Source organism: Bos javanicus, chromosome 7 (assembly GCF_032452875.1).
Source record: "Bos javanicus breed banteng chromosome 7, ARS-OSU_banteng_1.0, whole genome shotgun sequence".
Lineage (NCBI taxonomy): Eukaryota > Metazoa > Chordata > Mammalia > Artiodactyla > Bovidae > Bos > Bos javanicus.
In genome coordinates this window covers 68,684,691-68,920,300 of record NC_083874.1, presented here as the reverse complement: position 1 = coordinate 68,920,300, position 235,610 = coordinate 68,684,691, and the positions used below count along the sequence as shown (strand labels likewise).

The 235,610-nt window shown below is 43.0% G+C and overlaps 3 protein-coding genes across 16 annotated transcripts; 2 read left to right on the top strand and 1 right to left on the bottom strand.

Annotated features, from left to right (window-relative positions):
• The first annotated feature begins 19,875 nt into the window (after positions 1 to 19,875).
• SOX30 (SRY-box transcription factor 30) lies at positions 19,876 to 100,361 on the top strand. Of its 6 annotated transcripts, XM_061424184.1 has the most exons (6): positions 19,881 to 21,249; positions 22,828 to 23,067; positions 24,345 to 24,521; positions 35,555 to 36,047; positions 84,914 to 84,971; positions 99,926 to 100,361. In XM_061424184.1, the coding sequence occupies exons 1-5, from the start codon at positions 20,241 to 20,243 to the stop codon at positions 84,957 to 84,959; spliced, it is 1,965 nt and encodes a 654-aa protein (XP_061280168.1). In that variant the 5' UTR covers positions 19,881 to 20,240; the 3' UTR covers positions 84,960 to 84,971; positions 99,926 to 100,361. The 6 variants fall into 6 exon arrangements, with proteins under 6 accessions (XP_061280172.1, XP_061280171.1, XP_061280168.1 ...); XM_061424185.1 differs by lacking the exons at positions 84,914 to 84,971; positions 99,926 to 100,361 and adding an exon at positions 67,577 to 67,678; XM_061424186.1 differs by lacking the exon at positions 84,914 to 84,971 and having other exon boundaries at positions 19,882 to 21,249; positions 99,926 to 100,359.
• A 6,332-nt stretch (positions 100,362 to 106,693) lies between these two features.
• On the top strand, positions 106,694 to 198,587 carry ADAM19 (ADAM metallopeptidase domain 19). 7 transcript variants are annotated; one of them, XM_061424177.1, is made up of 25 exons: positions 106,814 to 106,902; positions 109,126 to 109,252; positions 109,336 to 109,406; positions 109,541 to 109,626; positions 114,281 to 114,351; positions 141,599 to 141,677; positions 147,076 to 147,152; positions 157,540 to 157,723; positions 158,526 to 158,591; positions 165,745 to 165,816; positions 170,811 to 170,977; positions 172,876 to 172,960; positions 173,708 to 173,847; positions 175,754 to 175,931; positions 177,666 to 177,755; positions 180,109 to 180,304; positions 181,537 to 181,645; positions 182,882 to 183,086; positions 184,054 to 184,131; positions 184,250 to 184,358; positions 185,385 to 185,529; positions 186,364 to 186,448; positions 186,740 to 186,964; positions 193,940 to 194,092; positions 195,054 to 198,587. In XM_061424177.1, the coding sequence occupies exons 4-25, from the start codon at positions 109,615 to 109,617 to the stop codon at positions 195,105 to 195,107; spliced, it is 2,580 nt and encodes an 859-aa protein (XP_061280161.1). In that variant the 5' UTR covers positions 106,814 to 106,902; positions 109,126 to 109,252; positions 109,336 to 109,406; positions 109,541 to 109,614; the 3' UTR covers positions 195,108 to 198,587. The 7 variants fall into 7 exon arrangements, with proteins under 7 accessions (XP_061280159.1, XP_061280161.1, XP_061280164.1 ...); XM_061424175.1 differs by lacking the exons at positions 109,126 to 109,252; positions 109,336 to 109,406 and having other exon boundaries at positions 106,694 to 106,902; XM_061424180.1 differs by lacking the exons at positions 106,814 to 106,902; positions 109,126 to 109,252; positions 109,336 to 109,406; positions 109,541 to 109,626 and adding an exon at positions 120,143 to 120,240 and having other exon boundaries at positions 114,286 to 114,351.
• Positions 198,588 to 199,187: 600 nt separating this feature from the next.
• NIPAL4 (NIPA like domain containing 4) lies at positions 199,188 to 234,662 on the bottom strand. Of its 3 annotated transcripts, XR_009737680.1 has the most exons (7): positions 233,944 to 234,662; positions 211,352 to 211,591; positions 207,794 to 207,850; positions 206,058 to 206,148; positions 203,292 to 203,452; positions 200,059 to 201,907; positions 199,188 to 199,571 (listed from the first exon to the last, which is right to left on the bottom strand). XR_009737680.1 is itself a non-coding variant. In XM_061424190.1 (6 exons), exons 1-6 carry the CDS (start codon positions 233,996 to 233,998, stop codon positions 201,279 to 201,281), a joined length of 1,233 nt encoding a protein of 410 aa, XP_061280174.1. In that variant the 5' UTR covers positions 233,999 to 234,662; the 3' UTR covers positions 199,188 to 201,278. The 3 variants fall into 3 exon arrangements, 2 of the variants coding, with proteins under 2 accessions (XP_061280174.1, XP_061280175.1); XM_061424190.1 differs by having other exon boundaries at positions 199,188 to 201,907; XM_061424191.1 differs by lacking the exon at positions 233,944 to 234,662 and adding an exon at positions 214,757 to 215,083 and having other exon boundaries at positions 199,188 to 201,907.
• Positions 234,663 to 235,610: the final 948 nt, after the last annotated feature.

Below are 235,610 nucleotides of genomic sequence, written 5' to 3'. Positions count from 1 at the left end.
CCCAGGTGGAAACTCTTGGACAATCCTCACAAACTCTAGGTACTTACTGTCTATATTTTTCCTCACCATAGTTGCTTTTTAGTCTGTTTTTATTAATAAGTCCCAAGTGGGGATCTTCAGCAGCTGAGCTATTGACTGCTTCTTGATCACAACAGATGAGATAATGACATCCTGATACAACTTTCATTCTTATAGAAAAACTGCTTTATTTCTTAAAAAAAAAAAAAAAAAAAACTTTGTATTTTGTCTTTGCCATAAACAAGTGGATTTAAACAACTTCACTTTAGTGATAAACAAGTGGATCTGAAATCATATCAAACCACTTGGAGGTTTCTGGAGCAGCCTAGCCCACAAGACGAGAAGGAGCGGTAATGTGGGGTACCTGAGGAAAGGATGGGGATGCCTCACTATGGTCCCCTTCAGCCTTTGGGGCCTGGAAAAGGTCATTCATTGTCAGTCCCATCAGAAGGCTCTCAGAGGTTGGTGGGAGGCAGGAGCCAGTAGTTGCCTCTGAGGCCCCTGGGCAAGTAAAGTCACCCCTCCTGGAGAAGACTTGGAGATAGAGCAAGAAGGGCCAAAGGGAGCTATGGTTGCTCCTCTTCAAGGAATCCTTGGAGGATCTGGCTGGTGCTAAAATGGCCCCACGCACCATTTTAGCCAACCCAGGAAGAGAGGACTTTCCACCACCAGGCCAATTACATAGAATGCACCTGCTGTGTCCATACCCCAGTCCAGCCCTCGATGGGAATCAAACCTTGAAAACAGGGGAGTGATGCAGAGAATCTCAGAACCAGACTGTGTCTCCCACCTTGACTTCAGGTTGTTGGAGAGCGAGCAGAGTGAAAGAGCAGACCCCGGGCCTCCCATTCCAAGCCCTTTCAACTAAGAGGCCTGGCCTGCGCTGGGGCTTCGAGGAAGGGAACACTTTCACAAAAAGACAAATACTGTATGATTCTGGAAACTGAATGAAGTACTTAGAGAAGGCAAATTCATAGAGACAGAACACAGAATGATGGTTGCTAGGGGACAGGGGCAGTGGGGGAAGGGAGTTGTTTACTGGGTATAGAATTTCTGTTTCGTAAGACAAAGAGTTCTGGGGATTGGGTTCACAACAATGTGAATGTACTTAACACTACTGAATTGTACACTTACAAATGGTTAAAATGGTAAATTTTTTATGTGTATTTTACAAAATTAAAAGTTAAAAAAATTCTGCACATAACAGATATTTGTGACCTAACTGGACACTGATGTCTATTTTTTAAAACATTCTATTATTTAGAAGATCACTTACTCACTGAGACTGACAGAAGAAAAGTTGCCTTTGGTATGGAAGCCATATTTCAGTTTGTCTTCCCCGATGCTGACTTATTTCATTTTTACTAAGAGCTGTATTATGTAAATGAAATTTAGGGTGGAGCTGGCTAAGAAGGAATAATTTGGCTCTAAAGTCTCCTTCCCTGCTCTGAAACACTCTAATCAAATTTCTGGCTGGGAGTTACATGTATTCATCCAGGAATGAACTCTTTGGTTCTGATGTAGTTTGGATGCAGAGAGAAGCATTAGGACATAGCAAGACATACACAGTGTAAGATTTAGAACTATTACTCTAGAGTAAATTAATGATTACAGGTCTTATAATTGCTGTAATACATTTATTCTGAATTTTTGAGATGCAGCTTGCATAAGTCAGAATGAATGGATTTCATTTCTGAATAGTCATTGACTGTGTGTCCTTAAAGAGACAGGTTTAGTCAACCACTCATTCTTTCTCTTCTTAGTAGAGGTTCCACAGTGTGGTCACTGGAGGGCTTGGAAAAAATATTACAACAGAAAGGGGAAATTAGATGTATGTTTCATAGTTCATTTGATCTTGTTCCACTCACTCTCACAAATTTACTCATTCATTGAACAAATATTTCTTAATTTCCTACTATGTACCATGTACAACAGGATGCAACAGCAAACAATATAGCCATGTTACCTGCACAATGGAGGCTTCCCTGGTTAGCTCAGTGGTAAAGACTCTACCTGCCACTGCAAGAGACATGGGTTTGATCCCTAGGTTGGGAAGATCCCCTGGAGAAGGAAATGGCAACCCACTCCACTATTCTTGCCCAGGACAAGAATAGTGTTCTCTATTCATCCCCATGGACAAAGGAGCCTGGCAGGCTACAGTCCTTGGGGTTGCAAAATAGTCGGACACAACTTAGTGACTAAACAACAGAACAACAACCTCCATGATGGAGTTCACGGCCAACGATGGAGAAAGATATTAAACACGAGTTTCACAAGTAACTGTTAAACTAGAATTGTATTAAGTGTTGTGAAACAGGTTGGGGGCCCTGCCCTGATTGGGGGACTGGGGATGAACCATGAAGTTTTCCCTGAGGAAGTAGCACTTAAACTGAGGTCTGAATAATGAGATCAAAAGACCGCTTGCTGTGTATGTTTCTAGAGTTGTTGAATGAATGGTTCACCAAAACATTTTGCTTGTATAAAGTTTTAGAAAAGTATGTGGAGTGATGTGAGTTTCCATATCATGGATCAGCCAATTAATAAATACTTAATGGGAACCTTCAATGTGTAAGGGCACTGTGCAAGGTACTGACTGGGAAAAAAAAATAATACCTTCCAGGTGTAAAAAACTTATAATTCCCAAACCATACTCCCATTTATTATCTCACTTTTCCTTTTAATGAGTCTGAGAGGGAAAAATAATCCTCTCCATTTCATAAGGGCTTCCCTGGTAGCTTAGTTGGTAAAGAATCCACTTGCAACACAGAGACCCTGGTTCGATTCCTGGGTTGGGAAGATCTACTGGGGAACAGATAGGCTACCCACTCCAGTATTCTTGGGCTTCCCTGGTGGCTCAGCTTATAAAGAATCTGCCTGCAATGCGGGAGACCTGGGTTCGATCCCTGGGTTGGGTAGATCCCCTTGGAGAAGGGAAAGGCTACCCAATCCAGTATTCTGGCCTGGAGAATTCCATGGACTGTATAGTTCATGGGATCCCAAACAGATGGGCACGACTGAATGACTTTCACTTCACTTCACCATTTCATAAGAAAGGAAACAAATTCTACGGGAATTGGTTAAATGATATGCCCAATATCCCATGGCTTCCAAAGCCAGAATTAGAACCCAGTCCTTTTGATGCCAAGTCCAGGTCTTCTCCACTCAACCACCCTGCCTTTCTATGTTTTAAAGGAATGAAGTGGACAGCTGCTGTTTTTGCATACTCAGCATCCCTGTTACTCTCTTTTGGCATAGGCACCCCAACTCTCCTTTCCCCACCCTCAGACCATTTGGCTTGCATGGGGATGACCCTATTCCACTTTTGCTCCTGGGTGAGCACTTGACTAAAACCACTGTACTGTCACAATGTGAATTAGAAAAATGCACTCTTTTCCAGGAGATATAGCTGTGTACCAGGCAAAACTGTGCTAAGTATGCCCTACAACCTCAGCTTCTGCTTGTTTTCTTTGCAGTGAATAACAACCAGCACAAATGCTTGTGGTGGCCCCACTAATAACTGAGATCTGGCTAATCAGGCTCAAAGATATGCACCTAGACCAAGTCAGGTCAATGAGACAGACTAGCACTGTGTTAGAATGACTGTGAAAATGAGACTTTCCTCCTTTTAGAGTTGCTGCACTGGTGGCCATGTAGCTTCAAGTAGGAAGAGCCCCTCCTCCTTCCAAATTAGCCAACACAAAGTGAAAAAATCCAAGAGATGGAGAAAAAAATTTCTGATGACACTGAGCACCATGCTTGGAGACAGTGATACTCCTAGACTCTAAGTTCCAGAAAATCATAAACCTTGTTTAATATTTTTCAAAGCTGTATCCTCCTTGCCTAGAACAGTGGCACATGGGACGCAATCAATAAATATTTGTTGAGAGATTAAGCCAATAAGTTCCTTTTTTTATTTATGAAATTAGGTTTCTAGATGTCTTAATTCATTAAGGGTATACTCATTTTGCCCAATTCTCTGTTTATTTCCATGTATTAGGTAAGCTGGTTATGTTTCCTGATCTTGGAAAAGTGACCCTATGCAATAGATGTCCTGGAGGGTTCAACAGTACATTCCCCTCTGATCATCAGAGCTATATGCTCTAGGGATGCCCCATATGTGGGCTGCATGGGTCCTTTTTGTAGTGGGAGTGGCCCCGATCCTGGCTGGCTCTCAGGTCCTGCTTCATGAGGTGGCTGCGATTTATTGGTGGGCAGGGTCAGGCCCCAAAGTGGTCAGCTGTGGGACCCTGGGGCACCGAGCTGGTGCTGGCCTGCTTGTTGGCATATAATTCCTGGTGCTAATAGACAAGCATGAAGTTCCAAAATGGTGCTTTCTAGCACCAGTGTCCTTATGGTGGAACAAATTCCCAAAATTGGTGGGGTCGCACAGAGTTGGACATGACTGATGTGACTTAGCAGCAGCAACAGCAGCAGTAACTATGTCTGCAGGGGGAGTCCTAGCTGCCTTTTGTCCCTTTTCGAGATTTGCCAAGATCAGCAAGTGGGTTTGACCAAGGCTCCTTTAAAACTGCTGTCTATGTAATGGGATTCTGAGCATGAGAAATTTTGTGTGCACTCTTTAAGAGCAGAATGTCTATTTCCTACAGCCGTCTGGCTCTCCTGTATGCAAATCCTTCAGTTCAGTTCAGTTCAGTCACTCAGTTGTGTCCGACTCTTTGTGATCCCATGGACAGCAGCACGCTAGGCCTCCCTGTCCATCACCAACTCCCGGAATTTACTCAAACTCATGTCCACTGAGTCAGTGATTCCATCCAACCATCTCATCCTCTGTCATCCCCTTCTCCTCCAGCCTTCAATCTTTCCCAGCATCAGGGTCTTTTCATTAACTCAGGTTAAAGAGTCAGTTCTTTGCATCAGGTGGCCAAAGTATTGGAGTTTCAGCATCAGTCCTTCCAATGAATATTTAGGACTGATTTCCTTTAGGATGGATTGGTTGGATCTCCTAACTGTCCAAGGGACTCTCAAGAGTCTTCTCCAACACCACAGTTCAAAAGCATCAATTCTTCAGCTCTCAGCTTTCTTTATAGTCCAACTCTCACATCCTTACATGACTACTGAAAAAACCATAGCTTTGACTAGACGGACTTTTGTTGGCAAAGTAGTGTCTCTGCTTTTTAACATGCTTTAATATGCAAGCCAGGGTTCTCATCTTCCTGGTGCAAAACCTCTGTGTTGGAGAGACTGATGTGGGCTTCAGATTCCTTGCTCCTTGGGGAGAATCCTGTAATACTTATTTCCTCCCATTTGTGGATTGCCCATCCCACGGTTATGGGTTTTCACTGTACTGCAACTCCACCCCTCCTACCCATCTCACTGTGGTTCCTTCTTCATATTTTTAGTTATGGCAAACATTTTCCGCTAGTCTTCATGTCATTCTCATAGATATTCGCTCTCATAGATAGTTGTAACTTTATTGTGCCCATAGCAGGAGGCGAGCTCAGGGTCTTCCTACTTTGATCTTAGCCATACACCACCCCATGCTTAACTTTCATTACTGGTTCTGACTAGTTGGGGAACAAAAGTGGTTGAACACTAATACACACAATTTTCCCTCTAAATATTTCCAGCATAGTTTTCTTCTGTTTCTGTGAAGAAATAATCAATTTGGGAAGAGGATTCAAGGGATTTTAGAGACTGAACCACATCATATATTGACACTGCATGAATTTACACCATTTAAAGAAATCTTTTCTGTCTGTAATATTTTGTTTTTGAAGATAATACTTGAGAACACATTTTCAGGCAGAATCTCAGAAACTACTACCTCCTTAGATTTGACTCATCATAGATGCAATCTGGTAGATATCCTATTTAAATTACTATATTTAAAAGTACAATTCTGTGATTATAGAATTTCAGGATGAATAACTGCAATTAAATCAGAGTCGAAACAGAGTAATTCTCTCCATATCCAAAATACCTTTACTCTCTAACTATATTTAGGCTTTGTTTTACCCATGTCTGAAAATGAGCATCACCTTTTCCATTTTCACAGTGAATTTTGGCACAGTTATTTTCCCAGTTAACCAGGCTTAAGAATTTGGAATCATTGCTGGATCTTTCCTATTTTTCTCTAATAATAATGGCTAACATCTTAGTATTTGTTAGCTGTGAAATTATATATTGAGCTCTTTTTACAGAATATTTAACATCCCCATAACAGTTCTTTTAGGTATATACTGTTATTATACACATTTCATAGCTGAGGAAACAGCCTTAAAGAGATTAAGTGACTTGCCCAAGGTCACATAGCTAATAAGTGGTACAGCTAGGATTGGAAGCCACAAATGTAATACCTGACATTATGCTCTTAACCATTTTCTACACTGTCTCCTAATAACATCATCGCATTGATTTGCAGATTTATCCATTCATTTATTATTTCTTCACTGCATACTTCTTAAGCAACCATTCTAAATCAGAGAGTATAGAAGGTGCTAGGAACTGATTAAGACAAAGTCCCTACCCTAACAGTTTAGGGTTAGCGTCTCTATGATACGGTGCCCTGCAGTTTCTGTTTCATTGCTATCAGAAGAATCGGAGTAAGTGATGGATTTTCAGTTTTGATGTTCCTAAAATAAAAAAGGAAAGGAAATTTTGGTGTTCCTTTAACAAAAAAGTAAAACATATTGCAAGTGTTTAATAAATATTATTTTTACTTCCATTTCTGTCAACACATGCATTTCCTTCACAGTATTTTCCAAATCTGCTTCATTCCTTTTTGTGACCTATGGCTTCAGCCAAATCAAAGCCAACAGTGTTCTGGTCTCCTCATTTTGGCCAACAGCGAGTATATGTGGTAGGAGGCTGAAGATAATATAAATGCAACAACCACATTTTTGCCAGCTGACTAAATGCTCTTTTGATTAAAACAAGATAATAAAAGACATAGTAGGCACTGTGCTGCTGCTGCTGCTGCTAAGTCGCTTCAGTCATGTCCGACTCTGTGTGACCCCGTAGACGGCAGCCCACGAGGCTCCCCGTCCCTGGGATTCTCCAGGCAAGAACACTTGAGTGGGTTGCCATTTCCTTCTCCAGTGCATGAAAGTGAAAAGTGAAAGTGAAGTCGCTCAGTCGTGTCCAACTCCTAGCGACCCCATGGACTGCAGCCTACCAGGCTCCTCTGTCCATGGGATTTTCTAGGCAAGAGTACTGGAGTGGGGTGCCATTGGATTTCTGTTCAACAGAGGATGTTAGAGACAAATGAACAGATGAGATGAGTCACAGATAAGAAGGTATTTGCAATGTTTGAATATCTGTAATAAATAAGCAACTCCTGCACATCAACAAGGAAAAAGTGGAAAACACAATAATAAAGTGGCAGAGGATTTTAACTGTACATCTTTAATGGGGAAAGTTGAAAGACTAAAAAGTTTATGAAGAGATGATCAACCTATCTAAAGATCAGAGAAGTGCAAATTAAAAGAACAGTTGGATATTTCTATACACCGATAAGATGGGCAAAATTTATTGAACAAAACCAAGTGTTTGTAAGGAAGTTGTAAAAAGGAAATCCTTTTGTACTGCTGTCAGGAGTCTGAAGTGGAATGAAATAGCCACCTTAGAAAGCAACAGTTAGTTAGTGAGGAGTTGTATGTGCATACCTAGAATACAGCAATGCCACTTCTGGGTATATCTGCAGAGACTCTGCTGTACAGGTTAATGGGGGCATATCCACAACAATGCTGCTTATGGAGGGAGCTCAGTGGAGGCACCCTAGGAGTCCATCATTAGAGGGATGGAGAAGTAAAAAAGTGCTTAATTCACAGTATGCAAAACTCAGGAGTTCAGAACCAGACCAGACTTACCTATAATGACAAGGGTAAGATCTTTTTAAAATTGTACTTCATAGGGTCAGAAAGTAGATCAGTGGTTTTTAGGGCCTGGGAAAAAGGGAATGGGGAGTAAGTACTAATGGGTTTGAGGTTTACTTTTGAGATGATGAAAATATTCTGGAGTAAGATAATGGTGATTGATTTGCTGCAACAACAATAGGAAACTAATAGAAGGTCTTGCACAAACCAAAAATAATAATCTGCTGGATCTGTGGAAAATAATTAACTCAACTTTCTGCATTGAATGAAAGCCTCCACCCCCAAAAGTCTATCTTCCCCCATAAACAGCACTTGGTTCATTCTCTTTGTTCTAAGAATAAGCACGTAGTGGCACCTATAATTTAAAATTTCTAAAAGATAACTTTAATCAAACTCATTTCATAACTTTTTAAGGATAAAAATACCTCGTTCCACTAATTACCATGGATATTTGATTCCTGTTTGTATTAATCTGCTTGGGCTGCGGCTAACAAAATATCACAAGCTGGGTTGCTTAAACAACAGACATTTATTTTCTCACAGTTATGGAGGCTGAAAGTCCCAGAACAAGGTCCACTAGAGTTGGTTCCTGGTTGAGAGCTCTCTTCTACCTTGCAGATGGTCATCCCACTATGTCCACATAAGATCTTTCCTCAGTGTGTTCTTAAGGTGAGTGGGAAATGGAGAGAGCTCTCAGTACCTCTTCTCCTAAAGATACTGATCCTATCAGTTTAGGACCCCACCATTATGATCTCTGCTGCTGCTACTGCTAAGTCGCTTCAGTCATGTCCGACTCTGTGTGACCCCATAGACAGCAGCCCACCAGGCTCCCCCGTCCCTGGGATTCTCCAGACAAGAATACTGGAGTGGGTTGCCATTTCCTTCTCCAATGCATGAAAGTGAAAAGTCAAAGTGAAGTAGCTCAGTTGTGTCCGACTCTTAGCGACCTCATGGACTGCAGCCTACCAGGCTCCTCCGCCCATGGGATTTTCCAGGCAAGAGTACTGGAGTGGGGTGCCATTGCCTTCTCCCATTATGACCTCATTAAACCTTAATTACTTCCTCAGAGATCCTTAAACATAGGCACACTGTGGGGTAGGGTTTCAGTAGACAATGTAGCACATTCTAGGGGGTTCAGCAAATATTTGTTAAATGAATAAGTCAATCAGTGAACCGGATTTCTCCTCTAGGCCTTAATCAATGGATGTTAGCAGTAAAGAAAAGAAATAATCCCAGAACTCCCAGTTACAAATCCTCTACTAAGAAAAGGGAATATGTTAGTTTCCAAAGACTATTGTAACAAAGTATCATAAACTAAGTGGCTTAAAAACAAGATATTTATTCTTTCACAGTTCTGGAGACTAGCACTTTAAAATCAGGACTGGTTCCTTCTGGAAGATCTGAAGGAAAATCTGTTCAATGCCTCTTCCTAGCTACTGATGGCTCTCAACAATCCTTGGCATTTCTTGGCTCGTAAATGCATCCCTCCAATCTCTGCCTCCATCTTTACATCATCTTCTCTGTATCCTCTCCTCTTCTTATGACACTAGTCATTGGATTTCAGGTTCATACAAATTCAGTATGATTTCATCTCATTTCTTACATAATTACATCTCCAAAGACCCTTTTTCCAAATAAGGTCACATTGTGAAGTTCTGCACACTGTAAGGAATCTGATGGAAATTACTGGCAGATAGATTTACATCATTAAGTAAATAAGTAAACAACACTTTCTACTATGCCTTATATAAACTGTCAAGGAACAAAGTACTGAAATTAATATCTTATGTTATTTGACAATTATTATTGATACCCTTGCATGAGAGATGAGAGAAGAGAACAAGAGTCTATTGGACCCATTAGCAAATCAAAAGACAGCTTTCTGTGAAAAGAAACTTACTGTAAATGCGTTCAGATATTGGATTTAGCAGGAAAAACTGCAAAGAAGCTATTAAGAATATGTTCAAAGAATTAAAGAAAATATGATAACAAACAAGGAGGAAATCAGTAAACAGAAGTTACTAAAATGTGAAATTCTAGAGTTAAAATGTACTTCAATTAAAATTTCACTAGATAGCTCAATAGTGGAATTGAGATGTCAAAGAAAGAATCAGTGAGCTTGAAGATTAGACTGGATCAACAGAAATGATCCAATCCAAAGTTTACAGATAAAAAGTACTGAATAAAAACGAACAGAGTATCAGAGACTTACAGGATAACGATAAGGGTCCCAGCACGTGTTAATGGGAGTCCCCAAAGGAGAAGACAAAATGAATGGGTAGAAAAATATACATGAAGAAATAATGGCTAAAACTTTTCCAAATATGATTTAAGAGAAAACAAAACAGATGATCCAAGAATCTCAACAAATTCCAAGGAGGATAAAAATAAAGAGAAGCACATCTATGTTTATTATAGTCAAACTCCTGAAATCCAAAGTCAAAGGGAAAATTGTGACAGCTACAAAAGAAAAATGACTCATTATGTAAAGAAAAAACAAAAGTTTAATTACTGGCTGATTTCTCAGAAACAAAAGGGTAGTGGAATGACATACTCAAAGTGATGAAAAAAAAAAGAAAAGTCAGCCATGAGTTCTACATCCAATTAAACAAGCCTTCAAAGATAAAGGTGAAATAAAGATATTTGCAGATAAACAAAAATGATAGAAGTTGTGAGCAGATCTGTCTTCCAAAAAACACTAAAGGAGAGGATTCTTGACAATAACTTGTACCTGTGGGAAGGAAAGAAGAACATGGGAAATAGTAAATGTGTGGGTAAATATAAAATACTACATAATTTTTCTCTTATTTTCTTTGAAAAATACAAGCTTGTTTAAGGCAATAAATATATTACTCTATCATTTGGTTTATAACATATATAGTCTTAATATATATATAGTAGTAATATCATAAAGGAAGGAGGAGACGGAGCTCTACTAGTGAGATGTGATATTTTTATCAGAATTAGGTCAGTATAGGAAGACTCTAGAAGACTGTGATAGGTTAAAGGTGAATACTGTAATCCAAAGAGCATGCATGTGTGTACGCACATATATACTCTTATAGAAACACACTAAACCTCAGAGTTGTTAAAATGGTAAACTAAAAAATATTTGTATAACCAAAGAAAAGCAGTATAGGAGAAGCCAAATAACAAAAGCACGTAAAAAACAAATTCCAAAATGACAAACACAACTCTAAGCATATCAATAATTACATTAAATTGTACTGGACTAAAAACTCTAATTAATAGGCAGAACAATCAGACGGGATTAAAAAGCATATTCTGTTTACAGGAGAAATACTTGGCTTAAAATACATCAATTGTAATAGGATGGGAAAAGGTATACCAAGCAAACAGAAAGCTGGAGAGTTTATACTAAAATGAATTTTAATTCCAAAAATATCACTAGAGACAGAGAGGGACATTTCATAGTGACAAAAGTGTCAACTCATCAAAAAGATACAATTACAAATATACTGGAAACTAACAAGAGAGCCCCAAAATATGTGAAGCTAAATTTGACAAAATTAAAGGAGAAAAAGATCATCCAGTAACTAAAGTTGAATATTTTCAGTATTTCTCTCTCAATAATTGATAGTACTAATAGGTATGACAAGAAGCAACCCAGAAAGCATATAGAATACGTGAATACTATTAAACAGCTAGAACGCTCCACTTAACAACAGTAGAATATACATTCTTCTCAAGCACACATGAAACATTCTATATAATAGACCATATGCCAGGTGATAGAACAAGTCACAATATAAAGATTGAAATCATAATTTAAGGATTGAAACCATATAAAGAATGTTCTTTGACCACAGTAGAATTAATTAGAAATAAACAGCAGAAGGAAATCTGAACATCTCCATATATTTGGAAATTAAACATTATGCTTCTAAATCAATCATAGGGCAAAGAAGAAATCATATTAGAAAATATCTTTGACTGGAAAGCAGGTAGAGCAGCGCATAGACGGAAACTTATAGCTTTAAAAGCTTCTATTAAAAAGGAAATAAGATTTAAAATCAACAACTTAAAAATAATCAATTAGCTAAGCTTTCACCTTAAGAAATTAGAAAAATAAAAGCAAATCAAACTCAAAGTAAGTTGAGTGAAGTAATAGAGACTATAGCAGAAATTAAAAGAAAAAAAAAAACTCAGCAAAACAATAGAGAAAAATCAGTGAAACTGATGGTTAGTTCTTCAAAAAGATCTATGGAATTGACAAAATTTTAGTAAACTGACCAATAAAAAAGAGGAAAGATATACAGGTTATCAAAATTAGGAATGAGAAAGGAAATATCCTGAACCCTACACAAATTTAAAATATTATAAAGAAATATTATGTCAATGATTTGACAATTGAGCTGAAATGGACAAATTCACAGACAGAAATTATCAAATTGACTCAAGAAAAAATATAAAATCTGAAAAGACCTAAGTCAAGAAAAGACATTAAATTATTTAATTGGGTTACTAAAATATCTTCCTACAAAGAAAAGTTCCAGGCCCAAATGGCTTCACTGATGAATTCTAACAACACTTAAGGAAATGATAATACCAATCCAACACGACCTCTTTCAAAACTAGAAGTGAATGGAACACTTTCCAGCTCATTTTACCCAGATACCAAAACTTCAAAGTTATCACAAGAAAATTATGAACCAATACATTATGAATATAAATGTTAAAATTCTTAGTTCAGTTCAGTTCAGTCACTCAAGTCATATCTGACTCTTTGCAACCCCATGGACTGCAGCACGCCAGGCCTCCCTGTCCATCACCAACTCCCAGAGTTTACTCAAACTCATATCCATTGAGTCTGTGATGCCATCCAACCATACCATCCTCTGTCATGCCCTTCTCCTCCCACCTTTAATCTTTCCCAGAATCAGGGTCTTTTCAAATGAGTCAGCTCTTCGCATCAGGTGACCAAAGTATTGGAGTTTCAGCTTCAACATGAGTCCTTCTAATGAACACCCAGGACTGATCTCCTTTAGGATGGACTGGTTGGATCTCTTTGCAGTCCAAGGGACTTTCAAGAGTCTTCTCCAACACCACAGTTTAAAAGCATCAATGAAAGTGAAGTAAAGTCTCTCAGTCATGTCCAACTCTTTGCAACCACATGGACTGTAGCCTACCAGGCTCCTCATGGGATTCTCCAGGTGAGAATACTGGAGTGGGTTGCCATTTCCTTCTCCAAGGGATCTTCCTGACCCAGGGATCGAACCTGGGTCTCCCACTTTGCAGGCAGATGCTTTAACTTCTAAGCATCAATTATTTGGCACTCAGCTTTCTTGGCACTTGGGCTTCCCTGGTGGCTCAATTGGTAAAGAATCCACTTGCAATGTGGGAGACCTGGGTTCGATCCCTAGGTTGGGAAGATCCCCTGGAGAAGGGAAAGGCAACCCACTCCAGTATTCTGGCCTGGAGAATTCCATGGACTGTATGGTCCATGGAGTTGCAAAGAGTCAGACACAAGTGAGCAACTTTCACTTCACTTCAATTTCTTTATAGTCCAACTCTCACATCCTTACATGACTACTGGAAAAACCATAGCTTTGACTAGAGGGACCTTTATTGGCAAAGTAATGAAGCATAGCAATTGTATCCAATAATGTATAAAAAAAGATTATACATTATGACCAAGTAAGGGTATCAGTAATGCAGGCTAGTTTAACATCTGAATATCAACTAATGTAATACATATAGTAGTAACAGAATAAAGCAGAAGTCTGCATGCCACAGCTCATAGACCAAATCCAGCATGGCTTTTGTTTTTGTTAATAAAGTTTTATTGGAAAACAATCATGCACACTCATCTACACGTGGTCTATAATTGCTTTCATTCTACAACAGCAGAGTTGATTGGCTGCAACAAAGATCATATTGCTCACAAAACCAAAGATATTTACTATATAGGCCTTTCTGGAAAATGTTGCTGACTCTTGGATTAAAGGGGAATAGGATAATCTCAAAAGATGTAGAAAAAGCTGTTGATAAAATATTAATATTTATAATACACCAGAAGTCAAATCATTTTTAGATGTGATTATAATAAGAAAAAGCATTTGATAAAATGCAGAAAATATTCATGAAAAAGCTCTCAATAAACCAGGGGGAGAAAGAAACTTCTTTACTTTGATAACAGCTACATAAAATCTACAACTAATATCATGCTTAAAGATAAGAGACACTGCTTTCCCCCTGACACTGGGCACAAAGCAAGGATGTCTACTTGTATTCCATGCTGCATCAGAGTGTCTAGCCAGTGCAACAATGCAACAAATATACAATCAGTATATAACCAACTAGAAATGAAATTAAGAAAACAATTACATTCATAACAGCATCAAAATTAAAGTATTTAATACTTTGGCCACCTAATGCTAAGACTTGACTCATTGGAAAAGCCTCTGATGCTGGGAAAGATTGAAGGTGGGAGGAGAAGGGGACGACAGAGGATGAGATGGTTGGATGGCATCACCGATTCAATGGACATGAGTTTGAGTAGGCTCTGGGAGTTGGTGATGGACAGAGAAGCCTGGCATGCTGCAGTCCATGGGGGTCACAAAGAGTCAGACACGACTGAGTGACTGAACTGAACTGAACTGAAAAACGAATTTAACAAAATAAGGGCAGAACTGTACACTGAATATTATACAACACTTGAATATTATACAACACTGTCAAGAAAAAGTAAAGACTGAAACAAACAGACATATATCCCACATCTGCAAATTGAAGATTCAATATTGCTTTGTTGTTGTTCAGTCGCCAAGTCATGTCCAACTCTCTGCGACCCCATGCCAGGATTCCCTGACCTTCACTATCTCCCTATATTGCTTAGATGTCCATTTTTCCAAAATTCATCTATAGATCCAGTGCAGGCTACATGCATTACCATGCTTGTTTTTGGTAAAAATTGATAAGCTGATTCTAAAATTTATATGAAAACCCAAAGAACCAAGACTAGCCAATATGATTTTGAAAAAGAACTGAGTTTAAGAACTTATATGACCTAATCCCCACATTTACCATAAAGATTTGTAATCAGGATAATGTAATATTAGCCTAAAGACAGACATTGGTCAGAGGAATAAAACAGAGTTCAGAGATAAAGCCATGCATATCCTGTCAATTAAATTTCAACAAAAGTACTAAAGTAATTCAATGGGAAAAGGATAGACTTTTCAATAAATGGTACTGAAACAACTGTATGGTGTTAGGTAAGGATCTAGATTCTTTCTTCACAGAAAAAGTAACTTGAAATGGATCACAGTGCTAAATTTAAGAGCTGAAACTAAAACTCTTCTAGAGAAAATCACAAGAGAAAAATCTTTGTAACCTTAGGCTAGGCAAAGATTTCTTAAATATGAATAATGGCATATTGATAAATTAGACTTCATTTAAGGTAAAAATGTTGCTCTTGGAAAGATTACTAAGGATGAAAAGACAAGCTACAGACTGGAAGAAAATATTTGCAAAACCCATATCTAATAAAGAATTTATATTCAGAATATATTAAGAATCCTTAGAAATAAAAAAGAAAACCAACACAATCTAAGTAACTGGCAAAAGAAACTTTAACAGAACTAGGTGATGAAGATACATGAATAGCAACTAAGGATATGAGGAGATGCTCAACAGTATTATTCAGTGTGGAAATACAGTTTTAAAATACAATTGTTTACTATTATATTCTACTACTATAATATATTCTATATAGAATGGATAAAATTTAAAAGGCTTTTGATACTAATAGCTTATGGTGAACAGTGTGGGATTCATGATCTCTGAAGAAGATTCAGCTTTGGGACCAGGGACCAGGCTTGATCACTCAAGAGCTTTTGTATAACAGAGTTGTATTAAAGTGAAAAAGGGAAAGAGAAAGCTTCTGACATAGACATCAGGAGGTTGGAGAGGTCCCCGCCCTGCCCCCCTCAACCCCCTGCTAGTTGTAGCAAGCTGTTTTATGTCTGTTAGAAAGTTATTAATCAGATATGAAAGACACCTCAAGGCTGAGGGAAGTTTCACCAGGCCCCTCTCCCACAACATGCATTTTTGAGATAGGATGGCACGAGGTGTGTCATCCCCAAGCCATAAAACAATTGATATGAATACTGGTTTGTTGAGCTATTATCAGCCCAAGGTTTGAGAAAAGGAAAAAAGTTAGGCTTAGGTGAAACCATTTTGAAGAAAGGTAAATTCCAAAGCAAATACGTAGTTTCATTAACATAGCTTAAGACAAATATTTCCATAAGAAAAATGCATTGGTTAGCTCAGTCAATTAGTTCAGTCAATGCAGTCGCTCAGTCGTGTCCGACTCTTTGTGACCCCATGAATTGCAGCACGCCAGGCCTCCCTATCTATCACCAATTCCCGGAGTTCACCCAAACTCATGTCCATCGAGTTGGTGATGCCATCCAGCCATCTCATTCTCTGTCGTCCCCTTCTCCTCCTGCCCCTAATCCCTCCCATCATCAGAGTCTTTTCCAATGAGTCACCTCTTCGCATGAGGTGGCCAAAGTATTGGAGTTTCAACTTAAGTTAGCTCAAGGTTTGAGAAAAGTTAAGTTCAGGTGGAACCAGGTGTCTTCATAGCAAATCAGAATTTTAAGAGACACTTGCAGCCTATTTTCTCCGTTTGGAGACCCCTGGCCTTCCTGTCTGTTACCCTCTTAATACCAAATATTGAAGAAGAGGTAAAGAAACTGGGACCCTCATATGTTATGGGTAGGAATTTAAAATGACACATTTTGCAAAGTAGTTTGGAAGTTTTGTAAAATGTTATGCATAAACTTACCACATAACCTAGCAATTCTGCTTCTGGGTGCCTACCCACATGAGATGCAAATCTATGTCCCCACAAATATTTGTACATGAATGAACATCATATTCATAGAAGCCAAAACCTAGAAATAATCCAAATGCTCATCAACCAGTCAATGGATAAAATGAATGGGAAACATCTTAAACAAAGCATCCCTGTATAATTTGGTATTTCCATACTATGGAATACCATGCTGTAATAAAATAAAGAATTATTGATACATTATATTTAGAGGAACCTCAAAAACATTATGTTAAGAAGCCAGACGTATATGCCTACGTATTATGTGATTCCATTTATATGAAATTTCTAGAAAACGCAATATTATAGAGACAGAAAGCATATATGTGGTTGTCTGGGGTTGAAGATGGGAGCAGATACCGTTTGCACTGCTGTCACAGAGGATTGTCAGATCACTTGCTTTAATTTACTAATTCAGACTGGAGTATATGAACCAGTCTTGCACAAAATCTAACATGATTCATTTCTCTGCCTCTTTCATTAGCCTTTGTTTTGTCAGTGGTTCTCAAAGTGCAAAGCTGCCCTAGTGGTTCAGCTGGTAAAGAGTCTGCCTGCAGTGCAGGAGATGTGGGTTCAATCCCTGGGTCAGCAAGATACCTCATCAAAGGAAATGGCAACCCATTCCAGTATTCTTGCCTGGAGAATCCCATGGACAGAGGAGCTGGACAGGCAACAGTCCATGGGAACATAAAGAGCCTGACATGACTGTGCAACTAGCTTGGTCAAAGTGTGATTTAGGGATGGACTCTTTCAGAGTTCCTGCAAGGTTAACACTACTTTTATAATAAGTCTTAGACAATATTTGCCTTTTTTACTTCATACACTCATGAGTGTATAATGAAGCTATCTAGAGCCTGTATGACCTGAATCACAACAAACTGAATGCAGAAGCAGCCATGAGAATCTAAAAAAAAAACCTAAGTTAGACATTAGATTCACAATTCCACTCTTCTAATTTGGGGGGGAACATAGTTTTATCATGAAAATGTATTATGTTAATATGTAATGGGTTTATTATTGATACTTGAATTGATAACTATTTTTAAGTCCTCCAGTTTTTATTTATAATATGGCAAATATTGATAAATAAAACCACATAAATAAAAGGTCTTTGGAACCTTCATTTTTGTGGATATAAAGGTTTCCTGAGATAAAAGTTTGAGAACCACTGCTCTTATCTACTTTCCAGTTGTAAGAACTCCTCTTTGCCACATTTGACGACAGGGTATTAGAAAGAGAGCTGAGTTCAGGTCTTTTTTGACAGCTAACTTGTCCTGGTGACAAAATAATTATCTGCTTCAAGATAAATCTATAGCTTTTGGTCAGGACATCACTTAGAAATGTAACAAATGTTAATACAAGATTTCTTTCTTTTTCTTGGTGATATTTAAGGGAAACAAACACAGTTCTAGATAAAGAAGAGGCAAAAAGAATGCAAAGAACTTGAACCAATGCCTAGATAAAAGTAAATCCCTAATATAGTGATTATTATATTATTAGACTATGCTGCTGCTGCTAAGTTGCTTCACTCGTGTCCGACTCTGCGGCCCCATAGACGGCAGCCCACCAAGCTCCCACGTTCCTGGGATTCTCCAGGCAAGAACACTGGAGTGGGTTGCCATTTCCTTCTCCAGTGCATGAAAGTGAAAAGTGAAAGTGAAGTCGCTCAGTCCGACTCTTCGGGACCCCATGAACTGCAGCCTACCAGGCTCCTCTGTCCATGGGATTTTCCAGGCAAGAGTACTGGAGTGGGGTGCCATTGCCTTCTCCGATTATTAGACTATGGCAGTCTTTATTCATTCAGCAAGTATTCATGGAATGTCTACTATACACCAGGCTCCATGACCGGCGTTGGTGATTCAGAAATGAACAAAACACAGTCTGTCCTCAAGGAGAATACAAGTCCCCTACACACCAACCTTCAAGTTGCAAAATTTTAAAGACGCAAACGTGTTTTTGCATGTCCAATCACGGAAGTCACAAGTGAAACTGCAGCTTACTCTTTGTCTCCTGTTGCTGACAACACTGCAGTTCTACAACTTCCCACTTTTCCTGTTTATTCCCTTGATGCCAGCCCCTGTATGCCAATCTTCACACTGTTCTACCATACTTTTCAAGGTACACTACTGTAAGATTAAAAATGTTTTATTTTTGTTTTATGTCTCGTTAGGTACCTAGGATACCTCTGCTGGGTACCTCTGCTGGACTTACAAATTCAATTTATAAAGGTGCTCTGGGAACGTTCCTATGCACGGGGCTTGCTGTAAAGCAAAGTCGGGGAGGCAGGACAATAATGACAAAGAGATACATAATTACAAATTGTGGTAAGAGCTTTAAAAGAAGTGATAGAGATTTGACCTTATTTTCCGAGTCAGAGAACATGTCTTTGAGGAAGTGCTAGTTGAGCTATTTGAAATGCCAGAAGGAGATGTTAAGGAGACACAAGGGGAAAATACAACTGAGGGCATATTCAAACATCTCTGAAGTAGTAGAAATGATGAGAGGTAGCAGTAGCTGAAGCTGGAGCTAGAGTGATTAAGTAGGAGAACTAGAGCTCAAGCCATTTGAGGCCTTATGGATTCTGCCAAGAATATTAAACCTTTATTGTCTGACCTGTGGAGTGTCCTGAGATTTTTGGGGGCCGGGGCGGCGAAGGTTATGAGAAGACTAGAGTTGTATTTTTCAGATTCTTGGCAACTGGAGTGTAGTGGTACCAAAATGAAAAGCAAGAAAACTATTTACTATATACAGCTATAGCAGTATCCAGGTGAAAAGATGATGTAAGATCAGAAAGGAGTAATGGGAAAAACCGAAAGAGGTGGAAGAATTTGGGATGTGTTTTGGAAGTACGAGTGGTGTATTTCTGCCCACAGGATTGGTGATTAAAGTCTAGCACTAATGGTTAAGTCCAACACACTCCCCTGCAAGATTAAGTAATGAGGTTATTGAGACGTTGCAAAATTTGCCCTTTCCCGTGGCATAAATCCGAAGTCCCCCTTGAGGGTCGGGCGGGGTCCATGGGTTATTCCAGAAGTGCAAACTGCGTATACAAGGCCAGGATCTCCAGCTCTAGTAAATAACTCACGAGACTTTACCCCTTGGAGGTCAGTGACTTCGAACAGCTCTGTTTCCGGGCAACGCCATTGTCGGGCGCTCTGGGCGGGGGAGGGGTAACTAAGGACAACGGCCGGAAGAGAACTCCGGAAGAGAGGGAGAGTCAGACGGGGAAAATAGGCAGCACGTGTCGCGGCCCAGGCCATCAAGAGTGATTCGAGGGCTCCGCACGAGAGGAGCGCGGAGGTCAGGCGGGGCCGGAGAACGCCCCTATGATTGGCGGGCCGGGGTACCAGAACGCTTGTGATTGGGCGAGGCCAAGACCAAGGACTGCTTTTTGAACCGCGTAGGGTTCTGGGTAGCAAAGACCTTGGAAGGGTCTTAACTGAAAGGGGTAGGGGGAAGGTCGCCAACAAACGGCTGAGCTCACAATCCGTCCTGGGACCAGGCCGGGGCGTCCCCCTCCCCCCATGGAGAGAGCCCGGCCGGAGCAGCCGCCTCAGCAGCGCCAACTGCCGCGGGCTACCCCGCCGCGCCCGCTGCGCCCTGCTCCGCCCCCGCTGCCCGTCGAGGGCGCCTCCTTCCGGGCAGCGGCCACTGAGCCCTCTCCGTCGCCGCCCACCCCGTGCGCGGCCTCCATTGCGACCGTCGCCTCGTCTTGTGGGGAACCCTCTGCGTCGGGCGTCCAGCCAGCGGCACGACGGCTGCTGCAGGTGAAACCGGAGCAGGTGTTATTGCTGCCACCCGGGCCACCACTGCCTCAGGCCCGGGAGGAAAGCGCCGCCACCTTTCCCGCGCAGGCGCGGCTGCTGCAGCTGAGGCCCGAGCTGCTCCTGCTGCCGCCGCCGCCCCCCGCATCTGAGGGCATCCCCTGCAGGCCTGAGTTGCACCCGTTGCAGCCCCGAGCGCTGCACGTTAAGGCGGAGAAGCAGGAGCCGGGACCCGGCTTGGATCTGTTGGCTGGGCCTCGGAGGGCCGTCGAGGCGTGCCCTAAAACCTCCAGGACGGTGAAGGCAGAAGGCTCTGGGCCCCTCAACCGCCGCCGAGGGGAGGAGAAGAAGGGCAAGTCGGAGGCGGGGGAGATCGTAAGCTACGCAGCAAAAGGCGAAGAAGGCAAAAGCCTGGCAGTCCTCAGAGAAGGAGTCATCAAAACGGAGGCGCCTGAGAGACTTCGAGAGGACTGCAGGCTCAGTACAGAGCCCGCGTCCAATGGCCTGGCCCATGGCAACAAGGATGTCATCCTGACCCAGCCGTCCAGTGCCTTTGGGCCACATCAGCAAGACCTCAGGATCCCTTTAACTCTTCACACCGTACCCCCTGGGGCCCGGATCCAGTTTCAGGGACCTCCACCTTCAGAGCTGATACGATTGACCAAGGTCCCGTTGACACCAGTGCCTATTAAAATGCAGTCCTTACTGGAGCCTTCTGTAAAAATTGAAACCAAAGATGTCCCGCTCACGGTGCTTCCCTCAGATGCAGGTATTAGACAGCAGGGGAATCAATCTGGTTTTCAGACTTCGTCTATTGCCCATAGCTGACATATCAGCTGTTGAGAAGCCTAAACTAGAAAAATAAAATCATGGATTCAGGGCAAAGTCTGCACAGGTATCACTTCTGACTTGTACATATACCAGTAAAATACACTAACACGTTCAAGATTCCCAAACATTAAAAATAACCTATGTTTTTAAAGGTCCATTAAATGAGATTTAGGTGTGACTAATGCTTATACACAAAAATGGAAATAGTCTTTCTAGGTAAATACAACATTTTCAGTTTATATTGCTGCAGATAATCAACATTTTAAAATGTTATATGATAGTAGCTCAGTGTTTTTACGTGTATTGATAGAAAAAGTTTTAAGAAAAAGGAAAGTTTATACTGGATTTATAAATGATTTATCTTTTTTAAAAACGAAGAGTAAGCATTTTCTAGGAGAAAAGACTACATAATTAATTGTAACAGTATTCTAAAAGCTAAGGACTTACAGAAATACAGAAAATGAAAGTAGAATAAAAGTTTTCAAATAAAGGACCATAATTATAGTAGTAACAATTAAAAGTAGATATCTTATTACTATCCATTATTTCCAAATACATAGCTAGAAAATTCTTAAGATTTAATTCAGACAGACTATTATGCCTTAAATGTGGAAATTCACATTAATCTTCACTTTATATTTTCATTAATTTTATATAAATGTATTAATGTATTTGTTCTTATTTTCTTTATTGATTCTTCCTTCCCTCCCCCCCCCTCGCTTTTCACTTTTAGTAATTTTTAAATTTTGTTTTCATTTTCTAAAGGAGAGAAAGGGAAAACTTTCTTTGTAATACTTGTTTCATCCTTTATGCATTTAAAAATTTTATATGTCAAGTAAGCTTAAGATAAAGAGAATATATGAAATTTATAGACAGTGGCTTTTGATGAATTATATAAGAAATGTGACTTTAAACAGCTTCCTTTATTATAATTTCAGTTGCCCCTGTGACTTTCAAAAAGTCATCTTTATTATTTTCCTCTTTTTTCCATGGGACTAGTATTAATGACCCACCTTGGCAGGTGCTTCACTTTAATAATGAAATATAACTAACACTATAATATTATAAGTATTTTTGCTTGAATGGGCACTCCAGCGGCATGTAGGTGAATTCCTTTAAACTTTTAGGGTACACCCACCTAGTGCTAGGATTATAGTCATGAATAAGTTATAGTTCCTGTTCCCCATTAATAGAATATTTTTAGTGGGAAATAAGCCAAATGTTAATTGTTGTTAGAAGCATTAATATAACTCAAGGAAGTAATAAGACAGCATTTTACAGTGTCTTCAATAATAATAATCTTTCTGAGGAAAAGAACAATCATTCTAAACCACAGTTTAGAATGCTGAGTTCAAGGGTTATGAGGAATTCTGGAATACTGGCAGTTCTTTGGCTATATTGAAGTGAATATTTTCTCCATATATTTAAAAAGTAAATATAGTTGGAGGTGCACTTCACTTTAAAATTGTGTGTGTGTGTGGCACATTAATTTAGTCTTTTAATTTTTGTCATGTAGGAATACCAGATACTCCCTTCAGTAAGGACAGAAATGGTCATGTGAAGCGACCCATGAATGCATTTATGGTTTGGGCAAGGATCCACCGGCCAGCACTAGCCAAAGCTAACCCAGCAGCCAACAATGCAGAAATCAGTGTCCAGCTCGGGTTAGAGTGGAACAAACTTAGTGAAGAACAAAAGAAACCCTATTATGATGAAGCACAAAAGATTAAAGAAAAGCACAGAGAGGAATTTCCTGGTAATCAAATGAAATGAACAAAGCCTCTTTCTAATTTCTTTTAAATTTATTTATTTAGGTAAAGAATAGGTTAGGATGAGATTGAAAGACAAAATGTAATTTTTTTCTGGTCTGATGTGTACAATAGAGAAAATTATGGTTAATATTATAGTAATGATTGAATTGATACTGGACATAAGTTTTCTTAAACAGAGCAAAGTAGAACAATATCTGGTCTCATATTTGCCAACCAACGCAAACCTGATCTGGTCTTATATTTGCCTACTAATGCAAACCTGGGGATATACAGTTTTACAGTGGTTTTGATTTAATATAAAAATATAATTTAATGATGGTGAAGCTCCAGAGTTCTATGCTATGATATTTCAAATATATTAGAAAATGAAGTGTTCAGCTCATAGCAACAGAAAAAATATGCAGTGCACACTGCAGGCATTAGCACCAAGCTCCATTTTAATATTATATGGTTATCAGAATCTAGTCCTGCCTCCTGCCTGATAAATTTATCCTCATCATGACATAGTTTGAAATAAATTCTGACTTTCTCCCCAGCAGTGAGGACATTGTTACTAAGCTTGGTAAAAGCTTAATATGTGTTGGTATGACCAACACATTGTGCGTGGAGGGAAAAGAATTTTTTTCCTAAAGTAATAGCAGAGAGATTCAGACTGGGAATGGTCAGAGTAGTGGTTACAGGGAACCAGTGATACTTTTGGTTGTACAGTGGCAAAAACTGCCATAACTCTGTTTTTCTGAGTTTAGAAGGAAACTGGGTGGTTTGTAGATTTGGAGACTGCCAAGTCTAAGAAGGTGACTTTTCCCAAAGAAGGCATAAAAATAGTGACTGGTCATTAATAACCGCTTCATTGAAAGACATAGATAATTGTATCTTACAGAAAGTAAAAAAAATGGGAGGAGACAAATAGCGTCTTACTGGGGCAATTTTTTTTTTTTTTATAATGGGTAGAGGAAAAACTTTGGAATTCAGACTCAGTGCCTTTAATGTTGATTTTACTGTAAATTCATTATGTGTCTTTGGAGAAAAGACATTTACTCTTGGTCTTCCTTTGAATTATTAGTTACAACATTGGCCACTAGCTAGGAGCCATATGGATAGATATGCTGAAATGCACAAAAATAGTTATCATAAAAGTGGAAAAGATACTTTAGATAACTAAGACTTAGAAGTGTTTTGGACTTTTAATGTGAAAAGAACTATTTAAAGGCTAAATAGGATTTGTAGGTTCAAATTAAAAATGGTTAATCTTCTTCTCTAGGTTGGGTTTATCAACCTCGTCCAGGGAAGCGAAAACGCTTCCCTCTAAGCGTTTCTAGTGTATTTTCTGGTACCACACAGAATATCATCTCTACAAATCCAACAATTTATCCTTATCGCTCACCTACCTACTCTGTGGTAATTCCCAGCCTACAGAACGCCATCACTCATCCAGTTGGTGAGTTGGTTTTATTGTAGATTATAATTTTGTAATGGCTTGTGTGATCATTTTACCTCTCAACTTGAAATTTTGCTTCTGATAGTTTAAGAGTTTAAACAACAATATTAAGAAAAAAATCAAAAGTGAGAAAGTGAAAACATTAAATCAGAGAAGGAAAATTTTCAGTAGACATCAAAGCCCTTGGTTTGCCAGACCAGCAAATATTCCATGTCAGACCTTTTAAGCAAATCAGGATGAGTCCATAGATTATGCAGATAATGCAGGAAATGACTGAGATAATTCAGCAGGAAATAGGAATATGTTTTTAGTGTTAGCATAAAAGAATGCCTTGCTGATGAGGTATGAGGCATCCTGTTCTGGAATTTAATAATGGTGACTGACCTGTTAAGACCTTTTTTTTTTTTGCTGCTCTAGAAAAAGCAATGGAAGTAATCTATCTTCTACCAGATATTTGGTTCATTACATTGTCTTTCCCTAAAATTTCTCCTCTATTATCAGTTCTTTACAACATTCCTGTCTTTTGCATTTAAGAACCCCAAATTGAGAATTTAATATCTTAAGAACTTTTATAGGGCTATCCATCATTAGTTTGTTCTTCCAGAGCCTATTTTAGTCATCTCTTAGGCAGAGCTTTGTACATTCCCTGCTTACTATCACTTGTCCTAAAACTGCTGTTCTTTCCAGTTTTAAAATTGACTTATTAGGAACTTAGGCATTTTCGGTTTTTCCCCTGTGTATTATTATAGTCATAAATACCAACAAGGCCACATCAAGGGTATCCAGACTCAAGGCAAAGAAAGCTGATCCTATCACCCTGTTCTTCTCCCAGTACTTTTGCTATTTTGTAGTATCTCTTTTAATTCTGTATTCAAACTAGACTTAATTATGCTTTATTTTTTCAAAAAAAAAAAAAACTTATGTAATCTGTTATGTTATTTAAGATTTACGCTTTTATCATCTGTGTTTCTTCTTTTTACACCTTTTTCTAAAGCTTTTCTTCCATGTCAGTCTATACACAGTTAAATAAATGCTGTATGTTTTCTCTTCTCAGAAACATATTTATCAATGGTCTTACTTGAGGCAACTGACATTTTAATACAATATATTAACTTTATGCAATTCTGCGCAAAGGTTTGGGGAAATAGAAAGTGGTAGAGCTCTTAGATTCATTATGTTTTATATAAGTATGAAAAACAAAATTATCAGATCAGATCAGATCAGATCAGTCGCTCAGTCGTGTCCAACTCTTTTCGACCCCATGAATTGCAGCACGCCAGGCCTCCCTGTCCATCACCAACTCCCGGAGTTCACTGAGACTCACGTCCATCGAGTCGGTGATGCCATCCAGCCATCTCATCCTCTGTCGTCCCCTTCTCCTCCTGCCCCCAATCCCTCCCAGCATCAGAGTCTTTTCCAATGAGTCAACTCTTTGCATGAGGTGGCCAAAGTACTGGAGTTTCAGCTTTAGCATCATTCCTTCCAAAGAAATCCCAGGGCTGATCTCCTTCAGAATGGACTGGTTGGATCTCCTTGCAGTCCAAGGGACTCTCAAGAGTCTTCTCCAACACCACAGTTCAAAAGCATCAATTCTTCAGTGCTCAGCCTTCTTCACAGTCCAACTCTCACATCCATACATGACCACAGGAAAAACCATAGCCTTGACTAGACAGACCTTTGTTGGCAAAGTAATGTCTCTGCTTTTGAATATGCTATCTAGGTTGGTCATAACTTTTCTTCCAAGGAGTAAGCGTCTTTTAATTTCATGGCTAGGAAGCCTTTTAGAACCATATACAAAGTAATCAAATCTAGGTATTTTTTTGGTTGGCTTTTTTCTTTTTAAATTTCTCTTATTTCTTCTTAGGTAGTATCAGTAAAGATTTGTTTCTTGGACCTCAAATTATAAAAATCATTATCTTTTAAATATAAAATTTTGGAATTCTTTCCCCAGGTATATATATAGTTATATATAGTTACATATATATAATTGTTTTACAGTAGTTATGATGAGACTTACTGGCTGTTCTGCTGCCCAATCATACAGCTTTTGAAATATGTTCTTTTAGTTTTACTCATCAGCTTGGCGTATAGTACTTTGAGGAGTTGGTATCAGTTGCAAATTTGGAAATGTCACTGTATATTTTACATTCTAAATCATTTATAAAACTCTTAAATAAGAAAAAATTATAGCACAAATCCCTCAGAAAATCTACTTTTAAAATCTACCTTTAAATGCTCATTATCTACAGATACAAATGTTTATACCATTCCTTTTTTTTTTTTTTTTTGTTCAACCAAGTTTATATTCTAAATATGAAATCATGGTAATTGTGTTTTTCAAACTTGTTTATTTCCATGGAAGAAAAATACCAAATTAATGAGGTATCAGTTTAGTTCAGTTCAGTCGCTCAGTCGTGTCCAACTCTTTGCGACCCCATGAATGGCAGCACGCCAGGCCTCCCTGTCCATCACCAACTACCGGAGTTCACCCATCGAGTCAGTGATGCCATCCAGCCATCTCATCCTCTGTCATCCCCTTCTCCTCCTGCCCCCAATCCCTCCCAGCATCAAAGTCTTTTCCAATGAGTCAGAAACAATTTGCTCTTTTTCTAGAAAGATTTGTATACAAATATATTGTATAGATTTCACCAGCTTTTCAAGTGTAGAAAATTGACTCACCAAACTATGGCTCTCAAGTAAACTTACTACTTCCAAAAACAAGTTCACTACTTCTGATAACCTGGTATTATGTTGACTTTCCAAAAATGCTCTGGATTGACATTTTTGGCAGAGAGACCATTTGTGTCTACTTCATCCAATATTTTCTCATTTCTAACTTCTGAGTTTCTTTAAAGCTCTTAGGTTAATGCCACCTAAGATCTCATATATTCATTTTATCAATTTGGATTAGAACATTCTGTGAACTTGCCATTATACTGTATTTGATGTAATATTTTTAAACTATCTGCTGTGAAAATGAAGTAGGTTCAGATATCTTCTTAAGGTCTTTAGTAGGAAGTGGGTTTTGAGTCTCTCCATTCTTTCAATTGACTTGTACACCGTAATGACTATCCCATTGATTCCATTAAGTCTCTTCTTTCTGTAAAAGTATTTAAAAAGTCACTTACTATTGATTTTAAGGTCCCACAGATGTAATTTCTTCAATTTTCTTTTAAACTGTCTAATTTTTACTTGCATCTCACTTACACACTTTGGCTTCTCTTTTACAGATTTGGACGAGCTCTTCATTTTAAAGACATCTTTCCTTTCTGTGGGTACTCTTTAATTTGGTCAAGCTTCCCTGGTGGCTCAGACGGTAAAGAGTCTGCCTGCAGTACGGGAGACCTGGGTTCAAACCCTGGGTCAGGAAGATCCCCTGGAGAAGGAAATGGCAAACCACTCCAGTATTCTTGCCTGGAAAATCCCATGGACAGGAGCCTGGCAGGCTACCACCCATGGGGCCACAAAGAGTCAGACGCGACTGAATGACTTCACTTTCACTTTGATTTGGTCAGTTAGCCACAACAACTTTTTGATTTTTAAGGCACATTTTTTTCCTTCTAGGTTTTTAGCATTATCATATAAAATAACCTTCATTCTTCTATAAACTTTTTATTTTAGTTATCCCTATCAGCCTTATTTTCCTACCCCATATTTGTAGTCCAAAAATCTAATTTTGTCTCTCATGTTTAATCCCACATATTGAGCTTATCTCCTGTTTCCAGTTTCTGAAAGTACTTACAGCTTAATAGTCCAGAATACTTCTTAGATACTTCCCTTTATCAAATGTCTTTGATGCCAGTTACACCAACATTTTAATTTTATATTAAATTCAGTTTGGTTCAGTCGCTCAGTCGTGTCCAGCTCTTTGTGACCCCATGGACTGCAGCATGCCAGTCTTCCCTGCCTATCAGCAACTCCCGGAGCTTGCTTAAATTCATGTCCATCGAGCCAGTGATGCCATCCAGCCATCTCATCCTCTGTCGTCCCCTTCTCCTCCCGCCTTCAGTCTTTTCCAGCATCAGCGTCTTTTGAAATGAGTCAGCTCTTCGTATGAGGTGGCCAAAGTATTGGAGCTTCAGCTTCAGCATCAGTCCTTCCAATGAATGTTCAGGACTGATTTCCTTTAGGATGGACTGGTTGGATCTCTTTGCAGTCCAAGGGAATCTCAAGAATCTTCTCCAACACCACGTTCAAAAGCATCTATTCTTTGGTGCTCAGCTTTCTTTATGGTCCAACTCGCATATCCATAACATGACTACTGGAAAAACCATACTTTTGACTAGATGGACCTTTGTTGACAAAGTACTGTCTCTGCTTTTGAATATGCTATCTAGGCTGGTCATAACTTTTCTTCCAAGGAGCAAGCATCTTTTAATTTCATGGCTGCAGTCACCATCTGCAGTTATGGAGCCCAAGAAAATAAAGCCTCTCACTGTTTTTATAGTTTACCCATCTATTTGCCATGAAGTGATGGGATCAGATGCCTTGAGTTTAATTTTTTGAATGTTGACTTTTAAGCCAATTTTTTCACTCCTCTTTCACTTTCATCAGCAGACTCTTTTTAGTTCCTCTTCACTTTCTGCCATAAGGGTGGTGTCATCTGCATATATGAGGTTGATGATATTTCTCCCAGCAGTCTTGATTCCAGCTTGTGCTTCATCCAGCTTGGCATTTTGCATGATGTTCTCTGCATATAAATTAAATAATTAAGGTGATAATATACAGCCTTTATATATTTCTTTCCTAGTTTGGAACCAGTCCATTGTTCCATGTCTGGTTCTGACTGTTGCTTCTTGACCTGCATACAGGTTTTGCAGGAGGCAGGTAAGGTGGTCTGGTATTCCCATCACTTTAAGAATTTTCCACTGTTGTGATCCACAGTCGAAGGCTTTGGTATAGTCACTAAAGCAGAAGTAGACGTTTTTCTGGAACTCTCTTGCTTTTTTATAATCCAACAGATGTTGGCAATTTGATCTCTGGTTCCTTTGCCTTTTCTAAATCCAGCTTGAACATCTTGAAGTTCACGGTTCACATACTGCTGAAGTCTGGCTTGGAGAATTTTGAGCATTGCTTTACTAGCATGTGATATGAGTGCATCTGTGTGGTAGTTTGAACATTCTTTGGTATTGCCTTTCTTTGGGATTGGATCGAAAACTGACCTTTTGCAGTCCTGTGGCCACTGCTGAGTTTTCAAGATTTGCCGGCATGTTGAATGCAGCACTTTAACAGCATCATCTTTTAGGATTTGAAATATCTCAACTGGTATTCCATCACCTCCACTAGCTTTATTTGTAGTAATGCTTCCTGAGGCCCACTTGACTTTGCATTCCAGGATGTTTGGCTCTAGGTCAGTGATCACACCATCATGGTTATCTGGGTCAGTAAGATCAGTTCAGTTGCTCAATCCTGTCGGACGCTTTGCGACCCCATGAATTGCAGCACGCCAGGCTTCCCTGTCCATCACTAACTGAGACTCACGTCCATCGAGTCAGTGATGCCATCCAGCCATCTCATCCTCTGTCGTCCCCTTCTCCTCCTGCCCCCAATCTCTCCCAGCATCAGAGTCTTTTCCAATGAGTCAACTCTTTGCATGAGGTGGCCAAAGTACTGGAGTTTCAGCTTTAGCATCATTCCTTCCAAAGAAATGCCAGGACTGATCTCCTTCAGAATGGACTGGTTGGATCTCCTTGCAGTCCAAGGGGCTCTCAAGAGTCTTCTCCAACACCACAGTTCAAAAGCATCAATTCTTCAGTGCTCAGCCTTCTTCACAGTCCAACTCTCACATCCATACATGACCACTGGAAAAACCATAGCCTTGACTAGACGGACCTTTGTTGGCAAAGTAATGTCTCTGCTTTTGAATATGCTATCTAGGTTGGTCATAACTTTTCTTCCAAGGAGTAAGCGTCTTTAAATTTCATGGCTGCAGTCACCATCTGCAGTGATTTTGGAGCCCAGAAAAATAAAGTCTGACACTGTTTCCCCATTTATCTCCCATGAAGTGATGGGACCAGATGCCATAATCTTCATTTTCTGAATGTTGTGTTTTAAGCCAACTTTTTCACTCTCCTCTTTAGCTTTCATCAAGAGGCTTTTTAGTTCCTCTTCACTTTCTTCAATAAGGATGGTGTCATCTCCATATCTGAGATAATTGATATTTCTCCTGGCAATCTTGATTCCAGCTTGTGCTTCTTCCAGCCCAGCGTTTCTAATGATGTCCTCTGCATAGAAGTTAAATAAGCAGGGAGACAATATACAGCCTTGACATACTCCCTTTCCTATTTGGAACCAGTCTGTTGTTCCATGTCCAGTTCTAACTGTTGCTTCCTGACCTGCATATAGGTTTCTCAAGAGGCAGGTCAGGTGGTCTGGTATTCCCATCTCTTTCAGAATTTTCCACAGTTTATTGTGATCCACACAGTCAAAGGCTTTGGCATAGTCAATAAAGCAGAAATAGATGTTTTTCTGGAACTCCCTTGCTTTTTCCATGATCCAGCGGATGTTGGCAATTTGCTCTCTGGTTCCTCTGCCTTTTCTAAAACCAGCTTGAACATCAGGAATTTCACGGTTCACATATTGCTGAGGCCTGGCTTGGAGAATTTTGAGCATTACTTTACTAAAGTGTGAGATGAGTGCAGTTGTGTGGTAGTTTGAGCATTCTTTGGCATTGCCTTTCTTTGGGATTGGAATGAAAACTGACCTTTTGCAGTCCTGTGGCCACTGCTGAGTTTTCCAAATTTGCTGGCATATTGAGTGCAGCACTTTGACAGCATCATCTTCCAGGATTTTAAATTGCTCAACTGGAATTCCATCACCTCCACTAACTTTGTTCATAGTGATGCTTTCTAAGGCCCATTTGACTTCACATTCCAGGATATCTGGCTCTAGGTGAGTGATCACACCATCGTGATTATCTTGGTCATGAAGATCTTTTTGTACAGTTCTTCTGTGTCTTCTTGCCACCTCTTCTTAATATCTTCTGCTTCTGTTAGGTCCATACCATTTCTGTCCTTTATCGAGCCCATCCTTATATGAAATGTTCCCTTGGTATCTCTAATTTTCTTGAAGAGATCGCTAGTCTTTCCCATTCTGTTGTTTTCCTCTATTTCTTTGCATTGATCACTGAGGAAGGCTTCAGTAAGATCTTTCTTGTATGAATCTATTAAATTGATCACGTTTATTTTTTTAAAGCTTTCTAGAAATCTGGTAGAAGCAATATTTATTTTAGCCTGGCTTTCAAATGTCAGTTTTATATATTTATGAATTTTCTGGTGAGATTATTTCATTCTTTACATTTTATTACTGAAACCTGAAATGAATTTTCCTTATTACATCTAAACTCAATTGATATTTTTTACTCTTCTGGATTCATACATTTTCTCTAAATTTTGACTTTAAAAATGTTTACTATTTTAATTTTTTGGTAGTAGACATATAATATCATTTTGGTTTATCCATCTCTTCTTTTTTAACAGAAATAACACAAAAACCTCCAACATTCTAATATTTTTGTAATCCAAAAACAATCTTATCTTGTCTTTGTCTAAAGATCAGTTCTTGCGAAGTTTTATGTTCAGAAGAAACAAAGATATGGCTTGAAAATTCCTTGAAAAGTAATGTAGCTCATTATTGTGGGTTTTCTTGTGGAGCAGAGGAGGAGGAATCACATGGCTCAAACTATACTAAGTCTTCTTAGGACTCCTCTTTACCATTTCTCTCCCCAAAGCCCCACCGTCCTTAGCAGTTATCTAACTGTTCTTCCCAAGCCTCTATTTTCCATCTCTGTCTCTATGTCTCTGAATCTTAACCCTATTTCTCTCTCTCTCCTCTCCTCCTTTTTCTGCCTCTGTTTCTCTCTTCTTAGCCATATGCTGGTCTTCCTATCCTTCTTTCTGCTTCTTTACAGCTTTTTCTTGTACAGAAATTTGGTCTGTCCTCAGTTTCTGCCATTCTCTACTCCTTTCTGTTCATCCCAGTCAGGCAGCAAAAGCCTGGTTACATCTTTCATCCATTCAGCACAGGTAGTAGAGTGTTCTTCTTTAGGAATGGGTGAGAGGGATTTGTCGAAACTATGGACAGCTATTAATAACTAATTTTTTCCTTTTCTTATCATAGTGTAGTATAGATCTAAGTTTCTGCTCTTTACTTCATGTTACAATTAGATAATGCTAGCTGCTTGAACTGTCTCCTAAACATAATGGTTTAAACAGAATCATGGTTTACATTTTCACCCATGTAGAGTCCAAAATAAATATCTCTGGCTTTCTTCCAAGGGATTCATAGGCACAGATTTTTTCTACCCTATGGCTCTTCTGTCTTTGATATGTAGTATCCAAGTGTGCATGAACTTGCAGAAGAGAAAAGAGCATGGAGGATTGTACATGAGAGTTTTTTCTGGTCCAGTCTCAGAAGGAGTATACATTGAACCACATGACCGCTCCTAACTGCAAGGCAGGCTGGAAAATGTAACCTAGCTGTGAGCTAGTAAGAGAGAAACCAAGTGACTGGATAGTCTTTTCCATACCTTATCTACAGTGCGGTATATTAGATCTCTGCCCTTTCCACAAGTCTTCCCTATTCACTGAGTTTATCAGTGATGATTAGGTGTTGGAGGCATTAAACTCTCAGTGTAACAACCTGAATTTTTACATTTAGGACATCTTTATTATACTTCCATATAACTCTCTATGCATCTGAGTTTTTACCTCAGGTCAAAATGTTAGTTACTTGGTAAATGTTTGTTTAAGTAAATGAGTGCATGGTTTTATCACCTCATGCTTCACTGGTTCCCCTTATTTTATAAAAAATATCTTTGGTAGAAAAGAACATTTGGTATCAGCTAAAAGACTGAGTCCCTTTCTTCTTCAGTAACTGAAGTAACTACAGCTCCTATAATTTTTCGTTTCCTTTGCCTAAAAAGAGCATATTTCTTTTTTGAGGACTAACAGCCTGGAGGATTGTGCATGAGAGTTTTTTATGGGCCAGTCTCAGAATCGGTACACAACACTTCTTCTTACTTAACTTCATACTGCGCAGGAAAAGAAAATCTGCATCAGAGGTAGATTTTAGGAGCAGATGTCTTGAGTGCAGTGATAATTCAGTGAATAAAACTTTGAGAGATTTTACAAGTCAGCCTGGTGTAATATGCATTTAGAGGAGATTTTTTTTGTATAAGATCAGAGATAGAGGTTCTGTCATCTGTAAGCTTGTTTGTTTTTTCTTTCATCTAGTCATACATAGGGAGAAGGCAATGGTACCCCATTCCAGTACTCTTGCCTGGAAAATCCCATGGACAGAGGAGCCTGGTAGGCTGCAGTCCATGGGGTCGCTAATAGTCGGACACGACTGAGTGGCTTCACTTTCACTTTTCACTTTCATGCATTGGAGAAGGAAATGGCAACCCGCTCCAGTGTTCTTGCCTGGAGAATCCCAGGGACAAGGGAGCCTGGTGGGCTGCTGTCTATGGGGTTGCACAGAGTTGGACACGACTGAAGCGACTTAGCAGCAGCAGTCATACATACGTTTCTTAACTTATTAACCAGGTTCTGTGCAAAAGATAATGGGGCTACTACTATGAATTAAACTGTTCCTGCTCTTGAGCTCCCAGTTTTATGGTAAGGGTGGCAGACCTGCAAATTTACACTATTTTTATAATATGTGATAGATTTATAGTTTCTGAAGGAACATGAAAAGGGAGATTACTTTATGCTTGATTAATCAGGAAGGCCTGAAGCCTGTGCCTCACATATGGGAAGGCTAGTCCATTTAACCCCATTAACTGAGAATCATGACAGCTTCATCTGTACACTGCTCTGTGTTGCCTCTATTTCACTGGGTCAGAGGCCATCTTGAAGCAGATGGGTATATCTCTTCATTCCCTACCTCCAGGTTTAAGGGTGATAGTTATTTGACTTATCTGGAGAGAAGGAAGGAGAGGAATGTGTTACCTGGCCAAGACTGAGAGAAGATTGACAATCCTTTTGGCCTCTGACAGAAACATTTCTAACCATAGAGTCTGTTCTTGGACTGCATCTTCTATATTAGTAGAGACGTAACTGCACTGAAGTAAACTCGATCATGAATCTATTACTTTGGCTTCTCTCTGTATTTCTTTGGAGAAGGTTAGTTAAATTTAGGCTAAATGTGTCTTTTGAGTAACTTAGTAACTCAGTCAGCGGTCCTTTTTCTTCAGGATCAAAAAGATAAAATACATGATTATTTTAGTTGCCTCTAAAAATTCTGCTATCTCCATCTTGCCATGCTGGAATAATATTCTTTCCTATCTCACAAATTGCTGACCGATGGCAAGTCATAGTCTCTTTTGGGAATTTCCTTATGTATTCACACTGGATGCAATAATATAGCAAAATAATTTTACTGATGGTTTCTTTAGTTTTTTTCAATTAAAAAATGTCATTCATAATTTAGTTTATCATAGAGTATACAAAATTTAAAAAATGACCCATACTGTTATGATGAAACCTCTATTAATACATAAAATTGATATATTTAGAGAATAGAAAATTCAAATGGTCTCAATAGGTATAAAATGAAAGTCTGGCTTCCCATGGCCCTGTCTCCTCTTCCAGATGACCATCTTTTAAAAGGAACCACTATCAATAGTTTCATATTATTTCTTTTAGAAATATTTATATATATATTCCAGCATTTGTATTTCTTTCACTTAGACATTTTATTCATTTATTTATTCATCCAAAAATATTTTTTTTAAGGACCTATTCTGTGTCAGGCAGAATTTTGAACCCTGGGGATACAGTAATGAACAAAACAGAAAAGGTCTCTCCTCTTAGGGCATTTAGAATCTAGGTGGGAAAGAGAGACAAGAATGTAAAATAAATGAACAAGATGGCTTCAGTTTGTCAGGATACTATGAAAGAAATAGAGTGGTGATGTTCTTAGGTAAGAAGGTTAGTGGAGGCTTCTGGTTATACAGTTCATTAAGTTCTGCTGAAAAAAGAAAAAATAGTGACTCAATTCATGCCTGACATAGGCTGTTTTTATTTCTGAAGGTGAATCTCCACCGACCATCCAGCTGCCCACACCTGCAGTCCAGCGTCCAAGCCCCATCACACTTTTCCAGCCCAGCGTCTCCAGTACTGCCCAGGTGGCTGTCCAGGCTCCAAGTCTGCCCCTCCGTCCAGCACTCCCACCCCAGCGCTTTGCTGGGCCCTCCCAAGCGGACACTCATCAGCTGCATTCTGGAGTCAATCGCTCTGTGAAGAGACCCACTCCTGTTTCTCTGGAGAGCACCAACAGGATTCCGACTAGTGCAAGTCCTGCCCATTCCAGATTTGCAACCTCAACCATCCAACCTCCCAAGGAGTATCCCAGCGTTTCCACTTGTCCCAGAAGTACTCCAATTTCCCAGGCTCCTCCTATTCCACACTCACACATCTACCAGCCCTCTCCCCTTGGCCATCCAGCTGCATTGTTTGGGACACCACCAAGATTCTCTTTTCATCACCCTTACTTCCTACCTGGACCTCACTACTTCCCATCAAGGTAAATGAATAGTTTATTTCCTTTCACCTGAAAGTGCTTTCACCTTTCACCTAAAACTATTCATTCATAGTTAATGAATTTTTACCCCTGAAAGCCTCTTATTTACTGAAAAAGGAACTTCCTCAATCCTGTTTTGTATCTAATTTAGTTTAGTGGCTAGACAGGGGCCAACCAGTTGACATGAGTATATGGAGGGGCTGGATAGGAGCCAAGGAGAGTGCATGCCCCATCTTAGGGGGCAGTTGCTACTGAGTTCCAGCCTACTGTTGCCACATGAGAATACAGGCTCCAATGTTGTCAGATCTGATTTCTCTCTTAAAAAAAAATCATCAGTTGTAAGTGACCTTAAGATCATTTAGTCCAACCCCCTTACTGAATAGTAAGTGTGGTTCTGAAATTTCTGTATGTATATAAATCACATGTGATCTTAATAAAATGAGATTCTGAGTCAGTAGGTGTGGGTTACAGTAGGTTCCTATACAAGGTTACAGTAAACCGGATATTCTGCATTTTTAACAAGCTCCCAAATGATGTCAATTCTGTGGTTTATGGAATACTTTGAATAGCAAGAATATAGAGAGCACTGGCCTAAGAGGTTGAATGACTTGTCCAAAGTTATTTACCCTCTCAGGACCCTTGTTAATAAACCAAAAAGTTTCTTAGGTAAATTATCAGTAAGAGAAATTATTTTCACAGGGATGTATGTAAGGAAAACATTTGTAACTTTTCATTTTGGAGTGATAGAATTTAACTTTGAAAGCATTTTGATAGAGTGGCACTAACCTCTACTTTTCAGTTGCTGTTAAATGTATAAACAGAGATGGTTTCTGTTGAGACTGTTTAATACCCATCTTTTATTGTTACTTATTTAGAAAGTAAAACTACTGCCTGCTTGGGTGTACCAAAGCCTCAAAGAAGTTTTTTAGCGTATATTATGTTGCTTCAAATCATAGTGGAATTGCTTGCTTTCAAGTCTTTAGTACAGAACTAAAAGAAAGTGAAAATAGAGGATCAGATTAGGAGAAAGGGAGATACTGCTGTTTGTGGTTTGTTTTGTTTTTCCAATGGGCTCTTCTTTAACAGCTTTCAGAAGTCTTTTGGTTCAAGAAGTCAGACTTTAAGAGACTCCTAAGGCTAGGATCCGGAGAAGGCAATGGCACCCCACTCCAGTACTTTTGCCTGGAAAATCCCATGGACAGAGGAGCCTGGTAGGCTGTAGTCCATGGGGTTGCTAGAGTCAGACACGACTGGGTGACTTCACTTTCACTTTTCACTTTCATGCATTGGAGAAGAAAATGGCACTCCAGTGTTCTTGCTTGGAGAATCCAGGGACGGGGGAGCCTGGTGGGCTGCCGTCTATGGGGTCACACAGAGTCGGACACGACTGATGTGACTTAGTAGCAGCAGCAGCAAGGCTAGGATCTCTTCTCATTGCTATCTGTTAGGGTCTGAGATTTTATAGGAATTTTAGAGAATTTTACAGTGTTGTTGTTTTTTTTTTTTTTTTAACATATGAGAAGAGTGCTAAGGACATAGCTGGAATTTAATAAATGAGTAGGTTTGAAAGATCATTCTTAGGTAGAACCTTGAGGTTCACAAACTTAAAATTGGTGAAATTTTATCTTTGTTACATAATTCATTTTGTAGTACAAGAAAGACTTGAACAGTACTTACATTAAAGTTGAAGAAGAGGCATCTAGAATAGGTGTATAGCACAATCTTACTTCAGTTGTTGTTGTTTTTTCTTTTTAGCATTTTGAGAACTTGGTATTTTTATCTAAAATTCTCAGAGTAATCCTTTGTTTTTGGCATAATTATCCCTTTACTTTTTCAGATAAATAAAGTGATCAACTGTTAGATAAATAGCTTTGTTAAGGTCACACTTTTCACTTTCATGCATTGGAGAAGGAAATGGCAACCCACTCCAGTATTCTTGCCTGGAGAATCCCAGGAATGGGGGAGCCTGGTGGGCTGCTGTCTGTGGGGTCTCACAGAGCCGGACACGACTGAAGTGACTTAGCAGCAGCAGCAAAGTCACACAACTGGTAAACGGCAGAGCCAGTAGTCAAACTTAGATTTGCTGTCTGATTTTTAATTCGGTGTTTGTTTTTTTCACTGTATCACTAAGGCTTCTCAATATAATGGCTTCTCTTGCTTGGTAGATGTTAGTTGCTAGAGGAAAATCACATGGAAAATGCATCCTGTATTTTTGAATGGAAAAGTAGTGTAGTCAAGTAGACTTTTGGGCAGGAAATTTTTTTTTTATGCAATAAGTAAATAAAATCATAGGAAATTTATCTTCCTTACTCATGACAAGACTTACAGGATTTGGCTGTTAATTTACAAACCATTGATAGCTTAAAGAACATTTTGGAAAGAAACTCTGGAAAATATGTCATTAGGAGACAGAAAATATATCTCCATCTTGAATGGTATTATTGCTAATTAATAATAATGCTATTAGATGAACCAAATGAAGTGAGTCAGCAGTATTATACTGAATTTTATTTCATGTAAGAATGTCAAAGAACTATGTCAGCTGTAAACATGAAGCCGAATATAGTTTTCCAAAACAAGACCAGCCTTATAAATTATAGTATTGTCTAATTTCCTTTATAACTTCTACCTGTAATCTGTGCGATGGTAATTTCCCCAGGGATATGGGTAATCTTATTTATGTTTGTTTACATAATATACTTCAGTAAAATCGAGTCTGGCTAAATAACAGAATTAATTGATTCCTTCTCAATTTTTCAATTGGCTCTTCTCCCACTAATAACAGGATCATCTATAAAGATATTTCTTCCTTAATCTAATCAAATTACATATGGAATTATTCAGCCATTCCAATACCGTAATTATAATGACATTTGATATATATATTTGGTAAATATATACCAAATATACATATTTGATATTTTGCCCTGTGTATCTAGAGTAAAAACCATGGAGTTTAGGCATTTTAATCAAGGAATCATTTTATGAAACAGAGAGGCACTTAGAAATACTGATCCCTAGGTCTGGGACTAAATCCTCCTGCCTTTGTATCGTAACCATCTTCATACTATGCCTATTAAGACTCTCTCTTTCTGTACTATGTTCAGTTCAGTTCAGTAGCTCAGTCATGTCTGACTCTTTGCGACCCCATGAACTGTAGCACGCCAGGCCTCCCTGTCCATCAGCAACTCCCGGAGTTCACTCAAACTCACGTCCATTGAGTCAGTGATGCCATCCAGCCATCTCATCCTCTGTCGTCCCCTTCTCCTCCTACCCCCAATCCCTCCCAGCATCAGAGTCTTTCCCAGTGAGTCAACTCTTTGCATGAGGTGGCCAAAGTACTGGAGTTTCAGCTTTAGCATCATTCCTTCAAAAAAACACCCAGGACTGATCTCCTTTAGAATGGACTGGTTGGATCTCCTTGCAGTCCAAGGGACTCTCAAGAGTCTTCTCCAACACAATTCAAAAGCATCAATTCTTCGGCGCTCAGCTTTCTTCACAGTCCAACTCTAATATCCAAACATGACTACTGGAAAAACCATAGCCTTGACTAGACAGACCTTTGTTGGCAAAGTAATATCTCTGCTTTTGAATATGCTATCTAGGTTGGTCATAACTTTTCTTCCAAGGAATAAGCGTCTTTTAATTTCATAGCTGCAATCATGATCTGCAGTTATTTTGGAGCCCAAAACAATAAAGTCTGACACTGTTTCCACTGTTTCCCCATCTATTTGCCATGAAGTGATGGGACCAGATGCCATGATCTTCGTTTTCTGAATGTTGAGCTTTAAGCCAACTTTTTCACTCTCCTCTTTCACTTTCATCAAGAGGCTTTTTAGTTCCTCTTCACTTTCTGCAATAAGGATGGTGTCATCTGCATATCTGAGGTTATTGATATTTCTCTCCTGGCAATCTTGATTCCAGCTTGTGCTTGTTCCAGCTCAGTGTTTCTCATGATGTACTCTGCATAGAAGTTAAATAAGCAGCGTGACAATATACAGCCTTGAAGTACTCCCTTTCCTATTTGGAACCAATCTGTTGTTCCATGTCCAGTTCTAACTGTTGCTTCCTGACCTGCATATAGGTTTCTCAAGAGGCAGGTCAGGTGGTCTGGTATTCCCACCTCTTCCAGAATTTTCCACAGTTTGTTGTGATCCACACAGTCAAAGGCTTTGGCATAGTCAATAAAGCAGAAATAGATGTTTTTCTGGAACTCTCTTGCTTTTTCCATGATCCAGCAGATGTTGGCAATTTGATCTCTGGTTCCTGTGCCTTTTCTAAAACCAGCTTGAACATCTGGAAGTTCACGGTTCATGTATTGCTGAAGCCTGGCTTGGAGAATTTTGAGCATTACTTTACTAGCGTGTGAGATGAGTGCAGTTGTGTGGTAGTTTGAGCATTCTTTGGCATTGCCTCTCTTTGGGATTGGAATGAAAACTGACCTTTTGCAGTCCTGTGGCCACTGCTGAGTTTTCCAAATTTGCTGGCATATTGAGTGCAGCACTTTGACAGCATCATCTTCCAGGATTTTAAATCGCTCAACTGGAGTTCCATCACCTCCACTAGCTTTGTTCATAGTGATGCTTTCTAAGGCCCACTTGACTTCACATTCTAGGATATCTGGCTCTAGGTGAGTGACCACACCATCGTGATTATCTTGGTCGTGAAGATCTTTTTGTACAGTTCTTCTGTGTCTTCTTGCCACTTCTTCTTAATATCTTCTGCTTCTGTTAGGTCCATACCATTTCCGTCATATATCGAGCCCATCTTTGCATGAAATGTTCCCTTGGTATCTCTAATTTTCTTGAAGAGATCTCTAGTCTTTCCCATTCTGTTGTTTTCCTCTATTTCTTTGCATTGATTGCTGAGGAAGGCTTTCTTATCTCTTCTTGCTATTCTTTGGAACTCTGCATTCAGATGCTTATATCTTTCCTTTTCTCCTTTGCTTTTTGCTTCTCTTCTTTTCACAGCTATTTGTAAGGTCTCCCCAGACAGCCATTTTGCTTTTTTGCATTTCTTTTCCATGGGGATAGCTTTGATCCCTGTCTCCTATACAATGCCACGAACCTCCATCCATAGTTCATCGGGCACTGTATCTATCGGATCTAGTCCCTTAAATCTATTTCTCACTTCCACTGTATAATCATAAGGGATTTGATTTAGGTCATACCTGAATGGTCTAGTGGTTTTCCCCACTATCTTCAACTTAAGTCTGAATTTGGCAATAAGGAGTTCATGATCTGAGCCACAGTCAGCTCCCGGTCTTGTTTTTGCTGACTGTATAGAGCTTCTCCATCTTTGGCTGCAAAGAATATAATCAATGTGTTACTTTCTTAGTTATCCTTTTTACCCCCACCTTTTCTTCTATTCTTCCTACTTCTTGCAATATTTATACTTTCACATACAAAGGAGATACCTAGAATCTTCATTCTATTGGCCATTGAGTAAATATATGTGTTCAAAAGTGTATTGCAATTAGGGATATAGAATGTATATGAATGATAAATTGGAATTTATTAGCTTGAAATCGGAGAAAGTAATGGCACCCCACTCCAGTACTCTTGCTTGGAAGATCCCATGGACAGAGGAGCCTGTTAGGCTGCAATCCTTGGGGTTGCTAAGAGTCGGACACGACTGAGTGACTTCACTTTCACTTTTCACTTTTCACTTTCTTGCATTGGAGAAGGAAACGGCAACCCACTCCAGTGTTCTTGCCTGGAGAATCCCAGGGACGAGGGAGCCTGGTGGGCTGCCGTCTGTGGGGTCACACAGAGTCGGACACGACTGAAGTGACTTAGCATAGTATAGCTTGAAATATATAAAACTATAATCAAACATATCTATATATCTTTTAGGGAAGTTAAGTCCAAAAATTCTAAATTTGTGGGAATATATAGCATCTTAACTGTAAGATTTTGGACAAACAGATCAAAAATTACAAAGCAGTTATCCTTAATCCTTGTTTGGCTTATAGACCTATTAAAGAATTTGATTGAGGTTTTGGACCTATTTCCTATTATAATGTACATTTACATACATATACAATATTTTGCCTAATTCTTGTAGAGGATAGAATTTATAGTTCCAAAACAAGATAGATTCAGCTAATATGGAATACCTTCTGCTATAACTATTATAAATGTTGAATTTAAATATGAACAATTTAATACCTAGCTGAAATCACAAAAAAGGAAAATAAATCCCCCTTTGTCAAAATGACCAATAAGCTGAAAACTTGTACAGTGGTCGTGGGTATAGTTTGCAGATTCAGAAATAGTCTCAGCATTTATAAACTTGGGTTTTAATGCCTACATAAAGAGAGAAAATGAGGTCTTGAATCTTCTCAAGGTGAGGAGGTGAAACTTAAAACCTCTTCATAAAGCTGCTGTTGCTGCTGCTTTGTCACTTCAGTCATGTCTGACTCTGTGTGACTCTATGGACTGTAACCCACCAGGCTCCTCTGTCCATGGGGATTCTCCAGGCAAGAATATTGGAATGTGTTGTCATGGCCTCCTCCAGGGGATCTTCCCAAACTAGGGATAGAACCCAGGTCTCCCGTGTTGCAGGTGGATTCTTTATCATCTGAGCCACCAGGGAAGCCCCTTCATAAAGCTAAGACCGTAAAAAGGCCTCTCAACCTTGATAAAGGAATAGAAGATTTTTTTATCACTGATCCAGACAAAGCACAAAGGAAACTTGTTTTTATCCAGGGCTATATATGGAAAAAGGTCTTCTGTTAGATATAAAAACTCCAGATTACACCGCACACTGATTGAGAATCTAAAATCACCCTATCCACTTGATAAACTAACACACAAATTAGTTCTGGGATGACTTACCTGGGACAACTATTCTAAAGGAGATACCTCAACCATTCAAGCCACTTAGGAATTTCCAAAGGGAGAGAATTATTATTAAAGGTGAGCTTCAGCATATAGAACACAAGGAAAGGATTCATTAAGAGCAAGAGTCAATACATGCTACAAATAGTAAGAATAATATCCAAGAATCTGAAATAAGTGAATATCAGTTCAGTTCAGTTCAATCACTCAGTCGTGTCCGACTCTTGGAGACCCCATGAACTGCAGCACGCCAGGCCTCCTTGTCCATCACCAACTCCCAGAGTCCACTCAAACCCATGTCCACTGAGTCGGTGATGCCATCCAACCATCTTATCCTCTGTCGTCCCCTTCTCCTCCTGCCCTCAGGCTTCCCCAGCATCAGGGTCTTTTCAGATGAGTCAGCTCTTCGCATCAGGTAGCCAGAATACTGGAGTTTCAGCTTCAACATCGGTCCTTCCAATGAACACCCAGGACTGATCCCTTTTAGGATGGACTGGTTGGATCCTCTTGCAGTCCAAGAGACCCTCAAGAGTCTTCTCCAACACCACAGTTCAAAAGCATCAATTCTTCGGCGCTCAGGTTTCTTTATAGTCCAACTCTCACATCCATACATGACCACTTTAAAAACCATAGCCTTGACTAGATGGGCCTTTGTTGGCAAAGTAATGTCTTTGCTTTTTAATATGCTGTCTAGGTTGGTCATAACTTTCCTTCCAGGGAGTAAGTGTCTTTTAATTTCATGGCTGCAATTACCATCTGCAGTGATTTTGGAGCCCAGAAAAATAAAAGTCAGCCACTGTTTCCCCATCTATTTGCCATGAAGTGATGGGACCGGATGCCATGATCTTAGTTTTCCGAATGTTGAGCTTTAAGCCAACTTTTTCACTCTCCTTTTTCACTTTCATCAAGAGGCTCTTTAGTTTCTCTTCGCTTTCATGTCATCTGCATATCTGAGGTTATTGATATTTCTCCTGGCAATCTTGATTCCAGCTTGTGCTTCTTCCAGCCCAGCATTTCTCATGATGTACTCTGCATATAAGTTAAATAAGCAGGGAGACAATATACAGCCTCGACGTACTCCTTTTCCTATTTGTAACCAGTCTGTTGTTGCACGTCCAGTTCTAACTGTTGCTTCCTGACCTGCATATAGGTTTCTCAAGAGGCAGGTCAGGTGGTCTGGTATTCCCATCTCTTTCAGAATTTCAGAACTGATTTCAGATTTCAGAACTGAATATCAGGAAGAGACTAAAAACCATATTTCAAATAATTAAAGAGGACTTCTGTACCAGCCAAGATTAGGGCTGAATCTACCCTCATCTGAAATGATTTTTTAAAAAAAAGGCAAAATATATAGTTTTCAAGACACTGTTTATCAGCAATGAATATGAAGATCCCTGAGAGAGAGAAAATAAATGAGGTAAGCCTTGAAATCTCCCCTGCTTACTGGCCTGGAAACCATGGAAGGAGACATGGAAACAGGAAGGAGAAACACAAGGAGATCCTTGTAGACTTGCAGAGTGGAGGACATAGAACCAAGAGTCCAGTGAAACCAACTCAGCTAGAATTCTTGGGATAGAGTACTTGAGAGAGGAAGGTTGCACAATGCAAGAATTCTGGATCTCTGCATAGGTTCCTTTTTGAGTATTCAGCTGAATGCTGATCAGCTGATGCATGTGAGGAACATTACCCAAGATTGTTGAAAAAACTGTCCAACAAATCAGAGACAGCAGTGCCCAACACTCACACCAGTCTGGGAATATTTCTTTTTCTAACCAAACAAGATTAGAAAACCTTGATGGGATATTGACTACTTGGAGAGTCTTGTTTTAGCTAGATCTAGACTATATGTTGGCTTAAAGCTCATCATTGAGAAAACGAAGATCATGGCATCTGGTCCCATCACTTCGTGGGAAATAGATGGGGAAACAGTGTCAGACTTTATTTTTCTGGGCTCCAAAATCACTGCAGATGGTGACTGCAGCCATGAAATTTAAAGACACTTACTCCTTGGAAGAAAAGTTATGACCAACCTAGATAACATATTCAAAAGCAGAGACATTACTTTGCCAACTAAGGTTCGTTTAGTCAAGGCTATGGTTTTTCCTGTGGTCATGTATAGATGTGAGAGTTGGACTGTGAAGAAAGCTGAGTGCCGAAGAACTGATGCTTTTGAACTGTGGTGTTGGAGGAGACTCTTGAGAGTCCCTTGGACTGCAAGGAGATCCAACCAGTCCATTCTGAAGGAGATCAGTCCTGGCATTTCTTTGGAAGGAATGATGCTAAAGCTGAAACTCCAGTACTTTGGCCACCTCATGCAAAGAGTTGACTCATTGGAAAAGACTCTGATGCTGGGAGGGATTGGGGGCAGGAGGAGAAGGGGACAATAGAGGATGAGATGGCTGGATGGCATCACTGACTCAATGGACGTGAGTCTCAGTGAACTCCAGGAGATGGTGATATACAGGGAAGCCTGGCGTGCTGCGATTCATGGGGTCGCAAAGAGTCGGACACGACTGAGTGACTGAACTGAACTGAAGTGAGACTAAATGTTGCTATGGTTTTATCTAAAAATTCTTAAAATCAAGACCTAAAGTGATCAAAGTTACTGTTTTCAAGTAACTAACTGTATCCAAAACAAAGCTTAAGGATAGAAATAGTATGATTACAAGGATAAGAGAGAGGGAGTTTCCTTTCTGAAATGGCAGCATGAGGAGTTCTGTGAACCTACTCCCAAGCAAAGAAGCATAACTGGTAAAAACTATTTTTAAAGATCAACCACTTAAATTCTCTGGCAAATGTCCTAAGGGCATATTGCAGATAAGGAAACATTTATTCAAGAATACACCCTAAAACTTGGTAAGAAGAGCAAGAGTCTATGACCCTTGGGCCACGAAAAATACTATCCCTCACTGAAGGCAATGGCAACCCACTCCAGTACTCTTGCCTGGAAAATCCCGTGGATGGAGGAGCCTGATAGGCTGCAGTCCATGGGGTCGCTGGGAGTCGGACATAACTGAGAGACTTCACTTTCACTTTTCACTTTCATGCATTAGAGAAGGAAATGGCAACCCACTCCAGTGTTCTTGCCTGTAGAATCCCAGGGACTGGGGAGCCTGGTGGGCTGCTGTCTCTGGGGTTGCACAGAGTTGGACATGACTGAAGTGACTTAGCAGCAGCAGCAGCAGCACCCTCAGTTAACTTGATGGAATCCAACTCTGAGTGGCCAAGAAGATAGCTTTCTCTTCCCTCAGCTCCTAATCAAGAGATACAGTATCTTAGAGATGTAGCATTTCTCATCCTCTCCAGCTTAGTTAAAGAGGTTAAATTCATGGGGAGTGTGACCAAGAGGTTGGGGGTTCCTTTGCTTTGTTCAGCACCTACTAACAGGATAACTGTTCAACTCTTAAGGATGACAAACAGAGAGTACTGTGACCCTGAGCATCCTTGATCCAGGTCACTATTAGAAGAGATGTTCTATGCTGGCAGAAGAAAACCAGAAATTTTGCCATAAGAATAGAGAGCTCAGAAACTCTCTCCAAAAGGAATTTGACTTTTCATAAACAGTGTGGGGAAGTTCATACATAAGGACATTCTTGAAAACAAGGAGATTCTGGTGGTAAGCAAATAAAAGAGGCATCACTTAATCAAAACTAAGAAGCTAGGGACTTCCCTGAGGGTCCACTGGTTAAGATTCTGGGCTTCCACTGCAAGGGGTAAGGGTTTGATTCCTGATCTGAGAACTCAGACTAAGAATCTAACTGTATGCCAGCTAGTACACAAAAAAAACTAGGGAAAGAAACACTAAGAACCCTCCTGCAGTCAGAACAAACCTCAGAGACTGCTCACAATTGACCCCTGTCTGAATTTAATTGGGTCAGACTGTGGAACAATCTCTGCCCCAAGACATTTTGAAACCTTGGAGCAATCAGCCAGCAATGAGTATAATCCTCAAGCTGTATGTAATGGCAAATGAGTCAAAGAGCTTAACACAAAAATCAGAGAAAGAGATAGAGTCCTGCTAAAACCATTATCATCCTAGGGTGACTGTATTCATGTCCAAATCTATGCTCTCTAAGAAGTGACAGTCAGGGTTTACACTGCAGAGGAAATACACTTCACTAAAATTTCAAGTCAAAAAAAACCAAGAAAAAAAAAAAAAAACTAGACCTAGAAAAGTGAAAGAGTTGTCCCGAGTTCCTGAAAGTTATTACTCCTGAGTTACTGAAAATATCCTGTTTTAAACCAAAAATTATGACATGCAAAGAAAAGGAAAGTACCATTCATACATGGAGGAGAAAAATAAGCAACAGAAGCTACCTGTGGTAGGTAGCTCGTATCTCAAATTTAACATAGGCTTCCAAGACTTTATAACTATATTCAAGCAATTAAAGGAAACCATTTTTAAAGAAGTAAAAGAAGTTGTGATGATGATGTCTCTTCACAAATACTATCATTAAAGGCATAGAAATTATAAAAAGAACCAAATGGAAATTCTGGAATTGAAAAGCACAGTAACCAAAATGAAAACTTTACTGCTGCTGCTGCTGCTGCTAAGTCGCTTCAGTCGTGTCCGACTCTGTGCGACCCCATAGACGGAAGCCCACCCGGCTCCCCCGTCCCTGGGATTCTCCAGGCAAGAACACTGGAGTGGGTTGCCATTTCCTTCTCCAATGCATGAAAGTGAAAAGTGAAAGGGAAGTCGCTCGGTAGTGTCCGACTCTGTGCGACCCCATGGACTACAGCCTACCAGGCTCCTCCATCCATGGGATTTTCCAGGCAAGAGTACTGGAGTGGGGTGCCACTGGCACTCAAAAATAAACTTGAACTGACATGAGAATGAATCAGAAACCTTGAAAGTAGACTGGTAATGATTATATAACCTGAAGAATAAAGAGAAAAAAGAATGAAGAAAAATGAACAGAGCATCAGAACTGTCATTATTAAGTGCACCAATGTATATATAAAAGTATCAAAAGGGAGGAGAAGAAAAGCAGAAAGTATTTGAAGATATAATAGCTGAAGACTTATCATATTTGATGAAAAATATTATACATTTAAGAAAGCCAGGAGATCCACAGAGGGCCACATCATAGTAAAATACTGAAATCTGAAGCCAAAGAGAAAGTGAGAGAGTCAGGCAGATAGACACTCGTATCATGTACAGGGAAACCCCAATAAAATTAACATCTGACTTTCTATCAGCAGCAATGGAGGCTAGAATATATATTTGAAGTACTGAAGAAAAACCCCAGTCAACTAAGAATCTTATATTCGGTGAAGCCATTTTTTAAAAATTAAGCCAAGGTAAAGACATTTCTCAGATAATCCAAAACAGATTGCTAGCACATTTGCATTATGAGAAATACAAAGGGAGTTCTTAAGGCTGAAAGTAAATGATCTCTAATGGTAGTTGGGATAAAAACAAACAAAGTACCGAAGAGCCCCAGTAAAGGTAAAAATACAGTTACAAAAGATAGTATCAGTTCAGTTCAGTTCAGTTGCTCAGTCATGTCCAACTCTTTGCGACCCCATGAATTGCAGCACGCCAGGCTTCCCTGTCCATCACTAACTGAGACTCACGTCCATCGAGTCAGTGATGCCATCCAGCCATCTCATCCTCTGTCGTCCCCTTCTCCTCCTGCCCCCAATCTCTCCCAGCATCAGAGTCTTTTCCAATGAGTCAACTCTTTGCATGAGGTGGCCAAAGTACTGGAGTTTCAGCTTTAGCATCATTCCTTCCAAAGAAATGCCAGGACTGATTTCCTTCAGAATGGACTGGTTGGATCTCCTTGCAGTCCAAGGGACTCTCAAGAGTCTCCTCCAACACCACAGTTCAAAAGCATCAGTTCTTCGGCACTCAGCTTTCTTCACAGTCCAACTCTCACATCTATACATGACCATAGGAAAAACCATAGCCTTGACTAGACGAACCTTAGTTGGCAAAGTAATGTCTCTGCTTTTGAATATGCTATCTAGGTTGGTCAAACTTTTCTTCCAAGGAGTAAGCGTCTTTAAATTTTATGGCTGCAGTCACCATCTGCAGTGATTTTGGAGCCCAAAAAATAAAGTCTGACACTGTTTCCACTGTTGAGATAGTATAGGAAACCTAAAATGGTGTAGATATATATATACATATACATATATGTGTAACTGTTTCACTTTCCTATATAGCAGAAACTAGCTATAATTTACAAACAACATTGTAAATCAACTATATTCTAATAAAATTTAACAAAAAATACTATAAGCATAAAGGCAGTATGAATCTTCTTTTGACTGGTTTTAAAAGCAATTATCCCAAAGAAAGGCAGTGCCAAAGAATGCTCAAACTACTGCACAATTGCACTCATCTCACATGCTAGTAAAGTAATGCTCAAAATTCTCCAAGCCAGGCTTCAGCAATACGTGAACCGTGAACTTCCAGATATTCAAACTTGTTTTAGAAAAGGCAAAGGAACCAGAGATCAAATTGCCAACATCCGCTGGATCATGGAAAAAGCAAGAGAGTTCCAGAAAAACATCTGTTTCTGATTTATTGACTATGCCAAAGCCTTTGACTGTGTGAATCACAATAAACTGGACAATTCTGAAAGAGATGGGAATACCAGACCACCTGACCTGCCTCTTGAGAAACCTATATGCAGGTCAGGAAGCAACAGTTAGAACTGGACATGGAACAACAGACTGGTTCAAAATAGGAAAAGGAGTATGTCAAGGCTATATATTGTCACCTTGCTTATTTAACTTATATGCAGAGTACATCATGAGAAACACTGGGCTGGAAGAAGCACAAGCTGGAATCAAGATTGCCAGGAGAAATATCAATAACCTCAGATATGCAGATGATACCATCCTTATTGCAGAAAGTGAAGAGGAACTAAAAACCCTCTTGATAAAAGTGAAAGAGGAGAATGAAAACATTGGCTTAAAACTCAACATTCAGAAAACTAAAATCATGACATCCGGTCCCATCACTTCATGGCAGATAGATGGGGAAACAGTGGAAACAGTGACAGACTTTTTTTTCTTGGGCTCCATAGTCACTGCAGATGGTGACTGCAGCCATGAAATTAGAAGAAATTTCTTGCTTGCTCTTTGGAAGAAAAGCTATTACCAACCTAGACAGCATATTAAAAAGTAGAGACATTACTTTGCCAACAAAGGTCCGTCTAGTCAAAGCTATGGTTTTTCCAGTAGTCTTATATGGATGTGACAGTTGGACTATAAAGAAAGCTGAGCACCAAAGATTTGATGCTTTTGAACTGTGGTGTTGGCAAAAACTCTTGAGAGTCCCTTGGACAGCAAGGAGATCCAACCAGCCCATCCCAAAGGAAATCAGTCCTGAATATTCACTGGAAGGACTGATGCTGAAGCTCCAATACTTTGGCCACCTGATGCGAAGAACTGACTCCTTGGAAAAGACCCTGATGCTGGGAAAGATTGAAGGTGGGAGGAGAAGGAGACGACAGAGGATGAGGTGGTTGGATGGCATCACCAACTCAATGGAATAAGTTTGAGTCAACTCTGGGAGTTGGTGATGAACAGAAAGGCCTGGCGTTGCAAAGAGTTGAACACGACTGAGTGACTGAACTGAACTGAACTGATTCTTGCCTGAGAACCCAATGGACAGCATGAAATGGCAAAAAGGTAGGACACTGAAAGATGAACTCCTCAGGTAGGCAGGTGCCCAATGTGCTACAGGAGAGCAATGGAAAAATAACTCCAGAAAGAATGAAGAGACGGAGCCAAAGCAAAAACAGCACCTGGTTGTGGATGTGACTGGTGATAGAAGTAAAGTCTAATGCTGTGAAGAGCAGTATTGCCTAGGAACCCGGAATTCACTGGTTCATGAATCAAGGCAAATTGGAAGTGGTCAAACAAGAGGTGGCAAGAGTGAACATTGATATTTTAGGAAGCAGTGAACTAAAATGGACTGGAATGGGTGAATTTAACTCAAATGACCATTATATCTACTACCGTGGGCAAGAATCCCTTAGAAGAAATGGAGTAACCCTCACAGTCAACAAAAAACACCTAACGTTATACTTAATGGCAGAGACTGGAGATCAGCAAGATCCAATTAATATCAAGAATAAGATACAGATGTACATTTTTGTCACTTCTATTCAGTATTTCTTTGGAGGTTTAGTCTAGGACCACTGGGCTTCCCCTGTGGCTCAGATGGTAAAGAATCTGCCTGCAATTCAGGAGACCTGTGTTTGATCCCTGGGTTGGGAAGGTCCCCTGGCGAAGGGAAAGGCTACCCACTCCAGTATTTTGGCCTGGAGAATTCCATGGACTGTATAGTCCATGGATTCTCAAAGAGTCAGACACGACTGAGTGACTTTAACTCTCACTAGTCTCGGACAATTAGACATGAAAAAGAAAAGGTATAAAAGGCATATAGAAGGTATCTAGATTGTAAAAGAAGAAGTAAAATTGTATTTATGTATCACACAATCTTATATTCAGGAAATCTTGAGGAATCCATAGAAAGGCTATTACAAGTAACAAGAATTCAAGTTTTCAGGATATAAAACCTGTATATATATAAAAGAATTGTATTTTTATACAGTAGCAATGAATAAACAGAAAATGAAATTGAGAAAACAATTCCATTTACAATAAAATGAAGAGTTTAAAAACTTTTGGAATAAATTTAACAACATAATCTCAAAACTTTGCAAAACATGAAATACCGTTGAGGTAGAATGTTACAAAGAGTTGCACAATGGGGATCTCTAAGAATCTACCTCTCCACTGAAGCAATACTTACATTGGCAAAAACAGTGTCAGAATCATCTGAAGAGGTGTTTAATGAAGAAAGAAGCTGCTGAATTTTGATAAGATAGCATTGTGGAATTTTTGCCACAACCATCCCTGGTTATCTTGTTCAGTGATGGCCAAGGAGATGGTGACTCATGTTCCTCGTGTGACTTGTTGCTATTAGAGGAGGCAACACAGACCTTATTCTTAAAGAGAGCATTGTGATTATGCTTTTTGACCTGTCTGGTAGCTTCCTGAGGAGCTGGCTCAGGGGGAACCTTAATTTGACTCTCCTAAGAACTCCCTTAGGGCTGGGGTGGCCTCCAAGCTTGTGTTTGTGGAAAATATTTAAAGGTGTAATACTGTCCACAGCTGCCTGGGTTAAGGGACAATGGACAGGACAAGCAGCAGACAGACTGAAAAAGCCTAGAAGAAACTGGGGGAAAAAAATCTTATCTGTAAGAAACTCACTTTATTAAATAAACATGGTAGTACTCGCTTCGGCAGCACATACACTAAATAAACATGGTACTCACTGAGCAGATTTTAACTTTTTATGGTTTTGGCCACACTATGTGGCATGTGGAATCTTAGTTCCCTGACCAGAGATTGAGCCTGTGCACCCTGCAGTGAATGTGCAGAATCCTAACCACTGGACCACCAAGGAATTCCCAGAAAGAGACTCACTTTGGATCCAATGACACAAATAGGTTGAAAGTGAAAAAACAGAAACAGATATTCCACGCAGCTGAGATGGCTACAATAATATTAAACAAAATAAACTTTATGTTAAAAATTGTTACAAGAGACAAAGTCATTACATATTTTGTTTCTCTCTCTCTATTTTGGCTATGCAAGGTCTCAGTTCTTTGACCAGGGATTGAACTCAGGCTGCAGCAGTGAAAACCTGGAAACCTAAGCGCTCGGCCACCAGGGAACTCCCATATATTTACTTTAAAACATTAAAAAGATACAGCAATTATAATTACATACATACATGATAACAGGACTCTAAAATACATGAAGCAAAAATTGACAGGATTGAAGGGGAAAATCCACAGTTATGTAATAATTGTTGAAGACTTACTACTTTATTTTTTATTGAGATATAGTTGACATTAGTTTCAGGTATAAAATGTAAATTTTTTTTTCTTGTGATGAGAATTTTAAGATTTAATCACCTAGAAACTTTGAAAAATACAATTCAGTATTATTAACTGTAGTCCCTGTGCTCTACATAACATCCCGAGGGCTTACTGATTTTTTAAACAAAAAGTTTGCCTATTGGGACCACCTTTATCCATTTTGCTCACTTACTCCCAATCTCTGGCAACCACACAACTGTTCTGTATCTATGAGATGGGTTTTTTTGTTTGTTTGGTTTTTGTTTTTAGAGTCCTCTTATAAGTGAGACCAAATGGTTTTTGTCTTTCTCTGACTTACTTCCCTTAACATAATATCCTCAAGGTCCATCCATTTTGTGGCAAATGGCAGCATTTCCTGATAGCATTGTGGTGTTAATTTGTATTTCCCTGATAATAGTGATATTGAGCACCTTTTCTTGGACCTGTTGGCTACCTGTGTGACTTCTTTGTGAAAAAAAAATTGTCTATTTAGATCCTCTGCCCATTTTTAAATGAGGTTTGTTTGGGGTTTTTTTTTTTGCTATTGAGTTATATGAATTCTTCATATATTTTGGATATTAATTTTGTATTAAATGTTTTGTATGGTTTGCAAATGTTTTCTCTCATTTGGTAGGTTGTCTTTTCATTTTGTTGATGGGCTTCCTTTTAGTATGGAAGCTTTTCAGTTTGATGTAGCCCACTTGTTAATTTTTGCTTTTGTTGCCTTTGCTGTTAAATCCAAAAAAAAATCACCAATTTGGATGTCAGGAGCTTATTGCCTATGTTTTCTTCTAGGAGTTTTAAGGCTCCAGGCCTCATGTTAAAGTCTTTAATTCATTTTGACTTGAGTTTTGTGTATGATACAAGATAGAGGTCCAGTTTCATTCATTTGCATTTGGCTATCTTAATTTTTCTAACACCATTTATTGAAGTTACTGTCTTTTCCCCATTGTCTATTTTTGTTAATTAATAGCTATGAATTAATTAGCCACATAGGCATGGGTTTATTTATACCTCTCTTTTCTGTTCCACTGAGCTTATGCATTATTTTTATGCCAATACATGCTGTTTTGGTTATTATAGTTTGAAATCAGAGATTGTAATGCTTCTAGCTTTGTTCTTCTTTCTCAAGACTGTTTTGACTATTCACTGTCTTTTGTGTTTCCACAAAAAAATTGGGATGATATGTTCTGTTTCTGTGAAAAATGCCACTGGATTTTAATAGGTTATTTCACTGAATCTGTAGATTGCTTTGGATAATACAGACATTTTAACAATATTACTTTTTCTAATTCGTGAGCACAGAATAATTTTTCATTTATTTGTGCATTTTTAAATTTTTTTCATCAGTATCTTATAGTTTTCAGTGTATCAGTCTTTCACACCCTTGGTTAAATTTATTTCTAGGTATTTTATTCTTTTTGTTGCAATTGTAAATGGGCTTAATTTTCTTAATTTCTTTTTCTGGCAGTTTGTTGTTAGTGTATAGGAATGTGACTGATTTTTGCATATTGATTTTGTATTGTGCAGCTTTACTGAGTTCACGAATTAATTCTAACAGGTTTTTTTTGGTTGAGTTTTTAGGGTTTTGTAGATATATTATTATGCCATTTGCAAATAGAGACAATCTTACCTCCTTGTTTCCAATATGAATTCTTTGTGTTTCTTTTACTTACCTAACTGCCCTGGCTAGGGCTTTTGGTACTATGTTGAATAAAAGTAGCAAGAGTAGGCATCCTTGTTTTGTTCCTGATTTGAGAGGAAAAACTTTATAAACTATTAACCATTGAGTATGATGTTAGCTATGAATACTTTATATAACAATGGAAGATCATTCATCTAAAAATGGATGAAGGGCAAAAAGGAAATAGAAGACTCTATGAATCAACTAGATCTAACAGATATATATGGTCTGAACCCAACAACAGGCTATAGATTCTTAACAAGTGAAAATGGTATATTCTGTAGGATATGCCATATGTTAGATCACAAAACGAGTCTCAGAAATTTTTTAAAGTTTGAAACCATACAAAGTTTCTTTTCCAGCTATGATGGAATGAAACTAGTCATCAATAACAGAAACTGAAAAATTCACAAATACTGGAATTAAACAACACACTCTTAAGCAACCAATTGGTCATATAAGACATCATAAGGAAAATTAGGAAATACGTTGAGATGAATGAAAACACAACATACCCAAACTTAAGGAATTATATAACAGAAGCAGTGCTGATAGAGGAATTCATAGCTGCCCTAGCCTACATTTAAAAAGGAAGATCTTAAATTAACAACCTGGTTTTATGCCTTAAGGAACTAGAAACAAAAGAGCAAATAAAACCCAGAGCTAGTAGAAGGAAGGATGTAATAAAGATTAGAGATAAATGGAGTAAAGAGTAGAAAAACAATAGCTTAATGAAATAGAGAAAAAAAAGTCAAAAAAATTACCTTTTTGAAATGATAACAAATTTGACAAACTTTTATAGCTAAGCTAAGAAAAAAGACATAAATTACTAAATTTATAGTAATGAAATCTATAGAAATGAAATCAGGTACATTATCCTGATCTCATAGAAATAAAAATGATTATAAGATAATAATTATAGAATAATTGTACACCAAGTTAGATGACCTAGATGAAATGGACAAGCACACAAGTTACCAAAACTGCCTCAAGAAGAAATAGAAAATCTGAACCAGACTTATCAAGAAATAAGTCTTGACTAAATATATCAAGAGATTGAATATATCAAGAGATTGAATCAGTAATTAAAAACCTCCCAACAAAGAAAAACCCTGGACTAGATATCTTCACTGGTGAATTCTACTAAAGTTTTAAAGGAGAATTAACACTAATCCTGCTCATATTCTTCCAAAATATATAAAATGGAATGATTCTAAGGCCAGCATTACTCTGTTACCAAAGCCAGAAAAAGACATCACAAGAAAGAATATTGCAAGTCAAAATGCCTTTTGAATAGAAACATATGACCAACAAAATACTAGTAAGCTGAATCCAGCAGTGTATTAAAAGGATTATATGCCACGACCAAGTGGGATTTCCCTCAGGAATTCTAAGTGTGGTTTAACATCAGAAAATCAATCAGTGTCATATTCAATACACTTCATTAAAACAATGAATGAGCAAAACCATCCGATCATCTCAACTGGTGCTGAAAAAACATGATAAAATCCAGCACCTTTTCATGATAAAAATTAATTCCTGATTTCAAAACTTAGCAAAATAGGAATAGAAGTTCTTCTATATGATAAAAGACATTTATCAAAAAACCAACAATTAGCATTATACTCAATGATGAAGGCCCAAAAGCTTTCCCTCTGTAATTTGGGGAACAAGATAAGGATGTCTGCTTTCACCACTGCTATTCAACATCGTACTGAAAGTTCTAGCCAGAGCAATTAGGCAAGAAAAAAAGATATTCAAATTAAAGACATTAATTCAAAATTACCTCTTTTCACACATGATCCTATATATGGATAATCTTATAAATAGAAAGTCCTAAAAAACCCACAAAAATTTATTAGAGTGAATGAATGAATTTGGCAGAGTTGCAGGGGTAAGATCAATTTACAAAATTCAGTTGTATTTTAGTACACTAGCAGTAAGCAAACCAAAAAGGAAATTGAGAATGCAATTACTTTTTATAGTAGCATTAAAAAGAGTAAAATATAGAGGAATAAATCTCACCAAGGAAGTACAAAACTGGTAAACTGAAATCCATAAAACACTGCTGAAATAAATTAGACTGAAGTAAATGGGAAGGTATTCATGTTTATGCATTGACAGACTTATTATTAAGATGACAATACTTTCCGAAAGGATTTGCAAAATCAATACAATCCTCTTCAAAATTCCAATAACTTTTTTCCAGAAATGGAAAAGCTGACTCTAAAATTTATATGGAATTGTAAGCGATCTGGAATAGTAAAAAAACATCTTAAAAAAGGAAAACAAAGATGGAGGACTCATAATTCTTTGCTTCAAATTCCACAATGCTATTTAATACTTAGTGTCAAAAAATGTGTTATCAAGAGGATGAGGGGACAAGCCACAGACGAGGATAAAATATTTCTGAAAGATGTATCTGATAAAGGACTGTTATCTACATATACAAAGAACTCTGAAAACTCAAAAAACTGAACAACCCAATTAAAAATGGACAAAAGACCTCATCAGGTACCTCAGCAGAGAACATAAAAAGATGACAAACATAGATAAGATGCTCCACATCATGTATCATTAGGGAACTGCAAATTTAAACAACACTGAGTAATCACTATGGTAGTGCTTTTCCCACTACACCACGATGCTTCTGCAGTTATTCATTTTCATCTATGTAACCTTTTAGGATTATTCTTGTCTTTGTTCTCCAGATATAATACTAACTTGTTTTACCACACCAATATAGCCATGTGATGTTTGCATTACAGCACACTTTAGCACATATCAAGTATATACTACTTGGATTTTAGATTTTTTTTTAATTAAATTGTCCACTAAATCTTGTGATTTGGTGTCTTGCCTATACTGAGTCCTGAAAGACTAGTTAGTAGGTGAATTTTTTCTAGCTGAAGAGAAGAAGGCTTTGTGGAGGAAGTTGATTTGAGTCCCCCCTTGTAATATTTGTTAGTTGTTTAGTTGTGTTTGATTCTTTGAGACACCCGTAGACTGTAGCCTGTCGAGCTCCTCTGTCCATGGAATTCTCCAGGCAAGGAAACTGGAGTGGGTTGCCATTTCCTTTTTCAGGGGATCTTCCCGACCCAGGGATTGAACCTGGGTATCCTGCATTGTGGACAGATTCTTTACTGTCTGCACAACCAGGGAAGCCCAGAGGTTCGTGACATGTACAGGAGACAGTTAGCAAGACCATCCCTAAGAAACAGAAATGCAAAAAGGCAAAATGGCTGTCTGAGGAGGCCTTACAAATAGCTATGAAAAGAAGAGAAGCGCAAAGCAAAGGAGAAAAGGAAAGATATACCCATTTGAATACAGAGTTCCAAAGAATAGCAAGGAGAGATAAGAAAGCCTTCCTCAGTGATCAATGCAAAGAAATAGAGGAAAACAATAGAATGGAAAAGACTAGAGATCTCTTCAAGAAAATTAGAAATACCAAGGGAACATTTCATGCAAAGATGGGCACAGTAAAGGACAGAAATGGTATGGACCTAACAGAAGCAAAATATATTAAGAATAGGTGGCAAGAATATACAGAAGAACTATACAAAAAACGATCTTCATAACCCAGATAATCATAATGCTGTGATCACTCACTCACCTGAAATTTGAAGTCAAGTGGGCCTTAGGAAGCATCACTACAAACAAAGCTAGTGGAGGTGATGGAATTCCAGTTGAGTCATTTCAAATCTTAAAAGATAATGCTGTGAAAGTGCTACACTCAATATTACCAGCAAATTTGGAAAACTCAGCAGAGGCCACAGGACTGGAAAAGGTCAGTTTTCATCCCAATCCCAAAGAACGACAATGCCAAAGAATGCTCAAACTACCACACAGTTGCAGGCATCTCACATGCTAGCTAAGTAATGCTCGAAATTTTCCAAACCAGACTTCACAGTTCGTGAACTGTGAATTTCCAGATGTTCAAGTTGGAGTTAGAAAAGGCAGAGGAACCAGAGATCAAATTGTCAACATCAGTTGGATCATCAAAAAGCAAGAAAATTCCAGAAAATCATCTACTTCTGCTTTATTGACTACACCAAAGCCTTTAACAGTGTGGATCACAATAAACTGTGGAAAATTCTGAAAGAGATGGGAATACCAGACCACCTGACCTGCCTCCTGAGAAATCTGTATGCAGGTCAAGAAGCAACAGTTAGAACTGGACATGGAACAACAAACTGTTCCAAATCTGGAAAGGAGTACATCAAGGCTGTATATTGTCACCCTGCTCATTTGACTTATATGCAGAGTACATCATGAGAAATGCTGGACTGGATGAAGCACAAGCTGGAATCAAGATTGCCAGGAGAAATATCAATAACCTCAAATATGCAGATACCACTGTTATGGCAGAAAGCAAAGAAGAACTAAAGAGGAAAGAGAAAGGGAAAGAGAAGAGTGAAAAAGTTGGCTTAAAACTCAGCATTCAGAAAACTAAGATCATGGCATCCGGTCCCATCACTTCATAGCAAGTAGATGGGGAAACAGTGAAAACAGTGACAGACTTTATTTCCGTGGTTTCCAAAATCACTGCAGATGGTAACTGCAGCCATGATATTAAAAGACACTTACTTGGAAGAAAAGTTATGACCAACCTAGACAGCATATTAAAAAGCAGAGAGATTACTTTGTCAATGAAGGTCTGTCTAGTCAAAGCTATGGTTTTTCCAGTAGTCATGTATGTATGTCAGACTTGGACTATAAAAAAAGCTGAGCACCAAAGAATTGATGCTTTTGAACTGTGGTGTTGGAGAAGACTCTTGAGAGTCTCTTAGACAGCAAGAAGATCCAACCAGTCCATCCTAAAGGAAATCAGTCCTGAATATTCATTGAAAGGACTGATGCTGAAGCTGAAACTCCAGTACTTTGGCCACCTGATGCGAAGAACTGACTCATTTGAAAACACTCTGATGCTGAGAAAGAATGAAGATGGGAGGAGAAGGGGACAACAAAGGATGAGATGGTTGGATGGCATCACCGTCTCAATGGACATGAGTTTGAGTGAACTCTGGGAGTTAGTGATGGACAGGGAGGCCTGGCATGCTGCAGTCCATGGGGTTGCAAAGAGTCAGACGCAACTGAGGGACTGAACTTGGTGGAATATTTGTGGAATATGAAGTATTTGTGGAATCCAATAGATGGAGAGACATAAAGGTGGAAGAGCTAAGGAGCCAAGTCATAGTGTTAGTAACTTCCAGTACTATGCATTCAGTACATACATATTAAATTAAAATGCCTGAATGAGGCTGTGGCAGTAAGAATGGAAATCTGGAACGTTTCAGAAGCCATGCTTCATCTTTGTAGTACTGAACCTGGGTCAAGTCTCTAGCTCTGAAGATTTGGGTTAGAACACTACCACTGAAGAAACCCTGCATTTCCAAAGAATTTGAGATTGGAGTCTATTAGTTGTACTTTTTTTTTTTTTTTAAAGAGAAGGAAACAAAGTTAACCTTTAAAAGAGAAGTGGGAGCATGAAATGAAACACCCACTTGTCTTGGGTTTTGTTAATGAGCATGGTAATTATATTATCTGTCACTCCTCCAGGAGGAAATGGAAGCCCACTCCAGTATCTTTGCCTGGAGAATTCGTGGAGAGAGGAGCCTGGTGGGCTATGTATATATAGTCCATGATGTCACAGAGTCAGACACTACTGCACGACTAATGCTTATCTGTCACTAGGTGGAGTCCATGAGTCCAGGCAAATTTTGGATAGTCTTTTCTGTATATCTCTTCCTATGATTCCTGTTTTGTGCCTTTGAAGTGGAGAGTAATACTTTAAAAAAAAAATCGACAAGTAAGCTTGAATGGCAGAATTTTAAATTTGCCTTAAAAGAATAACCATTGGTTTGTAAAACAGCAAGATAATCTTTTCAGTTCTTCATATCCCCATTCTCCAAATTTTTTTCTTTTTTGAGAAACAGTCTGAAAAATTACAGTTGAATATCAGTTCAAGTCATTCTAGTATTGAGTGTTTTTAATATAATTCATTACTGAATGTGAATTTAAAAGTTAAATTTTTATCCTCTGAGTGCCCTCCCTCCACCCCCAAGAATTCTTGGTTTCAACCAGTTTCACATTTCCCACACCATAAGGTTTGTTTCATTAGTAGTAAAAACAATTGTTACACTGCTTACCAAGTGTCAGTTTTTAAGCAAGCACAACAGGTGCCTGCATTTCTAAAACCTTACATGGCATAAAGCGTTGTGAGATAAAGGACCAAATAACTGTTAATAATTCTTCTTTTATCGAGGCTACCAAAAGATACGAAGTCTGAGGCTGATGAGAGATAATAGTTACAAGCTTACTTTGCCAGTTATTTCACGTTAGGGCTAGGCAACATGTGGATGAATACATGAAGTGGTTGCAAAAAGTTATCTTGGGAGCTCTGTAGGCTCCAAAGATGGTGTAGTTAAACTTGCTCAGTTAATTTGCACACAAGACAACATGTGGGCAATGTATGATATAATTCCTTTTTTGTCTTTCTGCTACAGCACGTGCCCTTATAGTCGGCCGCCCTTTGGCTATGGAAATTTTCCAAGTTCAATGCCAGAATGCCTTGGTTATTATGAAGACAGGTACCAAAAACATGAGGCTATGTTTTCAGCTTTAAATAGAGACTATCCTTTTAGAGACTACCCAGATGAACGTGCTCACAATGAAGATTCTCGAAGTTGTGAGAACATGGATGGGACTTCTTACTATAACAGTCATTGCCACAGTGGGGAAGAATACTTAAATCCCATGCCTCAGCTGGACATTGGAGCCTTGGAGAATGTCTTCACAGCCCCGACATCAACTCCCTCTAGTATCCAGCAAGTCAATGTCACTGACAGTGATGAGGAGGAAGAAGAAAAAGTGCTCAGGAATTTATAATTTTAAAACAAATATGCACAGAAAATAAACATTTCTTAAATATATTCTGGGTCACTTGGTGTGAGAAAAAAAAAGCCTAGACTGCTTTGCTGAGAATTTTCAGCCATGATTTGAGGAGTCAAAACCAAATGCAATTTATGCCTTCATAAAGTTTTGATTAGTGAAACTGGAGTCTGATGTTTCATCATAGGAATATTTAAGATATGAAGTAGTTTATTTTTATGGCTGAAATTTGCATCAGCATATATTATCATTACTTTATCTTGGAATGTGCAAAATACCGAATCCTCACAATTATATGTGAGAGGAAAGGGAGTGTATAATTTGTCTTAAGTGTGATTTGTATTTTATCTCAGGATGCATTTATTTTTCTTTATATGAATTTTTTGTTTGGTGTTTATGTAATATGGATATTTTAGTTTTTATGTAACATTTTGAAAATATTTTGATAACTTTTAGTAGTAAATTGGGACTCAGTTACTAAATTTAATTTACACTAATAACCAATTATAAGTTGCAAATGTGTTTTAATGGAACCTGATTAATTCCTTCAGCTAAATTAGTCATTTCTGTTCCTAAACATTTTTATCATCTTTTTTGGATATATTTCCATTTGGTGTGCATTGTTCTACTTTTGTTATAATTAAATAAACATAGAGAAAATTGTTCTTGTTGGATGTTTTGTGTTGAGGGTATAGAAGTAAGTAAATGAGTATTTTTCAAATGAGAATGGTGTCCATACCACATGCAGAATTTATTTTTACTTAATAGTCTGTAGAATTGTACAGATCCTATTAGCTTACTTGAAGTTGTATCAATGAAGATGGTGTGCACATATTCTGGTGCCATTTCTAAACTCTTTACAGATTGTACCTATAACGTAAGCACTCCCCTCAGTGGAAGAGCTCTTCCAAATTTGGTTCAGGCAGTTGTCTTTAAAACCATAGAGTTTATTTAAGAGCACATGGGATATGTTTAATTCACAGTGTGTGAAAGAATTCTGTTTGCAGTGTGACCTCTTGGTAAATACACACTTATGAACAGAGAGAACCATATTAGAAGTGGATCAGAACGACCAGAGCTGGGATCAGGGTAGAAGAGATCTATTAATACAAGACACAAAGTGAATTGATGATTAGAAGTAACCACAAACCAATATACCTTTCCCTCAATGATCTGTATAATTTATGCAAATTGAGATTTTTTTTTTTTACTTAAAACTGCTTGGAAGTTGTGTATGGATACCTGTTTTAAGCTTCCAACTTCTTCCTTTGCTAAACCTGTATTTGTCCCTTAAGCAAAGGCTGTTAATGTAATATATTTCATCAACCATAGACTTATTGTATGTAGCATTTCCTTTTCCCAATAAAATTTTTATTTTCATATTTTATATTATTACTCTGTGCAGTGTTATGTGAATGTGGTTAAGGACCAAAACTTGAATTTCTTGGTAGAGAATGAACATGTAACTTCATGTTGGAACTACAGCACATTTAATGTCTACACCTGACAGATGTCTACACCATTGTATGTGAGTTTGAGCCATTTTATCCCATCTCATTTTAATAACACCTTAGTGACTAAACTGGGTTTAGAGTAACTTATTCTTTTTTACTGAAGTATAGCTCATTTACAATATTATACTAATTAGTATTAGATGTACAACATAGTGATTCAGTGTTTTTATAGATTATACTCCATTTAAAGTTATTATGAAATACTGGGTATATTTGTTCTGCACACTATATCCAGTAGCTTATTTTATACATGGTAGTTTGTACCTCTTAACCCCCATCCCTATTTTGCCCCTCTGCCAATTCTTCTCCTCACTGGTAACCACTAGTTTGTTCTCAATATCTGTGAATCTGTTTCTGTTTTGCTATACTCATTTGTTTTATATTTTAGATTCCTCATGTAAGTGGAAACATACAGTATTTGTCTTTCTCTATTTGACTAATTTCACTAAGCATAATAAGGAATTACCTGACAGTCCAGTAGTTAGGACTGTGGGCTTCCACTCCAGGGGGCATGGATTTGATCCCTGATTAGGGAACTAAGATCCTGCATGCTGCATGGCACAGCCAAAAAAAAAAAAAAAAAAGCATAATACTCTCCACTTCCATCCATGTTGTTGCAAATGGCTCAATTTCATTCTTTTTTATGACTGCATAATATTCTGTGTGTGTATGTGTGTGCTTGTGTATCCTTATCCATTCATGTATTGACACTTAGGTTGCATCCGTATCTTGGCTATTGTAAATAATGTTGCTGTGAACATTGGGGTACATGTTCCTTTTCAAATTAATGTTTTCATTCTCTTTGGGTACATACCCAGGAGTAGAATTGCTGGGTCATATGGCGCCTCTATATTTAGTTTTTTGAGGAACCTTCATGTTGTTTTCCACAGTGGCTTTACCAGTTTACATTTCTACCAATAGTGTAGTATGTGCTAAGCTGCTTTCAGTCATATCTGACTCTTTGTGACCCCATGGATTGTAGCCCACCAGGCTTCTCTGTCCATGGGATTCTCCAGGCAAGAATACTGGAGTAGGTTGCCATTTTCTTCTCCAGGGAATCTCCCTGACCCAGGGTTCGAACCCGCATTGCTTATGTCTCCTGCATTGGTAGGCGGGTTCTTTACCACTAGTGCCACCTGACTAGGGTTTCCTTTTCTGCACATCTGTGCTAACATTTGTTATTTGTAGACTTTTTGGTGATGGCCATCCTGAGAGGTGTGGGACAGTATTTCCAGCAGAACTTGTTCTTACAAATTGGTTGGGGGAATGCCTTTGTAAGGCAGTGGAATAATATAGAGCATGGTTCAGTATTTTTGAACTATCTGTCTTTAGGCTAGTCCTGCACTGCAAATTCTAACCCCTCCATCTTCATTTTAATGACTGTTGAGTCAGGGCAACCCTTTTTAAATCTTCTCCCTCCTCTTCCTTAATGCTAGAAACAGAAGTCAGTTAGATGGTTTATAGATCTACAGTATAATTTGGGCTGGGAAATATGGGTATTTCTTAGGTGAAACAATATCCAGTAGCAGTTAAGCATGCCTAGAAACAAATGCCCATATCTGCTCATTTATAGCTCTTCAAACCATTGTTAGCTCTGACTAGAGACCCTATAGACAAACACAGTGCTGCCCTAGGAATGAATTCATTTGCCTCTCCAAGTTGTCAGAGTGAAATTCTCCAAGCTGGAAACCACAAGTGCATTCTAATAGGTTTCGATGCCTTGTTCATTCCTATTATAAATTGGAGGCACTTCTCTGGTGTTCAAGTGGTTGAGAATCCACCTTGCAATGCAAGGGGCATTGGTTCAATCCTGGTGCAGGAGGATCCCACATGCCATGGAGCAACCAAGCCCATGCACCAAGCTACTGAAGCCTGCATACCTAGAGCTCATTCTCTGCCACTGAGAAGCCACTGCAGTGAGAAGTCTATGCATCACAACTAGAGAGTAGCCCCTGCTTGCTTCTCAAAAATCTTGCCATGAAGAACTATGTTGACCTCAGTTTATCTTGTGCTTTTCTACCTTAGCTTGAGTATACTTTTTTCTATTTGTTTGTTTTAACATAATGTCTACTAACAGAATCTACTCTGGAAAATGCTACTTATAGTTGGTTGCTTCAGTTTTCAATTGCTGGCTTCCAATTTGGTTTTCTGCATTAACTGGAAAAATCCTTAAATCCTTTGCTGAAAGAAGGTGGTGGCTCATTAAACTGTTTCTGCATTAAGTATCTGATGGTCTTAAAAGATTGAAGAGCTGAAACTTAGAGTTATTATAAATTTCGATTGTCCACTAAACTGGCTTTTTAATGAAAGTTGATACTGCATCCAAAGCTTCAAGTGGACAAATGTATTAAATTCCCATAAAAGTCTATTTTTCACAGTGAAAACCAGCTGTCAGATGGATTATTTCTGAGCCAAAAATACAAGTACTTTTGAAAGTACTAGTTTGGAACTTTTATCATTTGATGTCAAAATAAAGTTCTGGGGATTCTATGCACAACTTGCAGTATCTTAAAGAGAGATAATTTTGAGGTGAACAGTGTTAGTCTGAAAAAATCTAGCCTATGTGTTAGGATAGATTCTACTGAGGAACATCCTTTTCTAGCATTCTGAATCATCTTTTTAGGATTTTAGATTCCAAGGGCTTCAAGTATAAAACTACTTTTCTGTAAGCAAGTTACTTTCTAATTCTACTTGATGAGAAGTTCCATATCCTCTAGACAGATTTACCTTCTCTACCTTCTTCCTTCTAACTGCCTGACCTAACCCTACATTTCTTCTTTCTGATGCGTAACACATAGAAATCTTAACTTTTCACTAAATGATGAATGCTTGCAGAAAAAGCAAGGAGATGAAGATGTAGAAGGAGAACTGTTTGGTATACTTTTATACCTCTGGCTCCTCTGAAACCACTTCAGGAAATGTTTTGTTTCTAAAAAATAATGAACAGCATTTTATATGTATTGTTTTCTCAAAGGAAGAGCTTCCAAAAGGTATGTTTTCGCCTGTATTACATTGGACATGGTCTGTGGAGGCTGATAACCCGTCCTGGAAAGGATCTTTCCTTCTAAGCTGTGCATAATTACTTGGGTCACATAGTGGAAATGTATAGGATGACCAATGGTCCTGGTTTGCCATTGAGAACTGAGGGGCGAGGTTAGGGGGGAGAGGAGGATCTAGGACCAGTGCTAAAACCAGGAAATTCCTGGGCAAATTGAGATAAGCAAATAAGTGAATATTGGATCATCTGGATCTATGTAGATCTACACTTACTCATGTTGTGCTACGCAGTTGTAGAGTTTGAAATCACTGAACCTCACTCAAAACAGCAGATTATAGCTGAACTTGTGTCAGGCCTATTCGAAAGGCATGGGGTAAGTGCCAGGATGCATAGAGCCTGTAAGAGAACTGGAGACACATAGCTATTAGTATGGGGTGCTTTTATCAGACCGCTTCAACCTTACTTGGAAGACAAAAATGATCAAAGCTGTACCTTTTAGTGATATTTCACTTTATAAACCAGAGTGAAAGCATTTTTGTGAATATGGAGTCTTAGACTTTTTTACCGTTTCCCCAAGAATGATAGTGGGATATTGGCCAGAGTCTTATGCTGTTGTTCAGTTGCTCAGTTGTGTACAACTCTTGGTGATCCCATGGACTGCAGCACGCCAGGCTTCCCTGTCCTTCACCATCTCCTCGAGCTTGCTCAAACTCATGTCCATTGAGTCAGTGATGCCATCCAACTATCTCATCCTCTGTCATTCCCTTCTCCTCCTGCCTTCAGTCTTTCCTAACATAAGGGCCTTTTGCTCCTCCGTCCGTGAAGTTCTCCAGACAAGAATACTGGAGTGAGTAGCCATTCCCTTCTCCAGGGGGATCTTCCCGACCCAGGGATTGAAGTCGTGTCTCCTGCATTGCATGCACATTCTTTACCATCTAAACCACCAGGGAAGCACCCGCCAGAGTCTTTAGTACAATGCAAATCTGGGCTGTTTGGGCACACCTAATATTCTAACTCTATAGTTTTTTAAACTATCTCTGAGATACTAGCTATGATGGTGTTTTACAGATGTGGTCAGTACACTGCTTCCAACAAAATAATTTGGGATCCTTGTTAAAAATGCAGCCATTCCCTATATCTATAGAATCAGAATTTCTCTGGCTAGAACCTGGGAATATTCATTTTTAATAAGCTCTTCAAGTTATTCCTAAGCAGTTTTATCGTTTACACCATGTAAAGTTTGCAAGGTATTTAAAATTTTGCCATGAAAACAATGTAACTGTGCTAAAGGGAATTTTCAGAGAAGAAAACATCTGTAATCCATCCAATAATTGTTTTTATTTTATGATGATCTTTCTATATTTGCCCATATACACACATTTTCACACGATTATAATCACAACACATACACAATTTTTGCAGATTTTTTTGCAAATTTGCGTTTCCTCAATATTTTATCATGAGCTGTTTTTCATACTGTATAGCTTCATAAATGATGACCTTTCATGTTTGCATAATATTGCTTCAGACAGATATGCCATAATCACATGAAAGGGTTAGGATTGCAGTTTCTTCCAAATTGGTTTCAGTAATCTGTCCTAGTAAGGTTCAATGATAAGATTTCAGAGTGAGCACTTTTACAGACTAGGGGAATGGGTACTCTGAGCAGCCATAATAATTTCAGTGATATGTTGGGTTTTTATGTCATTTTAGAGGTCATTTTACATCAGAGGACTGAATGGCTAAAGCAAGCAGTCTCATTCCTAGATTGGACTTTGGGTCACAATGCAAAGGATGTTGAACAGAGGACATGGAAAGCAAAGTGCTCCACGGTGACCCTTCCTGCAAAGGAAACGCACCGGTACCTCTTTCTGGACAATTTTTGCAGCCTCCCATTTTAATTGCTAATCATTCTTCAGATCTCAGTTTAGATATCTGTCAGTTTTCTCCTAATGACTGCTTTTTTTTTCTTTTAAAGTAATAGAACCCTGTAGTTTTAGCTGTGTTTCATCTCTTGAAGCAAGGTGTGGTGTGAAGTACCTAAGATTCTTGACTATAAGATGTCAATGAAACTTTCATGTACAACTTCCATAAAATACCCTCAAAGAGAGACGTTAGCCCTTTCTTTGTCCCTTTTTCGTTTCTACTGGCAGGAATATGCAAGCGATGGCTGGAATCTGAGGAGCCATTTTGGACCATAGAGACTTCATGCTGAGGTTGGCAGAAAAGCAAGAGAGAAGTAAAAACACCATACCAGCACTAAATTACTTGCCTCAAGGCTTTTATGTGAGGTAAAAGTAAATTTTAACTAGTTTAATCTGCTGCAGTGTTGTGTTTTGTATCACATGCTGCTGGACCAAATTCTAGCTCATTCAGAATACTTCCACTCCAGAAAGTTTTCTCTAATCCTCAGAGACTTATTGTTTCTGCTTTATACAACGCCTTTATTTATATCTCCCACTACACTCTAAGTTCCTTGAGAGACAACGAGAGCAAATATTCTAGAAACGAGAAAAATAAATACATGATGGCCAACAGAATAACAAATACAGCTCTGTATTCACAGCTTCATATTCACGCAAGCATTTTTCTAAGTGGACATGATAGAGCAACTTTACTTTTTTTGTAGAAAGTTTTCTCCAAGAATGTAGCTTTGGAGCCGCCATGGCCATGTTCTCTTTATTTTGGGTAAAGCTTATCTTTTGTAGAAGCACATGATGCCAACAGGGAAGTAGAGACAGGATGACATAGAGAGAACCCACACTCAGTTTGGGGTTCCTTTCGCTACAGAGCACAGCTTCACACCTGCACTGCTCCTTGAGCCAGTTAGCTAGTTCAAGCTTTTTTTTTTTTTTTTTGCTGTGGTAGTGGATTTCTATATTTTACAAATTAGTCCGGACAAACATGGGGACATATAAAGAGGTGCCTTTCTGGGATGCAAGGAGCCATCTAACATCTTGAAACCCAGGGAATACTCTTGACATTGCTCAGTTTTTACCTCTAGTGATGCCGTAGAGACTAGTGTTTAAGAATTTCTATCAGTTTTGGGATCAGGCATAATTGGGGAAGAGGCCTGGCTTTGTCACTTTGGAGCTATGTTACATTGGGCAAGTAACTTCACCTCTTTGAAACCTCAGTTTTCTGAACAATAAAATAATTGTGTTTTTTATAATAACAATAAAATAATAATAGTCTCATAGGATTATTGTTGAGGATTAATGACTGTACTCAGTGATGTGCATGCTCAGTCAGTCATGTCCAGTTCTTTATGACCCTATGGACTGTAGCACATCAGGCTTCTCTGTCCATGGGATTATCCAGGCAAGAATACTGGAGTGGATTACCATTTCCTCCTCCAGGGGATCTTCCTGACCCAGGGATTGAACCCATGTCTCCTGCATTGGCAGGCAGATTCTTTACCACTATGCTACTTGGGAAGCCCATACACAGTGCTGGGTGCATATTATTAGCAGCAGTTGTGTCTTAATGTTTCCTTCTTGTGTTTTCAGCAGCACACAACACCCGCTCCCCATTCTATCTTGTCTCTGGGACATTCATCTTGAAACCTCCAAGTTACTATCATGAGGCCAACTTGGAAAAAATGACTGGGAGAGAAATTAGTTTTATCTTACTCAAGTGTTCACCTGCCCGCCGTGTTTAGCTTTTCTTTTTCCTTAAGATGTGATGATACAATTGTTAGAAGGGGAGCAGCCACTTACTACCTCCTCACATTTGTATAAAGCCTTTCAGTACACTTGGATCTCTCCTTTGAGCACATGAAAAACATAAGTTAAAGCTGAAGAAACTGAGACTCAGTGAGGAGCAATTGACTTGTCCCACATCAAGGAGGTGCTCCATTCAAGAGCAGAAATCAAGTCTACCAGGGAATGGTTCAACTTCATACAGAGATAGAGTACATAAATTGGTAGTTATGACGTATTCAAACATTTTCTTAAAATATCTGTAATATTATGATTTATAGCAATAAATATAGATTTTGTTTTTGTTTCTGGCACAGAGCTTATAAAACTCTTGGAGTTTCCAAAGTGATTAGAGCACTAGGAATATCTTTTGGTGCAGTAGTTTGTCTTTGACCCTGGTTCCTGATACCGGGTTCCTGAAACCCTTGTAGTTTCCTGAGTGATAGGAGTGTCTTTGTTCTGATAAAGTGTCTCTGTGTGGGTTCTTGGATGATTCCTGGGTAAGGGCTGGTCAATCAGAAAGACCAAGACATGATTAGAGGCTTTGAGTTTTCAGCCCTATCCCTGATTGTCTTGAGAAGTGAGAAGTGCTGAAAATGGAGTTAATGATCTATCATGCCTCTGTGATAAAGCCTCCATAAAAAATCCCCAAAGTATGATGTTCAGAGAGCTTCCAGGTTGGTGAATACATGGAGCTTCTGGGAAAGTACCTTGCCTTAAGAGGATGTGGGAGTTCTCTTCTCTTTTCCTCATACCTTGCCTTGTTGCATGTCTTCATCTGGATGGTCCTGATGTATCATTTTATAATAAACTGGTAATCTAATAAGTAGAATGTTTCTCTGAGTTCGGTGAGCCACTCTGGCAAATTGGCTGAACCTTAGGAGAGGGTAACTGGGAAGTTTCAGTCTATAGCTAGTCAGTCAGAAGCACAAGTGGTAACCTTGGCTTAAGACTGGCATCTAAAGTAGGGTGGAAACAGTTTTGTGAGACTGACCCCTTCACCTGTGGGATCTGACATGAGCTCAGGTAGATGGTGTCAGAATTGAGTTACATTGTAGGATGTACAGCTGGTGTCATGGAGAATTGCCTGTTGGTGGTGTGGGCAACACCACCACCCCACCCCACGTTGAACATGGTAATCAGAACCATTTCAATGCCCTAAAATAAAGCTGGCATTTCTTTGTTCTAAATTTTTTTCTATAACAAATTTTACTCTTTTCAGTGAATTAGGAAAACACAAGGCACCAAATCCTAGGACTATCTTTCTGTAACTTTTCTGTGCAAATTTAATTATGTATATATTTTTTTCTTATTCAGTCTCTCAGTCGTGTCCAACTCTTAGTGACCCCATGGACTGACTGCTGTGCATTACATCAGGCTTCCCTGAGATATAAAATTAGAAATATTTTTTTTCTAATTTTAAATATATTCATTGTCATTTTATGCTTGTAAGAATAATGATTATTGTAAAAATGTATAGCAGTGAACATACTAAAAAGTATAAATCACTGTAATTCAGTCTCAGAATTAATCATAGTTCATCAGTCATTTTGGTTCATATAATTCTGCAGACTTTTCTGACATATACATAGTTACAAAAATGAGATCATAATGGGACTTAAGATGCAACCCCCCTCTTTTATGTAATATGCCGTAAGCATTTCCATGATACTAGATTTCCTCTACAACATGATTTTTATAAAGTTAGTATTATGAAAATTTTCAAACTATATAAAAGAGCATAAATGCTATTGTAAATTTTCTACACCTATCACTCATATTCAATAATCACCAATTCTGTACTTCTTATTCTCCTCTGCCATGGAGTTTTAAAAAACAAATTGCAAATATTATATTTTATCCATAAACATTTCAGTACTAAAAGATTGGGACTCTTAAAAAAAAAAATTGTGATCATTCATTAATATCACATGCCCACAGTGTTCACCTTCTCCAGTTGTCTCATAAATGACCTTTTTAAAAAAAAATTGTATATTTGAGGAAAGGATTCAGGATTCAAGGAAAGTCTACCCATTGGATTTGGTTCACATATATCCTAAGTCTTTTTCTCTATGTTCCCATTTGGTCTTTTTTTCTTTCTTGTATTTTTTTCTTGTTGGAGAATAGACTAGATTTGTGTAGAATACTTACATTCTGAATTCTGATTGCATTGCCTTGCTGTCATTTAACATACTTCTCTGCCTTCTGAATTTTCTATAAATTGGCGATTAGATCTAGAGGTTTGATCAGGTTTGAACTTCTTGGTGGTGGGTTATATTTCTATAAGGAAGTGCTAATCTAGAATACATTTTTAATGGTTTACTTGTATAGGTATAATCTCTTTAACCAATCCCTTTCTACTGGAATTGAAATTATTTCTGACATGTATTGTGATTACCAACACTGAGAGTACAACAAATTATTTTCTTTAGAATAGATTTCCTGTAAGTAAATTCAGTGCCAGAGCTTTAAAAGTATGATCTTGTAAAAGTTTCCATGAGGCTCTCTTTTAAGAGGCTCTCTTGGTTCCTCTTGAAATGAAGGTCCTTTCAAGGGCCTTTCAAGGACCCTATGGTCCTTGTACCCCATGTCCTCAGCCTGCTTTCTTAGAAAAAGTTCAGCCAAAGAGTAAGTTTTAATCATAGTAGTCATTTTAATGACTTTTCCATAGAAAATGCAAAAACAAAGGAAAACAGTCAAAGGAGACCAAATAATAATAGTTTAGTCATTAAGCATAATCAAGGACATTTAGTTCCTTCTTAAGTGAAAGTGAAAGTTGCTCAGTTGTGTCTGACTCTTTGAAACCCCATGGACTATATAGTCCATGGAATTCTTCAGGCCAGAATACTGGTGTGGGTAGCCTTTCCCTTCTCCAGGGGATCTTCCCAACCCAGGGATCAACCCGGGGTCTCCTGAATTGTAGGCAGATTCTTTACCAGCTGAGCCACAAGGGAAGCCCAAGGATACTGGAATGGGTAGCCTATCCCTTCTCCAGCAGATCTTCCTGACCCAGGAATTGAACCGGGGTCTCCTGCATTGCAGGTGGATTCTTTACCAACTGAGCTATCAGGGAAGCCCCAGTTCTTTCTTAAGAACTATATAATATTCTGAGCCATATCCTGTGAGCTGCCTTATAGATACTGAAACCCTCACCACATGGGAGAAGTTAACTACATTATGACCAGATTGTAACCATGACATAAGCTGTCACAGTTCTGAGAATTGGCCTCAAGGAAATGGGAACAAACAAGCCAGACAAGTGGTACTTAAAACAATCAAGATGACGCTGGTCAGACCACCAGTGACCAATTTCAAGATGACTGTCAGAGCTGACTGTACTGTTTCTACATGTAGCCTGCTTCCCTCAGTCTATAAAAGCTCTAGCCCACTGATTGTTGGGGGAATGGGATGAGTCAGCCTTTGGACAAGAGTCTGCCCACTCTCCCCCAGTTGCTGGCATCCAAAATAAAGCAAACTTTCCTCTCCACCAACCTTGCCTCTTTATTGGCTTTTGAGCAACAAGCAGCTGGACCCCACATTTGGTTACACTCTGGCTAGGCCAAAGCACAAAAACCCCACAAAGATTGGGTCTAAGGATAAGTTCCATTCTACTGAGGTGGCTCTCACTTGGGTTCACTGTTGCCCATGCCAGTGAGCAGTACAGAGGCTACACATAGAACCAGGGCTCCATGATGGAGAATGAAGCCATTCTCTACCCCAACCCAGGCCTCCCTTCTTCTCAGGCCAGCTGCCCACACATCTCAGTCCCAGCACCTTTATCACACTGAGTGAAAAGACTCAGCATGTGGAGAGAAGGGTCTGCCAGGTCAGAGGAATGCTCATTCCCCTGGGTCCTTTGTTAGGTTTATAATGCCTTGATTCTGGGTTCATCACTTCTTGTGACACCACAGGTACTGAACTTAGCTCTTCCCACGCGATAACTTGTTTGCCATTGGGCCTAGTCAAGGAGTCAGTGCAACAGGCAAGCTAAGCCTTCCCCACAGATTTTGTTGGGAATCAAAACATCTGAATCATTTTAGAATCTAAAAGCTCAGTTCTTCACCTTGTCCACTGTGGTTTGTTGGAGAATGTAGGGGTAACCTCCACCCCACTACCAGCCTGGGAGTGTTGAACTCTTGTCATATAATTGTGCAAATCTGTACAAGGCATGGTAGGGAAGGTCAGCTTCTGACTCCCCTTGGCCTGAAAAGACAGTACAGAGCCCTGATGAAGACAGAAGCACTTCGCACTTGCAAAGGATCTTACTGAGAAAGCAAGAAGACCAAGCAGGTGACTTTAAGGAGCAGGGAGAGAGGACTTGAACAGAGGCTCTCTACTCCTGCTGCCTCCATGCGGGGTGGGACCACACCTTGTAACAAATGGACAGGTGTCAGAGTAGATCTGGAATTAGGTAAAGATGCTGAATATAAATAAAAAGGGTAAAAGAGACTGCCAATTCAGGACACTGAATTCTGCTGCCTCAAGAGGAACTTTGTAACATTCCAGCCATGTTTAGCTTATCAAACCTGGATGGAGCAAAAGCCTTAGGATCCACTCACTCCATCAGAAACAAGCCTGAACAAGCCAGGCACTGTCCATCAGATACCCATGCATTTTGACAGTCAGTTCTGACCACAAGCCAAATGTAAATTGAGAACTCCAAGTCATCCATCATGCTTTAGCCATGCGTGAAGTCAATATCCTGTCTTTGAGAAGCACACAAAAGACCGTTTGAGTAGGAAAGTCCCACCAAATCCTGCTGAAACACATAGCCCACATTTGGATCATCTTTCTGAACAGTGTCTTGATTTGGAAGGCACAGCTGTTGCTGAGATCGCTGAATACAGTATGCTGTTCTCTGTGGAAGTGAGGGTAGATTAGTGAGGTTAACTTGAGATGCACTAAAGCCCTCCAGACTGCCCCTTTCCCCAGATAGCCAGACTGCTGGCAGCCAGATGCTGGTGTTTGCCATAGTATCCATGTCTGCTAGCCAGTGGGCAAAGCTGGGTGGCAGCTGAACTTTTTGTAGGACTTTAGGAATGTCAACACCCCTCTTGGGAGTTTGGCTCCATTGAACCAAGGCATGGACAGACTCTGCTTCACGCTGGAAAGTTCTCTTAGGAATCAGCACTCAGCACTCCTGTTTTCTAGAAGGATGATGATTAGGAGAAGTCGCCTTCTCTGACTCAACCCCCAGAAGCGTGGTTTTTAGGGACTTCCATGAAACATGAGACATGGACCAAGGACAAAACCAGAATCAGGTTTATGCCTCTAACAGCTGTAGTTTTGAAATTGTTTCACATTGAAGAAGTTCAGACAACAGCTGCAGATTTATTCCTTGTTCTTGGAATGAGAGGTGATGGGTGCAAATACAATGGAAACACAACTGCCATGACTATTTTCTATGTCTGTAAATCCCAAGTCCTGTCTTGGGTTCTGTGAAATTAGTGACCTGTTACAACCTAGCTAAACAGAATACATGGAGTTAGGTACCCCAAACCCCTGTGACTTTGCAAACTCAGACTAATATTTTCTCTTAAAGATGCCCCAGGCTCTTGGAGTTCTAAGAGACCTTAAAGTTATCTAGTCTATATGCAGGAATGGCATGGTCCTCCTATGTCACTCCTCATTTGTATGTCCAGACAATCGGACAGATTGCTTTATTAAGGACAAACGTGTTTTAAAGGCTTTTGATACACACTGACAAATTGCTCTCCAATAAAGCTCCAAGCAGGGGACCAGCAGTATCTGAAAGACTACAATGCAAGTTTTTTAGGACCTTCACTAATGTGAAAGTGAAAGTCGTTCAGTCATGTCCAACTCTTTGCGACCCCATGAGCTATAGCCTACCAGGCGCCTCTGTCCATGGAATTCCCTAGGCTAGAATACTGGAGTGTGTAGTCATTCCCTTCTCCAGGGTATCTTCCCAACCCAGGATCGAACCCAGGTCTTCTGCATTGCAGGCAGATTCTTTACCATCTGAGCCACCAGGGAAGCCCAAGAATACAGAAGTGGGTAGCCTATCCCTTCTCCAGGGGATCTTCCCGACCCAAGAATTGAACCGGGGTCTCCTGCATTGCAGGCGGAGTCTTTACCAGCTGAGCTACCCATGAGATATCATTACTTCTGTTGTTCTTTTATTATTCTGCTGTCTTATGTTTTGAGTATCAAAATTAGGTACAGAATTCCTAAAAGCAAAAGCACACTTTTGCAGTCCCTGTGGTAAGAGGCATACTGAACACATAATAATAATGAACTAACATTTACTGAACATTTACTAAGTGCCAGACATTAAGCATTAGCTCTTAGGGTTCACAAAAACTCATTTCATTGGGAAAGCTCAGAACAGCTGAGCCACTTGCCTAATGCCACACAGGGACCAAGCTTGGGTAAGTCTGACAAGAGCCTGCATACAAACTATTTGCCATGCTGCTTCCACATAGTTACTACAAATAAATATTTGTACATAGGTTGATTAATTGGTTGTTTTCTTCTGGTAGGACAGACTTGAGCAACTCAGAAGGGAGTAGCCATAAAAATGGGCCAAAAATGCAATCCTAGTTCTCCTAGTCAGTCCTGACTGGAATAGCCCCAGTGGATTTCAGCAATGTTAAGCTGAGTTTGAGGGTATGACCTGAGGTAATATTTTTTATTAAGAATTTCTTATGACTGGAAACTCTAAGAAGGAAGCTTGAATTATCCCATATAAAAATATAGCCATCTAAGATCATCAGTGGCATTTCCTTTTTATAGTGTGTGGTGCTAAAAATAGCCCCAAACTCCTCAACCCATCTTTCCAGCTTTTTAAAAGAACAGTACTTATGAGGCTGTCTGAATGCTTGTGACTGGTAGGATTTATTCCATCCAGTGTTTCCTGTGGCTTGCCTGAAGAAGGTAAAGGGTTCAGAACTGATGGCTATTACAGTCTCTTTGCTGCCCAAGGATCTGTGAGGGGCCTCTGGCTGCCAAGTGAGAGCCAGAGAGACAGCCCTCTAAGGAAGTGAGGTGGGAATGTGAGGCCAGAGGAGGGGAGAGGCCATGAGGGCTTATATGGAGAACTCAGAATTAAGTCAGATGATCCATCCTAGGTTCAGTGGGCTGAGAGGAAAAAACAGACCCCTTTCTCCATATGTTAATAGCTGTCCTGTGGGCAGTCCTGCTCCTGCCAGCTCGGCACTCCATGTCTGATAGGACCTGAGGAGGGACTTCAGCTTCTAGGAGTGTGAAAGGTCAAAGTGGAGAGCGATTTTGTAAACAGAATTAGTCCCTGAAAGTTTCTGGCCCTTGCCAGCTCCTTGTCTTCCACAGTATGTCTACCCTTCCTGCTATGGTGCCTGTGGAAAAATTCACATTTCAAGATTTCTTTAAAAAGTTTCTGGAGGTATAATTTACATATTGTAATATGTGACCATTTTAAGTGTATGTACAGCTCAATAAATTTTGAGTGAAGTGTGCACCCATATGAGCTTCCCATATGGCTCAGTGTTAAAGAATCCACCTGCCAAACAGGAGATGCAGGTTTGATCCCTGGGTTGAGAAGTTCACCCGGAGAAAGAAATGGCAACTCACTCCAGTATTCTTGCCTGGGAAATCCCATGGACAGAGGAGTCTGGTGGGCTATACAGTCCATGGGGTCGCCAAGAGTCGGACACGAGTGAGTGACTGAACAGCAGCAGCAGCGGTGCACACTATAACCACCACCACAGTCAAGATTTAGAACACTTCTCTAACCTCAGAAAACTCTTACCTGCCCCTTCCAAGCAATCCCCAACCGCCGCCCCCACACCCCAGGACACCACTGATCAACCTGCTGCTGCCGCAGCTTAATTTTGCCTTTTTCAGAATCTCGTATACATTGAACCGAAGAGAATATAGTATTTTGCTCCCAAACTTCCTTCCCTCGGCATAAAGTTTGTGAGATTCATCAATGTTGTTGTATATATTAATAGTTCTTTGTTTGTTGCTGAGTAATATACTGTTCTATGGATGTACCATGATCTGTTTAGCCTTTGAATTAGCCATTGTTTGATTATTTTGGATGAAGTTTCTGTGCACATTCATATAAACTTTTGTGAGTGTGTGCACTCATTTCTCTTGGGCAAATACTTAGGAGTGGAATTGCTGGGTCATAGTATAAGTATATGTTTAACTTAATAAGAAACTGCCAAACTGTTTTCTAAACTGGAATATCTGCAAGTTCCGGTGCTTCACATCCTCAACAATACTTGGTATTGTCAGTCATTTTAGAAGTCATTCTTCCTATGATTCTCAGAGTTTCATACTGAGTGAAGTAAGTCAGAGAGAGAAGGAGAAATATCATATGACATTCCTTATATGTGGAATCTTAAAAGAAATGATACAAATGAACTTATTTACAAACAGAAAGAGACCCATAGACTCAGGAAATGAACTTATGGTTGGTGGGGGCGGGAGGGAAGGGATAGTTAGGGACTTTAGGAAGGTCATGTAAAAAAATAAATTTAGTCAATCTAAAATGAATAAAAAGTGGTATCTCACAGTGGTCTTAATTTGCATTTCCCTGATAACCAATCATGTTGAACATCTTTTCCTGTGCTTGTTATCCATTCATATATCATGTTTTATAAAGAGTATATCCAAATCTTCTGTCCATTTAAAAAGATTGAGTTACCTTCTTTTTATACATTCTGGTTACAAGCCCTTTATCTGATATTTACGTTGCAAATATTTTCTTCTAGATTGTGACTTGCTGTTTATATCTTTTAATAGTATCTTTTCCTTTAATTGGAGAAGGCAATGGCACCCAACTCCAGTACTCTTGCCTGGGGAATCCCATAGATGGAGGAGCCTGGTGGGCTGCAGTCCATGGGGTTGCTAAGAGTTGGACATGACTGAGTGACTTCACTTTCACTTTTCACTTTCATGCACTGGAGAAGGAAATGGCAACCCACTCTGGTGTTCTTGCCTGGAGAATCCCAGGGACGGGGGAGCCTGGTGGGCTGCTGTCTATGGGGTCGCACAGCGTTGGACACGACTGAAGTGACTTTTCTATACTATTTTTTAATAGTATCTTCTTAAAAATGCAGAAGCTTTTTTTTTTTAATGAAATCTAATTTGTCAGTTTTTTTCTCCTGTGGTTTATGCTTTTGTGTCCTGTCCATGAAATCTTTGCCTCCCTCAGTTGTGAATACGTTCTGTGACTCTTCTAGCAATTTGTAGTTTTAACTTTTAATTTTGGCTCTATAATCAATTTCAAGGTAATTTTTGTATACAATGTGAGGTAAAGGTCAATATTCCCTTTTTTCATACAAATATCCAGTTGTTCCAGTAATTGAGAAGATAATTTTTCCCCCTTCCGTCAAAACTCTCTTAAACACAAATGTGAATTTACTTCTAGTTCTGCTACTCACCAGCCTCATGACCTTAGAGCAAGAATTAGCCTCTCTGCGTCTCCGTTTCCTTATCTGTAAAGTGGGATAATAGTGTTTACTTCTAGGGTACTTTTTTTCCCTTCAAAGGATATATATAAATGATTTGCCCCTGATATATATATGTATAAATGATTTGCTTGGCTCAGTAGGTCCTAACTATGGAGTGAATACTAGTATCAATTATATATACAAAGCTGTTTCTATTTCTGAAGCACTTTTGAATATATTACTTGGTATGATCTTGTCCAATTCTTCTATTTCATCTTTTAAGACCCTGTAAATAAGACAAAGAACCACAAGATAGTCATCTTTACACTTCATCTGTACTCAGTAGAAGATGTAGCTGTAATTTCCAGAAAGGCAGAGGCTGTGTTTGCTTTACATTCTCTCCTGGTAACTAGGCAGTGCCCAGCCACTACCAAACGGAGTGATAGTGTGATTTCATTTAGTGGGACAAGAATTTATCTAAGTTCTTCTTGAAATCAGTCATGTTTCCAGTCTTTTCTCTCATCTCTTTTTGCCTCTCTAGAGATCTCATGGGTTCTGAACCACCTTTGATAATCAGCCTGTGACTCCCACATCCCACCCTCAGCCTGGCTTGACTGCATCCTCCCTTGTGTTTTCAGCACCCTCACATTCAATATGCCTAAAGCTATACACATTGGCAGTATCTGAATCAAAGCTCTTTTGGTTGCAAGAAGCAGAAACTCATTCAAATTAGTTCAAACAGAAAGCAGTGTTTATTGAAAGCCTGTAGGGGGAGTCTCACACAAATGAAGGGTAGGAGGCTTACAGGAAAGCTTGCTTGACTTGAGTGACCAAGAAGAGTACCATAGAATAATAGCATTTGAAACAAAGTCAGGCCATATTTGAAGAGGTGAACATGGTATAAGACATCTTTTCCAGAAGATGAAACAGCTTGTATAAAGTCAAGAAGATAGGAATGTGTACTTATTCTTGAATTCTGCTTGGTACTGTGGTTATTTGGGAATCCAACTCATTTTTCCAACTGGATTCTGAATATGAACCTGATTTTGCATTTCGTTACATTGCATTAGAACAAAATGATAAAGATTATCACCACTACCACTATCATCATCATCATTACTACCACAACTATTTGTCTACCACATAATGTGCCAGATACAGCACTAAATTCTTTTCTACACTTTTTTCCCTAATCCTCAGAGTATCTTTGAAATTATTTTAAATTAATTAATTTTTTAATTGAGGATAATTGCTTTACAGGGTTTTGTTGTTTTCTGTCAAATCTCAACATGAATCAGCCATAGGTATATATATATCCTGGAGAAGGCAGTGGCACCCTACTCCAGTACTCTTGCCTGGAAAATCCCATGGACGGAGGAGCCTGGTAGGCTGCAGTCCATGGGGTCGCTAAGAGTTGGACACAACTGAGCGACTTCACTTTGACTTTTCACTTTCATGCATTGGAGAAGGAAATGGCAACCCACTCCAGTGTTCTTGCCTGGAGAATCCCAGGGATGGGGGAGCCTGGTGGGCTGCCGTCTATGGGGTCGCACAGTCAGCCACGACTGAAGTGACTTAGCAGCAGCAGCAACAACATACATATATTCCCTCCCTTTTGAATCTCCCTCCCATCTCCCTCCTCATCCCACCCCTCTAGAGTGATACAGAGCCCCTGTTTGAGTTTCCTGAGCCATACAGCAAATTCCCATTGGCTATCTATTTTACATTTAGTAACATAAATTTCCATGTTACTTCTTCCATGCATCTCACCCTCTCCTCCCCTCTCCCCATGTCCATCAGTCTATTCTCTATGTCTGTTTCTCCACTGCTACCTTGTAAGTAAATTCTTCAGGACCATTTTTCTAGATTCTGTATATATGTGTTAGAATATGATATTTATTTCTCTTTCTAACTTACTTCACTCTGTATAATAGGTTCTAGGTTCATCCACCTTATTAGAACAGATTCAAAGGCATTTCTTTTTATGGCTGAGTAATATTCCACTGTGTATATGTACCACTACCTCTTTATCCATTCATCTGTCGATGGACATCTAGGTTGCTTCCATGTTCTAGCTATTGTAAATAGTGCTGCAGTGAACAATGGGATACATGTGTCTTTTTTCAATTTTGGTTTCCTCAGGGTGTATGCCTAGGAGTGGGATTGCTGGGTCATATGGTGGTTTTATTCCTAGTTTTTTAAGGAATCTCCATACTGTCTTCCATAGTGGCTGTATCAATTTACTTTCCCACCCATAGTGCAAGAGTGTTCCCTTTTCACCACACCCTCTCCAGCATTTATTGTTTGTAGACTTTTTGATGATGGCCATTCTGACTGGTGTGAGGTGATATCTCATTGTAGTTTTGATTTGCATTTCTCTAATAATGACAATGTTGAACATCTTTTCATATGTTTGTTAGCCATCTGTGTGTCTTCTTTGGAGAAATGTCTGTTTAGCTCTTTTCCCCACTTTTTGATTGGGTTGTTTGTTTTTCTGGTATTGAGTTGTATGAGCTGCTTGTATATTTTGAAAATTAATCCTTTGTCAGTTTCATTTGCTATTATTTTCTCCCATTCGGAGGGCTGTCTTTTCACCTTGCTTATATAGTTTCCTTTGCTGTGCAAAAGCTTTTAAGTTTAATCAGGTCCCACTTGTTTACTTTGGTTTTTATTTCCATTTCTGTAGGAGGTGGGTCATAGAGGATCTTGCTTTGATTTATGTCATTGAGTGTTCTGCCTATGTTTTCCTCTAAGAGTTTTATAGTTTCTGGTCTTACATTTAGGTCTGTAATCCATTTTGAGTTTGTCTCTGTGTATGATGTTAGGAAGTGTTCTAATTTTGTTCTTTTACATGTAGCTGTCCAGTTTTCCCAGCACCATTTATTGAAGAGGCTGTCTTTGCCCATTGTATATTCTTGCCTCTTTTGTAAAAAATAAGGACCCATAGGTGCATGGCTTTATTTCTGGGCTTTCTATCTTGTTCCATTGGTCTATATTTCTGTTTCTGTGCCAGTACTGTACTGTCTTGATGACTGTAGTTTTGTAGTATAATCTGAAATCAGGAAGGTTGATTCCTCCGGTTCCATTCTTCTTTCTCAAGACTGCTTTGGCTATTTAGGGTCTTTGGTGTTTCCATATGAATTGAGAAATTTTTTGTTCTAGTTCTGTGAAAAATGCCATTGATAATTTGATAGGGATCACATTGAATCTGTAGATTGAGTTTGGTAGTATAGTCATTGTCACAATATTGATTCTTCCTACCCAGGAACATGGAATATCTCTCCTTCTGTTTATGTCATCTTTAATTTCTTTCATTAGTGTCTTATAATTTTTTGTGGACACTTCTTTTTTCTCCTTAGGTAAGTTTATTCCTAGATATTTAATTCTTTTTGTTGCAATGGTGAATGGGATTGATTCCTTAATTACTCTTTCTGATTTTTCATTGTTAGTATATAGAAATGCAAGTGATTTCTGTGTATTGATTTTGTATCCTGCAACTTTGCTTAATTCGCTGATTAGCTAGTAGTTTTCTGATACTATCTTTAGGGTTTTCTATGTACAGTATCATGTCATCTGCAAACGGAGCTTTACTTCTTCTTTTCTGATCTGGACTCCTTTTATTTCTTTTTCTTCTCTGATTGCTGTAGCTAGGACTTCCAGAACTATGTTGAATAATAGTGGTGAAAGTGGACACCCTTGTCTCCTTTGAAATTTTATAACTGAGAAATTTGAGGTAGAGAGGCATGTTCTCTAACTTGTGCAAAGTGATTACTTAAAGGGCACAGGGGAGAGACTGAAATCCAACCTAGGTCTTGTTCCCAAAGTCCTTTAATCTTGGACTTTACTTAGCTTTCAAAAGTTGTCTTAATTCTTGGCTTACTTTTTGAATGAAAAAGTTTCTATGTGATTGACATTGGAAATTCTCCTCACAGTCATATGTGCATGTGTGCATGCTGTGTCACTTCAGTCATGTCCAACTCTTTGCGACCTTATGGACAGTAGTCCTCCTGGCACCTCTGTCCATGGGATTCTTCAGGCAAGAGTATTGGAGTGGATTGCTGTGCCCTCCTCCAGGGAATCTTCCCCACCCAGGGATCGAACCTGTGTCTTACCTCTCCTGCATTGGCAGGCAGGTTCTTTACCAGTAGAACCACCTGGGAAGCCCTCTCCTAGTCATCTATAGCTATTAAACTTTTGTTAGTGCAATCCTGAAACTAATGATCTTTAATGAATACTTTGTTCATCAGGAAGGTTTTTGGCTCTTTGAAAAGGACAGAAACCCATTATTTCTTCTGACTAGCCCTTCTTCAAATGGGATCCTAATCCTTAAACCTTGCAGGAATATTGATGCTGGGAGGAAGTAATTCTCAGCTCCCATTAGTGTTGCTAATATTTGGGAAAACTGCTCCTTTTAAACTTGCTTCTTTGGCTTGGCTTTTCACTTAGAAAACTTTGGTTACAGAGAACATAAGGAAAGGGCCTTGCAAATGATACTGATCAATAAGCTTCAAGAGGCAGGGAGGATATGATAGGCTTAAGTGGTCCCTGGTGATTCTCCCTGAGCCAAATGCACTTTCAAGATATCTAAAGCAGTGACTTTAAAAACCCAGGTCCCTATTCAGTGAAAAAGACTACTTTGTACCTTTGATGAGAGAAAATCTTCAAATCCTCTCATCTCCAGCCACTGAATCATGGTCTCCATATGCCACTGAAATTACTCACAGTCTGTTAAAGAGGAAGTGTGGCTGTGGAGGGGGACCCTGGTTCTGGAAATTGTATGAATCATTCCAGTGTGGTGAATGGGGCACCACTGACTGTTGGCATTATATCCCAATTCTACTGTGCCCTCAGCATCCACTGCCCACTCTGGTGATCTGACATACAGTCTCATAAATCCAACTTTTAGTTGGATGCTAACAGCAATTGTTTGCATCTGTGTAACTCTTTGTAGTTTGCAATGCATTTTGAATCACTTACTGATCCTTCCATGTATTCATTCATTCAGTAAACACATAGTAATAAGTAATATGGGCCCACCGTAGGTCAAAGCATTGTGCCAGATATGGAAGCTATAGTGATGATCAAAAGAGTCTACAGTTTTGGTCACTGCCATTGTAGAGCTGATAGAGTAGTGGAGTGTTTTGCTCATTTTAAACAAATTTCAGTGAAATCCAGTTGAATTGTGATGTATAGGTATTTCTTATTGTGGGTCATGGTCAAAAATGTGGAAACATACTGGTTTAGTGGAGGCTATCATAAAAGATTGCTCAAAGTATCCTCCTCACAGCCACTGGAGAGTTCATGAAGGCATTTCAGGAGACAGAAAATATTATTACTGTTCTTGCTTATCAATCAGGTATTGTACCTTGCAAGGTAAGCAAAGGCGATCAGACACATTGGTCCTTGCCTTCAATTCTTTGGGGGCTCCCCATTATCCTCAGGATGAAGGCTCAACACCTTAGGCTGATACAGAAGCCACTTCTGGATCATCTGGTCTCTCTGGCTCCCTTTACCACTATTCACATCACTCATTCCCTCCTCCTCCTCGGATACCCTTTTGACGCCAGATACCTGAGAACACCTCCTCACCTTTGGACACTTAGCTCAGGTGCCATGTTCCTCCAAGTGAAACTGATCACTTCTTGTCTGGTCTTTCACTGTCTCCTTTCTTATCCTTCTTCTTCTGTTCATGGCACTCTTTTTCCTTTGGGAAGATCCCCTCTCCCCAACTCTCCATGTGGTGCTGATGACAGGCAAAGTCCATAGAGTAGACTCATGGTCCTGCCCTAGAACCCCATATTCTAGATATCGCAGTTGGTCCAAGGATGGTATATAACCCAAGCAAAGCCAATCACAGCCCAAGAGCTTTTGCATCAAGATGGTTCAAATTGTGTCTCTAAATGATCATGAATGTACAGTCTCTAACTTTATATTCTCTTGTTTTTCTGCAGCTGTCTCCTCCTATCACCTATAAATTCCTCAAGGCAGGGACTTTAATTTAAATAATAGGTATGTACACATTTGTGTATATAAAAGTAACATGTTCTCTATGTAGGCAATTTTTTGCCATTGTCTCTGTAGAAAAATTTTAAAATGCACAAAAAGGTTGTTAAACACTTGTGGTCCTTCCTTCTCTCAGAGGCAATTTAACACCATTTTTGTAATGCAGATCGCTGGTGGAGAGGACGGGGGTTTCATCCCTGGTCAGGGAACTAAGGTCCCACATGCCAAGGAACACCTAACCCTGAGCGTGGCAACTGAACAACAGAACAAAGAGCCTGCATGCTGCAGTTAAAACCCAATGCAGCCAAAATAAAACAATTAGGATATAATAGAACATATGATTTTATAAATCATTTTTTCACTGAGTTATATATTGTGAAAACTTTTCCATGTAATTAGCTATTTCCCCACATGATTTTTATTGGTCATCTGTTTTTCTGTCTAGTGGATAAAATATATCATAATCTATTTATCAAAAATCTATTAGAAATTTGGGTGGTTTCTTCTTTTCATTATTATTTAAAAAGCTGTGTCTGATTTATGCCAGACGTGACACTGCAAAGAGTGGTATTTTCGTTAAATGAGGCTGTTCAATGTGATATCCACATGGTGAGTGTATTAGTTACCTATAGTTATGTAACAATATTCCTGCAAATGTGTACTTTAACACAGTACATACTTATTTTTCTTTTTGTTTTTGACTGTGCCACATGACATGTGGGATTGTAGTTCCCCAACCAGTTCCCCTACCCCTGCAGTGGAAACTCCAAGTCTTAACCACTGGACTGTCAGGAAATTCCCAACACACACTTACTGTCTTAAAGTTTTGTGGACAGTACTAAGCTATGTTAAGACATAGCTTAATTAGTTCCTGTGCTTCAGGTTCTTACAAAGTTGCAATCAAGATGTTGTCTATGGCTGCAGTCTCATCAGAGGCTCAACTGGGGAAGGATCTACAATCAAACTCATGTGGTTATTGGCAGAATCCATTTTCTTGCAGGCTGCCAAGTTCAGTTGAGTTCAGTCGCTCAGTCGTGTCTGACTCTTTACAGCCCCATGAATCACAGCATGCCAGCCTCCCTGTCCATCACCAACTCCCAGAGTTCACTCAAACTCACGTCCGTCGAGTTGGTGATGCCATCCAGCCATTTCATCCTCTGTCGTCCACTTCTCCTCCTGCCCCCAATCCCTCCCAGCATCAGGGTCTTTTCCAATGAGTCAACTCTTAGCATGAGGTGACCAAAAGTATTGGAGTTTCAGCTTCAGTATCAGTCCTTCCAAAAAACACCAAAGACTGATCTCCTTTAGGATGGACTGGGACCTCCTTGCAGTCCAAGGGACTCTCAAGAGTCTTCTCCAACACCACAGTTCAAAAGCGTCAACTCTTCTGTGCTCAGCTTTCTTCACAGTCCAACTCTCACATCCATATATGACCACAGGACAAACCATAGCCTTGACTAGACAGACCTTTGTTGGCAAAGTAGTATCTCTGCTTTTTAATATGCTATCTAGGTTGGTCATAACTTTTCTTCCAAGGAGTAAGCGTCTTTTAATTTCATGGCTGCAGTCACCATCTGCAGTAATTTTGGAGCCCAAAACAATAAAGTCTGACACTGTTTCCACTGTTTCCCCATCTATTTCCCATGAAGTGATGGGACCAGATGCCATGATCTTTGTTTTCTGAATATTGAGCTTTAAGCCAACTTTTTCACTCTCCTCGTTTACTTTCATCAAGAGGCTTTTTGGTTCCTCTTCACTTTCTGCCGTAAGGGTGGTGTCATCTGCGTATCTGAGGTTATTGATATTTTTCCCGGCAATCTTGACTCCAGCTTGTGCTTCTTCCAGCCCAGTGTTTCTCATGATGTATTCTGCATATAAGTTAAATAAGCAGGGAGACAATATACAGCCTTGGTGTACTCCCTTTCCTATTTGGAACCAGTCTGTTGTTCCATGTCCAGTTCTAACTGTTGCTTCCTGACCTGCATATAGGTTTCTCAAGAGGCAGGTCAGGTGGTCTGGTATTCCCACCTCTTTCAGAATTTTCCACAGTTTATTGTGATCCACACAGTCAAAGGCTTTGGCATAGTCAATAAAGCAGAAATAGATGTTTTTCTGGAACTCTCTTGCTTTTTCAGTGATCCAGCGGATGTTGGCAATTTGATCTCTGGTTCCTCTGCCTTTTCTAAAACCACCTTGAACATCTGGAAGTTCACGGTTCACATACTGCTGAAGTCTGGCTTGGAGAATTTTGAGCATTACTTTACTAGCGTGGGAGATGAGTGCAATTGTGGGGTAGTTTGAGCAACTGCGGGCCTATTTTTTTGCTGCCTGTTGGCCTGAAGCTGCCCTCACTTCATTGCTGCATGCTTCCCTGCATGGAGTAGTTCACAAAATGGCAGCTTCCTTCTTCAAAGCCAACAAGTGAGAGAGAGAAAGAGAGGGACTCCTTTGAAGTTGAGTGTTACAATTTTAAGTACCATAATCACAGACACATAATCACATATATTTTATCACCTTTGCCATATTCTATGGTTAGAAGCAAGTCACAGGTCCATTGTACACTCATGAAGAGGGGAATCACACAAGAACATAAGCACCGGGGTGGGAATCATGGGACTGCTCTATACTCTGCCTCAGTGAGGGTCTGAAACTTCCTCCCCCCCCCAGTTTTATTTATTTGTTTGTTTATTTGTTTATTTGGGGCTGCTCTGGGTCTTTGTTGCTGCATGCAGGCTTTCTCTAGTTGTGCTGAGCTGGGTCTACAGGTTGTTGTGGTGCACAGGCTTCTCACTGCCATGGCTTCTCTTGTTGCAGAGTATGGGCTCTAGGGCATGGGCTTCAGTGGTCATGGCACAGGGGTTTGTTTAGTTGCTCTGCAGCATGTGGGATCTTCCTGGATCAGGAATAGAACCCATGTCCCCTGCATTGGCAAGCAGATTCTTAACCACTAAACCACCAGGAAAGTCCCCAAAACTTTCTTGATACATAGCACCTTTAATGTCTCAGTCATTTTTTTTAATGGCAGCCCTAGACCTAAATGTATATATCTAACAATTCTGTGTATTAAGTAATTAGATCCAAGCAACTTAGTAAGTATTTATATAATATACATAAATTAAAAGAAAAGATAATATTTTATTTTACTTTTAAGCAACCACAATGTTTGCTAATGGACTTGTGCTCCTGTTGGGCACCGCAGACCTTATCAGGTGTTAGAATCTGATTGAAAACCATTACTCTTGTCACCTTTATGTCACAGGAACTTTGAAAAACCCAGTTTTACAAAAATATGATGTTATTGAAGAGAATATAGTACAATTCAATATTGAAACTATGAACTACTTCAACTTAGTAGTTTATATGGTGCCTAATGGATGTCACTATGCTTCACTCAAAAATGAGAAATATCCCATGCCACCTGTGTGAATTTGCTGTGGTTCACAAGGGTAACTTGTTACACAGCTTGAGAGCCATGGCCAAATGGAAGAAGTTCCCAGGACCTCTACTTCACACTATAAGCAAAGTCAACTTCAGATAAATTGTAGATCTAAATGTAAAATAAAAAGAGTAAAACTTTTAGAGGAGAACATAGGACAACATTTTTCTGATCCTGGGGTAGGGCTCAAAAGGTACTAACCATAAAAAGGATTGATTAATTTGGATACATTAATAGTATATTAAGAATTTCTTTTCATCAAAAGTAAGTGAAAAGACACTTTGTAAAGTGGAAGCTGATATTTGCATTCATATATTCGACAGGCAGAGAAGGCAATGGCAACCCACTCCAGTATTCTTGCCTGGAGAATCCCAGGGACGGCAGAGCCTGGTGGGCTGCTGTCTATGGGGTCGCACAGAGTTGGACACGACTGAAGCGACTTAGCAGCAGTAGCAGTAGCATCCGACCAGGGGGTTGTCACCAAGATGTTTATAGAACCCCTGTAAGCCAATAAGATAAAGACCAACTACTCAGTAGAAAAATGGAGAGTAGTAGACTTGAATACACTTTAGAAAAGAGGATATCCATTAGCTAATAATCATATAAAGAAGTTTCAATCTTGTTAATCATTAGGGAAGTGAAAATTGAAATAATTAATACCACTACCAGATGACTACAGTTGTTTAAAAGGGGAAGTATCAAGTTTTATTGAGGATTTGAAAACATCCAAATTGTATTACAAAACTAGTAAGGGTGTAATACATTGCTAGAATCATTTTGCTAAAGTGTTTAGCAGTATTTGCTAAAGTGGATCATATACTCTGACCCAGCATTCAATGGCCAAGCAATGTCACTCCTAAGCATATACACCAAATAAATGCAGATATACAGTGACCAAAAGAATGTTCACAACAGTCTCAGTCCGGGAACTATCCAAATGTCTATAAATTGCAGAATAGACAAATAACTTGTGGCACATCCCAGTAATGGAATATTGTACAAAATGAACAATCATACGAACAATGTAATAGAATCTGACGAACACAGTGTTAAGCAAAAGAAGCCAGGGCATCCCGATAATCCCCTTCCCTCCCCTAGCTACAAACCACATCCTGTGTGATTCCATTTATATAAAGTACAAAATGAGGCAAAATCAATCTATGCTGCTGCTGCTAAATCGCTTCAGTCGTGTCCGACTGTGTGCGACCCCATAGATGGCAGCCCACTAGGCTCCTCTGTCCCTGGGATTCTCCAGGCAAGAATACTGGAGTGGGTTGCCATTTCCTTCTCCAATGAATGAAAGTGAAAAGTGAAAGTGAATAAGCCCCTCATATTGCTGACTCTCAGCTTAAAGACACGCAACTGAGAGCCTTTCTCCACCATGCTGTCTGCATAGTTCTCCTGTCTTATCCTCTATTTTAGCTGCTTTTGTTTACAAACCCCAATGTGTGATAACTATGTTTTATTTATTTGTGTAGTTGCTTCCTTATTACCATTCTCCCACTGGACTCTAAGTACCACGAAGATAGACATAACATGTGTCTTGTCCACTATTACAGTCCCAGCACCTTACAGAGTGCCTGGGATGGAGAAGGCCTTTATGTTAGTCAGACATTTTCAGACTTCTAACTAAGACAAGCTTAAACAAAAAAGAAAATTTTGGTTCATGTAATTGAGAAGTTCCAGGGGAAGGTTCACCTCAGACATAGCTTGGTCCACAGGTTCAAATATTATTAGCTAGCTCCACTCCCTCCCCCACCCTCCATCTTGGTTTTTCTGTCTCTTGTCACTATTTGACTTAATTTTCAGACAGGTTCTTTCCAGACATGGTAGCAAAAGAACTACCCACTTCCTCAAATTTACTTTGGTCACCGTCTCAGAAGAACAGGAAGCAATTTTTGTTAGGGTTGTCAAGAGTCTTGGGAAGGATGCTTATTGGTCCAAATTAGGGCCACATACCCAACAATGAGCCAAACACAATGGGTCTGGGGATGGAGTTGTACTCCCAGGCCTTGGTTCCTTGACTGGTCTCTACAGGGGTAGATGGGCAGGAGAGGAGGCTCCACCCTACTCGAACCATAAGCAGACGTGAACAGGTGCAAGACCACCTGGCGATGACTTATTTGCCTGTCTCCTAGTTTAGCTTACCACTCCATCAGCTGCAGAGACTCAACTCTCTTACTGAGTGTATGCAGTCATTAACCTAAAACCAGAATGAGACCTACAAGTAATCCAGCTATTTTCCAGTTAAGTGAGGCCAGCTGAAATTAAGTGCCTCCTTGAACCTTGATTGCCATTTTTAATCGGGCAGTGTGTTGGCATTTCCTGAATACCTTTGCCCTTTGTAATTCATTTGGGGTTTAGGTGGATGTCTGCTCTTTATAACAAATACAGTGATGGAGTTCATATATAATGTTTTCCTCTCTTCCAATCCTCATCCTAAACTGGATCTGTTTATAGCATTTTCTTGATCAATTTAAAGATCACACTCCCACCCTTCCATTTTATCTCCCTCTGTCTCCTTTAATCAGATCAACCCAAAGTTGACCGAGCTAAGTGACAAACAGGCATTTTCTCATTGGTATGCAGAGGTACCTCAGATACATAAACTCACTGGCAGCGTTAGTATTCACTGCCTTGCAGACTCATCACTTTAGACTTCCAATTTGGCTCCTCTTTCAGGATTTGTCCATGACCTTGAGGAATTCAATTCCTTCCTTCTGGACCTTGGTAGCTATCACTATAAAATTAAATAATTACCTTGTCTGCTGCACCAGATAGTTTCTGAAAACCCTCTCCCCTGAAATCTCTGATCTTGAAATCACCTTTCCATCCTCCTTCGCAATCTGGTGATGAGAAGGTTAAGATTAAGTGTGGGGTGGCTGCAGAATCAGCCACATGATTTGTGGGTCCTTCTACAAAATGAGAATGCAATTACTCTTGTCCAAATTTATTAAGAACTTCAAGATAGCAACAGCAAGGTATTAAGCAGTATGAGGGCCATTTGAGACTGGAGTCCTATGTAACTGCCTGGGTCATACTTCTGTGAAGTCAGCCTTGGTGTCTGAATTAATCAGAGAGGATTAACCAGCTATGCTCATGCCTGTCCTCAGAAGTGTACATTGTGTCTCCACCATCTTTTCCTGGGATAGGAAATCAAATGCCTTTAAAATAAATGGATGATGTGACCAGGGGAGAATTTAGGCTGATTATTGCCCAACCTTCTAATTTTTGAAGGGAAGCCAGGATCAAGACTTAGAGAAAAGGCTCCTGATTTTTGGGGACTGTTGTTACATAAAGTTTATTGTCTTGTACACCTTTAGAAGTAATATGTACTCATTTATACCAAATTAACAACATGAAAGATACTGGTGGGTGACATGTGATCACACACAGGCCCTGGGCAAAATACATACATTTTCTTGTGTATGCTCTTTGCAAGTATTGATGGATGAGGAAACCAAGGCACACAGAAACTGAATAACTTACCCAGGTTTGTACAGCTTTGAGCCAAGATTTGAACTCAAGTCTGACACCAGAGACTATGTTCTGCATTTCTACCCCATTGTGGCTGCCTGCATGACAGCCAGTCTGAACTCCTGCAGTTCCCTTATTAGCCCAGAGCCTAGCTGCTAGTGCGAACTCAGTAAACGTTGGTTGAAGGAATGTTTTTTTTTTTTAGTGAAGACTTATTCACACCACTGTGCTTTTATAAATATTACTTTCTTTTCTTGAAATATTCTTCACTCACAACTACTTTGTCTACCTGGAAAATATCTACTGATTCTTCAAGATTAATCTTAAATATTATATACAGTATGAAAAGACTTAACAGAACACTCCCCTTCCTGCATCCAGTGGACAGTCTTAAACACTTTCTCCACATTTTAAAATATTTTTTATGGCATATCTCTTTGTGTATCAGTGACTTGTTTTTAATATAAAGAGATTTGTTCTGAAATGGAATAAAGGTTCAGGCATACAGCATGGTGTCACAATTTTTAAAGGTTATATTTCATTTATAGTTATTATAAAATAGTGGCTATATTCCCTGTGTTGTGCACTATAGCCTTATAGCTTACTTTATATATCGTGGTTTGTACCTCTTATTCCCTTACTCCTATTTTGTCCTTCCCTGTTTCCCTCTCCCCACTTTTCTCTATACTGGTTAGTCCATTTCTGTTTTTTTATATTCACTAGTTTAATTTTTTAGATTCCACATGTAAGTGATATTATACAGGATTTTTCTTTCTCTGTCTGATTTATTTCACTGAACATATTACCCTCCAAGTCCATCCTTGTCGTTACAATGGGAAATTTTCATTATTTTTATGGCTAAGGAGAAATATAAATAACCTCAGATATGCAGATGACACCACCCTTATGGCAGAAAGTGAAGAGGAACTAAAAAGCCTCTTGATGAAGGTGAAAGTGGAGAGTGAAAAAGTTGGCTTAAAGCTCAACATTCAGAAAACGAAGATCATGGCATATGGTCCCATCACTTCATGGGAAATAGATGGGGAAACAGGGGAAACAGTGTCAGACTTTATTTTTCTGGGCTCCAAAATCACTGCAGATGGTGACTGCAGCCATGAAATTAAAAGACGCTTACTCCTTGGAAGGAAAGTTTTGACCAACCTAGACAGCATATTCAAAAGCAGAGACATTACTTTGCCAACAAAGGTCCGTCTAGTCAAGGCTATGGTTTTTCCTGTGGTCATGTATGGATGTGAGAGTTGGACTGTGAAGAAGGCTGAGTGCCGAAGAATTGATGCTTTTGAAGTGTGGTGTTGGAGAAGACTCTTGAGAGTCCCTTGGACTGCAAGGAGATCCAACCAGTCCATTCTGAAGGAGATCAGCCCTGGGATTTCTTTGGAAGGAATGATGCTAAAGCTGAAACTCCAGTACTTTCGCCACCTCATGCGAAGAGTTGACTCATTGGAAAAGACTCTGATGCTGGGAGGGATTGGGGGCAAGAGGAGAAGGGGACGACAGAAGATGAGATGGCTGGATGGCATCACTGACTCGATGGACGTGAGTCTGAGTAAACTCTGGGAGTTGGTGATGGACAGGGAGGCCTGGCGTGCTGCGATTCATGGGGTCAAAAAGAGTTGGACACAACTGAGCGACTGATCTGATCTGATCTGATCTGAGTATTCCATTGTGTGTATGTACCACATCCTCTTGATGTCCATCTGTTGATGGACACAGGTTGTTTCCATATCTTGGCTATTGTAAATAGTGCTGCTATGAACACTGGGGTAGATATATCTTTTAGAATACATGGTTTTGTTTTCTTTGGATATATACCCAAGAGTGGAATTGCTGGATCATATGGTAGTTCTGTTTTTAGTTTTTTAGGAGCCTCCATACTGTTTTCCACAGTGGCTTCACCAATGTACATTCTCATCCACAGTAGACAATGGTTCCATTTCCTTCACATCCTCACCAATATTTGTCATTTGTGTTCTTTTTGATAATAGCTATTCTGACTAGTGTGAGTGACAGCTCATTATAATTTTCGTTTGCATTTCTCTGATGATTAACAATGCTGAGCATCTTTTCATGTACCTTTTGGCCATCTGTATGCTTCTTTGGGAAAATGTCCATTCAGGTCTTCTGACCATTTATAAATCAGGTTGTGGGGTTTTTTTTTTTTTTATACCTATCAGATTTGGTGACTTGAGGTTGTAAATCTAAGGACTTGTTTGTTGTTTTGAATTCTTAAGGGATATTTTTTTCCCTCTCATTTTTTGTATACATGTTGGGCAACACCATTCTCCTTTCAGCTTCCTGGAAATTGGTGATGGGAAGGCTTGTTGATTTCTTTTTCTTTATTCACTTATGGCTGTGCTGGATCTTCCTTGCTGAGCACTGTGGAGATCAGGGGCTACTCTGCATTGCGGTGCACAGGCTTCCCATTGTGGTGGCTTCTCTTGTTGCAGAGCACAGGCTCTAGACAAGCAGGCTTCAATAGTTGTGGCTCACTGGCTCTAGAGCGCCGGCTCAGTACTTGTGGTGCACGGGCTTACTTGCTCCACAGCATGTGGAATCTTCCTGAATCAGGAATTGAACCTGTGTCCTCTCCATTGGCAGATGGATTCTTAACCACTTGACCACCATGGAAGTCCCAGGTTGTATTTTTGATGTTGAGTTGTATGTGATGTTGAGTTGTATGAGCGGTGCTTGTATTTTGGATATAAATCCCTTATTGGCCATTTTATTTGCAAATATTTTCTCTCATTGTATAGGTTGTGTTTTCATTTGTCGATGGTTTCCTTTCCTGTGCAAAAGTTTTTAAGTTTAACTAGGCACCATTTGTTCATTTTTGTTTTTATCTCTTTTGCATTAGGAGACATATCCAAAAAAAAAAAAAATTAATGGTATGATTTGTGTTAAAGAGTATTCTGTCTATTCTTAATGTTATGGTTTTGTAATGTTGATAACTATTGAGAAAAATTATCCAAAAATTGTAAATGAGGCAAAAGGATAATTACAGTTCCTTTCAGTGACATCCAAATACAGTGGTTCTCAGAACGTGCTTCAGCATCAATATAATCTGAGAACAAAACATCAGCAACATCAGCATATGTGTGTGGGTGTATGTGTATCTTTACTTTTCTCCTTTGCTTTTCACTTCTCTTCTTTTTTTTTTTCTAATTTTTTGGGGGCCCCCACGGCAGGGCACCAGGCCGCGGCCCAAACTGCCGCAGCCTCTGGGCTGCCCCCAAAAGATTCGAAGAGGAGACTCCTTAGCAGTTGGACGCCAAGTTCAGCCGGGCACTTCTCTTCTTTTAACAGCTATTTGTAAGACCTCCTCAGACAACCATTTTGCCTTTTTGCATTTCTTTCTCTTGTGGATGGTCTTGATCCCTCTCTTCTGTACAATGTCACGAACCTCTGTCCATAGTTCATCAGGCACTCTGTCTATCAGATCTAATCTCTTGAATCTATTTTTCACTTCCACTGTATAATTGTAAGGGATTTGATTTAGGTCACACCTGAATGGTCTAGTGGTTTTCCCTACTTTCTTCAATTTAAGTCTGAATTTGGCAATAAGGAGTTCAGGATCTGAGCCACAGTCACCTCCCGGTCTTGTTTTGGCTGACTGTATAGAGCTTCTCCATCTTTGGCTGCAAAGAATATAATCAATCTGATTTTGGTATTGACCACCTGGTGATGTCCATGTATAGAGTCTTCTCTTGTGTTGTTGGAAGAGGGTGTTTGCTATGACCAGTGTGTTCTCTTGGCAAAACTTTATTAGCCTTTATCCTGCTTCATTCTGTACTCCAAGACCTAATTTGCCTATCATTCCAGGTGTTTATTGACTTCTTACTTTTGCATTCCAGTCCGCTAGAATGAAAAGGACATCTTTTTGGGTGTTAGTTCTAGAAGGTCTTGTAGGTCGTCATAGAACCATTCAACTTCAGCTTCTTCAGCATTACTGGTTGGGGCATAGACTTGGATAACCATGATATTGAATGGTATGCCTTGGAAACGAACAGAAATCATTCTGTCATTTTTGAGATTGCATCCAAGTACTGCATTTTGGATTCTTTTGTTGACCATGATGGCTACTCCGTTTTTTCTAAGGGATTCCTGCCCATAGTAGTAGATATAATGGTCATCTAAGTTAAATTCACCCATTCCAGGCCATTTTAGTTCACTGATTCCTAAAATATGGATGTTCACTCTTGTAATCTCCTGTTTAACCACTTCCAATTTGTCGTGATTCATGGACCTAACATTCCACATAGGGAAAAGAGTATGTCAAGGCTGTATACTGTCACCCTGCTTATTTAACTTATGTGCAGAGTACATCATGAGAAACGTTGGGCTGCATGAAACACAAGGTAGAATTAAGATTGCCAGGAGAAATATCAATAACCTCAGATATGCAGATGATACCACCCTTATGGCAGAAAGCGAAGAAGAACTAAAGAGCCTCTTGATCAAAGTGAAAGAAGAGAGTGAAAAAGTTGGCTTAAAGTTCAACATTCAGAAAACTAAGATCATGGCATCTGGTCCCATCACTTCATGGGAAATAGATGGGGAAACAGTGGAAACAGTGAAAGACTTTATTTTGGGGGCTCCAAAACCACTGCAGATCATGACTGCAGCCATGAAATTAAAAGACACTTACTCATTTGAAAAAAACTTATGACCAACCTAGATAGCATATTTAAAAGCAGAGACATTACTTTGCCAATAAAGGTCTATCTAGTCAAGGCTATGGTTTTTCCAGTAGTCATGTATGGATGTGAGAGTTGGACTGTAAAGAAAGCTAAGTGCCAGAGAATTGATGCTTTTGAACTGTGGTGTTGGAGAAGACTCTCAAGAGTCCCTTGGACCACAAGGAGATCCAACCAATCCCTCCTAAAGGAAATCAGTCCTGAATATTCATTGGAAGAACTGATGTTGAAGCTGAAACTCCAATACTTTGGCCACCTGATGCAAAGAGCTGACTCATTTGAAAAGACCCTTTGATGCTGGGAAAGATTGAAGGTGGGAAGAGAAGGGGATGAGAGGGAATGAGATGGTTGGATGGCATCACCAGCTCAATGGACATGAGTTTGAGTAAACTCTGGGAGTTGGTGATGGACAGGGAGGCCTGGCGTGCTGCAGTCCATAGGGTCGCAAAGAGTCAGACAGAACTAAGTGACTGAACTGACTGACTGTGTGTGTTTATACACATACATTATATATATATATACATATACTTACATGTAACTGAAATGAATGAAAGCAGTGATACAAGGGAAGAGTTAGTATTACTTTGTTATTATAATGTACTCACGCTACCTATGAAGTGGTATAGTGTTATTTGAAAGTAGACCTGAATTAGCTATATATGTGTATGGCAAACTCTAGAGCAACCAGTAAAAAAAAAAAAAAAAAGATAACTGATATGCTAAGAGAGAAAATGAAATCATATCAGTTCAGTTCAGTCACTCAGTCATGTCCAACCCACTCCAGTGTTCTTGCCTGGAGAATCCCCATGGATAGAGGGGCCTGGCGGGCTACAGTCCATAGGGTCGCAAAGAGTTGGGTACAACTGAGCAACTAAGCACAGCAGAGCACACTTCAGGTTGAACCATGTTATACTGCCAACATTTGATTCTTTATGACCTTCAAAATCAACAATACCATATGGTTTACCCTAAAATCTCTCATGGGACTCTCACAAGAACTGCATGAGATAATATAGGTACTGTGCTCAGCACCATTTGAGGTGCTTAATACATGATCAGATCAGATCAGATCAGTCGCTCAGTCGTGTCTGACTCTTTGCGACCCCATGAATCACAGTATGCCAGGCCTCCCTGTCCATCACCAACTCCCAGAGTTCACTCACACTCACGTCCATCGAGTCAGTGATGCCATCCAGCCATCTCATCCTCTGTCGTCCCCTTCTCCTCCTGCCCCCAATCCCTCCCAGCATCAGAGTCTTTTCCAGTGAGTCAACTCTTCACATGAGGTGGCCAAAGTACTGGAGTTTCAGCTTCAGCATCATTCCTTCCAAAGAAATCCCAGGGCTGATCTCCTTCAGAATGGACTGGTTGGATCTCCTTGCAGTCCAAGGGACTCTCAAGAGTCTTCTCCAACACCACAGTTCAAAAGCATCAATTCTTCGGCGCTCAGCCTTCTTCACAGTCCAACTCTCACATCCATACATGACCACAGGAAAAACCATAGAGAGAGAGACTTCTCTCTCTCTATCTTAGAAATCTTTGTTTTGGTGAAAGTGAAAGAAAGTGAAGTCTCTCAGTCGTATCCGACTCTTTGCGACCCCATGGACTGTAGTTTACCAGGCTTCTCTGTCCATGGGATTTTCCAGGCAAGAGTATGGAGTGGGTTGCCATTTCCTTCTCCAGGGGATCTTCCTGACCCAGAGATCGAATCCAGGTCTCCTGTATTGCAGGCAGGTGCTTTACCCTCTGAGCCACCAGGGAAGCCCTTGCAAAGGGCATATAGTAAATGCTGTTGGTTAAGTAAGTGAGTCTGAGAACTTTATGGGTTTCCTACAGGTTAGGGGGATATTTGCATTTTCTGTGGGTAAAAACTCAAAATTAGAGATGAAAACCTTGTTTGGAGCTTTCACTGTCATGGGCCTCGGTTCAATACCTGGTTGGGAAACTAAGATCTCACAAGCAGTGAGGCTTAAAAAAAAAAAAAGAAGTACTAATATGTGTAACATTATGGCTGAATCTTAAATGCATTATGCTCAGTGAAAGAAGCCAGACTCCAAAGGCTACATTCTGTATGGTTCCATTTATAGAACATTCTAGAAAAGGCAACACTATAAGGACATGGCTTCTCAGGTGGTGCTAGTGGTAAAGAACCCGCCTGCCAATGCAGGAGACATAAGAGATGGGGGTTCGATCCTTGAGTCATGAAGATCCCCTGGAGGATGGCATGGCAACCCACTCCAGTATTCTTGCCTGGAGAATCCCATGGACAGAGGAGCCTGGTTAGCTACTGTCCATAGGGTCACAAAGAGTTGGACATGACTGAAACGACTTAGCACATATGCACATAGGAGCATAAAACAGATCAGTGATTGCCAGGGGTTAGAAGTGACAGGAGACAGGAGTGTGATCTTGATTGTGGAAGTGGTTATTAGATTATATGCATTTGTCAAAGCTAATAGCCATGTGTACTAAAAACAAAAAAAAGGAGAATGTTAATGTATGTAAATAATACTAGAATAAACTGAACTTAAAAAAAAAGTTGCTGGGAAATGGTTTACAAAGGAAAGCTATCATAGGGCCAACATTATTTTCACAGTAAGGGCCCATGACGACAGTTCTTCCATGAACATCTTGGAAGTTTGTCCTGAACCAGAGTAAAAGAATTATTATTAGTTATTTAATTTATTGGAGAAGGGAATGGCAATTTACTCCAGTATTCTTGCCTGGAGAACTCCATGGACAGAGGACCCTGGTAGGCTATAGTCCATGGGGTTGCAAAGAGTCAGACACAACTGAGCAACTAACACACACATTTAATTTATAATTAACTTAAACATTTATTGTCTGTCTTCCAAATGTGGATGAGAGAAGGAAAAAGTCCAGCTCCTGTTCACAAGGTACTCACAATGTAGTGGATGTGGGGTAAGAAAAAGACAATTATTAATACAGCATAACATGATAATTATCTTTGATAATAATTAAGGAATCAGTATATAATTAAATTCTTCACACATTATACAACTAAAAGCACAAGCTAAACATTATGAGTATGGTCCCCACCCCCACATTATTAACAGTAGAATGAGAATAATTAAAATTAGCATGTGTTAACTGCTTACTATGTGAGAGGTACTAGTCTAAGCACCCATTTCAGCCTCACAAAAATTCTATCGTTTAGGAACTATCATTGTTAGCATCTTTTATAGATGAGGCAACAAAGTCACAGAAAAGTTTATTTGCCTATGGTCACACAGCTGCTAAAGAAAAGAAAAGGGATTTAAGCCATGGAAGCGTGGCCACATTCTAACTATGATATTGTGCTTTTACTGTAGCTCAAAGGTACAGTGACCTGGTTTACCTGGACTCCTGAAATCTGGAACTAGTGAGTCTCACTCTGCCTCAGTTTCCCTAACATCAGAGGAGAGAGTCAAGCTTGTGTAGAGAGGTCAAGTATGCAAAACTCTCTTAATAAGACACCAAGATGAACCATTATTCCTTTTGTGTTTCTTTCCTGTGTTTATCATTTATCCACCCACCCCTACTGCTAAAGTTACACAGTAAGTACATAAGTATTGTAGAAAATAGAAGGGGCGAAACAAAAACAAAAAATGATGAACAAAACCCCCCAAAACCAAACCAAACAAAAAACCCTTCATGCTTCCATAGTCTCACCATCCAGAGGTAACTGCCACTACCATTTTGGCACATTTCCTTCTAGTCTTTTTAAAAACTTTTTCATTTACATAGCTGAGATCAGACTTATATTTGTAATTTTGGACAATGTTTTGTTTTGTTTATTTCACTTAAACATAACTTTTTCACTTAAAGCATAAACTCTTTGCAAACACTATTCTAAGTGGCCACATAGTAACCCATCATACAAATATTCTATAATTTATTAACTGTCCCGTCACAGTTGGATATTTAGGTTGTTTCCAATATTTTCACTATTATAAATAACACTACTATTAACATTCTAGTCCATAAATCACAGATTATTTTTTTAGGCTAGTTTCCCAGAAATGTAATTACTAGGTTAAATGGCATGAATATTTTAAAAATTAGGTAGAGATGTAGTATTCTTTATAAATAACAAACACATTCTTTATAAATAAATGGAAAGTCTTATGGGGGGGTCAAAAGTTGATGTGTATATGTTTGTTTCTCTATATAAGTGTGGAAGGGGGTAGATGAGAGACAGAATTGGAAATTTCTTATTTTTTGGTCAGTGCAGAGACCACCAAACTTTTTCTCTCGTGAGCTACTTCCCAATTTTCAGGTACCTACGCTGATGAAATATTGATCAACTGAGGGTCAGGAAATGGGAGCAAATTTCAGGTATGGAGCTTGGATGCCTTTTGCAAGTAGACTGTCCATAGAATGAGTTAGACTTGATCCTTTAGCATTTTTTACCTGGCACAGCACTTTCACTACCATTATCTCAGTAACTTCTCCTAGGTCCTGAGTGAGATGGACTGGGGTGACTATTACCACTGGGCTATTTGTCAGAAACTCAGGCCCAGAAAGGAGAAGTATCCAGAAGACCTACCCAGAGTCACAGAGTTGGTTGGAGAGAGCTGGGTCTAGAATTCTAGTGTCATGTTTCTAGGGCTAGAGCCCCGGTTCTGGACTAAACTGTATCCTCCCCACCCCCATTCATAGGATGAAGCCCTAACCCCCAGTGTGACTGTATTGGAAACAGGGCCTATAATGAGGTAGTGAGGTTAAATGAGGCTATACCTGATTGGATAGGATTAGTGTCTTCATAAGAGGAAGATTAGAGCTTCTCTCTCCGCATGCTCACACAGAGAAGAGGCCATGTGAAGATACAGCAATAAGGAGGCAGGAAATGAAGTCTCACCAGAAAACAACCCTGTTAACACCTTGATCTTGGACTTCCAGCCTCTAGAACTGAGGAAATTAATTTCTGTTGTTTAAACCACCCCCTGTCAATGGTATTCAATTGTGCAAAGCCCTGGAGACTAATACAGATTTTGGTACGAAGAAGTGGGGTCCTGCAATAACAAATGCCTAAAAATGTAGAAGTGACTTTGAAACTGGGTACTAGGTAAAAGCTGGATAAGCTTAGAGGTCCATGCTACAAACAACCTAGATTGCCTTGAAGGGGCTGTTGGTAGAAATGTGATGTTAAAGGCAATTCTGGTGAGTGTTCAGGAAGAAAACAGAAGTACTACAAAGAAAGTGACTATCATTTTCGAGAAGACACATATTATGAAGAAACCATTGATAGAGCTATGAATGTTAAAGGTGATTCTGGTGAGGTCCCAGATGGAAAGGTAGGACATGTTATTGGAAACTAAATAAAAGTGATCCTTGTTATAAATTGACAGAGAACTTGGTTGAATTGTGTCCTACTGTTTTGTGGAAAGTGACATCGTGCAGGGCCCAATGGGGCTTCTGTGCACAAGGCCTTTCTGGAACCCTATTTCTTTGATTATAGGAAACAACCTTCATTCAGCCTCATGACTTCCCCTGAGTTCCAATGGGCAGATTCAAGCAGTTGTTAGGGAAGGGAGGGGATGCCAGGGCCTTCCAGGCGGTGCTAGTGGTAAAGAACCTGCCTGCCAATGCAGGAGACATAAGAGACACCGGCTTCATCCCAGGGTTGGGAAGGTACCCTGGAGGAGGGCACGGCAACCCACTCCAGTATTCTTGTCTGAAGAATCCCACGGACAGAGGAGCCTGGTGGGCTACAGTCCCTGAGGTTGTAAAGAGTCAGACATGACTGAAGTGACTTAGCATGCACACACGGGGATGCCAGACCAGGGAGAAACAAACAGCCAAGAGCAGCCTTTGGGCAAGGTCCTGTTTCCCATCAAGGTATACAAACAGCAATATCTTTGAGCTATTTTGCATATACTGAAACCCCCTCCAGGTGGGAGAAGTTAATGGTATGCTGCCCACAAGCATATAGACCCTAGACTAGTTGGACCTGAAGGTTGATGCTGACTCCCACTTACCTCATTGCTAACCCATCAGAAGAATGTCCACAAGCTGATCACGCCCTCTTTGAACAATTATTATAATAAAACGTCTCACTATCTTTCCCAGGTTGGGACACATGTTTTTGAGGGCATTAGCCGACTGTGTCCCCTTTGCCTAGCAAAGCAATAAAGCTATCCTTTTTTCATTCACCCAAAACTCTGTCTCTGAGATTTGACTCGGCACCCATGTACAGAGAAGCTGAGCTTTCAGCAGCAAAAGTAGAAATTCCAAGCGATGAACTTGGATATTTGGCAAAGGAGATTCCTGAGCAGAAGTAGTCAAGGTGTGACCTGGTTTCTCCTTGTTGCCCACAGTGAAATATAAGAGGAGGGAGATAAACTGAAGGGAATCTAAGCAACAAGGAGCCAAAGCTTGAAGATTTGGAAAATTCTCAGCCCAACATTGCCAAAAAGGAGAACACATGTTCTAGAGAGGATACAGAGAGTGTGGCTGGACACTCACTCTATACGGAGATGACTCAAGCCATTTATCAGCCATCTCTGCAGCTACCAGAAATAGAGATGTGCTTATGCTAGCAGAGACACTGCCAGTTTGGACCAAGGAGAACAGAGATAACACGAGGGCTTTTGAACTGCTGGGACCCATAGGACAGGCCAATACAGCTATTTGGTTGTGAATATGTTTTGTCCTTTAAGAAAAGGGGAGAACAACCTGAAGGTGATTCAGAGAGCATCAGGACTGCCATTCTCACTATTTATAGAGCATACATGCCCAGAGGGCAAAGGCTATTTCTTTCTTGGTTTCAGAGTATGGGACACCCTCTTGGTTTCAGGGAGCCAGTCCTCCCCTGCTCAGTACCTCAAGGGAGGCACAGGGTGGGGCTGCTGCCCAGAGCACAGGGGGCAGGGCCACTGCCTTGGGCTGTGGGGTTGACACTAGTGCCCCAGGGGGCTGGGAAGGCAGAAATCCTGCCAGAGGATTAGTCTAGAGCTTTAAGATCTAGTGGGGACTTCCCTGGTGATGCAGTGGATAAGAATCCACCTGCCAGTGCAGGGGCACATGGGTTCGATCCCTGGTCTGGGAAGATTCCCCATGTCTCGAGGTAACAAAGTACCTGGGCCACAACTACTGAGTCCATGCTCTAGAGCCTGTGAGCTGTACCTACTGAAGCCTGTTGGTTTAGAGTCTGTGCACCAGAACAAAGAGTAGCCCCTGCTCACCACAGCTAGAGAAAGCCCGCAGGCAGCAACAAAGACCCAGTGTAATCAAAATAAATAAATTTAAATTAAAAAAAATATCGAATGGAATCTGCCTTGCTAGGTTTTGGACTTGCCTGAGACTCCTTTCTTCTTTCTCTCTTTTGGAATGAGAAAGTCCTCCTAACCTGTATTTTGGAAGTATATAACTTGTCTGGTTTCACAGGTTCACAGATGGAGAAGAATTTTTTTCTCAGGATGAATCATACCTTGAGTCACCCCATACTTGATTTAGATGATATTTAGATGAAACGTTGGGCTTGGAACTGATGCTGGAATGGGTCAAATCTTTTGGTGTTGCTGGGATGGGATAAATGTATTTTGCATGTATCAACTACCAATTGCCATTTCCCTCTATAAGAATGAAGTAAGTCACTAGCTGGGCTTCCCCTGTGGCTCAGTGGTAACGAATCTGCCTGCAGTGCAGGAAATGCAAGTTCAATCCCTGGGTCAGGAAGATCCCCTAGAGGAGGGCACAGCAACCCACTCCAGTATTCTTGCCTGGAGAATTGCATCGACAGAGGAGCCTAGCAGGCTACAGTCCATGGGATCGCAAAGAGTTGGACACCACTGAAACGACTGAGCACACATGCACACAAGTCACTAGCCACTGCAGCAGCTGACCTTCAGCACTCCCTGAAAGGAGGTAAGGGTGGAGACCAAGAATGAGGCACTCTGTGCTCTGCGAAAAACTGGCAGAACAGGCCTTTAGAGAGATAGTTAGATATTTTTAGGAGAAGATTTTATGAGCTCAGATTCTTGCATCTCCTCATATCTACAAAAGCACTAAAATCATTAAGGTGACATTTGCTCCTCGTGACTAGCAGCAAGCATCTCTCAAAATGTGTGCTTGACTGCATGCACACCACCCCTCCCCCACCCTTCCCTAAAATCATATATAATTCTGACCTGCCCTTTCTTTGGAGCAGCTCTTCAGAGCTACCTGAAATGCTGTCTCCCAGGCTATAGTCCTCATTTTGTCCCAAATAAAACTTAACTCACAACTCTCGTATTGTGCATTTTTTTCCAGTTGATACTTGTGAGACGGACATGAATTTTGGGGACCACAGAATAGAATGTTACAGACTAAACTATGTCCCCAAATTCATATGTTGAAGCCCTAACCACTCAAATGCTGTGTGACTGTATTTGGAGATTATAAAGAGGTAGTAAAAATTAAAGAAGATCATAAGAGTAGGGCTCTGTCTGATGGCATTAGTGTCCTTAAGAAGCAGAAGACAGCAGAGCTTGCTTTCTCCAAACAAGTAGAGAAGAGGTTATGTGAAGCCACAGCAAGAAGGCAGCCACCTATAAGCTGGTAAGAGAGGCCTTATATGAAACCCAACCAAGCCAACACCGTAATCTCAAAACTATAGAAAAATAACCTGTTTTCAAGTCACTCAGTCTTTAGTTTTTGGTTATGGCAGCATGAACAGACTAATATATTTTATTTATGCCCACTGGTTTCAATAGACATACCTACTAATTTTCAGGTATGCCTTTTCCTTCCCAAAACAGCATCTTGTTTTAGCTGTACAACCCTGAGTTTGAAGGAGACAGAGTGGAAGGAATAGATAACAACAGATCTGAGGCTCAGACTTTGCCAGGGATCTTAGGCAAGACAGGTTTGTTTGTTTGTTTGTTTGTTTTTCTGATTATCAGTTTGTATGTTAGTTGCACAATTGTGTCCAACTCTTTGCAACCCCATGGACTGTAGCCCACCAGTCTCCTCTGTCCATGGAATTCCCCAGGCAAGAATACTGGAGTGGGTAGCCATTCCCTTCTCTAGGGGATCTTCCTGACCCAGGGATCAAATTCCGGTCTCCTGCATTGCAGGCAGATTCTTTACCATCTGAGCCACTTGGGAACCCCCAGTTTATTCATCTGTAAAATAAGATGTGCTGTAAGAAGCTCTGGAACTATTCAGATGTGGACTTGAATCCAGCCTCAGACTTTAGCTGTGTGACTTTGAGTAAATTACTTAGCCTCTCAGGTTTGGTTTTCTCATCTCTAAACCAGGATACTGTTAGTGCTTACTGTAGGGGATTATTGGGCTAATGAAAAGATACGATGTATACAAAGTCCCTGGAAGATTTTAAAGGGCAATAAAAGGTAATTCTTCTAGATTAATTAAATAAATTGACATATGTAAAGTGCTGAGAACGGTGGAACTTAGGAAATGCTGTATCGGTCTTAGTTATTATTTTCTTCTTCTAGCAGACAGCAAACCTTCAGTAAGTGACAGTCATTATTATTATTATTTTCAAGTCTCCTCTCCCTCCAATTTCCTTCAAACCCCTAAATGCTAACCATCCCAAATGCCGGTTTCCCCCAATTCAGCCCATGGGCTTTTCCGCCCTAGTCCGTCTATCTAGGGTTTTCTGCTCCATTTCGCCTCCTCCGGAGCTCAGATCTCATCTCCTCTGGGAATCCTCTCTTCATCACCCTGCTCCTCCCAGTCAGATGGAAAGGATCCTTGATTTGTGTCCTGCTAAGAAAACAACTCCGTGTAGCACTTAGTTCTCTGTGCCAGGTTAACTCTTTCGGAGCCTGCCTCCAAGAGTGGAGGCCGGTGCTGGTGAGCAGCCTCTTGAGCGACACCCAAGGCGTCTAGCCCAGCGTGGGACAGAGAAAATGGGCTGTGCAGAGAAGGGTCCAGTTTAATTCCTACAAACTCGAGCCCCCAACCCTCCTCAGGCAGCGCCCACCGTGAAGAATCCCTACCCTTCCTCGGGCTCGGAGTCTCCCTCCCTTGATCGCCGACACCTGAGCAGTTTCCCCAGCCCCTGCCCCACCCCCGCGCCAGGCTCAGGGGTCGCTCTGGCTTCCACCCAGCCTCCTCCTGCCCCTCCTCCAGCCCCCGGCGGAGCTGAGGGGCGGAGCGAACGGTCAATGGCTGGGAGCGGGCTGGGAGCTGCTGGGCGACCGCGGTGGATTCCAGAAGCGCGGCGGCCTGGTTAGGGGGCTGGCATGGCCGCGTGCTGGTGAGCGCTGACTGCGCGAGGGGCCAGCTGCCACCATGCCCCGGGGCGTGGGCATCGCCCAGCTCTGCCTGCTGGTGCTCGCCCTGCCTGGATGGACGAGAAGTAAGTAGCGGAGCGGAGCGGAGCGGAGGGAGTGGGGGTGGGTGACGGGGGCTTTGTAGGTGGGTGGACTGGGGGACCTGGGGACCCCCAGCAGCAACTCGGAGCCGCGCCCCTGCTGTCTTCTAGCCCAGGAGCCCCGGCATTGTTCCCACGTTGTGCGCCCCGGGAGGTGGTGGAGATGCGGGAGATCCAGAGCAGGCAGAAAACAGTGGGTCCCTCCCCGGCTTGCCTCCCTCTCTCTCCTTTTCCTCTGTTTTTCTGGCTTTTCCGCTGCTTTCCGAGTCTCTCCTCTTTTCTCCAGTCTTTGTGTGTGTGCCTATAAATACGTTTGGATAAAATTGGAACCATACCATATGTACGGTTTTGTGTCTTGCATATTCCACTTCACTTTATGAGCATTTCCACATCGTTACATTCTCCAACAACATGGTTTCAATGATTGTAAATTCCGCCAAGAAATCGCAGAAGTACAATTTTCAGAAAGTTAAAAACACGACTCATACAAATATAGGATGGAAGATTGGCAAAGATTGATCTGATTCTTCAGAGAGGCAGTGAATAGAATGGTAAAGCTAGTTTAAAGCACTAGAGGAAAGAGGAGTGATACGGGCATTGGAGACAGTGTTGAAATCCTGTACTGGGACAGATACAAAAGTGGTCAGTGCTCCATGGGACCAAACAACCATAATTCTTAGTTATCTGTCTATTACGCTGGAGTCATTTGCATCTCTACCAGACTGAAAGTTATAGTTAACACAGATCTTCGCAGAGTATGTAGCCTTTAATTACTAGTAAATAAAGGCAAACAAAGGTACATTTCCCTAGATAATTCACTAATCTGTGAAAAGGCCTGCTAACCAATGCTCCAAATGTGATATTGAAAGGACATCCTATTTGCTCTTTTTGCTTTATTTCCAAGGTTTGAACAGTTTTTCTTAAGTTGTACTGTATTTCTCTATTACTGAGCCTAGCTTTCCATAATTTTTGCAATCATAAAGATCATTTCATTCCTTTAAATGTTCTATTAAATATCATAATTCCTTTTTGTTGCAAAGAATCTAGATTTATCAGAGCCGCTAGAGCAGAAACTGTCTTTCTGATTCCCCAGTGAGTATCTGACATCTAGCATAGTGTTTGGCCTGTGGTTAGGCACTCAGAAAATGTGTAAATGAATGCACTGCTTCTCATTTTTACTAATATGATGACACTAATGTAGTCTAATGACTTTTTTTTAGGATATATTTTGACTGAGAATGCATCATATCAGTAATCTGAAACGGAAGTTAATTACTCATCATTGGGCCAGTGTAACAGAACAAATATGGCCATCTTCTATGTAACTCATTATATTCTATGCGATTCATGTGGTTAATTTAGAAAGAATAGATTTTTGGAGTCTTCACTTAGGACCTCAGAAGTTCTATAGATGTGGCCTATTCTTACCAGAGACTAATTTACTTAGGTCTTGAGCAATTACCACTTTATTAAGATTGTCTGCAACCAGTGTTTGAAGTCTGCCCTGCCTAGAACAAGTCTGTCCGCAAACAGATTTCAGTTCACCTTTTCTTCAAAAACAGGAAGCTTGTTACCTATCTCCCAGGGTTGTGCAGAGTACAGAGATCTGGGTGGTGAGAATTATTTGGAAAGTAGGAAGTGCTATGCAAATGCAGCCTTGCCCTTAGGAAGTTCAGGTTAAAGCAATGATGCTTTTGTGGACCGGGAAGCACTTTCACAATAACTCTCCCCATTAATGATGTGAGGTGGGCAGGTGGGTATCATTTTACAGATGAGAAAACTGAAGCACAATGTGAATAATACCCAGGGGCTTGCCCTCCTGATATACCCAGAACCCAAACACTTCATTCCTCTCCACTGAGGTCATTCTAGTCTGAGTTACCAGCAACTCTGACCAGGGCTCCCCCCGCAAGGCTCCATCCTTGCCTTCCCGCTTCTACTCTCACCCCTGCCTCTACAGCACTTCCACCCTTTCAGTCTCCACCCAACCTTCAGAAAGGTCTTTCACAAACTGAATACAGATCATGTTGCTCTGTGTCTAAACCCTCCAGTGCCTTCCAAGTCACAGGATTTATAATAAAATCCAGACACTTTCCATGCCCTCTGTGATAGCAGACCCCCTATCTGTCTTGCTGACCATATCTGCCAATTTCCCCTCTCATTTGCTCATTTCTGGCTACTTCTAACTTCTGCTTATTCCTTAAACAGGCCAAGCTGTTTCTGCTCTTGCTGATCCTTTTTCCTCGGACACTCTTAGACCCCTAGATCGTTGCATCTTCTTTCCGGTCCCTCAAGTCTCAATTAAGTGCTATCCTTGAAGATCATCCTAAAATAGGTACCCCCTCTTCAGTGTCTCTTTATTTTATGACCCTGTTGTACCACATGAGAATATTTGTGTCATCCTCTTCCCATCTCTAGAAAGTAAGCCAGTGAAGTATACACGGATCTACCACTCTATTATCAGCACCTGGCAGAGTGCCTGACCCATAGTAAGTGCCAAGAGCCTGGAATCCACAGGTCTCGTAACACCCCAATGTGGAGTCTTCCCTGTTGGCACTGCATGCCTGGCTTAGCTAGGGTACAGAGGTCTGGGATTCCAGTGACGTGTTTGCTGTATTGGCAGGAGGAAGTGGGGAAGGCAGCCCCCAGCTGCAGCATGAACTGATAATACCTCAGTGGAAGACTGCAGAAAGCCCCATGAGAGAAAAGGTAAGACTCAAAGCATCTCATTTTCATAGGCAGAAGCTAACAACTCTGTTCTGTGAGGCTTGGGGGTCACCTACTTAACTTTTCTGGAGGTGCTACTGGTTATCACCATTAGTTCTGTTTCTGGCCCACTCTGTCCTCTGTGTACTCCAGATTTGGAAATCCTCGACGGGACTTTCCTTTACTGTGTGACAACCTACCATAACACTTCCAGATGCCAGTAGTTGAGGAAACGAAAATCCATGTTAATGCCGGCATAAGCTAAATGCAAGTATGTTTCACAAAAATCACTGACTCTCAATTGGGGTTGATTAAATGTCGTTAGTTTTTTTTGCTCTGCATAATATGTGGTTCACTTTATTGATGAGATGATATACTTGGAGAGAAAAATGACAATCCAAACTATTTTTAAAATAAGAGGCAGGGTAGGGCTTCCCAGGTGATTCAGTGGTAAAGAATCCACTTGCCAATGCAAGGAGACGTGAGCTTGATCCCTGCGTCGGGAAGATCCCCTGGAGGAGGAAATGGTAACCCACTCCAATATTCTTGCCTGGGAAATCCCATGGACAGAGCAGCCTGAGGGGCTTCAGTCCATGGGGTCGCAAAGAGTCGGACACGACCGAACAACTGAGCACACATGCAGGGACCTAGTACTGCCTTAAGTCTGTCTTAAAATCCAATAATCTTAAAATTCAGTAGGCTCCTTGGGCCAGAACACCAGCAGAATGGATAGGCCTCATCGAGGGGATTGGGAATAAGACAGAAAACATTATCCCGTTCTTGCAGGAAGGACCTGTGCATCTAGGATAGTCTTTGGTTCTGGTTCTTATAGCTCAAGTGAGACAGGAAAGAACTAGAAAGGAAGATGTGTTTGCTGTGAGCCAATAACCAGCTATCGGACCTTTCACTTTCTGAGCGCAGTTTTCTCATTTAAAAAATAGAGCTTAGAGGGGATAAGAAGGAAGAGGACTGGAGAGGAGGGGTGCTTAATAAGAGTGCTTTGGGTTCAAATGGTCAGTGATTTATTGGGCAACATATAACAGCAAGATTATAGTAGGAGAGAGAGGAGAGAGCAGTGTCAGGAAAGATTTCAGACTTCGAAGTCCTTGAGTCTGGAAAGGTAAACGGAGAGTAGAAATGCCCAGAATCTGTGAAATTATGGCTGGAGGAATGCAGACATGTCCAAAAAGTGCTTCAATTTGGAGGAAACTTACAGCAAAAATATTAGGACAAATGAAAGCAAATAATATTTTATCCTAAAGATAATAAATGCATGGAGTTCATTTCATCCAAAACTAGGAGAGACTGAAAATAGCTTCAGGAAAAGTCTAGACAAATTAATGGATGGACATCCTAGGGCAGGTTATTTTTAAAAATTAAGATCTTGGATATCCCAGCCTATCCATTATTGTCCAAGGAATGGATCTGATACTTTTATAGATGCCTCTCTGTTCTCTCCAGATGTGGGATGCCGGGCATCCTCAGGAAGGGCCTGAGAAACAAAGTGGAGCTCAGATCCTGTCTTTGTTCCCAGCCATTGTCTGCCTAGGATCTGCCCAGGTCATTGTCCTTTGTAGGACTAGCCTGGCACCGTAAATATTTGTTGAACAAATGAATGAATGTCAGAGGGAGAGGAGAGGTAGGTCTCAGTCGGGCATCTTATTCTCATTCACGTAATTACTTCATTTAGCAAATGTTAGTTGAACACTACATACTAAATATACATATACTATGTCTTAAGGGGAATGTAGACATGTAGTATAGATTTCCAATACCCTGTACAGCTGAAGATCTATTTAATCTACCTCAAAAGAGAAAGGCATTTAAAACCCTGCCCTGGGGAAGTATAAACAGTGGGTCAACTCCCTTCACTTCCTAGGAAAGGTGATGTCCCCCCTTCCTAGCACAGAGTAGAGTTGCAAAAGAAAAGTCTGAGTAAATCTGGACAGGGAAGCTACATGAATCTTTGTAGTGCTGTTTCATTGTTTTGGTTGAAACATCTCCTGGAAACAGGAACATCATATTAAATATCAGTGTCTGAGCATCTTCCAGACTAGAGAGCAATAGTTTTGGATTAGCCACTTAAGTATTCATACTCAGGCTGCAACTTGTATCTCTTTGGGGGAGAAGTGACAGTGGTTTGATTTGTGTCAACTTTCCTTCTTTGTGTGTGGACTCTAGGCCACCTTCCTCTTGGAAAAGGGAATAGATACAGCTCTATTGCTGTGTGTGTTTTCCTCAAGTGCCCACTTGGGACTGTGTCCCTGATGCTTAATGTGATTGGGCAGGGCCCTTGGTCCATAACTCCCCAGAGTAAAGCAACAAACCAGAAATAGGTATGGGTAGAGCTGAATCCGGGCATCAGAAAATAGAGAAGTGAATTTCTTTTTTTTTCTTTTTTTTTGAGAAGTGAATTTCTTAGTGCAAGTTTTTGCATAAACATCCCTGTCGCTTCCTCTTCCCGTGTTTTTGACATGTCCCTTAAGAGAAGTGAGTAGGATAAATTTGCAAAACAAAGCAAAGGACAGGGTTGCACAAGCATCCAAGATCACAATGTTCGGACCACATCAGAGCCCTTGGTGGCCAAAAGCCTCAGGGATGCCCAGGACCCTAATGGGAAATGGGGTTTGAAGCTGATAAGAAGAGAAATGTGCTTAGAAGAGGCAGGCCCCCCCAGAGGTGGCAAAGCAGGTGACGTACTTGCTCCTACATGCCAAAACTAAGTTTTGAGGCTGACCTTAAAAGGGATAGAGGCTTTCCTCTAGCAAGAGCTTCATGTGAATTGAAAGAGACTTCACGAGTTTATCAGTTCCTTGGTCCCAAATTGGAGAATGTGCATCTAAAACACCCGAAGAATCGATCCTTTTAAAAATGTTTAAATACGTAAATACCCTGTTTTAATTAAATAATTTCTGCCTTTAAGAAAAGTTCAGCTGTGCTAAATTGAACTTTTGTTAAAGCATGAAAGTTTATGGTGACTTGGATTTCTAATGTCTTTGAAATTTTGCACAGTAATTAGATAAAAGGAGATTAAAAGTCCATTTCTGAAAATAAGGCCATTATAAAAACATGGGAAAGTGCACAAAATAAAATTAAATTGAATTATGATCTCACTGAGCTTCTCTGGTGGCTCAGTGGTAAAGAACCCAACCTGCAGGAGATGCAGGTTCAATCCCTTGGTCGGGAAGATCCCCTGGAGAAGGAAATGTCAACCCACTCCAGTATTCTTGCCTGGAAAATCCTATGGACAAAGGAGCCTGGTGGGCTACAGTCCATGGGGTTGCAGAAGAGTAGGACATGACTGAGTGACTAAATAGCCAACAAATGACTCACTAACGAGAAGCAACTATGGTAACCTTTTGGTTTATTTCTACTTTTGTCCCTTTATAAAAATATGTATGAATAAAGCATACAGTGTTATGTTTTAAACCTTTGTGCTTAATCGTTATCATGTGTACTTTCTTGATAATCTAAAAATGATTGAAAGCCATAATTTTGAATGGCTGTCTAATGTTTTGTCATATGAATGGATTATTGGTTATTTAACCATTCTCCTACATTTGGATTATTTGGATTCTGTTTCATTAGTTCTTATTGTAAGTAATGAGCATCCTTGTGTATAAACCATTGCCTGTGTTTCCATTTGTTCCCTTCAGATAGAATCTTCTATAGGGTTTCAGGGTCTAAACATTTTTAAACTCTTGGTTCATACTGTCAGATTATTTTCTGGTGAGCAGGTATCAGTTTAAATTCTCATAGGTAGGGTGTGAGAGTGCCCATTCTATAGTATACTCTGCTGCATTGTGATTTATGTTTTTGTTTTTTTTTTAATCTTTGTTGCTTTGATTTTTTAAAAGATATCTTAAAAAAATACTTTTGGGTGGGGGGCAGTTACCAGTGATGCTGAACATGTTTTTAATGCTTATCGACCATTTATATGATACCTTAAATGGTCTATTCTGGGTATCTAGCTACTTTGGCTCTTAGTAAATTTTTTGTGTAAAATGTATCTTTTGGACCTTTAAATCCTTACTTGGAGGTTCTTCCAGTTGTCTCCTCTGAGAGAATTGAGGGGTATCCAAACTGAGAGCCACTGTAAAATGAGTCCATAATGAAGAGGCTTTCCCTGGTATCTTAAGTAACAGTCAACATGTAACAGGGGCTTCCTGTGTGCCAAGCACTATAATAAATTCTTATGTTTACTTTGTCACTTAGTCCTTACAATATCCCCACAAAGTTGACTATTACTTCTGTTTTACAAATGAAGCTGAGCTGTAGGGAGGTTCAGTAGCATGTCTGATTCCACGGCTGTAGTGTTGAAACCTACACTTGATCCCAGATCTGACTCCACTCAAATTTGCTGTCCAGAATCGCGTGTCTTAGGGTTTGCCTTTACCAGGCCTGCATGCAGGCACTTACACCACATTTAGGCTTGGAGTTTCTTTCCTTTGTCTTTGAGGAGAAGGCAGATGGGGGAGGAAAGTGGGTCCTTCTGGGACTGAAGTTATTTCATATTTGGGCTGCAAAGGCAGTTGACCCTTTCTCATTCACTTCCTGTGGCTCCATCCATGTCAGAGCTCTGGCTGGATCCTCTGCCTCCTCCCTGGGAGCCTCGGCCTGCTTTTCAGAACTGACATTCTTTCGTTGTTTCTTTTAGCATCCACTCAAAGCGGAGCTCAGGGTGATGGCTGAGGGGCGAGAGCTGATTCTGGACCTGGAGAAGAATGAGTAAGTGGACTTCTCCTTTGTCTAAAATGAGACAACCCACTTGTGTGTCAGCGCTGGACGCAGGTGCCACTGGCTTGGAAGGAAGTAGTTAATGAAGTGACCCAGGCTGTCAACCTGTAGTTCATTTATTGGGAGCATTTTTGCAAAGCCTGCACTTCCACCATCTCTTGACTTGCTGTGAAATTACTGGACTGTTTACCGTCTTCCTTGAATTTCCTCAAGCTGGGGAAATTTTGGGGGCCTCTTAAGGTTCACTGTCTGTGTGTGTGTGTGAGAGAGAGAGAAACAGAGAGACACGAAGGAAGGGATGGGCTGGAGGACTTGGGCAGCTGTCTTACTCGCTCCAGCACAGTGCATGGCAGGAAGTGAAGGAGATGAGAGGAAAGCAGCAGAGAGGAGAGAGGCGAGGTGGGGTGTTTGGGGATTTGACGCTCAAACCCTGACTGCTCCTTCTCTTCTGGGTCAGCTACATCTGAGCTTCTGCCAATAAGGGCATGGTCAGCAGTCTCCTGGCTTCATCAGCCTGGTTCTTCCATATCCCCAACCTCATTTGTCTTGGGTGGCTGCCTCGCTCAGAAATATTTCCACATTGATTTGCTGTCAAGCACAGTTGTATCTTGATTGATGTTATTGAGCAGGTAAATAGACATAAGGCGTGGCTGCATGTGTTGCCCATTTTTTGACCAATCCCAGTCTGTTTTGGGCACTGGAGAGCTTTCCTTACTTGGCCAGGGCCCTCTGAAGGCTTCTGCTGTCTCCTCATCAACAGTCCTGCTTACATTCTGCCACACAGACCTTGCAGATAAGGCTGCATGGCTCAGTGAACTGCCTGTCTCCTCTTGGCAGCCTGTGGAGTCCCCTGGAAGCAGATGAGTAATCACACACATCACTGCCAAGAAAGGGATAGATAGGGACCTTCCCATATCCAGAAGGATGGGAATGACTGCTCAGCTTGGGTGGAAAGCAAGAATATAAATTATTCCAAATTTGGGCTTTTTGGACACTTGCGGAGGAGGATGCGTGGTGTTGGAAGTGCATTATAAGCATGACTTGAGCAGTGTGTGCAGTGCTCATCCATGTCTTTCCTTTGCCTCCAGGATGCGGTGGCCTTTAGGAAGCCAGAAAAATGGGCATCTCAGTCATTTTTGCTGCTTTCCTCCTTGGAGTGAAAGCAGTCCTTTCCTCGTGCCTTCGTCCTGAAGTAAAAGCGGCCCAGGAATGTGTTCTCTCTGTTCCACTTCCCTGGAATAGACCTGGCTGGCTGTGTTTGCCGAGAGCGTAGGCCCTGTCTGCCTGGGATTTCTCCTTGCATTGTCTTCCTCTGGTCTTGCAGGGAAGTCTCTCAGAGGGTGTGTTCTTAGTCTCTCTCAGGTCCTATTTCAGTTTCGTACAGTCCCAGCCCTCTAGCTCTAAACTAAAGGTTTCCTATTGCTACCTCCATCTCAGCCGTCCTCTCCTGCCTCCATTTAGAGTATGTGACTCCTCAGCTTCCTCTGAGCTGCCCATGTGATGGGGTTGGTGTCATGGACAAACTCTTGGGAGTTGGATTGGCCAGGCAAGGACCCCGAGACTCATCCTTCCCTCATATTTTGTAATCTTTATAAGAGGTCATAGGAAGTTAGGGCACAAAAGTGCCTTGGAAAACACTGAGTGCAGCGATCGTGTGCGTGGAAGCAGAAACTTCAGCTCAGAGAAGGAAAGGAACTTGTCTAAGGCCACACAGCAAGTAAAGGGGAGAGATGAGATGAGGATCATTTGGGTCACAGAAACCCAGATTCGGCTTACTAGCTGATTAACCCGGGGACACATTGCTGGGTCTTTTGGAGTCTCAGTGTCCTTACTTATAAAATGAGGATAGTAACACCGGCCTCATAAGCGTGGCTATGAGGGCTAAATGCAGTGATGTACACAAAGTGCTTACAGAACACACAGTAGATAATTGACTACTAGTGTGATTTTTTTTTTTTTTTTTTACCATCCCATTCTGAGGTTCCAGAGGAGAGCCCGGAAATGTGGTTCAGTTGTCTGCTGCCGGGAGCAGCTCTCTTGTTTCCCAGTGATCAGCAGTGGGCTGGATATGGTTCCTGGCCTCTTCCAATTGGCAGAAGGCAGGAGGTCTGACAAAAATGGAAGCAGCAGAGCCAAGCAATATGACCTCACCAGGTATCCCTAGGGAAGGCTTCCTGCTATTTTCGTCTAAACTGGGCTTTTTGTTTTTGGACATGTGTTAGCAAGCGGAACTCCAACTGCACACGACTTCCTAGTGTGTTTACTTCCCAAAGCCCTTTCATTCATGGTGCGTGCGAGCCTGGATTCAAAACAGATTGGGGGGGGTGGGGAGGGGTTTGGAGGAGGTGTGGCTTTTCTGATTTTCAAATCTTATTAAAAAAATGGTAAACTTTTTATCATCCTGTGATATTTGAGGGGAAACTAGGCCCCGTGCTAAGGAATCCTCATGCTCTGATTCTTAATATCCTCAATTGATTCATTCATCTTCCTCATCTCGGATACATCTATAGCATTCTAGGCACCAGAGCAGGTAGTGCAGATCCAGCTGTTGGTAAAATAGGTCTACCTTCTTGGAGCTTGTATTCCAGTAGGGGTGAGCAATAAATAAACAAGCAAATGGTGACAACTGCTATGGAGGAAACAACGAAGCATTAGGGCTCTGAAGAGGGAGCGAGGTGCTGTTTGGAACGGCAGCCAGAGCCAACCTTGGTGGTGAATTGATATTTGAGTCCAGACCTGAAGGAGCTGAGGAAGTGAGCCACATGAACAGCAGGGAGATGACGGTTCCAAGGAGCAGGAACAGCTGCCGAGTTCAAAAACGCTACTAGACTATGAAGGTTTCCCTTCCCAACCACATTCCCCCACATGTTAGATTCTCAGGCCTAGACTATGAAGGTTTCCCTTCCCAACCACATTCCCCCACATGTTAGATTCTCAGGCCTCCCAGGAGCAGTGGACAAGGACTCCTGGAACTGTGAGGGCAGGGAGAGGACATTTCTCATTTCTTTCTCATCATCCCGAGGTGTCTGGCCTTCTCTCATTTAATCAAAGCCCAAGTGCTAATGCGTGGCCCAAAATAGCTGTGAGCCAGCCTTTAATGGAATTCACACGTGGAGAGATTGCCAACAATGGTGAGGATGCAGGAGTGTGGGGCTTGGGCCAGGAACCAGGATAGCAAATGGGTCTTCAGCTCAGGCAGCAGACGCCCCAAGGTGCCTCAGTTCCATAGCGTGGCCGGCGGCAGCCTTTTTCCACTGTGAAGCCGCTCAGGATAAACGGCCGACATTCCCACGGGGGACACACACCCTTTCTCCTACAGATTGCAGGTGGAAAAGAGTGACATCACAAGGATAATCTGAATGTGGCTTCCATGTGGGATCCTGACCCTGCCACTTACTAACTGTATGTCCTTTTCAAGCCTCAGTTTCCTTATCTGGGATATAATATATCTGAGTTCCACACTTAGAGCCATGGGGAGGACAAAATGAGAAAGGGGCCAGCGTAGTGCCTGACTTGTACTCTGTATACCCTGTAGGAGGCAGCTATTTTTTTCTTGCTTGTGGTTTTTTAATTGCAAAAGCAATGCATACTCATTGTGAAACTTGTAGCAGTACCAAAGTATAATGAGTAAAAGAATGAAAGCCTCCCGCCCACAGGGCCCACCATGGACCTGTTCTCTGTGAGTGAGAGCATGCCCATAGATACGCACGGGCACAGTCACACAGAAGCACAGCCAGGCTGCTACTTTTGTGATGACTCAAGAGCAGAAATGAGACTGTACTGTACATATTGCTCCACACTTATCTTTACAGACTCAACTGAAGTGATGAAGGTAGTATTCTGCTCTAATAAAATATATGTTCCGTTTTGTTGTTCAGTTGCTCAATCATGTCCGACTCTGTGACCCTGTGGACTGCAGCACTCCAGGCTTCCTGTCCTTCACAGTCTCCCAGGGTTCGCTCAAACTCATGTCCATTGAGTCAGTGATGCCATCCAACTATCTCATCCTCTGTCGCCCCCTTTTCCTGCCCTCAATCTTTCCCAGCATCATTGTCTTTTCCACTGAGTCGGCTCTTTGCATCAGATGGCCAAAGTATTGGAGCTTCAATTTCAGCATATGTTCCCTACTGCTGCTGCTGCTAAGTCGCTTCAGTCGTGTCTGACTCTGTGCGACCCCATAGGCGGCAGCCCACCAGGCTCCCCCGTCCCTGGGATTCTCTAGGCAAGAACACTGGAGTGGGTTGCCATTTCCTTCTCCAGTGCATGAAAGTGAAAAGTGAAATCGAAGTCGCTCAGTTGTGTCCGACTCTACGCAACCCCAAGGACTGCAGCCTACCGGGCTCCTCCGACCATGGGATTTTCCAGGCAAGAGTACTGGAGTGGGTTGCCATTGCCTTCTCCTAGTTTTATGTTTATTCACACCTATACTGATCATTTGCAAATGTTGGTGCATAGCTGTGGTTAGCAGAACCTGACTTGTGACTGGGACTCTGTGGAACAGTGGACAGAGTACTGAGCTCAGAGACAGGTGATACAGAATTGGTCAGCAAGCCAGTTGGCCCTGCTGGGCTTCCACCTTCTCATCTGTTGTATGGGGGTTTTGTCCCAGTTAGGCTCTATGAGCCTTTCCTGCACTACCTGTTTAAAGGACACTGCGTAAGTGGAAAATGAAAAAGAAGTCCCTGCCTCAGGGCATTTGCTCCCCAGTTCTGGAGACATTCCTGGAAAGAGGGGGCAGTGAGATACAGGCAAATACCCCCAAAACCACAGAAGCTGAGGATGAACTGCTAACTCAGGACCCATTGTTTAAGCAACATAAACACAAGGAAGAAAATTACAGGGAAGAAATTACAGGCTGCTATTTTCATAACCCACAATTTTGAGGCATAAATCCATAATATTTGTCTTCCGTGTAATTTCCCCCAGACACTGAGGACTGCCTCATCAATCCAGAAACCATACTGGACAACAACTTGTTTGCTGAAATCAAATGGAGTCTTTCTTCACTGTAGGCATCTGGACATCTGGATGCCTCCAGGAAGATATAGGCCCTGACTCTCTCCCTTCTCACTTTTTCCCCAAAGGAGGGCACACTGAACTGTTGAACCTGCTTGCAGGATGCTCAAGGTCATCTTCAAAAGCAGATAAGCAGCCCAACCAGTGGGCGCTATGCCTAGAGGACCTTCGGCCACCTACTTCTCTCTGCTCATCCCTTAAACACGTTCTGGAACTGTCATCTCTTCATCAGACTTCCTCCCTTGAGTCTAAATGATGCTAAGATTTAGATTTTGGCTTGGGAAAGGGAGAGATCCCTTGGTCTCACCACAGCCCTGTTAGCGAAAGAGAAACAGAGTTTGAACAAGCCTGACTTATAAGAGTGGGTATTTGTTTTCTTTTGTGTGTATATCTACCTCCAGACCTCAAGGGGAATAGTAATTGTCAAGGCAGAATTTAGGTATTTGGAGGTTTACTGGTTATTGTACCTACTACTACTTCTGACTTTCATCTCTCCTCGTATCTCTAACTTCTTTTCAGTCCCTCGGAGATATCTTAGGGATGGAGACTTTTTGTTATCCTGGAAATCAAGCTGCAGCCTGGAAAATGAATAGCTGTTCACTGCTAATGGAGTGATCCAGCTCCTTGTCTCTTTTTCTTCAACCCTATTTGAGTTGTATTTAATACTGGAGAACCCAAGAAGGGGAGAAAGGCAGAAGAGGAGTTTTCTCAGCAATAGGTTGGGTGGGTTAGTCACCACTGCTTACCATTGCACTTCTCTTCCAAGGAGGCCTGGTGGTAATACTAATACATAGTTGATCTGGAGCAAAACTCTGCATACCAGCCAGACCACGGACCTCTTCCCGGGTCCCTGCTTCCTTGTGGGTGAGGAATAGAGTTTAACATCTTATCTAGGATAAAGGACAGCTCTCTTTGACCTTCTCTTGTCAGGAGCTTCATTTATTGTTGGCAGAATTCAATTTCCTGGATCAAAGAGAAGCTTAAGAAAGGCTTAGGCATATCCCAGCACTCTCGGTAAACCATGCTTCACTGAAGTGCATTTAAATGAGTCACAGACATATGGCTTACATTTCACTTAAAATACACATGGCTTAAGAAATTGGAGGATATCGTTCTTTAACCAAGTATTTGGCAGATCCAAAGTATTCAAAATGTTTTTCCAAACTCAGCATACAGCTGGGCTCCCCATTCCCTGCAGCTGAGATCCTATAATTCCGTTAGACCAGTGCTGAGGAAACCGTTAGATAGATGGGTGGGGACATCAGAATTTGCAGAGAGCTGCCTCCAAGTGGCTGAAATTTTCTTCAAATATATATATATATTTTTTTGAAGTACCAGGAACTGGAATTAACCCTGCTGCATTGACTCTGAGGCAGTGAATGCATAAGTGGATTTAAATTCTAAGTGCTAGGTTAGGCACCTTGCCCCAGAGAGACCACATAGTCCTGTCTGAAATGCAGCTTCCAACTGTAGCTTTGTAGATGGAGATTGATCTCACGATTCCCATGTTGCCCAGAACCCCTGGAGTTGCAGACTGGATTGCCAGCCAATGTGATGTGGTCTTTCTAAAAGCTAAATTCTCAGCCCCACCCCTTAAGCAGGGGCTCCATTATTTCTGAATCATTAGAAACATGATACTGCTTTGTTAGGGTCCACTGTGTAAACTCAGTCTCAGTAACTGGAAATGGTGATCTGCGTGGATGCAGCTAGACAGTAGCTGGAAGGGAGTATCAGGCAGCACCCACAACTGTAATAACCTAGATGTGTTGATTTTTTTTTTTTTTTTAATTTTTAACTGGAGGATAATTACTTTACAATATTGTGTTGGTTTCTGCCATACATCAAAATGAATCAGCCATAGGTATACATACATCCTCTCCTTCTTGAGCCTTCCTCCCACTTCCCACAGATGTGTTGATTCTGAAGGCTGTGAGAACGTAAGGCAAAATGCCTAATCCATAGTAGGATAGGCTTGGGTCTTGGTGCTGGAAGGACCCAAATTCAGTCCCGGGCACTGACACTGTCTGGTTAGGTGGCCTTCAGCAAGTCACTTGTCTTCTGAATGTTGTTTCTTCTTTGGTAGTCACCATAATGCTCACTCATTAGTGAGCATTAACTGAGGGCCACTGACTGTGCAGAGGCACTTCACATACCATCTTATTTAATCCTCGTGGCAACCCTTTTGAGAAGGTATGAGTATTATTCACATTTTATAAATGGGGAGACTCTCAGGCGGAGCCAGGAATCAAACTCAGGTCCGTTTGCTTCTTACTATACTTTACCTCCACATAGAAAATGAAAATAACTTCATTGTGGGTAAGGTAGGCTGAGAAATATTCCCTACCCGCCAAAAGACCCACATTCTAGTTCCTGGAACATGAGACTATACTGCCTTATGTGGCAAAAAATAATCTTTCTAAGTGTGACTTAATGAAGGATTTTGAGAAGAGATGATTCTGGATTTTCTGAGTGGGCTGTAAATTCAGTCACTAGTATTTGTAAGAGGAAGGCACAGGGAGATGTGCTCACAGACCGAAGAGGAGAAGGCATTGTGACCACCGAGAGGGCAGCGATGCAGCCACAAGCCAGGGAATACAAGCAGCACTGGAGGGTGGGGGAGGCCAGGAATGAAACCTCTCAGACTGAGTCCAGCTTTGCTAATACCTTGACTTTGCATTCTTGACCTCCAGCACCCAGAAAGAATAACTTTCTGTTGTTAAAAAAAATTTTTTTTTCCTGGTTTCTTTTTCATCTTTTTTTCTCTTTTCTTTTTTTGGCTGGGGCAAGTGGGATCTGAGTTCCCTGACCAGGGATGGAAACTGTGCTCCCTGCAGTGGAAGCATGGAGTCTTAACCACTGGACCACCGGGGAAGTGGCTAACTTTCTATTGTCTCAAGCCACCCAATTTCTGGTAATTTGTTACGCACTGGGCACAGGAAACAAATCCACTATGTTTGTGAGCCTTAGAGATAATGTATTACGATGTGCTTAGTATCATTACAGTGCATAAGTAAGCTGGTTTTCAGTACATGTTAACTTTCATTAATGTAAAATCATGAGCAGACGTTTTCTAAAGTGTCTTGGTGATGCAAACCATTGCATATGGCCCCTGTGAGTGTTTTCAAGTAAGAATGACAAGAGAAAAACATGTTGAGACATAGCATGTGTGGTTACAGTTTGTCAGCGTTTCCCGAGTTCTGGGTCATGTTGTGTGATGCAGTCTGCCTTCAGGCAGCTTCTGGCTGAGGAATGATCGTCAGAAAGGGATAATGATATCATCAATCATGGTAACAGCTACAAAGTAGGAGATGCCTTTATAGCATGCTCTGTTGTGCAGTCTCTACATAGTTCATCTAATGGAATCATCACAGCAACCCTGTGGGTTGTTGTTACCTGCGTTAGTCCTGTTTGGCAGATGGAGACCCTGAGGCATGGGGCAGCACGAGTTGGTCACAGTCACCTGGGTGGGAAGGGTAGAGCTAGATCTCTTTGACTCCAAGCCCAGGCTCTTAGCTGTGGCCTCAGATTGCCTCGTGGAAGCCCTGTCCTTACTCAGTATGCTCTTCGATGAACACTTGGTGTTCTCTGATATTCTGCCTGCCTTCTTCCCTTTCCTTCTGCCTTCCCTGGTTGGATTTGGATTTCAGTGGATTGTAATGATGTAACCTCGGCATGTTAGATTCAGAGTCTGGCTCCTTGTACCTACTGGAGGTGTAAGCTTTGACAAGTTGCTTTACCTTTGCAAGTCTCAGTTTCCTCATCCACATGATGGAGCCAATAGTAGTGGCCACCTTGTCAGATGTGGTGTGTTATTCGATAATGCAGCGCTCTTCGAGGACTTACTCTGTGCCTGGTGCACTGTGAGAGCCCAAGAGTCGCTATTATTTGTATTTTGCAGGATGAGAAAAACATTTAAGAATGTAGTAAGAGGGAATTCCCCTGAGGTGGTTTCCAAATGTAATTAGGAAGACGACCTTAAAGTCCATTGCCCTTGGGAGGAAACTCACTTCTGCTCCCCTGCTGTGCCCTGTTTGACCTAACTGTATCTCCAGAATACAGCTTTGCAGGGTTGTCCAGTCGGCCAAACTGTACCTCTTGTCTCTGCCTGCAGAATCTGTGCCCTCCCTAGGCGAGGCTCTGAACTGTCTGATAAGCAGGTAGAATTTGTTCACCATTTCCGGCTCTATCTCCTTCCAGGGACCTGCAGCCAGGGCTGCCTGTGTAGCCAGGAAGGATGTCCATGGTTTTCTTTTGTCTCAAGCTTATTTCTCCTGGCAGCCCTTCAGCAGGAGCACAGGGTAAAATGAATGGAAGGAAGCTGTCAACTGCCCTGTTGGCCTTAGATGGACCTTTGTCAGAGCAAAGGGAAGCTGTGTATTTGGAGGAAGTCGGGAGTTGATTCTTGAGTTTGAGGAACCCTTGACCATCAGCTGTTTACCTTAAGATAACGATAGCTGACATCCAATGAGTGAACATTTACCATGAGCATACTATTTTACATAGTTTTTTTTAACCCTGTATATATTTCCATGTAAATTTATCCAAATGGGGTCATACTATAGCTTAAGTTTTATTATCTATTTAAAAAACTTTTTTGAAATACAGCATAAGAATCATCAATTATTTTTTTAAAAATTACAGAAGAAATTTTTGGAGTGTTTGAAACTTTGTCAATAAAATTCTAGAAAAAATTACATAAGTAATAAAGTTTTGGGCTTCCCAAGTGGCTCAGTAGTAAAGAATCTGTCTACCAATGTTGGAGACTCCGGTTTGATCTCTGGGTCGGGAAGATCCCCTGGAGAAGGAAATGGCAACCCACTCCAGGATTCTTGCCTGGGAAATCCTATGGACAGAGGAGCCTGGTGGGCTACAGTCCATGGGGTCACCAAAGAGTTGGAAGCGACTTAGTGACTGAACATCAAAATAAGGTTTTAAAATAAATGAGATCATACTTTATGTACCATTCGTAATTTTCTTTTTAATTATTTGGCTTCAATACCCTTCCACATTAGCTTATTTATAGACCTATTTCATTCTTCTTAATGATGACAGAGGATTCCACTGAATGGTTTCTCGCTGTTACAAGTAATGCTGCCATAATAGTCTTATGCATAATCTTTAAACTTATTTGCAAATATTAGTGTAGGATAAATACCTCACAGTAGAACTGCAAGGTCATATAGCATATATGTCTAACATGTTTTAACTTTTGACGAATTGTGCTTCCCATTCCACAGATTCCTCCTCAAAGGCTGTACCACAGTTTGGGAGTCTCTTATGGATATATTTCTATGTAAATTTATGGGATCATTTTTAATGGCTGTATGATAGTTCATTTTATGTGTATGCCATAATTAACTTTTAAAATTTCTTATGATGATTTTGGGTAAACTCTGGGAGTTGGTGATGGACAGGGAGGCCTGGTGTGCTGCAGTCCATGGGGTCGCAAAGAGTCGGACATGACTGAGCAACTAAACTGAACTGAACTGATGATGGAAAATTATCAAATGCACACAGCAGTAGAGAGAATGATATAATGAATCCCCATATACCCATCATTCAGATTCAGTAAAAATCAGGATGCCATGATTAATTTAATCACCCATTTTGATGGGTATTCAAGCAATTTTTTCCTTTTGTTTCCCCCCCCACCCCCATTTTTACAAATAGTGCTAGAGTGGACACCTTCATGTTCTTTGAGAGGCATGTCTGGAGGATCACTTCCTAGATGTGAACCACTGGGTCACAGGGAATTTACACAGAACATGTGGGCAGATGAAGGCACTTTGCTTTTGGCTTCTGTGTAAGAAACCCACTGCCTGTGTTGAGAGAAGTTGTTTCACATGCTGTCACTAACTGGTTAGTTGCTGAGCTTGGGCAGTTGCTTTAAATCCAAACTTTGGGTTTTTTTTTTTTTTTTTACCAGCTTTATTGAAATGTACCTTACATACCACATAGTTGATCTGTTTAAATAAGTATGCCATTCAGTATTTGTTAGTTTATTTACAGAGTGGTGCAGCTATCATTATATTCTAATTTCTGAACATTTTCATCACTCTAAAAAGAAGCAATTAGCAGTGTTACAGGTTGAATGTGTTCCCCCAAAGTCATATGTCAGAGTCCTAACCCCTTCTACATCAGTGTCCTTATTTGGAGATAGTCATCGTGGATGTAATTAGTTGGGATGAGGTCATCCCGGAATAGCACCTAATCCAGTATGACTGGTGTCCATATAAATAGGGGAAATTTGGACACAGACGTGCACAGAGGGAGAATGCCATGTGAAGACTAGAGTGAAGTTATGTGGCCACAAGCCAAGGAAATAGTAGAAGCTAGGAGAGAGGCCTGGAACAGATCCTTCCCCAGTATCTTCAAAGGAGCATGGCCCTGCCAATGCCTTAATCTTATGTTTAACTTTTTAGAACTGTGAGATGATAAATTTCTATTTTTTTAAATTTCTAAGTCTGTGATACTTTGTTAAAGCAGCCTTAGCAAACGAATGTAAGCAGTTACTCCCCACGTTTCCCCAATGCCATCAGCTCTAGGCAACCACTAATCTGCTGTCACTATAGATTTGCTTACTCTGGATATTTCATATAAATGAGATTATCCAGGTTTTTTTTTTTTTTGGTGACTGGCTTCTTTCACTGTGTAATGTTTTTGAGTTTTTTCCATGTTGTATAGCATGCATCTGTATCTCATCCCTTTTTATTGCTTTATAGTATTCCATTGTATGAATGTACTACCCTGTGCTTATCCATTCGTCAGTTGATGGATCTCCTGCCTTTTAAGCCAGAGCTTACTTAACTCCACTCTACAAGTTTGATTTCAGCAAATTAAAAAAAAAATTGAAGTACAGTTGGTTTATAGTGTGTTAACAGCTGTAGTACTGTAAAGTGATTCTGTTATATATATATTCTATTAATATTCTTTTTATTATGGTTTATCAGAGGGTATTGAATACAGTTAAACACCATTCTATATATAATAGTTCACTACTGCTAACCCCAACCTCCCACTCCATCCTTCCGCCAGTCCCTCTCCTTTGGCAACCACAACTTGGTTCTTTATGTCCACAATTCTGTTTCGATTTCATAGAGAGATTCATTTGTGTTGTATTTTAGATTCCACGTGTAAGTGATATCATATGGGATTTGTCTTTCTCTTTCTTAGTTCACTAGTATGATAATCTCTAGTGGTACTCATGTTGCTGCAAATGGCTTTATTTGGTTCTTTTTTATAGTTGAGTAGTATTCTATTGTGTATGTATATATACCACATCTTTTTTTTCATGTTAACACTTATTGACATACATAGTTCTTTTTAAAATTAATCTTTTAATTTTTTTTACAGTATACCTTGTTGGTTATATATTTTAAATATAGCAGTGTGTGCTACATCTTCTTTATCCATTCATCTATTAATGGACATTAAGTGTTTCCATGTCTTGGCTGCTGTGTATGTATCTTTCTGAATTATAGTTTTGTCTGGATCTGTATCCAGGAGTGGGATTTCTGGATCATATGATAATTGTATTTTTAGTTTTCTGAGAAACCTCCATACTATTTTTCATGGTGACTGTACCAACCTTCATTTCCACCAACAGTGTAGGAGGGTTTCCTTTTCTCCACGTTCTCACCAGCATTTGTTTTTTGTAGGCTTTTTAATAATGGTCATTCCCACTGGTGTGAGATGGTACCTCATTGTAATTTTGATTTTCATTTCTCTAATAATTAGTGATGTTGAGCATCTTATCATGTACTTTTGGCCATCTGTATGTCGTCTTTGGAGAAAAGTCTGTTTTGGTCTTCTGCCTACTTTTGAATTGGGTCGTTTGTTTTTTTGTTGTTGAATTGTATGAGCTGTTTGAATATTTTGGAAATTAAGCCCTTGTCTATCACTTCAGTGGCAAATACATTCTTCTATTCTGTAGCTTATCTTTTTATTTTGTTTGTGATTTCCTTTGCTGTGCAAAAGCTTATAAGTTTGATTGGGTCCCACTTGTTTATTTTTACTTTTATTTCTATTACCTTGGGAGACTGACCTAAGAGAAGATTGGTATGATTTATGTCAGAGAATGTTTTGCTTATATTCTCTTCCAGGAGCTTATGGTGTCATGTCTTATGTTTAAGTCTTTAAGCCACTTTGAGTTTATTTTTGTGGGTGAGTGGATGTGTTCTAACTTCACTCATTTACATGCTTCTGTCCAAGTTCCCCAACACCACTTGCTGAGCCTTTTTTTCCATTGTATATTCTTACCTCCTTTGTCGAAGATTAATTGATGGTAGGTGTGCGGGTTTATTTCTGGGCTCTCTGTTCTGTTCTGTTGATCCACATATCTGTTTTTGTGCCAATGCCATGTTGTTTTGATTACTGTATCTTGGAAGTATTGATTTCAGCAAATATTGATTGAGCATCTCTGTGTAAAGTCCTGTGCTAGGTGTTCTAGGGAGTAGATGCAAAGGCCGTATCCTTGCCCTCCAGCTGTTTACTCTCTGTGGGAGAGAATATACTCACACAGCATAATCAGAGGCTGGTTATGGATTTATTTAATAGAGTTAAAAGTAAAGCGCCAAGGGAGCCATAAGGAAGAATTTCTGGTTGGGGGCTAGAGAAAGCTTCCCTAAGGAGGGTTCCTTGGAACTCTGTCTTGTGGGAGCAAGGAGGGGAGGCTTTGGGTGAAGGAGGGAGGAGAGATGAGTGGAAGAATGAGAAAGGAATTCAGACGGAGAAATTAATATATAAATATTTGGTCTGGATCTAGAGGAACCAAAACCGTAGTGCTAATAAACTCTTAGGAATTCAGTATTCCAGCTAGCCACATCATTGTATTTCAGAAGAGTGGTATGTGGCAGTGGGGAAGGGGTTTCTTGCCCTTCCACAGTTGGGCTACCTGAGGATTTGAGTGACTTAGAGTTTACTTTTTTTTTTTTTTTGGTCGTCTTATTTTTGACCTTGAGTTGGGTTCTCTCTTGCTTCTGGTAAAACCACATGGTCAGAGACGTAGGTATGATATTTTTAGGGAAGAGGCTTGAGGTGCAATTTAAAGCTGAGCTGTATTTCCTACACCTCGATGAGTAGAAGCTCTTTCTCCACCTCTCTCCATTGAAGGGAAATTTGGGGTGAGCTGAATGAATGGAGATGTACCTGGTGGATGGAGCCTTGGCCTGAGAGGGGCTGGTCTAAGGCAAATATAGCTTCTTCCACAACTCAGAGTGGGTGGGTGGGGTCTCCTGAGAAGCAGGGCCTGGAGAACAGGATGCAGATTGATGTATGCCTATGCATTTGGATTTGGGGGATGTGCTTAAAGTCCCACCTTACAGACCTAATTTTTCATCAAGGATGTGCCTAGATTATTCATCCAGATTCTGTGTAAGCTGGAGGATATCTCTGCTCTTCAGCATTTGTGCTTGGGAAATGGAACATGATTATCTGGAGAAGAGTTCTCCTCTATGGGAGGAGGAGACCAGTTCTGAGGCTTCTGGACTGGTTCTGTCCTGAGATTTAATCTGATTTTAAGAAGGTAACCTTTACTCTTTCTCTATTTAGAACTCAGTGACATACACACACCTTTGGTTAATACCTTGAATACTGAATGAACAGGCTTTTGGGTACCCTGGAGCAAATTGCAGGTCTTGCTCAAACTTACCTGGAAGCAGTTATTGGGTCAGAGAATCCCTGGTTTTACTAACAAGAGTCTCCAGTGTATTGGGCTTCAGTTATGGATTACTCATTGGGAATTCTTAACTTCCTGTCCCTCTTACTTTCTCTTCCTTCATTTAACAAATACTATGCGTACCAGCTATGTGGCTGGCATTGGGCTAGGTCCTAGGTGTTCCTGGAAGAGTAACAGCAAGCAAGACACTGTCTGCTATCTTGGTGCTTGCTCAGTGGAGGAGAAAGATAAGCCAATCATTACTGACCAGTGTGGGGCATGCTATGATGGGGGGAAGTAGAAGGTACTGTGGGAGCATGGGGAAGGGGACCCTACCCTGGCTCAGGGGTTGGGGAAGCCTTTGAGGAGGAAGTAAAGTAAAAGGAAGAAGTAGGGTGGTGGTAGAGGGGTGGTAGAGTTGGTTTATACAAGGGGGTGAGTTCCACCCAGGGCCAGTAGCAAGAACAAAGGCCTTTGTTGATGATGAAATTAGAAAGCAAGAGGAAGGAAATGGTCCAGGTGGGTAGGGGAGAGTCCTTGAAGGGCCTTGTCGCCTCATTAAAAGGGTTGGTGTGTATCTTGAGGGCAACAGGAAGCTGACAAAGACGATTTTAATAGCCATATCGTGACAGCATCCAAAGCATGTAAGAAAGATTACTTAGACTGAAGTTTGGAGGATGGATTGAAAGGGGCAAGACTGGCAATAGTAATCAGACCTATTCAAAAAGCTTTTTTAGAACCTGAGGGGGAGATGATGGTGATCTAATTTAGGGAAGAAGTTGCAGATGCAGGCAAAAGAGGTCAAATTCCAGAGATATTTGTAGGGTGGCATCATGGAGACTGAGAGATGGCTTGAATATGAGCTGAGGAAGAGGATGGCTTCCAAGGCCAATCTGAGGTTCCTGACTTGAGAAAGTAGCAGGACAGTGGTTTGAGCCCCAGGGTTTGTCCTTAGCTGGGAGCAGAACCTTGGATAAGCCACTTCTCTTCTCAGATCTTTAGTTTTCCCGTTAGTTGAAGGTAATAACCCCTAGTCATCAACTTTGAAGGCTTGTGGTGGTTGGGAATCCACTGATAAAATCTATGTGAAAAGTAGCATCCTATACTCTTTCCATGACCGTAAAAGTCCTGGCAGAAGCGAAGTGTGTCCTTACCCTGGTTATCTTTATAATTTGCACTCTTTGTATATAGACTTCCCCCCTTATCTACAATTCTAAGCACTTGGTCTCCCAGGAACTGGTGAGGCTTCGCTGAGGGCCTCCTTGTGGATTCTCAGATTGACTTTTGCTGAAAACAATGATATCATTGAGTGGGTGGAGCTGAGCCAGACTCCTCAGCCAGTTTAAGGAGAATTGGGGTCTTTATGACTTCTGTACTTATGGCTGTCTTCCAGGCCCCTCCGTAGCACCCATGTGCCCCACTGCCCCCTTTTCCTCCTCCTTTCACCCTCCTTGAGGTTACGGGTTTGCAGAAAATTGGCAGTCCCTATGTTTTCTTCTCTTGCATCAGTCTCCCTGGAGAGAGATCCAGATGGGCCACGGGGTAGAATGGCTGTATTATATCAGGCGTGGTTTCTCTTTCCAAGTCCCCCTTCCTGGGAAAGGAAGGACGAGTCTTGGGAAGGGATTCCCTTGGAGAAAGACTGAAGTGCTAGAGAAAGAGGGGCTCTAAGTGTTGGGAGAGATGTTAGATTCCTTGTATGCTAAAAGCTCTTTATCTGGCTTTAATGCTGGATTGGGGGCTTCGGTAAGAATGCAAAGGTAAAACTGGCCTTTCCTTTGTGTGATGACAGGAATATGGCTGTGGAAAAGGAGACCAGCAGTGTTGAGGATGGTGAGTCCCTGACCCCTAGGCAGCTCTTCTTCTCTCTGCTTTCCACACACCCACACTCGTGCACAGGCACCCCTCCTCCAAAGCTGTAGGCAGCTTGTTAGGGGAAATTGGGAGTTGATTGCTGCTCTGGTTTACAGTAGTTCTAGCAAGGAAGGAAGTTTTTGGCCAGCCCGATAGGTTGTAAAACAGAAACTTGGTTTCTAGGGACCAACTAGTAATATCTACCTTCTGTGTGGCCTGTTGGTGTTTTCAAAGTACTTTCACAGATGGCCTTGGAAAGAAAGAAAAATCAATTTCTGACTACCTGTTCAAGTTCTCAGCTGTAACAAAAGAGATTAGCAAGAGAAAAACAGAAGTTTATTAAAGTGTATACATGGGAGATACCCAGAGAAAAATAAGCGGCAGTTGGCAGTCAGGATTCTGTAGCATCTTCAACAAAAGACAATAAGTTTGTAGAGAGATGGTAGGAAAAAGGAAAGAGGTTTTAGGCTTCTAAAGGCAGTTAACTGTGGGAAGGTAAACATTTGGGAAATGCACGGTAGATAAAGGCTGGTTTGTAACATTTGTTGTGTAGATTGCTCTGGTACCATCTCCAGGCTGATGGGGCCTAAAACTGTCTCGGATTAGCTTTTGTCTTTCCTGGTAGAGGACTGATGTCTCGTTTTTAGGCAAATGGAAGGAGGACAGGGAACTTTCCTTGTATCTGCTTCTTCTCAGTTGCCTTCAGCTCAGAATGATCCTTTCACTAAAGTTGCACTTCCGGGCTGCCATGATCTGCCACCCCTTCAGCCTCCTCTAATCCTCATGAGCGAGTTGCCACGTGGAGGGCAGGAAAGCAGTGCTTGCCTCCTCTGCATCACCTAGCACAGTGCCTGGCACATGATTTGGCCTCAGTACATATTTGTGGAATGACTGTTCCAAAGAGGCCCTGCAAGTGCGTGGCCTGAGGTTCTGAAGAGGTACCAAGAGTTCAGAGCAAGTACGTGATGAATTCAAGCCGGGAGGGACTTGGCCTTCCTGCAGTCATGTGCCCTGTAGTTTGTACCATATTATGCTGCTTAATAAGCATTCATTGATGAGATTTCATGAACATCCTTCCTCTCTGCCTCCTGGCAGTGTCTGGATGGCCCAACTCTTGGATTATCTACTGCTGACGATTAGCTAACTTTATTTAGACTGATGAGTTTTGAAGCAAAATACAATTGTGTGATGTTGGTAGGTTGCTTTTGTTCTTTTTCAAATTCTACATTGGTGAGAGTAGAGGGTGGGGTGAGGGGAAGCACTGAACAGAGAGCCTGATTATATAAAGATTTTTTTTGTTGCTGTCTGAAATTTATTCACCAATCCCCCTCCTCTCCAAAAACTGCTTTATGAGCAGGGTATGAGGCAATAGAGTGAGGGAGAAGCTGAAGAAGTAAGGCTTGAAAGGGTCTAGGAAGTCAGGTGGTCTCTTCTGGTGCCACCAATGGTGTGTCTCAGTTCCAGTCATTTTCACCAGGTGTCACTCATCTTGAAATTCAATGAAATGAGACCTGAGTGTCCTAGTTTGTTATGACTAACTCCAGGTGACCCAACTCAGCATGCAGCAAGAGGGGAATATTTCTCTAAATGCAAATTTGGCACTGTTTTCACAGGAAAATGGCAGAGATACTGGGCAGTCTAGGATGACACATGTCCACTGTGATCTAGGAAGACTTTCCAAGTTCAAACCTTCTTGACATGTACATTTGCTGTGATTTGTTCTTTAGCATGCTGAAAAACACTGGGCAAGGTTTATCAAAGTTACTGGGATATTTAATCAGAGCCTAAAAGGGACCAGGAACTCACATTTAGGGCAGGTGCGTTTGTGGTCTTCACTTTTTGTTTGTTTGCTTTTATTCATGGGATGTCCTATCTACTCCCTTTTTCTAAGCATATTTTCAGAGGTCCTGTGGTCTTAGAGGTTTCTTTTCTTCTCTTGCCCCGTGTCTTATCCCCAAAGTTTACTATACAGTTTAACCATTGCCTCTTGCATTGACTTCCCTTTGGGTTAATCTGGTAACTATGGTTATTTACCAGAAACTGTTTGCTAATGCACTAGTCACTTTTTTTTTTTTTAGCTTTCTGAGAAGTGGTAAACTTCTGAGTAGTACCCCATTTCCCCGAACTCTTCTTATCCAGTTCCCTAAGTGCCTGTATGGGTACTTTACAGGACACTGCAAAACAAACTTATAAACTCTTCTTGAGTGAGCCATGCTGCAGGCCTCTTAGGTCCCTGACAGTTAAGCATCCCCACCCCAAGAGGTCAGCCCTGTTTGCACAGACAGGTTATTCATCGTGGAGGCAGCCAAGAGTGAGGCCTGAAGAGGATTAAATGAAGGCCCTGCTGGCCAAAGGAGTAAACAGTGTTCATCCAAACATCCTTCGGTCAACAGCACAAAAGCCAAACACAGGACCAGGAGCTGGTCAGAGGGTGCCAGGTCTTGTAGGAACTGGGAGAAGATGTAATGAGATGCGATCCGTGAAAAACAGTGTTGATTTAATGCATTCTTTGGACACTTCCTTAATAGGAGGAAAGGCAACATGCTTTGGCTTTACGCCAGGCTTGTGGGTGGCACCATCTTGCTTTGTGGCACTGCTTCTGGAGCTGGCCCTCTGGCAGCCACGATGCTTGATCCAAGTGAGTGAGTGCAGTAGAGGAGATCTCCTACTCTTTACATCAGAAGCAACCTTTGAAGACCCCCCTTCCTTGGTTTTCTGTTCCCTCAAAGAGAAACACCTCTGCTCAAGGAGTGCCTCTGTCTGTGGGCCCCTTATTTGGCTTTAGGTCCTTGCCTTTGGCATGTTGCTTTGTTTCCATTCCTTTGGAGTCAGAGGTGAAATGAGCACTGCTTTGGAAGTCTTGGTTCTGAGACAGATCGAGCTCTCTCCTCCCCTTTTATTTCTTGCTCTTTGAAAACAAAAGACAACAAAACACTACTTACTGAATCTGTTATTTTGCCCCAAATATGGACACTAGCCATTATACTAGAATATCACTCTCTGCTTTTCAAAAGCTCTTCCCAATGTGTGCCTGTCCTGGGTATCACCATTTCCATTTGAGAGAAAGGGAAACTGAGGCTGGGGAGCTTGTGACGTGCTTATTATTACCTCTCTAGTTAAAAAAAATATGAATATAGAAATTTCCAAACATACCCAAAAGGAGAGAGACTAGTATTATTAAAACCTCAGAAACTCATTGTCTTGGTTTGAAAATTACCTGGTTTTACTCCATGTGCCCATATATATGTGTGTGTGCACACAGTCACTTAATTGTGTTCGACTCTTTGTGACCTCATGGACTGTAGCCTACCAGGCTCCTCTGTCCAGGCAAGAATACCGAAGTGGGTTGCCCTTTCCTTCTCTAGATCTTCCTAATCCAGGGATTGAACCCAGGTCTCTTGCATCTCCTGCATTGGCAGGCGAATTCTTTACCAACCGCACCACCTGGGAAGCCCATGTGCACTGCACAGAGCTCAGATCAGATCAGGCGCTCAGTCGTGTCCGACTCTTTGCGACCCCATGAATCACAGCATGCCAGGCCTCCCTGTCCATCACCAACTCCCAGAGTTCACTCACACTCACGTCCATCGAGTCAGTGATGCCATCCAGCCATCTCATCCTCTGTCGTCCCCTTCTCCTCCTGCCCCCAATCCCTCCCAGCATCAGAGTCTTTTCCAAGAGTCAACTCTTCGCATAAGGTGGCCAAAGTACTGGAGTTTCAGCTTCAGCATCATTCCTTCCAAAGAAATCCCAGGGCTGATCTCCTTCAGAATGGACTGGTTGGATCTCCTTGCAGTCCAAGGGACTCTCAAGAGTCTCCTCCAACACCACAGTTCAAAAGCATCAATTCTTCGGCCCTCAGCCTTCTTCACAGTCCAACTCTCACATCCATACATGACCACAGGAAAAACCATAGCCTTGACTAGTCCTGGAGAAAATGTTAGCAATGATATCGGTAGAAACAAATACTTTATACTTTGCAAAGAGTTCTTTTGCTTTTGTTCATTTTATTAAGCAGATATTCATAGATACTTTTCTAACTTTGTATAACAATTCTATGAAGTAGATTCTATTATTTCCCCATTTTATAGATGAAAAAACTGAGACTCAGAGAGGCTAACTGCTGCTGCTGCTGCTGCTAAGTCGCTTTAGTCGTGTCCGACTCTGTGCGACCCCATAGACGGCAGCCCACCAGGCTCCCCCGTCCCTAGGATTCTCCAGGCAAGAACACTGGAGTGGGTTGCCATTTCCTTCTCCAATGCATGAAAGTGAAAAAATAAAGTGAAGTTGCTCAGTCGTGTCTGACTCTTCACGACCCCATGGACTGCAGCCCACCAGGCCCCTCCGTCCATGGGATTTTCCAGGCAAGAGTACTGGAGTGGGGTGCCATCACCTTCTCCTAGAGAGGCTAATTAATTTGTCCAAATTCATAGAACTTAAAAATGTCATAGCTAGTATTTTGAATGTATTTTCTCATTTGATCCTGTCAGTGGGGCTATGAGATCATAATTATCACATTGTTTATTTGCTGTCTAGGAAACAGAGTTTAGGTGGCTCAAGTGAAAACATTTCTTTTTTTCACTAGTGAGCATTTGTCTAAGTTTTATTTATCTAATTAATGAGGGAACCAACAAAATGATAAAACTGGTTTAAAAATTGGATAGATAAGGGAAACATATATGTGTATATATACATATATATTTCAATAGTGGACAGAGAATGGTGAGATAACAGTGCTAAATTACATATAAAATTGGTTAATATCCTAGGGGCAATAAAATCATAACCTTGAGGGTTATCTTTTCTGTTAGGTGGAAATCCTTTGCATCGATGTTGTATCTTATTAAGTTTTTACAAGTTAACATCTACTCTTACAGGGTTTTATAAGAGCTGCCTTAATTAATCGTAAATAGTCTTTCAAAGCTACATTTCCCCCCACGGAGTCCAAAGAACCTCAGTCAGGCTTCTCAGAGTCTGCAGTTTGTCAGTGCTCTTGTATAACATTGAAAGGCACCACCGTGATCTTTTGCCTCATTTTCAGGGTTTGAAATGACAACTGGAGAGTTCAACTGATACTGAAACCAACCCTGTCTGGGCCCTGGACTTGCCCTCTAGGCCGGGCTGGTGTCATCTTTAGATTTTGAGAGGGTGCTTTAGGAGGCTAGAAATGAGAAAAAGAATTAAGAATGTTAAAATTGGTACAATGGAGTAGAATTCCCAGAGCCTGAAAAAGCATCACCTGGAAAAACTATTAAAAATATAGATTTCTGAGACCTTCTCTAGAGACATAAATTCCCAGCCTGGGGTTTTATATTTGTCCACAGCATTTCCGGGTGTTGTTGTGTTACTGTGGCGAGTCCCATAATGACGGCATTAGGAATATGAGTGAGAAATGAAAGAGCCTGTGTTATCAGCACCACAGGTGGATGGGGTAAGGGTGCAGCTCCCCCAGAGAGGAGAAGAGGGGCCAGCACAGCTTACCTCCCAAGCACTACCAGTGTGTAAGTGCCCCAGTACTCCTGAAAGAGCCAGATACGAAACGAGACCTGGGAGAAGGAGGTGTCAGTAAAAACAGCCACTGGGATGAGCAGACTAATATTTGTTATGCTGAGCTTGTCTGGGTAGCTTGTTTTTCAAGGTAGTTTGGAAATTGTTATCACTTTATCTTCACTAATTTGCTTATCTATGGTAGCAAGGTAGGGGGATTGAACTCAGGAAGATGTTTTGCAAATTTGTTTTAGTCCTGTCACTTCTCTTTCCCCAGAAGGAGTTTTAGAGAAACTTAGTTCTCTAAGTTTCTAAGAAGAAGTTTCTTAGAAGTTTCGAAGAAGCATTTGAAATTGGTCTGACAAGTCCATAGCCTTTAAGGGCTTCCCTGGTGGCTCAGTGGTAAAGAATCTGCCTGCCAAGCAGGCGATGTGAGAGTTTGATCCCTTGGTGGGGAAGATCCCCTGGAGAAGGCTACTCCCTCCAGTATTCTTGCTGGGAGAATCCCATGGACAGAGGAGCCTGGCGGGCTGCAGTCCACAGGGTCGCAAAGAGTCTACACAGCTTAGCGACTAAACAATAACATATAATCATTAAAGGGACAGTTCTGGATTTGAGGGCTGTGAGCCTTGGAAAAGGTGAGTCAGGGCTGTTGCAACTGCAGCGTGTTTGGGGTCTGGTCGAGTGTACAGTTTCCAGGCCACCATGTGCAATTCTGTTGTCCTTCTCTGAAGAGTGACCTTACATTTTATGTCCAGTAGTTGGAGGACAGTTTATTTTCCCAGTTGGGTTTCAGAAGATGCAAAGAGTCAGGAGATTGCTTGAGGACTTTGGGGCCAGGGCAGCCAGGGTTCCTCCCAAAGTGAGCACTGTAGTGAGCCTTGGGATGGTGTGTAATCTCTGCCTGCCAATGGGCTTGTGAGCCCCGAAGGCAGGGGTGGGAGGCACTTCTTCAGAAACTGCTTTTCCATCAAAGCCAGAAAAAGGAGGGGGCGGGGTGGGAAATCTTGGACAGTCCTTCTCTCTTCCTGGACGCACATCACTCACAACTCGTTTCCTGAAAAACCTATTACACTCCAGTGGTGAGAGACGGCTTCCTGCAGATCTGCTGAGCCAGCCCCTTGTCAGAGAGGAGATGAGAACAAGATGTGGTTGGAGAAGAAATGGCTGGGCTGAGCTGGGCTGCTCAGGGGCTCTGCGGCCCCGTCTCTGAGGGGATCGTCTTTGGTGCTTAGAGCAGTGCCAAGGTACCACCTGGGCATGGGGGCATAGATGGGCCTAGCTTGGGGGCATTGGGGAGCATTTAAAAGCAGGGTTTTATGAATCAGTACAATTGCACAGATGGTAGTGATGAAACATGACCCTTCCTTTTGCTTCTAGAAGGAAGGATGACCTTCCTGGCTAATATTGCAACCCGATTTGGGGAAAGGATTATTGAGAAAAAAAGCAACGGAAATAGCGCTGAAGTCCTTACATGTCCATCCTCTTTATCTTGCCCTGTGCTTTGCTACCCCTTTTCTCTTCTCTGCATATATTCTCACATCTAAGAGCCAGGAGCCTCCTTTTTGTGGCATCACATGTTCTCAAAACTGCTGTCATCACCATGAAATTGTTCCTTGGACTACTGCTGACAATGTTTTCATTTTATGCTTCTGCTTTCTAATATGCTTTTTCCTCCCTTGGAGAAGGAAATGGCAACCCACTCCAGTAATCTTGCCTGGAGAATTCTATAGACAGAGGAGCCTGGCAGGCTACAGTCCATGGGGTTGCAAAGAGTCAGGCACGACTGAGCAACTATCACTCAGCTATCACTTCTAATAGAGACAGAGAAGACAGCTGCTTAAAAAGTGGTCTGGTCGAACAGACTTGGCTTTGAAACCTGCCTCTGACGCTGTGCTGTGACAGCTTGGACAAGTTACAGGTCTTGAGGTCGCAGTGTCCTCAGAGGTATGTTGTGAAGGTGAAATGATTTCATACTTAAATAAATACACATGAGCTATTTTGATGGCAACTTTTTGGGGTTTCTTTAGCTCAGAAAGATACAGGGTGCGATGGATGAGACAGGTGGATATTTCTGAAGTTTGCCTGCCTTAAAAATATGTTGCAAACTTGCGGTCTAGGGTAGTGGTTCTGCATGAGAATCATTCAAAGAGTTATTACAACAGATGACTGGGCTCCAGTATCAGTTTCTGTGATCTTCAGGCCATCTGGGATGAGGCCAGGCAATCTGCATTGTTTTTTTTTTTTTTTAACAATCTGCATTTTAAACTAGTTCCTAGGTGATGCTGATGCTGTTGATCCTGAAAAGGGCAGTTAGGTGGAAGAATTGTTTCGTGTAGACTCAGAAGACAGAATGAGGCCAGTAGGTACAGATTACAGAGAAAGGTAGCTTTTGGTTCAATGTAACAACTTTCTCTAACTACTGTATGTGGTCAGGAATGGAGTGGGTGGTCTGGAGATGTTCAGTGCAGGATGGCTATTTGGCAGATTTCTATACAAGGTAAAGGATTCATTTGTTTGTTCATTTATCCATTCATCCACTTTTTCACAGAATAAACCTGCCTGGTGCTAGGAGCTGAGGAGAAGCCTTGAACAAGGCAGCCGTGTGCTCCCTGCTCTCAAGGAACACATAGTCTAGCCAGTTTGGCTTAATGATTCTTGAGGTCTCTCTCAATGCTGAGGCTCTGAGTGACAGAGGCAGAACCTCAGAACAAGGAGGTGTAGAAAGATGCTCACCGTTCTGAGGACATGTGGCTGAAAACCGACAAGAATTTGGACTCCTCTGAGGTTGTCTGGATTGCTCTCTTTTTTGGATCATCCTGGTGTTACTAGATGAACATTCCACCCCACCCCTCAACTCCCAAGATGTAGAAGAGGCTGAGGATGTGTTTCCAGGAGTGCACTTACTGTGGGAACATTCACGTCTGGCACCCGGAATGAACCATTAGATTCTGAACTCCTGACTGGCCGTCCATTATGCAGTCTGTGAAGTAGACCACAGAAATGAGCTGCAGGAATGAGCTCATTGTTTTCTCGCCTCTTTCAAGTGATACACTGGGGAGTTAATGGCTGGGGGGAGTTGGAAGGAAATAGGTAAATTCCGCCAGTTTTTCTCAGTTCTTCCCATCACAATCCCTGTTGAAAGCAATTGTGATAATCACTAACGTTTCCTGAGCTCCACTCTGAGCCAGGCCTGATTTTAAGTTCTTTTCATGCATTATGTCATTTTACTCTGATGACAAGTCTGTTGAGCAGAAGGGTTTTTGCAGAAGAGGAAACAGAGGTTCAGAGAGGTAAAGTAACTCCCTCCTGGCTATAGAGATAGTAAATGTCAGAGCAGGGGCTGAAGCTTAGTCTCTCAGATTCCACACCATGCCCTAAGCTCTTAGCATGCTCAGTGACTACCTCCTTCACTCACTCATTCATTCATTCAGTAATTAGTTAACACATCCTTCCTTTGAGTAAATGTTAAGCATCGGTATATACCGGTGAGCAAACAGCTTGGCCTGTGTCCTCCTGGGGCTTAGAGTTTATCTCCTTCAGACAAATGAGTGACTCTTCCCTTAGATCCTTGGCTGGTTAGATGTTAAGGAGAAAGAGGAAGAAAGAATCTGGCGATTTAGCTACTGACCCAAACTTGCCATGTAAATTGGAGTTTCTCTACACAAACTAGGTTTTCTGCTTTGCTTTGTTTTTACATCTCCCTGTTGGGTTTCTTTTCTTTTTGTTCAAGGCTGGATGTTGAAGGGCCTGATATTGTGCAGGAGAAGATCTTTGTGGCATTTGCCTTCTGACTGTGCTCTGGGGGCGGAGGGGAATCTGAGAGTCTGGAGTCCCAGAACTTAGAGCTGGAAGTGACTCTGGAATGACCCTAGAAACCCTCTTCAGTGACCCTGTCTTGTGGGAAATGTCACCTCTTACAAAACCAGGGTGGTCCCTGAGGATTCCTTTGGCTTTCTGTGCTGGCATCAGCTTGTATTTTTTTCTTTTTTAAAAGGCAGTTTCAAATTAGATTTTCCATTTTCAAAATAAACACATGATAATTATTTTTTTAAATCAACCAGTTTTTCAGAAATATACAGCTTACATTGTGAACATCTTCTGTAATCCCCTGAGATCACTACCACTACCGATAGGCATGTCCTCCTCCAGCTATTGTCAATGCATGCCCTAGGGTATACTGCTATTAGTTTTTCATTTAAAGGGATTTTAAAAGTACATACTTTCCTGAAATTTTTCTTTATCTGACTCCATTTTAAACATCTTTCCATAGTAAAAGATATAGATCCACTTAATTCTTTTTTGTTAGACTCCAATTTTTAATGATGCCTTCCATTAAAAACCATTTTGCTTCCTGACCTCGATTTTCTTTAGATTCATTCTGCTTTTAATGTGGCTGAACTAGTTGAAGAATCCATTTGGCATTTTTAGTTCTCTTTTAACTTTCAGAGAAATTCTAAAGCGTTATTCGGGGGTCACCTTGCCTTGGGCGAGGGATTCTTAACCTCAGCTTCTAGAGGTCTGTAACAGGAGAGAAACCAACATCCAGTTTTAGAAAGGAAAAAAAAAAGAAATATTGAAAAGGCAACACATAGTACCAGGTCACAGGAAATCTGAACCATTAGGTCTCATAAAAGATGGGCAAAGGAAACTTCCAGAAACCTTGTAGCAGGAACAAGGAGCAGATAAATAGCTCCCATCTGTTACGTTCTTGCAGCATTACTCCATTGGCTTGGCTTGCACAATGGGCCAAGGCTAGGTAAGATTCCTTGATTGTCAGTCTTAACAAAACCTGCAACAGGGAGGAGGGATTCCCTTAAAGAATGGTTGGTGTGCTGATACCAAAAGTTAGTGGATGTGCTGGGAAAATAATCAATTGAGGTATACAGTAGGGTCCATAGACCCTGGGAAATTCTGTGAGTGTGTTTGCACGTGATCTTCCCAGGACCCAGAACAAATCAGGATCTAATATCACTGCTTTGGTGGTCAGCAGCATCTGGTTGTGGCTGAATTAACTGATGATCCCAGTGAACACAAAATTCATAACAAACTTCATTCTGTTTATCTTTTTATTCCTTAAGCCCTTCCATAACGCTGCCCTATTCCTTCTGCATGGAGATGCTTGGGGGTGGTTCTACCAGGTTCAGTTAGAATCTCTGGCTACTGTTCACAGGAGGGTAAAGTCTATCTTCTAAGGAGACAAATGTCTTTTTTTATTCTATTCAGGCACCTTTTTGCTCCAGCCTACACAGAAACGTGTTATACTCCAAGTGGCGATGCTCAAACCACCACCCTGAAATCCGAGGTAAGTTCAGATCAACACTTTATCTCCCAGGCAGCTTCCCTGTCCCAACCCCACCCCTAGGAAGCCAGGAGAGAAGCTCAGTGGAGACAATGCCTCCTCTTAAGGAACTGATTCCCTGATTGAGATCCAGGGAATGAGCAGGAAAAACGACATATGAATTTGTTGTTTCATGGATTTATAACGCTTTGCTGGCTAAAAAGGTGAAATAAACCATATTTTAAGCTTATTGCATCTGATTAAAATTGATACAAATCACTGTATTACCCACTTCCTAACAAAAATATAAGTAAAAGAAATGATTTCCCAGTCAGGTGTTAGTTGCTTTTTCATATGGGTAGGTAAAGTTTTGTGATCTGCTTTGTCAGTGTGAGTTTAGGATGTGAAGATTTTCTTATTTTGCTGCTATTTTCATATTGGCTATTTTTCTCCCTCAAAGTTGAATCTGGGTGTTAGTACAGAAATTTAAGGAAAAAAAATTTTTTTAAATTCATTTATTTTTAGCTGCGTTGGGTCTTAGTAGCAGTGTTCGGGCTCTCTAGTTGTGGTGCGTGGGTTTAGTTGCCGCCCGTCATGCAGGATCTTAGGCTTCCCTGATGGCCCAGCAGTAAAGATTCCACCTGCAATGCAGGAGACAAGGGTTTGATCCCTGGTCTGGAAAGATCCCCTGGAGGAGGAAATGGCAGCCCACACCAGTATTCTTGCCTGGGAGTTCCCATGGACAGAGGAACCTGGTGGGCTGCAGTCCATGGTCTTGCAGAAGAGGGGGACATGACTTAGCAACTAAATAGCAACAACAGGTAGGATCTTAGGTCCCGGACCAGGGATCGAACCCACAGCCCCTGCATTGAAAGACGAATTCTTAACCACTGGGCCACCAGGGAAGTCCCTTGCACAAAAATTTGTCATTTAAAAGCTGGTCTTTCAGTTTTAGTCTTTTAGTTTGCTTCATCATGCCATTTGGTCACCGGTGGACATTTAAGCTCGTGAATCACACACATTTCATGATTTGCTAGCTTTTCCTAGAGGGGACCTGTTAGAATTTGTAGGATTAGAGTCAGTTCAGTTCAGTCAGTTGCTCAGTCGTGTCTGACTCGGATAAGAGTAGTGGTTCTCAATTAGGAGTGATTTTGGTTTAAGTCATTTCTTAAAAACCTTTGTTGAATATGTTGGTAACTAACATAATAAAGCAAGGAAAATATGCTTCATGATGATTTATACCAGTTTTAATCAGGTGCAAATAAACTAAAATGTTCTATTTGTTTCTTTGACCATTTTAGCCAACAAAGGATGGGAGGCTTGGCAGTGTGTGGAGATAGTTTGGATTGTCATGACTGGGAGGTGACGGCTACTGTCTGGTGGGTAGGGGCCAGGGGTGTGCCAGTTACCCTCCAGTGCACAGGCATCCCTCCACAGCAGTTATCCTGTCTCAAATGTCAGTGGTGCCCAAGTTGAGAAATTCTAGATTTGAGTGATCCTTCTCAGACTCTATTCTTGCCTGGAGAATCGATAGAGGAGCCTGGCAGGCTACAGTCCATAAGGTCACAAAGAGTCAGACACGACTGTAGCGACTTAGCACTCTCAAACTCTATGCCAAAGAGCAGGGGTGAAGGAGAAGAGAAGATGGATGCAGGCAGGAGGGGCAGTGTCTTTTGCCTCTGGGATCGGGCATCATGGGCTTTCATGGGTGCAGACCTGGGAGGTGTGCTGTGTAGGCAGCACAGTGCCTCAGTGCCCCTCCAACAGCTTCCTGTGGAACCCGAGATTCCCACAGGACTCTGTCTTTAAAATAGTCCTGCCAGTCTTTAGAATAGCCTAGAAAACAATGATAGCCACTGTCAGTTGTTAACAGCACAGATGAGTCGATCAGATCACCCTTGAGTGAGGAGAGGGACCCAGGACAGTTATGCTTCGGTGGGGTCTGTGAGGTCTGAAGTAAGTAGGTACTGCGGGGCTATGTTGGATCTTTGGATGTCAGGATCAGTGCTGCCTTCTTCACTGAGACCTTCCTGGATGGGGAGGGAGTGGCCAGTGCCTGCAGCAAAGTAGCCCGTGTCCTTTCATCTCTGGGAGAACTGGCCAGCTGTGGCTCTACACCTTTTTCATGGCCCCTGGTTGAAACTTCTTCCTCCCTTCAGACTTCGGTTCTCTGTCTCCAGCGAGATGGGAGGGGACGGACAAGCCTCAGAAGCCCCTCGCCATTATGACCTCACAAAGCACCCTCCGCTGAGTTGGGCTCTTGCACTTCTGTACCCAGAGCGGAAGAATGGGTCTCAGTGCATGAGTTTGCCATGAGCTCATGCTTCCTGCTACGAAAGCCCCCTCAGGGTGGCCCCCTCAGGCCGAGAAACTGAGAAGGAATGCGATGACTTCATGGCTCTTGTGTTCATGTGCTTGTTCTTTGTGCTCTCTGGATTGGGCAGAGATGTTGTGAGGGCCTTTGACAGAGGGCAGTGAGAGAACTTCCCCTCCCTCCCAGACAGCCCCTCCTTCCCAAAGGTCTCGTTGACCAGAGTGCATCCCAGCTAAAGTAGGGGTGACTCTGTTTTCTTGTTCAGTACATCCCCTCCTCCTGGGCTCTTGCAAAGCCCCCACCCAGTCCCGGGGGCTACCAGTCAGTATTCTTATTTGGGAGCTGAAGACTCAAAGAGAAATGGGAATGGAATAAACCACTTAGCTTCAGCTGACCCAAGTGTTGTAGACCACACTCTCCTGCAAAACTTGGCTGGGGGTAGTGGGAGTTCTGGGAACCTGATCTTGCTCATTGCCAGGCCCGTGGGTTCCAGCCCTGATCTAGGTCAGGTCACTGGGGGAATGGTGTGTTCCACTAGAACAAGTTGCAGAGTTTGGGGTCTGAAGCCAGGGTTTTAGTCTTGGCTTTAACCAGCTGTGTGACCTGAAAAACCCTTTCAGCCTTGTTAATGTTGAGTTTCCTCATCTGCAAATTGGATATGCTAAGATATGACTCTCAGGGATATGGAAGGGTAAGATGAATCACTGATTTTTATGGGAATTTATAAGCATCTCTTCCAACACTACATTTTACAGATGAGGAAATTGAGAGGAGATGGGAAAAAGGAGCATGCCTTTTTGCTTGCTGTCAGTGAGCAGCAAGGCTTAGACTAACACCTCAGTTTGGGTCAGTGTTGGAAGATAATAGAGCTTTTTTTTTCTTTTTTTAATATTTATTTGACTGTGCTGGGTCTTAGTTACAACATGGAAACTCTTAGTTGCAGCATGTGGGATCTAGTTCCCTGACCAGATATTGAACCCCGGCCCCCCCCTGCCTTGGGAGTATGGAGTCTTAGCCACTGGATCTCCAGGGAAGTCCCAATAATAGAGCTTTGACAAATTAAGCCCATGTACTTTGCTGGGTCTGCTTTTGCTAAGATAGGCTGAGCATGGAGCCTGAAATCAGGCTGCTGGGGTTTGCATCTCCACTTTGCACTGTGGCCCTGTGAATGACTTGAAACCTCTCCAACTTTAGTTGAGAGTGAGAATAAGAGTATCTACCTCATAATACTATGATCAGAATTAAAGGAGGAAAAAAAAATCTATGTAAGTTGTTTATCCAAGAGCAGTAGCTGGGTAGATGTTAGCTCTTGTTGTTAATAACAGTAAATGGCAGGCATTATTATGCCACACGGTGATGTGTGTGAAGACCCTTTATATATTTAAAGCATGTTACACTGCAGTCACACCTAGAGCTGGGTGGTACTGGAACTGGAGAATGTAGACAAATGGCTTACTTAGCTGTCTCCTGGTTCACATGCCTGCCTGCTGGGGACCAGGGAACAACCGCAGTCAAGTGTGGTCCTGGTGATGGCTCACTCAGACTGTTGTTATGTGGGTGAATGCCGGACATTCCTGATTGGCCCTGCTCACAGGACATTGGTGGGGAAAGATAAGGCTTCCGTATCTGCAACTGCATAGTTTACATCCTTTTTAAGACCTTAGAACCAGACTGTGCTCTGGGGATTTTACCTTTTTTCTCTTTGCTCCAACTTATCTCTTTTGACCTATTTGGGACGAAGTTTATAGGAATGTGTCCCTTGTTATCACCCATAGGTCTGCTGAGGACAGCCCTGGTTTGTGTCTGTCTATCTGGTTTAGCGCTTTATCACTCTCAGCAGAGTCCTGCTTTGCCTCATAAATACTCTGGCTACCCTACTTATCAAACATTCTGCTGACACCTCAAACTTTATTTCAAGCCATTTTTTATGATTTGTATCTTTGTATGACTTTTAAACTACGACTGGCTCTCACAAGACGCTAAGTCCGGCGAAGTCTGGACTCCACTCACTGTTGTGTCTTAGGGAGGGCCTAGCCCCAGGCCCGGCACATCGCAGTGTGTAGCCAGGAGGAATCCAGCTGGATTGGGAAGACCAGATGGCCATGACATATGCCCTGGTGAGAGCACAGCAGCAGACCTGCAAGTGTCCATGGACACAGGTGCAAAATCGGGTCTGGTCCAGGTGTGCAGGGGATTCAAGGGAGGCAGGGAAGATGCGTGAGAGATCAGTTTCGTAGGGCCGCTGAGCAAAGTACTGTAAACTTGGAGGTTTAAGACAATTAAACCTTCTTTCATGTCTCTGAAGGCTAGAAGTTCAAAACCAAGGCCATGCTCTCACTGTAGTCTCTAGGGAGGGATCCTTCGTAGGCTTTTGCAGCTTCTAGTGGCTCCTGGCCGTCCTTGGCACCCACTGGCTTCTAGTTTCATGACTCTAACCTCTGCCTCTGCCTTCAAATGGCCTTCTTCTTGGTGTGTGTGTATCAGTGTCCTTTTTTCTTTTTGTAAGGCTTCTAGTCCAGTATTGCCTCATCTTGATTTAATTACATCTGCAAAGACTCTGTTCCAAGTAACGTCACATTCTGAGGTTTTGAGTAGATGTGGATTTTTTTTTGTCTGTACCACATGGCCCGTGGGATCTTAGTTCCCTGATAAGGATCAAATCTGTACCCCCTGCACTGGAAATGCAGAGTGGGTAGACGTGAAGTTTGGTGGGAACACAGTTCAGCTCTCACGGGGGGTGGTCACAGAGGTGACTCTAGTGGTGAGGCAAGCTTTTCGGAAGCCAGTGTTTCCTGTGACCAGCATCATGTTATAGAAAGAGATCTGAAATCCTGGCTTCTTCAACCAGCAGAGAGACTTTCAGCAAATCCCTTTGCTTCTCTGAGCCTTGGCTTCTTCATCGATTCAGTGGGGATGATGGCATCTGCCCTGTCCCTCCTCCCAGGAATATCATGAGGATCAAATAAAACAGTGGCTGGGAAAGCTCTTTACAGATCTAAGGTTATGTACACCTAAGGTAGGTGTACAGTCATTCCTGACTGTCTCAGGATGCCAGCATGGCTGACTTGTCAGTGTCCTGTGGTCTGACTGCTGCTCTCTCCCTGCTAGGATCACTGCTTTTACCACGGGACAGTGAGGAAGGCGGAGCAGTCCAGTGTCATGCTCAGCACCTGCCGGGGAATGAGGTAAGAGGCCCTAACAGTGCGAGGGGCACCTGGCTCTCTCCCCGAGAATGGAGTGTTTAGGACAAGTGGGGCTGGCTTTGAGCAGGGACTTTGAGAAGCTGTCCATAGAGAATGTGTGCAAGCCAGCTCTGAGAAAGGCTGAGCTCGGGAGGGATAAGGGAAATGATAATCCTTCATGATGATGATAAAAATAACCCACAAATTCACTGGGATTGAGCATACTCTTTCCTGAGGAACTTGAGGTTTTATTATTATTTGGGTATGGAGAAGCCAACAGAGTAGGAGACAGCTGCCATTAGAAAGATGGTTGTACTCAAGATCCCAAGAGGTTGGGGTGTGCCATGCTTGGTGGGGGGCCCGAGGGTCACTCAGGAGGCAGAGGGGGAGAAGGGAATATGGGCAAGAGTCTTTATTATGGTTTTTATGGGAAGGAACAGGCAAGGTGGGGTAAGCAGCTTAGGACTGGCTAGTTTGAATAGTTTCAATGGGATCTGGGGCATGGGGCTGTCGCTAGGTGCCTGGTACCTGGCCCTGGGGTGAACAGGCAAGGGGGTGGTGGCCCAGAGAATGAGATCCCCATTGGAACAGCACGCTGTGCTCACTGGTGAATTCTGTCTCAGGGAATTGGCTAACCCTGGGGGCAGGGGCAAGGCCCCAGATGTCAAAGCACCAAAGTACAGGACATAAAGGAAATGGTTCATACACTTGAAATTGATGAGTTTGAGCATTTATTTCCACTTCTCCTTTGCTCTTCTCCAGTAGAAGTGCTTATAAGCAGTAGAAAGGGAAATGGACAGCTAGTGAAAAGAGCAGAAAGAGAACGGAGGAGCAAGGATAATCTTCAGGACAGGAAATGAGGTGAAAAGTTCCATCTAGGTGGCATGTTGGAAAGAGAGTTGACTTCATTCTCTGAGCCAGACAACCGGGCTTTGAGCCAATAGCTGTTGACCAGCTGGGTCACTTGTAAAATGTGGGTAAGGGAAATAGACCTCTGTCATGTTGTGAGGATTGCACATTAAGATAGCACAATAGCATAGATTGTGCTAATAGAAAGCTAACTGGCCCGTACATACGGGCACTTGGTCACCTCCCAGACCCTTGCTTCTTAGGTGAGGCCCACAGAGGTGCATCATCAACATCACCTAGGAGCTTGTTCAAATGCAGTATCTCAAGTCCCACCCAGACCTACTGGATCATAACCTGTATTTTACCAGGATCCCCAGATGACTCGTGTGCAAGTTATGGTTTATACCTGAGCATGTGTGTCCCTTGAGAATATGAATTCTGTCTCAATATCTGTTTCTCTCCTCCAGCCTACCCTGGTGCTTTGCATATAGTAGGATTTATATGTCTATTGAAGTAATATCATTCATTTATACTCTTCCCACCCTCCCTTCCTTTTGGAAAAGGGATGATGATTTGAAAAACCTAATTGTCTATACTAATTGCCTCAGTTTTAATTGCCTATACTATGTAGTACCTGTACCCAGTGTGTTGGTACACTAGCTCTGTGAAAACAAAAACAGAAGAAAAGCCCTTATTTTTAGCATTTGCCAATATAGTGATAAAAATATTCCCACCATGACCAATTCAAAGCTGTCAATGTGATGTTACTAAAGGCATCATTGGGAAGATTTATACATGTTCGCTCTCATGAGCCCAAAGGAGGTGTTTCTACGTGTACCCTTCCTCTCTCTTGATTGATTCAATAATTGTTTCTTTTTTTAAATTAATTTTTATTGGAGCATAGTTGATTTACAGTGTTTTGGGTTAGTTTCTGCTACACAGTAAAGTGAATCAGTTTTACATATCCACATATCCACTCTCTTTTAGTTTCTTTTCCGATATAGATTACTAGGGAGTATTGAGTAGAGTTCCCTGTGCTGTGCAGTAGGTACTTATTAGTCATCTATTTTAAATACAGTAGTGCATATATGTCAATCCCAATCTCTCAATTTATCCCTTCCCCCACTTTTCCCCATTGGTAACCATAAGTTTGTTTTCTGCATCTGGGACTCTGTTTCTGTTTTGTAAATGAGTTCATTTGTACCACTTTTTTTTTCAATTCCTTATGTAAGTGATATCATAATATTTATCTTTGACTTACTTCACTCATTATGGCAGTCTGTAGGTCCATCCTTGTTGCTGCAAATAGCATTATTTTGTTCTTTTTTATGGCTGAGTAATATTGCATTGAATATATATACCACAGCTTTTTTTTATCTGTTCATCCATCGATGGACACTAATTACTCCTTTCATTCAGCAAGTTAATATCGGCTGTCTGTTCTCTGCCAGTGCCCTACACAGGTGGAGGGAAGGCAGGCATATAAAAGTAATTTCCTGAGCCCTCAGTCTCTTGTCTGTAAAGTGGGCATGGATGATAGGCATGGTGGAGAATGCTAAGTGCTAAAGCATGAAGACAGGATTATTATCATCTTGCCACAGTGAAGCCATTCTGAGACTAACCCAGGCTTACATGCCAATGTGAGGCCCATCATGCTGCTGATCCCACGTGTTTGTTTATAAATCAAGCCATGTCTCTTCTGTAAGGCTTCAGGCTGAGTTGGCCGGAGGGAATTAGGCAGGAAACAAGCTTTGGCTGGGAGGCCATAACAGTGGCCCCAAATCCCCTGTTCAAGTGACCTGATTGAGCCCAGCCAACTCCCAGTGGTGTTTACAGGCCCAGCCACCGCCACCTGCAGCCTGCAAGTAAACAACGTCTGTCCCAAGGAGGACGAAAGGGAACATGCAGGTGCGACTCACTTCTCTCTGCCTCTTCCTCTGTCCTCTTGGTCTGCAGCAGTGGGAACTTGGCCCAGACTCTTATAAATCACTCCCACAGCCGTGCTGACAGGGGAGAACCGAGTGAGCCATCCATGTGTTTCTGTTTTGCACGCTTACCTCTGGTGGGGTCCACCCACCTTATTTTCCCAGCCTTCTCGCTATACACATTCAGAAACCAAGGGTGTCTGTGGGCCTGACTGATTTAAGAGCTGGAAACGCAAGCCAGATGGCTCAATTCAGACTCTGGAGAAGGAGCAGCTGCAGCAGCAGCAGGCTTCAAACCCATGTAGCCCTCACGTTGTCCCCCAACCAAGGCTCATAAAGGGATGCTGCAATGGAAAATCTCCATAGCAATTGTGCTTCTCTCCTGGAAACAAGCACTTTGTGATTTGGAGAAAGTAGGTAGGATTTATACCAAGTAGGATCCTCAGGGTGATGATCCAAATCCAGAGGAATTCAGCTGAGTTCCTAGGCTGTTGCTGGGTCCCCTCTTCTCCCCCAAGCAGTTCTTTAGTCTAATTTAACTGAAGAAGTAATACAGGATCATAGTAAAAATAAATTCAAATAATACAAGAATGTACAGTGGAAAAGGTCTCTTCCTGTTTCCTGAATCCCTCTCCCCAGAGGTAGTCATTATTAACCACTTGCTTGTGTTTCCTTTTAGAAATACTCCTTCCAAAAAGGAACATGGATATGTGATATATAATGCTTTGTAATCTTGTTTAGGCCACTGACCCCTTTGAGATTTGAGTGGCAGCTGTGGATACTTACAAACTACACCAAAGAAAAGATGTGGCACATCATTTCTTAGGGATGTTTAGTATCCACTGGAGAAGGGCATGGCAACCCACTCTAGTATTCTTGCCTAGAGAATTCCGTGGACAGAGGAGCCTGGTGGGCTACAATCCATGGAATTGCAAAGAGTCAGACATGACTTAGTGACTGATAACAGCATAGTATTCACAGTCCCCACGCCTGTCTTCTATGAAGGACTCATCTTCTAAATGTCCTGCAAAGCATCTTGTGTGCACAAATGCTTTGCAGATTCACACAAAGTAGAAATGTTAGGAGCAGTGATTATTTGTGAGGAAATCCAGGCATTACTGGGCTGAGATGTCCTTGGCTGAACCTGTGGGATGTGGTAGACACTGTGTGTGCTTGTGTGTGTGCCCACGTGTGTGTCCCCAGCTTACCCCGCTCACTGTCTGTCTGTCAGCAGGAGAGGTATTGATTGCAGTAAAAACATTTTTTTAACCTGAATGATCAGTCTATTTGTCAAGAAAATACTCATTAAAAATGATCATTATATAGCTAATGGGTGTGTTAAACATTCAGTTAACACAAAGAGCGTAAAACTAAACAAAGTGAAAATTCTTTATCCTGTCCTGCCCTTTCAGTCAACCTCATTTCCCATCTGTAATCACTGTTGGAGGGGTATAGTGTAGTGCAAAGTGCAGTTGCTTAGTCGTGTCCGACTCTTTGCGACCCCATGGACTGTAGCCCCCCAGGCTCCTCCATCCATGGGATTCTCCAGGCAAGAGTTGGACTGGTATACATAATTGAAATACATAATCGTGTATGCTAAGTCCCTTCAGTCGTGTCTGACTCTGTGTGACCCCATAGACGGCCTCCTGCCAGGCTCACCCGTCCCTGGGATTCTCCAGGCAAGAACACTGGAGTGTGTTGCCATTTCCTTCTCCAATGCAGGAAAGTGAAAAGTGAAAGTGAAGTCGCTCAGTCGTGTCTGACTCTTAGTGACCTCATGGACTGCAGCCTACCAGGCTCCTCCATCCATGGGATTTTCCAGGCAAGAGTACTGGAGTGGGGTGCCATTGCCTTCTCTAAATCGTGAGATATATGATTTCTTTAATCCAAATGAGATTACCCTGTACATACCATTCTGTCAGTTTTCCCCCCCTCAATTTAACATTATGTTTTAGACACACATAGATCAAACTCATTCTTTTAAGAGTTGCATAGTATCTTATGTACTAATGCCTGGCAGGTTTAATTACATGTAAAGTTTCTCAGAGACACAGTAGATCATCTGTGGTCATCTGCTTGATGCATCGCTCAGATTATAGCAGATGTGTCCTCCGTGCTCTGGGGCCCACACTCACTGTGCTTGTACCTTACCCCAGCTCCCTGGACTCAGACTCTGTGGGGGAGGGTACGAAGCTGAGAGTGAGCACAGGAGGATGTGTGTGAACGTGTGTGTGATGGCTTAGAAGGAGCTCACAGTTCAGAATCAAGAGATCTGAGTTTCAGATCTCGCCTCACACCTCTCGGCTGTGTGATCTGTTGAGTGTTTCTCTCCCTGCTGGATTTCATTTCCTTCTGGCTTTACATTGGCCAGGCTGTTGCCTCCTATGAGCCTCACTCAGCCCTCTAGATGGTGCCCATGGTGCAGGAGTGGGTCCTGGGTGGGGGGCTGAGGGTGGCGTCAGGGCCCTTGGGCACGTTCCTGTGTCTCTGGGTTTTTGTTCCTCTTGTCTGAGAAAGGAGGGTAGACCAGACCATGAAAAGGATCCTTCAGTGTCGGAAGTTCTGCGCCACAGGGAGAGTAGGCAGAGTTTTGGGAGGCGGGTCGCCTGGGACAGAAGCCAGTCTGTGCCTGTCTGCCCCTTTGCCCACCCGGCCTTCCTGCCCACCTGGCCATAAGGCGGCCACCTGTGTGTCAGGCACCGAGTAAACCCTCACAGGGTGGCAGCAGGTTGTGCCAGGTGTGGATTCTGGAGTCAGGCAGTTCTTGCTTTAAAGCCTGATGCCTTGCTTCAGATCTCTCGCATTAGTTTTCTCATCTATAAAATGGGAACAACAGTAGTGACGTCATCGGTGGGTTTACACTAGATGATGAGTGCAGCCTCCTTGAGAGCAGGCATTTTTTTTTTTTTTTTCTTATAAGCCTGCTGCATCCCCAGTGCCTAAAACTGTTCCTGGCACACATTAGGTGCACACGGCACACATGTGTTGAATGGCGACTGATAAGATGCCTTGTACCAGTCCGGTGTGTAATACATGCCCAATGACTGTTAGCTGTCCTTTTAAAATATTACCCTAATGGTTAGTAAGCACTGCCTATGACTTCAGTTTTCATAGCAGCCTTGTGAGAGGGCAGTCTTGTTGAGTGCCATGCCCCACAGCTAGCACACAGCAGAGCCAGACGTTGAACCAGGTATGTCCCCTCTCCGAGCCCAGGCTCTCCGCTTGTGCCTTGCCACCCCCATCCCGGAGGGATCACATCACCCACGTGCCTTCTTGGCTCCCCTCAGTGCTGCCTTTGAAACTCCCTCCTTCTCACTTGCACGTACATTTTGAGGGAAGGAAAGAAGGGTGATGGAGTGCTTACCTCTTAAGGAAGCTCTGGATGTGGCCTTGTAGGCTGCGTCCCCTTTAGGTTTAGCTCTGAATGGACTAATTCCCAAGAAGCTGTTCTCAAACCTAGGTCCTGGAAGGATGCATTTGGGTGAGCCCAGCAGTCATTCAGGAGTTAAATCCACTGCCTGCCTGACCTGCCCTGCCAGGCTTCCTCTGTACAATTTGATTTGTATTAAGCTCTCAACAATGAGGAATAGGATGCAGAGCAGAGTGGAGAATTGCGTGTGAGGTCCTGGCCACCTGGCCTCCTGGGTCCCCCTCCAGAGTCCCCACCCCCACCCCCAGGCGAAGCTCTGCCAGTGCTTACATTTCACAAATTAGATCAACAGAGATGTTTAGGAGGAGAAATGACTGGGGAGTGCTCAGGGAAGGACAGTTAGCAGGGCCTGGGGGAGGTGAGACGGGAGGCCCCTGGGAACTAGGTTCTCACAGGTCCCCCCACTCTCAAAGCTGGCTTCCCTGTGACATGCTGGGGCCCCTGCCTGCCTCTTCTCCACCCTAGGGAGTAGGGGGATGGCAGCTGTGACATAGGCAAGTTATGGGGGACCGCATGAAGGAGGGGCAGAGAGCAGCCATAGAGTCCTATTGCTCAAGGACCCTCAGGGTCACTCTGAGCTTGTGTTTCTCCAGTGGTAATCTGCCCACTCCCTGGAATAGGATTGCCTGGAGCTCTGTGAAAAGACGGGCCCCTCCAGAGCCTGGGCTCCAAGTCAGAGCTGCTGAGTGTGACCGTGCAGGGGATTGCTTGGGGCTTGCTCACAGTGCAGATTCTCAGACTGCAGAATCTGCATTTCCTAGACTGGGCCTGGACACAGGCCTCCCCCGCTCGCACTCCCCCCCGTGCTGCACAGTAGGTTCTCATTAGATCCCTGTTTTATATATTGTATATAATTGTGTGTCAATCCCAGTCTCCCAATTTATCCCATTGTCCCCTTTCCCCTCGTGGTGTCCATATGTTTGTTCTCTATGTCTGTGTCTCTATTTCTGCTTTGCAAATAGGGTCATCTGTACCATTTTTTCTAGATTCCACATATATGTGGTAATATACAATATTTGTTTTTCTCTTTCTGACTTATTTCACTCTGTGTGACAGTCTCTAGGACATAGACATTTTAAATACATTCTGTAGAATATTCTAATGGATAGCTCTGGGAGCTGTTATCCTGTTATCTCTGACTCATAGGTTTGGAACTCACTGGTAGAGGCAGATAGCACAGAGGTTAAGGGCGTAGGGTCTAGACTCTGCCAGACCTTAAATTTTTGGCCACACTATGCCCATGAGAGTTTGTTAATTAATCTCCCTGAGGCTCAGTTTCCTTATCTATAAAATGGGAGCCATGATGGTGCTTTATAGCATTAATGTGGGAATGAAATAAGAACAATTGTACGCAGAGCCCTTGGCATATAATTGTGTGCTAAGTCACTCCTTTGTGTCTGACTCTTTGTGACCCCATGGACTGTAGAGCCTTCCTGGCTCCTCTGTCCATGAAATTCTCCAGGCAAGAATACTGGAGTGGGTAGCCATTTCCTTCTTGAGGGTATCTTCCCAATCCGGTAATCGAATCTGCAGCGCCTGCATTGGCAGGGGGACTCTTTACTCCAGACTCTCTACTCTGGGAAGCCTGGCACATAATTAACTCTCCCCAAAATGGTGTCTAAAAAGGAAAAGTAGACAATGCCTCTCCCAGCTGGTGTCTTACTTCAGACAAGCGAGTTGGGTGATGGCCTATCACACCTCAGAGGAGAGTTGCTGATTTTTGTCACTGATAGCCACTCTACAGGGCTGGTGTGACAGAGGCAGTGTGAGGTCATGGTTAAGATCCCAGGACATAGAACCAGGCTGCTTAGGTTCTTCTGGTCTGTGTGACTTTGGTCAGTTAATTAACCTCTCTGAGCCGTAGTTTTCTCATTTGTAAAATGAGGATAATATTTGTAAGAATCATAGAAGTTTGTATGAATAGTAAAACACTTAGCACAGTGCATGGTCGATAGCAGACTCAATGATTTATAGCCACGATTGCTGCTCACTCTGCACCAGAATCCTGTGTGGTCTCTGTCCTATTTGGCTTAGAGGCTTGTTCAGGCGATGCCCTGTCAGCTACACCGGGACTTTCCACCCACTGAGTTATTTCCATAGCCACAGCAGAATGCAGACAAAGCCGTCACCTGGTTTGTGGTCAGGCCCTTTGCTTCCAATGTTTGCAGCCTTTGGGGGAAACTCAGGGGTCGGGAGGGGCCTTGGTCAGCCGAGATGAGCAGATAGCTTGGGAACAGGATGCCCACAGCAGCTCTGCCCTCTGCCCTTTCCCGTCTGGACCCAGGAGCGGATGTGACCCTTGGTCTTTGCTCCATCCCCACCCCCAGCTGCTCAGGGAGCACCTTAGGTGTCCCGCTGGGGGCTGGCTCGGGATTGCTGTGTCAGCCTGGGCGAGGCAGCCGGAAAGTCGTCAGGCTCCCTGGCACTAGAACGAGGTCAACCAGGGATGGATTCCAGGAAGGGCTGCTGCTGACTAGGACCTGGCACTGTCTCTCGAGAGCCTCGCAGGCTCTTCCCAAAGGGCAAAACCTGGGCGGGGATCTGGAGGGGTCCAGGGTGGGGATGGAAGCTGAGACAGCCTAAAAGAGGTCCTGCCAGGTCCTTTACCTTCTGAGATTTCTGGGTGGATAGAGCCTGAGGTTTTGGAGCACACAAAATGCTATGGGACTCCTGGGATTCATGGCTGGGATATTCTTTCCCCAGGGCCCTGGTCACACTCTTCATCTTGTAGTGTCAAGGATGGTAGATACCTGCTACATGGGCCTCTGCTGTCCCTTCCATTGATATTGGTGATAGTGATTGATAATAAGTCATGGCACTCTTTCTCACCGAATCCAGATAAAGGGCCCAGAAGCCTCAATGATGCAGCATTCCATGCAGCTGTGTCCAATCCATCAGGGTTAAGGGTGGGGAAAGCTTTTTGTCTTCTCTGTTACATGCTGCTGCTGCTGCTGCTGCTAAGTCGCTTCAGTCGTGTCCAACTCTGTGCAACCCCATAGACAGCAGCCCACCAGGCTCCGCCGTCCTTGGGATTTTCCAGGCAAGAACACTGGGGTGGGTTGCCACTTCCTTCTCCAAGGCATGAAAGTGAAAAGTGAAAGTGAAGTTGCTCAGTCGTGTCCGACTCTTCGTGACCCCATGGACTGCAGCCCACCAGGCTCCTCCGTCCTGGCAAGAGTACTGGAGTGGGGTGCCATTGCCTTCTCCACTGTTATATACTCTTAGTTCAGACTCTAAGCTCCATGAGGGCAGACATCTTATCTGTCCTGTTTACTACTCCATCCTTAGCAACTAGCACAATGCCTGACATAACAGGAAGCATTTGTGGAATGAATGTCTGTCTGTCCCCCAGTGGAATGTGAGTTACTCAAGGACAAGGATTGTGTCTAGAGTACATCTAACACAGAGTAAGGACTCAATGAGTGAAAGAATATAATGAACAAATGTACATCTTTATTCAGAGTCCAAGGTTAGCATATGTAACCCAGAGGAAAAAGTAGTCATATATGCTTGGTTGTGGCCACCACCTCACCACAGAGCTGCGTTGCTGATCCAGGGAAACTGGGGCTGGTAGCTGACGACTCTAGCTTTGGCTTCCAAAAACAAAGATACTTGTCTTTCCATTTAATCGTCCCAGGAGTCCTGTGAAGTTAGAAAATTAACATTGACATTTGCATCTGGGGAAACTGAGGCACAGAGTGATTGAAGAAGTTTGTTGAAGAGCATTTGGCAATTTAATATTGGAGCTAAGATTAGAACTTGGGTCTCCTCTCCCCTAGACCAGCACTCTTCCTGTTCTCAACATACCGTCTCTTTCTCAGCCTGTAAAGTTCTGACCTGTGATTTGCTGTATGCCATGTTTGGGATTGGGAGGCTTTTTGGAATTCTAGCCCTACCATCCTTTACAAGTCTTAACTGTCCCTGTTCCAGCCCTTTTAGAACCTTCAAGTTTCTCCATGATAGGCTTTCACACCCTGAAACTGTGCACCACATCTCATGTCCACGTACGTTTCTCTGGAGAGGAGGTCCGAGTTTGCATCAGATTCTCACCAGGGAGTGCATGACCCCATAATAAGATTAACAAGCACTGATCAAAACCAGCTGTGCCATTTTGCATATGGGGAAAACAAGGGGCTTTTCCAGGACCATAGTATTTGACCAGAGATTCCAATTCTCTTGTTGACAGAGGACTGATTATAGTGAGCAGTAACCTCAGCTATATCATCGAGCCCCTTCCTGACAGCGAGAGCCACCACCGTATTTACAGATCCGAACATCTCAAGCTGCCTCTCGGGAACTGTGGATTCGAGCCCACTGCCAGGGACTGGGTCCCCCAGTTTTCAAACCAGACCAAGAAGCGACCTCGCAGGGTGAGTTTCTCAGTACAAGAGTCAGCCGGGAGATAATCCCTTCTGAGCACCCTTTCCATGGATCCAGAAATATTTCTAAATTGAATGGAGATGGCTAAGAAGGAGGCAATAGCTTTTTCCTTTTGTTTATTTAAAAATAATTTTTTGGCTCACCACATAGCATGTGGGATCTTACTTCCCTGACCAGGGATTGAACCTGTGCCCCCTGCATTGGAAGCGTGGAGTCTTAACCACTGGACCACCAAGGAAATCCCAGCATTTTCCTTTTAGTCTAAGTCATTCTTGAGTGTGAGAAACCCTTGTATTTGATAGAATAACTGCTTTGGGGGAAACATTACTTCATTTAAAATACTCTAAGGTGCTGATTTCAGAAACTTTAAAATGTGAGAAAAAAAATATATGCCTCCCTTTTTGAAATAGCCACTTAACCACATGCACAAAATGCTTGTATTTATTTATACCAAAAATAGAGGTACGTGGTTTAAATATTTTTGGGAATTTGATTGTCAGCATGTTCCCTCACAGTATGCTGGCCTCTGTTCTGTCTGCACTGGACAGCCAGCTCATTATTTTTGGAGACTAAAAAGCTGGACCCGGTGTCCCAGAGCAGACTCCAGTGATAACCAAGATGGCGGGCAGAGGGTGTAGTGAGGGTGATGGTGAGACGATCATAGCTGAGTTGTCTCTGCAACCTGGTAATGAGGTTCACTGCTTATTAACTCCACCGCTTCTGAGCAGTGTTTTAAAATGAGGCCAGGTCCACCATTTCCATAGCTCTGATGTGCTTATGTCTCTTCCTTAGATGAAAAGGGAAGATTTACACTCCATGAAGTATGTGGAGCTTTACCTTGTGGCTGATTATGCAGAGGTAAGGAGGGGGAGTGGGGTTTAGCAGAAAAATCACTTTCTTAATCACTTCCATTCCAGCCTTCAAACTGCTTTGGGGAAATGCTGAAGTGCCAAAATGCTGAATGGGGGAGATGATGAAAAAAATGCATCTTTTTTCAGTTTGCCATGTAATTTTGACCTTAAATCTGACCAAAGGCTCTTTTTGCTATTTTAAACATAGTTGGGGAAAAAATCAAGAAGTCTGTTCAAGCTCAATACATTAATCAGAAAATCGGGACAAAGACTGTTATTTGGATTAACACTCTTGGACCAGATCTGGGAGATCCTTAGGTTTTTGTGCTTACTCTTTGGGAGTCCATGAATTCTCTATAGAAATTTAAAAAAAAAATTTTTTTTTTTTTGCAAAGATAAGGAGTATATTTATCTGATTGAATACAATTTCCTGCCAATGTGTGGTCGATTTTTATAATCATGTTGGTGCCAAATGAGTACCTAAGCTGGAGTTCCCTAAATGTGGTCCCTAGCCCAGCAGCGTGAGCAGCACCCAGAAACTTGTGACCATACAGATTCGGGGGCTGCACCCAGATGTTCTGAATCCCCAGATGTGGGGCTGGGATCTAACAATCCATGTTTTAACAAGCCTCTGTGTGATCCTGGTGCACAGGCAAGTTTGAAAATTACTGACGTAAAGGAGTAGCTGTTTGGCCTTTAATTCCATATTCTTCAAGTTAGGTTCTCATGTGCCTTGGCTTCTAAAATTTAATAAACACTCATTTCCCTCACTCTTTCATTTCATTTAGTCATTGATTTCTTGATTCTCTGTTATGTGTCAAGCACAGTGCTTAGATCCTGGAGATACAGACCTGCCCCCCACATGGCAGAGTTTACAGGAGCAGCACAAAAACTCTCTAGTTCCAAGTGTGATGACTGCTCATTGGAGAGGATTAGAGCACAGATAATGGGACCCAGTGTGGTCTTGGGAACTGGGGGAAACCTTCCTGAGGTGGTGGTGTTGAAGCTTGCTGGGGTCCAGCCCCGGTGGGTCCAGGGAATTCGAAGCAGGGACAGCATCGGCAAGGACCAGGAAACAATTGCTTAATTAAATGTTAATTAAGGATATAAAGAGTGGTGAAATAAGGATAGCTCAGCGAAGAAATTCAGTGAAGAAAAGAGGCTGAATAAAATTCCAAAGCAGGGAATTTACGTCACCTACGAAGGCCGCAGGCGTCCTCCCGTTCTCCCGAAGGAGAGGAGACACTAAGGCCTCCCCGGTCAGATCTTAGAAGCCCAGGCAAAATTAGTAGGCTTGACGAGCTTCCCCACCTCAGAGGAAAAATTCAGCTAGAAGGTGAAAGAAAGAACGACATGGGGAGACCAAATTTCGGTGAACAAAAAACGGGGCGTACTTTATTTTCCAAAGTAGTTTTATACCTTAAGTTGTGCATAGAGGATAATGGGGGGAGGGGTAGAGTCATGCAAGGACAGCAGTTCCTGATCCTAATCGAAGCCAGGCTTTCAAACTTATCATATGCAAAACTTTAGGTGATTTACATCATCTTCTGGCCAGGAGGCCTGTTAACATTTTAAGAAACTTATTTTTCTCTAAAGGTGATTATTCTAAAGTCAGGCGCCATCCTCTAAAAAGCACTGGATAAAGTTGCATTCCTATAGGGCAAAGGTGAGGTGGGCTCAATCAAGAAAAGAATTAACTCAAGGGTCCAAGGTTACAAACATTGAGGCTACTACTTACATTTCTATACACCCATTATATCAATCAATACACTGCCAAGGACACAGTAGGTAAGGGCTATGGAGACTTAGCAGCAAACATTGGCCCAACAAGTGAAAAACCCTTCACCAATACAATTTCTAATCAGTCTTTTAACTACTCAAGGGAATCTGTGTTTAGACAGTTTAGAACATCTCCTGCCTCTCACAGTTGGGAGGCTCTGAACAATCACATGTGGCCGGAAAAAACCTATTCAGGCAGGCTAGAGGACTTCCAAAGGAGTTTGTAGGTTGAAACACTGTCACACCCAGGAATTATTAACTGGAGCTGTAAGCTAACTCTTTTTTCAGAGAGAGGTAGTGGGGGACAGCCCCCCGTAAAGTCAGAGGTGTAGGTGAGAGCACAAAGCAGAAAGTAGGCAGACTCTGGTTTTGGGGGTAGATGCTCGAGAATTTCCAGGGGGACTCCTGAGGCTGGATCCCGCCTTTGCATATGCCAAGCCTCCTTCCTCATGACCTTTGTCATGGGTGGAGCTCCTCACGCTGGCTCCCGGCAGTGATAGAATTCCAGTTGAGCTATTCCAGATCCTGAAAGATGATGCTGTGGAAAGTGCTGCACTCAATATGCAATATGCCGGCTCCCGGCAGAAGCTGACTCCTAAAGAGCGTGGTCAGACCTCAGGTTCGCCTAAGTTAGCCGTATTTTACCTCATTCTCAGTCTATGTAGTAGCTCAACCACATAACTGACATATCTTTCAGGCGTGGAAGGTGAGGTGAACTGATCGCTCCCTAGTTCTAATGTTGCACCTCACCTGAGCCTCCCTTTGACAACGTTCATCAAACTGTCTGTCACACTACATCCAGATTGAACCCGTTTACCTCAGACTGGGACTTGAACCCAGACAAAATCCAGTTTGGGACTTAAACCCACATGGCTGGGACTCGAACCAAGCCAGAGCCCTGCTTGGGACTCAAACCCAGCCAAAACCCACAGTACCTGGTTTCAGGACCCAGTGAAGCTCAGGTTCTTGATGTCTCATCACAGAAAGAACTCAGTGAGAGAGAAAGTGATAAGTAAGAAGTGGTTTTATTCAGATGCAGAGAGAAGCACACTCTACAGACACAGTGTGGGCCATCACAGGGTGCGAATGCCTCCGTGAAATTTGGTGTGGTTAGTTTTTATAGGCTGGGTAGTTTCATATGCTAATGAGTGGGAGGATTATTCCAACTGTTTTTGGGAGGGGGTGGAAATTTCCAGGATGTGGGCCACCGCCCACTCCTTGGTCTTTTAATGGTGGAACTGTCACGTCACCTCTTGGTATGTCATTTCACTTGTCGATTAAGGTCTAGTCTTGTCTGCCATTTTGGCCCCATTTGATTCTGATCGGTTTGTGTTGTGTCCCTGGGCTATGTCATTCTTTCAGAAGTTATGCCCTGCTGGTTTACCTCCTGTTACAAGTTGGGCTCCTGACCAGCTCCCCAGAGGCTTATTCTCAGGTGGTTAGTCCAACAGCACAGGTCCTGGGGGCTGTATGGGGTTGGGGAGAATATTTGGCTTCATGCTTGGGGAGCTGCCTTCCAGCGTTGGAGGCAGCAGGAGGTGGCCCTTCAGTGTCTGGGAGTTTACTGGGCAGAGAAGGAGGTGCTGGGCCCTCCAGACCGAGGGAACATCTTGTTCTGCTTTGAGAGGAGTTTTGCTTTTTAATTGATGTTGTTATTGGTTGTTCCAGCAGCCTTTTTTTTTTTCCCTTCTGTTTTCATTTCCAAAGACTGCTGTGTGTACAGGTTGGGGGAGTGACTTGGGGAACAAAAGCCAAAGGTGATTTGAAAGCCGCAGCTATGCAGTCTGGGAGGGGCTAACGGCCCTGGCCCCTGACTCACAGACCTGCCCTAGTGGGAGGGTTGCTGGTTTAAACCTAAGCTCCTCTAGGGTTGATTTAAATCAGTAGCTTTTGATTATTTTTGTTTTCCTGGTGGGACTTCCTTTTCCAATGTCTAATATAAAAGTCCACAGACTTCTCCAAGCTGAAGCAGGGGTGAGGACCCTCTTATACCTAAGGTCATCTAATATGGTGGTCTCGAGCCATTTTTTTTTTCCCCTTTTTTTTGGCCATGCTGTGTGGCATGTGGGATCTTAGTTCCCCAGTCAGAAATCAAACTTGTGCCCCCTGCAGTGGAAACACAGCATCTTAGCCACTGGACCAGCAATATCCTTTCTTTTTTGAGCCACAGAATCTTTGTTCAGGTGACAGCTCCTGGGACCCGGATAATTAAGAGTGTAGAAACACAGCTGCTCTAAAGCAAAGGTGTGGTGAGGCTGCCCTTTGGCCCTGCAGTCTCCACAGAGGACTCTTGGTGCCGGGTTTTAAGATTTCAGTGGGTGTGAGTCTAGAAGCTGGATAAGTGAGGGCCAGTTAGGGATTGGGGTCTTTAGTCTCCTGACCTCCAGAGTCACAGCAAAATCCCTGGAGGAAAAGTGTCGGCTCTGGGTGCCTTCAGGACTGTGGTGCCCTGGAGAACTGTCTCCTGTTCTAGAAGACAGTGCCTCCACCAGGAGCCTTGCAGGTGTTGCCACAGGCCATGATTCTTGCCACTCTGTGGATGGTGGATAGGCTCTGTGCTAACTTCCCAGGTCCCGGCTTTGGCTGATTTACGACAAGGGTGGATGGAGGATATGAGAGCCCAGGCTGGGCCCACAGGCTCACAAATCCCTGCCCCCATCACCTCCTCTTCCCCCACTCCCTCTCCAAGTGGCCTTATATCCTCCACAGGCAGCAATGTATTCCTGACAATGAATTAATCTGAAAGGACGGAAAGACAGGGACGGGGCGGGCTACCTTATCTGTGATTTATAACCTGGTGCTGAGACAGGCCAGGCTTCTCCTGGGCTCTGAACTTGGCATCGGGAGTAGAGACAAGGATGGCGTTACTGCCTGGAGAGAGGGTTTTCAGCAGAAAAAATGATCAAGCAGCTCCCTGGGCTGGAGAAGACAATGGCACCCCACCCCAGTACTCTTGCCTGGAAAATCCCATGGGTGGAGGAGCCTGGTAGGCTGCCGTCCATGGGGTTGAGAAGAGTCGGACACGACTGAGCGACTTCACTTTCACTTTTCACTTTCACGCATTGGAGAAGGAAATGGCAACCCACTCCAGTGTTCTTGCCTGGAGAATCCCAGGGACGGGGGAGCCTGGTGGGCTGCCGTCTATGGGGTTGCACAGAGTCGGACACGACTGAAGTGACTTAGCAGCAGCAGCAGCAGCAGCAGTTCCCTGGGCCTAGTTTGGAGCACTTGGAGTGGTTTGTCTTTTGCTTTTTTGTTTTTAGAAAGGTAGAGCAGGTACTTTTTTTTAAAGCTTTTTGTTTTATTTTTGACTACGCAGTACAGCATGTTGGATCTTAGTTCCCCGACCAGGTATCGAATTTGCTCCCCTTGCTTTGGAAGCCCAGAGTTTTAACCACTGAACTGTCAGGGAAGTTCCCTGGGGTGGCTTATTCATTCCTTAGGTAAAGCGGGAGACCTAGGCAGGGGAAGAGCAAGATGGGATGTTGTAGGAGGAGACAGGGTAGCTGTGAGAACAGATGTGCAAGGACTTTCAAGACACAGACAGGACGTGGGCCAGCTAAAGACCAGGTGATGCTCTGTGTGGTAGTGTCTGTGTCCACCCAGAAAGTGTAAAGGGGAGGCACTGTTTTCTTTACATCAGAGGTCTGTGAGCTATAGCCCATGGCCAGATCCAGCCCACTCCAGGGTTTTATAAATAAAGTTTTTCTTAAACACATCCATGCATGTATTGTCCATGATTACTTTTGAGCTAGAATGGCCAATTTGAGTACTTCTGGTAGAGACAGTATGACTGCAAAGCCTACAATATTAACAACCTAGCCATTTAAAAAAAAAAGTTGACTGACTCCTGCCTGAAGCTCTTCAGGACAGCATGATACTTTCCTTAAACTGTGGTGGTATTATCAGGTAGCTGTTTGAAGATAGGATTAATATATTTGAAAGACAATGAAGTCTGCCTCTGATGTTCTAATGAGTATTCACTAAATGCTGCAGCACTTGCTGTGCAGTGAGACCAGTTTAAAAATGCAGTGATTCAGTAAAGAGAAGCTTCAGGATTGACACCTTGGAAAGGTCTGAGTCCCAGAGTCTTACATGGAATTTAACTGTGTAAAAAGCAGTGATGAAAATGAGTTGGTTGCCATTCTGATGGAGGAGGCCCAGGAGGGTCCCAAAGCAGTGGGAGAAAAGGAATCGGGTTTCTCCCTGTATCGAGGCTGAGACACATCCCTATCCAGACAAATACCCCAGGGTGTCTGTTCTTTTTGTTCTTGAATATTCTTGTGGGATTTTGTGGAGGAAGGATATGAAGGTTTGAAGTAACATATATTCATGTATATCCAGAGTAATTCAGATGGTAACACAGTAATTCTGTGTTACCACGGTAGTGTGTGGGACATATCTATTCTTTTCAAATTTAGGCTGCAGTTGTGGCAAATCTTATCTTTATGCCATGAAGCATTCCTTCATCATTGCAGTTGAATATGATATATCCTTTTGAAGCAGTTATGATGAATGTGAGGCTACCTGTGGAAATGTGCTCCTCCTGGTACCCGTGGCAGACATTTCTGATCGAGCACAGCACTCTTTCCTGCTGAGCCCCTTGCAGCCTCAGAATCCTTCTTGATATGGAAGGCACTTCCAGTTGATCTGAGTGATGCGCCAGATTAAGCCTGTTTGCCAGGATCTTATGATCCTCATTGCTAGCAGTCATTTTGTGTCATTCACGTGGCCTCTTGTTGCAGTTATTTCTGTGCAGGTTTTCTCAGCCCATTTCAATGTCATACTCCTTAAATACAAAATCTGCCTTCGTTGTTATTTCTGATCCCCTCTGTGTTCTAACTGAAGCTCCTTCAAGGTTAGGGCCAGGACCTCATACTTTGTGTCCTGCCCAGCACCACGTGCAGTGCCTTGCACACTGGGGGTGTTCAGCAACAGTTTGACCATGCTGACTGATTACCTGCCTGGAGACCTTGGGTGATCTCTGTGATGGGGGCTTCGTGTTGGGGTGATGACTGTGGCAAGGACTGGATTGGTCCCTCTTCTAAGCCCCAGTGGGAGTTTGCAGAAGGCCTTGTAATTAGGGGGACAGGAGAACAGGGTCGACCTCACAGGCTGGAGGAAGACAGTTCAGTTCACTACACAGCTACTGCATGCCTACTGTGTGCCTGACACTGAACTGTTAGCTGGAGATACCAGGATGGATGTGACTCAAGTTCTGCCTTCGCCGAGCTGACACTGTGTCAGGGAGATAGTCCTAAGGAAATGACTGCTCACAGAAGATGGGAGAAAGTGAAGGAATTCACAGACAAGTAATGGGATACATGAGGGGTCCTGGGAAGGATTCTGGGTTCTCATCTACTTCTGCTTGCCCGATTTAGTTTCAGAAGAATGGACTGGACCAAGATGCCACCAAACACAAGCTTATGGAGATCGCCAATTACGTTGATAAGGTGAGACCAGGTGTGTACTTGTGGGAAGGGTGCCAGCACCTTAGTGGAGCTGCCCACAGGAGCTGACCTGCCTCTTCCTGGAGCAGCTGCCCTGTCAGCTTCCAGGAGGCAGTAGCGATGCTGCAGGGCCTCGGTGCTCACAAGTCATCAGCTGCATGGACCTAGCCAAGTAACTTGTCTTGTTTGGGTTGCGGTTTTGTTTTTTAATTTACAAAATAGGGTTGATTTAAACCAATAGCTTTCAATTATTTGTGTTTTTCCAGTGGACTGCTTTTTCCAATGTCTAATATAAAAGTCCAAGGAAAAAGCTGAAGATAGGGCTGAGGACCCAGAGCACTGTCCTCTGACACCCTCACCCTCACCCCTGCCTTAAAGTTGAAGAGTGGATTGCTTGGGGTCAATCTGTGTCATCTCTGCCTGTTAAACGGTTCTAAAATTATTTGATTTTGTCTCTTAGAAAGGCTGAGCAGAGGGTTAACTTTCCTAGGTCAGGCTCTTTTAAAACATGCTCTTAGGAAATACCCAAATTCTTTAACTTGACCAGAATAGGCTGGTCTGGGACTTGGAAATACTTTGTTTATATGAAAGAATGCAAACAAAACAAAGTAGAAGAGGTAACCTAGAATGGCAGTGACCTCTTGATAGGCAAGTAGTAAATAGTTTTTAAAAGTAGATTTTAATCATCTGGTATTGCAGGTCTCTGTGAGAATCTGATCACATTTATTATACAGTCTCAGGGCACTCAGAAAATCTCTGAAGCTTAACTCTTGGTCTGCTAGGGATTCATAGATCCCAAGTTTGAAGGGGGAATCATTTTTTTTTAAATATTGGAGGATAAGCAAGAGAACTTCAATATTTTTAGGGATTTACAAGCAAATTTGGTAGTGTTCTGGAGTCATTGGATGGGAGGGTCTATGCCCTCTATTTTTGCTTCAGATGACTCTGGAATGCTGGTCATTGACAGGTGAAAGTTAAACACAACACTGGCATTTCCTGGAAGGGAGGACTCCAGGGACCCACTCTAGTCCTCTCTCTAGCCTTCAACTCCTCAACAATAAGATCGAAATGATCCCACAGCCCGAACACTCAGCATCTGGGAAAATAAGAAAAGCTGTTTCCCGGGGTAGACCCTGTTACCACCCACGTGATGTCTATTGTTCTGGAGACACTGCAGGTGGGAGACTTGGCTGGGTTTCCTTTGTGGACTCTGCAGCTGGTCTGGGTGTTAGAACTGGGGGTGCTAGTGAAAAGTGGAAGGAGAAGAGAGGCGCTAGCCAGCCCCATCCTTGTTGGAAGTCCCCAACCTTGCCTGCTGGTTTGTTCTGTGAAGCAGCCTTGGTTCTCTCATCTGCAGCTGAGGTTAGTCACCCCTGGCTGGGGTGAGGGCAGGCAAGCCCATTTCTCTCAGGCTTGCTGACCCAGCTCCTTCAACTGGACTGTTATGGAACTAAAACTGGAATGCACTGCACTCATTTGCCGAATCATGGACCCAGTCTAGAATGTTTTTCCTTCCCTATGAAAAAGCCAAGTCAAGTCCTTGAAAAGCTCCCTAGTGAAGCAAGTTTGAATTGGAATCCAAACCCTTCATTTTCTGGAATGATTGACCTGGCACAAAACAGGAAAATCACAATTTCCATTGAAATCAACTGATATTTTGCTGAATCTGGAGACCATTTACACCACAATTTCCTGGGGGCAAGTTGATTCCCTGGATGGGTAGACTCTGGGGTCTAATAATCCAAGTCTTCATCCCAACTCTGCCAGCTTCCTGCTGAGAATTCAGCAAGTTACTGAACTTCTCTAAGCCTCAGTCTTTAATATGTAGAAAGTGCTTGATAAACATTGGTGCTATGATTGTTATTTTTACCAGGGGCTGTACCTGCCACTTTTGGATTGAGATGACATCTCCTGCTTACATGACCTAGGTTTAGCTGTGATGACTTTTTTTTAGGCCAAAGCATGAGGCATGCAGCATCTTAGTTCGCTGACCAGGGATTGAACCCGTGCCCCCTTGCATTAACCACTGATCCACCAGGAAAGTCCCCATGATGACTTTTTTTTTTAAGTTGCTGCCTCAGTATTCTCTAGGGCTTGGCCAGTCAGGGAATTTCTGGTATCTACGCCTCCTAGTACTTAGCTTTAAAGTAAACCTTCTTCCTACTACGTGTGTGTGAGATGAAAGATAGCGTGTAATAAAGGTTAGATGTAGCTCTAGCCTTAAGGAGCCCAAGAATCAGGTCTCATTTATAGAATTTCAGGATCTCTGGATTGCGCAAAATCATGAGGATTCTCTGGGACGTTTACAGCCTCATGCTTACAACCTGTTTGTGGTATCCTTTACAAAACCTGAGAACTTCCCGTGATGGGGAAGGAAATTTCGAAAGTAAGCACATCTCTGTGTATATATTATCATTTATACCCATTTACTTCCAAAATGAGTGGGAGACATCTTTCAGTAAAGTCATATACAATTTGGTATATCCACGGCATGGAATACTGGTCAGCAAGAAAAAAGAAGTGGCAGAATGATATAGACAGCAAGATGGACGAGACTCAGAACATGCTAAATGAAAGAAGACACACAGGACCACGTATTATATAATTCCATTTGTAGACTATATCCAGAAAAGGTAAATCTGTGGAGATAGAAAGTAGATTAGTGATTACCCCTGTCTAGGGGTGAAAATGGGCAATGATAGTAATGGACATAAGGTTTCTTGTTGGTATGATGAAAATACTCTAAAATTAAGAATACACAGAAGAACTGTACAAAAAAGATCTTCATGACCCAGATAATCACGATGGTGTGATCACTGACCTTAGAGCCAGACATCCTGGAATGTGAAGTCAAGTGGGCCTTAGAAAGCATCATTACGAACAAAGCTAGTGGAGGTGATGGAATTCCAGTTGAACTATTCCAAATTCTGAAAGATGATGCTGTGAAAGTGCTGCACTCAATGTGCCAGCAAATTTGGAAAACTCAGCAGTGGCCACAGGACTGGAAAAGGTCAGTTTTCATTCCAATCCCAAAGAAAGGCAATACCAAAGAATGCTCAAACTACCACACAATTGGACTCATCTCACACGCTAGTAAAGTAATGCTCGAAATTCTCCAAGCCAGGCTTCAGCAATATGTGAACCGTGAACTTCCTGATGTTCAAGCTGGTTTTAGAAAAGGCAGAGGAGGCAGAGATCAAATTGCCAACATCCGCTGGATCATGGAAAAAGCAAGAGAGTTCCAGAAAAGCATCTATTTCTGCTTTATTGACTATGCCAAAGCCTTTGCCTGTGTGGATCACAATAAACTGTAGACAATTCTGAAAGAGATGGGACTACCAGACCACCTGATCTGCCTCTTGAGAAATTTGTATGCAGGTCAGGAAGCAACAGTTAGAACTGGACATGGAACAACAGACTGGTTCCAAATAGGAAAAGGAGTTCATCAAGGCTGTATATTGTCACCCTGTTTATTTAACTTATATGCAGAGTACATCATGAGAAACGCTGGACTGGAAGAAACACAAGCTGGAATCAAGATTGCCGGGAGAAATATCAATAACCTCAGATATGCAGATGACATCACCCTTATGGCAGAAAGTGAAGAGGAACTCAAAAGCCTCTTGATGAAAGTGAAAGTGGAGAGTGAAAAAGTTGGTTTAAAGCTCAACTTTCAGAAAACGAAGATCACAGCATCCAGTCCCATCACTTCATGGGAAATAAATGGAAAACAGTGGAAATAGTGTCAGACTTTTATTTTTCTGGGCTCCAAAATCACTGCAGATGGTGACTGCAGCCATGAAATTAAAAGACGCTTACTCCTTGGAAGAGAAGTTATGACCAACCTAGATAGCATATTCAAAAGCAGAGACATTACTTTGCCAACAAAGTTTCGTCTAGTCAAGGCTATGGTTTTTCCTGTGGTCATGTATGGATGTGAGAGTTGGACTGTGAAGAAGGCTGAACACCAAAGAATTGATGCTTTTGAATTGTGGTGTTGAAGAAGACTCTTGAGAGTCCCTTGGACTGCAAGGAGATCCAGCAGTCCATTCTGAAGGAGATCAGCCCTGGGATTTCTTTGGAAGGAATGATGCTAAAGCTGAAACTCCAGTACTTTGACTATCTCATGCCAAGAGTTGACTCATTGGAAAAGACTCTGATGCTGGGAGGGATTGGAGGCAGGAGGAGAAGGGGACAAGAAGAGGATGAGATGGCTAGATAGCATCACTGACTCGATGGACGTGAGTCTGAGTGAACTCTGGGAGTTGGTGATGGACAGGGAGGCCTGGCGTGCTGCGATTCATGGGGTCGCAAAGAGTCGGACACGACTGAGCGACTGATCTGATCTGATCTGATCACTTTACAACTTGGTAAATTTACTAAAAAATATTACCCTTAAAATGGGTGGATTCTATGATGTATAAATTATGCCTTAATAAAGTTGTTTTAAATATTCATATACAAGAAAAGTTTTTAGATGTATATAAAAATAAGGCCCATGAAAGGAATTGGGTGTGGTGATTGTACCAGACACATGAGCCAAGGGTAGGTACTTGTTACAGATGACAGTGAGGCTTAGCTCTTGACCAGCTTTGAAAGTTTCTTCCTATTTTAAAATGAAATGTATCTTCCTGTCTGTTCTGCCTATTAACTGAGCCCCACTTTAGGCTCATGTGTAATAGCACTGGTCCTTTCTCCACTAAGAGCCCTGTGCATGTCTGAAAGCAACTCTGTGTCCTGTCTCAGTCTTCGTTTCTCTCAGCTAAGTCACCCCAGCTCTGCTACCAGAGGCCGAGCCTCTCTCAGGATGTTGTGCCTCTCTCAGGCTGTCTCCCTTCTGAGAAATCTGAAGAGCAACACCTGTCCCCTCCTCCCCTGGAGGCAGGTAGAGAAGAGGAATCTGGAATCTGAGCTCCGCGCACTTGGGCTGGGAAGGGGTTCATACTCTCGCGTGGTGCCGACAGATGACGCTGTGACTTTTCCGTGTGTGTTTTCAGTTTTACCGATCCTTGAATATCCGGATTGCCCTCGTGGGCTTGGAAGTGTGGACTCATGGGAACATGTGTGAAGTTTCAGAGAACCCATACTCTACCCTCTGGTCATTTCTAAGCTGGAGGCGCAAGCTGCTCACCCGGAAGAACCATGACAACGCGCAGTTAATCACGTAAATAGCCTTTTCCATGTGTGTTGCCTTGCCCTTGGCTGCCAAGCCCCTGCTCCCAGCGCGTGTGCCGTCTGTCCTTTCTCCCCAGTGTTGACAGTTGGCTGGACTAAGCTATCCTGACTCTCCGTTCCAGTACCCAAATATTCCTCAGGCATGTGCTCTGTGCCCAGTATATTCAGGAAAATACTAAAAAGCCCAAGTCATAACAATTCCAAGAAGTGTTTACAACCCAAATTAGAAAATTAGTGCCTTAGACATATTTAGCTGAGTCTCTGAATCAACTGGATGTGTATTTGGGAAGTGACTGACTGTTCGTCGTGGCCGCTTTGAAACAGACTTTCTAAGGGGCTCACCCTGATCTTCATGGTGCTTTGTTCTAGTGCAGGAGTTGATCTCCCCATGCAGGCCCAGAAGAGGGGCCTCCTCAGCTTGTCCTTCATGTCATTCCCAGGGTCTCAGGGCCAACTGAGAGGTAGTCAAGTGGCAGATGATGCAGGAATAGTGTGTTTGAGGGGAGGGAGACATGGGGTGAGAGAGTGGTTGTGTTGGAGTTTGTTCAATCCCAGAAAGAAAAGAACAGAAACTGATGGGGGTCATGGCGGCCTGTGACAGTCCCCCATGATGACAATCTGGTATTTATTAGTGCTGACTTCCAAAGGTATTCTGAGGAAGTTACAACAAAAAGCACATACATAATAAAGCCATTTTTTCCTGTTCCCTAAATATCTCTGAAACAACAATCATTTAAACCTTTGTTTACACTTTAAAAGAGACCAAGGAAATAGCTCTACTAAAAGCCTGAGTTCTTGCTTCTTGATGATCTTTGAAAGTCTGGTGTCCTGCTTTGGGCAAGACCTAGAATCCAGTTTCCAGTATAACTTCCTCAGTGCCATGTCTAAGTTTATCAGACAATCAATAGGGCTTCCTAGAGATTTGCATGTATTTTTTTTTTGCAGATTATTTCTCTAAAGATAAATCTGCATTGAATTCAGCGAACATGTGTTAAGCACCTGCTGTGTGTCTGATTCTAAGCTAAGTTCTCATGATCCCAAAATAAATAAGATAGTCTTGGCTCTCTGAGATGTCATGGACTATATAAGAAGGCAAACACAAAGATATGAAAGCATGATGTAATGAATTTCCATGTAGATCCTTTAAATAAATTTCATGGTTTGTGGCATGCACGAAAACACCGATATTTTATTCATTCCTTTGCCCCTGTGCTGGATGCAGACAGCTGAGAAAAGAGTGTATTAAACTAGGGGAATGTAGCTGGCTGTTGGCAGATTAGGGTCACAGTCGCAAAACAAAGGCAGAAACAGCTCATCCTCGCACCCAGCTGCACTCTATCCCGATGGGACACATCTGTTTCCTTGGCCCCAGAGTGATTCAGGAATGAAACATCAGCTCCCACAGCTGCTGCCCTGACTGCCCCCCCCACCCCCCCGCTCCCCTGCCATACACATACCACAGAGCCAGGGATATGGTGGGGGACCTTGACAGCTGGCGGAAGTGGGCATGATTCACTTCAGCAGTAGAACCTGTGCCACCCTTCCCTCATCCCCACCCTCTGACCTTTTCCTCTGTAGCAGGAATGGGATGCAGCTTTGCAAGCCCTGCCCATTTCCTTCCAGGGGATGGGATTATGGCCGTACTGTGGGAAGAAGTGACCTTTTGCTTTCTTTTTCTGTTTGTCTAGAGCGGTGGGAGAATAGGTGAGAAGAATTGAGAGGTGTGGTGACCTGGGAATTGTTGCGTTGGCTTAGAGTAGCAGGACCTCTCCCCTTGGGAATGATCTGGGACTGTCAGCAGGGCCAAGGAAGGCCATGATGGCTTCTGGGCACATGGGAGCAGCCCCCTCAGCCCCTACCCTAGTCACCTCTCCTTCCTTCCCGCAGGGGCATGTCCTTTCATGGCACCACCATTGGCCTGGCTCCCCTCATGGCCATGTGCTCCGTGTACCAGTCTGGAGGAGTCAACATGGTGAGTCTCAAACCATTATTAATGCTGCAGAAAGTGGAAAATTGCCTTACAAAATAGGAGGCCATCTTCTAAATGTATACCTGTGGCGGATTCATTTCGATATTTGGCAAAACTAACACAATATTGTAAAGTTTAAAAATAAAATTAAATTAAAAAAAAATATTGTGTAGGAAGTATTATAGGAAAAAAGGTTGGACATAAAGAAGGGAAGTTTTTTTTAAATGAAGGTATTAAGTTCTAAGAGGTGGAGGTACTAAGGGATGAATTTTCATTTACTGTCATTTATTCCCAGTTCTCAAACTCAGGAGAACCCTGAAGCAATTACATGAATCATACATCACTACATCTCTTATATGGTCCAGACCAGGGCTGACAAATTATAAGATACAGAGATAAAAATGATTTTGTTTCAAGCCTTGGGTTCTGTGTATCTTTATGGAGCAAGAGCCTGTCTCAAAGTCACAGTTAGGAGATCATTGCCTTCTTTTGAAGTTCTCTCTGAGTTTGTGAGAGAACTATTCGTTTCTGGCCTGTAAAGTAGACAGCAAGGAGGCTACTGGGCATTTATCTGCCAACCTCTCTGTCGACCTGTGCTTACTGACAGATGCTGCAGGGTACTTAAGATCATGGACTTTAGTCCCTGAGCCTGTATGCCCAGCAGTTGTGTTATCAGTGGAGAGCTTGGCTAAGGAAAAGGCAGGGCTGCAGAGGGGAGCTGTCTTTGACCTGAACTCTCTCCCCGAGCAGGACCACTCTGAGAATGCCATCGGCGTGGCCGCCACCATGGCCCACGAGATGGGTCACAACTTCGGCATGAGCCACGATTCCGCGGATTGTTGCTCAGCCAGCGCGGCTGACGGTGGGTGCATCATGGCTGCTGCCACCGGGTGAGTCAAGCGGGAAGCTGAGGATGGGGAAGAGGGCAGAGCGCGAGAGGCCAGTGCAGACCAAGTGTGCTCCGGGCCCAGGGAGCCTCTGTTATACTTCTGACACGGGCCTTGAAGAGAGAAGGGGAAGAAGACCAAGAAAACAAATGTTGGAAGCAGCACAGGTTTCTAGCAGAAACTTTGGTGTAGTAGAACCTGTTGTTATTGTTTAGTCCAACTCTTTGTAACCCCATGGACTGTAGCCCACCAGTCTTCTCTGTCCATGGCATTTCCCAGACAAGAATTCTGGAGTGGGTTGCCATTTCCTTCTCCAAGGGGGTCTTCCCAACCTTGGGATGGAACCTGCATCTCCTGCATTGGCAGGCAGATTCTTTACCACTAAGCCACCAGGGAAGCTGATGAAACTTGAGATTCACTTAATTTCTGCCTCGGTGGTCTTCAGCTGTAAAATTGGTCTGACCATATGTGTCTTTTCCACTTCATGAATTTTTGGCTGAGAACCCATTTATAACAGTCACAACCCTTCATCCCTTCATGTGAAGGAAGTGTGATTAGGGCTGTCACACCTAGCCCTGGAAGCACTGATGTTGCCTCCAGAACAAGGAGAAAGAAGGACAGCAACCCCACACCCCACAGTGACTCCTCAGGGGTTTTGCAGGCTGCATTTACCACAAGGAATGGGGACAAGGCAGCTCCATCTCACTGTAGTTCTGAGGGGTCTTTAAACCAGAGCCTTTTAAAGAGAACTCTGAAGTTGCTTCAGAGGACTTAGAGTCAGTGTCTGGACTCACACAGCAGAGAGCAGCAGGTTCTTCAGGGAACTGAGTCACTCTTCAGAAGGCATCATGGTGGGAGCTTGTGTTCCTCCTACGGAAAGCCACTAGGGCCGGCTCATGCTGCTCAGGGAGTGGTGTTGTTGTGTCTCTGAGAGGAGATGCAGCTTGCTTGGTGTTCCAGTGTCTTCTGCTCACTTCGTGGAAAAAGTGTCACACAAAGGATGATGTTGATATGAAAGAGACAGACAGCTCCATGGTTCATGCTCAAATCTCTGCTGTTTGAACAAGGTTCAAGCTCGCTGTTAAGTCCACCTCTTTCTCTCTCAATCTAAAAATCTTATTCATAGACAGGTGGTTGAGAGAGTTATGTTAATTACTACAATTTGTTTTAAACTGTTCAGACAAAATTTAACAATTTTTAGTGACAAGCTTTTTGTGACATTCCTGACAACTGAAGGAAACCCTCCGGTGTCTAACCTGTACTTGGTTTAGGTAATTGGGATCAGGATAACTCTTCCTCTGTACACCCAGATCATGGTACCTACCTGTCACCAAGGAGTGCATGACTTCTGATTCTTTTCCCCAATAGCGGGATGTAGGGCCTTTCACACTCTTGCGATACAGACCATGTGTTTGTGAGTTGGGCCGTTGAGTTTGGAGCGCTGCCTGCATCGTTAGAACAGAGATCAGATCACTGGCCCAACAAAGAAATTAAACCCATAACTTGGCCTTTTTTGGCCTGGTCTTCTGTTCTAAGAAAATCTCCATCTAATATCAGCTTCAGGAAAAGTTTGGGTTGGCTGGAATTTTATTCCGCTCTAAGGCTCAAGAGACCTATTGTAACATACTAGTTATCCTTTATTTATTGCAACTCCTTCATGGAAAGGGCTGAAATCATTGCTTCAGATTCTCAAATAAATCCTCCATGGAGAGAAAGGGAAAAAAAAAAAACATTATGTGGTGGTTAATATTTCTTAGTTCATAGAAAGTTAATGTACAGGTGATGTTCTCAGGGGGCAGAATGTATGTGCATGGGCCTGTGGGGGTCTGGATCCAGCTGGAATCAGACTCATGGGCGGCAGCTTGATGCTCAGACCCCCCAGCTGATTCCGCCCTGGCTCTCCTCCCAGGCACCCCTTTCCCAGAGTGTTCAACAGATGCAACAGGAGGGAGCTGGACAGGTATCTGCAGTCAGGCGGGGGGATGTGTCTCTCCAACATGCCAGACACCAGGACGCTGTATGGAGGCCGGAGATGCGGAAATGGGTACCTGGAAGATGGGGAAGAGTGTGACTGTGGGGAGGAGGAGGTAAGGTGTCATGCCATGTTAGTGGGAGGGGAAGAATTTACAGTGACTTCAAATCTCAAGGTCAAAGAGCATGTATCTGAAAATTAGTCATAGGCATTTCCTACATACATGTGGAGGTCAAAGACCCCATCACAAATAACATGTGGGGAGTAAGCCTTAAATATGGACCATTTATGTAGATTCTCCCAGTTTGAGGTTGACAGTATGTGTGTCCAAAATGCAGGGGAGTTCTCCTTGTGAGCATCTGATCTATACAGAAACCACAGTCTTGGCCAGTGGAGCTACAGATGGCTTCCTTGGCTGTCCACAGCTGGATACGTGAACTTGAACCTGGGCATTATGAGGATACTTAAAATAACAAGCTCATGCTCTTTGACCTGTAGAAGAAATGACTGAAAGGGGCTTCTAGGAGGAAGAAAGAGCAGAATTGATGGTGTACAAGCCCTTTCCTTCCTTCTGATCTTCAGGATGAATATAGTAGGCATATCATAGCTCTGTCACTTCTGACAGATGCTCGCGGTTCTACAAAAAGCAGAACTGGATAGTTTCATATCTATTTTATGAAGCATGAAAATATGAACGTTAACGTGCAGAACAGTTTGTGGGAGAATGTGTCAGTAGTCTATGCATTCAGAATAAACTCTGGGGATGAGATTGAGGGTCTGTATATGTGGGTAAAGACTATTTGCTTTTTTAATCTTCTCTATGGTTTGACTTTTTTAAAATGCCAGCACATAACTTTAATAAAACAAGAACCATTTAAAGGCTTCCCACCTGCACCAGCATGAGTTCAGAGAGATCGGCCCAGACCCTTCAGAAAGGAGAGAGTTGTATTATCATGGAGGGCCCAGTGAGGTTAAGGGGCCCACTCCTGAGTGGGCTTGGCCAATGGCTTATATTCAGAGCAGTTTCTCCTTCAACAAATGAGTATGTGATCTAGGTCATGTGCCAGGGATAGGAAAATAAATAGGTAGAAAAAAATAGGCATGGTCCCTGTCCTTATGGGGTATATAGTCCAAAGCCAGAAACACACATTGACCAAATAGCTGCAAAAATGTATAAATACAACTGTGGTAAATACCAGGAGAGCCAATAGCATGATGCTAGGAGTGTATGTAACGTGAGGGGAGCTGCCCGACTCAGGTGGGGGTGGACTCTGACCCTACACTCGAGGGCTGAGGTAGGAGTTAGCGAGGGGCACGAGGACGGGAAGGCACACTTTAGCTAGTGGGAGAGCTGTGCCTTGGGGTGGGAAGACGCCTGGTGCTCTAGAAGGGGAGGAGCACAGGTCCGCCTGGATCCCAGGAAGACATGGTCTCTGGATTTTGGATTGGGGATGAGAAAAACAAATCATGACATTTCCTTATAATGTAGTACTATGCTAAAAATCACATTTTAGACGAATCCATGATTACAAGGAAAAGTGGGGGTAGTGTGTTAAGTTTAAAAGCAGTATGGATACTGTGATTTTGTAAAATAACTATATGTTTATAAATGTGTCAAAATGCAGTTGTGTCTGATGATTCTGCTTGTGTATATTCTCTACAATATATATATATACTATCTTAATGATAAAGCTATAAAGTGGTGTTTTGGGTAGAGATTTCCCAGGGAGCTGGAGTTCCAGGGGCACATAAGGTGGGATAGGAGGTAAAGGCCCCTCCTCCTGCCTTGTCTCCCATCTCCCTGCTCTGCTGCCTCTGAGGCTCATGCCCACTCTTGCTGCCTCCCCAGGAATGTGAGAACCCCTGCTGCAATGCCGCTAACTGCACCCTGAGAGAGGGGGCCGAGTGTGCGCACGGCTCCTGCTGTCACCGCTGTAAGGTAAGGGGCCCTCCCCACCCAGGGTTCTGACCTGACAGTCTGAGGCTCTGCAGGGGCTGATGGCCAGGATTCAGCCTCAGTCCTGGGGAAGTGGTGGTGTCAAAGTTAGCCAGAAAGAGCCTTTGAACAAAGCTTCCCTTTTTCTATATTTGACCTCACTGAGTTCAGATTATCCCAGAAGGCTGTGTGGGCCTCCTGGAAAGTGGGAAATTAAAAAAAAAATGTCCAGAGAGAGTAGGCTTGATTTTATTTGGCATTCATAATATTCCTCATTACAGTTTTGATTAACATTAAGGGATTGCTTGTTAGGTGCCAGGCACAGTGCAGAGAATTTTATATGTGTCATCTCATTCAGTCCTTATAGAACACCTGTGGGGTTTATGTTAATATCCTCAACTTAAGATGTAGAGACTGAGGCTCAGAGGGTATAAGTGACTTCTCCAGGGTTAAACAGTGAGGAAGGGGCTGAACCAGGTTTCTCTGACTCTGGAGCCCACATTCTTAGTATTGATTGGAAGAGCACACCATTTTTACCACTAATGTTACTATAGGTCTGCATTCTCTTATCTACAATTCTGAAATTCAGGAAGTTCTAAAAACTGAAAAAAAAATTTTTTTAAACTCATTTGGTGGCTAAATTGGATCTGAATTGACATAAATCTAATTATAGTTTTTTTAAAAAATCACACTTAAAGCAAATAGTGTATTTCATTGCAAAAACATTAGTGTGTTTGATTATAAGGTATAATCCTAGGCCTTGATGCTGGGTTATGTAATATACATATGTCATGTGTATGTATATATAGAGAGATATACACATATACATATGTATGTACATCTGTGTAATGTCTGCTTTCTCAAATCTGTGAAGTCTGGGGCCCATCTGGTCCCAGGGTTTTAGATTGGATCGTGGACTGTGCTTCCACATACCACATGCTCAGGGCTCATTATGTTCCCCATACTGTTGAAGTGCTTTACTAGAACATTCTTTCTAGCATGACCTTCTAGCAATAACCACGAGAGGGTTATTGTCCTCATGCACGCATGAGAAAGTGCATCAACAGAGGTCTGCTGCCTAAGGCGCTGGGATTTGAACCCAGGCAGACTGGCTCCAGGGTTGGTGGGTCTTTTTCCCCTCCATCCTGCTGCTGGGTGGGGAGATGCATCTGAGGCCACCCTTGCTCTGAGACTGTCAGCAAGCTGCTCAGCTGGCCCGCTCCCACCTTCCCTCCTGGGATCCCTCGTGGGTGGTGTGGAGTCACCCAGGAGTGTGGCGGGGTGCTATTCTCAGACATAGCTCTCTTTGCCTGTTCAGGGGAACTCCCATGCCGTCTGTATGATTTAAGACAGACCCGGCATCCCTCAGAGAGGCTGTGCTGTGTCAGGTCAGGATCTCAGGCTGAGGCCTGAGAATGAACGTAGAGAGCACTCGTCTCCGGGTCCCAGGATTTCAGCTTGGATCTTGGAAAGGCTTTCCCTGCAGAGAAGTGTGTGGGAAAAGATGAGCCCTGGAGTCTGAGATCTTCATTTCCAGCCCTGTGTGTGACTGGGGGCAGCTATTACCCATCCAAGCCTGAGTTCTCTATCTGTAAGATGGGAAGAGTACTAATAACACTGACCCCACCTAGGGAGGCTGGAAGACTCGAACAGAAACTCAGACTTACCAGTTGCCCAAGGTGTGCTATTTGATCAGGTTATTTCATCTGCAGAATGGGGCAAATAGCAGTATCTAGCTCATGGACATTGTGAGGATCTCATGAGATGAACATGTGCAACATACTTAGCCTGGAGCTTGACTCCGTAATGTGGGTGTATTATTGCCAGAGTGCTTGTGAATTCAAAGATGCATGAATGCTAGTTTGTGTGTGAGTGTATCTATACATATATACTAGTGGGCTTTGCTCTTCTGCCACTTACTAACCATGAAACTTTGGAGACATGCCTCAGATTTCCTCATCTATAAAACAGGGATAATTATATTACATAGGACTGTCATGAAGACTAAATGAAATATTATTTGTCCTGGGCATTTAAGTAGGAGCTCCATAAAGTAGCTGTTATTACTAAAGCACTTAGTGAACTGTAAATAGTTGCATAAATATTATTTCTTACCTGATTCTTAAGACTGCTATGTAGAGTTAACATTTGTAAAACCACCTTGAAACTAAGTGTTAGATGTTTCATGTTAGATGATTTATGGTGGTTTAAGCTAATGAGGTCATGTAAAAAGTGCTCTGAAATAATGGTAAGGGATTTTCTGTTCCGTGGGAGTGATGCTCATGAGCCCTTGCTGGGAGGATTGAGGACAGGTGGGAGATTGACTTTATCCCCCGCTTCTTGTTCCTCGGCTCAGCTGTTGGCCCCGGGCACGCTGTGCCGTGAACAGGCCCGGCAGTGCGACCTCCCGGAGTTCTGCACGGGCAAGTCCCCCCAGTGCCCCACCAACTTCTACCAGATGGACGGCACCCCTTGCGAGGACGGCCAGGCCTACTGCTACAATGGCATGTGCCTCACCTATCAGGAGCAGTGCCAGCAGCTGTGGGGCCCTGGTAAGGCACTCTCCAGCGAGCGGACCACCCTCCTTCCACCCCGATGCTTCCTAGCCAGCCTCCCCCTTCAGACACTCTGGATTGCTTAGGATCAGGCTTTACAAGAGCATCTCCAGATATTACCTTTTTTTATTGCCTTGCCTCAAGGCGGACTTTCAGCAGGAGGCAGTAGACAGTATTCCTCCTAGTTCCTTGATGCTTTAAATTCTCACAGTGAGTGAATGGATAAGAATAATCCAACACAACAGGTGGACGATGGAGCTGTGAGCAAAGTATCAACCATGAGATGGGATTTTTTTTTCATATATCATATTGGAAAAGAGTGAAAAATTAATTTGATAAGTTGGCATGATAATACTGTAACAAGAATAATAGTATAGTTGTGGAGAAAACCATATTATACATGTGGGGAAACAGATGTGTACAACCCCAATGGAAAGCAGTTTGGAGATACCAGAATTTTAAGTGTACCTGTCATTGGACCCATCCATACTACTGCTTAGGAATGTGTCCTATGTTTGTATTTGGCCAAGTAGATTTACAAGGATATTTATTACAGCACTGTTAGAGCAATAACAACCCATAAATACTTCAATAAATCCTATCAGTTAAGGTAAATCTCGTGCACCCAAATACATTGGGACTCCATAAGCTGAATAAAAGGACGCAGCTCTCTATGTACTAAGTAAAAAAAAAAAAATGTGAATAGACTATGTGGCCATTCCTTATTGGATAGATTATCTCTAGAAGATACACAAGAATTGTATCTAGAAGGTAGAGATAAAATTATCTTTAGAAAATACACTATTAATTGATTGCTTCTCCAGGTTTTAGGGATGTGGGAACTGGAATGGCTAAGTAGAAAAAACAGAAAAACGTATTTTATTCTTAAAAATCTTCTGCAGGTATTACCTTTATTAAAAAAAAAAAAAATAACAAACACCTGAAATGAGAAAGGGCTTCTTCATGAGAAAGAAGGCTTAGCACACAAACCTCCCATAGATATAAAACCTCAATAAAGTGTAAAGAACTGATATAAAACCTTTTTTTATGAGTAGGTCTTGAGAAGGTGGGGGTGGACCAACAGATAGGGATAAAGAAAAGGCTGAATATTCCCTTCCATAAAACTTCCTTACTTCCTGATTTTGCCAGGGGCTAGCTCTGTCCTTTGGGGGCTTCTGACTTCTACTAAAGTTGGCTAGTGTGCTGATAAATGTTTCTTGCCCACCCAGGAGCCCGGCCTGCTCCTGATCTCTGCTTCGAGAAGGTGAATGTGGCAGGGGACACCTTTGGAAACTGTGGGAAGGACATGAATGGGAAACACAAGAAGTGCAACATGAGGTGATGACCATAAGGCAGACCCCATGAGATGAGGATGCCAAAGCAAGTCCTGCTCTTTCGTCACTCCCACCCACTCATCCGCTTGGCTGGCCCTAGAGCGGGCCCTTCAGTAATCTCTTCCAGGCCCTTTTGACAATGCACCATTCAGCCCTAAGGAAGTCAGAGGGAGGGTGTGGATGCAATGCTTCCTAGAAGGCTGGTCACATTTCCTTTTGGGACCTTCTTATACTAGGGCAGCCCATCAGCCCTCTTGGGTCATTTCCGCAGGGTACTAATTATACCCTCATCTGAATAGCCTGTCATTCACCCATTCATTCATTCATTTCAACCATCCATCCACCTACCCACCCATCCACTATCTATTGTGGATTTACCATGTGCCAGACACTGGGCTGAGTACATGGAACTTAAGAGGATAGTGTAATAATGGAAATATGGTGGGAGCCACCCAACCCACCTTAGTGGGCTGAAGTGGTTTCCCAGAGGAAGTTATGCTTAAGCTGCGATCTGGAGAAAGTATCTATTTGAACAGGATGAGGAATGGTGCTGGTACATGGTAGAGTGTCCCAGGCAGAGAAATGAATAGAGAAAAGCTGGTGGTAGGAAGAATTGATAGCAACTTGATATAGTTAAAGTATAATGTTGGGGTGCAGCGGGGGTGGGGTACGGGGTGCGCTACTGAGAAATGAGCCTGGCTAGTTGAGCAGGGACCACATCATGAGAAACCTTGAGTATGTGGCTAGGGGAGTTTGGACTTTGGCTTGAGAGCAGTTTGGAAATTAGGCCCTTGTAGGGCAAGTCTGGAGCAGGGAGACCAGTTTCCTGGTGTCCAGGTGAGAGAGGATGGTGGTGTGAACTTGGGTTGGTATATAGGATGGAGGAGGGAGGTCAGGGATGACACCAGGCTTCTTCTGGCTGCAACACCAGGGTGCTTGGGGGTACAAAGAGCATAAGGGGTTAGGTTGCTCAGGTCAGGCAGTTGTTCTTGCGGTAAAGGGGACTTCCCAAGGCCAGCCCTCTGGCTACATCTACTTGGGAATAAAGATATAGCATCCTATCCTTAGTCTAAGACCACACAGAGGAATTCTGGCTGAGTCCCTACAGCACACTCATTGCCTTTTGCCTCTCCCCCATACAAACCTGCTGTCCCAGTCGAGAAAGACTGAAGCTCTTTGGTGTCCCAGCTCTTCCCTGTCTCTGATTCCATCTCCTTCCCTCCTCCTCTCTTGGGCTCAGAGATGCCAAATGTGGCAAGATCCAGTGTCAGAGTTCCGAGGCCCGACCCCTGGAGTCTAATGCAGTGCCCATCGACACCGTCATCGTGATAAATGGAAGGCAGATCCGATGTCGGGGCACCCACGTCTATCGAGGTCCCGAGGAGGAGGGTGACATGCTGGACCCCGGCCTGGTGATGACCGGGACCAAGTGTGGCCATAACCACGTAAGTTCCTTCCTCCAGCCTCACTTAGCCTCTGGGTTGCAGAGGGTAGTGACTGAAGTGGGAGTCTGGGGGAGGATGCCTGGGTTCAAATCCCAGCTTCCCCAACCTCTTTAGCCCTGTGGCTTACATTCTTTATAGAGCATATTATTAAGAGCAAGACCCACCCTATAGAATTGTTGTATGGATTAAATGAGATAATCCCTGTAAACTGTTTAGAAGGATTGTCTATTATATCTCTTTTGTCCTCATCATTAATTATCATATGAATTATGAAATGGTCTAAACTAGGAGTCCGGGAAGCCTGGGCGGCTATCTGAGAGTTAACTCTGAGAATAACATTGTAAAACACATCTGAAGCACTCGGTGTAGTACCTGGCACAAAGTAAACTGCTATCACCATGGTCATTATCTTTAAGTATAATGTTTAAATTAGTACATATTAATATGCAATTAAGTAACATAGAACCAATAGTAATATAGAATGATATCACACATATTTATTATATGGGCTTCCCAGGTGTGGCACAGTGGTAAATAATCTGCTTGCCAGTGCCAGGAGATTCAGGAGACTCGGGTTCAATCCATGGGTCAGGGAAATCCCCTGGAGAAGGAAATGGTAACCAAGTCCAGTGTGCTTGCCTGGAGAATCCCATGGACAGATGAGCCTGGTGGGCTACAGTCCATGGAGTTGTAAAGAGTCGGACACAACTTAGCAACTGAGCACGCACGCACATTATATTATTATATTTTCTTAAAATGTAATATTTGTTGTTTTCTCCCTCATCGCAAGAGAAATAGCAGAACTTAGTTGTCATCCTGTCCTTGAATTTTAGGTTGTTTTTATCACTATAATAACCTGAAGCAGGCTGCCTTTTTGAGTCCCATATGTTCTGAAAGCAAAACCTCAGTCTCCTAATCGCCAACCAGTGTCCCTTCTGTTGTACTGACCGGTTTCTTCTCATTACAGATTTGCTTTGAGGGGCAGTGCAGGAACACCTCGTTCTTTGAAATGGAAGGCTGTGCGAAGAAGTGCAACGGCCACGGGGTACGTATGCTGGAGGTTCTGGGGCTCCTCTGCGATGATGTCCATAGGGGCAGGCACTGTGGGAAGCCAGAGCTCTCTAGGGTGCTGACATCTCTTCCCTGCCCTGCCCTTGCTCCAGGTCTGCAACAACAACCAGAACTGCCACTGCTTCCGGGGCTGGGCCCCACCCTTCTGCAACACGCCAGGCCAAGGGGGCAGCATCGACAGCGGGCCCATGCCTCCCGAGAGTGAGTGGCCGGCCTGCGTGGCTCCTGCCCACCTTTGTGAGGAGGGATGGATGGCATAATGCAGAGGAATAATAAGTCAGCACTGTCATCCTGATTTTTATAGATGAGGGAACAAGAGGGGCTGAGTGGGAGGAGTGGCCCAGGCTAGCAGCCTGGTGTGGGGTCCAGGTTAGTTGCTCTTCCTCTGTCTCTGTCCCTTCTGTTGAGGAGCCTGTTCCTGCTTACAGAGAGATTAAGACAGACCACAGGTTATTGAATAATCCATTCTATCTGGGGGTCAGTGGTAGCAACTACCCCTTCTCAACTACTTAAAATTAATCATGGACCTAGGGCACATTATAGTGACTCAGACGCCCTTTGATGGACAAAGCTTAAAATGAGGAGCTGGAAATTCAGAAGTGTATTTCAGGGATTCTAGCTCTTTGGTTTCCAAACTTTAAAAAAATAATAGCAAAAATTTTTTTTTTTTTGAGCAAAATCTTTCAAGGAAGAAACCTCTATATAAAGCAGTTAAAAGTAGTGTGTCACTGGTCTATATATATTTTGTACATTTAGATTTATAATTCATGAGAACATTGAGGCAAATTTGGTGAAACCAAATGTGAAATTGTGGATTATGCTTCTAATCTTAGATCAATCTATATGTCTCAGTGTTTTGTGGTTGTTTTGTGTCCAGGAAAATCATGATTTAGGCAGAAAACAAGTGGTAAATAATAATAGAGCTGGAATAATAGAGCTCCTTGCCTTATATGAAAAGGAATGCTTTTCAATTAAGCAGAAGTAGCTGGAGAAACTTTACTGTGAAGTCCCTGCCAAGCAAGTTGACCTGATTATTGAAGCTAGTAATATTAGTGACTTCCCAGTGGGACATAGTATGTGCTTTTTTGTTATAGTTTTTAAGTTAAAATAAGTAATATAAGGTAAATGAAAATCAAGGATCTGAAGAGTATCTGGAACATATTACTTGAAATCCACTACTGAAGCCAACTGCTTCTAAATCTGCCGCTTGGGTTCTGTTTCTGGAAGGCGCTGGTCCTGTGGTCGCCGGAGTGTTTTCAGCCATCTTTGTGCTGGTGGCCCTGATCATGATGTATCGCTGCTGTAAACAGAACAACAAACTGGGCTACCTCAAGTCCTTAGCCCTCCCTTCCAAGCTGAGGCAACAGTTCAGGTATGACGGGGTGCCGTGAAGGATTTGAGGTCTACTTGGGGGTCACAGCTTTCTGAAAGCAGTGCCTGGTTTTAGAAGAAGAAGGTGGTGGTGGTGGGTCTCATTTAGTTGGAAGGCAAATGCCCAGTGCACGTCACCCTCTCCCCTTCTGCTATGCTCCATGACCACGGCAAACATTACTACTTGATTTTTATTGTAAGCAAGCTTGATTGAGCCTGGTCATCACTTCAGAAGCCTTCTCAGCAGAATGCCCCCAACCAATTCAAGCTGGAATGTGAAATGAAATCTATCCTGTATCTAATGGATTTCCTCCGCATCTTAGAGCCCAGAAAGTGAGGCAATAGAGGAAAACTGACTAGCTCAAGTCAGTCACAGAGGTGGCTAGACATCAACTCAAGACAGAGAGTAATTTTTGTCCTAAGTAATTCATTCCTGTGGGTATTGAAGATGTATAGTCTCCAAGTCCTCTGTTATAAATCATAATTTTTCCAGAGGAGATTTTTAAATCCCAGGTCCTCCTGGAATGATGCCTGAGGGAGATTGGTTGATGGCTGGTAACATTCTTGTCTTCTTGGGGGAGAAAGGTCTTAAAAAGGGTGACGAAAAGATACTGAGGCACACTGTGCTGTATATGAGGCCAACTCTCTTTCCTTGGGAGTTTTCCACTGGCCACCGTCTCCGTGCCGAGGGAGCTGGGCTTCAGGAGGGCCAATCCCACTTCCGCTAGAGCAGATTCAGGGACGACTGAGCTGCTGGCTGGCCACACCTGGGTCAGAGCGAACTCAGGCAGTAACCTTCAATGAACAACCTGTGCTTCTCCTTCCTTGTTACTAGTTGTCCCTTCAGGGTGTCTCAGAACAGTGGAACAGGCCACGCCAACCCAACGTTCAAGTTGCAGACACCCCAGGGCAGGCGAAAGGTAAGAGCTTTGCACCATGAACATTGCTACTTTGACCTTCTCTCTTAGGACTGTGCTAGATTTTCCCATAAGCACCTTTGTGGGCCCCTTGGGATTCGTAATAAACGATACTTTCTTGGCCTGAGAGATGGTCAGCTGGTTCTACCATCCCCTCATGACTTTAAAAGTTGCATTTGACCTCTGGGATCCGAGGTCTTTGTTCGTGCCAATGGGACACCCAAGGCCACCCTCAAGTTTTTAAGTGCATTAAGGGTTCCTGTATCTCAGACGTTCCTCGTCTTATGCATACAGGTGACCAACACTCCTGAAACCCTGCGGAAGCCCTCCCAGCCTCCTCCCCGGCCCCCTCCAGACTACCTGCATAACGTGTCACCACCTGCGCCATCGCCAGCACACCTCAGCAAGGCTGCTAGAAACTCCCCAGGGCCCAGACCATCAGTAGAGAGGAAAGAATCATCCAGGGGACCGCCCCCAAGCCGGCCAGTGCCCCCCGCCCCTAAGTGCGTCCTCTCCCAGGTAAGTGGCTTCTCAGCAACCCTGGATCAGGAGCATCACTTGTCAGGCCATCAGCCATGAGGAATGAGGAATGATGGAGGCTGGGAAGAGAGAGCTTGCTGAGTCCTGGGCTGGCTGCCCTTGCTGCATTCTGGTCCATACTGGGCACACAGAATGTGAGGTGACGAGATGGGGAAATATGCTACAGAGCACTTCCGCCCTGGCTGGCGTCTTCCTGACAAGCCGGCGCCCATCTTCCACCCCAAATGTGCATGTTGAGTCAGTGTTTCAGTTCCCCGTGGTCTTTTCCTCTCTACTGGGCCTTTGCAAATGCTGTTTCCTCTGCCACATACACTTTCTTCCCTTTGCACCAACATCTCGTGTTCATTCTTAGGTCTCCTGTTAAATGCTGCTTCCTCCAAAAAGCCTTCTCTGACCCCCAAGCCCAAGTTTGGTGTCCCTGCATTTCTCTCATCATAGTACTTATTCCACCATGTTGTGCCAATCAGTACCTTGCACTAGTCGGGAGGTCTTCCTGAGGGATGTAGGGTGATGCTTTGCTCATCTGGGGGGCAGGTCAAGGGGCCCGGCCTCTGGGAGGGGTGGGCAGGGTCTGGGCTATCCCCGCATCACCGGTATTCTTTAGAAGCAGAGCCATCCTGCCCTGTAGTCTGTTTACCCGGCGTGTCTGTGCTCTGCTGGCTCCAGCTGTACCTTCCGGCAGGAGTTCCTACAACACAGACACAGATGTTGGGTGGTGGCCAGGCGTGGTGCCTTCCGGAACCACCTGTGTTTTACCCTCAGTTGGGGTAGGGGACTTGGCCATTTTCCTCCTGGGACTGTTGTTCTTGGGCATGGTCCAGGGGGCCCAGGCTGTCCCTGCCCCTAAGGACTGTTGGCTCTAGGTCCTGGGGTCTCTGGGACGTGGCAGTGTCATGGTTCAGCAGAGCCAGGAGCAACAGGTTTGGTTCTCTGATGATGCAAAGCTGCTGCAGTGCATGCTCCAGTGCTCAGTCATGTTCGACTCTGTGACCCCGTGGACTGTAATCCACCAGGCTCCTCCGTCCATGGAATTTCCTAGGCAAGAACACTGGATCGGGTTGCCATTTCCTTCTCCAGGGGGATCTTCCCAGCTCAGGGATCAAACCTGCATCTCCTGAGTTTGGCAGGCAGATTCTTTACTCCTGCGCCACCTGGGAAGCCCTGCAAAACTGCTGCTCTCCCGTTTTCCTCATCTGGGGCAGGAGTGGGATAGAAAATTGCATACAGAAAGAGAAAAGAAAGACTGACAGGGAGAGAAGAGGCAAGAGAGAGGAGAGCAGAGGACAGGGAGAGTGTTAGGCTCCTTGGGCAACTGTAACTGACACCACAGTCTGGGGGTGGGGTGGTGCCGAAACCACAGAGAAACTACTTACTTCCTGACGGTTTTGGAGGCTGGAAGTCCAGCAGGTTTGTTTTTTCTGCGGCAGCTCGCCTTGACTTGCAGGTGACTGCATTCTCCTGTGTCCTCGTGTGGTCTTTCCTTTGTGCGTGTGCGCCCCGACGTCTCTGTGTGTCCACAGGGACAGTCAGATTGGATTAGGGCCCACTCTAACGGCCTCATTTCAACATAATCACCTCTTTAAAGGCCATGTCTCCAGATACACTCACATTCTGAGACACTGGGGTTTAGAGTGGCCACATGTGAGTTTTGAAGGCCACAGAAGGAGAGAAAAAGGGAATAAGGGGGGAGAAAGCAACCGTGCGCAGACAAGGGTGTGAGGGGGGAACAGAGGAGGAGGGAGGGAGGGAGCAGTCCATGAGACCAGTGTTCCAGAAAATCTTGCACTGCAGGCTTATTGAATGGAGATGGCTTCAGCCTGAGCCCAAGGTGCTGAGCAATAGGTTGGGGGAGGGGCTGGGTAGTGGACTCCAGCTGCATTGCCCTGGAGGCTGCTGGCAGGAATCCAGAGCCCAGAAGGCCCCTCCACCAGTGGCAGGTACCCCAAAATATACACCCCAAGCATGGCTTCAGGCCCAAACAGGGATTTCTCAACAGTGCTGAGGGCAGGCGGCAGGGATTCAGTCTGGGCAGACGCCCTTCCTGGGACCCATCTGAGTACTGAGTCTCTGCTGCCCTCAGTTTCTGTTTGGGGGAGCTGTCTCACAGGGTTGAAGGGGCCAGGCCAAGGGGGTGGTTTGTAAGTAGAGTAGCCAGGACTTGCACCTAGGGCTGACTCCAGACCCTCCGCCACCCTGTGTGTCAGGCCCTGGGTCGGCTCTGGGGGCATCCACACTCTCAGGTCTCAGCTCCACAACCTCCTAGCCTGGTGACTGGACCACTCTTGAGAGGTGGTAGGCAAAGCTTTGTAACCTCTTCTGCTCTCTCTGCACATGTGTGTGAACTTTTGCTTTGTACCTGGCACTGGTGAGCAAAGCAGAAGCCATTTCTGCCTCCTGGAGCTCACAGCCTGCTGGGGAAGACACTGGTATGTGTGTAGTTACAGAAGTGGTAAGTGCTATGAAGGAGAGGTTCAGCTTGCTTACAAAGAGAGTTATCGGGGACTTGATCTAGTCTGGAAATCTGGGAAAGCGTCCCTGAGGAGGTGATATTGGAGCTGAAACCTGAGGGGTGAGCAGGAGTTAGCAGGCTGTGAGGGGCAGGAGAGGTTCTTGGACCAGGGACCTGTTGGTGGGGAAGCTTTGTGATGAAGAGAGCCCCCAGATGGAAGGAGCTTTAGAGCCCCTTTGCCTGGGGCCCAAGGAGCTATGATAAGAAGCTAGAGAGCCAGGAGAGGCCAGACTGTGCCATGGGCCTGGATTACAAATTGGATTTGCATTCAGTGGGAACAGGGGGGCAGTGGTGGAATGTGGGTGATGTGATCAGATTTGGTTTGGGATCTCTGTTTGTGCTACATTTAGGGAAGAGGGAGACACAGTGCCTAAGAGAGGGCCCAGAGATGTTTCTGGGGCTATTAATCTTCCTTTTTTTTTTTTTTTTAAACCTGGGTGAGGATTACGTTAGTGTGTTCATTCTGATAATTCATTTGGTTGTATATTTATGACTCATGTTTTTTATGTATATTACACTTTAATTAAAAAGTCGTTTTAAAAAATGAAAGGCCTACTATGGTGGCATTTGATCAGAGGGGGATGAGGCTGAATGCACAGACATTATCAGTTACAAGGTTTAAACTGTGTCCGGGGGAGAGGCGATGGTAGCATTGACAGGGTGAAGCCCATGAGGGGTGTATAGAAAAGAAAATAGACAGGACTTGGGGAACAGTTACTGCTGAGGGTTGGGAGGGGATGATCCCCGCCTGCACAGCTGCCCAGTGTCTGGTTTGGTTTGTGCAGCTTGACTGACAGGGGTGCTGCTGCTGAGGATGGGAGCATAGGGCCAGAGCAGTTCAGGGACTGTTTCCACCCCAGAAAAAGTGTTGGGTGAGGCCTCCGGTAGAGCCGAGCTGGGTTGAAGCAGACGTGGCCAGTGGCACAACCCTGCTCGGGGATGCCCAGTGTTGCCATGCTGATGAGGTTCCTGCCCAGATCACCTCTGTTAGCATGCATGCACGCGCGCACACACACACATACACACAAACACACACAAATTGTTCATTTTGCACAGCAAGCAGCCAAGAGAGCACAGCATTTCCCCACTGCATCCTGACATCTGCACCCAGCTGTTGCTTCTGCCAGAATGTCTCTGTCCTGGCCTCCAGGAGCCACTCTGGTTTGGCAGCTGTCTGGCCTGGAAGGGTGTGGGATCTCTTGGTCCTTAGGGGAAGGAATGGAGCGGGTCAGCGTGATTTTTTGGTCCCAAGAATCTGCTGCTTTTACTCATTTCTGCTCCCAGTTTTCTGCTGACTGAAAAGCTTCTTGCAGAAAATCTCTGATTTACTCCCACCCTCTCCCCATGCTTGCCATTTAGCCATTTTTATGCTTGCTCATGACCTCCACAAGAAGGGGAACCATCCAGGTCAGCAGGCCCTGAAACCCTCACTTGTGGAATCAGCTTCTCTTGTACCAGCCTGGGGATCTGTGGGTGGTGGCATGGTCCAGTCTTTGCCCCTTAAAATTTGTTTTTTGATCACAGAAGAAATACAGTTATTTAAACTTTTCTGACTAGTGCAGAGTTTTATTTTTTTCAACTAACTGAGTGACTGAACTGAACTGAAATGGATGTTGAGTGCTCACTGTATATGAGTCCCTGTTCAGGAAGCTTGAGCTGTATCCCTGAATCGGACAGAAAAGGACCTCTGGTCCTCTTTCTGGTCTATTGGGGAACAGAGAGAGAAAATAAAAAATAAGGGAGTATACTGTGGTGGAATGGGGTGATATATACCAAGAAAGAAAAAGTAGATTAGGATAAAGGGGTCTGGGAATGCTGAATGAGGGGGTGCTGCAGGTTTTTCAATCTTATTCCCTTTTATTTTTATTATCTAAAAAAAATTTGGCTGCCCCATGGGGCATGTCGTTCCCCAACCAGCAACTGAGCCTGCACTCCCTGCAGTGGAAGCACAGAGTCTTAACCACTGAACATCCCAGCTGTTGTAGTTTGAGTCTTTAGACTTTTCTATATATAGTATCATGTCATCTGCATATAATGACCACTTTACCTCTTCTTTTCCAATTTGGATACCTTGTATTTCTTTTTCTGATCTTGACTACTGTGGCCAGGACTTCCAATGCTATGTTGAATAGAAGTGGTGAGGGTGGGCATCCTTGTTCGGGATTGTAGTTGGGAAGGCTTTCAGCTTTTCACTGTCAAGTATTATGTTGGCTGTGGGTTTGTCATAAATACCTTTTATTATGCTGAGATATGTTCCCTCTATACCCACTTTGATGAGTTTCTGTTATGAATGAATGTTGAATTTTATCAAATGCTTTTTCTTCATCTATTGAGACAGTCAATGGTTTTTGTCTTTTCTTGATGTGGTGTATCACATTAATTGATTTGCATATGTTGAACTATTGTTGTGACCCTGGGATGAATTCAGTTTGGTCATGATGTATGATCTTTTTTATGTGTTGGATTCAGTCTGTTAATATTTTGTTAAGGGCTCTTTCATCTACATTCATCAAAGATATTGGCCTGTAATTTCCTTTTTTGATGATTTTTGTCTGGTGTTGCTATCAGAGTGATGGTGGCTTCATAGAATGACTTAGGGAGTGTTCTCTTCTCTTTAATCTTCTGGAGTTGTTTGAGAAGGATTTGTGTAAGTTCTTTGTATGTTTGGTAGAATTCTCCAGTAAAGCCACTGGTCCTGGACTTTTGTTTGCAGGGAGTTGTGTTTTTTTATTATAGGTTGTGTCACGCTTCTAGTAATTAATCTGTTCAAAGTATCTAGTTCTTCCTGATTCAGTTTTGGAGGGCTGTATGTTTCTAGAAACTTGTTCATTTCTTCTAGGTTGTCCAATTTATTGGTATAAAATTGTTCAGAGTTTTCTCTTATGATTTTTTTTTTTGTATTTCTTCAGTGTCTGTGGTTGTTTCTCCTCTTTCATTTCTTGTTTTATTTGGATCCTCTGTCTTTTCTTCTTGGTGAGTCTGACCAGAGGTTTATTGATTTTGTTTATCCTTTCAGAAAACCAGCTCTTGGTTTTATTGATAGTTTTCTATTGTTTTTTAATCTCTGTTATTTGTTTCCTCTCCGATCTTTATTATTTCCTTCCATAAATTGACTTTAAGTTTTGTTTGTTGTGTTTGTTTAAACCAAACTGCTTTTTCTAATTCTTTTAGATGGTAGGCTAGGTTGTTTGAGAGTTTTCTTGTTTTCTGAGGATGGCCTGTATCACTATGAACTTCTCTCTTAGGACTGCTTTTGCTGCATCCTGTAGATTGTGTATAGTTGTGTTTTGCAGAGTGTTATAATTTTAAATAAGGCCGTTGCTACTGCTATTGCTAAGTCGCTTCAGTCGTGTCCGACTCTGTTCGACCCCATAGACGGTGGCCCACTAGGCTCCCCCGTCCCTGGGATTCTCCATGCAAGAACACTGGAGTGGGTTGCCATTTCCTTCTCCAGTGCATGAAAGGGAAAAGTGAAAGTGAAGTCGCTCAGTCGTGTCCGACTCTCCGAGACCCCATGGTCTGCAGCCCACCAGGCTCCTCCGTCCATGGGATTCTCCAGGCAAGAGTACTGGAGTGGGGTGCCATTGCCTTCTCCAAAATAAGGCCATTAGGGAAGGCCTTATTGAGAAGGTAGTAAAACATGAAGGTAATGTGAAAGTACAAAGGAAAGAATTGTGCCACCCACAGACAACCAATATGGAAAATATGATTTCTTCTTTTTAAAAATTTTATTTGCACAGGTAATATACATATGTATACTCTTGTTAAAAAAAAATTGAATGTTCACTTGGATGACCCCTCTCACCATGCAGAGCCCACTCTTAACCTCTGACCTGTTACCAGTTTGGTCTTCATCCTTTCTGACTCCCCCTGTACCTTTGGGTTTACGTTGGTAGGGGACTGAGGGGGGTGACTTGTTTCTCTAAACTACCCTCTGCAGCTTGTACCACCTTGCCATTCCTCTTGGTCATCCTTCCACCTCAGCACTTATCAGCCTACTTCATTCTTTTAAAATGCTATGTCATATGTCTCTGTGTAATTTTAGTAATTTGTTGATGAAAATTTTAATTATTTCTAATTTCTTTTGCTGTCATAAACAGTGCTTCGAGGAACATCCTTGCAGTTTCATTTCTGTGGCCCTGTGCAAATAGTTCTCTAAAGTGGGTAACAGGAAGTGGAATCATGTATTTAGGTCAGAGAATGATCACTTCTAAATTGAGTATGATTTCTGATTTTAATAGATACTGCCAACTTGCTCTCCAAAAAGGCTTTTTTTCCTGAGCAGGTAAACATGTACGCACACAATCTGTTTTTATAAATGGGACCATTCTTTTTAAATGGTATATCCCTCTTCTCATCTGCTTTTGGCCTGTAACATACTGAGGACGTTTTCTCTTGAACGGGCGCTTCTGGCCTTTGAATGAGGCTTGTGGCTTTCTCCACAGGATCTCTCCAGGCCTCGGCCGCCGCAGAAGGCGCTCCCGGCTAACCCAGTGCCAGGCCGCAAGAACCTCCCTAGGCCGAGCGGCGCCTCCATCCTGCGGCCCCCTCCCTCCGGCCCTCCTCAGACCCGGCCCCTGGTGGCACCTGCCCCAAAGGTGAGTCTTCAGAAACCCTTGAGGTAAAAGCTGAGAGCAGAGGGATCCAGGGGGCAAAAATACGGCTGAGAAAACAGACCAGTTCATGCTTCTTGGGTAAGGCTGAACTTCCAGAACAAAAGCCAAGGACAAAAAGCTTAGTGTTTCTTGGTGCCTGAATGACTGTCCCTTAAATTGGTGATATCACCCCCTAGTGATAGAGGTGTTGTAGTTCCACATGAAAGCTGATGTTAAGGAGGCTGAGCTCTGGTACCTTCAAACTAGCTCTGCAGCTGATGAGCTGAGTGGCCCTGAGCAAGTCACTCTTGAGTCTCCGATGCCTTATCTTTTTTTTTGTTTGTTTGTTTGTTTTTATTTTTATTTATTTTATTTGTTTTTTTTAAATTTTATTTTATTTTTAAACTTTATATAATTGTATTAGTTTTGCCAAGTCTCCGATGCCTTATCTTGAAAGAGGTTTTAGGAAGCAGCAGTAGACAACCCCCACCCCCACCCCCACCCCAGGTTGCTGTGAAGGTCAAGGCAGTTAATTGTCATTAACTGCCAGCCTTTGGTAGGCTGTGCACAATGGCCTTTCCTAATATATCTTCCTTGAAGCTGACGTATTCTGTGTGGCCAGTCCTGGGGTCGGGGCAGACAGGAGCCAGTGAGGAAGCTGGCTGACTGCCCTGTGTTCCCACGAGGTCCTGCAAACTCTGCAGACTGAGGCACAGCTTTGTTGAGAGGGAGGAGTAGGGATAGCTGATCAGCTGGGGTCAGGAGCGGGGTGGGGGGCGCCACGATGCCTCTCACTGGAGAGCTGATGGACAAGAAGACACGTGGATAGACTTCTGTAGAAACCGTCTTTCCCAGCTGTCTGTCTCGTCTGCTCACCTGACACAAGCAAGAGGACAGTGCCCCATGATTCCATTAATCCGCACGGATCTGACGTTTCTCTCCCTCCTCTCTTGTTTTCCCTCAGTTTCCTGAATACAGATCACAGAGGGCTGTGGGGATGACTAGCTCGAAAATCTAGACTCGTCTAAAGGGGCTTCTCCCTTCCCTTGAGGACTTTGAATACCACGGAGGAGCCGTTAGCCATGGGCTCTGGAAGAAGCATGTCTGGCCGCCTCCGAGCTCCTCCTCCCCAGCTCCCCTCCTCCTGGAACCAGCGCATCTCTAAAAATCTCCTTCTCGACTCAGTGCCTCCTCGGCCTCCTCAGGGGCCCAGAGTGACTACTACCCCATGGCATCCAAGTGTTGTTTTGTGCAATATCCAGCCCCAGGTAGGAACAGGAAAGCAGAGGAGGACGAATGGCTGCTTCTCCCCCATCCACCCTCCAGCTGGGCCGTCCCCCAAGAGGTGCCAGTCCATCTGGTGCCAGTGGTCCGAGCTGGAGCCCAGCTGGGAAGCTGGTTTCGACCTTCAAGCCAGGACTCAGCTTGGAGAAGCCATCCATCCACATCTGGGTACACGTGAGAGCTTTCTATTGCTTCTGTCTTCCTCCATGGTTCCAGGCTGGCTGGAGGTGGGCACTTAGCCTCCCTTTTAGCTCTGGGATCGAGGGGTCCCTCCCACTGCCCAGGGCTTGGTCAAGGTCATAACTCCTGGCTCAGTGGTCACATGTGAACAAATCAAGTCTTCTCCTTACCACCCCCCACCACCCCCAAACCCCTACCTACCCATATTCCCACGGGTCACTCTGACTCAGACAGGTACTATTTGTAGGCGTTTAGACAGCAGGGGGAGCATAGCCTGGGCCCCTCTGAGCCGTCAAGCCAAAGGTCGCCATCTGCTTGCCATGATTCTTGCTTGCTCTGTTTTCTCTTTTCTGCACTTCGCAAGTGCCTCGTGCTTTTGATTTCTTTCCCTGCTTGGACCTGCCCAACGTGTGGTGCTGTGGAATGCGATTCCCCAGCAGTCCCGACTTCCTGGGACCTGGTGCTGTGACTTGCAGGTCAGGGTTCTGCCTGACGGTTGGCCCCAGGATTTCCTGGTTTCTCGAGAGTGATGACTGGCATGGCCTTGGGCCATGGCTGTGAGCACCTGGCTTTACTGTCCAAGGTTTTGTGACCTCAGCAGAGTGCAGGTCTTCCTCTCCCTGCCCTGAATCTGAGCATGGTCCTCACAGATGGCGGCAGGTGTAGGGAAGGGAGCGGATGTCCTGGGAACCCCATCTATCCCCAGGCTGATCAGCGACGAGATAGGACTGTTGTCCTTTGAGCAGAGAGCATACCTGTAGAGCTCCCTAGAGAAGCAGCCTTGATGGAGTCTGTGCTGGGACCAGTGAGATGATTCCTTATCCACTTCCTTGTGCTCTTTCCTCTGGTCCTGTCCTCCCCACAGGGAGCGGGGCTGTGCGGTGCTCTGCAGGCTGGGACAATTGTCAGAGTCACCGGCGAGGTTCTCTGGGACTGTCTCCCACCCCAGAAAGGTGCTGGGCATCTGGGGGCTGCCCACCTCCTGCAATGAACAGATGTTTGCTCTTGAAAACCTCAGTTCAAGGAAGAGGCTTGAGTTCTCACCCCAACCACTAGCCCAGGGCCCCATTCTAGCTCTCCATACACAATGGGTGCTTAATCGATGTTCTGGGTTTGGAGACAAGTGGGAGATTTGGGCTGTGCACCTGGTGGACTCTTGGGGTACATTTAGAAAGAGCTCAGGAAATGAAGTTCTCCTCCCTCAGGTAGTTAGGTAGTTGTGATGTTGGTGATATTCACACCTCTGTCTTGCTGACAAGGGTCCTGGTTGCGCCCCACACCCAATGTCCATCATCCTCACTTCCTGGTGGGGTCAGGGGACAGCCTTCCATTTAAGCATGCTACTCTAGATGCCCCAGGCCTCACGGCTGGGTCCCAGAAAATGAAAGGCTAAAACACTTCCCCCACCAAAATCACCCTTAAGCCCAACCCCATGCCTCACCAATGGTCCTGTGGTTCCGTCCAGCTTTCCTCCCCCACATCAGGAGGTGGAAGGCTGTGAGGTGTGAGCCTCTTGAATCTGAAATCCACCCTCCCTGGAACCAAACCGGAAAGAGACCTGGGTTGTTGCTTTCTTGTGTGTTGTTTTCCATTATTTTAGTACCACCTCCACGTGATAAAAATTGTACTGTGAACTGGAAGATGGTCGAATTTTTAAAATCTGGTAAGACTTTTGGCAACCTGTTCTATTTACTGTTTCTCTCCTGGTTCTGTTCAGGGAGGCAGGAGGCACCATTCTGGAAGGCCAGGGAGGCTGCCCGGGGGGACAAGACTGGCTACTGTGGCCCGCTTTTCCCCTCCTGTGTCCATGTGCTGCTTTGAGGTGATGAAACCCAGTATGGATTTAGGGAAGGAAGGACTTTACTCACGGGGATTACTGCAAGACAGGGGAAGGGAATGTTGAGTCAGGGGCACCGGGCAGTTGCTTTAGGAGACTGCTTGGCTGAGCTGAGTGGCTGCAAGATCTGTAAAGCATCTCACAGCTCAGAAGGAAGAGGCCTTTTATAGGAAGGAGTGAGCATGGCTGGAAAGAACCACATTCAGGGACAGACTTTGTGGTCAGCCTTTGGGGGAGGGGCTGATGCCGGCTCTGGCCAAGGGCAAGTCCATGCTCAGGGTCTGATGGGGAGGAAAGGAGCTTAACTGAGGCTTGGTGGAGTGACTTAACCAGCCTTCTGTTCAGATGGAGACTATGTAAATCTTTTTAGAAGCTAACTTAGCCTCCTACCAGTTTTTCAACCCTAGACTTGTTTTCCTTAAGAGCCTGGAAGGCATCTCTGAAATGTAAACCTCAAGGGATCTCAAGGGAGCTTGCACTGGCTCTCCTTGTCTCGGTGGGTTTTAGCCCAGGCACTGGGCTCCAGTGGTAACTGCCTGCTTACCTTCGGTTCTTTTTAGCCTTGCTTACTTCTCCCTGTAAAAGAAAAGCTCCTTTCTGTCCCAGCTCTGAGAGCCTTGCAGATCTTATAGTGTCTCGTTGTAGATCTTACAGTGATGTCATAGCCCCATCCACTATGGCCATGACCCCTCTCCATCTCTTGCTGTAATCCTTTAGAACAAAGCCTCCTCTTACCCATGTCAGAATTTGTTTTTGTTTTTTTTTTTTGGCTGGGGGTATAGAAGATTCTCATGTTTTAAATTGGAGACTGGTTTTAAAGTCAGAGATTGCATTAAATGTATGTACAACAGCTCTGCAGGACACCCAAGAAAATCAAGACTATGCCAACTGGAATGGTGCCCCACCCCTCCCTAGGGAACCTGGTAAAGGAGAGGATCTGTAGAATCCACACCAAGTGCCCCCAGAGCCACCCACCCTCTCTCACCACCCACTGTGTGTACGTACGTATGTGTCTGGGATCCAGGGCAATGTGAATTTTCTTTTTATTTGGGAGATTGTTCACGGAAAACAGATCCTCTTTTCTCTCATTCACCTATTAATTGTTTACAATATTTGTATATCTATGCAAAATACTTGAATGGGCTATGGTGCCTTTTTTCCTTGTTTGTATTTAATTAAATTGTCATTTGAAATGTTGGCTGGTTTGACAGCTCGTTTGTTTGTTTTCATGTTGTATTGGCTAGCCTGGATACGATCCATCCCTGAGGATTCCTCAGAAGAGTTCCCACAGGGACCATCCACCCAGCTTGTCAGACCACCGTGGAAGAACCTGAGCCACAGAGAAGCCTGGGGTCTTTGCTTGTCTTGGCACCTGGACAAAAGCTGGTCTAGTTTAAATAGGTCTGGGGTCACTTGGGACATGAGTGATACAGACCTACCTTGAGGATTTGTGAGGGCTTAAAGTATTCATGGGAGGCTCTTAGCATTGTGATTGGTTCCTCTTAAGGGCTCAGACATTAACAAGGGATAGTAAAAACAAACCAACAAAAAAACAAGGGATGTGCAAAGTCTTTAGCGGACTGTATTCCCCAGACAACCTTTCCCTCTCTAGTGAAGGCTGGACTGCAGAAGACACTGGAGGGACAGGACCTCCTTGATAGCCAAAACTCTCCAGAGATTGGGGCCTGGCCTGGCCCCCGACCCCAACCCTACCCCCCACCCCCCACTGCTCCGTCCACCAGCACTAGAAGAACCAGTTTAATTAGTCCATGTCCAAGGAGGGCCGAGATGTAAGCATCAAGTAAACACACTCAGAGGTCTTTATTACTGACCCTGCAGACCACACTCTCAGGGCCCTCAGATCACGGCCATTCTCAACATCCAACGGGTTGCATTGATTTTAGTTAGAGAAATCCACAGTCGTTCAAAACTGGGGCTTTGAGGCTGGAGTGCGTGCAGAAAGCCAGCCTGTTCATTGGTGCTCTAAGGCCAGCAGGAGTTTGGCCTGGGCTTGGCTGTACTGAGGGCCCGGGACATAAACACAGGCACAGGTATGCAGTTACACAGGGGGGCTCTACACCAGCTCGGGGTGCTGAGGGCCAGGGCTTCCTTCTTGACAAATATACTGACTCCCTTACCTCCGTATCAATGATCCTTGAATCAACTGTCACATTCTCACTGCTAGAAAGAAGACAGGAAGGGAAACGATATTAATTCTCTCTCTCCAGCTGCTCTTGGTTTTTTGACTGCCTCCAGCCAAATGTTGGGGGACCACAGGCAGTCCCCAAAGCAGGTGGTGGTGCAGCAGTTGTGGCACACCGCCTCCCAGGGTGGGCAGCTCATCAGTGGACTGGGGACTTGGTGGCAATCTGGTCCATGGCCAGAATGACACCTGGTACCTAGCTTACACCCCCACTTGGTCACTGAAGTTCAAAGCTGATCCCACTGGCCAAGCCTCTAAGGCTTCAGCCCAGAAGTTACCCAGAGGAGACTTCCCTAGCAGCCCAGTGGTTAAGACTTTGAGCTTCCACTGCCGAAGGGGACTTCCCTGTGGTCCAGTGGTTAAGACTCCGTGCTTCCACTGCAAGGGGCATGGGTTCAATCCCTGGTCTGGGAACTAAGATCCTGCATGCTGCATTTTAAATACACACACACACCCAGAGGTTACCTTTGCCGCCTGGGTTCTTGGTCAGCCACCAGAGTAAACACAGGTTAGCCTCTGGTTTCCAGAGAGCTTGTGTTTGCTCTCTGACAAATCCTGACTCTGCTCCTCACTCTTCTCCCCATCTCCCCAAATCATATTGTGGTTTACTCCTTGAGGAAAAGGAAAGTGCATTCTACTCGACAACCAGGCTGCTTTTAAGAGTCGTGAACTGCTGTTCTCTTAGAGCGAGGCAGAATGAAACTCTGGGCTTGGCCAGCAGAGCTCGGCTGGGAGGCACCTTTTGTTGTGGTTGGTTGTGTTGTTTCGAGTTCTTGGACAACCACCTGAATGTCTCTGTGACCAGCCCTTTGGGGTGCATCTAGAGAGGGAAGGGGCCTTTCCAGGTGGCACTAACAGTAAAGAGCCTGCCTGCCAATGCAGGAGACATAAGAGACGTGAGTTCAACCCCTGGGTCAGGAAGATCCCCTGGAGGAGGGCACAGCAACCCACTCCAGTATTCTTGCCTGGAGAATCCCATGGACAGAGGTCCGGGCTTGCAAGAGTTGGACATGACTGAAGCAACTGAGCACAGCACAGAGGGAAGGGTGGGGGTGAGGAGGATGGAAGCAGATGCTAAGCTCCAGGCTGGCTGCTCTGGGAATGGGGCTGGTGGCAGGGTTTCCCTGAGACATCAGGCGGCTTTCACAGTAAGAAGGTCAGCTGAGGTCTTGTTTCCGTGTCCGAAAATGAGGTGGCAAGAGCAACAAGACATTTGACAAGAGTTGTGTGTCTATTAGTTCCAGACAGGGGGCATGGCGAGTTGCTCTCTGGGCCCTGGGGAGCCACGTGCACTTCAGCCTTGGACTCGGGAACAGTGAGTCAGTCTCAGGAGGGGAACTTCCTGATGACCAGCGTTTCAGGGAAGTTCCTGGCTTGCGCTACATTCAATGGGTCAAATCCGATCTTCTTCCCCACAACACAGGAAACAAGTGGGAAGGGAGGTCCAGGGGACCTGCTGGCACCAAGTAGTGTGTTTGGTCACTGAGGCTGTGTTTCCAGGAAGTGAAACCACCACTGCTCACTGAGTAGGGATTTTTCTCCTGGAAACAGCGATGAGGTATAAATGGAAGTCTCAAGAAAAGAGCCCATTGGTACGAGTTGTGTTGGAAGTAACCAGGTGGCTCTGAAATCAAGCCGTCAGGCTGTACCACAGGGCTCATCCTCTCACTTCTCTACTTCAGGCTTTACGAATGGGCTATAAACACTTTGGGCTTCTCTTCTGGTGATGGGGTGCTGGAGAGTTCCATGTTGTCCACCAGGACATTCTTGTCTCCAAGTCTAATGACACTGGGCTCTGGGGCAGGAGTGGCAGGTGGGTTTTTGTGCATGTGGGGCAGGCTGCTCCGGCTGATGTCCAGGTCTTTGAAAGCATGAAGCATGAATACACCCAGGATGATGGTGACAAAGCCAGAGAGGGTGCCCACGATGTCCACAGCCGACATCCTGTACCACTCCTTGAAGAGGATGATGGAGGAGGTCATCACCGTCGTGGTGAAGAACACGTAGTAGATGGGGAACACCAGGGAGGTGTTGAAGATGTCCAGCGCCCTGTTGAGGAAGTTGACCTGAGTGCTGATCGAAAGCGCCAGCATGAGGGACAGGATGTAGGGGAGAGGGTGCCGTACAACCGGCAGCCCCTGGAAGAAGTTCCTAATGGTGATGCCCAGGCCCTTGCTGGAGGACACGGAGAAGGCCCCGATCACAGAGCAGATGGTGATGTAGATGAGGATATTCCTTTGTCCGTAACGTGGGGCAACAACGAAGATGAGGATGAGGCAGGACACCAGCAGAAACACAGCAAACACGATGAACCCTTTGAGGGGGAGGGAGAGAAAGGACCTGAGCTGGGAGGATGCCATCAGCATCTAGAGCTCCCCACCCCCCATGGCAGCGGGATGTCACATTAAGAATCTGGGCACCGGAGGACTTCCCTGGCAGTCTAGTGGTTAAGACTCTGCACCTGCAATGCAAGGGGCGTGGGTTTATCCCTGGTTGGGAAACTAAGTCTCTTCAGCTGTGTCTGACTCTGCGACCCTGTGGACCACCAGGCTCCTTGGTCCATGGGATTCTCCAGGCAAGAATACTGGAGTGGGTTACTATGCCCTCCTTCAGGGGATCTTCCTGACCCAGGGATCAAACCCACATCTTTTGCATCTCCTACATTGGCAGACAGATTCTTTACCACTAGTTCCTCCTGGGAAGCCCTTTTATATTATGCATGCTAAGTCACTTCAGTTGTGTCTGACTCTTTCTGACTCTACCGGGCTCCTCTGTCCATGGGATTCTCAAGGCAAGAGTACTGGAGTGGGTTGCCGTGCCCTCCTCCAGGGGATCTTCCCTTGCAAGGGATTGAACACAGGTCTCTTATGTCTCCCGCATTGGCAGCACATTCTTTACCACTAGCGCCACCTGGGAAGCTCGTCTTGTGGCATGGCCAAATAAAAAATAAGTAAAAATAAATAGAGAAATAAATCTGTGTTGTTAAAAAAGGAAATCTAGGCTCTGGAATCAAACATGGGTTCTGGTCCCAGCAACACAACTTTTTAATAACTTGTACAAGTTATTCACTAAACCCCTAAAATCTCAGTTTCCTCTTTGTAAAATATAAATAATAATAGGACCTTCCCTATAGGAGCTTTTTTTTGTGAGATTAAATGAGATAATATACTCAATTGACTGAATGCCCCCTCCCATTCATATATTGAAACCTAATCCCCTAATGTGACAGTATTTGGAGGTGAGGGTTTCAAAGGTGATTAAGTCGTAAGGGTAGAGCCCTCAAGAAGGGATTAGTGCCCCAGGGGACTCCAGAAAGCTCCCCTGCCCCTTCCACCAGGTGAGGACACCTGGTGGTGATGTCTATGAACGAAATCTATAGGGCTTGAACAAGGACTTGATGATGGCTTCCAGAACTGTGAAAAATTCCTATTATTTATAAGCCACCCAGTCTATGATATTTGAACTAAGACAGTACAAACAAAGCATTTAGAACAGTACCCATTACATAATAAACAGCATCAATACCTATCAAACTGGGACCCTATAAACTAGCCTTAGTACCAGCCCATCAGTTTTCTTCCCCAAACTTGCTTCCTCCTCCTCCTCCAGGTGGCAGCACCTGAGACGGTCATAACCCAGTCACCCCTCCCCAGGGTTCACCCCCAGCACCTTCCTGCTCAAGGGGAGCTGGAACCTACCTGTGTCTTTCATCTTGGCAGCCATCTCCATGATGGTGCTGATCTTCTCTTCCTCGGGGGCGTGTATCACCATCACTGTGCTGCCAGCCACGCAGATCACACAGCCCAGCTTCCCCAGGAGGTTCAGACTCTCCCCCAGGAAATACGAGGAAAAGATGGCACTGTGTGCAGAAGAGGAGAAAGGGCTCAGAGTAGCCAGGCTGGCCCCAGCATCCTGGAAAAAGGCCAGGGCAGAGCGAGGGCTCACTGCTTTCCCACGTGGGAGCTTTTCTGGACCCCTTGAAAATGTCTGAAATAGAAACTTACTTATGAGAGGGCTACAGTGTAGGCTGGAGGAATGGACAACAGCCACGTGAATTTCTTTCATTTTAGAGACGGAGAGTATCCCCAAACAGAAGAGTTGGAAGAGTCCTTCAGAGCCCTCTTGTCTAACTTCCTACCCAATGAGCACATCTTCTGTAACACTGTAAACAAATGTGAAACACTTTCAGCTTTGGCTTGTATATCTCTTGTGGCAAACAGCTCACCCCTTCACAATGCAGATGAATCCATTGTAGATTCATTCTATCAGGTATTACCCAAATGTGGTAATTTCTACTTGTCCCATATCTTATTCCTTGCACCATACACAACAAATCCATTCCTTCCTCCATTTGTATATGCCAGTATAAACAACCATCATGACCATTACAGGCACTGTGTCTTGAGCACTTTATCAGCATGCACTGCATGTGTGCATGCGCAGTTGTGTCCAACTCTGTGACCCTATGGACTGTAGCCCACCAGGCTTCTCTGTCCATGAAATTTTCCAGGCAAGAATACTAGAGTGGGTTGCCATTTTCTACTCCAGGGGATCTTCCTGGCCCAAGGATCGAACCTATGTCTCTTGCATCTCCTGCACTGGCATTATGCTAGGAACTTTCTATTTATTACCTCACTAACGTCTTACAACTCTGAGAAGTAAAAAATATACTTATGCCCATTTAATAGATGAGAAAACTGAGTCCCATAGAAGCTTAAATGGTGGCAAGATCACACAACTGGTAAGAGACAAGCCAGAATTTGAGCTCAAATTCTGTCTAATTATAAAGCCTATGGTTTTTCCCTCTACATCTCACTGAGGAGAATTGTGACTTGAGTCTTTTCTGGGCAAAATACCTCCAGTTCCTTGCTGTTCTTTGCTGATATGACTTTCATTCCTCCAAATGAGCTGGCAAAGGTGAGGTAGGATGGGAGGGAAATGGGACAAGACAAGTATGATCACTGGGGTGCGCTTCTGTTTCTTTACAAGGGTGGCATTATTTTAGGGTAAAAATCTGTTGGCTGACCTAAGGTCACCCAGTAAGCTTCATGAGTCCTGCTTAAAGAGATCAGGAAAGAAGGGACTATTGTCTAAGCTCCTCTAAATGTCTCCCATCTCTCCTCTAAAACTGCCAAAAGCATCTTACCTACGATGCCTTTTTACCAGCATTTGGTGGCCTTAGCAAAGGCAGGGGTCACAAAGTAAAGGGTTCCCTGCCTCTCCTAACTACCCAGGATGGGAATGTGTAAACTAACCAGATATGCAATAGTGGTATCACAGCCACATCAGCCAACTATGCAGTGTGAGTCATGGCTCTATCTGGTTTTTGACTATAGATGTTGCAAGATTATCTTCAAGCTGGTAAAACAAAACAGGAAATTACAGGTATGGGTGTGGTGGGCTGGCACTTACCAGGACTCCATGGTTAGGGCAACAATCAGAGCCAACTTCAAATGGGACTCAGGACCCCCATGGAGGAGGGGTCTTGTAGCTTGGGAGGAACAGGGCAATGGGAAGCACACATGTGTAATAGCAGTTATCTTTAAAATCATCAAACATTTTCCAGGAAACATGGCCTAGTGATTAAGCATCCAGACTCTGAAATTAGACTGCCTGGGAGGGAATCCTGGCTCAGTCTCCAGGGATCTGGGTGACCTTGGCCAAGATGCTTAACCTCTCTTGGTCTCAGGTCTCCCCTCCTTTCTAATTAGTAGGGATACTGTGAGGATTAAAGGTGGCGCACTGGTAAAGAATTGCCTGCAATGCAGAAGACTCGGGCTCAATACCTGGGTTGGGAAGATCCCTGGAGAAAGAATAGGCTACCCACTCCAGTATTCTTGCCTGGAAAATTCCATGGGCAGAGGAACCTGGCAGGCTACAATCCACGAGGTCACAAGAGTTGGACACGACTTACTGACTAAACAAGAACAACAACAAAAACCCTAAACACGTGTTAGCCATGGTTATTCTTCAGTGCCGATTCTGTACTGTGCACTTTCTGTGCATTATCTCGAGGCCTTGAAGCAGTGCCTTCAGGCAGGCCTTATGAACATCCCCACTTGGGAGATGGGAAATTGACACTTAGAGTAGTTAAGTGACCTGCTGTGTACTGTAACTACAAAGTGGCAGAGATAAGGTTAGAACTCAGGACAGTTAATCTAGGGCTTGTCCTTTCAATGTGTGTGCTGCTTCTACTATGGCACCAAAACACTGGCATGAGACCTTCAGCCTGGTGGCAGGGACAGCCCTTTCCCTGGATGGGGCTTGGCCTGCCCCTTCACTGCCCAGGCGGTCGAAGGGATGCTAGAACAATGGGCAGCACGCAATCCCCAGTGCAGAGCCTCTTTCCGGGAGCTGGGACTGACCCAGGTCCCTGACTGCAAGTAGCGATTGACCCCATATGGCAGTTTCCAACATCAACTGAAAACATGAAGGAGTCAGAGAGAGCAGGAGAGGTGACTAACCTAATGAGGATACTCAGCGCTCCCAGAGGGGTGACGACTGTGGCAGGAGCGAACGCGTAGGCCCCGAAGTTGGCAACTTCCCCAGCAGCCACTAGGAAATGAAGGGTGAGAAGAGGTCACAGTGGCTCTGACCCACCATCTCCAGCCCAAATGAATGTGGGTGGAGACAGCTTCATTCGGTGTTCACCCGTTCACAGAATCCCAGACCAGCATTCATTACAGTCCCGATCCTTACGCTTTCTCCCTGCAGAATCTCATCTAAAGGTCAGGCCCAGACCATCCTGACCAAATCCTCTCATTTTAAAGATAAGGAGATGGCCTAGAGTCCAGGGTCACATGGCGCCTTCTTGTTCTAGAGGTCTCTTGGCTTCTAGCCTAAGCACGGTTAAGTGTATCTCAGACCAATGATTGGTCTGTATGATTAAAGTAAGTTCTAAAAAGTGGGGCAGCAAGGAGATCAAACCAGTCAATCCTAAAGGAAATCAACTCTGAATATTCATTGAAAGGACTGGTGCTGAAGCTGAAGCTCCAATACTTTGGCCACCTGATGCAAAGAGCCTACTCATTGGAGAAGACTGCGTTGCTGGAAAAGATTAAGGGCAAAGAGGAGAAGGAAGCAACAGGATGAGCTAGTTGGATGACATCATTGACTCAGTGGACATGAATCTGAGCAAACTCTGGGAGATGGTGAGGACAGAGAAGCCTGGCATGCTGTAGTCTCTGGTGTCGCAGAGTCAGACATGACTTAGTGACTGAACAACAACTAGAAAGTGTTAATTATCAAATAAAGAAACAGCCACAGTCATCGATTTTCCAGGTACCAAATGGTCCATGGAGCTGTCTTTCCCAGAGTAGTTGTGGATAGTCTAGACTGACAGGCAGGGGGTTAGACAGACATTCCCAAAGGGTCTACTTCTCCCCAAGTGAGTTTCCAGTTTGCAGACTCCTGCCTCTCTGCTCATAGAGAATGACCTGGGTCTGCCCTTTGAAAGCAGGTGATGAATGTGATCACTCTAGCTGAGACAGGGATCAAAACCTGACTTAGGGGATTATAAACAGAAAGCTCACTACTTCTCCATCCAACCTAAAGAATTAGGGTTTGAAAGCCAGACAGGGTGGTGGAAAGTGGGAGGAAATGTGTGAAGGTGCAAGTTTGGACAAACCTTAGGTGGCAGACCAGTCACATCCTAAGTGACTCAATAACTGCTGTGGAATGGGACGGCTGAGTTAGGAGTCCTGGGCTGTGCCCTGTAGGAGTCTGGGAGACTCTGCCCAGCAGTCATAGCTCCCTGCCTTTCAGGGGAAGTTGAGAAATTACACCTTTATCATTACCAGTTCTGTACAAACCTCTCTGGGGACAGATGCTTTGTGGATGAAAGACGTCACTGTGGATGGAGAAAGTAACCGGAGGGGCCAGGTAAAATGTTCTACCTGCAAAGACTATCAAGCTTTCCCCCTTAGAAATCTGGGCCTTGGGTGCATATTTTGCATAATAGAGACATCTGTTCCTTCTTTCATCTCTGCCTCTATCATCAATAGGGCAGGGTCCTTAGTAGCAAAGAATCCTCTTACAAGGGACTTCTCTGGTGGTCCAGTGCCTAAGATGTTGAATTCCCAAAGCAGAGAGCCTAGGTTTGACCCCTGTTTGGGGAACAAAGATTCTGTGTACGGCAACTAAGACTGGGTACAGCCAAAAAAAAAAAAAAAAGAGAGAGAGAGAGAAAGGACCTACTTACTCGTGAGAAATCCAGCCCACCACATTGAGTCCTTCAGGTAGCCATAGCCTCCATCCACTGTAGAAAGGAATGGGCACTAAGTTAGAGGTTGGCCACACTTTCCCGGGACCTTTCCTTCCCTCCTTTCCCTCCCCAGCCTCCAATGGTTTGGTACGCAGCAGCTGTGGTGCATCCTCCAGGCTTCCTTCTGGGCCCTCTCCTGAGCAAGTGCATCCTATCCAGTTTTAAATTCCATCTGGATGCTCATGTCCCTAGTTCATGTATGCATCCTGATCCTTTCTCCTGAGCCCTGATGTGTATCCGGTTACTTACTCGACAACTCTTGGGTCTATCACAGGCATCTCAAACTCTGTCCTAAATGGAACTCTTGATTTTAAGATGCTCCCACCCACCAAATGAGGGCTTCCCAGGTTGCTCAATGGTAAAGAATCCTGATAAAGGAGATGCAGGTTTGATCCTTGGGTTGGGAAGATCCCCTGGAGAAGTAAATGGCAACCCACTCCAATATTCTTGCCTGGGAAATCCCATGGACAGAGGAGCTAGGTGGGCTATAGTCCATATAGTCGCGAAAGAGTTGACAAAACTTAGCGACCAAAACAATAACCCGCCAAATGAAACTCAGTAAGGGGACCTCCGAGTATCTAGTTGCTTGATCCTGAAACCAGGGAACCACACTGGACCCTCCCATTACTCCATTGTCTAAATCCAGTCCATCCTGGGCATTCTGTCTCCAAAGAGCATCTACACGGGTCCACTCCACTGCCACCACCCAACTCCCAGGCGCTATTACTTCTGGCCTGGGAGGAGGCAAGCGCCTCCTAGGACTCCTCCAGCTCAATCCTGTCCCTTTATAATCCATTCCTTTCATAGTAGCCAAGGGTTTTTAACAATTATGTCACTCCTCAGCTTAGAGCTGGCCAGTGGCTTCAAAATACTCTTAGGATAAAGACCAGAATTCCTAACAAGCCTGATCCTAGTTCTGACCCTGCTCACCTCTCCAAAGGCATCTCCCACCACTCTTCTTACTATAGTCCAGCCACTCCGGCTGTCTTTGTGTTCTTCAAAAATGATGAGTTTGTTTTGGCCTTAAGGGCTTTGTGTGTGTTTTTCCGTGTTCAGAATAGTCTTCTTAACAATACTTGCCTGTATCTGTACCTACTCTACAGGTCTCCACTTGACGTTGCTTTCCCTAAAATGCCCTCCCTTGGGTTTTTCTCTCATCACACTCAGTTCTTCTCTTTAGTGACACTTACTGTCTATAATTTGAATTTATCTATTTATTTTCTGGCATTTCCCCTACTAAAATGGAAGCTCCATGAAGCCAAGAATTGTGTCTGCTTTGGTCACATGATGGACTCAGAGCCTGGCACATAGTTAGCTCAAGGTTAGCAATGAGGAGGAGGAGGAGGAGGTTAGCGATGAGGAGGAGGAGGAGGAGGAGGATGGGTTTTAGACTGTTTTGTCTAAAACTTGAATGTGGTTTTTTTGTAAATGCCCATTTTTCTAAGATAGCCCTTAGCTTTCATCAGGTTCTTAAAGGAGTCAGAATCTCCCATAAAAGCTAAGAGCTCTGAGAGCATTTTATTGAGTTGAAATCTCAGAAGGTATTGAAATAGCAGATTGGAGGAAAAAACTCATTCCAGGAAAGCCGCCTTTCTGAATGATCAATAATACTTGCCCTGCTCTCTCCTGAGTGCAAGCAGCTGTTTTTCTGGTACTTTAGGGGGTCTCCAGCCTTTGGAACACTTGTCCGGAAGTAGAGATAGAGCAGCAATGACCGCTGACCCCGACTTTATCCCCAAATCTCACAGCTCTCCATTTTTAGTGCACATCTGATTCTAGTCCTGGGTATCCAACTGTGTGTCAGGCCCTCCCACTTAGATCACAGTAATACTAATACTAGTGCTCAGTCTGTGCCAAGTATCTCTCTAAACACACTGCATATCTCCACAACAATCCTTTAGCCTGGACTATTCCTATCCCCAGTTTGTCAGATGAGGAAGCCGAGACACAGAAAAATGAGTTTTCTTGCCCAGGATCACATCACCAGGAACCAAGGAGCTAGAGCTGGTACTCAAAGAGTCTGCTTCCAAAGCTCAGTGTCCCGCAGAACATTAAATTGGACACATCCAAACCTGAACACATCATCTTCCTATAAACCTGCTCCTCCTGAATCCTTTATCTCAGAAAATAGCACCATCATCTTCTCAGTTGTCCAAATTGGAGAGTTCTGAGTCATCCTGACTCACTTTTTCACCCTCCCTTTGGAGCCACTCAGTCTTGTCCAACTCTTTGCAACCCAATGGACGGCAGCACGCCAGGCCTCCCTGTCCATCACCAACTCAAACTAATGTCCAGCGAGTCAGTGATGCCATCCAACCACCTCATCCTCTGTCGTCCCCTTCTCCTCCTGCCTTCAATCTTTCCCAGCATCAAGGTCTTTTCCAATGAGTAGGTTCTTCGCATCAGGTGGCCAAAGTATTGGAGCTTCAGCTTCAGCATCAGTCCTTCCAATGAATATTCAGGACTGATTTCCTTTAGGATTGACTGGCTTGATCTCCTTGCAGTCCAAGGGACTCTCAAGAGTCTTATCCAACACCACAGTTCAAAAGCATAGATTCTTTGGGATTCAGCTTTCTTTATGATCCAACTCTCACATCCATATATGACTACTAGAAAAACCATTTTCCCCATGATAGCACTTAACATGCTACAGAACCGTTGCTCATTGACTTGCCTATCTCTCTCACTCAACCCAATGACCCACAAGGGCATTGTGTCCCCAGGTCTAGCATGGCACCCAACACACAGTAGGGACATAATGAATGATGATTAAATGGCGAGATTCTTTTACATAGGATTCCTTTTCTCAACAACTGTTTCATGGATACACATCTTATTTTCCAAACAAGCAAATCCCAGTGGACAGAGACTCAGTAATTCTTTCGTAGCCTATAGAGGAGCTCAGATTGATAGTAAGTGAGGACACATTACTGCCTGGCACTGTTATGGGCAGAAGTTTTATATTCCCATCTTTTATGGAAGTTATGCCTTGCCTACAATGACACAACCGATAAGAAATAAAGCCAGGGGACTTCTTTGGTGGTCTAGTGGCTAAGACTCCATGCTCCCAATGTAGGGAGCCTGTGTTTGATCCCTCGTCAGGGAACTAGATCCCACATGACATAGCTAAGACTTCTCATGCCACAATTAAAGATCCCGCATTCAGATCAAAGATCCCAAGTACCGCAACTAAGACCTGGTGCAGCCAAAAACAAAAAACAGAACTAGACGTGGGGTTTCGTAGTCTTGGCCCTGGGACTTTTCCCTGTCTTCACCCCAATTAACTGATCATGTAGTTCTCATGAACTACTGGATTATAAAGGAGGGTCTCCTGCTGGTGGGTGAGATTCCCAGTGGGACTGACAAAAGGCCTTTTGTGCCCGTCTAGGACCAGCTCGCAAGCTGCTCCAGTGGGCCCACAAATAGAGGCTCACAGGGCTGGCTGAGGGCTTGCCACCCAACACCCCATCCACACCTGCCCCCTCAGGAGCCTACCAGCCCGCGTGGCGCCCGAGGCCACCAGTCGCTGTAGGCCCTTCTTCTTGAGGATGATGCTGCTGCCGACGAGGAAGCTGGACAGGATGGCCAGCCCCAGACCGACGTAGAAGCTGTAGTTCTTCCTGAACCTCTCCTGCCAGCTGTTGGAGGTGACATTGCTGGGCACCTCGGGCTGGAGGTCACTGATGATCTGGCACAGGACTTTTTGGGAGGAGCAGTACAGGCTGATAAGGGAACCTGGGAAGAGCATGGTGAGAGAGTCAGGTGGGGACATCTGCGTGCTTTAGAAGCACTGGGACTGGCCACTGTTTCAGACTCCATGCTTCAGCTACTACCGCATTCCATCCACATCCCGGGCTCCAAACTAAAAAGGAACAGTTAAGGTTCACCGAGTGCTTACTCCAGACAAGGGACTTTATGAACTCAAGTCCTTCCAACCACATGTCAGGTAAGCACTGTATTTGATTCCCATTTCATAGTTGTGGAGATAGAGGCCATGAGAGGTCAGGAACCTTGCCTAAGAACACAGGCTGTCTAACTCCAGAGCTCCAGCACCTCATCACTAAGCCAGAAAGATGCTCCCACACACCAAACAGGGTCCCCCCAGCTCTCAGGCATCACTGAATCCAACCTCCTGGCCTCCACAGGAAACATCTCCCACCCTCCGGGCACAGAGGCCTCCAACAGCTCAGGAGCACACATATTCTCCCCTTCCAGAGGCTTCTTCACTTACATATACTTAACTCCAGCCACAACAGGGAGTCCCTACAAGTAACAGGAGGGAGCGAGGCTGGAGTGCACAGCCCCTCTGAGGCCTGAAGGTGATGAAATACCAGCATCTTGTCTATGAGAACCAACCATCCCAGGTCTTACTTCGAAGACCTCTGATGCACATGGTCAGTGGCTGGGGCCTCCTTCAGGCCTCAGAGGAATCAGGGTCCCTGCCATCCCACACAGGCTTTGTCTAGGCTCTCTTTCTAAGTCCCCGAGTCTGCAAGAGTCATCAGTTCTCATGCCCTTCAGCTAGCACACTCTTGCTGGTTCTTCTGGCCCAAACAGCAAGGACAAGAGGACAAACCTGGGCATGAGAGGCAGACCCTTAGTCAGTAGAATGAAGCTGCCCAAGTTCAAGGAATCAATACAAAACACAGGCTGAGACTCATAGGGCCCACCGCTCCAGAACTTTCCAGGAGCATCTTTGTCATGGAAATGGCACAGTGATGATGTCTAGGGTCTTACCTGAAGAAACTGGGGCCCTGACAAGCTCGGTAACCTGGGGCTACATTGGCGATAAGCAGTGAAACCAGAATTATTTCTCAAGTGAATAGAATGCCAAAGTCCATGCTCTCAGTCACTACATACCCTTCTCAAAGCAGGCGGCAAGGGGGCTGGGTTTCACTCAGCCTCTTGAAGGTTATCTTAAGATATGAACTCACTACTAACATTTAAAAATCAGGAGATTTCCCACAAAAACTCCACTTCAGGGCTGCCTTTGCTTACCTCGCTGGGTATGCGGTCCCATAGGCAACCGCTGGCCACAGCTCAGCAGGGTTTTTGTCCCTAGATAGGACATGATCTTTGCGATTGCCCTGAGTCCATACCCAGCTCTCTTCAGTCATCATTGTTTTGTTCTCGGCCCCTTGAAGCATCTGAGTTTGTGACTTTTGGTGGAGAAGGTCTTTTTCAAACTGTGTGTCACAAAGACCCAAGCTCCCATGCCAAGGATATAACGCTGGGCCTAGCACTTCCCCTTGGGCCAAGCTAGACCTCTGGGCCTGCACTGGAAGAGCCTCAAAGCCCAAAAGGTGAGGCAGCTTTAGCTCTGGCACACCTGGAGCACAGAGTGGCATTTTGGTGGAACAAAGGAAGGGTGATGTTGACCTTGCTTCCACAGCAGAGAAAGCATGGAATAGCAGCAGCCCATCTAACTGTCTTTCTTCTCAGCTGGGAAAATGGAGGCCCTGAGATGGGGAAGGATTTGCTTGAGTCTCACAAAAGCCTGGAGGCAGAACTGGGTCTGGAACCTAGCAGAGACACCCAGGCATCTTTTGCAGTGGGAGACTTCTCTTTCCCACACCTGTGTCACAATCCAGAGAAGAGGAGATGAGAAACCATCTGGGTCCTTAATCAGACTTGTCCTGACTGCTCACTCCTGTTCCTCCACTTGGAGAGGAGTCAAGTCCTGGGAGTTCCCTGAGCTCAGGAAAAGAGCCAGAGCTGGGAGGATGCTGGCCAAGGAAGGCAACTCCTCAGAGGAAGTCCAAGCCCACCCCCACGCCCTTCCCCTGCCCTCCTGAAGGTACACCTCCAGCAGGTGGAGCCAAAGGGTGGAGCCCGCAGTTTGGGCCTGAGGCGCCCATGGAGCTTAGTGCCTCCATCAAGTCAAGTCTTCCCAGAGGGGGGCAAGAAAAGGAGGGAAGGCTGAGGGCCAAAGGGAACCCAATCCTGAGGAGGATGCGCAGCTGGCCAATGGATGCTGGGCCAGATGATCCCTACCTCTCCCCTAGAATATGCTAGGACTGGAACATATTTATCCCCAGGGGAAGGTGAGGCTGAAAATGGACTGCATTGTTGTTCAGAAAACCAAAGACAGCCAACACCCAACAGGCCTGTTTTGAAAGCTTCACTGGAGAAGAGAAGTTAGAAAAAACACGGATATTCCATAGGCTGCAATACCAGGACAGGTAGAAAAATGGAGATATGCCAGAAAATGGGGTGAGCACAGTGGTGTGAGCACAGTTTTTGGAATCCAAGAGCCCTGGTTTTATATTCCATATCCCCACAGTATTACTTTGAGCAAGTTCATCGGCCTTTTCAGAGCCTCAATTTCTGTCTCTGGAATGATGACAGAGGTAGTAATATCTACCTGCCTTCTAGAGCTGTGTTAAGGATTAGTTGGGATAATGCAAGTGAAAAGCCTAGCTCAGCATCTTTCCTTTTCCTTTCCTGGGTTGTTCCTTTCCTCTTTTTTCCTAAAAGGTGGATATGGGTTTGAGGGTGGTGGGGCTCTGTGCCCACTCCCCTGTCTCTGGTGAGCCCCAGGGAGACAGGCCTGGGCAGGTACTAATATCCAAAGCAACTATACATAAAAGAAACCCCAACACGCTCCCCTCAACCCTTTGGATGGACCAGCCCCAGTCAATCAAGCCACGCCTCCTTCTCCCACTCCCCGCTCTTCCCCCTCTCCCTGGCCCCTAGGTCCAAAGAGGGGGAAAGTCAGCCAGAAGCCTGCTCCTTCCTTAGACGGGCCCGAGAACTAGGTGGGGTGACAAGTGCGGACCCCCTGCCCCGTTTGGGGTCCCCTGGTAGGAGAGGACGCGGAAGAAAGGAGCAGCGCGAAGGAAGGGAAGGCAAAGCGCAGGGTGCACCGGGTCCCCGCCGGTCCCCGCCGGCTCCACGCACCGTTCTCGCAGCTGCTGTTGCTGGCCGGCAGCTCCATGGGGCTCTGGGCGCTCGCACCGACTCACGGGCTGCCGGCACCCCGGCTCCCCGGCTCCCCGGCTCCGGAGCAGGTGGCTGAGAACTGTCCCAGCGTGGCTGGCGTCAGAGGAGCTGCTGGGGTCGGGACCCGGGGATGGGGAGAATGACGCGCCCCAGAGGGGGAGGGTCCCCGGGGAGGAGCCACCCGGCCTCTTGGGCAACGCTCGAGCTGCCCGCGGAGGGGTGCATGCCCTCCTGGGGTGCGGAGGCTGCCTGGCACACTGCGAGGGATCACCACCGCACACCACAGGGTGCGAGAGGGCGGCCCCCGGGCGCCGCCCCGCCGCGCGATGCCGGACGACACCCAGTTCCGTCCCCGATGACAGTTGATGGGCTGCAGCCTGGCTGCAGAGGGAGCAATTTTCTGGCCGAGGTGGAAGTGGGAATGTGGGGGTGGAAAGGGGGGCTCTGCTGCCAGCTGGAGCCCTCTCGGGCCAGGGGTGTCTGGGACCCTGATTTTTTTTTCCTTTCTGCCTGCCTTCCCGCCTCCCTGCCTTATTCGTTCGTTCTACCTACCTACGATGGGCACAGGGACATTAATAGGTAACAGGTACACAAAGTAGATACTCAACAAATGGTCCATACATATATGTGGAATGAATGAGGGGTAGAAACTTGGTAAACTGAATGAGAGAAGGGAATGAAGTACTTAGAGATCAAAATGAATCAGAAATATTCCCTGTCCCCTAAGAACCTTATAAATCATTAATAGGAGAAACAAAATGGGATCAGCTCCCCAGAGACTGGGGCTTTCCAAATCACCATTAAAAAGAAAAATGGAGGTGAGGGAAAGAAAGTACATTTGTTACTGTGGGGTCTAGTAAAAAGTTCAAGAAACACTGAGCTAGACCATAAAAACACGTGGGCAGTCCTTGCTTATGGGTCAGTCACAGCTGTTAGTGCTGAAAAGTCCCCAGTTCATTTAATCCTCGTGACAACCTTACTTGTAGCTTTATGATTTAAAGAAAGGATATCGAGGCACAGAGAGATCGAGCGACTTGCCCTGGGGTCCCAGCTAGGAAGTGCAAGAGCCCAAATGAAATGCATGCTCCTAGCAGCCACACCAAGCCTGGCATTTTAGGCCAAAATAATCTTGTGCTCCCGAGTAGCGAGGACATGGGACTGCCATGTTGTGGTCAGTTCTGTTAGGTCACTGGCCTCCTGGAGGAAATAGCTTCTTAAAGTAGTTATTTATTGAGTCCTCACTTCCAAACAGGTACTAAAGCCTTACAGGCATGTTTTATTGAAGCCTTCTGTGAGGTGGATGCTACCCTCCATGGTATAGATAAGGGAAAATTGTATAATTTTTTGATTATGAAATAATTTTGAATTTACAGAAAAGTTAAAAAAATATTACAGAGAGTTCCCATACCTGCCACCAGTTTCCCATAATAACATCTTATATAGGAATAGAAAAAGTCATATTTTAAATACGGAGAAACACACCCCTCCCAACACCACAAGGTCCCATAGCTAGTAAATGAGGGTGTCAAGAGTAAAAGAGTTGCTGTGCCCCGAGCTGTCTCCCCAGTCACCACCCTCCATCCTTTAATGGTGGCCTTCTAGCTGGGCCTCAAAGGATGGGTTCTTCCAGCATGTGGCTTCCCTTAACTTACTGAATGACTTGAAAAAGTTATCTTGTCTCCAAAAGGTTCTGTTTCCTTACCTGTCAAATAAGACAACCCTTTCTGCTCCTTTCTGTCTGTGTGTGTGTGTCTGTGTGTATTCATTATCTGTAAACTTTACCATGGGGTCTAGGGTAGGGTAGGTAGGGCAGAAGTCCAGAGATTAGAAAGGAAAGGGAAGCAACAGATCCAAGTTCATATGTCTTTACCCCTAACATCCAAGCTTGTCCCTAACCTTGGAGGAATGTGGCACTGGGGTTCAAACGGAGGTGAGTACTTCTCAAGACCAGCATGAATTGGAATGCACAGCAGCCAGAAACAGATTGGCCCTCCTGGGAAACTTCAGATTGGCCCTCCTGGGTACTTCGTTACAGAAAAATGAATGAGTCTATGCCACCATGAGGGAGAACATGACAAGAGAATTTAGTTTGTCTTTGCTCTTACCTGGGCTTCCCAGATGGTGCAGTGGTAAAGGATACACCCAGCAACGTAGGAGATGCAAGAGACACAGGTTCGATTCCTGGGTTGGGAAGATGCCCTGGAAAAAGGAAATGGCAACCCACTCCAGTATTCTTGTATGGAAAATCCTGGAAAACAGAGGAGCCTGGTGGGCCACAGTCCATGGGGTCGCAAAGAGTTGGACACGCCTGAGCATGCGCACACTCTTAGCTAAGCATTTCTGCCACTCAGATCCCACCTGTGCTATAAAACAGAGTCCATCTCTGAGGCTGGCCAAGGTACAACCCTCAAACTCTCACTGCATTTTTCCAAGGACACAGGACAAGAGAGATGGAGTGCTTCGCTTTAGCCTGGGCTTTTTAAGTCACAAGAGAAGATCTTGGGTTATCACTGCCTTATGCCAGAGCTGAGCCTAGATCGTGGGAGACAAATACATGCCTGCTCTTTAATACATTAACTGTATACATGCTTGTGATTTGTGGAGCTGCTAAATTTCAGACTATGGGTTAGGGGCCCCCTTGCCCAGTTTAAGGGCAATACTGAGTTCACCCTGTGCTTTGAGGCAGGGCTTCTCAGAGTTAGATGGATTTCATGTTTTAGGGCAAAGGGCTGAGGTGGAGGGAACTGGGATCTATTGGAGGGCCTTCTACACCCTCTCTGGGCCTCCAGGTCCCTGTTTGTTCTAGGAGGGGGTGGAGCCTCCCCAGGCTGGCATCTAACATCCCGGGAGTGCAGACATGAAGGGCCCCATTGAACTGCAGGCTCCTCGGCTGCTGTCCTGACAAAGCCCTTTTCTCCCTGAGCCACAATAGCCCTGTCAGGTAGGTAGCAGGGCCTGCAGCATTGTCTCCCCAGAAAAGAACAACAGGGTTCACTGTCCATCTGAGGCTCAGTCTCCCAGGGGAGGGCGGGTAGCTTTGGAAGAGTCTAACCAGTCAGAGACAGATGGGCTCTGTCCTTAGCCAGCCAGGGATGGGCGAACCAGCTACATCTCATTTGGCCACTTATTCAGGGAGGAGCAGGAAAACAAATTTACCAAAACCCGAATTCCTAAAAATTTGGCTTTTTAAGTACATGTCCAAATATTTGATGTTATAGAGCTGCACTGTCCAATACGGTAGCCACCAGCTCCATGTGGCTATTTAGAACTTAGAAAGCAGCTAACCTGAACTGTGCTTTATGTGTAAAACGGGAACTGTTACCATCTGGGGCCAGATAACCCTCTGTTGTGGGGGGGCTGTCCTACGTACTGTAGGGAGTTTAGCAGCATCCCCAGTCTCTGCCCTTTGGATGCCAGTTGCACACACATACCTCAGCCTGCCATCCTCTACCCCTCTTGGTTCTGATAACCAAAAACATCCCAGACAATTGCCAAAATCACCCCAGATCAAGAATCATCCAGATTTCAGAAACTTAATAAGAAGAAAAGGTATACAATATCTCATTCAATAATTTTCTAGTATTGATTACACGTTGACACGATTATTTCTTGGATATACTACATTAGGTACAACACGGAAGTGTGGTGCTGGAGAAGACTCTTGAGAGTCCCTTGGACAGCAAGGAGATCAAACCAGTCAGCCCTAAAGGAAAGCAACCCTGAATATTCACTGGAAGGACTGATGCTGAAGATGAAACTCCAATACTTTGGCTACCTGATGTGAAGAACTGACTCACTGGAAAAGATCCTAATGCTGGGAAAGACTGAAGGCAGAAGGAGAAGGGGGTGACAGAGGATGAGATGGTGAGATAGTATCACTGACTCGATGGACATGAGTCTGAACAAACTGCAGGAGATAGTGAAGGACAGGGAAGCCTGGTGTGCTGCAGTCCATGGAGTTGCAAAGAGTAGGACACAACTTAGTGACTGAACAGCAATCAATTACTAAAACTACTTTTCTCTACTTCTTTTTACTTTTCATAAAGTGGCTACTGAACAATTTCCAATTATTGGGTTGGCCAAAAAGTTCATTTGAGTTTTGCCATATGATCTTACAGAAAAACCCAAACAAACTTTTTGGCCAACCCAATATATATAGAATGCAGCTCACATTCTTTTTCTTATCGGACAATACTCTTACAGAGGAAGAGACTGAGGGCCAGAGAGGAAAGATGACCTGTGGTGGTTTACAGAGCAACACAGAGGCAGAGGCAGAGTTCCAATCAGGTTTCCAGACTGGCACCCCAGACCAATGCTTCTAGTCCCACACAGTTTCACAGCAGAAAGGATATCCTAAAATTGATATATGGGATGTTTCCAGTGTGGTGTGGCTGCAAAGCAGTGGAGGAAGAATATAGAGTAAAGACATGAGTAATAGAAATGTTATTTGTAGAGGGCTTGCTATATATTTTATGTATGCTCATTTAATCTTTGCAACAACCGTGGGAAGCAAAGGTTTATTATTTTCCAGTCCAGTGAGGACACAGCCTGTAATGTGAGAAGCCAAGAATTAAAGGCAGACACTCTCTTCAATACCACACACACTACTTACAGTCCCAAGTCTAGTACCATCCCATGAGACTTGGGTAGGCCACTTTTCCTCCTGGCATCCTATACCAGGTAAAGGGGCTGGAAAAGATGCAGCTTGTGCTCCTTTCCAGTCCTGGAGAGCTGGTCTTCAGGGCAGGGAGGGGATGGACAGAGTGCTGTCACCTCCTCCAGGCTGACCTGGAATCATAGGAATCTCGACGGTAGGTATGCAGAGGCCAGCCCACTCTCCTCTGGGTGGTTCCCTGTGATGGTTGCTGGCCTCAAAGAGAGCTTTACTGTCTTACACTCATAAAGTGCATAAGAAATAATGCTTAGAATGGACACCAGTGCACTCAGACTGGCCCGAAGAATGAGCACTGTGCCCAGAGATGGGGTCCACAGGCAACTGGCATCAATCATGATTATTAAAACAGCACATCAAATCCTTCCTCTCTATGGTAAGCACTGTGCAGGCACTGGGCATCGTAATTCCTGACTCTGGGTACTGGGTACCATTTTAAGTCCCATTTTATAGATGAAGGAACTGAGGTCCAGAGAAGTGGTGGGAGGACTTTGCCAAAGTCATACACAGAGGTAGGGACCAAATTTCAAGCTGGGCTTGGGCATCCCCAGAGTAGTGCTCTTAACCCAGGCACTGGTTTAAGGAGCCCAGAGACTTCTTCCCAGACCTCTTCCTGGCTGTTTTGTATGGGATAGCTGGGAAGATTGGCACCATCCAGAAACTATATGGAGCAGCCATACAACCTTCTCATCAACCATCCTTCAGAGTTAGAGATGGAAGGGCTCAATGAATCCCACCTTCTGGGTTGGCAGATGGGGAAACCGAGGCACAGAGAGAGGTAAGGTCATGCCCAGCATCACTCTGTTAATTAGTGGCAGAATCAATGCTTCACCCACAGTCACTGGAATCCCAATCCAGTGACTTTTATCTCCTACTAAGCTTTCTTTCTGGGCTGAAAGGGCTGACCTGAGGGCAAATAATATCAGGTATTACTTCCTGGCCAATTTTTAAGGCTGAGCCAGTGCACCGAGACGTTCATACACATTATCCCATTTACTCCTCACAGTAAACCTGAGTTAGGTACTGACTGCTATGGTTCTTATTCTAGAGATGAGAAAAATGAGGCTTAGAAAGGTTAAATAACTAGTCTGCAGTTAAATAGTGGGGCTAGGATGAAACCCAGAAGCCTGAACCTAGAGCTATTTCTCAACCGCTCTTCTCAATCTGATCACACCAGTTATGGGGTCCTCCATCAGAGCATCTGCCTACAGGTGGAAGGAGTTCCACATTACAACAGAGGGCAGAGCTCACTCCAAGGAATGCTATGTGGAAGGGCAGCATTGCTTGGCCTTGGTGTGGGTGTGCAGAGAGCCTAATGCACTTCATGTATGGCAATGAACTTCAGATCTTATCAAAGTTTAACCAACTGGAGTTAAATAATACTGATTTAAACTCTTACTTGCTGCACGGCTTCGGTGCTGCAGGTTCTTTGCATACGTTGCCCTGTAATCCTTACAGCAATCTCACGAGGTACATGAAGTTCTTTTAGGTTTACGCCTGATGACAGTGAGACTCTGAGAGGTCTGGGGACTTGCTCAAGGTCGCACAGATAAGAAGTGGCCAGGCTGGGGTTCAAGTGGGTCCTCAGAGCACTGGCTGTGGTCTCATCCTCATTCCTGCCTCTCGGTGGTCTGAGTCACTGCTCAGGTCAGCAGTGACCTGATCCCTCAGGGTGAGGGATCTGCGGGACTGTGGTGACACTGGTCCCCTGTGCCTGCTGGGATCTGTAGCACCTGGCACATGGGAGGGTAGGGGAGCAGCGAGCTTTGTGGCCAGAGGGAAGACAGATCCTAAAGTGGGAACAGTCAACTAGAAAATGAAAGACACATTTAAGCTGTTTTCCCCTTTTGGATTTTAAAAAAATACACCCATCTTGGACTCTGATGCCTGAGAGGCTGGTATTAAAGAGTCAGGCCATATGAGTCCTGGTCCCCATTCTATCCCTAACATGCAGGTCTCAGGTTCCTCATTATGTGCTATGAAAATAAAAGATCTTTAGTTTTTTTTTTGGTGGTGGGGGGTCGGCATCAAAACCATTTTTCCGAAGCTGCATGAAAGGACAACAAATAAACCTCTTTAAAAAGGAGCTTCTCTTATTGATTCAGGGCAAGAGCCTGGAAACTTGTCCCTTGGCCTCCATGCTGTCTCTCTGCTGGTGAGACTCTTGAAGGGATGCCCGTGGGTCATCTCAGGTCTCTAGGGACACTGGTCAGAGCCTGGGGACACAGGCACAATGCTCCAAGTGGGTAGTACCACCTGAGTTTCAGGGGAAATTCCTACGCACTCCCAAGTGGTGAGGAATGGGAGGTGTGAGGTGGGAGAGGGGTTTCAAGCTGGGGACTAGCTCAGCCTCCTTCAAGGATCCTGGGGAGGAAGAGCAGGTTAGGGGTGGTATTAAGCATCTGGCCTTATTAGGGGAAAGAAAGTGAAAGTGAAGTCGCTCAGTTGTGTCCGACTCTTTGCAACCCCATGGACTGTAGCCTATCAGGCTCCTCCATTCATGGGATTTTCCAGGCAAGAGTGCTGGAATGGATTGTCATTTCCTTCTCCAGGGGATCTTCCCAACCCAGGAATTGAACCTGGGTCTCCCGCATTGCAGGCAGACGCTTTACCGTCTGAGCCACCAGGGACTGCTTATTAGGGGAACCACTGGCCAAAACCATCCACCCTGACCAGGCAAGATAGTAATCACTTTCATGACTTATCTTACAACAGGAGGTCCTGATAAGGAATGCAGAACTAACAAGTTACCACCAATTGGAAGAATTCAAGGAAGGTCAGAAGGAGAGAGGAGACGCCAGTCCGTATGTCCTGCCAACCTCCCTTTAGAATCCTCCTCTATGAAATCTATCTTAGCCTGGTGATGCTCATACCACCAGGAAGGACCTTGAGTCAGACTGATTGGACAGAGACAACCCAGAAACCGACCCCATCACCCAAGACTGCAAGCCAGATGGCAGAGCAGTCCTCTTGGGTTCTCTTACCCAACTGCTCTCCACCTGGGTACCCCTACCCAACAAAGTCTCTTGCTCTGTCAGCACCTGTGTCTCCTTGGACAATTTATTTCTGAATGTTAGACAAGAGCCCACTCCCAGGCCCTGGAAGGAGCCTGCCCCCCCACCCCCACCCCCCCACTGCCCCTGCAACAACCTGGCCACACAGGAGAGCTGCGTGGCCTTAAGCAAGTTATTACCTTCCCTGGGCCTCAGTTGTCTTCTCCGTAAAATAGAGACAATGATAATGATAATAATAAAGTTACCCCTTACTTAATACTTGCTGTATCCAAGGGCTTCTTAGGTATTATATCAGCAAACCCTTATAATACCCTTTTGAAGTAGGTGTCATATTCTCCATTTTGCAGACATGGAAACTGAGGCACAGAGGAGCGAGGTAGCTTGCACAAGTCCACAAAGCTCCAGCTATTAAATGGCAAAGCTAAGTAAGAGGCAAACCAAACTCATTTTTGTCTGACTCCAAAGCTAGTATTTTCACCTACAATATACCACCTTTTAAAATTAAACCTGCCTCAACAGGATGTGTTGAGAATCATGAAAGACAACCCAGGTCATAAGCACAAATCCAGCGCAGTAAATGGGTTCCTTTTCCTGTCTCCACACTAAATGCCCCATCCCCTACAGACCTGAAGGGGTGCATGCCTGTCTATAAGTCCTTCTCTTTGCAGAAAGTGAAAAGAAGGAAAGAGACTTCTGTCTGATCTAAGAAAAATTACCTTTTTCTTATAAGAAAGTATCTCTTATGACTGACAAGGAGTGAATCATGGGAATATCTGGGGAAAGAGCCTCCCAGACACAGGAATGTCTAGTGCAAAGGCTCTGAGGTATAAGCAAGCTTGATTTGTTTTTGACAGTGACAGAAGGAAGGCCCTTTTGCCAAGGGGTGGGAGAATGGTACAAGATAAAATTATCACATAACCAAGAGGAGAGAAAACAATTGTGCACATAAAAACTTGTATACAGACATTCACAACATTAAAAATCAGCATTATTCACAACAGCTCCAAAGCACAAAGACTCTAAATGTTCATGAACTGATAAATGGGTAAACAAAATATGGTACATCCATTCAATGGAATATTATTTGGCCATAAAGAGGAATGAGGGCCCGACACCTCCTGGTACAACGTGCATGAATCTTGAGAACATTATGCTAAGTGAAAGAGGTCACATATTAAAGGCCAGATATTATATGATCCCATTTCTATGAAAGGTTCAGAATAAGGTAATGAAATAGAGACCAAAACATGAATGGCTTCCGGAGCTGCAGGGATGGGGACAGGGAATCGGGTGTGACTGCTAATGGGTACAGTATAGGTATCTTTTTAGGGTGATGTAAATGCTTTGAAATTAGAGGTGATTGTTGTACAACTTTTTGAATATACGGAAAATCACTGAATTGTACACTGGAAAGAATAAACCTTAGTAAATGGATTGTATCTCAATCAAAAAAAAAAAAAAGAAATCAGAGGACTAGGTAGGAGCCTGCTTCAAAGTGACACGGAAGAATTTAGGGCAGGTACTCCTGTTAGACCCATATTACAGGGGAGGGTCCAAGCACCCAATGACAGCAAGCAACTGGCCCTCTGGCCACACAGCTACAAAGCCACGGAGCTCGGAATCACACCAAGGCTGTCCGGATCGAGTCCATTCTGCCATATAAAGCTTTTATTTAGCACAGAGCTGGCATTCACCCACCAAGCACTCAATATATGCAAGTGACAAATGTATTTGGGGTTGGGTTTCAGATTCTGGACTCCCCCCCAAAGGGCTCTTCCTCCCATACTGGCCTCCAGTCTCTGAGCTGCATTCTTCCCATTTGCTTCTCACCCAGGAGAGAGAAAGAGGACCGAATGCCTTGCCCTATGCTCTTGGATAGAGCCACTGTGGTGAGAGCACTCAGTCCTCATAGACTGCTAATTAACTTACTGCCAACACAGGCACACTGGAAATTCTGGTTTGAAGTTGGGCCTAGATGAGAGTTTCCTAAAGAATCCAGAGCGTGGGTTAAGGTTTCCTTATGGCTTGTCAGGTGGGGCAGGGCTTAAGTCACCCATCTACCTTGGAGGACCTCTGCCCTGATGGGGATGGAGGGGTTGGGTCGGATCGGGGTACAGAGCTGCCTGACTCTGGACTGCCTGCAGGCCAAGTCACTGGGCTAATGGAAAGCCATGCCTTTTAAAAACTGAACTAAAAACTGACTAGAGTTAATTATCTACATTTTGCTGCCCAAAGAAAAATGTCATTGTTTGTTTTGTGACAGGTCCGATAAATATATTTATGCCTCTTCAACTCCATCTTGCATTTCCAGAATGCCTGGTCTGCACAAACTGGTCTGACCTTAAGTAAACCCCAGCAGAACCAGGAGCAAGTGATCCTCATTTAGAGAAGGACCTCACTGGTAATTTTTTACCTTTTAAGGCCCCACATCCCTTTAGGAATCTAACAACAACAACAAAAAAACTGTGAACATTTTGGCCCCAAAAGACACACACACCAACCTACACATACCACTTTGCACTGAATTTCAGGGGCAATCAGGTTAATAACTCTTGGCTTTTGGCCATAGGAAAAAAATCCTAAATTTTTGAATGTACATTTTTATTGCAGCAACACCTCATAGGTGAAAGTCGCTCAGTCGGGTCCAGCTCTTTGAGACCCCATGGACTATACAGTCCACAGGATTCTCTAGGCCGGAATACTGGAGTGGGTATCCAATCCCTTCTCCAGGGTATCTTCCCAATCCAAGAATCGAACCGAGGTCCCCTGCATTACAGGCGGATTCTTTACCATCTGAATCACCAGGGAAGCCAAGAATACTGGAGTGGGTATCCTATCCCTTCTTCAGCAGACTTTTCCGACCCAGGAATTGAACCGGGGTATCCTCCACTGCAGGCGGATTCTTTACCAGCTGAGCTATCAGGGAAGCCCCGACATCTCATAAATAGTGCACAAATATTAAAGTAATGTGTGAAGATCAATGTATTTTTACATATGAACATACCCTTGTAACTGCCATCCTCAGAAGAATACAGAACATTTCCAGCCCCTGCAAAGCCCCAAGGAAATACTGACACCTTGATTTTAGCCTAATGATTAAGTTGGAAGACTTTGACCTTCTGATGTCCATGATTGTAAGATAATAAGTTTGTGTTGCTGTAAGCCACTAAATTCATAATAATTTTTTAAAGCAGTAATTATACAGAGCTACAGCCTCTGTCATTTATACCAAGAGATTAAGTAGGTGTTTGATTCCCCAAATCTTTCCAAACACTGTGCTAAGATAATGCACACATACTATCATTTGGTTACTGCAGTAACAGCAGAAACAGGTATTATAACTGTTACTATTCTTATCCATAAGGAACTTGACGTTCAGAGAGTAAGTCAGAAAGAGATAAACAAATACTGTATATTAACCCATATAGTGGAATCTAGAAAAATGGTATAGATGATTTTATCTGCAAAGCATAAAAAGAGACACAGAACAAATATATAGATACCAAGGGTGAAAGGGGGTGTGTGGAAGGAATTGGGAGACACATATACACTATTGATGCTGTGTATAGAATAGACAACTAATGAGGACAGACTGTGTAGCACAGGGAACTCTATTTAATGCCCTGTGGAGACCTGAGTGGGAAGGAAAGCCAAAAGGGAGGGGATATATATATATATATGTATCAGTTCGGTTCAGTTCAGTTGCTCAGTCGTGTCCAACTCTTTGTGACCCCATGAATCACAGCATGCCAGGCTTTCCTGTCCATCACCAACTCCCAGAGTTCACCCAAACTCATGTCCATAGAGTCGGTGATGCCATCCAGCCATCTCATCCTCTGTTGTCCCCTTCTCCTCTTGCCCCCAATCCTTCCCAGCATCAGAGTCTTTTCCAATGAATCAACTCTTCGCATGAGGTGGCCAAAGTACTGGAGTTTCAGCTTTAGCATCATTCCTTCCAAAGAAATCCCAGGGCTGATCTCCTTCAGAATGGACTGGTTGGATCTCCTTGCAGTCCAAGGGACTCTCAAGAGTCTTCTCCCACACCACAGTTCAAAAGCATCAATTCTTCGGCGCTCAGCTTTCTTTACAGTCCAACTCTCACATCCATACATGACCACTGGAAAAACCATAGCCTTGACTAGATGGACCTTTGTTGGCAAAGTAATGTCTCTGCTTTTCAATATGCTAACTGCTGCTGCTGCTGCTAAGTCGCTTCAGTCGTGTCCGACTCTGTGCGACCCCATAGATGGCAGCCCACCAGGTTCCACCGCCCCTGGGATTCTCCAGGCAAGAACACTGGAGTGGGTTGCCATTTCCTTCTCCAATGCATGAAAGTGAAAAGTGAAAGTGAAGTCGCTTAGTCGTGTCCCACTCTTAGCGACCCCATGGACTGCAGCCTACCAGGCTCTAGGTTGGTCATAACTTTTCTTCTAAGGAGTAAGTGTTTTTTAATTTCATGGCTGCAGTCACCCTCTGCAGTGATTTTGGAGCCCAAAAAATAAAGTCTGACACTGTTTCCACTGTTTCTGCATCTATTTCCCATGAAGTGATGGGACCAGATGCCATGATCTTCGTTTTCTGAATGTTGAGCTCTTAAGCCAATAGCCAATTCATTTTACTGTACAGTAGAAACTAACACACTGTAAAGCAACTATACACCAATAAAAATTAATTTAAAAAAAAGAATTCTCTAGTTCTTAGCAGAGCTGGGTTTTTAAGAACCGAGCTTTTGAACTACTTACTTCTTTTTGCCCGCTTTATTGACTAAGGAGGATCCTAAGAAAGAGAAAATTATCACCACCATGACTGCTCTCAGCAGACCCTGTCCCCATGCCTGACCCCAGACTCCATGCCCATCCCTTACGCTGTTTCTTTCTAGAGTCTGCCCCCCTGCCTCTATCCTAACTCTAGTCCTCCCTATTGCCCTATACAGTACAACCATCATCCCCATAGTACAAACATCAGGCCCATGATCAATTCCAGATAATTAGTCCTTTATTCTCTTTTACAACAGCTGCTGTTTTAAGGCAGGCTAACTTGTTAATTGGAGAAGGAAATGGCAACCCACTCCAGTATTCTTGCCTGGAGAATCCCATGGGCGGAGGAGCCTGGTGGGCTGCAGTCCATGGGGTTGCAAGAGTCGGACATGACTTGCCGACTAAACCAACTAACCAGCTTGTTGACACCAATTACATGGCAAATTTTTTTGAGGGGATGGGCAATTGATGCAATCAGCAGACAGGTGAAACACTTAAAATGTATCACCTGCTGTTTAAGGCACAGGTTCTATGGTGTTGAGCAAGACAGACAAAACCTCTATCCTCATGAATTATATTCATGAGATGGTCACACAACACAGAAATATAATTTTGATTAATAACAAGGTCAAGTACAGAATGCTCAGAGAGTATTTAACAGAGCACATGGGACCTAAGTTTCCAAGAGGAAGGGTATTTTAAGTGAGGCTTGAAGGATGATGGAAGGTCTGAGACTGTGAAGAGGAGGAGGTGCAGGTGAGGCAGGGGTGCATTCTTGACAGACAAAGGCAGGTGTAAGCATCTCAAAAGGGACAAGGGGAGCCTGGGACTCCAGGGTGAACTGAAAAGAGCCCTTGGTGTGGTTGGTTGTTTAGCTTCTACTGCTTTCTGAGCCTGGATCTTTGAGTATTGGAGGGGATGTTGATGACAGGGGGAGGGAATGAAAGAATACAGGGCAGCTGTGGATGGGCTGAATCCAGGCGATCAGCCCCTGCCCCACTGCAGCCCCAGTGAGTCCCACAATCTTCCTCCAGCTCAGGACTGGGCTCCTTGCCAGAAGTGTTTCAGAAATGCCCCAACCAGGGGCTCTTTGATATCCCCCTTTCATGTTGGTCTGAAACTCCAGAAGGCAGAAATCCCTGGGCTTTATTCTAACTAATGAGGGTGGAGCCTAGGGACCGTATATTTTTAGCTCTGATAGCATCTCACAACATACTTTCCCAGGGAAACCCTCTGCTTTCCCCATTCTGCCGGAAGCTCTGGGCGAGCCAGACAGCACATCTGGGAATATGGAGAAAAGGCTGAGAGGGGAGTGCAGACTGAGAAAATCAGAGTAAATCAAACCAGATGGGGAGGTGGAGACTGGCTCTCCTCCTCACCCAGAGGGAAGTGTGTCTTTGTCCTTTTCCCACCTCTGGCTTATTCACTGTAGGGGAACTGAAGGCAGAATCTGACCTGGTGGGTCAGGGGCAAAAATACCACATACCAGATGTCTTTAAATAAGTAAGAATTCTTAAACTGTTATAAAATATGCTCTGTCATCCTGAAGATAAAACAAACTTTTATAACACAAAATAAGGTATATATAAAGTCATGGGTTTTATATGACTGCAATTTGGTAAAAATACCAAAGATGACTGAATTTAATTATCACTGCATATTTCTGGGCATTTTGTTGTTGGACAGTGATGTTTGCTTGGTGAAAATAAAGACATGATATTCTTAAATTAATATGCATTTATTCTATAAGATTTATTTTTCTTGCCTTCATTTTAACATTGTTATGTTTTTATAGTCAAGATTCCCACACTCATGCACCTATAATCAATTAATCTAAACAAAGGAGGTAAGAATACACAATGTCACTTCAATCAGTGGTGCTGGAAAAACTGGACATGAGATTAGAACATTTCCTCACACCATATACAATGGGTTAAAGAGCTAAATATAATACCTGAAACCATAAAACTCCTAGAAGAGAACATAGGCAGAACACTGTTTGACATAAATCGAAGCAATATTTTTTTTTGATCCATCTCCAAAAGCAAAGGAAATGAAGGCAAAATAAACAAATGGGGCCTAATTGAACTTAAATGCTTTTGTACAGCAAAGGAAACCATTGACATAATGAAAAGACAACCTATGGAATGGAAGAAAATATTTGCAAACAGTATGACCAGTAGGGGTTAATATCTAAAATACATAAATAGCTCAAACTACTCAATATAAACAACTCAATCAAAAAATGAACAGAAGACTTGAATAGACATTTCTCCAAAGAAGACACATAGATGACTTAACAGGTACATGACAAGATGCTCAATATCAATAATTATTAAAGAAATGAAAACCCAAACCACAGAGATATCACCTTACACCTGTCAGAATGGCTATCGTTAAAAAGTCTAAAAATAACAAGTGTTGGTGGGAATGTGGAGAAAAGAGAACCCTGCACACTGTAGGTGGAAATGTAAATTGGTGCAGACGCCAGAGAAAACAGTATGCAGCTTCCTCAAAAACAATGAAAATAGAACTACCAGCAGTTCCACGTCTGAGTTTAGAAGATACATGCACCCCAATGTTCACAGCAGCACTATTTAAAAAGCCAAGATATGCCAGCAACCCAAGTGTCCATCAACAGATGGATAAAACAGGCACGGTGTGCACACACATGCACACAACAGACACACGCATACACATAATGGAATGTTACTCAGCCATAAAAAGGACGAAACCCTGCCATTTGCAGCAACATGGATGTACCTAAAGAACATTATGCTTAGTGAAGTCAGACAGAAAAAGACAAATACTGTATGATATCATTTACATGTAGAATCTAAAACTGAAAACAAAGAACTGTGTGTGTTCAGTCGTGACTGACTCTTTGTGACCCCATGGACTGTAGCCCGCCAGGCTTCTCTGTCCATGGGCTTCTCCAGGCAAGAATACTGGAGTGGGTTGCCATTTCTTCCTCCACAGAATCTTCCCCACCCAGGGATTGAACCCACTTCTCTTTCATCTCCTGCATTGGCAGGTGGATTCTTTACCACTTTAGCCACGTGGGAAGTTCAAACAACTGTATATAGCCAAACAAAAAACAGACTCACAGGTACAGAAAAAGAAAAAAAAAAAAACAAAAATAAAAAAACACTGGTGGTTTCCAATGGAAGAGGAAAGCAAAGAAGGGCAAAATAGGGTATGGAATTAAGAGAGAGAAACTACTAGGTGTAAAATACGTATGTAATAAGGACACATGGTATAGCACAGTGAATTACAGCTACTAACCTGTAAAAAGTTTTAATGGAATATAAAGATACGGAATCACTACGGTATTCACTTGAAACTAATATAATACTGTAAATCAACCATGTTTTTTGTTGTTTAGTCACTGAGTTCTGTCCAACTCTTCTTGCGACCCCATAGACTACAGACTACCAGGCTCCTCTCTCCGTGTGATTTTCCAGGCAAGAATACTGGAGTAAGTTGCCATTTCCTTCTCCAGGGGATCTTGATCCAACCCAGGGATCAAACACATGTCCCCCTGTCTCCTGCATTGCAAGTAGATTCTTTAACACTGAGCCACCAGGGAAACCCCTAAATCAACTATATTCAATTAAAAAAGAATCCCCCCGGAGAAGGAAATGGCAACCCACTCCAGTATTCCCACCTAGAGAATCCCATGGACAGAGGAGTCTGGCAGGCTATGTCCATGGGACGGCAAAGAGTTGGACACAATTAGCAACTAAACCACCACCATCTTCAAGGTATTAGTCATTTTTACATTCACCTGTTCATTTTAAAATCCTTTAGTAGATAACAAAGTTCATCTTCCTAATGACTTATAGGGTTTCTACAGTGATGAACAAGATTTGGATTAAACAGATCAGTGGTGGGGGGAAAAATCGAATAAAACAGAATTACTTATTTTGCTTTCTGAAGGACTGAGTGTCTGTTATACATAAAAATATCATATGTCAGTGATAATGACCTTTAATTAAGACTTTTTCAGAGATGTCATTTTAAGGGGTCTAAATCACCACTGAATCTGAAGCTCATAGAAAATGTAAAATGAAGCCAAATAGGTCTAAGAATATACCCGCATAAATTATTTTTCTTTACTGAGGAATGTAAACCTTCAGTGTATCTCTCAGACACCCTAGCAGTGCTCACAGAAGGTGCTGGCATACATTTGATGTGCCGTCCCTCTTGTTCTGAATGTCTGTTGTTAAAACCAGGAAATAAGATGGAAAAATGTATCTGGGTGGAAATGTCACTCTGTTGATTTTTGAGCTATAAATGTTCACCTTTTAAAAATAATATAAATGCATAAACAAGTGATTAGTATTTAAGTTGATACAGCAGCAAAAACAAAACAAAGCATGTGAGCCACCCTGTACTTTAGTTGTTGCTTTAATACAGGATTTGCACAGGTGGAAAAAAACAAAACAAGATTCCCCCTGCCCCTACCTTTATCAAGATAAAACTGAAAACAAAAATGTTACATATTCAAGGTGTACAAAATGATGCTTTGATATACAAATACATTGTGAAATGACTATTACAGTCTAGTTATTTAAACATCCATCACCTCACAGTTACCTTTTTAATTATTTTGGTGTGATGAGAATACAAAACCTATTCTTTATAATCAAGATTTTTATCTAATTTGTATTCTCTTGTCAATAATGTCAAATGAGACAACTTTTCTTGAGTCACTGTAAATCAGAGAGCTTTAAAATTAATTTCAATAGTAAGAAATACCTGAAGTTATCAATAAGATTTTTAAAGCAATACTTAGATTCAGAAAAGAATCAGGCATTTTATATATAACATTCAACTATTCTTGGGGTCACATATAAATATTGTCATTACAGAAAGTATCATACACTCATATTTTATTATATAAATTTATTACATAAACATCCCTTACATTACAGTTCTCATTGTCTTATAAAGCAGTATCTAGAGCCTACAGTATTTTTTGAATTGTTCTTTTAAATCTTTCAATCCTGGAATATTATGAGGAAACCTCCCTAAACACAATATGTGACTCAATCTGTTGTGATTTCCCTCAACTAAGAGTATACTTTGTGGAGGAGGAAATGGCAACCCACTCCAGTTTTCTTGCCTGGGAAATCTCATAGACAGAGGAGCCTGGTAGGCTACAGTCCATGAGGTCGCAAAAGAATCAGGCACAATTTAGCAACTAAATAATAGCAAGAAGTACATGTTGTCTACCAGGAACAAACATAATGTTGCAGTTCAATTATACTTCAAAAACAAACACATTCCTGGAAGAAGAGATCACATTTGCAGTGAGAGGGAACAGAATGAAGCAGGCCAAAACTTATTACAAGATAAGTAAGTACTAGGCATGAAATATACAACATACAGTTTAACTGTTGTAAGTTACATACAATAGTTACTGGGAGTAAATCCTAAGAACTCTCACCACTAAAAAAATTTTTTCTATTCATCTTATATATATATATATATATATATGGTGATTGATATTCACTAAATTTGTGAATATTTCATGATGTTAACATTTCATGATCTATGTAAATCAAATCATTATGCTGTTTAGCTTAAATTTATTCAGTGCTGTATGTCAATTATATCTCAATAAAATTGGAAGAATGTTTTAAAATAGTAAATGATACTGAAAGAGACAATAGGTACAGAAAATAATGAAGATACGCTTCACATCAGGTTTATTTTTTTGTGATTCTAACTCATAAAAATAAAATAAATACTAATTCATAACTATATTTTTAAGCTAAAGAATGAGACTATATTTTGACCTATAACAGCTGAAAAATAGTTTGTAAACAAATCAGTTTGGGATTATCCACATGTGAGTCTTCTCAGTCATGCAAAATACTTAGTTCATTGTTTGCACGTCTTTATATTTCACTGGAAGACCCTTTCTCTAAAATTTATAAAGATATTCTTTGATCCTCTTAGACAAATTTAGATACCTTTGACTTTTTGTAATAATAATAGCAGGAAATAGTTCATAGTGAGTGTTGCTGCTGCTGCTAAGTCGCTTCAGTCGTGTCCGACTCTGTGCAACCCCATAGATGGCAGCCCACCAGGCCCCCCGTCCCTGGGATTCTCCAGGCAAGAACACTGGAGTGGGTTGCCATTTCCTTCTCCCATGCATGAAAGTGAAAAGTGAAAGTGAAGTCACTCAGTTGTGTCCGGCTCTAGCAACCCCATGGACTGCAGCCTACCAGGCTCCTCCATCCATGGGATTTTCCAGGCAAAAGTACTGGAGTGGGGTGCCATTGCCTTCTCCGTTGTGAGTGTTAGTGACTACAAATTCAAAGTTAATTTTTGCTTCCCTCCAAGATAGCTCATTCTATTATGATCTTCTGTGATTTGACTAAACTCTTCCAGTGTTTCTTTTACCTTATCTAAATGAAGTCTAATTACTTTAACAGAATTTTGTTGGCAATTCCATTGAGTGTGTGAAATAGGTTTTAATAAGAAATCTGATATGTTTCACCAAATGTTCTATTTTTTAACAGCTCCATAAAATATTGTACATAATCTTTATACATTAAAGGGACACTTGTAACCATGTTTCCTAGCAATAAATTCAAACTATTTGCTGTCCATGGCCCAAAAATTACTCAGGAGTTTTCAGCTAAAAATGCCATCATCATAGGCTAGCCCTCTTTTCTCTTATATACATACCTCTGTTTGAAGGCTTGAAAAAAGTGTTTAAGAAGTATTTCTCAAAGCAGTGCATGCCAGCCTCAAACAGTCCAGGGCCCCAGAATCAGCATCTTTCCCAGATTTATTTTCTTCTTCATTGTTACAGGCTGAGTTCCTCAATTGATATGAATTTCATTCAATTCCTGTGTTGAAGCCCTAGTCCCCAGTACTTCAGAATGAGTTCTAGAGGAGACAGAGCTTCTATTGAGGTAACTAAGGTAAAATGAGGTCATAACCAATGGGCCCTAATCCAATGTGACTGGTGTCCTTAGGAGACTCTGACAGAGACCCAGAGGGAAGACCATGTGAAAACAGGGAGAATATAGGCATCTGTATTCAAGGAGAGAGATATTAGGAGAAACCAACTCTTCTGACACCTTGATCTTGGACTTCTAGCCTCCAGAATTTTAAGAAAACACATTTTTCTGTTGTTTCAGCCACCTGGGCTGTGGTATTTTGTCATGGCAATCCTGTGTAACTCTGTATTCACACAGCAAGTGAATACACACAGTTGTGCTATATTCTGTCCTTTGTTGTGCCTATCTTTGCATAAAATGTTTCCTTGGTATCTCTAATTTTCTTGAAGAGGTCTCTAGGCTCATCCATTCTATCGTTTTCCTCTATTTCTTTGCATTGTTTACTTAGGAAGGCTTTCTTATTATTCCTTGCTATTCTTTGGAACTCTGCATTCAGATGGGTATATCTTTCCTTTTCTCCCTTGCCTTTCAGAAGAAGGCTGAGCACCGAAGACATGATGCTTTTGAACTGTGGTGTTGGAGAAGACTCTGAGAGTCCCCTGGACTGCAAGGAGATCCAACCAGTCAACCCTAAAGGAAATCGCTCCTGAATATTCATTGGAAGGACTAATGCTGAAGCTGAAGCTCCAATACTTTGGCCACCCAATGCAAAGAGCTGACTTTTTAAAGACCCTGATGCTGGGAAAGAATGAAGGCAGGAGGCGAAGGGGATGACAGAGGATGAGATGGTTGGATGGCATCACTGGCTCAATGCACATGAGTTTGAGCAAGCTCCAGGAGACAGTGAAGGACAGGGAACCCTGGCGAGCTGCAGTCCACGAGGTCGCAAAGCGTCAGACACGGCTAAGCGACTGAACAACAACAACCCTATGTTCTTCCATCATGAAAATGCTTCCCTTTTCCACCTGAATTCCTTCAATACTTTGTCAAGTCCCTACTTCTCTTCCCACTTGGATCCCATTGCCCAGGTGTCATGATTGCCCATGTATAAGTGGTTCTTCTCTAGTGGGAATTTAGAAAACTATCTTAACATGGATATCCACATCCTGAGCCCAATGGTTTTAAAAGAACGTTCCATGAGAGAATGATTAGTGTTGCAGAGAAAGGAGTGTCTAAGGTCACAGCCATCTGGGAGACGTGGTGTTAATCCAGGCTAATTATGTTCTACTAGACTCCTCCGACCACTGCCCATCTTCAAGAGGGGAGAGAGCATGACACATTCCCCAAATTTATTTGACCATGCAATCTTCTTTTCATTGGATCTAGCCCAATGACGCTAGATCAAATATACCAGCCCTAAAGATGAGAACCCTTGGAGGTGATATCACATGGCTGAGAAAGATTTTGAGTCTGTGAAGTTGTCAGGTCCCTCAAAGTACACCAGTAGGA

Coding starts and splice junctions, on each gene's coding strand:
- SOX30 (XM_061424183.1), top strand. CDS start 20,241: ATGGAGAGAGCCCGGCCGGAGCAGCCGCCTCAGCAGCGCCAACTGCCG. Junction 21,250..22,827: donor GGTGCTTCCCTCAGATGCAG/GTATTAGACAGC, acceptor TTTGTCATGTAG/GAATACCAGATACTCCCTTC. Junction 24,522..35,554: donor CGCCATCACTCATCCAGTTG/GTGAGTTGGTTT, acceptor TTATTTCTGAAG/GTGAATCTCCACCGACCATC.
- ADAM19 (XM_061424175.1), top strand. CDS start 106,836: ATGCCCCGGGGCGTGGGCATCGCCCAGCTCTGCCTGCTGGTGCTCGCC. Junction 106,903..109,540: donor CCTGCCTGGATGGACGAGAA/GTAAGTAGCGGA, acceptor CTGTATTGGCAG/GAGGAAGTGGGGAAGGCAGC. Junction 147,153..157,539: donor AGCACCTGCCGGGGAATGAG/GTAAGAGGCCCT, acceptor TCTTGTTGACAG/AGGACTGATTATAGTGAGCA.
- NIPAL4 (XM_061424190.1), bottom strand. CDS start 233,998: ATGCACTGCTTTGAGAAATACTTCTTAAACACTTTTTTCAAGCCTTCA. Junction 203,453..206,057: donor GCGCTGAGTATCCTCATTAG/GTTAGTCACCTC, acceptor TTCTGCACACAG/TGCCATCTTTTCCTCGTATT. Junction 201,908..203,291: donor TGCCAAGATGAAAGACACAG/GTAGGTTCCAGC, acceptor TCCCCCTCAAAG/GGTTCATCGTGTTTGCTGTG.